The following is a 237,783-nucleotide window of genomic DNA, read 5'->3' as shown; positions in this document are numbered from 1 at the left end:
CAGCTCATGCAGCTCAATAGCAAAAAAACAAACAACCCAATCCAAAAATGGGCAGAAGACTTAAATAGGCATTTCTCCAAAGAAGATATACAGACTGCCAATAAACACATGAAAGAATGCTCAACATCATTAATCATTAGAGAAATGCAAATCAAAACTACAATGAGATATAATCCACACCAGTCAGAATGGCCATCATCAAGAAATCTAGAAACAATAAATGCTGGAGAGGGTGTGGAGAAAAGGGAACTCTTTTGCACTGCTGGTGGGAATGTGGATTGGTACAGCCGCTATGGAGAACAGTATGGAGGTTCCTTAAAAAACTAAAAATAGAACTACCATATGATCCAGCAATCCCACTACTAGGCATATACCCTGAGAAAACCATAATTCGAAAAGAGACATGTACCAAAATGTTCATTGCAGCTCTATTCACAATAGCTCGGAGATGGAAACAACCCAAGTGTCCATCATCGGATGAATGGATAAAGAAGATGTGGCACATATATACAATGGAATATTACTCAGCCATAAAAAGAAACGAAACTGAGCTATTTGTAATGAGGTGGATAGACCTAGAGTCTGTCATACAGAGTGAAGTAAGTCAGAAAGAGAAAGACAAATACCGTATGCTAACACATATATATGGAATTTAAGAAAAAAAATGTCATTAAGAACTTAGGGGTAAAACAGGAATAGAGACACAGACCTACTGGGGGTGGGCTTGGGGATATGGGGGGGTTGGGCTGTGATGGGGCGGGGGAGAGGCATGGGCGTGTATACACTGCTGGGCGTGGGGTGGATGGATGGTGGGGGGTGGCCGCGTGGCACGGGGGGATCGGCTCAGTGCTTTGTGGCCGCCTGGAGGGGTGGGATGGGGAGGGTGGGAGGGAGGGAGACGCAGGAGGGAGGGGATGTGGGAACAGATGTATATGTATGACTGATTCACTTTGTTGTAAAGCAGAGACTAATTAAAAAAAAAAAAAGAATTCACCTGTGGGGGGAAAAAAAATCATGTGCCAGTGTTGATTTTCTGGCTTTGATCATTTACCCTAGTTATGTAAGTTGCTAACATTAGGAGGAGTCTGGGTAAAGGGCATGTAGGAACTCTGCTTTTGCAATTTTTCTGTAAGCCTAAAATTTCAAAATAAAAAATGAAAGAGTACAGTGCAATGCAAGTAAAAATGCCAATTGCTTACAAAGTACCTTTGCAATTATTTCAAAAGATACAGGAGTCTATGAAGTTGATGAAAGAATTGAAGTATTGCTGAAAATGCATGAAAAACCAATGATGAACTAGGTAAACCAGTTAACATTTGGAGAAGAAAAATCAACAAGCATGGTAACAGGATGTGGGTTTCAAGAAACAATAATTTAAATGTCAAGGGATTATGAGAGATCCTTGGAAAAATGAATGAAACTTTCTAATATGTTTGCCAAAAAATTTTTGCTATTAAATTACACATTAAGTGAAAGCTGTTGTATCATGCCATGTATCATTTTTAAAATTATGCTGGAATATCCACATGAGATTTATTTGTGTTCATTCTAAGAATGAACACATAGTTGCAATGATAATCTATATTATTTTATTTTATTTTATTGGATAAGATAAAATTTTATTTTCATAATTTGTAGCTACATTTTTTATATTTTTTATATTAAAAAGAAGCCTTGTTTAAAATTTTGATCCATCTCAAATAGCTTGACTTTGGTCTATTTCAGTCTCAATGATCCTTGGATCATGTGCACTTCCCGTCAGCTAGAGAGAGACCCAGGACTCGAATCCAAGTAATTGGCCCCTCTGGTCCATGTTCCATGGTCCACACTCCAGTCTCATGCAGTGAGCATGTGCGCTCTGCACTGTGCCCAGGTCCCAAAAATGAGGGCTCCTCTTTGCTTCCATTACCTGATCAAACTTCCTCTAAGTCATTCAAAACCAATTTTGTGTCCTTTGTGAAGACAAGGCACCCTAGAATGTTTTCTACCAGTCTCTATGAATTTGTTGAGGATGAGCAACTATAAATCAATGGGAGACAAGGAAGAAATGGACTTGAATGAGCACATGAACTTCATCAGCCATGTCTGTGTGGCATCTGTGAAACAGCCACCCTTGATCTCTAAGACCCATCAAACCTGTTAAAGACGACATTCTTTTTTTTTTTTTTTTTTGTGGTACGCGGGCCTCTCACTGTTGTGGCATCTCCCGTTGCGGAGTACAGGCTCTGGACACGCAGGCTCAGCGGCCATAGCTCACGGGCCCAGCCGCTCTGCGGCATGTGGCATCTTCCCGGACTGGGGCACGAACCCGTGTCCCCTGCATCGGCAGGCAGACTCTCAACCACTGCGCCACCAGGGAAGCCCCGACATTCATTTTTAAATAAGCCCACTGAATCCTAACTCAGAAACCAAACCTATAGCCAATGAAAATAATTCAAAATGCTTAGTGTTCAAAATGATGAACTGTGATATTTAAAAATGAAAGACTGAGGAAAGGAGATATGTACCATCAGGAAGGAGCTTCCAACATTTGAAACTATCAGTAACAAATGATATGGACAGAAGACTAATAATTTCAGTGAGAGGATGCCAGGGCAGAGTGGATGGAAGAGGCCAAGAGAGAAAACATTCTCAGATTGGCTCCCCCTATCCTGGAGCAAGCATTGCTTTAGAGTGAAACACATACACGCAGACACACACACACACACACACAATTGAAACTTAAATGATATTGATAGGGTCATTATTAAAATGCAATATGGTAAGTTATCAGTCCATCCGTGGCCCTGATCACACCTGAGGTTAGGAGGTTTGTTTAAGAGAGACACTCTCAGTCATGGGGCATTAAACAGGGCATGCCTGTTTTCTCTAGGTACACCTGCTGGTACAGGGGTTCATTCAGATTCATCTTTATCCTGAAATAATCCTTAAAACAACTGAAAATTGGTCAGTCTTCCAGTAACCTATTGTGCTGGCAGTGGGAGAGATGGCATAATGGGGCCAAGCCAAAGTCAGAAAGCTGGGCAAAGGGGAGTGGCTTCCTTTATCAGTGTACTGCAAAGTCAAACACTTCTTTGTGGTCCAATCTCTTCTTTTTTCTGCAAGAAGAGTTGGATCACTTCCTGTTGGCGTCAGATGGGCTAAAATCCAGGTCAGGCCACTCTCCTCCCAACCACAGTGTTACTGCTACAATTACCAAGGACAAGAAGAAGGCGGGGATGGGATGGGGGGAGGGGTGACAATGGACCCTTTCTTGGTCTAGCCCCACCATCTTTATAGCTCTTGTTAATTCTTTACAGACCTTTTGGAGATTTCCTTTTTTCTGAGTCTCCTGCTTATGATTCCTCAAATTGCACAGTGCAGTGGACACTCCCATGCGCTGCTTGCTACGACCCCCCTTCAGGGACAGCACTCAGCTGTCATCCCTCGTCAACTGATTCCCGGCCCCTCTTGGCATTTCTTTTCTACACTGACTTCCCAGATTCACTGGCCCTGGGTCCCTGGTCACTATGGTCTCCAGTTTCCAGGGAAAAGCTCCCCATCGCTCTATGCATGATTAGCCACCTATTTCTGCCAGAAGGAAGAAAGATCTGGCTTGCTGTCACCACACATACCCATCCCTCCTCTACCCGCCCAGGGGACTGTCAGAACCAGGTCGGGGCTGGGAAGGAGTAATGCCAGTGTGAGCCTCTATCTCTCTAGTGGTTCAACCCATCCCAGCACTCCCAGCTTACTAGAAGGCAGGCTATCCTGACTTTAGTCATTTCTGGGCCAAAGGTTATACATGATCTTAGGCAGCTTCCATTGTATATCTTTGGCCAGGATGCTTTACTACCCACCTGGGCAGCAGTGACAGGTGAGCACAGCAAGCCAAGAGCCATGAGTCCTCCTTTCTTGCAGTTTCCGGCACCTTGAGAGGCATCAGAGTAGAACTGAGGGGCACTTGTGCTGCCTTCATGAGGATCGACTCTAACAGGAATAGAAGAGAGCATGCAGGGCCAGAGAGAGGACTGTGTTCTGAGACCCCTCAGGTGCGAAAGCTCTGGGAGTCAGATGGAGCATGGTGGGGGGAGAGCTGAGCTCAAAACCAGGAGAGGCTGGATTGCCGCTGAGCAGAGAGGGGAGGGGAGGGCAGCCTCTGAGCAGAGAGGTAGGGAAGAAAGTGCCTTAGGTGAATGGCCCAGGGGAGCTGGGGCTAGAAGGTGGGAGAAAGATAAGACGTGGGCCAGGCCAGGTGGTTCAGTAAACCAAAGCCACAAACCCTGGGCACAAAACAGAGTTTCTTCTTTGTCGGAGCCTCTGAGGAATTCTGCTAGGTGTGGGCAACTCCCCAGAGGTACCCTAAAAACAAAGAGCTCCACAGACCTTCCAAACTCAGAACAAGGTGCTGTTATGAACAGCCTCAGCCAGGGTGCCAGCCATCACGGCACCCGACTGTAGGAGGTTTCAATCGTCCCAAACACAAGGCCCTTGCCCTGACACTTGATTCTCACTGCTGGAAACAGAGGAACGTCTCACACTCCTCAGCGGGGCTGCGAGGGCAGTGTATTTTTCAAGAGACATAGATACACAAGGATGAGCCCGGCACCTGTGGCAGCCCCAGGCCTCTGAAGAACACAGCACACTATGCCATGGGAACCTTCTTCACAACCACTCCCACCAAGACCAAGGTGTGCAAGCCCCTCCACTGCTGTTTGTTCTTGGTTCCCTCAAGAAATAACCTTTGGATTTCCTTGCCCCTGAATTTTGGGCGAGCTTCCCAGAGAAAGAGAAAAATGTTGGATGCCACATAGGCTCGTGACCTTCTAGTGCAATTACTAATGTAGGAGAGAACAGCTGCTGTGGCTAAGGTTGTCGTGGCAGTAGGATGAGGGGCACACGCTGAAGCCACATCTCACTCTGGCACATCATGATACCTCAGTATTCTGTTTGTTCTTAGGACTGTGTGCTTTACAAAGTTCAAGGGACACTGCTTTTCATGAGCTATTCCCACGGTGGATCATACGTGCACCAAGGGCCTTGGCTGAGGCTTATGCATTTTCTATTAATTAAAAATCAAGGCTCCCTAAAGGAAAACTGCTGACCCAGAAATTACGACGAGCGCAGTGAGAAGTTCTTTTAAAAAGCACAATTTCTCTCTCTACTCGTCCATTTCCTCACAGTCCTTCCAAGAGCTTTCCATGCAAGAGTTCTGTTGGGGATTAAAAAACATTTTAAAAAAAAGGAGAGCAAAGAGTAACCTAGGTGGAAATGCCCAAATCAATTATTGTATGCCAGTAGTAATTGCTAAGAATTATTGCAGTCTGAAGATACAAGTAGTGATGCCTCAATAGCTAAAATAATTTTTAAAAAGAGGTATCTATGATGCATAAATGTGGGAAGGGGGTGCCTTCATGAAGCTAGAGAAAGACTGTCAATGCACTCCCAGCAACTTGGAATCTGGACTGTGTTTCAGCTTTTTTTCCAAGGTAATTTCCTGCTTACACGGAGGGAAGCTGGTTAATGGCGCAAGCATATTTTATCAAGTCGGTTTGGCAGTTACTGGTCTAGGACTAGGCAGCATGCAGAGCAGTGAATTAGAAGTTTGGTATGATGGAGGGTGGGGCATTCTCCCGGCTGCCACCGCTCTTCCTCTGAAGGAGACATTCCCTGCTGAGCTAGGCTGACTCAAGTGGGTGCTGCAGATGCTCCCCCAGCCCCTGGGGCGGGCTCTCCCATAAGACAGAGGGTGAGGTCTAACTCCCAGGCCCTGTCTCTCTCTGTCTCTCTCTCTCTCTGTCTCTCTCTCTCTCTCTCTCACACACACACACACACATATACACACACACATATACACACACACACAAACAAGGGCAGTCGCTGTAAATCAAGGAACTTCCTGACGAGGCCTTGCTCTCTCCTCTCATATTTGCAATGAGACTCTTGGGACTGACTAAACAAAGCCAAATTTCTGAATGAATGACAACTTACTCAATGGATGGCCTTCATTTTCCACGTGGCTGGCAGTACTTGGGCAGTGATTAGACAAGTCAAAATTACTCTCATCTGGTTAAATAGGAAAACAATTCTCCATCCTGTCCCTGTATGCAAGAAATAAGACCTCCTGAGTTGGCCAAAAGTAGGCCAGTCAATAGAGTGTTGCCAGCTGAATACAGTAATTGTCGCCTGCACCAGTGGATGAGCCGCGTAGCTGGGCCAGCTCTCTCTTTTATGCCCTGGTGACATTTCAGGGTCTTCAGTGAAATATCTGTTGTGTGCTTCGTATGTGCCAGGCTCTGAACTAGGAATGAGGTGCGTACCGAGAAGACCCAAAGTCCTGATTCTGCAACAGAATAGGGAATCGCCCTATAAGCGCAAGTGGGACTCGTCCTTACCAAAGGGTGGCCCCATTTGTTGCCGAAGTGGCCACAGACCAAGTATACAACCTGCCATGTCACCTGACAGACCTGAGGTTGGACTTCTCCCTCCACTAAGTCTTTGCTCACAACTGTAGAACAAGGTAGAACTACTGAGACCTGGGGGACTGGGTGTGTCCTCAGCCCCACCCTGAATGTGTGTCATGAGCAAAATCTCTCAACCTCGCTGAGTCATGGGTTCTTCATCTATAAAAGGAGGGTAAAAAATATCCTGGGTCCCATACTGGGATAGTGTGTGGGGAAGTATTTTTAAAACTGTAAGCACTGTATAACTATACGATTACACAAATCCCGATTCGTCACTTGAATAGATCCTGTCATTTAATACATGTCTGGTCCCTGGACAAGCGCTTTTTATTACATTTTCCAAAAAGAGAAATATCAAGGACAACAGGTGAGGGAGCCTTGTTACAAAGGTTTTGAATATCCTTCTACTTGTCCCTCTCTTAACCTAAATGGGGACCACACTTGCTGTCCCAGATAGCAAGGTGAGTGCAGGTCTTCATGTGCATTTTTGCCTGACTAGCAGAGATCTGACCTGACGGAGTGAATTAGTACAGCTTCTTACATTTTTTTTTTTTTAATCAGCCACAAATATGTCTGCCCCGGCACAAAGACATAAAATTACATGCTTTCAGCTCTTCCAGTGTTTTATTTACTGCTTGTATTTAGGTGCAACTTAACATTGTCACATAATGTGACATGGGGGAGGGGCACAGCTCAAAAGAAAGGTATTTGCATTATTTAATTAAACAAACTGACCACGGTCTACTGTGAGATCTAACACACAGTACAACTATAAATACCATGAATGATTTCTTAACAGGCCATAACTTATCCAACCAAATGAATATGTTTCCTTCTAGAAATATCTCAGGAAAAAATTTTAACGTTGTTTTTAATATGTTCTGAGGAGGACTCATCCAAGAAGACTATTTTTAAGTTTGTCAGCTTGAAAGTACAAATTTGAGCGTGCCTATTAAAATCCATCGCCTTATTTTATACTTCCACTTCATGCACATCTTTATCTTTTAGTAATATAGCAGGATTAATATCCAAAATATTCAACAATTGGTATAGTTAGTGCACCAACCTATCAGAACAGACCTGGTGTGAAGGCAGTGCCAGGGCATGCTGGCTGACTATTTGGCAGTGAAATAGATCAAAGGATTCACATGCCTTGAGTAGTCTGGGATATTAACACCATAGTACTACAGATGGAGAACAAATTCTGCCTTTGAAAACTCTTTTTTTTTTTTTTTTTTTTTGCAATATGCGAGCCTCTCACTGTTGTGGCCTATCCCACTGCGGAGGCTCCGGACGCGCAGGCTCAGCGGCCATGGCCCACAGGCCCAGCCGCTCCGCGGCATGTGGGATCCTCCCGGACCGGGACACGAACCCATGTCCCCTGCATCGGCAGGCGGACTCTAAGCCACTGCGCCACCAGGGAAGCCCGAGAAGTCTTAATCTTAGACTACATGGTAAATTCAGATGAACTGGAGCTGGGACAAGATCACAAATAGTTCAGCAAGAGTTCTTGCCTTCCACCCAGAGAAAAAGCAATCTGAAGGCTTAGGATCTTTTCAGATATTAAAGATTAATTTAAGCTTATTATCCTGCCCATAATGATATTTTGCAACTATGGCTTATGGCCTCACTTTTCATAATGTCAATACAAGATGACTGCCCACTCATGACCATGTCCGCCTAACATACATAAAGTCACTAAGCAATGTAGCTAAAACTCAAGGCTTTGCTTCTATTTCTTTAATTACATTTGTGTAAACTTCTTCTAATGGATCGATTGCATTTTGTGCTGTTCTAGATCACCGCTCCTCACAATTAACCAGTCAGCTCCACACTTGCTATTTTGAAAGGCCAGTCTGTTGAACTACTCCTGACACTGAGCTGAGGCTCTCCTTTGCCATGTGCCACTCCACATGGACTGATGTCCCCAGCCTAAATAACAGACCCACCTACTTGGTGTTTCATACCCAGACATTTCTGGGTGTTAAGATTTGATTTCCCCTGGGACTTCCCTGGTGGTCCAGTGATTAAGACTCTGCGTTTCCACTGCAGGGGGCATGGGTTCGATCCCTGGTTGGGGAACTAAGATATCCTGCATGCCGTGTGGCTTGGAAAAAAAAAAAGGAGGGCTTCCCTGGTGGGACAGTGGTTAAGAATCTGCCTGCCAATGCAGGGGACACTGGTTCGAGCCCTGGTCTGGGAAGATCCCACATGCCATGGAGCAACTAAGCCCGTGCACCACAACTACTGAGCCTGTGCTCTAGAGCCCGTGAGCCACAACTACTGAAGCCCGCGTGCCTAGAGCCCGTGCTCCGCAACAAGAGAAGCCACCGTCAATTAAGACCCAATGCAGCCAAAAAATAAATTAATTAATTAAAAAAAAAAAAAAGGAATTGATTTCCCATCCACTACTTAGTTCTTTATTGGCCTCATTTCAGGTTCTTCCCTCCCCCGGCTTCAGTCTGGGAGTAGAAAGTTTAGAGGCTATTCCAACACAGGATGATGACCAAGATTAAAACAATAATATTACAGCCTCGGATGTAACAACACACCAATATGTTCTTTATCCTTGTTGTTCTTTATCTTTGTTGTAAAGTCAACATCAAATAAGAGAGGATTTATTATCCACAATCCCCAATCTCCTACTATATGTATTTACATCATTCCCCCAATTTTGTATTTCTGTTATTGCATTTATTACATCACGTTGTAATTATTTGTTCAGACATAGAATTTCCCTTCTAGAATATGGTTCCTCAAGGGTAAGGTCTGTGTTTTACTGGTCTTTTTTCCCTATCACCTAACTCAGAGCCTGGCATGTCATTCATATGGATTATAAATATAGGTGTGTATGTGTGCAAGTGACTCAAGTCACCGTGGCACTTATTGTGTGCAAGTCATTCATTGATGGTGAACCAACAGGCCTGGCTGCCACTTTCATAAAGGAGGTGGCTCATGCTATGAGGTAAGATTATATAAACAGGGTTTGCAATCCTGAAAGAAGACCAGAAGCAAAACTCCCAGAATTAAGTCCCTTAGTCATGACCCCTTAACATTATCAGAGACATGTAACCACTGCAAAGATAAGGACTCAAGTATTTACAGCATTCCAGAAGCAGCTTCAGCCTTTATTATTATTATCCTAAGAGCCATATGGAGACTATAAAATACCCAATCAGATTTATGCTACAGACAAAAAATAAGTCAACTTGTTGGACCATTTTAAAATCCAATCCATATGTCCCTGAGGAATTCATTAACTGTTCATGATTAGAGACTTCTAGGCACCAAGCCACTCCATCTTCTGAATGGTCAGCTTTACTCCCATCCTGTGCCCAGCAATTATTTATCCCTCAGCTTGGTCGTATCTTAATCAGGATTTCCATAAAGCTAGACTATAATAAACAATTCTTAACATTATCTAACAATGCTTTCTCTAAATTATATTATGATTTTTGTACCTAAACTTCTGCTTTTTTATTTAGGATGTCTGATTCTCAAGAGTTCAGATTTTTGTACAAATTTAAAAGTTTGTACTTAACCCCAAGCCCTAAAGCCCTTAACTTCAGGGTTCTTTCTGTCTTGTCCGTCTCTGGATTTTTATCCCACTGCATGCCATTTGAAAGAAGTAAGAAGCATGCACTGACTGGGGTTGAACGGCTGTGTAGGATGCTGTTCTGGTGTCACACTGGTGGGCAGAGTGCCGTATCTGCACCTAGTCACAGTCAGATCAAAACCCATCACCAGGCATCTACACTTTTCAGATAAGAGAAAACTTCTCTGCTGTTAGCCATTGCTGCCTTTCTCTTCTTTTTAAGTCATCAAGCTATATTACATATTCCAAATAACATGTTTCAACCTAATGATAGCTATTGCATTAAGTAAGGGGAGCTCCAGAGAATTAAGAGGGAAAAGTAGACTGAAAACTAAAGGTAATATTTATACCTGAGAATATAACTCTTGGAAGCTGCCCAAGACAAGTTTTTAACCTTACTCAATTCCATGAATAATTTAAAAACACAAAGCAGAGTGCTTGGCACATAGAAGGCACTGAATAAATATTTGTCCAATGATCGCATGAATACTTTTGCACTTAAAAATATCTCCATGTCTACAATTAATTTGCATTAGAGTAAGCATCACTCTTTTTACGGGCATAGACCTACGTGGACAATTTAGAAATGTTTTATTCTGCACTAACATTTACTACTCGCTAGAAATATCAGAATTCCACATGAGTGGTTTAAAAAGCCTACAAAGTTCTCCTGATTTTCATATATACTTTCTATACCTAGGCTGTCCAATAGAAGTTCCTTCAATGTTGGAAATGTTCTATATATGCACCATCTGATACAGAAGCCACAAACTACATGTGGCTACTTAGCACTTGAAATGTGGCTAGTGCAACTAAGGATGACCTGAATTCTAAATTTTTTTAACTTTATTTTAATTTAAGTAGCTGCACGTGGCTAGTGGCTTAGAATGCACAACTCTCTAAAAAGATCAGAAGAACAAAATTTGAAACATGGGCAAACACGTTTTAAAAAACATTCCTGTAAGTCTTCATCATTTTTGCTCTTCCATGGGGATAGTTTGTTCATTTCTCTCTGACTCCCTTTATGGTGATCATTTCTGAATTCTGTAGTTTTAAGGGTGGTAAATGCTCTTCCATCAACCATTCTTTGCTCTTGTGGTTCTTAAACTTGGCTGTGCATCAGCGTCACCCCAAGAGATGCGATTCAGCAAGTCTGGGGAGGGGACTGGGCATCTGTGTTTTTTAAGCTCCAAAGATGATTCTGATCTGCAGCCAGGCTTGGGAACGACTACTTTACACCAGAGATCCCAAACCAGTACCCCTTGGGCCAAATACACCCTCGAAACATATGTTCATCCCACACAGTGTTTTAAAATGTTTTGAATTAGTTGCCAACTTCTACAAATCATAATTTTTTTTTATCCAAAAAAGTGGAGTTGACTAAAGACTGCCCCCTTTTGATAGAGAGCATAGCTTCTTTGTTTCAGCATTATTTGCCCACCTCATAAAAGCCTAGGTCCCAAGAGCATTTGAGTTTGAGACCCCTTCCTTATATCTATGTAACACTTGCCCAAACAGACAGCAAATCTTTTATATCAATGCACCATTTCCAAGATGGACTATCAATTATTTTATCCATGGGGATGCCTGTAATCATCTTGGCAGGCTCAAGAATATTACCCTACCATCATATAAAAACCCTGAATAAATATCGGGCTGGCCAAAATTTTCTTTTGGGTTTTTTTGTAATATCTTATGAAAAACCCAAACAAATTTTTTGGCCAACTCATTATGATGAAATTCTCACTTTCAAAGAATGGGTCCCGGGCTTCCCTGGTGGTGCAGTGGTTGAGAGTCCGCCTGCCGATGCAGGGGACATGGGTTCGTGCCCCGGTCTGGGAAGATCCCACATGCGGCGGAGTGGCTGGGCCCGTGAGCCACAGCCGCTGAGCCTGCGCATCTGGAGCCTGTGCTCCGCAACGGGAGAGGCCACAACAGTGAGAGGCCCGCGTACCACAAAAAAAAAAAAAAAAAAAAAAAAAAAAAGAATGGGTCCCAATCCAGGATCATTAGACCAATCCTGTTCATGGACAAATCATTAAAAGCAGGGAAAGACTGTCTTACTTTTTATTTTTTACATCCCAAACTCTCTCACCTAAGACACCATAAGACCAGCCAATAAGACTGTCAGGGAGGGTATCTTTGTTATAAATTCCTATTTCTTCGAAAAAAATTTTTTTATAGCTCTCTCATCTTTCACCCAATTTCCCTTTCAGTAGATTTGTATTCAGCCATGATTCTTAATGTTAAAAGCAGTTGATCACACGGGTGTATCTTTTTTCTGTCTTGAGAATCCTCTATAATCATAGCTAATGAATGAAAATATGTAAACCCAAACGATGAGATAAAAGGTAGACAAGCCATTAGTTAATGAAAACTAGATAGAGGAATGCTAATTAACTTAGAAAGGCAAAGGAAAGCACAGCTTTGAGCACAGGCTCAGTAGTTGTGGCGTACCGGCTTAGTTGCTCCATGGCATGTGGGATCTTCCCGGACCAGGGATAGAACCTGTGTCCCCTGCACTGGCAGGCAAATTCTTATCCACTGCACCACCAGGGAAGCCCATGCTAAGTTATTAATTCTGGCTTCACCACTTGCTAGTCATATGATTTGGGGCAAATTATTTGATCTCTCAGAGTCTCAGTTTCCTCCTCTCTAAAATGAGATTAATAATACCTTAATTATTATTGAGTTATGAGCACGTACAATGTGCTTAATAAATATATTTCATTTTTTGCTTTGAAGTTATTAACAAAAATGGAAATTAGTGAAACGCTCATCAAGACTGGTCAAACAGGGAATTCCCTGGTGGTCCAGTGGTTAGGACTCCACGCTTCCACTGCAGGGGGCCCAGGTTTGATACCTGGTTGGGGAACTAAGATCCCACATGTCATGTCGTGCAGCCCAACCAAAAAAAAAAACAAAAAAACTGGGAGTAGGTTGGTGACGATTTTGCTTAGTGACATTGTACTAAGAAATCTATTGCAAAGAAAAGAATATTTTCATTTTGATGGGTTTTAGTCTCTCTGTTATCCAGTTAAGTCTTGTCTTTAAAAACCAAACTGTTTCTATCTCTTCCTCAAAAATGTTCTCCTCTCTTCTTTCTGCCTCATAAGCCTTACCTGTTAGAAAAGAAAATCGATGAAGTATGTCAGCCATGGTCCCAGCGGGAAGCTGACTTCACCTCAGTTAGTTCCAAAGAAGGGACTTTAATAAGGGAACTCTTTCAGGAAACAAGCACAGGGTATTGAGGCACCCAGAGGCTAGCAATAGCGGGCAGTCATTACCACATCAAGGACTAGAGGGACCAGAGGGAGGAATAGAATTACTGGACCCCAGTGAGAGCTGAGATGTGGAGGACAAACCACCCAGCAGAATCTCTAGCTGTGGAGGAATGCAGCAACTATCTGAGACTCAGCAAAACTGGAAGGAAGAAAAGAAGAAATAACCCTATACACCTTTCTTCTCCCATCTTCAGTTCCCCTTGACTACTGGAAGCCAGTTGTCAAGGGACCCTGAGTGATGCTGCCCACAGTGGTCAACCTCCAGGGACCTAGAGCAAGGTGGAGTGCACCTCCAGGGAGCAAAAGGAAGCAAAAGGAGAATGATCAGCACATGAAGATTTTAAGAAATATTTGTTGCATTACTTTGGGGGAAATCAAGATGTGTGAAAAGTCTAAACATTCTCAATGATATAAACTGGCTAAAACAGAAAACTGCAAGCAATCTTGTGAAAAAAAAATTTTTTCTTCACTTTATCTTTGATGCCTGTTGTATGTAGGAATAGATGAAGATAGAAATGAAGGCAGTTCCAATTAGAAAGCAAGATTGTTTCATATTGCATGTTCTATGCCTTAAGGTGACTCCTAGTTTATCACCTCAATGATGAAACCAACTGCCACTCAGGGGAAAGATGCAGGGCAAAATAGTCAGCTCTGAACTAGTGGAACTTACCAGTCTACTGTATCAAGGACTGTTTCCAATGTATGCATGAGTGCAATTTCAGGAAATGTCTCAGCCTTGTGATGGATGTCTCTAAGGATTTGTTAAAAAATTCAGATGCCGCAGATTTGTTTATTTTATGCTGAGAAATCCATTGTGCCTTCAGTTATAAGTTCTAGATGACAGTTTAATATGATCCTGAGAATGAGAGTATGTATTCTTTGCATTTTACTTAAAGCCTAATGGTATGCCAGGCTGCTTTCCCTTTTGTTAACACTAAAGACTAATCACAGTATGTGATTCAAAATTATGTCCCACTTGGCAAAGCTCTGGCTGACATTTTGGTGCTTTGTATCGGTATAAATATTTATCAAGTCATGTGTCCTATTTCAGGTTGATGACTTTTTCTACTAGGAATCAGAGGATAGGATTCAGGGGCCTGTGAAACCCTTAAAATTGATTGCAAAATGTTTGGCACACATACATTTTTCTAGGAAGAAGATCTATGGTTTCACAAATACTCCAAAGCTATGCTTTCCTTTGCCTTTCGAAGTTAATTAGCATTCCTCTATCTAGTTTTCACTAACTAATGGCTTGTCTACCTTTTATCTCATCGTTTGGGTTTACATATTTTCATTCATTAGCTATGATTATAGAGGATTCTCAAGAGAGAAAATAGATTTCTTAGTACAATGTCACTAAGCAAAATGGTCACCAACCTACTCCCAGTTGTTTTGTTGATGTTTTTTTTTTTTGGCTGGGCTGCATGACATGTGGGATCTTAGTTCCCCAACCAGGTATCAAACCTGGGCCCCCTGCAGTGGAAGCGTGGAGTCCTAATCACTGGACCACCAGGGAATTCCCTGTTTGACCAGTCTTGATGAGCGTTTCACTAATTTCCATTTTTGTTAATAATTTCAAAGCAAAAAATGAAATATATTTATTAAGCACATTGTACGTGCTCATAACTCAATAATAATTAAGGTATTATTAATCTCATTTTAGAGAGGAGGAAACTGAGACTCTGAGAGAGCAAATAATTTGCCCCAAATCATATGACTAGCAGGTGGTGAAGCCAGAATTAAACTTAGCATGGGCTTCCCTGGTGGTGCAGTGGATAAGAATTTGCCTGCCAGTGCAGGGGACACAGGTTCTATCCCTGGTCAAGGAAGACCCCACATGCCATGGAGCAACAAAGCCCGTGCGCCACAACTACTGAGCCTGCACTCTAGAGCCTGCGAGCCACAACTACTGAAGCCCACGTGCCTAGAGCCTGTGTTCTGCAACAAGAGAAGCCACCGCAATGAGAAGCCTGCACACCACAATGAAGAGTAGCCCCCGCTCGCCGCAACTAGAGAAAGCCCACGTGCAGCAACGAAGACCCAATGTAGCCAAAATAAATAAATTAAAAAAATTTTTTTAATAAAAAAATAACTTAGCATATATGATTTCATCAAGAAAATTGCATTCTTACGTTATTGTAAAGCATTTCTCTTTGATTTTACCATAGTCTTAAGATGCTTTTGACTCTCTGCAGAAAAGATCTTATTATGCCCACATATTTTTCATTAAAAAGATTTGATCCCACTTGTTTACAATTTTTTATCTGTCTTGAGATGTCTCTATAGTTACAGTTAATGAATGAAAAATATGTAGACCCAAATAATGAAATAAAAGGTAAAAGGGCCATCAGTTGATGAAAACAAGATAGATGAGATTTGGAAAGGCAGAGAAAGTCATAGCTTTAAGGGCTCCCAAAGGAAAATTGGGACCAGAAGGAAGATTTGACTCATAGAACCCTAGAGAATTCTGGGATCCAAAACTGGACATACCTTGGTGGACAAAAATGAGATGTAGGGTTGAAAACAGAACTGATGAAAAAACAGATGTCTGGTGATTCTTGTTATGCTTATATTTTCAAATGAGGCACTGAAATGATAATTGGGAAATCTGGGTCTGTTATCAGGGTTTGTCATTTTGCCTTCTTTGTGTAGGGTGATCAAGAAGGAAAATGATTATTATTCCTCTTAACCCCACCCCAACTCATTCTGAGAATGCCTGCAGCAAGATATCTACCATGTAGTCAAGAAATTAGAGGCTTCTCCCAGGAGAAATTGAACGGTCCTAGAGAAAAGATCTCCCCATGTTGGCTTTTGTGGGTTCGCTGAGATGATGCCTACTGCTCCCACCTGATCACTCCACAGCAAAGTCGACAAACTTGTTTACAAGTATAGGTGGCTTTTCTGTACCCCATGCTTAAATATATACATTTTTGAGGGGACACAATTCAGTCCATAACAATCAGATCCACAAGCTCATTAGTCTTTCAACTATTTATTGTATAAACCACCCCCAAAACTTACTGTCTTAATGAAACAACAATTCAATATTTCTCATGATTCTACGGGTTGGCCAGGTGGTTGTTCTGCTTCATGTGGTGTTGGTAACAGTTTTGCCAACTTTTTCACTAGCACAAGACATGGTTTACCATCCTTCCAGACTTCAATAGTAGTTTCTTCACTAATTTTCCAGTTTCTACTAATAGTCTCCTTGCTACTCTTCCAGCTTCTATCTACTACCCAGTCTCAAGGCCATGACATATGTATTCAGCTTTTATTATAGCAGCACCTCATTTTTAGATACCAGTTTCTCTTTCAACTAGTCTTTGTTGTGGAATAAAACACCCCAAAACTTAACAGCTTAAATCAACACCGTTTTATGCAGTTCTCTGGGTTGGCTGAGCAGTTCTCTGCTGCTTTCACTTGGGCTCATACACACAGCTGCATTCAGCTGGCAGGTCAGCTGGCAGGGTGCTGAACTTAGCTGGGACAGCTGGGTCTCTCTTTCCATATGCCCTTTTGTCCTGGGCTTCATTATGGTATGGTGGTCTCAAGGCAGCATTCCAAGAGAATGAAGGGAGACACCATATCACTTTATGTGTCCCAAGCTCTGAAACTGGCAAGATGTCACTTCCTCCACATGCTATTGGATAAATCAGAGAGCAAAGCCAGCCCAGATTCAAGGGGTGGCGGAACGGACTCCACCTCTTAATAGAAGGAGCTGCAAATAATTTGTGGCTGTATTTAATTTTCCACGGAAAGTTATGCTACGGTCCTAAATAGAAAGACTCAATATCATAAAGATGTCAGTTCTTTCAAATAAATCTGTACAGCCAATGTCATACCAATCAAAATCCCAAGAGGATATTTCAAGAAACTTGATAAGATGTTCCTAAAATTCATATGGAAGCGCCAAGGGCTCAGAATCACTAACACAATTCTGAGGAAGGACAGGTCCTCACAGATATCGAGATTTATTATAAAGCTATGGTAACAGCTGTGTACTGGTACAGCAATTTGAGGAGAAATTCATGTGAAGTCCACAAGATATACAGCATCAATGGATGTACATAACCCAATTAGCTTTATGGAGCAATTTACTTTTATGATTTAATAGTGAAAATATACAAATATAAGATTATGGAAAACAAAATGTTTCCCACTTTATTGAGATATAATTGACATATAACATTATGTAACTTTAAGGCATTCAATCTATTGATTTGATACGCTTATGTATTGCAAAGTAATGACCCCCATAGCCTTAGCTAATACCTCCATCACATAATTACCATTTCTTTTTCGTGCTGAGAACATTTAAGATCTCCTCCCTTAGCAACTTTCAAGTATATAATACAGTATTATTAACTACAATCACCAAGCTGTACATTAGATCTCCAGAACGTACTCATCTTATAACTGGAAGTTTGTACTCTTTGACAAATACCTCCTCATTTCCCCCACCCCTAACCCCTAGCTCCTGATAACCTCTGCTCTATTCACTGTTTCTATGAGTTTGGCTTTTTAAGATTCCACACATAAGTGATATCATACAGTATTTGTCTTTCTTTGTCTGACTCATGTCACTTAGCATAATGGCAGCAAAAAATTGTTAAGGTATGCATCTAGATTGAGCTTTACCAGAAAATACCTTAATAGGTACAGCGTTTTACTTTTGGTGAGTTAAGAATATAGAAGAATTTGTACTTGTGGAAAAACTTAAACTCAAGAAATGCTAATGATATGCTTTTGAAGCTAGAGGGAGGGGCTTCCCTGGTGGTCCAGTGGTAAAGCATCCGCCTTCCAATGCAGGGGACAGGGGTTCAAGCCCTGGTCAGGGCACTGAGATCTCACATGCTGTGGGGAAACGAATCCCGCATGCCACAACTACTGAGCTCACGCACCTCAACTAGAGAAGAGAAAACCCTCATGCCACAACTAGAGAGAAGCCCGTGCACCACAACAAAGATCCCGTGTGCCACAGATAAGACCCGATGCAGCCATAAAAATAAAATAAAGAAAATTAAAGAAAAAGAAGCTGGAGGTAGTTTCAAGAAAAGATACATGCACCTCAATGTTCATAGCAGCACTATTTACAATAGCCAAGACATGGAAGCAACCTAAATGTCCATTGACAGATGAGTGGATAAAGAAGATGTGGCACAAATATACAATGGAATACTACTCAGCCATAAAAAAGAATGAAATAATGCCATTTGCAGCAACATGGATGGACCTAGAAATTATCATACTAAGTAAAGTAAGCCAGACAAAGACAAATATCATATTGCTTATATGTGGAATCTAAAAAAAAAATGACACAAATGAAGTTATTTACAAAACAGAAATAGACCCACAGACATAGAAAACAAACTTATGGTTACCAAAGGGGAAAGGGGAGGGGGGATAAATTAGGAGATTGGTATTAACATATACACACTTTTATATATAAAATACAAAATGAACAAGGACCTACTGTATAGCACAGGGAATTATACTCAATATTTTATAATAACCTATAAGGGAAAAGAATCTGAAAAAGAATATATATATATATATGTATAACTGAATTACTATGCTGTACACCTGAACCTCATACAACATTGTAAATCAAACTATGCTTCAATAAAAAACAAAAATCGGCAAAAAAAGAAAAAAAAAAAAAGGAAAGAAAGAAACTGGAGGTAGTTTGAAAGTAAACATAGCAAAAATCCAAAGCCTATCACAGCGAGAATGGCAACTCTCTTGAACTCAAGAAGGAATGAAATGCCAATAGGCAGTAAAACTTTTTTCCTAAACCTAAAAAAGGTTTAGCAAGGTCTCTCATACCAGCAGCTTCCTGCAGGTACACATCCACAACAGGAAAAGCCAACCACCATTTCATAAAACAAAAGCCAATTATAGTGTGGGAAGTACAAACTGCAGAAAACCAGAAGTCCCTGGAAGAAAAACGACTGGTTCCCGCGAGAGAAAGGAGGACGCTCGGTTCTGTGCAGGGTCACTTGGTGAAGGCGGCCACCACCGCCCACAGCACCTCGTTGGTGCTGGCCTTCAGACACTCCACCTCAGGGTCTAAGTCCAGGAGCTGCCGCACCCGCTTGGTGGCTAGATCGTACTGCTCGTCCAGGAGGGGCGCGAACGCGTTCTTTAGGACGTCCGAGGCGTGGGCCAGGTAGATGAGGGCCAGCAGGCGCTTGTCCATGCGGAGAGGGTCGTTCATCCATTTCTTGAGAACAGCTTCCTGCACCTTCTTGATGAGGCGCTGCTTTATGTTATTGTTGATGAGGGGATGTGTCGTCATGTCAAAAAGAAGGAAGTTCTGTTTCTCGGTTGTCAATACGCTCTTTTCTACCAGGTTTTAAGCTAATCATTCCTGCACGTTTCTTAATTGATAATGCAGTTTTAATGAATTCCATGTCTCACCTAAACAAAAGCATTTAAAAGCTAGAGAAAATTTTCAGCTATTATTTTCTTTGTACTCTTAATAGGAATAGCAAAATGTGTTCATTGTAGCTGGTTTGCTTCTGGAGAAGTGGAATACAACAAGTGTGCTAGGGCGGTCTGTGTTCCCAGAACGTAAACTTCTTGTGGGACAGGAATCATATTTTATTAATCTCTGTAGCCCGGCACCAAGTATATTTCCTGGAACATAGTATTGCTCAATAAGTATTTGGAAAAGAGAATGAATAAAGTATTCAAATACACTAATTAGAACAGATTGCTAATGGTTTTGGTGTGAGGTAGATATGAGTCAAATTGTAAAATGATAATTCCTGGTACATTTCTATCAGCATAAAGTTGTCAATAAATAGCCAAAGTATAAATTAGAGGTTCATTTATTTTTATTTTTATTTTATTTTTTTTTTTTTTGTGGTATGCGGGCCTCTCACTGCTGCGGCCCCCCCCGCTGCGGAGCACAGGCTCAGGACGCGCAGGCTCAGCGGCCATGGCCCACGGGCCCAGCCGCTCCGCGGCATGTGGGATCCTCCCGGACCGGGACACGAACCCGCGTCCCCTGCATTAGCAGGCGGATTCCCAACCACTGCGCCACCAGGGAAGCCCTATTTTTATTTTTTAAATAAATTTTTAAAAGGAATAATTTTAGATTTATAGAAAAGTTGCAAAGATAGTAAAGCGTTTCCACATGCCCCACTGCTGTTTCCCCATTAATGCAGCACTTTTGTCACAATTAATGAACATCGATACATTAATATTAACTAAAGTCCATACAGTATTCAGATTTCCTTGGTTTTTGCTTGATGTTCTTTTTTTGTTCCAGGATGCCACCCAGGTTATTATATCACCTTTATTTGTCATATTTTCTTAGGCTCCTCCTGGTGGTGACAGTTCTCCAATCTTCCCTTGCTTTTGATGACCTTGACAGTTTTGAGAAGTAGTGGTCGTGTACTTTGTAGATTGTCCCTTTATTGGGATTTATCTGACATTTTTCTCACGATGAGACTGAGGATACAGGTTTGGGGGAGTGAGACCACAAAGGGTGCATACTGTCAGCATGATTTATCACTGTTGATGTTGACCTTGATCACCAGGCTGTGGGAGGGTTCGTCAGGTATCTCCAATATAAAGCTATTCCTCCCTCACCCCTTTCTGCTCTGTACTCTTGGACGGAAGTCACTATGTGCAGCTCACATTTCAAGAGTGGTGGGTTATTCAGTACTTCCTTGAGAGTGAGGTATTCACATAAACTATTTGGAACTGGAAGTTGTAGTTTTCATTAAAGAATTAAATTGAGATTCTCAATAAAGATGGCTGGTTGAATAAATATTCTCTTCCTGATGAAAATGCTATGAAAGCACAAACCCATAATAATAACAGGAAAGAACACAATGGCAGTACAATTTCGGATACTGCAAAGTAGATGAAAAAGTGGTAGGTGGATTAGTGGATCCAAGAAAGCTAATCCGAAACTGGCAGTGGGCAGAGCAGGGAGGTATCCTACTTTACATGGCAGAAGCCCAGAGGCTCAGAAATTGGCACCAGATAGCTGTGGAAATGGTGGTGGGGGGGAGAAGATAATGGTAGGGCTAAGAATAGAAAGACTGTTTGAAAGTCTATTTAAAAAGCATCTCCAGATCTCCTTCTCTACTCTGTGCAGTAGAAGATAATAAAACAGAGGGTCTCTGGACTCAGGGACACCAGGCACAGCTGAAGGAGGCAGGGATCTCCCACTGAAAACAGGGGGATTAAGTAAAAGTTATGTCCTAGAATTTGGGACATTTCAGCCTTTTTCCTCCTCTCGACTCGCGGAATACTGGAAGCTAGGATTATACCCTCCAGCCAAGACATTAGAAGAGTCTTTTCTGGAAAATACCACCAGCCCAAGAGAAAAGGATGAAAAACACTGATATGAAGATTTCCCCAAAGAATTACAAAGAAGCCCCCACTTCACCACCACCCACCATGCACACATACAGCTTCCAAGTAACTTATTTGGCCTCTTTTTCCAAATATGAGCAGACTGCTAGAGAATGTCGTACATTTGGGAAAAATTCTCTAATGTGAAACACAGAGTGCAAAATAAAATATTAAAATAACAAAAAGATGTTTCTAATTCCTCCAAAGTGGAAACTACACAAATGTCTAGTCAACTGGTGAATGTCAAAACAAAATGTGGTACATCAGCACAAGGGAATACTCTGCAACAATAAAGAAGAATGAACTCCTGATGCATGCTGCAACAAGGATGGCCTTCAAAAACAGCATGTGAAGTGAAAAAGCAGACACAGAAGAACATATACTGTATGATTCTATTTATATGAAATGCCTAGAAAATGCAAATGGGTAGAGACAGAAAGCAGATTATTGGCTGATTGGGACTAGGGTTAGGAATGAAGATGAATTGCAAACGGGCACCAGAGACCTTTCTGGGGTGATGGAAATGTTCTAAAACTGGACTGCAGTGATGGTTGACTGACTCAATAAATATACTAAACATCAGTGAATTAGACACTCACAATGGGTGAATTTTATGGCATACAAATTACACCTCCAATAAACCTGTTTTTTAAAAAAAGGAACTCAGAGGACACTGAAACTATGGAGGAAGAAGAAAAATGTGGGAAAAAAAGGCATTACTGTTCTCAGAGAAATAAGAGAGAATATTGTATCCATAAAACAGGGACAAAATGGTAGTTTTAAAAAGAAGAATATTCAGAGAACAACAACAACAAAAATACTAGGAAAATAAAAATTGGATGGCAGAACTGGAAAACCCAGTAGAAAAGTAGAGGATATAGTTAGGGAATCCAAAACTGAGGGCAAAGTGGCAAATAATTGGACAATAAGAGAGAAAACTTAAGAAATTAGTTGGTCAATCCAGGGGGCCCAACAACTAAATAATAGGAGCTCCAGAAAGGGTGAACAGAAGAGAATGATGAAGAAAAGTATAGGACTTCCCTGGTGGTATAGTGGTTAAGAATCCACCTGCCAATGCAGGGGACACGGGTTCGAGCCCTGGTCCGAGAAGATCCCACATGCCGTGGAGCAACTAAGCCCCGTGCCCCACAACTACCGAGCCTTGGCTCTAGAGCCTTCGAGCCACAATTACTGAAGTCCGTGCACCCTAGAACCCGTACACTGCAACTACTGAGTCCACACGCCACAACTACTGAAACCTGCGTGCCTAGAGCCTGTGTTCTGCAACAAGAGAAGCCACCGCAATGAGAAGCCCGCGTACTGCAAAGAGGAGTAGCCCCTGCTCGCCGCAACTAGAGAAAGCCCGCACGCAGCAACGGAGAACCAACGCAGCCAAAAAAAAAAAAAAAAAGAAAAATAGTAAGCCATCAATTTAAAAAGAAAGTGAAGGAAAGTGTTAATAAAATAACATAAGAGAATTTTCCAGGGCTGAAGAACATGAGGCTTTTTTCAAAAAAAGGCCCATTGGGTATCCAGCCCAATGAATAAAAGACAAATAAATAAATAAAAATAAAAAATTTTAAAAACCCATTAAGCAAAAAAAAAAAAAAAACCCCAAAAGACTCATTATCATAAAATTTCAAACACTAGTGCACTAGTGATAAACAGAAGGCTCTAAAAGTTCGGGTGGAGGGTGGAGGTTAGGGGGAGACAGGTAATGAGCAGAAGAGTGTAAGAATGGCATCAAACTTCTTGAATGGGAGATAGAAGATAATGAAGCTGCACCTTCACATTTCCAAAGGAAATTTTTACTCTCCATCAAGTGAGAGGGTAGAAAAGAGACAGTTTAGACCTCTAGACATGTCCTTCCCAAGCACCTTTCTTAGGAAGCTATTTGGGAATGTGCACACACACATACCACGCTCACACGAAAGGGCTCCCTTTAGAAGGAGGATATTGGGGTATTGGAATACATGGGGTTGAGGAAACAGAGGATCTAATAGAGGCAAAAAGGATCCCCAGGGTGATGGCCAGTGGAAGTTCCAATACAACAGAGGAGCAAACGCCCACAGTGGAAGCATCTAGATTGTAACCAGAAGGTGGAGGCACTAGGACTGTCTTGGACTGAAGCAGGCTGGGGGTCCGGGATGTAGTTCTTCAGTTATTTAACATGTTTTGTATAAAATGTAATGAGAGGCATTTTACAGAGCTGTTGAGGATATGGGAATATTTAGTCAGATATTCAAAGGAAATTAAGAAAATGTCTTCAAATAAGGCAATTATTAACTCCAAAAAACACAAGTTATGTAAGAAAGGATATATAATCATGCTACTTGATGCAAAAACATACTATGTACTACACATACATTGTCAAAATTAAGAAAACACTGAACATAGATTTAACAGATATTTAAGATATAATTTTATTGAGAAGATGGTGGAAAGGAAAGAGTGGTATACCTGAGCTAAAATCCTTGTTATCTATAATTGGAAATCAACAGGTAAGTCTATTCCGATGAGTCAAGAGATACCAGTATATATTATGCATATTATTTAGAAATAAGCAAGTAAAATCAGAGAAAATATCTAAAAAGTTGAAATTGATTACTTGGCAGATGATGGGAGTAGAAAGGTAAAGAAAAGAGACTGCTGTTATATAAAAGTTACTTTTAGCAATATTTGATCTTTTATACTATTCAAACAGCACTTTGATAAAAATAAAAGTTGATTAAAAACAACACGTCATTTTACTGAATGCAAAAATATATATAAAGTTATACAGTAACAAGAAACAGGAAACTTCAAATTATCGTATTAATACCTAATTTAATATACATAAAATTTTATTTAATCATATGAATTATACCAAAAAGACACAGTTTGGAAAAGCCATTTTGCAATTTATGATTTGCTTTATAAAACTGGAGTTTTAAAATTATGATAATTAATTCATGAAAAGTTGAGGATTTGATTCTTGCTTTCTGAAGTTTATTAATAGTCAAAGCCTGAGTCTGTTTTTGAAGTATAAAGAGCTTTATCAAATTAAAGAGTGGCAAATCATTCCTCTTTGAAGAAAAACATTACAATTTGCATTCAAATTCCTTATCTTTTTTTTTTTTTATTTTTTTTATTTTCAGAAGTAAATTATTTTTTTTATTTTTTTTTTATTTTTTTGCGGTACGTGGACCTCTCACTGCTGTGGCCTCTCCCGCTGCGGAGCACAGGCTCCGGACGCACAGGCCCAGCAGCCATGGCTCACGGGCCCAGCCGCTCCGCGGCATGTGGGATCCTCCCGGACCGGGGCACGAACCCGCGTCCCCTGCATCGGCAGGCGGACTCTCAACCACTGCGCCACCAGAGAAGCCCAAATTCCTTATCTTTTAAAAGAGGAAAGACAGCATTTATTCTAGGCCTCGTTATATTTACTATCCTGAGTCTGTAAATGGAAATTATACCCAAATGATGAATGTAATCCTGATTACTTCTTTCTTCTGGGTTAAACATAAGTTCACACACCCATACTTAAATATTAAGAAATCAGCAACAGTTATTTTACCCATCTTCAGTCTGAGCCCAATGATGGGACAGCCTTCCCACCTCCCTTCCTTCCAGAAGCATTTAATTTGTTCCTAGTATTGGCTGGGTGTTGAGGATACAAAAAAGAATAAAATATGATCTTCTTCTACAGAGAAATTACAAGCTAGTGCCACTTTATACAACTAACCGTAAAACAACATGGAAAGGGTGAGAGGAACAAAGTTCTACAAGAATAGAGAGGAATCAGAATTTACAGGGTGTCTGGAGACAGAGTATACTGGAAGACGCTCTCCAAAGAGTACACTTTCTCTCTTTGACTTGGAGAGTTGGACAAGCCAAGGGAGAGGCCTAATGCCCTGGGACAGAGGGATCAGCAAGCACAAAGCATCCAAGGCCATGCAGGTACAGTGAGACGCAGACTACCTGGAAACCCCGCCTCCCAAGGTGGTCCACCTGTGGTCCCTGATTACCCTGACTACACACTCCCCCAAAGTCACCCACACACACCGGGAGGAGGAGAGACACGCTGGGGTGTTTCATTAGAACAGGACATTCCTGGGTGGAGGGCAGGTGGGGGAGGGAGGGTGCTCGAGAGAACAAGCCATGCCTGTTTCATTTCTAGCACAAAGAAGAATGCATTGTAAGTTCATTCAAACAAATGACTGCTCTATGAATAGTGCTAAATTTAAAATTCTTGGACAAAAGGATTTTCCTCAGGTTCCAGATGACTCAGGTTAATGTGAGAAAAGACTTGACAAACAATTTATACATGCAAATTGGATGTGAGATGTTCTTCCATGTAACAATTATTTATTGGGCATCTGCTATGGGCTGCCGTCAGTGTTCAAGGCACCAAGAACAAAAAAGTCCTCACATTTGTGACACATATTCTAGTGACTTCTATTCATTTATAGTTCATCTTTCTGAATTAAAAAAAAAAAATCATTGCCAGAAATCAACTTAAAAATTCATGATAAACAACAAGCATTAACTGTATATAGCACAGGGAACTATATTCAATATCTTGTAAAAACCTATAGTGGAAAAGAATCGAAAAAAGAATATAGATATATATATGACTGAATCATTTTGCTGTTCACCTGAAACTAATACAATATTGTAAATCGACTACATGTCAATTAAAAAAAAACATGAAGGTCAATTTAAGGGACTTACCAACAATACTGAAGAAAACTCAGATACAAATGTGACAAAATGATTTAAAAACCTGTATTAGAAGAAAATTGTATCATTGCCCTTTATACCACAAAACTGAAAGGACTTCTATGATAAATATGGTAGTCTAGTGCCACCTTGTGTTCAAATTACTCAATTACAATGTGATTTAATAGGAAAGATTCTGTACTGTATTTGTTTCCTAGTTTTCCTATTGCAGCTGTAACAAATTGCCACAAATTTAATGCCTTTAAAACAACACAAATTCATTATTTTATAATCTTGTAGGTCATAAGGGTGTAATGGATCACAATGGGCTAACATCAAGGTATCAGCAGGGCTGTGTCCCTTCAAGATCCTAGAGAAGAATCTGTTTTCTTACATTTTCCACCTCCTAGAGTCTGTCTGAATTCCTTAGCTGGTGGCTCCCTACTATGCTTGGAGCCAGCAATGGCTAGTCGAGTCTTCTCATAGTGAATCACTCTGACACTGCTTCTCCTCTTTCACTTATAAGAACCCTTGTTATTACACAGGCCTCACCTGAATAACCTAGGACAATCGCCCCATCGCAAAATCAGTTAATTAGCAAACAATTCCACCTGCTACCTTGTTTCTCCCTTACCATGTAACAGAACACATTCACAGGTTTTGGGGATTACAATACTCACATCTTTGGGAAGGGGGCATTATTCCGCCTACCACAGAGTCTGTAGGGTTTTTTTTCTGGGGGCAAATATGCTACTTCTTATGCTTCAATAAAATGGTAAAGATATTAAATTAAACTGGGGGTTCTTGGACTTTATTTGGAACTTGGAATTGATGAAAAACAACAAAAAAATCTTTTGCCAATATCTATGACACAAACCAACCATTTAGAAACTACCCCCACCCCGTGAATATTTACTTTACTAATTAGCTTTATAATCTTAGCTAGAAAGACCCAAATTAAATATAAAAATATTCTTAAATTCTCCCATAAGGTTAACAACTGATTTCTTAGCAGAAACTCTAAAAGCCAGAAGGGAGTGGCATGATATATTTAAAGTGATGAAGGAGAAAAACCTACAACTAATATTACCCTACCCAGCAAGGATCTCATTCAGATTCGATGGAGAAATCCAAAGCTTTACAGACAAGCAAAAGCTAAGAGAATTCAGCACCACCAAACCAGCTCTACAACAAATGCTAAAGGAACTTCTCTGAGTGGGAAACACAAGAGAAGAAAAGGACCTACAAAAACAAACCCAAAACAATTAAGAGAATGGTAATAGGAACATAAATATTGATAATTACCTTAAATGTGAAGGGATTAAATGCTCCAACCAAAAGACGCAGGCTTGCTGAATGGATACAAAAACAAGACCCGTATATATGCTGTCTACAAGAGACCCACTTTGGACCAAGGGAAACATACAGACTGAAAGTGAGGGGATGGAAAAAGAAAGTCCATGCAAATAGAAATCAAAAGAAAGCTGGAGTAGCAACACTTATATCAGATAAATAGATTTTAAAATAAAGAATGTTACATAATGATCAAAGGATCAATCCAAGGAAAAGATTTAACAATTATAAATATATATGCACCCAACATAGGAGCACCTCAATACATAAGGCATATGTTAACAGCTATAAAAGAAGAAATCGACAGTAACACAATAATAGTGGGAGACTTTCAACCTCACTTACACCAATAGACAGATCATCCAGACAGAAAATTAATACAGAAACACAAGCTTTAAATGACACAATAGACCAGATAGATTTAATTGATATTTATAGGACATTCCATCCGAAAACAGCAGATTACACTTTCTTCTCAAGTGCACACGGAACATTCTCCAGGATACATCACATTTTGGGTCACAAATCAAGCCTTGGTAAACTTAAGAAAATTGAAATCATATCAAGCATCTTTTCTGACCACAACGCCATGAGATTAGAAATAAATAACAGGTAAAAAAAATGTAAAAACACAAACACATGGAGGCTAAACAATACATTACAAAATAACCAAGAGATCACTGAAGAAATCAAAAAGAAAATCAAAAAATACCTAGAGACAAATGACAATGAAAACACGAAGATCCAAAACCTATGGGATGCAGCAAAAGCAGTTCTAAGAGGGAAGTTTATAGCTATACAAGCCTACCTCAAGAAACAAGAAAAATCTCAAATAAACAATCTAACCTTTCACCTAAAGGAACTAGAGAAAGAAGAACAAACAAAACCCAAAGTGAGCAGAAGAAAAGAAATCATAAAGATCAGAGCAGAAATAAATGAAATAGAAACAAAACAATTGCAAAGATCAATAATACTAAAAGCAGGTCTTTGAGAAGATAAACAAAACTGATAAACCTTTAGGCAGATTCATCAAGAAAAAGAGGGAGAGGACTCAAATCAACAAAATTAGAAATGAAAAAGGACATGTTACAACAGACACTGCAGAAATACAAATCATCATAAGAGACTACTACAAGCAACTCTATGCCAATAAAATGGACAACCTGGAAGAAATGGAAAAATCATTAGAAAGGGATAACCTTCCAAGACGGAAACAGGAAGAAATAGAAAATATGAAAGACCAATCACAAGTAATGAAACTGTGATTAAAAATCTTCCAATAAACAAAAGTCCAGGAACAGATGGCTTCACAGGTGAATTCTATCAAACATTTAGAGAAGTGCTAACACCTATCCTTCTCAAACTCTTCCAAAATATAGCAGAGGGAGGAACACTCCCAAACTCATTCTGCGAGGCCACCATCTCCCTGATACCAAAACCAAAGATACTACAAAAAAAGAAAATTATAGACCAATATCACTCATGAATATAGATGCAAAAATACTCAACAAAATACTAGCAAACAGAATCCAACAACACATTAAAAGGATCATACACCATGATCAAGTGGGATTTATCCCAGGGATGCAAGGATTCTCCAATATACAGAAATCAATCAATGTGATATAACATAACAAATTGAAGAATAAAAACCATATGATCATCTCAATAGATGCAGAAAAATCTTTCGACAAAATTCAACACCCATTTATGATAAAAACCCTGCAGAAAGTAGGCATAGAGGGAACTTTCCTCAACATAATAAAGGCCATATATGACAAACCCACAGCAAACATCATTCTCAATGGTGAAAAACTGAAAGCATTTCCTCTGAGATCAGGAACAAGACAAGCAAGTCCACTCTCACCACTATTAGTTAACAGAGTTTTGGAAGTCCTAGCCATGGCAATCAGAGAAGAAAAAGAAATAAAAGGAATCCAAATAGGAAAAGAAGAAGTAAAACTGTCACTGCTTGCAGATGACATGATACTATACATAGAAAACCCTAAAGATGCCACCAGAGAACTACTAGAGCTAATCAATGAATTTGGTAAAGCTGCAGGATACAAAATTAATGCACAGAAATCTCTTGCATTCCTATACACTAACAATGGAAGATCAGAAAGAGAAATTAAGGAAATAATCCCATTCACCATTGCAACAAAAAGAATAAAATACCTAGGAATAAACCTACCTAAGGAGGTAAAATACCTGTACTCAGGGAACTATAAGACACTGATGAAATAAATCAAAGATGACACAAACAGATGGAGAGATATACTATGTTCTTGGATTGGAAGAATCAATATTGTGAAAATGACTACACTACACAAAGCAATCTACAGATTCAATGCAATCCCTATCAAATTACCAATGGCATTTTTTACAGAACTAGAACAAAAAATCTTAAAATTTATATGGAGACACAAAAGACCCCAAATAGCCAAAGCAATCTTGCAGGAAAAAAACGGAGTTGGAGGAATCAGATTCCCTGACTTCAGACTATAGTACAAAGCTACAGTAATCAAGACAATATGGTAATATGGTACTGGCACAAAAACAGAAATATAGATCAATGGAACAGGATAGAAAGCCCAGAGACAAAGAAGGCAAGGATATACAATGGAGAAAAGACAGTCTCTTCAATAAGTGGTGCTGGGAGAACTGGACAGCTACATGTAAAAGAATGAAATGAGAACACTCTCTCACACCATACACAAAAATAAACTCAAAATGGATTATAGAACTAAATGTAAGACTAGACTCTATAAAACTCTTAGAGGAAAACATAGGAAGAATACTCTTTGACATAAATCACAGCAAGATCTTTTTTGACCCACCTCCCAGAGTAATGGAAATAAAAACAAAAATAAACAAATGGGACCTAATGAAACTTAAAAGCTTTTGCACAGAAAAGGAAACTATAAACAAGACTAAAAGACAACCCTCAGAATGGGAGAAAATATTTGCAAACGAATCAATGGACAAAGGATTAATCTCCAAAATAAATAAACAGCTCAGGCAGCTCAATATCAAAAAAACAGGTGGGGGCTTCCCTGGTGGCACAGTGGTTGAGAGTCCGCCTGCCAGTGCAGGGGACGCCGGTTCGTGCCCCGGTCCGGGAGGATCCCACATACTGCAGAGCAGCTGGGCCCGTAAGCCATGGCTGCTGAGCCTGCGCGTCTGGAGCCTGCGCTCCGCAGCGGGAGGGGCATGGCAGTGAGTGGCCCACATACTGCAAAAACAAACAAACAAACAAACAAACAGCCTTCCCTGGTGGCGCAGTGGTTGAGAGTCTTCCTGCCGATGCAGGGGACGTGGGTTTGTGCCCCGGTCCGGGAAGATCCCACGTGCCGCGGAGCGGCTGGGCCCCTGAGCCATGGCCGCTGAGCCTGCGTGTCTGGAGCCTGTACTCCACAACAGGAGAGGCCACAACAGTGAGAGGCCTGTGTACAGCAAAAAACCCCAAAAAACCCCAAAAACCCAAAACAAACAAACAAACAACCCAATCAAAAAATGGGCAGAAGACCTAAATAAACATTTCTCCAAAGAAGACATACAGATGGCTAAGAAGCACATGAAAAGCTGCTCAACATCACTAATCATTAGAGAAATGCAAATCAAAACTACAGTGAGGTATCACCTCATACCAGTTAGAACGAGCATCATCAGAAAATCTACAAACAACAAATGCTGGAGAGGGTGTGGAGAAAAGGGAACACTCTTGCACTGTTGGTGGGAATGTAAATTGATACAGCCACTACGGAGAACAGTATGGAGGTTCCTTAAAAAACTAAAAACAGAATTACCATATGACCCAGCAATCTCATTACTGGGCATATACCCTGAGAAAACCATAATTCAAAGACACATGAACCCCAATGTTCATTGCAGCACTTTTTACAATAGCCAGGTCATGGAAGCAACCTAAATGTCCATTGACAGATGAATGGATAAAGAAGATGTGGTACATATATACAATGGAATATTACTCAGCCATAAAAAGGAATGAAATTGGGTCATTTGTAGAGATGTGGATGGACATACAGAGTGAAGTCAGAAAGAGAACAATAAATATCATATATTAACGCATATATGTGGAATCTAGAAAAATGGTACAGATGAACCTATTTCCAAGGAAGAAATAGAGACACAGACGTAGAGAACGAACATATGGACAGCAAGGGGGTAAAGGGGGTTGAGGGCTGGGATGAATTGTGAGACTGAGATTGACATATATACACTAATATGTATAAAATAGATAACTAATAAGAACCTGCTGTGTAAAAAATAAAATAAAATTCCAAAAAGAAAAGAATGAACTATGAATGTTTTTCTCACACCATATACAAAAATAAACTCAAAATGGAAAAAAAAAACTGTTAAATTAACCTTAAATTATTTCAAATTGACAAAGGCAGGTGTAAGTCCAAATATTGCTTGATAATACACAAAGTATAAAAGTAGAGGGTCTTTGTTTACAGGGCAATAGGTTTTGTTTGAAAACTGGTCAGAATTAAGCTCATAAAAACTCAAAAGTAGAAACCTCTGGGGACTTACCTGGCAGTCCAGTGGTTAAGACTCCACACTTCTGCTGCAGGGGGCACTGGTTCGATCCCTGGTCAGAGAACTAAGATCCTGCATAGCTGCAGGGTGCAGCCAAAAAACAAAAACAAAAACAAACTCTGAAGGGATTAAAGGAGGAGAGAAAAGAGAAAGAGAACAGGTAGATTGTGGTTCTTTACATGTACCTACCTCTCCATTACTGTAGCAGGTGAGCACCCCACTTTTTATAGGTCATTTTCCAGCAAGGGCAAGAGAGACTGCTCTGCACCCACCAGGTTTCAATGGGCTGCTCCTGGAGTGGCTTTCAGAGTCACTGGATGATACAGAGTCAGAGGATGATGTAGGTAGGGTATGCTAATCAAACATCGAAGGAAAATCAACAAGATACAATGCTTGGGTTTTCAGCGGGGTTCTGCCAGCCTTCTCTGGAATGTCATGTATAGTGTTCTGAGGGAAGGGTACATCAATATTATCCAGGTGGGCTGAGGAAAAAAAAACATAATAATTGCAGACTTATTTTTCTGTAATAAAATTTTTAGCCAACTATTAGTCGGACTGAGTAGTAGTAATGCAAGTCTTTCCAGGGCCAGGGTATTGCTTTTTGTCCAGCTTGAGGAACACTTCATCAAAATATTAAAGTGCCTCAAACAGAATCTCCTTACAAAGTATTTTCATGGATAGCAGTCATTAAATTGCAGTTCAAGTCTTGGCAGTAACGTGTTATAGTTTTCACTGTAGAGGTCTTACATGTCTTTTGTTAAATTTGTTCCTAAGTATTTTGTGGGTTTTAATGCTTGTTTAAATGCTAATGATTTTATTTTTTCCTTTGTAATATGTATGACTTTTATATCTTTTTCTTACCTTTTTACATTGGCTAAGGTCTCCAGTATAATACTGAAAAAGTGGGGAGAGTGAACATCTTAGCTTTGTTTATAATCTTGAGGGAAGAATATTCAATATTTCACCTTTAGGTATGATATTATCTTTAGGTTCTTCCTAGATGCTTTTAAATTTAACAAAAAGTTCCCGTTCATTTCCTAGTTTGCAAAGAGGTTTTTGTTTTAAAATCATGATGACTATTGAATTTTGAGGCATTTTTGCATTTATTGGTATGGTTATATGGTTTTTCTCCTTTATTCTGTTACAGTGGCAAATAACACCAACTGATTTTCAAACGTTAAGGCAACCTTCTATTTCTAGAATACACCTACTTAATCATGATGTAGTATTGCTGCTTTTGACTTGCTAATATTTTGTGAAAGATTTTTGCAACTTAAGAGATGTTGGTCTCCAATTTTCTTGTAGTGTTTCTGTCAAGTTTTTGGCAGTATTATCTTGGCTTCATAAAATGAGTTGGGAACACTTTCTATCTTCTAAAGGAGTTTGTGTAAGATTAGTATAATTTCTTCCTTAAATGTTTGATAGAATTCCCGAAGAAAACCATCTGGACGTGCAGTTTTCTTTGCAGGAAGGCTTTCCATCAATTCAACTTTAAAAATAGAGTTATGAAAATTTTCTATTTCTTGTTGTATCAGTTTGGTAAGTTGTGTTTTTCAAAAAACTCTTTCTTTTAATCTATTTGTCAAGTTTATAGGCATAAAGTTATTCACTACATTCCTTTTTTTTTTTGCGGTACATGGGCCTCTCACTGTTGTGGCCTCTCCCGTTGCAGAGCACAGGCTCCGGACGCGCAGGCTCAGTGGCCATGGCTCATGGGCCCAGCCACTCCGTGGCATGTGGGATCTTCCCGGACCGGGGCACGAACTCGTGTCCCCTGCATCGGCAGGCAGACTCTCAACCACTGCACCACAAGGGAAGCCCACTACATTCCTTTATTTGCCTTTTAATGTATGTAGGGTCTGTGGTGATATTCCCTCCTTCATTTTTAATGTTGGTAATGTGTACTTTCCCTCCTTTTTTTCTTGATCAGTCTGCAGCATTCCCAAAAGTATGTCATGTCAGTGTTCTTTTTTCCCCAGGACAAGCAAAAAGGATGACCTTCTTTCAATATGAAGAGGTAGTACCCTCTTCTCTTTTCTTCTATTTCCCATCATACAACACACACACACACACATGCACACACACACACATGCACATGAGCATAAACACTTACAGATAAGGCAGACTATATCTAGGAGATCCCTCATTTTCCTAATGATAAGTTCCTCAAAATGTTCTTTGGACAACTAGAATATATAAACTTCGGGGGATATAGACAAAATTTTTAAATGTCTACTTATAATTGTTAATTACTATGATTATATATCTGTATTGCACGTCATATATTTTATTGAGTTTTTTGGAATGTAATTTAATTTTTTAATTGAGTATATTTGACATACAATATTATATGTTTCATGTATAGTATTGAGCTTTTGTGTTAAAATATATGTATCATATAAAACTGAAAATTTAAATGTGTCATTTATTATATGTGAATTATACCTCAATAAAACTGTTAAAGAAAAAAATATGTGTATCATAAAATTTACCATTTTAAGTGTACAATTCAGTGGCATTAAGTGCTTTCACAATGTTGTGCAACCAATACCACTATCCATTTCCAGAACTTTATCATCCCAAACAGAAAATTTGTGCCCATTAAACAACTCCCCATTGCCCCTTCCTTCCAGGCCCTGGTAACCTCTATTCTACTTACTGTCTCTATGAATTTGCCTGTTCTAGGTACCTCATAGAAGTAGAATCATACAATACTTGTCCTTTTGTCTTTGGCTTATTTCACTTAGCAAAATGTTTTCAAGGTTCATCCATGTTGTAGCATGTATCAGAATTCCATTCCTTTGTATGGTTGAATAATATCCCATTGTATATATATATACCACAACTTGTTTATCCATTCACCTGTAGATGAACTTTTGGGTTGTTTCCACCTTTTGACTATTGTGAATAATGCTGCTATGAATATTGGTGTAAAGTGCTGGTTTGAGTCCCTGCTTTCAGTTTTTTTGTGGTATACACATTGGAATGGAATTGCTGGGTCATACGGTAATTCAATGTTTAACTTTCTGAGGAACTGCTAAACTATTTTCCACAGCGGCTAAACCATTTTACTTTCCTACAGCAATACATGAAGATTCCAATTTCTCCAAAGCATTGCCAACACTTGTTATTTTCCTTGTTGTTTGTTTTAGAATCATATCCATCTTAATGGGCATAGAGTGGTATCTCATTGTGGTTTGGATTTGCATTTCCCTAATGACTAATGATGTTATACATCTTTTCATGTGCTTATTGTCTAGTTGTATATCTTCTTTGGAGAAATGCCTATTCAAGATCTTTTCCCATTTTTGAATTGAGGTTTTTTTAACCCATTGTCTCATAGGAATTATTTATATATTCTGGATTAACATCCTTTATCAGATAGATGATTTGCAAATATTTTCTCCTACTCTATAAACTGTCTTTTTACTTTCTTGATAATGTCCTTTAATGCACAAATGTCTTTGATGAAGTCCAATTTTTCTATTTTTTCTTTATTGCCTATGCTTTTGGTGTCATATCCAAGAAATTATTGCCAAATCCAATGTCATAAAGACTTTCCCCTATGTTTTCATTTTAAAGTTCTATACTTTTAGCTCTTAAGCTTAAGTCTTTGATCTGTTTTGAGTTAATTTTTGTATATAGTATAAGGTAAAGATCCAACTTCATTCTTTTGCATGTGCATATCCAGTTTTCTCACTACCTTTTGTTAAAAAGACTGTCTTTCCCCATTTAATGGTCTTGGCACACTCCTATTGAAAATCAATTGACCAGATATGCTTGGGTTTATTTGGGGGCTCTCTATTCTATTCTTTCAGTCTATATGTCTATCCTCATGCCACTATCACACAGTTTTGATTACTATAGGTTAAGTAATAAGTTTTGAAATCAGGAAGTGATAGTCTTACAAATTTGTTATTTTTCAAGATTGTTTTGGCTATTTCAGGCTTATATTGACTTTTTTTTTTTTTTTTTTTTTTCTTTTTGCGGTATGCGGGCCTCTCACTGTTGTGGCCTCTCCCGTTGCGGAGCACAGGCTCCGGATGCGCAGGCCCAGCGGCCATGGCTCACGGGCCCAGATGCTCCGCGGCATATGGGATCCTCCCAGACCGGGGCACGAACCCGTATCCCCTGCATCGGCAGGCGGACTCTCAACCACTGCGCCACCAGGGAGGCCCTAATATTGACTTTTAAATACTGATTTCCCCCCTCATATTTCATGATTCCATTTTAATCAAATATGCCACATGCAACTACAATATAGTCTATTTTGGTAAAATTCTTTAAAGTGCATTAATTAAGCTCATATGAGATTGGAAAGTAGGGAAATGATGTCAGTATGCCATGGAAACTATATTGGTTCATCTACACAATTTCCCAGCATGTATTATTTTGTGACATCAGTCAAGTAGAGAAGGGAGATGCAATCACATTGGCAGGGTTGAATACAGCAAATACAAAGAAATAGAGTATTGAGAACAACGCCCTTTCTCTCTCTGTTCTCTTCTTCTTTTGAAATAATTTTCCACTTAGAGGAAAGTTGCAGAAATAGTACAAAGAGCTTACATATGCCTTTCTCCCAGCTTCCGTAATTTTCACAATTCCATAACCATTATACCATTACCAAAACCAGAAAAATAGCATTGGTGAATACTATTAACCAAACACAGATCTTATTTAAATTTCACTCATTTTCCCCTTAATGTCCTTTTTCTGCTTCGGGATCCAACCCATGATCCACATTGCATTTAGTTATTGGCTCCTTGGTTTCCTGCAATCTGTGATGGTTTCTCAGTCTTTCTTTGTCTTTCATGACCATGATAGTTTGTAGAATGTCTTTCAACTTGGGTTCGTCTGATGTTTTCTCATGATTAGCTTGAGGTGTTGCATTTTTAGCAAGCATACCCCAGAAGTGATATGGTGTCCATCTCAGTGCATAATGATTTCAATGTGATTTGTTGCTGGTGATTTATTAACCTTGATCACTTGGCTAAGGAGGTGTCTGCAGATATTCTCCACAGTAAAGTTACCAGTTTTGCCTATGTAATTGACAAATATCTTAGAGAAATACTCCGAGACTATGAAATATCTTATTTCTTCTCGAACACTCACAACTGATTTTAGCATGCATCAAACTGACCAGACCTGCAACACTTCTTATGGTGGTGTCTGCCTGGTGGTAATTTTTTTTATTTCTCTCATTTCTTCTACATTTATTAGTTGGAATTTTTTTTGTAAGAAGAGATATTGTTTCCCCTATACATGTATTTATTCAATTCCTTTTTAAAAATTTTTATTTATTAAATTTATTTATTTTGGGCTGTGTTGGGTCTTTGTTGCTGCGTGCGGGCTTTCTCTAGTTGTGCAGAGTGGGGGCTACTCTTGGTTGTGGTGCACAGGCTTCTCACTGCGGTGGCTTCTCGTTGTAGAGTGCGGGCTCTAGGCACGCGGGCTCAGTAGTTGTGGCTTGCAGGCTCTAGAGCACAGGCTCAGTAGTTGTGGCACACGGGCTTGGTTGCTCCATGGCATGTGGGATCTTCCTGGACCAGGGCTTGAACCCGTGTCCCCTGTATTGGCAGGTGGATTCTCAACCACTGTGCCACCAGGGAAGCCCTTTTATCCTTTTTTATGTTGGTATGGATTCATGGAAATTTGTTTTATTCTGAGCTCAAATTCAATACTATTATTTTTAATTTTGTTAAGCTCAAACTGCTCCAGCTTTGTCCATTGGGAACTTCTTCACATCGGTTCCTGTATCTTTTTGACATGTTCCCATCTTTTTTCAAGTACCTCAACTACTTCCTTATTTTCTGGTACAACAGGTCATTCCATGCTCATCTTGTATTTTGCAAAGGAGGTCTTGTTCCTTTCATTGAGGAATGGTGTTTAGAATTCAAGATCTAGGCTCTAGGTGTGCTTATTGCAGTAAGAGTACCACTGCTTCTTGGTCATCTTAGCACATGGAGCTAGGAGATGTATGTACATGTACTAACCCTCCCCCCCACACACACATCTAAATGTGTGTGTGTGTGTATTAGATATGTACTAAAAATAATAATTTCAATACTGATACCTCTGATTCCAATTCGACACCAGGGTTCCTTCTAGCCATGTCCCCCTTTCCTTATTTGTAACATATCTGAGAATTATTAATAGAATCATGGCCCTGATATACAGTGTATTCACTTATTTGTCCAGTACTACTATACACACAAAGTAGTTACTGAATGGCTCATCCACACCTCTATGAGAAACAAATCTACTAGCTAGAGTATAGTAATTATAAACAGTGCTTTTTTTTTTTTTTTTTTTTTTTTTGCGGTACATGGGCCTCTCCCGTTGTGGAGCACAGGCTCCGGACACACAGGCTCAGAGGCCATGGCTCATGGGCCCAGCCGCTCCGCGGCATGTGGGATCTTCCCGGACCGGGGCACGAACCCATGTCCCCTGCATCGGCAGGCGGACTCTCAACCACTGCGCCACCAGGGAAGCCCTAAACAGTGCTTTTGATCTTTAGGTTTTCAGTATTCAGTTAATATACTGTTTTCCATTGTTAGTTTGGTTAGTTTGTTTTCTTCCCCATCTCCTTCAGTATGGTTATGTTAGTCATTTGTAATATATTTAACTTGCCAATTTGTTACTATTCATATTCCATTTTGGGTTCTTCTCCCATCCTGGTTGATTTTAATAATTTATTTTTTGGTTATGTGAGACATTAGTAAGGTTTTTAGAGTCCAAGCTACACACATTGTACTCAGCAAAGTGTCACTCCCTCCTCACCCTGTCACCCCCTTCTAATTTTCCCATCCTTTCACCTCTTTGTTACTCATACCATATAGGCAGCCCACCTCTTCAGTTTCTGGTTTATCTTTCCTGTACACAGCATCCCTGATTTAAGATTTTTCGACTTATGATTTCTTGGCTTTACAATGGTGTGAAGCTATACCCATTTGTACTTAGAATTTTTAATTTTGATCTTTTCCAGGCTAGTGACATGTGGTAGATACTCTCTTGTGATGCTGGGCGGGGGCAGTAAGCTGTAGCTCCATCAGCCACGTGACCATGAGCCTAAACAACCAATACACTTACAACCATTCTGTACTCAGACAACCACGCTGTCTTTCACTTTTAGTACAGTATTTAATACTCCATGAGATATTCAATACTTTATTATAAAATTGGCTTTTGTGTTAGATGATTTTGCCCAACAGTAGGCTAATGTTAGTGTTCTGCGCACGTTTAAGGTAGGCTAGGCTAAACTATGATATTCAGTAGGTTAGGTGTATTAAATGCATTTTCAACTTTAAGATAGGTTTATTGGGACGTAACTCCACTGTAAGTCAGGGAATATATCTTTTGCACAAATAAGATACATGTGTATTTTCTTTTTTTCTTAATAGATCTTTATTGGAGTATAATTGCTTCACAATACTGTGTTAGTTTCTGTTGTACACCAAAGTGAATCAGCCATATGCATACATATGTCCCCATATTCCCTCCCTCATGAGCCTCCCTCCCATCCTCCCTATCCCACCCCTCTAGGTCATCTCCTTTTTGCTATGTGAAGAGTAACATGCCATAGATACTCCTTTGTACTTTGCTTCTTCTCCACCCCCCTCCATATCGCCCCCCTTCTTCCTTTTGGCTCAGTTTGGTTACATGTTTTGTCTTAGATGGGCATAGTACTTAGTTTTCACCATCTTTATGCATTTTGATTTTGTTGCTATATCCCAGATGCCCCAACCATTTTTTATACCTCCTTTCATCAAGCTACTTTGGGTTTTTTTTTCTTAAAAGGTAAGATTCTAATCTTACTGTAGTAGTTCTTTATTAAGAGTTTAATTTATCCCTTGTTACTATGCCAGTATTTCTCACTGGATTATGCTTTAAAAAAAATCTCCAACCACAGTGCTATGAAACTAGAAATCAACTATAAGAAAAAAAAAACTGCAAAAAACACAAAAATGTGAAGGCTAAACAATCTGCTACTAAACAGCCAATGGATCACTGAAGAAATCAAAGAGGAAATCAAAAAATACCTAGAGACAAATGAAAATGAAAACACAACGATCCAAAACCTATGGGACAAAGCAAAAGCAGTTCTAAGAGGGAAGGTTACAATGATACAAGCTTACCTCAGGAAACAAGAAAAATTGCAAGTAAAAAATCTAAACTTATACCTAAAGCAACTAGAGAAAGAAGAACAAACAAAACCCAAAGGGAGTAGAAGGAAAGAAACCATAAAGATCAGAAGCTAAATAAATGAAATAGAGATTAAAAAACAATAGAAAGGATCAATGAAACTAAAAGCTGGTTCTTTGAAAAGATAAACAAAATTGATAAACCTTTAGCCAGATTCACCAAGAAAAAAAGGGAGGGGCTTCCCTGGTGGTCCAGTGGTAAAGAATCCGCTTTACAATGCAGGGGACACGGGTTCAATCCCTGGTCAGGGAATGAAGATCCCACATGCCACGGGGCAACTAAGCCTTTGTGCCACAACTGCTGAGCTCTCACACCTCAGCTAGAGAGCCTGCATGCCGCAAACTACAGAGCCCACATGCTCTGGAACCCACGCCCCACAACTACAGAGCCTAGGTGCCCTGGAGCCCATGCGCCACAGCTAGAGAAGAGAAAACTCACACACCACAACTAGAGAGATCCCACATGCCTCAACAAAGATCCTGCGTGCTGCAACTAAGACCTGATGCAGCCAAAAATAAATAAAATAAATAAACCTTTAAAAAAAAGAAAAAAGGGAGATAACCCAAATCAATAAAATCAGAAATGAAAAGGGAGAAGTTACCACCGATAGCACAGAAATATAACACAAAGGATCATAAGAGACTACTACAAGCAACTATACACCAATAAAATAGGCAAGCTAGAAGAAATAGACAAATTCTTAGAAAGGAACAATCACCTAAAACTGAACCTGGAAGAAGTAGAAAATATGAGCTGACCAATTACCAGTATTGAAATTAAGTCAGTAATTTAAAAGCTCCCAACAAACAGAAGTCCAGGACCAGATGGCTTCACAAGTCAATTCTACCAAACGTTTAGAGAAGAGTTAACATCCATCCTACCAAAACTATTCCAAAGGATTGCAGAGGAAGGAACACTTCCAAACTCATTCTATGAGGCCACCATCACCCAGAAACAAAAACCAGGCAAATATATCACAAAAAAAGAAAATTACAGGCCAATATCACTGATGAACATAGATGCAAAAATCCTCAACAAAATACCAGCAAACCAACTCTAACAATACATCAAAAGGATCATAAACAATGATCAAGTGGGATTTATCCCAGGGATGCAAGGATTTTTCAATATCTACAAATCAATCAATGTGATATATCACATAACAAATTGAAGAATAAAAACCATATGATCATCTCAATAGATGCAGAAAAAAGCTACAGTGATTAAGAATCCACCTGCCAATGCAGGGGACATGGGTTCAATCCCTGGGCTGGGAAGATCCCACATGCCACAGAGCAACTAAACCCATGTGCCACAACTACTGAGCCTGCACTCTAGAGCCCGTGAGCCATAACTATTGAGCCCACGTGCCACAACTACTGAAGCCCACAGGCCCTAGAGTCCGAGTGCCACAACTACTGAGCTCATGCTCCATGACTACTGAAGCCTGAGCACTCTAGGGTCCATGTGTCGCAACTACTGAGCCTGCATGCTGCAGCTACTAAAGCCCACGTGCCTAGAGCCCGTGCTCTGCAAGAGAAGCCACCACAATGAGAAGCCCGTGCACTGTAACGAAGAGTAGCCCCTGCTCACCACAACTAGAGAAAGCCTGCACGCAGCAATGAAGACCCAATGCAGCCAAAAATAATAATAATAAATCAAATAAATAAAAACCCCTTAAAAAATTCAACAACCATTTATGATAAAAACTCTCCAAAAAGTGCGCATAGAGGGAACCTACCTTAACATAATAAAGGCCACCCACAGCTAATATCACACTCAATGGTGAAAAACTGAAAGCATTCCCTCTAAGATCAGGAACAAGACAAGGATGCCCATTCTCGCCACTTTTATTCAGCATAGTTTTGGAAGTCCTAGCCATGGCAATCAGAAAAGAAAAGGAAATAAAAGGAATACAGATTGGAAAGGAAGAAGTAAAACTGTCACTGCTTGCAGATGACATGATACTATACATAGAGAATCCTAAAGATGCCACCAGAAAACTACTAGAGCTAATCAATGAATTTGGTAAAGTTGCAGGATACAAAATTAATGCCCAGAAATCTCTTGCATTCCTATACACTAATGATGAAAAATCTGAAAGAGAAATTAAGGACACACTCCCATTTACCATTGCAACAAAAAGGAAAAAATACCTAGGAATAAACCTACCTAGGGAGACAAAAGACCTGTATGCAGAAAACTGTAAGACACTGATGAAAGAAATCAAAGATGACACAAACAGATGGAGAGATATACCATGTTCTTGGACTGGAAGAATCAATATTGTGAAAATGACTATACTACTCAAGGCAATCTACAAACTCAATGCAATCTCTATCAAATTACTAGTGGCATTTTTTACAGAAGTAGAACAAAAAATCTTAAAATTTATATGGAGACACAAAAGACCCCGAATAGCCAAAGCAGTCTTGAGGGAAAAAAACGGAGCTGGAGGAATCAGACTCCCTGACTTCAGACTATACTACAAAGCTACAGGTATCAAGACAATATGGTACTGGAACAAAAACCAGAAATATAGATCAATGGAACAGGATAGAAAGCCCAGAGATAAACCCATGCACCTATGGTCAACTAATCTAAGACAAAGGAGGCAAGGATATAAAATGGAGAAAAGGCAGTCTCTTCAATAAGTGGTGCTGGGAAAACTGGACAAGCTACATGTAAAGGAATGAAATTAGAACACTCCCTAACACCATACACAAAAATAAACTCAAAATGGATCAGAGACCTAAGTGTAAGACTGGACACTATAAAACTCTTAGAGGAAAACACAGGAAGAACACTCTTTGACATAAATCACAGCAAGATCTTTTTTGACCCACCTCCCAGAGTAATGGAAATAAAAACAACAATAAACAAAGGGACCTAATGAAACTTAAAAGCTTTTGCAAAGCAAAGGAAACTACAAACAAGACAAAAAGACAACCCTCAGAATGGGAGAAAATATTTGCAAACAAATCAATGGACAAAGGATTAATCTCCAAAATATATAAACAGGTCATGCAGCTCAATATTAAAAAAACAAACAACCCAATCAAAAAATCTGCAGAAGACTAAATAGACATTTCTCCAAAGAAGACATACAGATGGCCAAGAAGCACATGAAAAGCTGCTCGACATCACTAATTATTAGAGAAGTGCAAATCAAAACTACAATGAGGTATCACCTCACACAAATTAGAATGAGCATCATCAGAAAATCTACAAACAACAAATGCTGGAGAGGGTGTGGAGAAAAGGGAACCCTCTTGCACTGTTGATGGGAATGTAAATTGATACAGCCACTATGGAGAACAGTATGGAGGTTCCTTAAAAAACTAAAAATAGAACTACCATATGACCCAGCAATCCCACTACTGAGCATATACCCAGAGAAAACCATAATTCAAAAAGACACATGCACCCCAATATTCACTGCAGCACTATTTACAATAGCCAGGTCATGGAAGCAACCTAAATGCCCATGGACAGAAGAATGGATAAAGATGTAGTACATATATACAATGGAATATTACTCAGCCATAAAAAGGAACGAAATTGGGTCATTTGTAGAGATGTGGATGGATATGGAGACTGTCATACAGAGTGAAGTAAGTCAGAAAGAGAAAAACAAATATCGTATATTAATGCACATATATGGAACCTAGAAAAAAGGTACAGATGAACTGGTTTGCAGGGCAGAAATAGACACAGATGTAGAGAACAAACGTATGGACACCAAGGGGGGAAAGTGGCGGCTGTGGGGGTGGGATGAATTGGGAGATTGGGATTGACATGTATACACTAATAAGTATGAAATGGATAGCTAATAAGAACCTGCTGTATAAAAAAATATATTAAATTAAATTAAAAAAATTAATGTATAATCATGCACTTGAACCTATACAAGTGTTTAGTGTTGTTATGTGGTGCTTTATATTTTTCATAAGTGGGATGCTATTGAATTCAGTATTCTAAACCTTGCTTTTTATTCTTTTCATGTCAGTAGATATTGATTTACATCATTCTTTTAAATTACTACATAATATTTCACAGTAGGGTTTTACCATGGCTTATGTAGCCATTTATGAATATATCGATGGGTATTTAGGTTGTTGTCCTTTTTTCTTTTCTTTGCAACTATGAACTAGGGGTAAGAATATCTTTGTGCATGCCACTTAAAATACATGTATGATGCATACAGGATAGATATTGAGAAATGGAATTGCTGGGTCATTGAGAATGAATAATTACCATTTTCAAAGTTACTGCCATGTTGCTTTTCAGAGAGCCTTAAATAATTTTTTCTATCAGTTGAGTGGGAGAATACCATTTCCTCACATTCTTGATTGATAGTATCAACATTTTTTACTTTTTGCCAATTATATGGTGAAAAGTTACATCTTATTTTAATTTACATGTCTGCAATGACTAGGGAGAATAACATTGATTTTTATATTTACTGATCATTTGATTTCCCCCACTCCATAACTGTCTAAGCTACACATATACTTGTAGCCTTACTTATGAATTCTTAAATTAGCTTGTTAAACTATATACTAAATGTTATTAGGATATTTGGGGGATTACATTGTCTTTATGGAACAATTTGGAGAGAACTGGCATCATAATATATTGAGACCATTAATAGTCTCCATTTATTTAGGTGTTTTTCTATGTCCTATAGTTTACTTTTTCCCCTGTAAAGATCTTATATATTTACTGTTATGTTTATTCTTAGGTGTTTTATACTTAGGTTTCTGTTGCAAATTCCCTTTCATTACATTTTCTAACTATCTATTGCTGGTGAACAGGAAAACCACCAGTTTGTGAATGATTACCTGCTATCCAGTCACTTTGCCGTACTCTGTTATTATTTGTCAGTTTTCATCACACTTGTTTTCACAATCTACCATTTGGTAGATTAATACTACCCTGGAGCTGCCACCTCTTATCCCAAGTCCCTAGGAATAACAGAAAAGTTATAAGAAGAATACAATCCATAGCATGTAGAAATCTCCTTCTGGAGATAGTTTGTACATATACAAACACACTTTTTATTTTCTCACTTATACAGTACAGTAGTATACTGAATAAACAGTTAATCATTTTCTGCTGCTTCCTGATAAGAGTGTTCAATGTCAGTACACAGAGAGGATCCCCTTCTATTTTTATTTATTTATTTATTTATTTATTTTTGCGTTACGCGGGCCTCTCACTGTTGTGGCCTCTCCCGTTGCGGAGCACAGGCTCCAGACGTGCAGGCTCAGCGGCCATGGCTCACGGGCCCAGCCGCTCCGCGGCATGTGGGATCCTCCCGGACTGGGGCACGAACCCGCGTCCCCTGCATCGGCAGGTGGATTCCCAACCACTGCGCCACCAGGGAAGCCCGATCCCCTTCTATTTAAGGGTGCCACTATATGGATGTACAGTAATTTACCCAGTGCCCCATGGAGGAAACCGATGCCCAATCCTCTATGATTACAATGAAAATGCTTGTATGAAAGGCTTTGCATCAATATCTTCAGGATCAATTCCTAGCAGTGAAATTCCTAAACCTGGATCAAAAAGTATATACACCTTCAATATATACATTATATATATATATATTTTTGGCCATGCCGCGTAGCTTGAGGGACCTTAATTCCCCAACCAGGGACTGAACCCATACCCTAGGCAGTGAAAACGTGAAGTCCTAACCACTGGACCCCCAGGGAATTCCCCCACCTTCAATATTGACAGCTACCGTCCAGTTGCCCTTCATAGAGGCTGTATCAATACTCATTCGTAACAACAGTACATCAGCATGCTGTTTGCCTACACCTTCAGCAATACAACAGGTGCTGTTTAAAACTGCTTGAAAGGAATATAGACAGAATTGGTATCTTAATTCTTGCTGTAGCAGATGCTGTTAATGTCCCAGCTAGTAACTTTACCTGCAGCCATAAATAACAGTTCCTGCACAGTCTGACAGCATCCAACTTCTGTCTGAATCTTTCTGCTTCTTTTCCCGAGACATTCTGAGGTGTCACGGAACGTGCTCCACCCTGCAAGGGTGGACTTTCCATGATGGCTGGGAAGAAACAGTCTATCAGCCTCTCGGAGGCAACCCCCAACCAATAAAGAATAGGAATCAGTGGATAAATACGTAAGCTTCTCCATCTCTCAGCAGGCACTTCTTGCCAGTTCCTCAGAGTGAATTCAGCTCTTGTTGACTACAGCAGTAATCTTCACTTTAATGTATCCTTTATTGACTTTTCTACCTTCCCTATCTCACTTTCCCTACTTCCTCTCTTCCTGATATCACCTCCCCAATAAGCTACATGCCCCCTAATCCTTGCCTCAAGGTCTGCTTTTGTGGAGACCTAAACTGGTACCAGAGATGGCCGTGGAAAGTTGACCGTCAAGAATGGGACTAGAGAATTTGCTCACTCTCTGGTCAGGAGGCATCAAGAACCTCATTGCTGGTCTAAGTCGGGGGGGGGTAGTGACAACCCACAGCATGCTGTAGCAGCACGTTTACTAAGACTTTCACCTCTGTTTGTTTAGGAATAAGGAACGGGCGGAAGGGACCAGGCTAGGGAATACGTGGTAGCTCTTGAATGGTGTGGGACAATGGTATTCATAAGGATTGGAGAGGTGGCTGACTTCTGTTAACTCTCCTGGAAGCCTTGAAGAAAGAGACTGGCACACCAGGTCAGCCAACTCTCAACTCGGGGCATGTCACGAGAGCCAGAAGGCTTTCACGGCTGATTTTAATTAGACTCTTACCTCTTGCAGCAGGAGGGCAGACTATGCTGAGCACCAGCCTCAGAATACGATAATAAAAATGTCAGAGCTACAGTGGGACGCCGAATGCAAGCCAAAGCAGGTGTTCTGCATTAATGTAAGGGCCCTGAAAAGGAAGAAATAGGACTGTAAAACTTGGAATAGCTGTATCTGGGTGAATGCGCTATACAATCTTAACCCACATTTCCTTGAGTCTTCTGGGCAGGCATGCTTATTTATAAAAAGACCTTCCCTTTTCTCCTGTGTTTTCTAATAGTTTCCTTCCTTTTTTTTCCCATTCAAATTTGACTGAATTATAATGTATTTTGTTGCAAGGAATGAATTGGGAATCCAACTTTTTTTTTCTTTTTTGAGACAGCTATCCAGTTCTTCAGGATCATTAATTGAATAATTCATCTTTCCCCATTGATATCAAATGCCACCCTGGTGATATATTAAATTCCATATGCATTTGGGTCTTGTGGGAGAGAATGCTAGTTATTTACCAAAGCTTTCCCTTCCTCTCTCTGGGCTCACAACACGTTAGTTTCCCAGCTTCGGTTGCAGTCAGGAAGTGATGGACCTGGCACATAAAAGCTTCCCACACATGATCCTCCATCCTCTTTGCCTTCTGCCATGTGGAATGGAGATATCCTCCAGAAAAACTTGAGAAGCCACATACTGAGCATGGCAGAGCTAAAGATGCAAGGAGCGTGAGCTCCAGAATCCTTGCTGGAGGAGAGCCTGCCAAGCAGGAACACCTGTTTTGGACTTGATGAAAATGAGAAATAATCTTTCATTTTATGAGCCATTCATTTTTGTTTCTTTTTTCTGTCTTTCCTTAAACCACATATTGTTACTTTATCTAATATAGGTCTACTTCTGTACTCTATTCTGTTTCATTCATCTGTCTGCCTGCTCATGTGCCAGTAACGCACTGTTTTAATTAATACAATTTTATAATGTATTTTGGTACATAGTAGGGCCAATCCCTTCATTAACTTTTATTTTACAATTTTTTTCCTGGTTTCCCTCCTTTTCCATATGAACTTTAGAACCAGTGTCACTAGCCAAAATAAAATCTCCTTGCTATGTTTATTGAAATTGCATTATATGTAGAGTCTGATATGGGAAGAATTGACATCTTCATAATGTTGAATCATCTTATATAAACATCTTTCCATAGAATTCATGTCTTCATTTATATTCTTCAATACCTTCATAAACTTCTCCTCGTATAGGTGGTAGTTTTTCATTTAGTTTATTCATAGTTCTTTTTCTGGTGAAGTAATGCTATTATAAGTAAGACCTTTTCCTCTGTTATATTTTATAATTGGTCATTGCTTATATAGGAAGTCTACTAGGATGATGTGTTGCGTCTTAGCATGACGTCAAATAAAAATAAAATACCAGTCTGCCACCCAAGAAAAGCACTTAAAAGCAAAATAAATCTTTAAAAGTTTTTAAGCAAAATAAATCTTAAAAGAAGTTTAAAATGTCTATACTGCAATAGCAGAAAAACAGACTGTATAAAGAGAAGGTATGTTGTCAGTTTATTCAGAATGGTCAGAGAATGTCCCCCTTTTGGATTGGAATTCCAAGAGCTACCCACATTTATAAACTTTCCATACTATTTAACAAATAAGCATTGTCAAGTTGGGGTTTGAGGAAGGTCAATACCATCACCATTCTCCACTAAGCTCCTAAGCAACTTAGAAACAGGCTCAGGTATTCAGCCAGATGGAGGTAAAAGTGTCATCATTATTGATAAAGCTGATAGTAGAGAACAAGGCTTAAACCTGTGGCAACAACTTGTTTCCTACATTGCACCCCAGAGATATAGAGACTTTGCCATCCACTGGCACCACTGGACAACCGTGCCTGTTCTTACAAACTTCTGGCATGGAAGGGCAGAGCAGAACATACTTCGATAAGAAGGCATCCTAGAATTCCCTTGTTTCACTCTTCCTTGCCTGGGGAGGAGTAAAAGGGCAGAGCAAGGTCAGGACTGTAATGGAAGGTGACTCCATATGGAAAGGAAATCAGAAGTGATGAATAGTGTTACCCCTCTGAGAACCAGCAAAGCTATGCTCTAAGAGCGATATTCCTTTTAGGGACCAAAAGTTCGTGTCTACGGTTTTTGGACGCTAGTGTCAAATATTAGATTTGAATTTTAGGCAGAAAATCAAACTACATGGATTTTTTATGTCATGCTGACATAAGCATTGTGGAACATGGTTCTCAGGTTTTATCCGTAAGAGAAAAGATCACAAAAAAGCTGTAAAACTGACACGACTGCCTTTCGTTTGTTTCTAACAAAGTTATTCTATGGACACAATCATTAGATTACAGGTATTATCTTTTAGCTCTTTTGGGCTCATGTGTTTAACACATCCAGTCCTTAGTAAATGTTTGTTCCTATATTAATACCTGTATTTGTTCAATTTGCTCTCAGAGACAGCATGCTTGCAAGAGGATATATAATACAGAGCACATAGTAAGGTTTATTACTGACAGGACTCCAGTGACCACTGGTATTTTCTGTACTCAATTCATTAAACATCTTTTGAGGCTTTATAATATGACAGTGACTATGCCAGAGCCTGGGGCTATAAGGACGTATGATGATGCAGTCAGGGGCCCATGTCTACCGGGGAGGACGGATGTGAACGGCTGACTATTGTGTGATGTTGGAGCACCGTAAGGAGACCTCTAGGGACATGGGGAAGGCCTTGAACCATGCCTAAATCAAAGACTCTGACAAGTTACGTTGCCCAAGTTCACCTAACTTGTAACTGGCGGAGGGAGAGTTTGAACTTGGACTGATTTCAAAGCCACCAGTGCCTCAGGTGCCACTCTGTGACGCTGGTGCCCTTATTACCCATGTCTGCTCCAGGCGGGGCAATGCTGCAGAGGGTAGACGGTGCTGCTGTAGAGTTCCCAAGGTAGATCCTGTCTGAAAAGCTGGCCTTCAAGCCTGGCTCCAACTCTGACTTCGGCCTTGTCTCGCCCTCCCTGAGTGCTTAGGGTCACGTCTGACAGGCTGCCCCAAAACCTTACTGACAGAGGTGTTCCCCCTTTCTCAATTAACCTTCCACAGCGGAGACTGCTCCGTGGTAAGACTGAGGCCCAGATGAAAGCAATGCTTGTGGAGGGTTTGGAAATGATAGTGAATTGCTTGGAGATAACTCACGCTACCTCACTTCCCTGTCATGCTCTGGTGGATTCATGAGGGGCTTTTTTGCTGGAGGTCACCTATAAATAAATCAGCAACGTCAAAAGTGGTAAGGATAACTCTAGATTCTATGAAGGTAATTTATAAGTACGGGGGTAGCAACTTCTGGACACTGTCTACATCACAGGTTCAGCCCCATAAATTCTAGTGTTATCTACCAGCAGGCAGGAAGGGAAGAGCAGAGGAAAAAAAGCTGCGCCAGGCTTTGGCTTCCCTAACTCTGCTGACTGCACAAGTTTTAAAATTGTGAATAAATGGATGCTTGCACCAATTCAAAACAAGAGAGTTTTAAATTATGAGTATCTCTGCTTAAAACCCCTCCATTACTTCTTTCCTTATGGGCAAGGACCTGCCTTCTTTGAATAAAGAAAGTGAAATTCCACTATTCACAGAAATACAGTTGAAGCTAATGTGGGATTTAAAAAGATCAGGGGTTTAGGAGGCATGAGAGCAGGTGAGACCCGGAACAGCCATCACAGGACACTCTAAGTAGGGCTGAGTTTCGAAGTAACAGCCGATGTTTGCTGAATGGCTCTTGTGCTCAGGGCTTTGTTATGTGTTATTCCTCACAGTATCTTGATGCGTTAAGTTCTCTCATTGCAAAGGAGAAGCTGAGGCTGAGGTCACACAGCCGGAACATGGAGAAGGGGGCAATGGAGCCAGGCAGTGGCCCGTGGAAGTTCACACTCTTACCAGGATGCGCTGCTCTGTTTCAGTCATGACACTTCTTGTCTTGATCCTGGCGTGATCTTATCAGCTAGGGTGCTAAGGCTTCTAAGCAGTGCTGATGTCTGATCCATCAGCTTCAGAGATCTGCTTGCTGGTGAAGAACATTTTGAAGTTAGAGACCTGGTAGGAATGCTGTAGCTGTAGGCTGGCTGACAAGTCACCAGGGAAGGTCTTCAAAGGAAGAGACACCGTACACCCTGAGGCTTGTCTCAGCCTCTGAAATGGACTCCTGCTTCTGATTCACAGGAACCAAACTCACAAGATGCTAATGTACAGAATGCCAACGTACTGATTTCCAGTGAGTGACTAGAATGTTCACTGTTCAGAGAACTCTCTCCTAAGAATCAAGGTTCACAGAAGCCTCCTTAGTCCCTGTCGCTTCATTTGCTGAAATCAAATAACGAAGAAAGGGAGAGGACGTCGGGAATTCCACGAGGGCAGCCAGACCTACAAAACCACAGAGGCGGTCCAGGACCAGTTAGTTCACAAACCAGCACTTCAAGAGAGGGTTGCAACTCAGGATGACCAGGTAGTACAGCACAGTCCAATAGTGAGTATTTTTACATGTGATCCTCATGTGTCTTGAGCATTTCTGAAAGAGGTCCAACAAAAACTCCCTAAGTTTCATGAAAGTGCTTTCTCTTACGTTTGGTGAGATAATCTTATACTAAGAAACATCCCGTAAACTACTGGCAGTACAATGCACATATTGCCAGCAGTGTGGGACCACTACTGCTAAAACCAAAGGAAGATTTGGAGAGAATGTTATATAAAAAGTGAAGGACAGGGCTTCCCTGGTGGCGCAGTTGTTGAGAGTCCGCCTGCTGATGCAGGGGACACAGGTTCATGCCCCGGTCCGGGAGGATCCCACGTGCCGCGGAGCGGCTGGGCCCGTGAGCTATGGCCGCTGAGCCTGCGCGTCCGGAGCCCGTGCTCCGCAACGGGAGAGGCCACAACAGCGAGAGGCCCACGTACCACAAAAAAAAAAAAAAAAAAAAAAAAAGTGAAGGACTTGACTAAGAGATCCTCAAGAACATAGAACACTTACAGACACATGTCTACAGAAAACACTTCTAGAGATTAAAAAAAAAAAATTCCCCCTAGATACTGGGAAATATGTACTTGTCAATTATCAAAGTTATGGCCTAATCTTACATTTAAGTCACATTTTTCAAAAAGCTGCTCAAAATCCCATGCTTTAGTGATACCTGTAAATAATCCAAGGCATTGTACTGTGGTATTCCTCACTGGCACTTAGAACACAAATGAAGGATGTCTTGATAAACTAAGTATCTTCCTATTTGAAATGGGCAGAGACATAATTTACTAAGTTGGTTATAGTCAACAAGTAGGGACTGAATTTTATTCTTCAATGAGAATTACAGAGCATGAGAACCAAACGATCTGAATGTTCCTAAAAAGGAAATTGATGCCTTTTTATTTTACCTGAGTTAAAACAATGATGAACCTCATCAGAGTTCATGGGAATCATAATGAATGACTACTAAACCAGATTTACAAGATCAATGCTATGAACACACCAAGATCATATACAATTAATTAGTACTACAGTTGCTTTTAAATCTTTAAAACCTCAAAACACACCTTTTTATTTACTTTAGCAGACAAAATAACTTACTTATAAAAGTAACATCATTTACAGAACTCTAATAAATTATTTCCAAAATTTAAAAATAAACAATAGCACTATTTTGCATTCTGATTTTACAGGGAAATAAAGCTTTTTGGCACATAATGTTCTATCAAAAATGGAAAGCTGAATCAGTTTGCTTTGCTTTTCACAATAGAAATAAGCATTTATACTTATCAGCATTGGGAGATCAACTTAATGACAAGAAAAGTTTGCTGGAAAATAGAATCATTGGAAAAATAGGATCTGAGGCCACCTACTGAGTGGCAATGGCAACGTGACCTTGGGTATTACCCATCGAGTTAGGTAACACACTATAATTTTAGCTACATGCAACTGTACCCCTGCGGTCAAGGCTTAAAAGCTACATGCAAAAATGAAAACAACTGCTGTATTAGGAATGAGGATCGATGGATTTTTTTTTTTTCTTTAAATGCCACTCGACCTTTTAAAGGAAAGGAAACCAAGGAGGTGGCTAAAAATGATTACTGAACACGAGGAATACTGGAGAGGAAGACTTTGGCAAATTAAGTAAACGAAAAGTTCCATGATCAAGAGTGACTTAGGTAGGGTCTCTTACTCATGGGGAGACTGGTGGAAGGCAGTTATGTCCTTGGGTATTTATGGTAGATCAGAATTAAGGACTTAACTTCTTTCCCTTACTATTTACATAAAAAGCTGGTTTATTTGAAAAAATTATCAACCCAGACTGCCAATAAAGTGGCACTTAGGAACTACTGACATAATGATAATTGACACCCATACTGACCATCTGGAGGAAAAACCCTGGAGGGTTTTTCTGATTAGCAAAGAAAAGTTACTTTTTGTTTGGTTGAATTTACTCCAATAGACCCCCTCAATACCAACAATGCTGAGAGCATTTCATAAGAGTTGGGCCACAATCCTAAGTCTTGGAAAGGCAGACTTCCTAGAACATTTTCATGGACTGGCAAGTTTTTTAAATTATTATTATCATTGCTTTGGTAGCAGCTTCTGAGGACGTTACCTTCCTGTAAGGCCAGGGTGCCGAGTACTAAGAGCATGCCTGAGACATGTCTGTGGTTCTCCTTTCCTTCATAACGTGTCTCACAATCCATAATTTGTTTCTCAGCTGTCCAGCAAGAGGGCAGGAGCCTAGTCTATTCTGTTTGTTACCGTATAACCAGCACTTAATTATGTCTGGCACATGAACGTGCTCAAAAAATGTCAGTTGGGTGAGTGAATGAATAAATGAATAAATCTCATACAGTCCAACCAACCTAAGGGGAAGAGGGGAAAAGAGGAAAAAAACCCTCACAAAAGTGAAGACTACAGTGATGGACAGGAAGAAAGATGAGCATCAGTTCCATCAACTAGGGGTAGACTTGATGCCAAAAAAAAATTGCCATCATTCAACAACTGGTGATACCTGTTTGGAGATTCAAAATACCTGAAAGATTTTAAATGAAAGTTAATAGTAAAACAAAGTGCTCTCTGGAAGATTCACTTGCAAACAAGTTAATGAAAACCCTGTTACTACATCACGACGTTAATAGGAGCCTAGCGTTGTGATGTTTCAAGATGAAGTGGACTCGGCTGAATACACCAGGTGAACGTCTAGAGTCCCATAGAGGGAGCGTAGCACACTGATGACTTTTTCTTGAATGGTGTCAACTTGCGCAGAAGGACAGTAATCATCCAGACTTGACCTGGAACCAAGCAGAGAAAGGAAAAGAAAAATACACATAAATAGGATGAGATCATACTGTGAAGTGAGGAAAAGCCTGCATGTGTTGACTTCAATGTAAATTAGAAATGAAGTTGTGTTGAATTTTGGTGTAATAACTGTTGAAAGCTACTAAACGTTTACTCTATGTCAGGCGCATTACATGAATTATGTTCTTTAATCTTCTCAGCAACTCTATGAAATAGGCACATTTACCATCCCTTTAAAGGAATCTGAAACAGAGAAAGATTACCCTGCACAGGCCACATACTAGTAAGTGTTGGTGATGGGATTCAGAACCATACAGCATGTCTTCAAAGCCTCAGTGCTTAATACTAGACTGTTGCTTCCCTGAAAGGGAGATGTTGCTTGGGAACACTGGGGCTAATTATATTAGTGACTGGGCATCATGTTTCACATTCTCTTATTATGTGTACACTCAGGCTAGAAATTATGACGGTAGAGGCATTCCAACCGATAAAAGGGTTCTGCTTCTATAAACAATCTGCTAACCACACAAGCGTACAAGATCATCCAAAATGAAATGTGCGGATGCGCTGGTGTTGGGATTAGTCTCCTAGGTAGTATTAAGAGAAGAGAGCAGGGCTTCCCTGGTGGCGCAGTGGTTGGGAGTGCACCTGCCGATGCAGGGGACACGGGTTCGTGCCCCGGTCCGGGAAGATCCCACGTGCCGCGGAGCGGCTGGGCCCGTGAGCCATGGCCGCTGAGCCTGTGCGTCCGGAGCCTGTGCTCCACAATGGGAGAGGCCACAGCAGTGAGAGGCCCGCGTACCGCAAAAAAAAAAAAAAAAAAAAAAAGAGAAGAGAGCAAAGTGCGATGGGGCAGGAATCTGCATTTTCGGTCTTTCTAGAATCACCAACTGTAATTTGAGTGGCACCAGCCAGTAACAATGTCGCTGATAATTTTAGCCGGATTAGTATCTAAAAATATTTTATCAGTGTCTCCTGGTTCTGAACTGGGGTGAGGAAATCCATTGGAAATCCCACTGGATTGGAAAATGGCATAGAAATCTTTATAGGAGGAAATGGAATTAGTTATCTAGCCTACTCCTTATCACAAGTATTTTAGACCTAAAGAAACAATCTGTAAGACTTCAGATGAACTCATTTCATTCTATGATTAGGTTACTTTTGAGGCTTGAGGTAAACAATTTTAAGTTATTAAATACTGTCTAACATACACATATGGATAAAGGCCTACTTTAAGAAAGCAGGATATGTAAAAGTTTAATTTATTAGCCTTAAAAATAAGGGGCATTTCAATGCTTTCACAAAGATTTCTGGCTTCTTTAAAACAGTATTAGAGTAGCTCTTAATGGGAGCTACCCACAAGAGGGAGTTTTGGAAATCTGCAGGTACTTTTTTTTTTTTAATATATATATTTTTTGCGGTACGCAGGCCTCTCACTGTTGTGGCCTCTCCCGTTGCAGAGCACAGGCTCTGGACGCGCAGGCTCAGCGGCTATGGCTCACGGGCCCAGCCGCTACGCAGCATGTGGGATCTTCCCGGACCAGGGCACAAACTTGTGTCCCCTGCATCGGCAGGCGGACTCTCAACCACTGCGCCACCAGGGAAGCCCTGCAGGTACATTTTTGATTGTCACAATGACAACTAGGGGACCAGGGAAGAGGGCAGGGCTGCTAGAGTGCTTGCAATATGCAGGATAGTCCTGCAATGTGAATATGAATTGTCCTGTGTCCTGTACAGTCTCCAAGGTCCACGGAGCACTTATGTAAGTGAAAAACCTGTTTTTAATTTTTTGAGCCTAGAATTGAATACTCTTCTACATATGAACAAAGTATTTTTGAAAATGGATTAAACTAAATTTTCCAGGAATGCAAATACTCTGTGAATTGAGGGAAGATTGGACTTTAAGTTCAGAACTTTACCAAGAGGTTCCTGTGACTAGACTAACCATGTTGCCATGGCAGTGCTGTTCATGGTATTTGGGCAATATGACACACTGGATCTGTTGGCATTTTTAACAATTGCATTTAGTGACTCTTTGTAAAGATGCCAGTTTGGTGTGGCATTTTAATATATATTACTCTATTATCAACTATTTTCATTTCTCCTTTATGTTACAATTTTTTTGGTGTTTGGATATATGAATATATATTTAAATTATGTGTATAGGTAGGTTACTGCTATAAACTGTGCACCCCCAAAATTACTATGTCGAAACCTAATCCCCAATGTGATTATATTTGGAGGTGGAGGTCTTTGGAAGGCGATTAGGTCATGAGGATGGAGTCCTCATGAATGAGATTAATGCCTTTATTAAAGAGACCCTAGAGAGCATCTTCACCCCCTAGTTTTATGTGAGGTTACAGGGAGAAGATGGCTGTCTATGAACCCGGAAGCAGGTCCTCACCAGACACTGAACCTGCTGGTGTCTTCATCTTGGACTTTCCAGCCTATAGGTCTGTGAGAAATAAATTCCCGTTGTTTATAAGCCACCCAGTCTAAGATATTTTTGTTATTGCAGCCTGAATGGATTAAGACAATGATATCATCTATATATTATAAATGCTATCTAAATATATTTAAATTATGTGTATATAGATTAGATTATCTATGAATTTCATTCAGGATGGTAAAAGAATTCTCATAAATATTTCTCATAAAATATGTAATATTACTTGCCCGAGCATTTAAAGTACTTATTTTAGAAACTCACAGTTACATACAAAATGAGTCCAAAGATTAACATAGAAGAGAAATTTTTATTAAATTGTTGTAACTATTCAGCACATTAGTACATTCAAATTTAAAACATGGTAGCAGCTAAATATTCATCTGTAGGACACAGAAATGGGAATTCTTATGTTCAACTGAATAACATCACCAGCTTCAAAGACAAGATTAACAGGTGTTGTATGTTGTTTGCCAAACATCACTAATAGGAAAGAGAAAATATAACACCTGAATTTCGAGCTGAGTAGGTAAAAAAATTAGTAGGTAAGAACTATTGCATTAGTAATCATTAGATTCATCTACGGAGATGAATTAATTTCCCACTGCCATTATAACAAATTACTAAAAACTTAGTGACTTAAAGCAAAACAAATTTATTACCTTACAGTTGTGGAGATCAGAAGTTCTAAAATAAAGGTGCTGTCAGGGCTGTTTTTCTTCTCTAGGCTCTAGGGAAGAATCTGTTTCCTTGTCTTTCTGGCTTCTAGACGCTGCATGAATTCCTTAGCTCAAAGCCCCATCCTCCATCTTCAAAGCCAGCAGTCTAGCATCTTCCAATCTGATTCTGACCTTCCTGCCTTTCTCTTATAATAACCCCTGTGACTACACTGGGCTCACCCGGATAATCCAGGATAATCTCAAATTCAAGCTCCTTGAGTTAACCAGATATGCAAAGTCCCTTCTGGCATATAAGGCAACATATTCACAGGCTCTGGAGATAAGGATGTGGACGTATTTGGTGAGCCATTATTCAAGCTACCACACTTACCTTGCAATTGTCACTACAGTAGGTTTTGGCAAATTTTTGAGAACGTAATACACAGATTGAATAAGACATTCGATTTCTTGTTCTGTGCTGATATGGTGAGGAAGTTCTGAATAATCACAGGTTAGACCAGCCTGGTGAACCTGAAAATAAGACAATTAAAAATTATAAGGTACTGTTGTTGTTTTCAGAAGACTCTTTAACCATTTATGGCCTTGCTGACAAATTTTTAATATTTTTGTGGATTAGGATTGTTTCTTCCTTAATAGTTTCCATGCCATAGCAGTTATTTACACTTTGAAGTTTTGGAAGAACTGGCCTGTACACCAGTTTGGGCCTGATGCCTTTTCTAGGAATAATTCTTTATGATTGTGGATTCATTCAGTTTCTGTCTTTACTTCAGTCTATTTTGATAATTTACATTTTCTAGCAAATTGTCCACTTCACCTGGACTCTAAAAGCTAATATAAATTGGTACATAGTATTCTCACCTTACTTTTCTTTCAACAAATTATTTTATTTACTTTTTATTTTTTTAAACAGATTTTTAAAAAATTAATTACTTTATTTATTTTTGGCTGCATTGGGTCTTCGGTGTGGCTCGTGGGCTCTAGAGCGCAGGCTCAGCAGTTGTGGCGCATGGGCCTAGCTGCTCCGCGGCATGTGGGATCCTCCTGAACCAGGGCTCGAACCCGCGTCCCCTGCATTGGCAGGCGGACTCCCAACCACTGTGGCACCAGGGAAGTCCCTGTTTGCTTTTTAAATACATGTAATGAGTACTACATTTAAAGCTTCAAAACACAAGGGGAAGACTTCCTCCTACCTTACTGAACCTACTGTTTTGAGTTTATTGTGTACGCTTCATGTATAACCATATATACTGATATCTGATACATGTGTTGTAAATGTAAACGACTGGTGTTCCAGTCTTAGCACTAAACTAAATGTGCCTAAGAGCTAGAAATGGCCCACAGGCTGACATTTTGCAGCCTCTGCTTTAAAGTTCTGAAAACTGGAATTCAAATATATTGTAGTTTTGCCTAGGGTACCTAAGTGCAAAGTATGGAAACAAACACTAATCTACTGTATTATTGGAGGCTCTGGATACACATCAAAGATTTAACTGGCAATGATCAGTCAATGCACTAAAAAGAGAGACTCTGCATGTTCTTTTCTACTAAAATGATCAAAACACCTAGTGTTCTAACCCTGCAGCTATGGGCACATTATATTTGATTACATAATCTGATACAAGCCTATGTCATCCTTTTTCTCAACAAACGATGTACAAAACCGCCTCCACCACCAGAAAATTCAGATGCAATATGATGACTAAAGTACACCTGCATGAAGGCACATTCAATAATATCACGTGAGCTCAAAGCAGTTTTAAACCCTAAATGTCTTCTATCATTCTTAGCAATTGCCATTAAAAAAAAGGGTGAGTCTTGAGTTATCTCCGATTTAACCAAAATATTCTTTTGCTGGTATTTTTTATTCTTACAAAGTTAGCATTAAATAAATACATAAACTTCAGTTCAAATAAAGTGGTTTGATTATATTCCACAAATAAATAAAACACTACAGCAAAACCACAGTTTATTAAAATAAAATAAACACCAGAAGTAAAAGAAGCAGAAGACCTGGAGGTCTCAGCTCTGGCACAAAATTTGAGAAAAGGCACCTGAACTTCAAATGGGAAAATTTACGCTTAAATACTACAACATGATATAAAAATAAAAGAAATTATCATTAAAGGCATCCTCTTTTGACACAGCATTCAGATTGCTGTTGGCAAACAAACTGATACAGCTAATACAGTTAAGATCTGCTGGCCACAATGGCTTCTATTGTCCTTCTATTTGGTTTTTACAATCAGAAAAGTTTTCAGAGAGAGAGGAAAGAAAGAAGGGGGAAGGGAGTATAAAAATGAACCAATAAAGAATGAGCAAATGTAGAAACTTTCTTTTCTAAAAGAAATCTTTTCTCTGGCAAGGAGAGATCTGACCATAGGCAAAATTAATAAATCCACAGTACTTTTGCTTCATACATAAAATTGGCAAAAACGTGTTTTTCCTGGAAACCGTTTCCAGTGTTCTGGCTTCTAAAAAGTATGTATTTCTTTCACTTCTTCTTCTTTTTTTCCTTTTTTTAAATCCATTCACACTTTCCAGGAACACAAATAAAAGTGAATCACTTTAACAAAGAGCACATTTTTCTAGCCAGAAAAATGCCTTTCTTAAAGTGTCATTTTATACTTCAATGTAAGTATTTACCATTTCATAGTCCGGTGCTTCCATCCGTTTTTTCAAACTTTGTACCAGTGGAACTAGTGATTCCATTCTGGAAAAAAGCACCCCTCAATTAAACATCACATCACCTCAACTAAAATTATAGTAGCAAATGAAATTTACCATTAACAATATGTTTCATATGATTCTTGGGAAATTAAAATTGTTCAAATATCATCTTAAAATATTAAGAAACAAAGGTTCCCTGCTGTTTTCTTTTCTTTTTTAAAAATTTATTTTTGGCTGCGTTGGGTCTTTGTTGCTGTGCACAGCCTCTCTCTAGCTGTGGCGAGCGGGGGCTACTCTGTTTTGGTGCGCGAGCTTCTCATTGCGGTGGCTTCTCTTGTTGCAGAGCACGGGCTCTAGATGCACGGGCTTCAGTAGTTGTGGCACACGGGCTCAGTAGTTGTGGCTCGCAGGCTCTGGAGCACAGGGTCAGCAGTTGTGGTGCACAGGCTTAGTTGCTCTGCCACATGAGGGATCTTCCCATACCAGGGAACGAACCCACGTCCCCTGCACTGGCAGGTGGATTCTTAACCACTGCGCCACCAGGGAAGCCCCTCCCTGCTGTCTTCTTACTTAAAAGATTACAGATTGTGTTAAAAGATTAAAAATTAGCACTCAAGAAACTGACGTTTTCCTCTTCTTTAAAAATGGAAGTTCTACTGTGACTTTAAAAATTATTTTGATCAGCAAGAAAACTAAGTGCCTTTAGCACCCTGTGATGAGAAGAGATAGTTTCCCAAAAGTTAAAAAAACAAAAAATTAAGGACATATTTATTTATTTGTTTGTTTGCAGTACGTGGGCCTCTCACTGTTGTGGCCTCTCCCATTGCGGAGCACAGGCTTCGGACGTGCAGGCCCAGCGGCCACGGCTCACGGGCCCAGCCGCTCCGCGGCATGTGGGATCCTCCCAGACCGGGGCACGAACCCGCGTCCCCTGCATCGGCAGACGGACTCTCAACCACTGCGCCACCAGGGAAGCCCAGGACGTATTTATTGACATATACAATTATAACTGGAAAAGTTTTATACTGTCTGATATAATAACAATGGTGCTTTTAAGTTATTTAATATAGATGGAACTCTTTGGAAGCCCTGATTAATTGGTGTTTCTAGTATTTTAATGCCACCTCTAACAATACCCACTCATCTGCTGGGAGGGAAAAAATAAAGACAAAAGGAAGGCATGGAGGCCTGTCTACCCACTTACCCTATTACTTCTCCCTTTTTATTAACGACACTTTCTGGGCTTCTGGACCCTAATCACCCACCTCTTCTATTTCCTTAGGAATAGTGAAGACTCCTTCATGCTGAGGGTCTGACCCTTTAGGGGCATGGTAAGTTTGGGGAGACGTTCTTGCTGTCTGACTCACTTTTCCTTTGTGTTATTCTTTTTTTCCTCCAATTCCAGTCACAGTTAAAACTCACCACTGCTGTAGCCTTATTGTTTCTTCAAGGCTGTGACAGAACTGCCTGCAGGTGGTGAAGAGCTAAGTGTGCTCAGTAGGCAGGTGGGTTTCAGTGGAAGGTGGCTAGATTCAGGATTCTAAAGTTGTCAGGCTATTTTGTTTGTTTTGTTTCATTTAATTTTAAACTTGGCTTAAGACTTCACAAAATCACAAAATAGTAGGTATTCTTCAATATTCCTGGGAAGAATCATGTTCTGTGACTTATTTCTGTATCTCCATCTTCCATCATAATTTCAAAAAGGAGGGAATCATTTTTAGATCTAGCGCCCTATACTGAAGAGGAAAAGCATTAACTTATGTTAAAGTGCCTGATCAGTATTTACTGATATGATTAATACTACTATGGTTTATTCTTCCGAACCACTGCTTTCCTTAGTGACAATAATGTTTTACGATACTTGTATTTCAGGAATGTTTCTGAACATTTTATTTTTAAGTGAAAATTGCACTGAATATTTAAAATAGGTAATACACATAGCAAAAGAAGATACTAATTTTTTGTTTGTTTGTTTGTTTTGCGGTATGCGGGCCTCTCACTGTTGTGGCCTCTCCCGTTGCGGAGCACAGGCTCTGGACACGCAGGCTCAGCGGCCATGGCTCATGGGCCCAGCCGCTCCGCAGCATGTGGGATCTTCCCGGACCGGGGCATGAACCCGCGTCCCCTGCATTGGCAGGCGGACTCTCAACCACTGCGCCACCAGGGAAGCTCTAATTTTTTAAAAAATATTTATTTACTTATTTGGTTGCACCAGGTCTTAGTTGCGGCAGGCGGGCTCCTTAGTTGCGGCTCGCCGACTCCTTAGTTGTGGCATGCAAACTCTTGGTTGCGGCACTCATGTCGGATCTAGTTCCCTGACCAGGGATTGAACCCGGGTTCCCTGCATTGGGAGCGCAGAGTCTTAACCACTGCGCCACCAGGGAAGTCCCAAGAAGATACTGATTTTTCAAAAGCAATTTATCTAGCAAATTTAGCAATACATCTAGGATTAAATACAGTAGAGTTGGAGAAAAAAAAAATTTGAGGGTCTTACCTAGGATTTGAAGCCCATTTCTGTACCGTTTCTTCATCATCACCATCACACAAATCAGCAAAAGCAGCTTCTAAATCTTCTAATTGATGAATTCGAGTATCAACACAATCTACCAAATCTTCCTTTAAACACATTGAAAAGCCGAGATTATATAGTTACTCTTTCAGAAAAACAAGTGTAATCCCATTACAATGAAAATTTGATCCAATTAGTTAAAACATAATTTTTCAAGTACTAACCATGGGCTTTCCCAAGAAACACACACCAAGATTTTGGACAGTTGTGTGCGAGTACTCCAACATTATGTAAGATATTATTAGATATGTGATAAGTAGACAAACACAAAAGAAACAAATGGAGGATACCTCTGTCAGGTTGGTATCAGGCTTTATAAATTGGTACAGCTCTTTTAAGATTTTGTACTCCTCCTGGAAAACAAAACAAAAAATCCATATACCAGAAAAAAGATTAATTTTTCAATGATATGCTTTAAATAAAAAATGGCTGTGATACAAGAACATCTTAGATAATCATTTAAAGGTTAGTCAGGGAAAATCAGGGAATATGTATAATTCATATTTCATTGTAAATATTATCACTTCTTTAGGGTAACTCTATCTATCTGGGCATGACAAGAATGGGTAAAAATTAGCTATGGAAGAAGACTTAATGGCTAACAGGTAATGAGATGAAAATATTTCTAATAATATTCTACTCTATAAATCACATCCTAGGATCTGAACAGATTTTCGCTATTTATGGGAAGTATACATATCTTAGTTACAACAATAACAAAACTCTCCACGTTCACTTTGCAGCCCTTTCCCTAGCCACAGAAGAGAGCTCTGGAGTACAAAGGCAATCCTGGAGGCAGATGCAATGGAAGGATTTTGCAGGGGAATGTCTCCCCTTATTCAGCACAGCCAGGCAGCCCCACTATAGGTAGGTATATCTGGCCCCAATAATCCTATTTAGGAGCATTGTCACACAAGACTTAAAATTCCTTAAGCACAGAGCTGTGCACTATCCTCATCATAACAATCCTGTGAGCTGGGTATGATTATTATTTTGATTTTATACTTGAAGAAACTGTGGGTCTGAAAGGTTAAGTAACTTTCCCAAGATCATACAGCTAATAAGCAGAAGTAACAAATAGAACTTAACTCTTCCTGACTTCTGAACATGTTTTTTAATTTTAATTTTTATTTATTTATTTTTTTTTGTGGTACGCGGGCCTCTCACTGTTGTGGCCTCTCCCGTTGTGGAGCACAGGCTCCGGACGCGCAGGCCCAGCCACTCTGCGGCATGTGGGATCTTCCCGGACCGGGGCATGAACCTGTGTCCCCTGCATCGGCAGGCGGACTCTCAACCACTGCGCCACCAGGGAAGCCCTGAACATGTTTTTTAAAAAAAATAGCTATTAAACTATAAGGTATAATACATGCTATTTTCAAAAAGTTCTACAGAACCAAAGGATATAAAGGAAACAATATCCCCACTTTCTCAGGTTTCCTTATAGCACAGGAAAAGGAATAACTGTCATTAAGTTTCTTATGTAACCTTTTAGAAATTCCCATTACAAGTATTTGGTGAGTCTATTTGTAGGATAAATTCATGAAGTCAGGTTTTTTGGCTTCCAGGTATGCCCATTCTCATGTTTTCTAAATATTTCTAAGGTCATTTCATAATTCTGAACGCTGGTAGTTATAGTCACTGGTCCATATACAATAGCAGGAAAGAAGCAGAGGACAATTTTTCCCCCTTATTGCAAGCTGGGAGAGCACTCTAGTTCCTCCATTCTTGCTCCAGATTACACTACAGTTGACCCTTGAACAACATGGGCTTGAACTACACAAGTCCACTTATACATGGATATTTTTCTGTATATTGGAAATGTTTTTGGAGATCTGCAACAATTTGAAAAAATTTGCAGACCAACTGTATAGTCTAGAAATATTGAAAAAATTAAGAACAAGTTAAGTATGCCATGAATGCATAAAATGTACATAGATACTAACCTATCCTTACATAGGTACAAGATGAATGATATTACTATAAAGTTAATAATGGGTTAGTTTTCCTACTCTTTTACAACTTTGCTTTCAAAGAATTACATTACTGTACAGTATGCCCCTCTCTCTCCTAACTGGAGAAACTGCATATCATCTTATCACATAAGTGGCTTTTAAAAAAATATAACAATGTTTCCAATACTGTACTATGAGTATGACTGTAATACTGTATGCCATAAAATTTTTATAACGATTCATTCATTAGCATACAGGCTAGGCTACCGTGAAGCAATCATGTCAATTACACTAGGCTACCGTAACACAATCACATTGCTGCTTCCTCATTATCAATGCATAAATCGTTATAACTGTAAATAAATATGACTTTGTCACATTATCTTTTCATTTTTGATATCTAGTGCTAGTAATATGTATAACCGTGTTTTGTATCATAAGAGACAATACTGATGTAGGTTCATCTTATTAACATGATATAAACTTATGGTATTGATAAATATAGTACAGTACTGTCAATGTATTTTCCTTATGATGTCCTCAACATTTTCCTCTCTCTAGCTTACTTTATTATAAGAATACAGTATATAACACATATAACATACCAAGTATGTGTTAATTTACTGTTTACATTATCAGTAAGGCTTCCGGTCAACAGGCTATTAGTAGTTAAATTTTGGAGGAGTCAAAAGTTATACCTGGATTTTTGACTACACAGGGAATCAGCACCCCTAACCTCACCTCTGTGTTGTTCAAGGGTCAACTGTACATTCTCCAATTTCACCTATTTTTAATCAGTACCTATTAAAGATCTTTGATAATTTAGATAAATCACAATGGCTTCCGATATGCACACAGAACAAGGAGTGTAAAGTGCAACATCATTGTCATGAATCAAATACTGAACTTAGGTAGAAAAAAGACAGTTAATTTGAATCCCCAAAAGAACCAATCTGGAACAACCTCCCATATGTTAAGGTAAGCAGTTATATGTGCCCATAAAATGCACCTGGGAATGCTTACTTGGATCATGAATTTACCAGTTTCTTAAAGGCACACATAGTCTACCTCAGATCTGTGCATACTAATAGTATCTGGTGATTTGCATTTAAGATCTGATGAGGTACCTGAAGGATCACAGACTGAATCATTAGCTACAAATCATACATGTGTAATCAGGCACCTCAATGTTCAGTGAAAAATTTGTCACATGGGATTGTATATACATAGAATATCTCTGGAAAGATATACCAAGAAACTAGCCATGGTATTTGTTTCTAACAAACTGGGGGAATGGAGAAGGAGTAAGAGAGTGACATATACGCTTTTTAACGTATACACCTTTTTGTACTTCAGCTGACCCTTAAACATCATGGGTTTGAACTGCATGGGTCCATATGTGGCATTTTTCAGTGAATATATACTACAGTTCTACACGATCCACGGCTGGGTCAATCTTCAGATGTGGAACTGTGGATACCAAGGGCCCAGTACAAAGTTATACGCAAATTTTTGACTGTGCGGAGGGCTGGTGCCCCAACCTCCATGTTGTTCAAGGGGCAACTGTATATGATTTTATTTTTTTCAACCACCCGTGTACACACTACCCCAATTAATAAATGCAAAATAATGAATACTATCTAGAGCAGGGATTAGCAACCTATGGCCTACAATCTGATTTTGTATATCCCTCCAGTGGGTATACAAAAATTGAATAGTATTGACAATTTTAAAGGGTATAAAAACAACACAGAAGAATATGTGACAGAGACCACATGGGGTCCCCCACAAAGTGATTACTATCCAGCTGTCTGCCGAAAGTTTCCTGATCCCTGATCTACAGAAGCGTCATACAATTCTCCAGAGCCACGTTTTAAAAATACCACATTTGGGACTTCCCTGGCGGTCCAGTAGTTGGGACTTCGCCTTCCAATGCAGGGGGCAAGGGTTCAGTCCCTGGTGGGGGAGATAAGATCCCGCATGCCTCGTGGCCAAAAAACCAAAACATAAAATAGAAGTAATACTGTAACAAATTCAATAAACACTTCAAAAATGGTCCACATCAAAAAAAACAAAACAAAAAACCTCATTTACCTGAGTGAACATTTCTTTGAAGGGATTCTTGACTGAAAAAAAATCTAAGTCAATATCTAAAACAAATGCATCCCCTTTCTCCAAAATTTCCAGGATTTCTCCAGTGCTGACTGAAGTGTGGCATCCTTGGCTTTCAGAAGAACATGAACATGATGGTTGTAGACAAGTTTGGTCTCTTCTCTGTATCACTGAGTCATCTTCCAGTCCTTCTGAACAAGATTCACCATTAGTAGAGGCAGTGTTCTCTGCGTCCTCCAGTGCTAGCTTTGGCTTCTTAGCAGAAGACACTGCGTCATTTTCTTCTTGATTGTTACAGAGTTTATAAGGTTTCACCATAATTACATCCAATTGTAAAGGTTTTTGGTTCTCTAGCTGGTCTTCAGTTACATAAAGACCATCACTTAGAAAGTAATGATCTGTACTTGTAACCCTGGATCAGAGGAAAAAAATATTTTAAAGACGAAAGGACAAATTAGCTGACATTTCATATAGAATTTCAGAAATACAAGAAAGGACATATTTGACAAAAACTGAGAGCTGTCTCTAATATTTGTACTTCCTGTTCTTCTATGGAAATAGGGTTCCCCAAATTTTTAGCTGGGCACACAACTGCCCAAAGTAAAGACCATATTTCACAGTCTATCTTGCAGCTAGGTGTGGCCATTTGACTAAATTCTGGTCAAAAGCCGAGAGTGGAAGAGAAACGTACAGAGCCTCGCCCTCCCCTCCCCATCGACTGGCATGTGAACAAGGTGGTGGCAAGCCCCACTTGGACTCTGAGGACAAAGGTGATACTCTAGAGATGGGGAAGCAACAAGACAGAAGACACTGGTGTTCTCCAAACTGTAGGGCTGTCACATTGGCCCTGGACTGTGTGTGGTCAACTCTAACATGAGAAAGAAATAAATGGTCCTGTTTAGCCAGTGCTTTGGATCTCTCTCATACCAGCTGGAACTTTACCCAAAAAAATCACTTAAGAGAAAAATTATATCTGGAAATAATCTATAATAATAATAATAGAAGCTCCCTCTGACATATTTCAAAGCTTCTTTAAATTTTATATAACTATAATATTTTAATATGAAAAGCAACTTAAAAAAATCTTGGGCTTCCCTGGTGGCGCAGTGGTTGAGAGTCCATCTGCCGATGCAGGGGACACGGGTTCGTGCCCCAGTCCGGGAAGATCCCACATGCCGCGGAGCGGCTAGGCCTGTGAGCCATGGCTGCTGAGCCTGCGCGTCTGGAGCCTGTGCTCCGTAACAGGAGAGGCCACAACAGTGAAAGGCCCGCGTACCGCAAAAAAAAAAAAAATCTTGTGCATGTGCAGAATGCATTTCACAAGTTGTAGATTTCTGATTTTAGACATAACAGCAAGTTCTTAGCTTTTCAACTATATTATGCCTTGGTAAGTACTTTGAACAGCAAAACCAAATGCTTCTTCCAGAGGTAGGATCTATCCAATTAAAATAATGGTTAACATTTATTTCCCACCCACCCTCCTCTAGCAGATACAGCCTTAAGTTTAAAAAGATACAATTTTCTAAGAAAAGGTTAATGACAATAAAACTAATGTCCAAGATTATTAAAAACTGTACCATCCTAAGAAAGACAAAGGCTGAATCCCCCAATCTAAATCTGTATTCTTCTTTAATAAGGAACATTTTATTTTGTTCACATCTGTACAAACACGTACATACATCTCAGACTGAATACCTATATGTGTGTCTTTTCCATAAATTTTTACTTGCAGGATTAACTAAAATCATGAGATAATAAAAATCTTCCTAACATTCTCATTACACATTGAGTATCAAATGTCTGTTTCAGATTGCTTAAAATTAATTTGATTTTGCAGAAACCTGTTACAGGTTAAATTAGGCCTACTCACCAAAGTACTTAATAAAAACCCTACCACTCTTTCATATAAACCAGTATTATGTATAATATTTGTATATGGAGCCCTATTTATTTGTTATTATATCCTCAATAAATACAATTTTTATGTATACACAGAAAAGTTACTTGTCCAATTGATAAGAACATACAACAAAAGTTAATTGTATCATTAAGGATAAATCAGAAATAAAAAGTATCATTTTCAGTGAGATAGACTGTATTTCATTTTCAATGTATTACCATTTCATCCCACTATCCTTCAGGTTCTAGAAAGTCATGATTCCACTGCTTAAAACACTCATCCCATAACAAGAGAATTTAGAAAGCCAAGAACATTCTGATACTTCTAAAGATATTACAGTATCACAAGCTACATAAAACATTGGTTAAATAGCTTATACACCAAAAATAATTGCATATGTAACTCAAGTCAGAGAATGCTGCTATTTAATTTAGATTAGGTAATTATCTAGAGCTCACCATATTAATAAAATTAAAACCCCAAATCTACTCTTCAGCCACTGAATTTATAAAAAAACCAAAGTGAGATAATTTTGCTTTTTCATTGCAAATTGTTAAATTCAGCAGACAAAAGTTACATTGGAAGGAAATAATAAAATGTTATCATGAAATATATAAGTCTATAAGGTACTTCAATGATTTAATGGAGTTAGTCATCAATGGAGCCAGGTTTCCAGAGGAGGAAGATCATGTTATTCAAAAACCAACTTGACTAGCAACAAAATACAAATGATGTGTGAAAAAGATCAAGAGACTTGCAGATTTGTTCCTGGTGTTTCGAGAACTCTTTTTGGAAGAGTTGAGGGCTAATCTGACCCCATTTTTTTGTAGAGATACTTATAAGTTATTACAGGGACCTAAAATCAGATAGAATAAGTATTCAATTCCTTTCATACTCATAAATATGAGGAAATTACCTGATTGTTGTGGTCGAAGTGTCTTTGCCTACTAAAAAATGATGTCTGCCCTCTCTGATTTGCTGAGCCCATGTGGGATGAAGCCATATTACATGGGAAAAATGGCCAGCATAAACTGCAGGTATAATCCAATTCTCAATACTTAATTCTCTGGAAGGAAATAGAGAGGAAGCATGAAAACTGTTGGTAAGTAGGTTTTTCCAAATGTAATTTCATTCAGAACAATATTTTAAGACAGTACGTCTCCAAGTGGGGTCCAAGGGGTTCCTGAGACCTTTTCAGTGTAACTAGTTCAAAACAATTTTTCTAAGAACACCAAGGCACTATTCCCCTTTTTCACTGTATTGACATTTACACTGACAGTACAACACAATGGTGGTTGATGTCCTAAGATTAATCAAGGCAAAGGCACCAAACTCTACTAGTAGTCACTGTATTCATCACTACCAAGCACCAGGGTCCCACACTCCCATCCAGTTTCACGTGAGAAAGTCTTTCATAATTTTATTAAACTTTGATCCTGAGTATACGTTTTTTTTTTTTTTTTTTTTTAATTTTATTTATTTATTTATTTTTGCCTGTGTTGGGTCTTCGTTTCTGTGTGAGGCTTTGCTCTAGTTGCAGTGAGCGGGGGCCACTCCCCATCGCGGTGCACGGGCCTCTCACTGTTGCGGCCTCTCCCGTTGCAGAGCACAGGCTCCAGACGCGCAGGCTCAGCAGTTGTGGCTCACGGGCCCAGTTGCTCCAGGGCATGTGGGATCCTCCCAGACCAGGGCTCGAACCCGTGTCCCCTGCATTGGCAGGCAGATTCCTAACCACTGCGTCACCAGGGAAGCCCCTGAGTATACGTTTTAAAATAACTTGTGTGGCAAGATGGGAAGTGCACAGCAAGCACTTCTGCTATGGATTCTGAAGTACAATGGTTGTCTCAAGGAAAAGCAGTTGTAATTGAATTGCAAGCTGAACACCATTTTTCTTGAAAGGAAGACTAACTCATAAACCATAGTTGTTCAGACTTGAACCTGAATTGCTGGATTCTACATTCCAACTAAGCTTTAAGAAATGACCACTTGTCAAGTTTTGGTACAGTATTAAAGAATATTCACAATTATCTGAAAAGGCTATGAAAATACTCTTCATATACTTCCACCAAAACAACATATGGTAACGGACTGAATGCAGAATCCGAGAATCCAGCTATCTTCTATAAAGGCAAATATGAAAGAGATCTGTAAAATTTAAACATTGTTACTCTTCTAAGTTTTTTTTGCTTTAGAAAATATATTTGTTTTTCATAAAAATATCTTATGCTAACATATAAAGTCCTATTATTTTGAAATGAATTAATATCTTAAACATTTCTCAGTTTTAATTTCAAATATGGTAAATAAATGTAACTCACATTAAAAAAAAACTCAAGAATTTTTAAGGGTGTATAGGAATCCTGAGATTAAAAATGTTTAAAAACTGTTATTCTATGACTAACTGTACAGTCGTCATACCTGCTTCATAGTTTTTAATTTCTAAAATATAAAATCTCTAAATATAAAAGAGAGTACGGACAATGGTAGAGCTACCACATTTCCTTAGAAATTAGTGCTCTGAGTTTTAGTTTTAGAGTCAACTAAGAAATGTAGTAGGCTAAAATTAATTCACACAAGCATCTATATTTTAATTTTATATTATAACAGGAAAATTACTGCTATGTAACTTTTCAGTTTATACGAGTAGGCTACATTGGAACAAGTACATAAGAGACAGTGACACGACTTCAGGGAACTATATCACTGAAGAGAGGTCAGTGAGTCACTATTTAGAGATACACTAGGTATGTCTTTCCTGAAGAATGGACTACAAATTACCAATTTCACATCCACCTCTATGATTCTGTATAACTGAAAGTCAATAGGATTTGTGACCTGAAAAGAAACAAATTGGAAGGTTGCAGGGACTAAATACTGGAAGAAAGGCTACACAAATTAAAGATGCATTGCTTATACAATTATTGAACTATGTGTTGAAGACACATTTTCTTGTGCCTCCGTAACCAGACTTTTAAAGGGGTGAAGAAGAGAGAACTGGCTTAGGTAATTTCTAAAGTCTCCGACTTCTAAAATTCTAATTCTAAAGCAGAGGTTGGCAAACATTGGCTGGGCCACCTGTTTTTGCAAATAAAGTTTTATCGGAACACAGCCACTGACACTTGTTTACGTAGTGTTTACAGCTGCTTTCACACCACAAAGGCAAAAATAAGTAGTTGCAACAGAGACCATATAGCCAGCAAGCCTAAAATATTTACTATCTGGTTCGTTAAGAAAAAGTTTGTCCATACTTGTTCTAAATCAAATAAAAAAGGCAAACAAAAGCAAAACTCATGAGCTTAGCAAAGACTATTTCTCTTAATTGCTTATCATCTACTGCAAACTGTATTTCAGGTGCATAAAAGATCATTAACAAAAATCACATTTTACCCGAAAAGTGTTTCCTTATCAAATACAGTGTCAGCTGGCATATTCACAGGAATAAGGAGGTCTGGATGTGAATCAAAATGCACAAAACTTATATTACTTGCAGGAAGATGCTTTGAGCCAATGGCCCGGTATATAAAGGGCAGAACCTGTAAAAGACACATACATGCACACATTCAGAATTGGTACTGAATTCATGAGCATACTCTCAACTGCAGACTGAAAAACAATGCTAAACATAACTGCACATAATTTGAAGCACGCCAAGTTGTTAAAAAGTAGGGAAATATTAAATTTGTTCATTGCACATGGTTTAGACAATCATCTCAAGCTTTATTTTATTTTATTTTATTTTGCGGTATGCGGGGCTCTCACTGCTGTGGCCTCTCACGCTGCGGAGCACAGGCTCCGGACGCGCAGGCTCAGCGGCCATGGCTCACGGGCCCAGCCGCTCCGCGGCATGTGGGATCCTCCCGGACCGGGGCACGAACCCGCGTCCCCTGCATCGGCAGGCGGACTCTCAACCACTGCGCCACCAGGGAAGCCCCAAGCTTTATTTTTCCCTCAGAACTTCCAAGTTCCACCTCCAAAGGCATCTCTGGCCACCATGCTGCCTCCACCTCAAACACAAAGATAATGTGGGGAAACAGACAGGACTGGTACTCAGGAAAAAACTGCTGGTTAATACCCTCTCTGGTGTTAAAGATGTGTTCAAGCTACCTGGGTCTCTGGGTCTTTTCCACACCTTTAGGATGGTGGTGCAGGGCTATGTCGTCTGTAAGGCTCTTTGTCCTGTTACGGTCTCTAGAGTTCTAAGTTTAAGACTGAATTTGAAAGCACCACCTAACCCATGCTTGCTCTCTCAGACCCATACACACCATCTCTAGGTCCTGAGAGGCCCAACTTCCTTCCTATTCTCTCTACTTTATTCACCCACAAATCTGGAATCACCCTCTTCCTCTTTCATAGCCAGAGCATTCCCAAGGCATATGATTGCTATTAAAGAAAAGAAGTCTTAGATCACGGGACTGTCTCGTAGGCTTCCGGAAATCTAGATTAGGGCACCATTTTAGCTATTCCAAAGTAGCACTACCTCAAAAACAGAAAATATCTTTAGTGTCTATAAACTCGGGGCACACTGTTAAAAGATTTATGCACACACTACGCACACAATAATACTAACGGCCCTATGAGTGCTACTTTGTACCCATTTCACAGATGACAGTCCACATTCTTAACAAAAGCCTCCAGGCTACACAGCAGGAACATGTAGGGAGGCCGACAGACAGTAGGAAGCCTGCGTTAAAGCGCAAGTTGAGGACTCGGGGCTCTGCAGTTACACTGCCCGCGTTCGACTCCCGATGCCACCAGAGCCTCGAGGGTTAGAGGAGTTGCCCGACTCGTAGTAAGCGCCCCATAAACGTCAGTGCCTATTCTTCCAAGCTAACCGTTCTGGTGTTTTCCCCACAGCAATGCAACTCGCGTGGATAACTAATGCTGGTTATCTCTCTGGCCTCAGATGCCCAGGCTCCGCCGCCTCCTTGGTCCTCGCGCGATTCTGCCCCAGCCCGGCAGCCGCCCTCTCACCTCCTGATGATCCTCCACCACCCACACCGGGAGCTCATGGTAGCGCCGGAGCCGGGCGCACTCTCCAGTGAACTCGCTCATGTTTTCGCTCGGGGTAGCGTCCCAGCGAGCCGGACTCAAAGAGGCCTGAGGTGCGGCCCCGCCTCCTCTCCCGAGAGGAAACGCGCGCTCACCCGGTTGTGGTTCTGGATTGGAGGATGTAGGGGGCAGGGGGCGGGCGTCTGATGGGTCGACGAGGACGATTGGCTTAGATGTTCATCGCTCTTATTGATGCACCAATCACCGCGCACAAGGCGCTGCGGCGCGCCCAAGAGCTTTCCCTCTTGTGGTCCGGCTTTCGCAGGTTTGCTTTTTAATTCTCTCGGTTTCCTGTTCCGGAGGCGCTGGCGGCGCTAAGGTCTTGGAGGCTGCGATGTAAGTCTGGCTTTACTCTAACGGCGACCTCGCGGCCTGAGAGCCTTTTATAGGTAAAAGGGGCAGCTTGCGGGTGTTGGAAGAGGGAGTGTTTCCAAGTGTCCTGATTTCAACGGGGCTGGAGTCTGGGTCTGGGGCGAGGGGCGCCTGGGAATTAGGATCGGGCAGCCCCTCTTCAGATCTGCAGCGAAGGGCGAAAAAGCGACTTTAGGCCCGGATCCTGCGAATACATAGAAGTGGAAAATGAGATCTTTCTTTCATTGTGGAGCGCGTGCGGTGGTCCAGCCCTGGGGCCGCCCGGATCTCGGAGGGGAGTGAGACCGTAAGCTTACCTAGTGGGGCGCACGATCTGGCGGGAGATGTGACTAGGGGGACACGTAATTTCGGGTCAGCCAGCCGATGATGACCGGCCTGGGGATTCAGCTGGGGGAAAGAGAGTGTTAATAGAAATGTAGTCACACTTAGCAACTTTTTGTACATAGACTGATGTTCCTAGACGTGTTAACTATGCAAAACAGCTCCCTCAGTTTCCCTGCTTCCAAACAGCAACTTAGGAGTAGGCACACGCAGAAAATAATTACTTTTCCAGTTGCAGTGAGTTCCTTGACTTTTGACTTTTGTCGCACCCTAACACAGCCTGACTATGCCTTTAATAGGTCAGTTTCATAATCACTGTTTTCAGATATTCTGTCTCTAGAAACATACATGAGGATCTAATGGTGAGTCTTCAACAGCAGTCTGAACACACAGTACAGGAGTGTTGGTGATCCTGACTCTTGCCCACCTCTAGATTCAGTACATTCCTTTGTGTTCCCCAGGACCCTATGCATACCTCTTTTCTTGTGTTTATAACGTTATATTATTTTTTAAAAATTGTATTTGTATGTGGATTCTGAGCTTCACGAGTCCTGTGGGCTCTGTGTCTTACTCATCTTTGAGTGCTTAGGACCTGTGACAGTGCCCCACATGTATAGGCCCCTTAAATGTTGCATGAATCAGTGAAAAGACCTGCTTTTTGTCTGGTTTTGGTAATGCCAATCTGTTGTGGATATATGCAGTAGGGAAATGTACAGTAGCAACATAGAAACATATATCACTGGTGAGACAGGAAACATTTATTGATCACCTACTGTGTGCAGGACGCTCTGCCAGGGGCTGTGAAGGATACAGAAATGTTTGTGAATCAACCCGTTTCATCAAGGAGCTAATAATGTAGTGGAGGAGTTAGACATGCACACACGTGACTGTAATATGGGGCAGTCTCTGGTAAGTGCTATAAAAGAAGTAAGTACAGACTAAGAGCAACGGACGTCTCGAGGGAATGGGATTACTTCCTGAAGGGAACCAGGAAAGGCAGCACAGAAGAGGTGGCATTTGGCCTGGTTGGTGGGTGGAGGAAATTCAATGGGCAAATTCATAGGGTGGGGGTTTTAGAAGAGCAGGAGCAAAGAACAAGCAGGGTGATAGTACTTTGTATGTTAGGCAGTTGGGAAAATCTGGGGTGATAGGCACTTCATGGGGAGGTTAATGGAGAATTAGCCTGGAAGAAGTTGGGACCAGATTGCAGAGGGCCTTAAATGCTATGCGTGTGGTTTGAACTCGATTCTATGGGCCCTGAGTAGCCTGTGGTGGCAAGATGGGCTGTCTAGGTCCTAGGTCTATCATGAGGACCTTGAACTGAATAATCATTAATCAGATATTACTTGCTATCTCCTTTGTATTAAGCACAGTGATTGATGCAGCTAAATAATCTGAAACTATTTTCATGAGCCATTTGAAAATCTACCTAAAGCCTATTGGTAAAGCTTTTAGTTAGAAGGAAGATGCTTCTGCATTAAAGCTTTTTGCAGTTAATATTTATTTGGGTTTTTAAAGCAGTTTGCTGAAGCCTAAGTATTTGGAAAGCCGTTCCTGTTGGTAACATTCTTCAGTGGAAAGAGCTGAGAATGAGAATCAAGGGAAATTGTTGTGTTGACAAGATTATAGTTAAGTTTGAATTTGAATGCTGGCCTCATTGTGAAGTAAACTGGAGGGTGGAGTGGGAGAATAGAAATGATTTTTTTCTCCCAGTCTTTTAGCAAAACGGAGATAGAGTATGCCTAAGTTTCCAGTCTTTCAAGCTACTGATTATTTTGAGTCAGCAAGACAAGTATTAAGGATATCTAAAAAGTTAGCTGTAAACTTTAATTCAGTTCAGCATGCTCTTAAGTTTGTTAGTATGCGAACTGCATTGGAAGATGCAAAATCAGTGTTAAGATAATTGTAGAAATGTTTTCTAGCATTAGCAGTTTGGGAATCATTTTTATGTCTATTTATTCTTTCTGTCTTCTAGAGCTTATATTCTCTGTGGAAGATGTGACATATTCAGATAATACGTCACCATGCAAGGCAGTACATGGTGAGTGGTATATGACAGTAACGGCAGCCGTTTTGGGAGAACAGGGAGAAGCAACCACCGGCACTGGGCGATTGAGGGTGGGAAGGGTTTAGATATGTGAGGAGAGGGAGAGTGTGTTCATGTGGGCCATGTACATGGCCTGCCCTGATGGCCCTGGCAGTTCTGAGGTGCCGGCAGACATTAAAGGTGGGATGAGGTAATGAGTTGGTGACCTGTAATCATTGTACGACCTGCCAAGAAGAAGCACAGAGTGTGTGAGAGCAGGGAACCTAACAGAACCCTTGGGGTGGTGACAGTGGCTGTAGAAAGGCCTGCAAGGGTGTTATTGTAGTAGCCAGGCAGGAGACGATGGTGTGAAATGGATGCACTCAAGAAGTATTTATGAAGCAGAAATGATAGGCATTTGAAAATAAATTTTTAACTAGAGGGGATAAGGGAGAAGTTGTCAGGTAACCCCTGGTATATATGACTTGAGGACCAGTAAATGGTCTCATCTATTGAGACAGGAAACACTAAAAAAGGAGCAGGTGGTGGTGTCTTGAAGGGGAAGATCCTGAATTCCTTTCAGGATGTGTTAGGTTGAATTTGTGAGTCTGTGCTGAGTGCGGAGGAAAGTGTAGACAGGGAGATGCTGGTGCAGATGTAGAGACGCGGGGTGTGTGGACGAGATGACATGGTGAGGTCATAGCAGATGGTTGAACACTGGGATGTGACTTTGTCATGCTGGAGGTGGAGCGGCTTTAGGGAGTGACAAGGACCAGGGACTGACCATGGCAGTGGGTTGGGTGGCTGAGACTGGGGAAGAGGAGTTTATTGGCCATGAGGAGGTTCCGCTATTACAGAGAACTCAGTATTAGATGGGTGGGATATGGCAGTGGCCTAAGGGATGGTCAGGCATTTGTAAAACCCTGTTTATATAGTGAGTTTTTCTTTTATCTTTTTCTTTCCTCCAACAAAGTCATAGAATGTCATTCCACCCAGGACGAGGGTGTCCCCGAGGGCGAGGAGGACATGGATCCAGACCCTCAGCACCAGCCTTCAGGCCCCAAAATCTGAGACTGCTTCACCCTCAGCAGCCTCCTGTGCAATACCAATACGAACCTCCGAGCGCCCCTTCCACCACGTTCTCCAACGCTCCAGCTCCCAATTTTCTGCCTCCACGACCAGACTTTGTGCCCTTCCCTCCACCCATGCCTCCATCAGCACAAGGGTCCCTTCCCCCCTGCCCGATCCGGCCCCCCTTCCCCAGCCACCAGATGAGGCCCCCCTTTCCCGTGCCTCCCTGTTTTCCTCCCATGCCGCCTCCGATGCCCTGTCCCAATAACCCCCCAGTGCCTGGAGCACCTCCTGGACAGGGCACTTTCCCCTTCCTGATGCCCCCTCCATCCATGCCCCACCCCCCGCCTCCTCCTGTAGTGCCTCAGCAGGTCAATTACCAGTACCCTCCGGGATACTCGCACCACAGTTTCCCACCTCCCAATTTTAATAGCTTCCAGAACAACCTCAGTTCCTTCTCACCCAGTGCTAATAATAGCAGTAGCCCTCATTTTAGGCACCTCCCTCCATACCCACTCCCAAAGGCTGCCAGTGAGAGGAGGTCCCCGGAAAGGCTCAAGCACTATGATGATCACAGACACCGGGATCACAGTCACGGGAGGGGCGAGAGGCATCGTTCCCTGGACCGGCGGGAGCGAGGCCGAAGTCCCGACAGGAGGAGGCAGGACAGCCGCTACAGAGCCGATCACGACCGGGGGAGGACACCGTCCCGCCACCGGAGCTACGAGCGGAGCAGGTAAAGCACATGTGTGTTTTTAAATGAAGTGCAGAGGCCCCGGCACAGGCCATTTCTGTTGATCAACAACCAAACCAAAAAGGTCCAGCTGTGCATTTCAGTTTATAAAAGGAAAAGCATCCCAAAAGTATCAACATAGATTCATTTCAATGAATGTAAGCCAGTTAGTCTGCATAATACAGTTGACATTTTAATGATGATTAATAAAAGATCTTGTAGTTGTTTGTGTGGATGTTGTATTTAATTATGTTCAGTAGGATCCTCATATCAGGTTACAGCACGTGAGTTCTTTTGGAATTGTTGATCTGCGTATGTTATCAGTCAGGGATCGAAGTAGTTAACAAGCAGAACTTGCTTTCTGATGTTTAGGATAAGTGGAAGTTTATCATATATTGTGGCTTTCTTGCTCTGTTTCTTTATAAAATGAAATAATACACATTATCAAAGTTACAGTTTTCAAAATAGCTTTTAATCTGATTTTGTTGCATTGAAACATATTCATACTAAAGAAAGTTGCATTTAAAACGTACTATTCCGGGCTTCCCTGGTGGCGCAGTGGTTGAGGGTCCGCCTGCCGATGCAGGGAACGCGGGTTCGTGCCCCGGTTTGGGAGGATCCCACATGCTGCGGAGCAGCTGGGCCTGTGCGCCACAGCTGCTGGGCCTGCGCTCTGGAGCCCGCGGGCCACAACTGCTGGGTCCCCTGTGCCTGGGGCCCGTGCTCTGCAGCGGGAGAGGCTACCGCAGTGAGAAGCCCGCGTGCTGCAACGAAGACCCAACGCAGCCAAAAATAAATAAAATTTGTTTAAAAGTCAAAATATTAAAAATTAAAAAAAAAAGAAAAAGAAAACATACTATTCCATTCCAGATTACATTTCTTTTTTTTCTTCAAAAGACCAAATATCTATATATACAAGAGAATAAGGTTTTCAGCAGACACTCATAGATGGGCGTCTAGAAGTGCTCTGAAGTTATATGCAAATTCTATGTGTATGTATGTTTTTCTGTAAGTAAATCCGTTGCTTACAGCAGATTCTTAAGAGATAGTGTGAGTCTATCACACCAAAAATCTAACAACCATTGGTTTAGATGGAAAAATTAAAATACACAGATGTCGATTGTACTAATATTTATTTGTACCTTCAGTGAACTCTTTACATTGATGAAGATTTGAGGTTTTCCAGTTGTCAAGCTGGTAACAGTGCTGCTCTTTCTGTCTGCTGTGGTGTGTGTACCTTCATTGTCTTGTGCAACTTCTGTGCTGAAAAGTTTGAGGTCCCCAAAGCGGTCACTCCGTTACTTTGGTTTTTGGAGAGCTGGTCTTGGCCTCTGCGGAATCAGTGTGCTTCTCAGTTCCCATGTTGTGCTCGTGGCTGGGGGCTTGATTCTGACTGAACAGTTTGCCAGTAAACGGTAGCAGTCATTCTCAGTCCCGAAGAGAGTGACCAGTGCTCAGAAGGTTTGGAAGGAAAATGCTCTATTGCTTCTCCCTGACGCCCAGTGGAAGGTGGAAGGAACATGTTTCCTTCAGAGGTGACTGATTCTGGTGGGCCAAAGCTGACAGAGTTGGTAGACTTTTAAAAGTCTTTTCAGCACGACTTACTGTCCCTGGTCAATTTTGTTCTTAATTCTGTGATGGACTAGTTGGCAGAGGCCTGTGATGGTTTATTTTACAGTTTTATGGTGAAAATCTAAATCAGAAAGAATTTGTTAGTAGTTTTCTTCAGACAAAGTGATTATTAATAAACCTGTCTCTGGGGAAACATTTTGCTGCAAACTTCAGCATTCTAGGTGGCATTTTTTTTTTTCCGTTTTGGGGGTGCTGTAGTTTTTAGGGCTCTGCTGTAAAATCCTGAATTCTTCCATCCAGGCTTAAGCTTGGAGTTAATGTGTTTGTTTGAAGAAACACAGATGTTCTGTAAACTGAGGATGTCTATCAGTAAGTGAAATCAAGTGCCAAAAGAATTACCCTTAATCTCCATTATTCTAAACGGCAACCCCTTTACCATGAAGGACCTTAGGCAGTTAGCTCATCTTTCTAAATGGCCTTTATTTACTTTGGAGTTGTTTTATAATGTTGTACTTGGGATATTTGCCCAGGAGCTGCCTTAGTGTCACAGCCACATTAAAATCGGCTCCTTTTGGGGTCTTAGTAGCGTGTCAGTCATCTGTCTTATATGGAATGCTTCTGTGAAACAAACATGGGGCACCTGAAGCCCTAGTATAACTTCTAGAAGTATATTGGAGAAAAGCAAAAGTTCACAAATTTATGCATTAGGTTGTGTTAAGTTTATGCAAATTCTTTAGTCTGTCCTCTGGCTACTTCTCCCCTTTGCTTCTTCTTGGGGTAAGTGATCTGTCCTTTTTCAAATTTCATTTTCCCTCTTTTTCTCCTCCTCCGAAATCTGGTTGAATAACAATTACAAGATCCTTTTAGGGCCAACTATTTCTAGAGGAAGTTTGTGAAGAAGTGGATGTATGCATTTGCTGTCGTGAAAGATCAGGGTTCCTCCGGGGAGTGGGAAAAGCAGCAGTGGCAGATGCAACCAGTAGGGTGCAGTGCAGCGGCTTCCCACAAATGAGTAGTGTTATAGCACAGTAATACCCATAGCTGTCCTGTTGAGTACAATGTGTAGTCATCAGGGAGCTAGTGTTAATGTATCTAATACTATGCTTCCAAACAGGGAAAAATTTTTGGAAAACTAACCCAAGCATTGTTTTTCTTGCTTTAAATGGCTTTATCATATAGTGTTACTGTGATTTATGTCCATACTGGTCTTTTCAATTCATAGCCACTCAGAGGTAGTAATCATCATCAGAAATGCCACTCTTGAATGCAAAATTCTATCCCCTAGATGTTAAAAAAACAAACAAAATATTAGGAATATCCTTTAAGTTGAGGGGTTTTTATTATTATTTTTTTCTTTTTTTGATGTGGACCATTTTTAGAGTCTTTATTGAATTTGTTACAATATTGCTTCCGTTTTATGTTCTGGCCTTTTGGCCCCAAGGCATGTGGGACCCCAGCTCCCCAACCAGGGATCGAACCCGTGCTGCCCGCATTGAAAGGCAAAGTCCCAACCACCAGGAAGTCCCTAAATACAGTTTTTATTTGGAAATATAGGCAATTATTTTTTTCAGCAGCCATGCCATCACAAATTACATTATATCTTTGTCACGTGGTACCGCTCACTAGCTGGGATTTACTGCCTAAAAGTAAACTGTAAATTTAGAAGTGTATCAGGTAGAGAATGTAGAATTCCAAGCACTGGCTACTTTACTTTGGACAGCTGGTGTGTACCTGAGGCTTAAGCGTATGTTAAAAGTATTATTCAAAGGAGTCTTTCTTGAGGAGGGGTGATTTTTAAGTGAAAAAAATTTTTTGTTTTAATATCTAAGATCTCTATCAGTTGTGTAAGTTTTGATTTCAGTGAATTTACATTTCTTCTATTTGGCTGTAGGTTGGGGGATTTTTTTTTTTTGGCCATGACACGTGGCAGGCATATAGGATCTTAGTTCCCAGACCAGGGATCGAACCAGTGCCCCCTGCAGTGGAAGCACGGAGTCTTAACCACTGAACTGCCAGGGAAGCCTGGTGGTGGGAGGGGGAGATGTTTTTGAGTTCAGACATTTTTGTAGTCTTCTTGCTGGACTCAGACTAATATAGCATTTTTTCCCCCATTCTAAGACCTAGTAGTTATTTCCCTTAGATTTATTTCTGATATAAACACACTGGAGTTCCGATTTTTGTTTCAGATCTCATTGTACTTATTAAATAGACTCAGAAGTTATTACTATTATTATTACTAAATTCTGGTGTCACATTGGAAGGTTCAAAATCCTGCATTCTAGTTTTACACTGAGTAAACTCAGTGTCTCCATTTAGAGTTTTTTTTTCAGATGAAGACAGCATTTAAAGGTAAAGTGACTTAGAGTCTCATGGCAATTAGTGATTTCTAGAACTATACCTCAGGCCTATAACCTATAAGAGTTTAGAACTGTTTCATTATAGACCCTTGTCCTAATCTTTACTGTAAAAGCTTTAATTGGCATATATTTGATGGATGAAATTAAGAGTGTTCTAGAAATCAATAGACAGTTGAATCCTTTGAAGTTTTCCTCTTAGGTTAAATAATCAAGGTTGGCTGGTTAGAAGGTCTCAAGAGAAGATCATGATAACATTCCCTTTGTGGCTCAGTATTAAGTATGACTTTTTTTTTTAAAGAAAACAGCAGGAAATGTCCAAGTTAGTTAACTCCTGTAACGTGAAACCCTCCTTTATCCTCTAATAAATGAAGGATGAATAAAAATTCCCATAGTGAATAGCGCCTGCAAAATTCTTAGGTGAGGTGAGGTTCATTTATTTAGAAGGTGAATTCAGTGAAAAGAGATGGTGTTTTGAGTCTTTCTGTTGAAAACAGCTCTGTGTATTAATTCCTTTAAGAGAGCGGGAACGGGAGAGACACAGGCACCGGGACAGCCGAAGATCACCATCTCTGGAAAGGTCCTACAAAAAAGAGTATAAGAGATCTGGAAGGTAAGCAAGGAGCTGACACTGGTAGAAGTCATAGGATTATCTCCTGGAATTCAGATTTTGTGCTTGTGCAAAGTATCAGCCAGGTCTTAAGAATAGCCCGAGAGTCTGTCCAAAGAGCCCTGTGAAAAGTTAAAGTAGCCAATTACTTAAAAACCTTTACTTTCAAGATGTATTGAGAATGAACAAGGAAAATCTTGATAGTATCATTTCCGAAAGTTAGAAATGATATGGGCCACTTTCTGACCTCAATTGCTATAAAACTATACATTAATAATTCAAGGTTTGTTAAGGAAAACCTTGAAAATTCATAATTATGCTCTTAAATTTACTTGTTTCCAAAAAAAAAGAGCAAAACTGCAGTCACACCTTATTTGGAAAAATGACATTGAGATTGCTGCAAATCAAAACTTGCAGGATGTAACCAATTCTATATCGAGAAGTAAAATTCATGTCTCGTATAATGGTCATTAAGAACAGACTCTAGGATCTGACAGATTTGGGGTCAATTATTAGTTTTCCCAACTTTGTTATTGAGCAAAGTAATCTAACTTGTTTTAAGCCTCAGTGGCTTTGTCTAAAATAAGGACAGTTATACTTGCCTTATTGAGTGGTGAGGGGTCACCGAGATAATACACGTGAAACACTTAGAACTGGGCCCACTAGTGCCAAATAAATGGTAACTATACATATAATTATTATCTGACCACTTGACTCTAGAAATTGATAGAGTATAAGAAAAGCAGAAAAAGGGATTTAAAGATAAAAGAAATTAATGAAATAGAAAATAGAACTGAAGTACTGTAATAATATTTGTAAATAGCAAGATTTCTTTGAAAGGCCGTACAATTTAAAAAGTGGCAAATCAGGAAAAGAAAAGCATACATTCCATTAAGTATAAGAAAGAATTATTTTATAAGAATTATTATATTATATATTATATCTTATATAAGAAAGTATTATTATAGGAATGAAGGAGGTTTAAAAATTATTGTATGTTGGTATAAGTCCAGATATTTTATTTGAGAGGTTTAAAAACTTGGATGTGATGGGTTGTTTTCTATGAAAACAAAAATTACAAACCTTACACAAGAAGCAGAAAATTTTAATAGGCTGATAACCGTGGAAAAAAGTTGAAGGTGAATTTGTGCCACTTTCAAAAAAGTTTTAAACTATTTTAGAACACTGATGAAGATGGAAGGAAAGCTCAGCTCATGCTGTGATACCAGGAGAATCCAAATGGCAAAAGCCAATCAATGAAAAGAAACCACAAAACAATCTCTTATGAATAGGGATATGAAAATACTGATTAGTATATTAGCAAGTTGTTTTCAGTTGTGTGTTAAAATAATTGAGAGATTATTCCAAGATTGCATGGGAAGATAGGTTAGCATTAGGAGATTTGTAACTGTAATCCTTTGTGTCAGAATCCGTGGGGTTATCTCAGTACCTGCCTATTAGATATTTAAAATAAAGTCACATCCATGTATGAGTAGAAACTGGGAAACCTCGAGTATAAGCAGACTTCTTTAACATGATGGAGAGCATTATCTCGTGACGAACATGATTGATACCATCTCAGAAGAGCCAAATTCAATGTTGAAACCTTATAGACCTTCTCATACACATTAGAAAAAAAGACAAGGGAGCCCAGTTGCCTACCACTGTCACCTGATGCATAGCTAAATCAACAAGCAAACGAAAAACTTTGCATCCTTGTGTGTCCCAGGTATCGTACTGGTGCGGTGATATAGTCATTAACACGAGTCCCCACTTTTCAGGAATAAGAAAGTTAGGTACTGTGAGAAGTGCTTTTGGTAGAGCAATTACATGCTGCTCTGGGAACACAGCAGTCGATAACTCAGTTTAGGATAATCACAGAGAAATTGACATTTTACTGATACCTAGAGTATGAGTAGGAATGCATGAGGGAAGGGGGATGGTAGGAGAAGAGAGAGAGCGGGTGTGAAGGTTGCAGCATGGAGAAATGGTCTCAGAGGATCAAGCCTGGAAGTAGGGAAATGAGTTTAGAAGGCTTTTGTTAGTAATCCACACAAGAAATGATTGTGCCTAGACCGGCGCAGTGACAGTGGCGATGGGGAAAGGTAGAGGTAATTGAGAGATCGATGAGGGAGGCGGAAGGACTTGATAACTGATCGTGAGGAAGAGGCGGTCATCACCGAGGTCTGGTGTTCCCCGTGGAGGGCTGGGAACACTAAGAAACAGGTAAAGGAAGAGTTCAATTCGGGGCAAGTGGGATTTGAGAATCTGTGAGACAACCAGATGGAATTGTGTGGTAGTTATTTGGACACAGGTGCAAGGTTCAGAAAAGAGATCCTAGCTGGAAATACTAAATGCCATGGATTAGATGAGGTCAGCTAGGAAGACTTTGTTCAGTGAGAAAGGGCCTGAGGAGGAGGAGGAGAAGGAGGGGATGAGGACAGGAAACAAGTCAAGATACCGTGTTGGTGGAAATCATTGAGGACCCATCTGAGGTTGATGGTTTTTAATGTGGTGTGCTAGAAGGCTCTTCGGTCTACTGGTTTCTTCCCCATGCCCAGTAGCTTGTGGAGAAGGTAGAGACTTGGATTCTGTGAGTCTAGCTAATGCAGTAGATGAGAAAATTAAAATTACAGATGTAAATCCTGTAAAGGAGGGAGAGTTGTCATAGTTGTAATATAGCATATTGTTAAGAAACAATTTCGAGTTTGGATTTTGAAATTTGAAATTCCTGAGACACCTACCTAAAAAAGATGTTTTGCTCCTATTTTGAAATGTCCCTCTCAAAGTGTTAAAAAAAAAAAAAAAAAGAAAGAAAAAAAAAAGAATACTAATTGTTGTTCACAATAGACAACCCTGACCATCCATTATTCAAGATACCTGCCTAAGGGGATGGGGTGACGATGTCTTCTGCCTGTGTTTCTTGATGATAATAATAAACATTTGGTGGGATTTTTAGTACATGTCAAAACGTCTGTGTCAAACAACCATATTAGCATTTAACTACCACTTATTAGCTGTGTGATAGTGGGCGAGTGATATAATTTCTAATTGTTTCCTCTCTAGGGGATGTTTATATCTGCCTCAGGATTCTTGTAAGGACTAAGTGTGTCAGGGTGCTTATAAGAGTGTCAGGCTCTCAGGAAGCACCACAAACGAATAAACAAACAAACAAAACCACACCACTGGGAGCCAAGATTTGCCATTATTAGCTAATGATATTATCAGGAAAATTCAAAATTAGCTAAGAAACATTGAGAATTGACATATGACAGCAGACAGGTGATTATTTTAATAAAAAACTCTTTCAATAAACAAAAAAGACTATAATCCTAATTTTAAAAATATTGGCATGGCATATTGACTCAGATGTTCAGAAAAGAAGTGAATGTGAAACGTGTCATTTCAGTAGTGACGAATTAAATGAGATACTCTTTTCATAAGAATGGTAAAGATTAAAAACAATCATGTTGACAAGATGTGTAGAAATGGGAAATCACATATGGTTTTGATGGTAATCTAAACTGGTACTCCCTATGTGTAGAGAAGCCTTAAAAAAAGTACACATTCTGCGTATGAAATAATCTGACAGGTCTGCAGAGAACCCAAGTGTGTTTACAGTAGCATTGTTTACAATGGCAAAAAAAAAATAGTAACAACCTAAGTGACTGATCAGATTTGTCAAATTATGGAATATACATATAAAACAATAATATGAACTTATTAAAAATGGTTCAGATATAGATGTATTGAAATAGAATGATGTTCCTGATTTACTACTGAGTTGTGGAGAGCAGGCTATAGAGTTTCTTTTTTGTTAAAACTTGTATGTTTACATATCTATGTCTTTTTTTTTTTTTTTTTTAAGTTTATTTATTTATTTTTTTAATTAGTTTCTGCTTTATAACAAAGTGAATCAGTCATACATATACATCTGTTCCCACATCCCTTCCCTCATGCATCTCCCTCCCTCCCACCCTCCCCACATATCTATGTCTTTTAACACATTTGTGAAATTTAGTGGTTATCTCTGAGTGGTGTTACAGGTGATTTTTGTCTTGTTTTTGTTAATGTTTTATTATTTTTCTACAGTGAACATATATACATTTTACTTCACGGTACATTTTTTTTCTGGTAATAAACCTAGTGATGTACATTGTAATATTTGGAAGTTATATCAATAAGTAATCAATATATATATAACCCTTCTAATCACTCACCCTTTTCCCCCTGATGTATACACACTCACACTTACCCTGTCATAAAATCAGGAGTGAATGGTAATTGATGGAAAAAGTTAATTTGTGACTTTAACCCAGGTGTAAACTTTCTTGGATAATAGTGACTCTTATTATCAGGTTGCCAGCGCAACGCTAATAAAGCAGTTACTCTCCTTGGCTGGATTCTCAAGGCCTTTATGGTTCCACCTGAATTTCTTGGGCTTAATTTAAAATCTGTCCTATGTTTTTCCCTCGAAGCACATCCATAGGCTGGGCCTTTGCAAATTTCATGCCCCAGAGATTCAAGGAGATAGAATTGCTTTTTTCCTTTTTAATTGAGTTAGTATCTGTGGGAGTTTGAATTAGGCAAAGTGGTGGTTCATTAAGCAGTAATACCCAAGTGTGCACTTCCAGAGAGACGCTTAGGGATAGTATAACTGGTTCACTCTTGGATTATTGTCCTCAGGCTAAATTTATGGCCAAGTTGAGACCATGTTTTGTGCAGATTTTTTTCTTTTTTCTTGGCAAAGCAGGATGCAGAGGATTCAGAACTAGTATGCTCAGTGCTGAGGTTGTCTATATATGTGGAGAGTTCCAAATATTTCCCAGATATCTTTCTCTTCCAGGAGTTATGGTTTGCCGGGTGCTTCTGAACCTGCTGGATGCACACCAGAATTACCTGGGGAGATTATTAAAAATACAGATTCTTGGGCCCCACCCCCGGAGACTGTGAATCAGTAAGTAGATCTGGGGTAGGGCCTGGGAATTCGTATTTTTAAACACGTAACTTCAGGTGATTCTGATGTCACCAGACTGGTGTCAGGGGGTCACTGGTTTAGTAAAAATGAGTATGGTGGTTTGCCATGACGTTTTTCTTTTAGGTGAAAAATGAACTAAAGAGGTGAAATAGAACAGTTTTACGATGGATGAACATTTTTAATAATTAGCCTCCTTCACCCCCTTTTGAAGTCGCTCCCCAAGTAGGGAGAAGAAGAGAGCTCGTTGGGAGGAAGAAAAAGACAGATGGAGTGACAGCCAGAGCTCCGGCAAAGAGAAGAACGGTAGCTCAGTCAAGGAAAGAGAGCCAGAGGAGTCGCTGCCCGACAGAAATGAGGAGGAGGAGGACGAGCTCCTTAAGCCTGTGTGGATCCGATGCACCCACTCAGAAAGCTACTACTCCAGTGACCCCATGGATCAGGTGGTAGGTCTGAAGTAGGAGAGAAGCTGTGGACCAGAGCTGCTCAGCCTCGGCACTATGGGCATCTTGGGCCGGATAATTCCTTGTGGTGGGGCCCGCCCTGTGCATTGTCAGATGTTGAGCAGCATCTCTGGGCTCTATGCACTGGAGGCCAGTAGCACCCTCTCCTCGTTGTGATAACCAAAGCTGTCCTCTGATGTTGCCACATGTCCCCTGGGGGTGACAGAATACCCCTCCCCGCCCCCTCCGGTTGAGAACCACTGCTGTAGACCAAAACTGCTTTACAAACGCAAGAGTGCAGCAGGTTAATGAAAGGATCTCTGCATTCTGCACTTTTTATGACACTGCTAGTCTTAATACTGGTGGTTTTGTAAGCTCTCACTCATAGCTGCTTTTTGCCTTTTGTGATCTGTAGCCGTGTGTGTATGTGTGTGTGTGTTTTTCCCTCAAAATGAGAAGCAAGGGAGAATTGAGTTTGTCTCTTACAAGTCTACCCTTGACCAAAGGTAGCCATAGCAAGTTTCCCGAGCACATTGCTGGTCTTGTGGAGTGGCAGGTGTCGTTGCCTTTGGTGGGCTCTCGAGAGACTCAGCACACGTGCTGTGGGAGATGGGGCTCCTGGGGCTCGGCAGCCGCACCTCATTGAAGTGGGGACCCCACGACCTCCATATGCTCACTTCTTTTCTTTCTTCCATCTCCATTTTATTTTCTGTCACCTTTCTTTCTTCTCTTTCTTTCTCCCAATAGGTGTCATGCCTCTATCCCATTAATTTAGGTGTATTTGCCATGGGATGGACATACAGTAATGTTCATTGATTAAATGAATGAGTGAAGGAATGGATATCTACAGATTTAGGACAGAAGAGCTTGGAGATGTTGGGTTTAGTGCGTGGGGTAGATAAGAGAGCATAGCAGTTGTCTGGAATTTTGTAAATATAGCTTTGACTTGGACTGGGCCCTTATCTATGGGGAACTAGAGAGGAGACTCCCTTGCCTTTGAAAACAGGGTTTGAGAAATCTTTCCTGGTGGCATGATATTTTACTTGATAAAGTAAAGCAGGGTTTTAAGTCACAGTTCACGTGATACAGGGAGGGAGAAGCTCACATACCGAGCACTGTTTGGTGCCGAAACTTTACTCCATGAATCTCAGATTATCTCATTTAATCCTTAAAACATCCCTGGAAAGAAGGCATCTATTACTTCAGAATGTTGCTGCAAATAAGAATACTTGACTAATCGTGACTTAAACTTGCTGGGTTTATTTTTCTCATCAAGCTGTCTGGAGGGAGGTGGTGGCCCGTGTGCATTTAGTGGATCAGCGATGGCAGGGTCCTAGGTTGCTGTCTTCTGGAGGGTCCACCACGGTTACAGGATGCCTGCAGCAGCTCCAGGCATCACGTCCTTACACACCTCTGTCCAGACACAGATGCAGAGGGCAGTGTCGGGTGGAGCCTCGGGTGCCTGGGGATCTTTTCTTCCATCCCTTTGCCCAGAACTGCGTCGTATGTTCTCCCCATGGATTCGTTTTCCATCTCTTCTGTAACCAATTTCCACAGACTTCACGGCTTAAAACAATACACATTTATTACCTCACGGTTCTGTAGGTCAGAAGTCAAACTTGGGTCTCACTGGCTAAATTGAGGTACCAGCAGGGTTTCATTCCTTTCTGGAGGGAGCCTGTTTTCTTGCCCATTCAGGTTGTTGGCAGAGTTCAGTTCCTTGTGGCTGTAGGAGGGAGGTCCTTGTTTCCTTGCTGGCTGGCAGGTAAGGGCTGTTTCCAGCTTCTACAGGTCATGTGCATTCCTTGGCCCGTGGACCCCTTCCTTCATCTTCAAAGCCAGCAGCCAGCGGGTCGAGTCCCTCTTGTGCTTTGAATATCTCCTGCCTCTTTTTCCATTGCATCTCTGACTCCTGTTGCGAGAGGTTCTCCGCTTTTAAAGGCTCATATTAGGTTGGGCCCACCCACATTATCCCATCTCAAATTCTGTAGCCTTAATCACATCTGCAAAGTCCTTTCTGCCATGTAAGGTAATGTGTTCATTTTCCAGGGATTAGGACAGAGGCATTTTAGGGGTAGGGGGACTGTGGGTCAGCCTGCCTTCTGAGATCATGAGTTTTCTGCCCCAAATCTGAAGGGAATCATGGTTCTGTAAGCAAGGAGGAATGGCAGAATGGCTGCCATGGGTATTATTATTACTGAAATAACAAAGTTGAAGGCACTGAGGTTCAGAGCATTTAAACAGGCAGAGCTATATTTTTCCCCCTCACCTTTTTGTGGGCGTATTAAAACTCCAGTGTAGAAGGAAAGCTGATAAACCAGAAGCCCAATATTGGCCTTTGTGTTTGTGCAACGTTGGGGCAGAGAGATGATAAGAATGTCAGAGCTACCCCAGCATCGCCAGTGTCAATAATGAGCTGGGGCTGAGGAAGAGCAGTTACCCCCTTCTGGGATAACTGCAGATTTTATGATTTAATATTCATTTTATGTCTGAAAGGTACATTTTGAAAATTACTAAGTCAAAGAGTGTGGACATTTAAAGTGATTTTCAACCTGGGAGGAGAGTGGGGAAAAGTGGAACACTTCCTCTAGGAATGCATTGCAGAACCTTGTGTTTGTGGAGTGTGTGTGTGTGTGTGTGTCCCTGTGTTTATGGGGTGCATGTGTTTGTGGTGGTCACTGGATTAATGTGGTATATAGACTATCAGTGACTTTCAGTAGGGGAGGAGTATATGTTCCCTAGCAGGGTGTCAGGTGTCATGAATTCTCAGGGGGTTAGGATTTTTTTTGTTGTCGTTATATCAAAAGGGCATAGATAAACTTTTCTGATGTTTCTGAATGTTGGCAATGTGCATTTTCCTGAGGACTTTGTCAACCCTAGATGTGTGTGTGTGATTCAGAGCATCATTGCCAGCACTGGGCATTTTGTTTTTAAATGTTTATTAAATGGAGGGTTGAAAAATGACACCTTGCTAGTACAAATCTTTGGTCACTGGTGAGCTCTTATTGTCTCTTTGGTATTACTATTATTAATATAGTTCCTAATATTGATCCTTTATTTTTCAAAGGGAGATTCTACGGTAGTTGGAACGAGTAGGCTCCGCGACTTATATGACAAATTCGAGGAAGAGTTGGGGAGCAGGCAAGAGAAGGCCAAAGCTGCCAGACCCCCATGGGAGCCTCCCAAGACGAAGCTAGATGAAGATTTAGGTGAGTCAGAAGGCACTAGACTGAGATCCTGTGCTCTTTTATTATTGCTTAATCCTGAGCTTTTGAGATGTGTCCTTGAGAGTCCCAGATTGAAATTTCCTCTTGCCCGTTTGGTTCCCCTTAATTACAGTCAGCAAATACATAGCAATGAAACTTTCTTCTTTCTGATCTTATTTTTCCTTAGTTACATTCAGTAGAATACATAAGAGATCTCATCTGCAAGGTGTGCTGACAGCTGTGTCTCCTGTAGAATCGTCTTGTCTTAATCAGAAAGGACCGTAGTCTTATAGCCTCTCATCAAAAGCAGGAGCCTGTTCCTGTGCCTCGTGCCTCTGATGGGCAGGCATTCCCTGTGGCCCTCCCCACTGCCAGAGTGCTCCTGGTTTGATGAGGAAACTCCAGCCATAGCCCAGCTCTGTTGGAAGGTTTCTCTCTCTTCACAAAGTTTCCATAACTTTCTTATATGGTGATGTCTTGTCTGTTCGCAGACAAGACATTCAGCATGCCTTTTCCTGCGTGTTCTCTGGCTCTCATCTGCCTACCTTCGTTATGTCTCCCTCGCTGAGAGGCAGTGTCCATGGTGGGGAAAAGCACTGACTGAACCAGCTGGCCTGGGTTTGAATCCTTGCTCCACTACTTGAAAAGTGTGATCTCGGGCAAGTGATTTAATCTCTCTGTGCCTTACTTTTCTCATCTGTAAAAGAGGGATGACGGCATCCATCTCACACGGTCCACTCGAAAATACAACCGTGTAAGGGTTCCTTATCACTATGCTGTACGACGTTAATCTCTTGTAGGATTAGTCAAAGTTCTAGGTCTTTTTTTTTTTTAAGTGTGGTAAAATACTTACAACATGTACATAAGACACATAAGATGTACCATTTAACCATTTTTGAGTGTACGGCTCAGTAGTGTTAAGTACCTTCACATTGTTGTGCGAACAACCTCCAGAGCTCTTTTCATCTTGCTAAACTGACACTCTACCCACATTAAGGAACAACTCCCCAATCCTCCCTCCCCCAGCCCCTGGCAACCACCATTCTACTTTCTGCCTCTATGAATTTGACTACTCTAGGTACCTCATATAAGGAGAATCACACCATATTTGTCTTTTTGTGGCAGGCTTGTTTCATTAGCATAATTCTTGGTCTGTTTTTATCCAGTCATTTCCAAGGACTAAAATCTTCTGTTGCTACCATCGAGAGAAAAACATTCACAATCTTCAGTCTGACGTTCAGAGCCTGGCATTGATGACATTTGAGCCCCTCACTTCCAGGTTTTTTCTGTGAGGCCTTTGCTCCGGCCAGAGTCCACCTATGCCTCTGTGCTTTTGCCTGCAGTGCCCCATCTGTGTTCCTTTCCGCCTCATCAGCCTAACCCCACCCCCACTCTGCCTGGGTCGCGTGTACCCCTTCTAGGAAATCCTCAGTGACCTTTCCGGACCAGCGTGGATTCACTGCACCTTTCTGAATGTGAAACTTCGTACTGCTACCGTGGTTTGCATTTTCTCTGGCATTGTTCATCAAGTCTTCTTTGTAAAAATATTTGATTCTTTGCTTCCCCCACTAGACTGTGACTTAGGATTATGGACTCTATTATTTTTCATGGGCTTGCTTAGCAGAGTTCTAGTATAGAGTAGGCACTTGAATATTTGCTGGGAGATAAACAGCTCTCCTTGTATTTAGAGGTTTGGGTCATTAGAAAGTCAGTCTCCAGGTAGAACCAGCTTGCAGATTGCTTCAGCTTCTCTCCATGTTTTCCCCTCACCACTCTAGAGAGTTCCAGTGAATCCGAATGTGAGTCCGATGAGGACAGCACCTGTTCTAGCAGCTCAGACTCGGAAGTTTTCGACGTCATTGCAGAAATCAAACGCAAAAAGGCCCATCCTGACCGACTTCACGATGAACTTTGGTACAATGACCCAGGCCAGGTACGCAGGCTTTTATGTTCTTGCTGTGAAGGTTGCGGACGCACACATCACATTTATGACTCCAGGCTAAGAAGATACATGTTAGCTGGCACTGAAACTGAATTTTACTCAGGGTTGGGTGTCATTCTTCACAGCTTATTTCTTTTCAGCTTCTGAGTTCAGCTCCAAAGCATAAGCACCAGAGCAAGTGTTCCTTGAATCATGTTTGATGATGTTTGTAAATCCTGTGTTGGGGAGCAGGATGATGGGGCTGCCTCATTAAACTTCCAGTAAATGGAAGGAGACGAGTGGTGGGTTAGGGAGAGAGCAGTTGTCGTTCTTTCTAAAAGCAGTTCACCTGGGGCTTCCCTGGTGGCGCAGTGGTTGACGGTCCGCCTGCCGATGCAGGGGACACGGGTTCGTGCCCCGGTCCGGGAAGATCCCACATGCCGCGGAGCGGCTGGGCCCGTGAGCCATGGCCGCTGAGCCTGCGCATCCGGAGCCTGTGCTCCGCAACGGGAGAGGCCACAACAGTGAGAGGCCCGCGTACCGCAAAAAAAAAAAAAAAAAAAAAAGCAGTTCATCTGGAAGTTATCTTGCAGCCATACAGTAAACAGTGTCCCAGGTCCTGTAAGACTCCATATTTCCTAGTTGGTAGTAGTCACAATGTCTTATAACTTCTCTTCCTTGTTAATAAGCATGTTTGAGCTAATTACATCATGGCTGGACATATCATTTTTATTTTTGCTTACTATTTTATTATGAACTAATACGTAATACAAAATATTAATAGTATCTATAAAAGATTTGTATTTTACAAATATGCAGTACATACAAAAATAGTATCTTTAATGCATATGAAGTTATCAAGCATAATAAAACATATCCCTATAAAAAGATAATTTAAAATTTATGTTTTATAAATAAATTCATACCATTCTCTATTATTTTGAATGCTCTTCTCCTGGTTCTTATTAGATGACAGCTATCTAATTTTTTTTTCTTGATAGAATCAATGTAGTTAGAATGCCTGACAGAAGTGTACTTTCTCTGAGAACTGCTCTCTGAGAATTGAGCAGAAATGTTTGCAAATTGTCAGTGAATTTTGAAATCTTACTTTGATATATTAATCATGTATATGATCTCTTTAAACAGCTTTAGTGAGTTATAATTCACACAATTAAAATGTACATTTCAGTGTTTTTATGTATATTCACAGGAATATGTGCAACCATCATCGCAATCTAATTTTAGAGCATTTTTGTGTCCCCTAAGAGAACTCCTGTGTCCATCAGTCACTCCCCTTACCGTGTATGTGTTCATATCAAGAAACCTATTCCTTGGTTTCTGTGGGTTCTTATTCCTGTCAGAGATTTACCAGGGCCTTCTGTACAGTCTCAACATTGTGTTTACTGTATGGTTTTGTGTCCTCTGTACAGTTGAGCCTTACGAAGGGCTCTTCTGCATTGGGGCCCAGACCCTGGTAAAAGGCAGGAATGTATGATGTCTATCTCACTTCTCCTTAAGTGAGCACTAAGTGATTTTTCCACACTTTTCATCACAACCAGTTGTGCCCAGCATTACAAATGTGTTGTGACTTTTGAGGGAATTCCATGACATCTCTGTTTACCAGCTTTTACTTCGGATAATATCTTAATGTGATTTTTTGTTTGTTTGCTTGTTTGTTTGTTGTTGCCACGTTATTCCTCTGCTGTACCACCTGGAGCTTTAGATTTCCCAAAAGGATAAAGAACAGTACAGTTTTTTACTTTAATATTTCTTTTCAGAGTTTAAGGAGATATTTTCATTGGGCACAGGTTACAAATCCCTGGAAATTGAAAGGAATATGTGTGTGTATCTAGAATATACATGTCTCATGTGTCATATTTATAAACTATATATTTTAATTAATACAGAGAGAGTGAGAAGTGGAACTCCACTTCCCCATACTCGAAACTGATGCCCTCATCTCCTTTTTGATTCCATATGAGCCATTTATAGTGAATAAACTCATGAAATTGGCTTTTAAGGCCCTTTAAGATTTTGACCTCAATTCTGCGTTTTTGGTTTTCTCACTCACGCATATGGTCCATTCCATTTAGATGGGTCTCAATCTCACGTCCCTGGAGCATAACATAGGATTTCTTCCTTCTCTCTTGTCTCTCATGCTGGTGCCTCGTGTAGAATAGCCATCTTCTTTTGCCGTCCCGTTCAACCCTTCACCTTTTGGTTTCTTGAAGCCTGGACGTTTTTCCTTTTTCTTTAAAATTACTAAGCATTTCATATGTGTGTTATTTCTCCCATGTGGTGTAAGTATTCCTAGTGCTTGCTTCAGCAGTGCATACACTAAAATTAGAGTCAGTGTTCCTTGACTATGTGGACCCTTAGCTATGTATCACCCTCCTTCTCCCCTTTCTACCCAAGAGGCATTCAGGATTATTCACTTATTGAATCATGTGGGTGGAGTTCATGGCAGTAAAATGAATTCAGGTGAACAAACATATACAGGCTCACCTGATTAGTGCTGAAAATTTTTCTGGTTCACGTAGGCATTTTCTTCCCTCTGCTTCAGATACCTTTAGGTCTGTCTTTGAAAACAGTTAATCTGCAGGTCACCTTCAGAGCATTCTATGTGTTCCTTCAGAATATAAAATAGGCTTTTCTTTTGTGAAAGAGTCATTTTTCCTGAAATAAAAAAATAGGGGGAACATACTGGAAAGTGATAGGAGAAGATGGGGGCAAACAGGGCGCTGACATTGTTATTTTCTGCTTGGCTGCACAAATAAGTCGGGAATCCAGCGTTGTCATACCATTTCCCTTTATCAGACAATAGAGACAGTTTGCAGCTTTATTGGTTTTGGAACATCCGTTTAATCTTCTAACCGTGACAGCCTCTTCAGAGCTTCAGTACTCATGACATTAAAACCCACACAGTTTGCGAGGCATCATCGTGCATGGAGTGGATTTTCCCCCAGTAAAAACGAATTACATTCTGTTTCTGACAGATGAATGATGGCCCACTCTGCAAATGCAGCGCAAAAGCGAGACGCACGGGAATCAGGCACAGCATTTATCCCGGAGAAGAGGTAACTGGTTCAGGTTATTATATTTGTCAGCGCTGAGAAGCCAGAAGTAGACAGAGGCTGTTGCTGTTCTTTTCCCCGTAAATGAAATAATACCATGGAAATAGTCTTCTCATATTCCCTAATAGTCTCTGTTACTGATAATTGGAGAAGAAACATACTTGGGTTTTAGAGGTGGGGTGGGAATGTTATCAAGGAAACTTTTTTCATTATTTAAAATAGGCAAAGTGAATTTGAGTTGCTTTTTTATTATTTTAAGTATCCTAAAACGGTACATATTGTAATCTTTTTTCATGTTTTTGTTATAAATGCTTGTGAATCTCCCTGGAGAAATGATCTTACCGAAGTGCTGTAAGGCACATGTCCTTTTTCCTTGGGGACATGAGTGTACACCGTTGTGTTTGTTAGTCTTTGTCTGTTGTCCCCACTCAACTGGGAGTGGCACACGGGCTTGTTTGACCTGTGTCACACCCCAGTCCCTGGGCTGTCAGGAGCGCGCCAAGTGTGTCTGCCCGAGGAGCTGAATACTTTTACATCGTAGAGTTATATATACCTACTCCTCCTGTTCAGTTATTTTCCTTTGTCTTTTCCCCATTATCTTTTATCTTTACAAACTATTCTCATTAATCCCAGGATTGTCACTTTATGATTCAGCACATTATGTTTAAACACAGTTTATGTAAATCCTTCATTTCTATGTAAAACTTGTCTGAGGCCATAACAGTAATCAGACTAAAGACCAGGAGCCGATGGCGGATACTTTGAGCCCCTTGCCTCCCTTCGACCTCGTTTGTCTCGGGGAGTTGGCCGGTGTAGCAAAGGCCTGTGGGACAGAATCTGCTCTCTGGGAGTGTCCGTGCGTGTGCCAGTCTGGGGTCTCTGCAGGCAGGGCTGCAGTGGAGACATTTCACAGGGACCAGGCAAGAAGAGAGTGGGCTTGGGACTGAGCAGAGGCGGAAGTCCACCTGTGATGGACCTTTAAAACCGGGCTTGTCCGAATTATCTTGCCTGGGGCTGGAGTGGCTGTCCTACCTGCATCTCCCTCGCCCCGAGCAAGCTGCCCTAGGAAGGACACAACTTTGGCGGAGGGAGGGGCTCTGTAGTGGAGGCTGACCTGGAAGGAGCCGACGGCGGCAGGCTGTGTGCTGACTGCTTTTCCCACAGCTGGGCAGCAGGCCCTTTGGTGAAGGGAGATTCAGGTGGGCAGTGGTGCTGGCTGAGGACTTCTGGGCAGGCAAACCCATCCTCAGAGTACATGTGGCCCTTGCACAATGGACGGGACCTATGTAGTCAACATTCCACCAAGTGGTAGGTTGGGCTCCTCCAGGAATGGTGCCATATTGGGGGCCCAGCGCTGGTCATTGGAGGTGGCTGGCTGGACGTTCGGCAGTGGCAGTCAGCTTAGCCAGCTTAGCCAGCTTAGCCTGGGGAAGTGAGGTCCATGCTGTGGGGCTCATGTGAAGCCTCCGTCTCTGCTACTGTGGCCACTTCGTTCACGCGCCCACCCTGTCTACCCTGGGTGGCTAATGACCGAGGCTGGCCAGCGTCATCTGGCCATGCCATTTTGTCAGCTAGATGGTTTAGAACCTCTTCCACAGTGGGTGCTCTCCCGTGAACATCCACATGTGATGGAGGGATCGTTGTTCTCTCCTCCTGTTTGTCTACCTACAAGTCTCTCCCCCAAGACCTTCTTATCCCTGATCTTCCCATCTTTTTCCTTCTAGGCCTCTGACAGCTGGCATGGCCACTTGCTTCTGCCATGAGTCCATCTATATTCTAGCCTCAGGCCACTTCTCTTTCCACACAGAGTGGATGACCAGGTACACCACCTGAAACTCCGCCCACTGGGCAGGTTCTCCCTCCTCGCTGTCTCTCAGAGCCATCCCTGAATGAGGCTGCCGCATGGTCCGTTTCCGGCTTGCACCCCCTTTCTGACTGACCTGTTTGCCGACCAAGCTCGGGCTTTTCCTTATGCTTTCATCCTCCCGTCCTTAGTCATCAGCTGAGGGAGGGGAGCTGATGCAACGGCGGTGGGCTTGTTCGTGCCCTCTGCTCCTGTGTGTGCTTGGTTCTGGATGTACGCCCGCTCCACCTTACCGTGGGTTGTTGCTGGCCCCACCCAAAGTTATGCCGGAGTGGGACTGGCAGAACCCAGCTTACGATGGGCGGTTCCAGCCACATGTCTGTTTGCTGTCCCTTGGCCATGCCTGCCAGATCTACCAAGGCCCAGCAGCCCACCAGGAATTGCTTTTCAAAGGCATATAGTTCTTCACTATAGATGGCATGGCTTGGCTCCAGAACCCCAGAGACCAGCACTGTGATTCTCCCAGTGTGGCCACAAACTCTTCTTGGCATCTTTTCCCACCAACAGTGTGGGATTTGCCGAATTGTATGGCTCCTGCAGCAGGGCTGCTTGCACTGCGGTTTGGAACTGCTGAGGCCTTTCTCACTTGAGTCACGCTCACAGCTGGCAGCCTTTTGTGCCACTTTATAAATGGGCTGCAGTAATATTCCTAGCTAAGGACTGCACTGCCTCCTGAGCCCGGGGAGGCCCTCCTAGTGTGCTGCTTCCTTCTTCATTGTAGGAGGTGGACAAGGCAATAATTTTGTCTTTTACTTTGGATGGATGTCTTAGAACTCCCCAGAATGCTCCCCTAAAATGGTGTGGCTGTGGTAGGCCCTGAATCTTTGCAGGGTTTCTCTCTCACCCTTTGGAGCATATCCATGTTACTAGGGCTCTCAGTTTGCTCAACGTAATAATGTCAAAGATGCGGTGGAGCAGTATAACATTCTACAGTATTCCAGAAGGTCAGGGGCACCTTGGACTGTATTATGACAGTGAGTGGGAGAGTTAACCCAGTGGCAAACCCATAAATGTTGTCTGTTCCGTGTAAATGTGAACCGGTTCTGATTAGAACTGGTCCTCATCCTGATTGGGATAGAAAAGGATACATTCAGCAGATCAGTTGCCACATACTTTGTACCTGAGGTCAGATTAATCTGCCATAACTACGCTACAACACCTGGCACAGCAGTTGCAATTAGAGCTACTTGGTTGAGCTTGTGGTGGTATATAGTCATCTGCCAGGATCCATTTGGTTTCTTTAGGGCCCAGACTGGTGAATTAAACAGAGGTGTGATAGGGGAAGTCATCCCTGTGTCATTTGGATCCTTAAGGGTGGCACTAATCTCCACCATTCCCCCAGAGTCATACTGTTTTTGAGGTCCAGGTTGGGTGGCTTCTGCTTGACCTTTCCCATCATGATGGCTGTTACTCCACAGATCAAGGACGCAGTGTGAGGTGGCGCCGTCTGCCAATTTTGTCAATTCCAGTGGTACATTGGGGAACCAGGGAAATGACCACTGGGTGGATCTGTGGACTCAGTGGACCTACTGTAAGCCAGACCTTGACCAAGACTTTGTTTACTACCTTGGCCTCATCTCCCCCACTGTGACAACGATACCAGGATGATACGTCCAGTGTCTGAGTATCAGCTGATTCTGATGCTGGGTCTAACACTCCTTGAACTGTCTTGGCTTCTTCCTTCCCCGGTGTACAGTTATCTGAGCAAAATGGCTGTAGGCCCCTTGGGGGAAGGACAGGGCCATCATGACCATTTTTGCTTGTGATAGTGTTGCAGGGCCCTTCCTCCTGCCTTCTGGCCACCTCTTCAGTCAGTGGATTTCAGTCCAGTAACTTGATCAGGCCCGGAACCGGGCAAGGGATCATGAGTGTTTACTGGAGCAGCCTACCTTCAGCCTCTTGGTTATCCAGTCTTGATTACTTGCGTTGGTACAAACTAAGGTAGTACTCTTATCAACTACCCATTTGTTTTGCACCTAAGGACACTGTGTTGTGAAAACCACTTCCATGACTCTTTGTGGGTTACATCCCCTTGGCTGCCACTTCGGTCTTGCTGGCGATAATGATAATTGTGTGACCTGGCTTCTTATAATGAGCCCCATCACGTGGCCTCTCTTGTTTCAGAGTCCTGTCATCCCTGATGCTGTAACCACCTCTCTTACAATCAGCCCTGGCCTGCAGAGGAGGCCACCACCGATCGTCCGAGGGATGCCGGTGCCCCTTCACCAGCACACTCCTTTGGGCCTTGGTCAATGGCGTGTCCTCTGGGCCTTCCCGTGGAATATGATCATCTGATAATATTTTTCAGTCATAGATACTATATCCATCCCAACGTACCCATTTCCTTGAGTCTTTGAATTCCTTCCTCCTCTGTCGGTCACTGCAGTTTTGGTATTTTCACTTTACTCAGCGTGGGCCATCGCTTTTTCATGCTTTTGGGAGATGTCTTAGTAGGGAGTTCTCAGCATCTCCTGACATCCTTGAATCCTGATTGCTCCCAAGTCAGTAACCTCTTCCCTAACTAGCTGTATGTTCTGGTCCTTTAGATCGAGCACACCCAGCATCTGGTCGTGTGTGGACGCCTTCTGCCGGCACCTGCTGGTGCCAGCTGGTTCTTACAGTTCCTTTGGGATATTATGTCTCCTCTCAGCACCTTCCCAGCTGTAAAATGTGAAACCAGTTGTGCTGTGAAATGACCCTAATTATAGGTCTGTTGTGAGGTCGGTGCCGTGAGAGTGAGGACAATGTTGCCTTCAGGGGCTTTCATTGTCTTCAGCCGGGTGAGTGCTTGCTCTTAATAGACAAGGATGGGCCACCTCTGAAGAGGCAGAAAGCTTAGAGGCGTCTGAGGAGTCAAAACCTGTGTGTCTCATCCCGGGTTTTCATATCCCCGGCCTTGGCATAACAGACCTGCCTTGATTGACTGTTAATTGGTCTTTAAGGTCCACCCACTCGGACAGGTAAGCCCTGGGCTTGGTCCTGGCGCTCTCTGACCTCTCACTGCAGGTGGTAAGAGCCTCTTTGTGTGCAATAGCAGGCTTTCACATCTGGCTTCTAGCTGCCTTTCCTTCTCCTCTGCTTGCTGCATTTCTGTAGAGCAGTGGTTCTCTTAAGTGCAGCTCTCCAACTAGTATCAGCATCACCTGGGGCCTTGTTAGAAATGCAGATTCTCAGCCTGCCTCAGCTGCTGACTTAGAAACTTCTGGGCCTGGGGAGCAAGCCATCTGAGATCACACTAAAGTTTGAAGAGCATGGTAAAGCATCAGCGGTGCTCGGCAATAGCCATCCATCCCATTGTCCTTACAGCTACCGGTCTCTCATAGTTTTAAACACCTGGTGCTGGGCTTCGCTGGTGGCGCAGTGGTTGAGAGTCCGCCTGCCGATGCAGGGGACGCGGGTTTGTGCCCCGGTCCAGGAGGATCCCACATGCCATGGAGCGGCTGGGCCCGTGAGCCATGGCTGCTGAGCCTGCGCGTCTGGAGTCTGTGCTCCGCAACGGGAGAGGCCACAGCAGTGAGAGGCCCGCGTACTGCAAAAAAAAAAACAAACAAAAAAACAAACCAAAAAAAACACCTGGTGCATTGCACCTGCTTCCACTGGTACAGTCTCCCAATTCAGCATCTTTGAAAGTTTCAGTTGGCATGTAATCTTGTGCCAGGGGCTGTGTGCTCCACCAGCCACCGTGATGGGTTCCTTTGTGCCAGTTGGATGGTGAGTGATTCAGCTCCAAAACCCTATCTTATCTCCTGCTTTCTTGGATCACTTCTGGTGCCAACTGTCACATGTCGGATTCTCCAAAAGCAAATGCTAAGATGAAGTTTGGGGTGCATGTTTCTTAGGGATCTTCACCTGTGAGACGAAGAGGATATTAGCAGCATTGGATAGACGGATTAGTCTAACTGTGAGTCAGCTCCAGCAAAGCCCCTGTCAACCTGGTGCTGATCCAAGGAATGAGTATTGCCCATTCAAGCTGGGCTGGGGGGCTGGGCCTTTGTACCTCTTCCTCGCTCAATACACGCCTGACGTCAGGTGAGGGGCCTCTGCAGTTGACACAGATCCTGAAGGAGCCGACAACTGGAGACTGCTGTCCGTGCTCTTCACCGTAGGCGGCAAGTCCTACCTTGAAAGATGGTCTGGGTCACCCATCGTTGTGTCTGTCACAACGTACCCAGTGATTCCACTGATGCTTCTGTGGCTCGCTGTTTTCTTTTTCCCGTCTTAAGCTCTATGCATATTCTGTCCACCACCTCTTGTGCTTCCTGCATTTCTGGTTCCCTCTATTTTTATTCAGCATATTTAACCCTTTCACTTTTCTCCCCTTCCAATTATAACCTACTGCTGTTACTTCTGAGATTATTTTTCTTGCTTTCTGGTGTTTTTGTTGTTGTTTTTTTAGTTTATTGAGAGGTTAGCCAAAGGTCAATTATTATGTTACTTTAAATGAAAGGAAGATAGTCATGGAAATTCAGATCTAGAGAGATCTATCTATATGTTGTATTGTACATGAGCCGGTGGGTCGAATGCCAGTGGCCAGCAACCCATTTTTATCTATCTAGTTAATGGTAAAGTGAATACTCTTCTTCCCTACCAGTTTGTGAAGGAACACACATACAACCTCTTTTGTCAGCTGTGAGTCTAGAAAATACAGTCTGTTTTTAAATAACAGTATTTTGCTGCTTTACTCTTAAACTCATTTTTATTTTTCCCCTCAGGCCATCAAGCCCTGTCGTCCTATGACCAACAATGCTGGCAGACTTTTCCACTATCGAATTACAGTCTCACCTCCTACAAACTTTTTAGTGAGTTCCTAACAAAATCGGGTTTCATTTGTTTAAAAATGTAGTAAATAGGTTCTATGTGTGTACATAGGTTAAAATGTGAATTGGTTAAATATGGATTCAGTTCTCAAATGTTCTTTCTTTTAAAAACATTTTATTTTGATGCCAATAAAATTGACCTTTATCATAATGACTTCTATTTTTGGCTTCCTCTCATTATACTACTTTCTGTATCTTTTTTCATTTATATTGTTGGTACCACATAATAGCCAGTGAATTATGGAGAGCTTGTTCGTTGGAGCTATGGAGTTGGAAGAATGCAGAGAACGCTTGTGCATCTCTTAAAAATCAGCAAATAGCTTATGTATTATCTGTATATTATGACCATAAGTATTGCATATATGACAGTGATAATAATACCTAATGTTTGTTGACTATGGTACTGGGCACCATTCTCAGTATTTGACGTGTATTAAGTTATTTCACACAAAAAAATCGATGAAGTAAGTATTATTATCCCCACTATGCAGGTGGTGCAGTCATCCATGTTTTACAGGTAAGGTTAAGCTGCTTGCTCTAGATTATTCAGGCAGTAAGTGGCACAGTGAGGACTTGAGCCTGGGCAGACTGACTTCACAGAGCATGGCTGTACGCCATTCCACTGTGCCACACTGCCTTTGCACAGTACAAAATTAATTAATTCTGGTTACTTTTTTAATTAAGAGATTTCAGTTTCAAAATTAGATTATTAATAATTATTTTAACAGCTTTATTGAGACATAATATACCATAAAACTCACCCATTTAAAGTATATATTTCATGATAGTTAGTCTTTTCACAGAATTGTGAAACCATCACCTCAATCTAATTTTAGAACATTTTCATCATCTCCCAAAGAAACCCTCTACTTATTAGCAGTCAGTTCTTTCCCACCCCACAGCCTTCAGAAACTACTAAGGTACTCTCTGTCTTTATCATTTGCCTATTCTAGATATTTCATATGAATGGAATCATAGAATATGTGATCTTTTGGCTTCTTCCACTTACCGTAATGTTTTCAAGATTCATCCATGTTGTAGTATGTAACTTCATTCCTTTTTACGGCCAAGTAATATTCCACTGTATGGATATACCGTATTTTATTTATCCATTCATCAGTTGATGAACATTTGTGTGGTATCCACTTGGGGGCTATTATAATAATGCTGCTGTGAATGTTCGTGTACAAGTTTTTGTGTGGATGTATGTTTTCCTTTCCCTTGAGTATAAATCTAGGACTAGAGTTGCTGGGTTGTATGGTAACTATATGTTTAATATTTGGAGGAACTACCAAACTGTTTTCCCAAGTGGCTGTACCATTATCATTTCACTAGAAGTTCTTTCATAATATTTAATTTAGACCAGCTTTGTTGAATTATTCAAATGGGAAGTAACAGTAATATTGGAAAAACAAATAATACGCATTTGGATAGTCTTTATTCCCCCCACCCACCCAAGTTCTTCATATATGTGTGTGTGTGTGTGTGTGTGTATAAATGTTCAGAAGAATAATGTTCAATACCTATGTAAAAAAACATGTCTTTTACGTTTCCAATCTTGATAATTTGTTCCATGTTTAGCATTTAGGATTAAAAATCGTGGGCTATAAGAATGGCATAAAGAAGAGAATCTCTTATGCTTAGGTCAACATTTGTATATTTTAATTAGATTCACTTTGCAAGTAATTAAGATCTTTGACATTATGCAGGAATTGGTTTGTTACAGTGTTTAATGGGTTGGCTTCTCCTTGGAGGGCCTGGGAATGGAGCTGTGAGGGGATGAGCCTCTGGCACCTTGGGTCTTTTCAGAGCCTTCCAGGCTGTTGCTAGTCTTGACTGTTGTGATGCTGAGTCTTCTCCACTTGCTTTGATTCGACTGTGCTATTATGTTGTTCTTGTTAGAGCTTCTGTTAGTTCAGAAATATAGCTTAGTAAGAACAGGACTGGTAGTATTGTGGGATTAAATAAAACAAGTTCCTAGAAAATGAAGCCATGTAGCTAGTCTTTTTTTTTCTTTATGGCACCCATAATAAACATTCTTGATTGTCTAGTATATAAATATTACTGAAGCTAGAGAATTCCACCAAGCAGGAGAATTCTAGCTAGAATTAATCCTCTGTGTAAAGTTTCTCCCTGGTGTTTGGGAAAACGTTAAGAGAAGTCCATACATTTCACCTGTTGGTTGCTTTGTGTGTCCTGATGGGTTTCTGCACATGCAAATCATGTCATTTGTCCATACTTTATGTTTCTGTTTGCTTTCAGACTGACAGGCCAACTGTTATCGAATATGATGATCATGAGTATATCTTTGAAGGATTTTCTATGTTTGCACACGCCCCCCTGACCAATGTAAGTATATGCTGATCAGCTGGCTTTCTCCTTCCCTGAGCCTCCTTCCTTCACTTCATTCTTTCTTTCTAAAAGTCAAAGAAAATTTCTTTTCATCTGACTTCTAAGTAACAATTACTTTGCACCCCTCTACCTGAGCTGCAGGAAGTCAGCGGCAGTGTGTGTCAGGTGGGAATGTGACATATGTGCTAATGAGTCACAGGTTTGGTCCACATTAAATGGTGTAAGTAAACATGTGTCGGAATAACATTTTGAGAGCGTGAAAGATTGAAAAAGAAGGATAAACTGTGGAGTAATGTGTCAAAGCTATTTTGGGTTGGGTGTCCTTCAAAAGAAAGTTGGAAAGTTTTAAGGAGAAGCTATTATTTAGTCTCTGAGTAATAGGTAAAAAAATAGAGCTTGTTCAGGACATCTGGAGCCTGAATTAACTTCATACATTTTTGTGCTTTGGAATCCCGGGAATATGTCTTCTTTAAGCCACTCTGACATACAGATCCATGATATTTTATAGGTATTAAGGCTGCTTTGTTGGTAATCGGTTCAAATGGAAGTTCTGTATTTGTAAGTCAAAATCTGTCTGTCTCAAAGCTGGCAGTCATGGGAATTGTCTTACTTATTCTGTGTTCCAGTTGGACGTAGAGTGGAATTCACCGGCGGCTCAGGAAGGGAGTATAGAGGTGTACTTGAGCCAGTCTAGATGCTGCTCTAGAACTTACTGAATTACAGCTATGGTGTATGTACATCAAAGTAGCATGTTCTTTAATCCTTTCTGGTTTGGTTAAAAGAAATTACATCTGCAGTTTGAAAAGTTATTTTAGTACTGTTTACTTAAACTGTGAAATTCTGTTCCATTGGAGAGTAAAGAAAAAAATCTTTGCCTAATCTTGCTCCTTTCTATTATTATTTTTTATTAGCAGACATGATTCTATAGTAGTGATACTAATTTAAAACAGATTGTTTTCTTAATGAGATTTTCTTTATGCCACAGTATATTTTATCCTAGAGAATTTTTTTTTGAGAAGATGATTACACTGTAAATGTAAAAATAAAATCATTTGATCATACACATCACATCTATCTCTAGGGTGGACGATAATATAGAAAGGGGTGTAATATTGGACTCTTTTTTTATTGAGGTATAATTGACACATAATGTTATTAGTTTCAGGTGTACAACATAATAATTTGATATTTGTATATATTGTGAAATGATCACCACGATAAGTCTAATTAACATCCATCATCATACATACTTACACAGTTTTAAATTGGACTATTTTTTTTTGATTGAAGTATAGTTGATTTACAGTGTTGTGTTAATTTCTGCTGTACGGCAAAGTGACTCAGTTATATGCTGTAATCACTCTTTTTTTATGTTCTTTTCCATTATGGTTTATCCCAGGAGATTAGATATAGTTCCCTGTGCTATACAGTAGGACCTTGTTGTTTATCCATTCTAAATGTAATAGTTTGCATCTACTAATCCTAAACTCCCAGTCCATCCCTCTCCCTCCCCGCTCCCCCTTGTCAACCACAAGTCTGTTCTCCATGTCTGTGAGTCTGTTTCTATATTGTAGATAGGTTCATTTATGCCACATTTTAGATTCCACATATAAGTGATATATGGTATTTGTCTTTCTCTTTCTGACTTACTTCACTTAGTATGATAATCTCTAGTTGCATCTGTGTTGCTGCAGACAGCATCATTTCATTCTTTTTTATGACCGAGTAGCGTTACATTGTGTATATGTACCATATGTTCTTTATCCGTTCATCTGTCAATGGATGTTTAGGTTGTTTGGACTATTCTTAAACAATCTTTATGAAGAGACACTGGGAAGTTTTTGAATTTTGAAGGTTTCTTATTTTATTATTATATATATATATATATATATATTTTTTGCGGTACGCGGGCCTCTCACTGTTGTGGCCTCTCCCGTTGCGGAGCACAGGCTCCGGACGCGCAGGCTCAGCGGCCATGGCTCACGGGCCCAGCCGCTCCGCGGCATGTGGGATCTTCCCGGACCGGGGCACGAACCCGTGTCCCCTGCATCGGCAGGTGGACTCTCAACCACTGCGCCAACGGGGAAGCCCTATTATTTTTTTTTTAATGTTTTTAATATTTTTTAAATGTCTCAATTAGGCACTCAAACCCTTTGTTACACCAAATCTCATAGTCTTAGAGTTGAAAAGGCCTTCAGAAGTCATCTAGTCCAACTCCCCCCGACATAATACGTTTCTCTTTTTTTTTTCTCAGCAGGCTTGCAAACACAAATAATTAGTTACCATGAAAATATTTAAAAATTATCTGTCTTATCTATTAATTCCCTACAAGTAATACAGATCTCATTTTAACTTTTAGGATCGCCTTAAAGAAGGAAAGCAGTGTGACTTCAGAGAGGGTTTAAACCTTAGTGAATTCTACTTACTAGCTGTATGATTTGACATTTCAATTTTTATAAACACTGGTTTTCTCATCTGTAAAACAGACGTTATTAGTTGTGGCAGTCTTACTGGCTTTTGTAAAAAAGTAAATGAGATGACAAATGAAAAGTGTTTATCGTGATGTTGAATATACAATACATATTGGCACTAATTATTTTGGATAAGATGTCAGGCAGATGTGGATTTGAGTCTTTCTTCTAATTCTTTTTTTTTTTCTTTTTAACTGATTCTCAATATTTATGTGACCTTGGAAGAGTGATTCTTTGAGCTTTATTTTTGTTCCTCAGCACAGGGTTTGGCACTGAGAGGCCGCTAGTGCGAAATTAATTGCAGTTGTTACTGTTGTTATAAAAGATAGGACTGAAAAATTCCTGGCTTCAGAGTATATGTTTTATAAATATTCAATTTCTCAAAACTTGAGAACTTAACTCTGTAATGAGAAGATAAGCCCCATCATTTATGTTAGAGATGTTGATAAAATAAATCAAGGTTTAAGCTGAGTGTTGTACAGTTCATAGGAATTAGATCCATCAAAGGCCTCTTGAATTTGAAATAGCCTCCCAAGAAAAAGAATTACTAAATCGCTTTACTGTTCTGATGCATTTTTTTGCTAGAGAGAGCTCATCAGCAAGAAGGGCATGCAAATGATGGTAATGTTAGAATCTCAACCCAGTCTAGTACCAACAAGTTCTCTTAAGGTCTTCTTGAATTGAAGTGGGTTGAAAGCCTTGTTGGCTAAGTATAGAGCGTTGTGGGAAAATTTTATCCTTTTATGTAGTACATTTGCTGTTACTTATAATACCTGATGTTATTCGGGACTTTGACAACATAACTAAAATTACCTAGATATATGTATTACATGCATAATATTTTATCCCGTCCTCAAAAGCACAAGGCAGCACCATGATCATTTCCCTGCTGCTTTCCATTTCCAGTGGACTTGCTGCCCTGGATTCAGTCTTTCAGTTCCTGGAAGTAGTAGAGTTAGAATGTAGAAGTTTAGGGAGGGTTTTTTTGTTTGTTTCTGGTAGGATGAGGTAAGAGTTAGTGTCAAATCAGCATTCAAACGTGTTTTAAGAAATGATAGTGGGCATTTATATTATTTGATTGGCCAACTGAGTTCTCAGTCAACTGAGTTCCCAATATGTAGGAAAATGATAAGTCTCTTTGAGTCTTAGAGAGAGATGAAAGTTCGCATAGAAAAGGAGATTCTGCCTTTCCAAATTTGTGTGTCTGAGAAGGGCTCTAGTGGTACAGGTAGGAGCCCCAAAGAAAATACAGTGTGTATAAGAAAAGAGGTCAAAGAAGGAATCGCCCAAAAGTGATTTTAGTTGAAATAATATGGGGAAGGGACTGAACTTGCATAAATCATCCAGCAGAGTTGCTGTTGCACATGGTAAAAGGAGTAAAGTTTATACTTTTGCTCTTTTTCTTGCCTCTGGACTATTCCCAAGGGCTCTGGTCCTTTTCTCTCCTGAAAACACTCCCCGAGTAATGCAGTGTCACCCACAGTTTTTCCTCCTATGCATGTTCTGACATTGATATTTATAGCTGTGATGTATGGCTCTGTGCTCCACACTCACATTTCAGATTGCCTACTGGACATACCTACCTTGATGTTCCCTCAGGTACCTCACCCTTAACCTGTGTGAAACGGAACTCATCATCTTCTCTGCGTACTTCTCTGAGTTTGAGGTACTCATGGGACACCCTATGAAATTCTTTGTATTAATGCCATCGTGAGCTATCTGGTCCCTTAGGCCAGAAACCTAGAAATTATCCTCTATTCTTTCTCCTCTTTCACTTCCACATCAGAACAGTCACTGTATATTTCAGTCACATCTCCTGTGTTTAAATTCTTCTCCCTCCTTTTTGATCTTTTCTTCATTTGGCTTCTGAACTGTTTCGTTAGACTCCATTCTGTCTGGTCTTCTGGTCTCTTGCCTTGTTCCCCTACAAGCCATTCCCACCCTGTTTACATAGCAACCCATCCATGTAAACTGTGATAGTCTCTCACTTAAAGTACTTGAATGACTTCTTGTTGCTGTAAGGATAGCTCTGAATCCTTAACATGGTTTTTAAGATCTGCATAATATAGTTCATACTTTCCTTTCTAGAATTTTCTTATGTCTCTGTCTCCATGCATTTCACTTCTGAAGAGCTAAATGGCCTGTCCTTCCCCCAGCTCCCTTTTCTCTGTCTTGCTAGAAACTAAACACCTATTCTTCCCCAGTTAATTTTCGTGATGACCTGGAAAATCCCTTCCCATCTTTGAAGACTCAACTCAAATGTTACCTCCTCTTTGGTTCTTTTGTACTTTATACTATTTTGTTTGCTTATTTGTTTTTTAAATGCACTTATAAGTTACACTGTATCATATTCTGTTTATGCTTGTTTACATGCCTTTTTTTCTCTTTTAGATCCCTACCTTTTTATTTTTTATTTTTATTTTTTACATCTTTATTGGAGTATAATTACTTTACAATGTTGTGTTAGTTTCCACTGTACAACAAAGTGAATCAGCTATATGCATACATATATTCCCATATCCCTTCCCTCTTGAGCCTCCCTCCCACCCTCCCACCCTCCCACCCTCCCTATCCCACCCCTCTAGGTGGTCACAAAGCACCGAGCTGATCTCCCTGTGCTATGCGGCTGCTTCCCACTAGCTATCTATTTTACGTTTGGTAGTGTATATGTGTCAGTGCTACTCTCTCACTTCGTCCCAGCTTCCCCTTCACCTCCATGTCCTCAAGTCCGTGTTCTATGTCTGTGTCTCTATTCCTGCCCTGCCACTATGTTCACCAGTACCATTTATTTATTTATTTATTTAATATTTATTTATTTATTTTTGGCTGCATTGCGTCTTCGTTGCTGCGTGCGGGCATCCTCTAGTTGCTGTGAGTGGGGGCTACTCTTCCTTGCGGTGTGCAGGCTTCTCGTTGCGGTGGCTTCTCTTGTTGCGGAGCACGGGCTCTAGGCACGTGGGCTTCAGTGGTTGTGGCTCGCGGGCTTAGTTGCTCCATGGCATGTGAGATCTTCCCGGACCAGGGCTTGAACCTGTGTCCCCTGCATTGGCAGGCAGATTCTTAACCACTGTGCCACCAGGGAAGCCTAGTACCATTTTTTTAGATTCCATATATATGTGTTAGCATATGATGTTTCTTTTTCTCTTTCTGACTTACTTCACTCTGTATGACAGACTCTAGGTCCATCCACCGCACTACAAATAACTCAATTTTGTTCCTTTTTATGGCTGAGTAATATTCTATTGTATATATGTGCCACATCTTCTTTAACCATTCATCTGTCGATGGACACTTAGGTTGCTTCCATGTCCTGGCTATTGTAAATAGTGCTGCAGTGAACATTGTGGTACATGACTCTTTTTGAATTATGGTTTTCTCAGGGTATATTCCTAGTAGTGGAATTGCTGGGTCATATGGTAGTTCTATTTTTAGTTTTTTAAGAAACCTGCATACTGTTCTCCATAGTGGCTGTATCAATTTGTATTCCCACCAACAGTGCAAGATGGTTTCCTTTTCTCCACACCCTCTCCAGCATTTATTTGTAGTTTTTTTGAAGATGGCCATTCTGACCAGTGTGAGGTAATACTTCATTACGGTTTTGATTTGCATTTCTCTAATGATTAGTGATGTTGAGCATCTTTTCATGTGTTTGTTGGCAATCTGTATGTCTTCTTTGGAGAAATGTCTATTTTGCTCTTCTGCCTCTTTTTGGATTGGGTTGTTTTTTTTTTTTTTGCGGTATGTGGGCCTCTCACTGCTGTGGCCTCTCCCGTTGCGGAGCACAGGCTCCGGACGCGCAGGTTCAGCGGCCATGGCTCACGGGCCAAGCCGCTCCGCGGCATGTGGGATCTTCCCGGACCGGGGCACGAACCCGTGTCCCGTGCATCGGCAGGCGGACTCTCAACCACTGCGCCACCAGGGAAGCCCGGGTTGTTTGTTTTTTTGATATTGAGCTACGAGCTGCTTGTATATTTTGGAGATTAATCCTTTGTCAATTTCTCCGTTTGCAAATATTTTCTCCCATTCTGAAGGTTGTCTTTTCGTTTTGTTTATGTTTTCCTTTGCTGTGCAAAAGCTTGTAAGTTTCATTAGGTCCCATCTGTTTACTTTTGTTTTTATTTCCATTACCCTAGGAGGTGGGTCAAAAAGGATCTTGCTGTGATTTATGTCATAGGAGTTCTGCCTTTGTTTTCCTCTGAGAGTTTTATAGTGTCTGGCCTTACATTTAGGTCTTTAATCCATGTTGAGTTTATTTTTGTATATGGTGTTAGGGAGTGTTCTAATTTCATTCTTTTACATGAAGCTGTCCAGTCTTCCCAGCACCACTTATTGAAGAGGCTGTCTTTTCTCCATTGTATATTCTTTTTTTAAAAAAAGTAAATTTATTTATTTATATTTGGCTGCACTGGGTCTTCGTTGCTGTGAGCAGGCTTTCTCTAGATGCGGTGAGCGGGGACCACTCTTCATTGCGGCATGCAGGCTTCTCATCACGGTGGCTTCTCTTGTTGTGGAGCATGGGCTCTAGGGCATATGCGCTTCAGTAGTTATGGCACATGGACTCAGTAGTTGTGGCTCACGGGCCCTAAAGTGCAGGCTCAGTAGTTGTGGCCCAGGGCTTTGTTGCTACACGGCATGTGGGATCTTCCCAGACCAGGGCTCGAACCCATGTCCCCTGCATTGGCAGGCGGATTCTTAACCACTGCTCCACCAGGGAAGCCCTCTCCATTGTGTATTCTTGCCTCCTTTGTCAAAGATAAGGTGACCATATGTGCATGGGTTTATCTCTGGGCTTTCTATTCTGTTCTGTTGATCTATATTTCTGTTTTTGTCCAGTACCATACTGTCTTGATTATTGTAGCTTTTTAGTATAGTCTGAAGTCAGGGAGCCTGATTTCTCCAGCTCTGTTTCTCTTTCTCAAGATTGCTTTGGCTATTCGAGATCCCTACCTTTTTAAAAGGTAAGGGCTGTGGCATATTTTAGAGTAATTATGAATCTAACAGTTGTTAGCAAGGTATTTTAAAAATATGAATAATTGCACAAATTTGTAGCTCTCAAATATTTTTAAATGATTGTAGGAAGAAAGAAGAACTTAAAAATGATAGTGGCCTTAGCATGTCACTTCATCTGGTTTAGAACTCATTACCATGAGAAGGCTGAAAATGGATCTCTTATTAACGTTAATTATGAATTTCACTCAAATTAGCCACCATCCTAAAAACAACAACAACAACAAAAAAAAAACAAAGAAAGCACCTAAGAGTTAAACTTCATTTCTGAGAAAAAGATTTCCAGTAGATGGCATTATAGGACTATTTGCTTTTCTTACCATTCCTTTTGCTGGTGGAATTAAAGTTTGTTTCTTTCTGATTGCTGTGGTTTGTAAAAATGATTACCTTTATATAAAGTCGTCTTATGGACAGATCAAGGGACCAGAAAAGCCCACTTAACACATCTCTAGGGCTTCTGAGTCTATTATTTTCCCCAGCTAGTCAGCCAAGCCACTGCATTAACCTCACACCCTTCCTTTCTCAGTCCTTCATTCAAAAATACACGTAAAGAAAACCTATTAAATCTAGGCACTAGGCTAGTGTCTCATGATACATTGGTAAAGCAAGACAGATGTGGATTTATTTCATCTGAGCTTTCCTTCATTTTCACACATACCATGAGTATTAGAACAGGAAATGAGAGGTGGATACCCAAGTGGCTCAGAGCTGGGGTCTAGAGCAAGAATTTCTAATTCACCAGCTACCTGCTTCCTTCGGCAAAGTATCTGATGACTCTGCCTTCGTTTCCTCCACTGTACTCTGGGAAGAGTAGCTGCACCTGTCTCACAGGGCTGGTTACATGAGTGACAGTATGTGAAGCAGTAGAACAGTGCCTAGCTCAATAAGTGGTAGCTATTATTATTTTTATTACCATGATTGCTTTTGCTCCAGAGCCAGAGAGGCAGCATGAGTTGTGTCTACTACAATGACTTATGAATCTATAACTGATGAATTGTCAGCCTGCTATTCCTGCTCTGCCCGAAGAGCTGAAGATTCTGAAAGATTTTTAAAACCTGAGAAAAAGAAGTATTTAATTGTGGTTTTATTAATTCTTTAGAGGCAATATATTTGGTTTTAATGAGTTCTTGTCATGTTTGTGTTGCTGCTGCTAATACAGTTAATTAAGCACCAACATTATGCAGGTTTCCTGTAGAGACTGGGCCAGCTGGGTTCTTGCCATTAAAATTCAGCAGTTGTGGTCAAATTTCATGTGAAGTATTGTTAGCAGCTTAGATTAAGGTGAAGCTTTCCCATTTGGTTCATGGCCTTCTGGGTTAGGTAGCAAACACATGTACAGTGTGAGCGCAGGAAGGTATTTTGAAACTGAACTTTTCCTCCTTATTATTGCAGATTCCACTGTGTAAAGTAATTAGATTCAACATAGACTACACGATTCATTTCATTGAGGAGATGATGCCTGAGGTAAGGGAAAAGATTATTTAACAGCTTGATGCAGCTTGCTCTTTTGTTTATTCCACACATATCGTTAAAGCATTGAACTTGGCCAGGTCTGGCTTTTTGCCATAAGTATACCCTTAAAGTATTGTGTTCACTGTTGAAAGGGCCAGTCAGATGTAGTCAGATGTAGCTTTAGGAATGAGGTTAAAATTCGGGTCGTTTTCCAACTTACTGACCTATTTTTGAACCCATTTCTCCTCCTGTTGCAGCTACTGATAGTAACTTTACATCTGTTTCTAGTTTGTTTTGGACAGGGGACAGCTTTTGGTTACTGGTCCTTATCAGAGAGGAAATTAGAAAAGTGAAACTGAATCTGATAGCTGTTGGAATAATCTTATTCATTATCTCCAGTGACAAGATCAATGCTTGGTTCATTTTCCTTCCCATATATTTACACATTTTTCTTCCCATATATTTACATATTTTTCACTACATATGCTCAGCAGCAGATTTATCTAAATGTATACAAGAGGTTTAAACTTCCAAAGCAAGATAAATGTGAATCTCAGAATGATTCATTGCCTGATCTTGAATTTAGTGCTGCCAACAAATCACACTAAGAAATAACAACTAGACAGCAAACAAGCTCGTGCACTTAACATTGTGTTGGAGTCGGGGTTGATTTCCTGAGCCCCTGGCTCCTCTTGCAAACCTTGTTTAACGGTGCGGCTCTGTCGAGGGCAGCGGAGCACCCAGGGGGGTTGATGAGCATGACACGCACGCTTAGTTTGCACCTATTTCATTCTGGGCAAGTCCTGTTAATTCCACCTGTCTTTCAAAAAGAATTGAAGAGAAAGGGCCGCCCCTTCATTCTTTAGCTTGGAAGGGCTTTTTTGCTTCCTTTTGATTTTTAAGGTCATAAGCCTTCATTTGCTATCGTAAAAGTTTATGACTTCTGGCATGATCTCACGCAGGGAGATTTATGAACCCCGAGCAAAACAAGTAGGAGGAAGAATTATGAGACAGGTCTCACTTGCAAATATATCGTCTGTTAAGCTTGTTTACAGCAGAAATTTTGGTACAAAGTTCTGTAGTTTTTCTTAGCCCTGTATTGCCTTCATTAAGAATTGGAACTTTTTTGGCACAGAGACCTTTGTTTATGGTAACTTTGTAATAATAGTGATTCTGGGTGTATTTGAGGGGTGGAGGTGAGCAGGGATGGAGCGGGGGAGGTGCTGGGGACAAGCCTATCAGAGCTGGCCGCCCAGTGTGTGATTTGAATTAACAGAAAGTCCCTAGGAGATTCTGATATATTTTATAATTGGGTTAGAAAAATATGACGTAAAGGAGACTCTGATTTTTAAATTTCGCATTTTATTTGTACATGGAGAAGGGCCAAGTTCACATTTTCTTAGGAATCCTAATGACATTATTGCCTACTTCATTAATGTTTCAAGCCAATGAGCTACTATAGGACGGTGACCAAACTAGGAAATTACCTTGTTTTAGTACAGTTGCAATAGACACTTTTTAAAACACTTGACTAGAACAATCTGAACCTTGTTAATACATGTTTGCAGTACTACAGTGATTTGATTTTGGTTTATTTTTCAGAATTTTTGTGTGAAAGGACTTGAACTCTTTTCATTATTTCTATTCAGAGATATTTTGGAATTGTATGACTGGAATCTTAAAGGTAAATAATAGGATTTAAAGAAAAGTGTAGTACTTGTCGAAGAACGTTGTGATATGTGTGAAAACTCTTATAAAAGTGGGGGGACATAGTTGAAATTCATCGTACTTTTGAAATACCCAGGGAAAAGTTTTTTTCTCTCTCTTTTTTTTTTTTTGCGGTATGCGGGCCTCTCACCGTTGTGGTCTCTCCCGTCGTGGAGCACAGGCTCCGGACGCACAGGCTCAGCGGCCATGGCTCATGGGCCTAGCCTCTCCGCAGCACGTGGGATCTTCCCGGACCGGGGCACGAACCCGTGTCCCCTGCATCGGCAGGCAGACTCTCAACCACTGCACCACCAGGGAAGCTCCAAGGGAAAAGTTTTTTATTCATAGGAGTGCATGTTATCATTTGACATGAATAAGTTGTTATGGTCTCATTTTAATACAGTTTGACAGTGTCCATTACGGAAGATTACCGTTAATTGTTACCTAACTGGTACCTCAGAAGATGGTATCAGTTATGTTGAGTGACTACCTTGATTTATCTGCATTGGGGAATTCTCGTTAGTTAATATTTTAAATCTATTGAACTTTACTGTAATAAACTTCTTCCAAGATGACAGTTTATTAAAACAGAACCTTAGTTAACCTTCGAAACACACACATACACTGTGAGCTACAGCAGTTCAAAACTTGATACTTGGTTCTTGGATAATAGTTCACTCTTTTGGAAGTGCCTCTATTCCAGCAGACACTTATTTATTTATTTTTAAAACAGTATATTAATGAATGGCTTTTCAAACCAAGTTTTTAATAGTATTTCTCTCTTTTTTCCCCAGTTGTATTGGTTAAAATGGAACGGAGTGAAAACACAAGCATATTATATCATCCAATAGTTCATTTATAACAAAAATCTTTGTTATCTTTGAATTTCTAAAACTAGTTTTACCATATATACCATATATCATGTATAACCTTGGGGCATTCATTCGCCTTTTTGGGTGGTCTCCTCCCTCCAGTCTTCATGGAATGTTTGTGGCAGTTACCACATGATTGATTTAGCTATTGAGGAGAAAGGGGTGGTTTTCTTATGTCCCTACTTCTGGTGGTATTTTTTTGTAGTTATCATAAATCTTAGGAGTTAAGTTGCAATGTTTGTTTCCTAAGGTGGTTTTATTTATTTTTTCTTTCCTTTTCACTTGTTTGCTTTAGGTCCTTTGTTTGAAGACAGTCCTCCCTGCTGCCCAAGATTTCATTTCATGCCACGTTTTGTACGATTTCTTCCAGGTAAATCTTTTGGCTTGTCAGTGACCCGGTGAGATAGTGCATCTGAAAATAAGCCTGCCATTCTCCTTTCAGTCTTCAGGGACAAATTTCCCACCTCAGACACTTAATATCTACTTCTCAGGTCAGGCATGAGAATGTAAAATTATACATGTTGATTTGTACCCCTGCATAATTTATGGTAGCCCCAAGTTAGATGAGCAATGAGAAAATTGATTTATAAATTTTGAGTCTACTTGATAATATCATGCAAGTATTAAAATTAATATGGAAAAATGCATGTGGCTTTAAAAAATGCATATAGTTACTTAGAAAACAATTATAAAATTTTATAAACAATGATTATACCTATGCTAAAAATTACTGCAGTAATAGTTGTAGTAAGATAGTGGTATTAAAGGGTTCTTTTTTCTCTTTTTTGACATATACTTTTATTCATTTTACAGTGAAAAAAAAATTTATTCTCTCATGAAATTAAAAATATATAGGTAAATATATGACTTTTATATTTTTAAAACAACATTTTAACTATTTTAAAACTTCTGTCAAGAGGCTAGCTGTGAGCTATGGCCTTGTATTTAGTGTTTTTTAAAATGGTTGGGTTTTTAATGAAATGTTTGGATGCCTTTCTGTTGGTAAAGTCTTCACCATCCTAAATGAATTCATCCCTGGAATCTCACTCCCGTATCTCACTTTCTGGTGACATCCATCTATACTTCCACCCCCTTGTTCCCTTATTCCTTTTGCTTCTGCTTGACTCTTCTTTTTTCTCCTTGTGTGCAGCCACCTTTCCTTGCTTTCTTAAGTCCTGTCCTCTGACTTCTGTCTCTCAGCTCTAGTAACCTCAGCCCCTTGTGCCAACCACCACCTTGCATGGAAATGTCAGTTCAACCATTTGCCTTTTCTTCTCTGACGTTTGGGCCACTCAGTGATACGGGAGGAAAAAAAATGGCCGCTGCGATAAAACCGTGGTTTGTAATTCCAGCTGGGGAGCTTTTCAGCGTGTAAGCTTTCTGCCCATGTTTACATATCAGCAGCTTCAGAAGTTCAGCCTCATGCTCATGCTTTCCTCCTCGTGCCCCTTGTCCTCCTGGGGGCAGGAGCCCTTGCCTCCCTCATGCCTCAGAACCATCCCTTGAGCCTGTCAGATTCTGGGCCGTTCACAGCCTGGCTTTGCTTTGGTGCCCCACCTGCCTCTTAGCTTGTCCCCACCCTGCTGCAGCTGCTGATGCCAGAGCCAGCCTGCAGAAGACCAAAGCCAGTGGACACGCTTCAGCTGAGTCTCCTCCCTAATGTGGTGCCTGGGCCCTTGTTCTGGTCTGCCTGCTGTACTCTCCTTACTTGCCTTCTGGCTCTCTGATTCGTCCTTTGTGGCTTTTGTCTCTTGTCTTTTCATTCTAGTTTAGCTTTTCCTCCAGATTTTGTCCATGCTACCCTTTCCTCAGTCCACTCAGTCACAGTGGCTTATTTTTATTTTAGCATGGTGTTAATCATATTTTTAGTATTGTTAATGTTCATTTTGTTTGGAAAATGCATTCAAAAGATTTTCTCTTTTGTACATCTGGTTTTATTGAGAGGTCCTTTGTATTTTTTAAACATTTATTTATTTTTGTTTATTTGTTTGGCTGCATTGGGTCTTAGTTCAGCCTGCCGGCCCTTTGTTGCGGCACAACAGCGGGCTTCTCTCTAGTTGTGGCACATGGGCTGTAGAACATGAGGGCTCAGTAGTTGTGGCGCACGAGCTTAGTTGCCCTGAGGCGTGTAGATCTTAGTTCCCCGACCAGGGATTGAACCCACCTTCCCTGTATTGGAAGGCGGATTCTTAACCGCTGGACCACCAGGGAAGTCCCGAGGTCCTTTTCTTCTTTTCAAGTGAATGCATCTATGATTTTATAATGGAGCTTTAGCGGTAAACTTATTAGAAAATGGTGTTAGAGTGAGTTTGTTGAAAAGCCTTTCCTTTCTGTATCTGTCTGCCTGTAGGCATTTTATGACCAAACAAATCTCTAAGAGAAAGTGGACATTTTTTAAATCATCTTAAAGAAGAATCTTATGTCAGATATTTACCTTGTGGGATTTCAACTCTCAAAATGTTTCTTGCAACTGTATAGGGATAACACTTAGGTTGTCAAGAAGGGAAAGGTCTATTGACTTATTTATTTATTTTTTTTTTTGAGGTACGCGGGCCTCTCATTGTTGTGGCCTCTCCCGCTGCGGAGCACAGGCTCCGGACGCGCAGGCTCAGCGGCCATGGCTCACGGGCCCAGCCGCTCCGCGGCATGTGGGATCTTCCTGGACCAGGGCACGAACCCGCGTCCCCTGCATCGGCAGGCGGACTCTCAACCACTGCGCTACCAGGGAAGCCCTATTGACTTATTTTTAAACAGGATTTACTTTTTCATTAGACTTCCTTTTGAAAATATACTTATTAAAAAAAACCCGGGACTTCCCTGGTGGTGCAGTGGTTAAGAATCCTCCTGCCAATGCAGGGGACACGGGTTCGATCCCTGGTCTGGGAAGATCCCACATGCCGTGGAGCAACTAAGCCCATGTTCCACAACTACTGAGCTTGTGCTCTAGAGCCCACGAACCACAACTGCTGAGCCCGCGTGTCACAACTACTGAAGCCAGTGAGCCTGGAGCCCATGCTCTGCAACGGGAGAGGCCACCACAATGAGAGGCCCATGCACCGCAACGAAGAGTAGCCCCTGCTGGCCGCAGCTAGAGAAAGCCCCCATGCAGCAACGAAGACCCAATGCAGCATTAATTAATTAATTAATTAATTAATTAATTAAAGTAACAGCTATTTCAGGGACTTCCCTGGTGGCGCACTGGATAAGACTTTGTGCTCCCAATGCAGGGGCCCCAGGTTTGATCCCTGGTCAGGGAACTAGATCCCACATGCATGCTGCAACTAAGACCCGGCACAACCAAATAATTAAAAAAAAAAGTAACAGCTATTTCTGAACAATGTTAGTGTACTTAACACTATTGAACTGGATGGTTAAAAATGGTTAAGGTATTTCAAATACATAATACAGCTAATAATACTGTATTACATATTTGAAAGTTGCTAAGAGAAAAAAATCTTAAATGTTCTCATCACAAAAAAGAAATGGTAGTTACATGACATGATGGAGGTGTTAGATAACACTGTGGTGGTAATCATTTTTCTTTACATAAGTTTATCAAATCAATGTGTCATACCCCTTAAACTTACATGATGTTATATGTCAGTTATATCTCAATAAAGCTGAAAAAAATGGTTAAGATGGTAAATTTTATAATATGTTTTTTATCAAAAACAAATATTAAATCTTTAAAAAGTGACAACAGGTCAGAAGTAGAGTTGGAATGTTACTGACTAGTGGACCTAGATACCAGAAAACAGTTTCTTGATAACAGATACGATTTAGAATAGTAAGCCAAGCAAAGGGAAATTTACCTCAGTGTGAAAAAGAAAATTAAGTTTCAAAGTAGAAAAAGGTTAAGGATTTTAAAAATCAGTATTTCCTACACTTTCTAAAATGACATGCTTTATGAGTATAATTAAATTTTTTTAATTTTAAAAACTGAAATAGTTTGTGTCTCTAACTCCTCAAGTTTATATAATACTACTTAAGTTTGGCTTTCTATAATTACAATTACAATGTAAGATTCAAATTAATCAGTTCTTAAAAGGCTTAACTTATTAGCTTCTTCTGTCACTATTCGATTAAGAAACTTCATCATAATTGTTGGTGCCACAGGGCTGAAACTGTCAAAGTTTTATAAAGGAAGATAGTGGTTATGTGATTAGTTAAAAAATACAGTATGTATATAAAATTTTAAGCAGAAATTTCATTCTATTTGTATTCTATTTGGTATAGCACACTCTTCCTGAATTTCTTTGGGAAACAGTAACCTTTGATTATTATCTCCACTGAGACTGTCAGAGATTATAAATATTAGAGGACATTGACCAGTCTGCACATACTTCCTAAAATAACAAAAGATAGCAAGCAAGGTTGAAATTTAAACCACCTGTCATTTAATTTGGAGTTTTAGAAAACTTCACTGAAACTCACCTCAGAACTTCATGTAAAGTGTGATGAAACTGGTTAGGTAAATCCTACCAAAAACAAAGGATAAACATTAGCTCAGTTTTATTCCCCTGTAAATTTATTTTCAGATTTATATCTACTAAAACAGGAAAAATGTTATCTATTCAATGTACTGTAACCAGAACTTTTGTAGAAATTAAGGGAGACATCAAATAGCTGATATCCTAAATAGTAAAACGCATCAATGGGATTTTGAGAGCAAACTTCTTAGGGTCACTACAAGTTATAATATTTTTACTAAGATGTCATTTTCCAATTATTTTTTGCCTTTCTATACTTAGGCCATTAAATTTTTAAAGTTCATTAACCTATAGCTACTTTATCCAAGTTTACTGCAAGAAACTTTAGGTTTCTTCTATTATACAAAGCCTTTATGTTATATTTTACCAGTACTAACACTATGGAGCGAGTTAATGTCATTATCACATAAAATATATCTTACAATTGTTTACTCAATAGTTACAGCAGAATTTCAAAAGCTGTCCTTACTTCAACTAGAATTATCTTCTTATCAGTTCTCAGATCATCTCCAAACATTTGTAGTTTGTTCTATTTTGTTGCTCTTAGTAGAAACTCTTTAAAAACTGCTATCTGAGACTGATAAGGAAATACATGGAAGCTTGATTCTGAAAGGAAACATATTTAACACTTTTATTTTCAACCAGTTATATACACATCAATATTATACATATGTACATAATATACATATACATTAATGAATACATTTACATATACATGAAGGAGCACACAATATTGTAGACTGTTTTTAATTAGGCAGAACAGTTCAAATTTAAAATAGAATATTCATTTCAAAAGACAAAAGTCACTATGAACAAGAGTAACTTTTCTGTACCAATGAATGTAATATGGAGTTAACTGATTTCAGAACACAGCTGTTAGTAAAAAAGTCATACAATTAGTAAAAATATTTATGACTTTGCCTACACAGTGAAGATTCTCCCAATTAGTGCATGACTATAAATGAGCTGTTTTCAATAATAGTAAGTTTTAATTTAATTTAATAATAAGTTTTGGGCTTCCCTGGTGGCGCAGTGGTTAAGAATCCACCTGTGCTCTGGAGCCCGCAAGCTGTGCTCCGCAACAAGAGAAACCACCGGAGTGAGAAGCCTGCGCACTGCAATGTAGAGTAGCCCCCGCTCTCTGCAACTAGAAAAAAGCCTGCGTGCAGCAACGAAGACCCAACGCAGCGAAAAATAAATACACAAATAAATTTATTTCTTTTAAAAAAAGCAAAACCCTGAAAGATATAGAAAAATGCCTAATGTATAAAATGCATTTTGGTATTGGACAGCACATTATGGTTGATTCATTTTTCACAATGTGACTTCACTGAAAATCTTTAGAAAATGATGAGTTCAAAAGGAAAATACATTTTGATATATATTTTCATTTTTTTCTGTTCATAACTTTTTTGCATAGTGGTCATCATACTGATAAATGTTTTGCATCCTAATTTTTAACAATTCATCAAGCAGGAAGTTGTTTTTGTTTTTTTGTTTTTTTGTTTTTTTTGCAGTACGCGGGCCTCTCACTGCTGCGGCCCCTCCCGCTGCGGAGCACAGCCTCCGGACGCGCAGGCCCAGCGGCCATGGCTCACGGGCCCAGCCGCTCCGCGGCATGTGGGATCCTCCCGGACCAGGGCACGAACCCGTGTCCCCTGCATCGGCAGGCGGTCCCCCCAACCACTGCGCCACCAGGGAAGCCCCAGGCAGATATTTTTAAAGATCGTGATATGTAGTACCAAATTTCTTGTCAAAAGAATCATATCAGTTTATGCTGCCATGAAAAATGCATTATTCGTCTTCTTCACGTTTTGGACTTTCCTTCCTTCCTCCATCCCTCCCTCCCTCCCTCCCTCCGTTCCAACTGTAGCTCTGTGAGGCTAAGGAGTAAACAGTCTGTCTTGTATCACTACTAACATACTACTAAGTGGTGCATAGCAGGGGCTCAGTAGATACTTGTTTACTGACTTTATTTAATTGGTCATAATAGTGTCTTAGTAAAATATTCAAGTATTTCGTTACTAATAAGAGTGAGTGTGTTTTTCAAACATTCTTTGGTATTGTCTCTCATTTTTAAAAAGTAAACCTTTGATTGAGGTAGAACACAAATACTGAAAAGTGCACATATCATACATGAAAGACTCAATGAATTTTCACAAAGTGAATATGACTGTGTACTCAGCACCCGGCTCAAGATTACCAGCATCCAAGAGCCCCTTTCCAGTCACTACCCAGCCCCTCAAGGTAGCCTCTATTCTGGCTTGAAAATACCATGTATTAGTTTTAACTGTTTCTGAATTATAAAAACTAGAATTGTATATTCTTTTTTGTTTCTGTTTTCTTCTGTATTATGTTTTTGAAATGCCTATTGTCACAGTTAACTGTAGCTGACTCATTCTCATTGCTGTATAGTATTATATGGTATGACTAAATTAAAGTGTATTTAACCTGTCTGTGATTAATGGACATTTGCATGTTTTCAGTTTTTGACTCTTTCAGATAGCATACATGTGTTCACCAAACACTTGTACATGCCTTTTGGTGAGCATATATTTATGCTTTTCTATAGTGAATATATACCTAGGAGCAGAAATTCTGGATGTGTTTATATTAAGCTTTGTAGATACTTCCAAACAGTTTTCCAAAGTGATTGTGCCATTTTACCATCCCACCTGCAATATATATGAGAGTTCAGGTTAGTCCACATTTGCACCAACACTTGGCATTTTTTTTTCTTTTTCAAGTTAGCCATTCTGATGAGTATTCAGAGGTATAACATTATGGTTTTAATTTTCATTTCCCTAATGACTAATGAAATGGAGCACCATTTCATATATTGACCATTTGGATGTTGTCTTTTGAAGTGCCTGTTCAAGTCTTTAGCTCATTTTTCTGTTGGGTTATGTCTGCCTTTTTTCTCATTTACTTGTAGGTATTTTTTATATATACTCTATGTGAGTCTTTTGTCAGATATATATATTGCCAGTACCTTCTCTCTGATTGCTTTTTCACCATCTTAATAGTGATTTTTGGTGAACAGAAATTCTTTATTTTAATGTAGTCCAATTTACATATTTACCCTTTTTGCTTGGAGCCTTTTGTATCTTAATTTTGAAAACTTTGCCTACCCCAGGGTCATCAAGATACTCTACTATATTTTCTACAAATTTAGGTCTATAATGTCTCAAATTTGTTTTTATAAATGGTATGAGATATGGGTCAATATTCATTATTTTCAGTATGACATCCAGTTGACCCAGCACCATTTTTTGAAAAGACCATTCTTTCTTTACAGAATTGAAGTGTTACCTTGCCCTTAATTATGTCGACTCTGTGTGTGTGTTTGTGTGTGTGTGCGTGCGCACAAACAGTACAAAAGTGTATGAAGTAAAAAAGTGAACACCCCCTTCTAGACATGTGAAAATGAATAGGTGCTATAAATGGTTTGATTTGTATTTGTTTTAACCTGTACAGAGAGAATTATGCTTTTTTCTTTAAGCGGGATAACACTAAATATGTTACACAACTTGACCTTTTACTCAGCTGTTTCGGACATCCTCTATATAAATACATTGCCTCAATCTTTAACATCTGCATGGCATTCCATAGTATGAATGGACGTTAACTTTTTTGGCGGTTCCTCTAGTCATGAGTATTTTGGAGGTCTCTATTTTTCCTCCATTACATATAAATACTTCAGGAATAATCTTGTGTATCTATCCTTTTGCATTTGTGTGAGTGTTTCTACAAGGTAGGGTTCTAGAAGTGAAATTATTTAAGACAGTACGCACATTTTAAATTTGGAAAGAGTTGGCCAAGTTTTCTCTAGAAAGGACATAGTTGGTAGTTCTAACCAACATTTTTAACTGTACCCTTTTTCTGTACATCTGCCAACAGTGGATATTACTAGTCATTTGATAGGTAAAAAGTCACCTCATTATTATTATTTGCATCTTACTTGAACTCCTGTGAGAATGAGCAGCTTTTATATAGTATTACATGGTCCTCTCATTCTCATTTGCTTTTTGTTTGTATCAGTTTATTATACTATGTAACTGAAAGTTTATCAGTCATTCCAGTTTCTCTCTAGTTCCTCAGTTGACCTGCTTTGAAGACAGCTGTCTCAATTGCTTTATACAAATTTATCCAAAGTTAAGCTTATAGTTTAAACCAAGGATTATTCAGTGCAGGCCAGTTTACCAGAAGTCAAATCACAGAACAACCAGTTTATTGATATTTTAAGAGTTTTCTCAAATTTTTGTTTCTTTCCTATCCCTGCCTCTACCTGTAGTAGCCAAATAGTTGATATGAGGTCTCCTAGAGCCACTTTAAGGTTTTATCCTGACTGTAGTCCGGGCTGGGGCAGGGCATAATTCAGGTTAGGAAGGCTGCACTTACGGGAAAGCCTGTTCATTGTTTATATCATTGCTGTAGTAAAGCTTTGAGAATCCTGAATCAATTTTGCAAATCAGTTATCTAGCAGATTGATTTTTGGAGAAGTGATTCTTTAGGTATGGCTGACAGAGGGCCAGAGGGTGGGAGAGTATATCAAAATCCCCAGGAGGCAAGTGTAGTTTGGAAAAAACATCAATTGATACAGCATCTTAATATAACTTTGTATTTGGAAAGTTTAGAAAATGCTGTGCTGTTAATACAAATTTTCAAAACTTAAGATTATACAAAGGTGTCTTAGTAGGAATATACAGGAGACATGGTAATGAAGTTATAGTTATTCTCAGTGTAAGGAAAGAGGAAGGTATTTTTATATTTCTTAAAATTGAGTGTTACAGTCTTGAGAAATACTTGTTTAACCAGCTGTATTCTTTTAAATTTTATTTTATTTTTTTGGGCTGCATTGGGTCTTCGTTGTGGTGCGCGGGCTTCTCACTGCAGTGGCTCCTCTTGTTGCAGAGCACGGGCTCTAGAGCGCAGGCTCAGTAGTTGTGGCTCGCGGGCTCCAGAGCGCAGGCTCAGTAGTTGTGGCGCACGGGCTTAGTTGCTCCGCAGCATGTGGGATCTTCCCCGGACCAGGGCTTGAACCCGTGTCCCCTGCATTGGCAGGCGGACTCTTACCCACTTTGCCACCAGGGAAGTCCCCCAGCTGTATTCTTAACACAAACTCCCTAACAAATTGCCCCTCCCCCCAATAGCCATATAAATAATCAAGCAATATAAACTGAGAGAATTGGGTCTCTAAGAAACAGTTTATAAAGTCTGTCAGTTCATTAATGACTGTCCAGATTCATTCCCCGAAACACAAACTCCAGTTCTTCCCGAATAATGAACCGTTGTCACGGTTCCAGTCCCAGTGCTGGCAGAATTCCTGCTAACCTTAGCTTACCCACTCTCATTTCTCATTTATATCATGTCCTATTCATCTCAGCCAATGAGATAAAGATTACTTCCTAGCCCTCAGTGACATAGTTCCATAAATCCCCAACATAAACATGAAGCAAAGCAGACAAACCAAAAGAGCCAATTCATTAACATTAGTAAATTCATGGCAGTCTGCGAGCAAGTGGCCACATTATTTATCCGCTTCAGAAAGTCATTCCACAAATATTTCTGGAGTGTCTTTTTTTGCCCTGCTGGGTGTGAGGGATGCAGCCCTTGCCCCGTGGGCTCTGCAGGACTTTCTGGTCATGTCTACTTTTCCTTATATTTCCGTAAGGATTTCACTTCAGGTTATCTGTCCTGAGTTTCTACTTTTTCACATTGGTAAATATCTATCTTTTTAGATTTTAGTTGCTATTTAAAATATTTAGCAGATTTCAACATGGATTTACAGTTTCTCCTTCAGCATTACCAATTTTGCACCTGATGTGTGTTATGTTTTTTAAAAAATTATTTCTAGTTCTGTGCTGCTATAAAACTCTCCTCCCTCATCAGCAGCTTTGCACCTAATCTAGGTAGATGCGTTCTCATAAGCATTCAGTGGCTTTCCTTCTTTCTCTCACAGGTATTCTTCTCCTAAATTGAGCGGTGCCCTTGGATTGTAGGTTTAAGTGTTACCCCCTCCCACTAGCTCTTTGAGTTTCTTATTCTTTTCACTTAAATTCAACGCCCCTACTCCTTTTCACTTTTATTTGAAGTGCCCTGAAGTCAGCCACTTGTAACTGCTTGTGGGGAGATTCTGGCGCCAGTTTGTACACCTGGAGTTGCATATCTTTTCTCCTTCCACCAGGCACCAACCTCCCCAAATAAAATCTGAATGTTTTTTTCTAATCCTTGCAACAAAACAACACTCTGCTGCTTATAGTATCCTAGACTCCTGATGTATCCTTATAGGCTTACAGTGCTTTTTAGTAATCTTAACAAATATAATGATTACAATCTAAATACTATTTTACTCTTTCCTTGGTGCCTAGAATCTCGTTAGTGTGGCAGTTCTTCTCGGGGCTCTCCAGGTTTTCTTAATCCCTGCTGCTCTGTATGTGGACATGTGCAAGTATAAGTCAACTTACTCTGACTTTAAGAGTTCTCTTGTCCACCTGCTCACTTCAGGCCCCCCTAGAAGCAGAGATTACCGTGGGCTCAGCCAGACAGGTAGGTATTATGACTATGCTGGGCTCCATAGCAAAGAGGGGAACATCACTGATTGAGAAAGACATGTCACGTGCAGGCGGATTATCATTTCTATTGAGACAGACTGAGAAATATGCCCTTAACCATGGAAATTTGTTAATCAAAGGTGACTTCTGGGTTTAAGGCAGATGTTTTGTAATGAGGCATAAAAGATTTTTACTGCTGTGAACAATAATAATATGAAGGGTAGGTAGAACATGTCCTCATGTGGGTTGATCGTATTTTGTACTGTAGTTACTTCTTAGACAGTTATTTTTTTTAAGAGGCTCTGTGTCTTTAAGAGAGCTCTGTTTTCAGAATGTTATCTGCAAAGATTCCTCTAGGAACAGTTGTGATGAGTCATCATTAGCCAACTTGCTTCTTGAAGGCCTAGAGCTTGTGTTTTGGTTTGTTTTTTCTTTTTCCGTGATTGCTACATGGGACCGCTCATAGTGCCTGGCACATGATGGTGGAAACCATGCTCCCGTCTGAGAGTCACATCCAGAGCGCTTCCCGCGCTCTGTAAAGCTCGGCGAGATCTGACTTCCCTGCCGCCTCCCCCACGCTCTCCTCCTCCTCACTCCATCCACGCCGGCCTCTTGGCACTTCCTGGAACACGTCAATCCCACTCCACCTTAGGCTTTTGCTATGTTTTCTACCCAAGACACCCCGCTCCCAGATAGCCTCAAGGGGTTCCTCTGCTTCTTTCAAGTCTTTGCTCACATGACACCTCTTCAAAGACGCCTTTCCTGAGCACCCTTTTATGTGTAGTTGCCCAGTTTGATCCTTATTCATAGCGGTCATCTCTGATCTATTATTATGTAGTTGTTTTTTATTGTATCTTTCCCTCCACTGGAATATAAGGGTTTTTTTTTTTTCCAGAAGATGTTGGGGGTAGGAGTTGATTAATTGATTTACTTAATTTTGCTGTGTTGGGTCTTCATTTCTGTGCGAGGGCTTTTCTCCAGTTGTGGCAAGCGGGGGCCACTCTTCATCGCGGTGCACAGGCCTCTCACTATCTATCGCGGCCTCTCTTGTTGCGGAGCGCAGGCTCCAGACGCGCAGGCTCAGTAGTTGTGGCTCTCGGGCCTAGTTGCTCCGCGGTATGTGGGATCCTCCCAGACCAGGGCTCGAACCCGTGTCCCCTGCATTAGCAGGCAGATTCTCAACCACTGCACCACCAGGGAAGCCCATAAGGGGTTTTGGCTATTTAACACAGCTGTGTTTCCTAGGCCTGCTACATGATAGGTGCTTGGTAATTATTGAATGAATGAATGCATATTTAGATTAATGAATGAATGCATTCCTACATATATAGTGGCCCTGTAGCAGCAATGCCATCTAATTCCAGAGCAGCATCTGAGATAGAAAGACACAGATCAAAAAGAAATTTTGATCCTTACTGTCTTCTCTCTTAGATGTGTAGGCTTAAGTTCTTAGCCCATAGCAACTTGAATTAAAATCTTTTATCTTCTTCCATTTTCTAGCATCCCAGATTCCTTGGCTGCCATGAACTCTTCTATTTAGCACAAATAGGACCCCCTCGTTTATTCCTACCCGTCTCCACCATCTTGGTCCCCTTGTTTCTCCATGAAGTGTTTGGTCCTATACCACTGTTGCCAGCATGTCTCATGACCTGGGGAGGGTAGTTATTGTTCTCTACACCTTCAGGGCTCTTGTCCTTCCTTTGGGTGGGACTAGGCAGAGAAAAGGTGGTTGTACATGCTGGTCAAGAAGCTAAGCCCAAAGAGAAGGCAGAAGCCTGTGAATCTGAAATTAATGCTCACATTAGATCAATGTCTTTGATTCATCAAGTACCAGATTAATTGATTTTTTCCAAGGTGCTTTATTTATGTTCTTTGTTGTTTTTATCCTCTGTACTTGGTAATATATGCTTCTGTAAGTCTCAGAGTACTTGGTATTTTTTCCATGTACTAACTCCGTAATGATCCTCATGATATTAGTACAAGCTCTTTAGCTCGTTTCCTCATGGCAGGTGCAGCACATTAGCACCAAAAAACTAGGCCATAATGCAACAATAGCTTACTGAAAACATCCATAAATATCTCATAAAAGCTTAGAATTTCCTTAAATCAGTAACATCACTGTCAAAGAGCTTTCATCTGTTACCCTGTAAAGAGCGTTAAAATACTTAAAACATAACACGGTTCTGTATATTGTAAACTGTGGTCTTTACATTCGGTGGTTTTAAATTTATTTAGGTAGGCACCTTTTTTACATTCCTACCTTACACATGGGCCTTTTATCATTTATAATGCTGTTGTTGCCATTTTAGTAAATAAGATAGTTTATGAGCACCGTTCATCAGTGAAACACATGGCTTTCCTATTATTTAGCACCTGGTTAAACAAAGGTTTAACGATGTAAATTCTGTACTACCTTTTTAAAAACGCTCTCTTCTCATTGTCTTGTTTTTCCTTATTGGGTGGATGACTGGCTGTTAATTGAGTAGCCTTATTTTTCCCTCTCTCTCCACTGTCACCTAAGACGGAGGAAAGGAAGTACTGTCCATGCACCAGATCCTCCTTTACTTATTACGGTGTAGCAAAGCCCTGGTTCCCGAAGAGGAGATTGCCAATATGCTTCAGTGGGAAGAACTTGAGTGGCAGAAATATGCGGAAGAATGCAAAGGCATGATTGTCACCAACCCTGGGACGGTATGTGCTGGTGTTGACAGTCAGAGACTGAATCACCTTCGTTTCAGGTTTGAGTGTTTTGCAGAAACGATAACAGAACATTTTTAAAGATTTAAGTACTCATTGCTTCTTGTTCTTTGAGTAATTTTTTCCTTTAAATATTTAGTAAATAAGAAAAATATCATGTAGGCATATTTAGTAGTAATTTCATCTGCTTAGTAAACTTATTCTGATTATTATGGAGAATTTTGAAGTTTTTAGATATGTTCAGATCTAATTTTTTGCTGAGTATAAAAGTAATATGTCTTCACTATAGAAAATTAGGAAAATAGAAAAACAGCCCAATGAAGATAAAAATTACCCATAGTTCCATTCTCCAGAGATGATACTATTCACTTTTCTAGTTTCTTTAGAATAGACATGTTTCATATTGTTTTGAAACAAAATTGGCATCATACTGTTAAATATTAACATTCAGACCTTTTCCTTCTTATCCTCCTCCAGGAACAACCACCCCAAAGTTGTTAGTTTTCCTTAGTCTTAAATCTCTTTAGGCGTGTAATTTAAAAAATGCCCCTAAGTTCTTTAATTAACCCCCTGTTATTGGGCACCTAGGTTGCTTCCAGATTTTTGCTATAACAAATAATGCTGTGTTGAATTTATATATATGTGTGTAAACATGTATACATATGTATGTATTTATCTTTGAATGTGTCCATTTAATTCCTTAAGGTATGCACATTTTGAAGGCTTTTGGTACATGTTATAAATTGCCTTCCAGAGGGTTGTAGAATTTGCACTCTGACAAGGAGTATATGAGATTGCCCATTCCTTCATACAGTTATACTAGTTTAACAGAAAACTTTGTCAATTTGGTAGGAAAAAAATTGATACTATTTAGTTCAGTTTTCTGTTTATTTTGGTTTCTAGCAAAAATTGATATTTTAAATGTTATTGACCTTTAAAGTTTTTTTTCTGATAATGGCTTATCAGTATCCTTTGTCTAACTTTCTTTTGTGGTATTTGTCCTTTTTTATTGATTCTTTGCCATAATTGTTACAAATATTTCCCATTTTATTCATTTTGTTGCTTAAATTTTTGGCTTTAAAATTTGCTTCTAATGTTTATTTTGAGGTAAAAATATAAAAATCAAAGCAGAGAATTAATAGATAAGTAGTTTTCTCTTACAAAGAATATGCTGTTTTATATATTTATTAAAAAATTGTTTTGTCTAAAATGTTATTTCATAAAATAGTTATATATTGGCATCTTATCAGGATAAAGTTTTCCAAAAGTGGAGAATTAAAATACTTCTATGTAAAGAAACAGAATAGTCTATTTAAACAAAGCTGTTGTTTTTAAAAGGCTGCCAAATTGTTTAATAGCCTTGATTCATAAAAATAAAAACTCTGGGTCAACTTGTTGTAGCATGACAGTAACATCTGCACAAGCAAAATGTTGCTATTTGCAAATCAAATATTCCAACTAATACTGATTATTTTAAACAAATCTAGAAAGTGAAAGTTTAGTAAAACATTTAAACATTAAACTCGTTTAAAACTAAAAGAGTTACACAATTTTTACTGTTATATTGTTTAGCCACACAAATAATTATTAAAGTAACTTTAAAAGAAGTATACAAGTCATAGTACTATGTAGGTGTGACTCTGGACTTAATTTTTCTTTGAACAGTTGCACAAATTTACATTTCTTCTGTCAGTTTTACAGTTGGGTCAGAGGATGTGTGGGTGTGATGGTGGTGGGAGACGTGCCTTTTCACCTTGGTAGGTCTGCTTGAAGAATCCCATGATTTACTGTGGAAACACTTTCATCCTGGGGCTTTCTTCCATAGCCTGGTTAAAATTTCCTGAGATCCTAGGATCAGTTGGAGAGCTTTTGAAAATATAAGAATGCCCTGATGCACCCCACCCCGTATGCTCCACGTAATGGGGTTCAAAGATCTGTAGTTTAAAAAAATAATCCCCAGTTGCTTCTGGTTCACTCCTTGTTTTTGAGCCAATGGCATAGAAGATATTTACTCCATTACCATGATCATCGTTCAACTCAGTTGTTGAGGGACTACTACATGAGCCAGGTGCTAGTGAAGTATATAGATTATATATGTTGCTTGTCCAGCTGCAAACTCACAGCATATCCATATGAAAGGAGCTTGTGATGAATTATTGAATCAGTGGACCAATCTGAAAAAGCCAGTCAGGAAAGCTTGTAGTTTTTGGTGAGATCACTGGGCTGGGCTGCCAGGCATTCTTCATAAACATTCTACTGTGGTATTTAAGGAATCAAGAAATTGTATAAATTATTGGCACAATTGAATGTACATACTTGAGATGGTATATGGCCAGTTTTAAAGATAATAAGGAAACCACAGGTTAGGGTGAAGGGTTTATGTTGGAAAGTAATTGGAAATAAATTAAGAAAGCTAAGTTTGGGTGCCAAGCTTAGGGACATGTTGAAGTTAATTATTATTTTTTCTTTTTTTAGTATTTAGTCTTAGTGTAAAGGAGAAAAATATTCTGAAAACTCAGTATAATAAAACATGCTTTCATTATATCCTTTTGAGAATAGGGCAGAATAGACATGGCACCACATTTCATCCTCTGCAGTACTTGCTTTGGAAGATTGCCCAATGGTAAGGATATTGGGGAATTTATTAAAATTTCCAAACCATTATGGTCACATTAAGTACTTTATTGCTGCAGAACTTAGGAGAATTAATCTCCCTCCCTAGGTACTTTGCCTCTGCTGGGGAATACTTTGGTCTTTGGCGAGAATGTTTTTTATTCTTCTACAAAAATGGTGTGATAGATACTGTAGGGTGTGTCCAAAGTCTAGAACTTATTTCATCCCCTCCCCCTATAAATTACAGATACTATAGATATTTTAAATCACTGTTTCCTCTGTTGATACCATAGCATGGTATTTAAAATCATGAAAACATGAATACTTCACTAGCATTTTTCTGTGGTGCAATCCCTCTTTTAAAAATGAATTCTGCTGCTTTGATGCATAAAATATTGGAAACAATTCTTAGACCCAAATAACATGTTGCTACTGTTGATGGCCATTTAAATAATTTTATCTTAGGTTTTCTGTGACCAAAATCTTCTCCAATTATTAATTTTGAGAGCAGAGGTCAACTTTTCAAGATGCTAGTAAAATTTTGACTGTTAAATGACATTGAAATATTCTTTAAAAACTGAAGTCTAAGTTGTTTTTTCACTAATGTAGATGAATTTACACAAATCTTTTTACTTTGTCACCAACTTGTATTTGTCAGATGGCTGACTAGGACTACGGTTGTGGGTAGGGTAACCATCTTGTCCCAGTTGCTGGGGGCTTTTCCAGTTTTAACATTGAAACCCCTGTGTCCTGGACAAACAAGTCATAGTTGTTGGGCATAGCTGTTCAACAGAATGAAGCTTATTGGCCTCCATGGGGATCAACTCTATAGCCTTGGCTCTAAAGCAACTGCGCCAAAGACCCCACAATCTCTTAGTAAGAATTTAGTTTCTAATTAGGGACTGCCCTGAGCATTGAGTATAAGCAAGGAGGTTGCTAAAGGATACTCTCTGTGATTTTACCATCTTTTCACAAACTTAAGCTTTCAAGATGAAAGATATTTTATAAATGGATCCTCATACTTAAGTAACTTAAGAAGGAACCGGCTGTTCACTTCTTTTTTTACTAGACGGGAAAAAAAAAGACATATGAAGCTCTCTATTAAAATTTAATAATGGCCTACATGGACATAATAAGAGAAGCTTAACTATTTGTTCTTTGTACCACCATACCTTTTAATTTAAAGGTATAGGATTAAAGGAATACACAAGGTACACAGAGAACTAATGGGGGAAAAATTATAGAGGCATCTGTCTGTGCCTCCTGAGTAGAAATAAGCTATTCATTTGAAATGTGAAATTAAAGCAGAATAAGCCAGCATATCTCTTTCTGGTCATGTGGAAAACTTCCTCTGTGCCTTTGGAGAGGTTAAGGAAAAGTTACATCTGCCTAAGTGTCCTTTCAAAAGTTTAATTGTTAAAGGTTTCTATGTGGATGGCAAACAAGGACAAAATCATTGTTCATGATGCCAAATGGCACAGACTCATTCATATGGATGACATTATAGTTTTTATATAGTTTAGCTGCTATGATTGAAGGGTTTTTAAATGACATTTTCCCTTTGGGGATGAGGCTTTCCTAGGGAAAAATCCGATTACTTTCTTCCCTACTTAGATTAAAGACAATACTTAAAGAATTCTTAAGGGAACAAATGGCTTTGATTTTTCTCTCTAGAAACCAAGCTCTGTCCGCATCGATCAACTGGATCGTGAACAGTTCAACCCCGATGTGATTACTTTTCCTATTATCGTCCACTTTGGGATACGCCCTGCACAGTTGAGTTATGCTGGAGACCCACAGTAAGATATTTTTCAGTGTTTGTCTTAGCCAATTTCACCTTCTACTAACAGCTGCATTAGCGAGGAATCCCCTTTAGTGGATTTTTTCTTTTTAAAAATTAAGACCTGAAATGAGCCATGTTCCCAAATTTAGGTTACCAAAGGAAGCAGGTTTTGGTAGCTCCTGAAGAATTATGTTCTCTACATGTTTGACTGCAGGAAATTATTATTCAATAGATTATCCTTGGCAGTCTTGGTCAATATGAGTCCTGTATTGTTTTTAACCTTTAAGGAACTTTTCCTTTATCCATCATTATAGTACTTACTGTTATGATTCTTTTTTATTTTTTTCAGTGCCCTCTAGAGGAAAGTAGCACCATGTTGGTTCTTAGCACTGCCACATTGACGCAGAGTTCTGTTTTTTGGGGACATCTTAGTAAGAGCCCAACATCCCATGCAAAGTCAAGGGTTGTATTAGAAGGAGAAGCCATGACTTCTAACTCTTAGAATTGATGTTACTTTCCAACTGGCATGTTAGTGTTTTGCTGGGAGAAAATGAAGATGTCTGGGAATGGAAATAGTACCATTATATTCTTCAGGAGTGTTTGGATTCTCTACCTTGTTAAACAAACAAACCGCCTCCTGATTTAATTTTTTTTTTTTTTTTTTTTTCCCGGTATGTGGGCCTCTCACTGTTGTGGCCTCTCCCATTGGGGAGCACAGGCTCCGGACACGCAGGCTCAACGGCCATGGCTCATGGGCCAAGCCGCTCCGCGGCATGTGGGATCTTCCCAGACCGGGGCACGAACCCGTGTCCCCTGCATTGGCAGGCGGACTCTCAACCACTGCGCCACCAGGGAAGCCCCTGATTTAATTTTTTTAAAGGATTCATAATGGGAGAAAAGGGCATGGGAGATTTTCAATTCATTAATCCAATTCTGGCTGATATATTAGAAGAGGCTAAAGGGTTTTGTTCTTTTTTTTCCCCCCTTTGGATAAAAGTATGAAGCAGTGAACCAGGCACTGTGTAAGTACTTCTTTCTTTCCTCCATTCTCTAAAAAAATGTTATCGAAAAGGAGACACCCAGCTAAGGCCAAGAAAGGAGCAGTTTCAGTATGACAGAAAAATCTTTGGAAAGTCCCTTCTTTTCAGAAAAGTGTTAGTAGAATGTGATTAGGCTCTCGTGGACTCTCAGATGGCAGGAGTGTGAACGGATAGAAGACTTCATATTCTCTTCATTTTCAGGATGCTTTAACTGTGATCCAGGTTATAACATATTTGGCTACAAATATGCTTATTTTTATCATGGCATATACAAATTGATATATACCATTTGTCTTTTTTCCCTTCCCAGTGGAAAAATGGATGTCCGTAGCTATGTAGCTTGGGTATTGTCTCAAAGGGGGTTCTCTTTTCTAATACTCTCCAACTTTTACTTTCAGTGAAGGCATTTTGGACATGGACAGTATCTTTATTAAGTAAGAGGTCTTTCAACAAACATCAGAAAACACATATTTAAATAAAATGTGTTACTTTCAAAGAGGTAACAATGAGAAACCATACATGTTTCTATCGGTTTTTGTGTGTCTCCCTAGGAATTTTTTCCAGAGAGATTCATCTGTATAGTGACACCTCATTTTCAACCCATGTAGGCAGTAGTCAACTGAATAAGGTCATCCTGCTCCTCAGCACCCCCCAGATCACATCCTTCCTTAGAATGAAGGTCTGCTACCATTAAGGATATTCACAAGAATACATTTATGATTGAGCAGGCCTGTTAGAACACCTGGCTTTATTGCACTTTAGATTTGCCTTCTTTTTGTCTGAGGTGTCTGTCTGTCCTTTTCCTTAGGTACCAGAAACTGTGGAAAAGTTACGTAAAACTTCGCCACCTCCTAGCAAATAGCCCTAAAGTCAAACAAACTGACAAGCAGAAGCTGGCACAGAGGGAGGTCGGTATTGGACCCTGTTCTCCTGTGACTAATGGTGATGCACTTCAGGTTTATTTGAGATTGTTTTTACACCAAACTTCTAGAATAAGATGGAAAGAAACTTTAAAAAAATCACACTTTAGGGCTTTCTTGGTGGGGCAGTGGTTGAGAGTCCGCCTGCCGATGCAGGGGACACGGGTTCATGCCCCGGTCCAGGAAGATCCCACATGCCGTGGAGCGTCTAGGCCCGTGAGCCATGGCCGCTGAGCCTGCGCGTCCGGAGCCTGTGCTCCGCAACGGGAGAGGCCACAACAGTGAGAGGTCCGCGTACCGCAGAAAAAAAAAAAAAAAAAAAAAAATCACACTTTATTCCCCTCCTCACATTAGTATGCTGATTGATTTTTTTCATCTTTTAGTAGCTAAGGGACCATTTTCTCCCCCTAAAAAGGCCAGTTTTTTAAAGAAAGTTGGGAATAAATATAGCTTCTATAGAAGTTAAAGTTTAAAACGTGCTGGATCAGCCTTTTATCATTAATTAGGCTGCACATAGTATTACTTATTCAAATTTCGTGGTCTTAAGCTTGTAAAAGATTGGCTTCCATATGTCTGTTAGTTTGGTAAGGTGAACTGATTTTCTAAGGTTTTATATCCCAGATCCATATTTCTTTACTAATGGGTAGTATTATCTGTATTCTAGGATCATTTGTGTTTTAGTTTTAATTTTAAGGATAAATGGATTCAGTATCAACATAAATTTTGTCTCAGTAAGGTTTTATTCTGTTGCCACAGTGTAAGAGCAAGGTGGGGGTTTTTTTGTTTGTTTTTTTAAAGTATTTATTTATTTATTTTGGCTGCGCCAGGTCTTGGTTGCGGCACACGGGATCCTCATTGTGGCATGCAGGATCTTTAGTTGCGGCATGCAGACTCTTAGTTGTTGCATGCAGACTTCTTAGCCGCGGCATGCAGACTCTTAGTTGAGGCATGCATGCGGGATCTAGTTCCCCAACCAGGGATCGAACCCAGGCCGCCTGCATTGGGAGCACAGAGTCTTAACCACTGGACCACCAGGGAAGTCCCAAGAGCAAGGTTTTGAAGCTGGCAAAAGTGTTTGAATTCTGACCTCATCACTTTGTGTGACTTAGTCAGCTTCATTATAAAGGACAGAACCAAGGCCAAGAGAGGCTGACTGAGATGTCCCTCTGTTGGTGCACCCAGGGAAAAAGGGAAAAAGGGGTTGTATGGACTTGGAAATACTCCATTTAACTTTCCTCAAGTGGTATTGGCCTGTAGTAGGAACTTAATCAATGGTGCAGCTGGTGGTGGTGGTTCCTGTTGTAATTATGAATTCCTATGAGATTTTTATTGAATAAGCGTCCAAGTATAAAATTATTTTTTATCATTAATTATTTGAAGGGCGGCATAAAAGGGAAGAGTCAGTTCCTGTTTATGTCTTGCAGAAGTTTTGGATCACTGTCTTTTTTAAATAAAATGTACCCTTGCTGCAAGGGTTTGCAAATTGGAAGGCAGCTTTGACAATTACATGGGTTTCTGGTTAATTTACTGATTGTCTTTCTTATATGTAAATGCTTAGCATAAGGCTTGATTTAAATATAATTTTTACATGCTGATTTCAAATTCCAAACACCACATTTTGTTTCTTTTTCAGTAAAAGGGCATTTTTTTGTTTGAACTTGCCAGAGTAGTTGATTTGGTTTAATTTTTTTCTTATCCATTTACCAGGAAAAGCTGGCTTATCCCCAAGGCCTTTATTATTATTTTTTTAATCTAATTTGGCAAGAAGAGGTTTGACTACCTGAATGTAAGGGTGAATGAATCCAGCTAATTTACTAATGCTTGCTGTTTGGCTTAGTATTGCTTTAGAACTTAAAGGTTACTCATCATAATGGGGTCTTTTCTAGGAAGCGCTCCAAAAAATACGACAGAAGAATACCATGAGGCGAGAAGTAACAGTGGAGCTGAGTAGCCAAGGATTCTGGAAAACTGGCATCCGTTCTGATGTCTGTCAGGTGATGACGCTTCTAAGAACACAATTATACCCAAACATCTCTTCCTTTAAAAGGCATCTGGCACTGAAGTCTTCCTAATTCTGAGAAGTTTATGCGGAACATATTACCTGTAGCTAAATGGAACACCAACCATAAATTGTTTTCTGTCATTTGGGTTTTGTTTTTGTGTCAGTTTTCGTGTTGTCTTGTTTTGTTGTGTGTGTGTGTGTGTGCTTGTGCATGTGCACAGTGGGGGCATGGGAGGCACTGACTTAGTAATGCTCAATTCTGTCTCTGTACACTGAATGAAGGCAGGTCTGTTCTTCAAATGCGTCTGCCTGTTTGAGCTCGTGCGTAGGTGCCTGTCAAAAGAGATCCTCCAGCAGCTCTACCGGCAGATTCCTGAAGGTGGTGTGTAAACTTTCCAGACTGATGACTCAGACTTGTATTGCAGAGAACGGAAGGCATTTATGAACAGAAACAGTATACATTTCATGTTTGAGCCAAATGATAATATTTTTTCTTTGGGTAAACTTAATAGAGGAACATATCAGCTATATATATAACTAACTGGCTCACTAATAAGTATTTTTGTTTTCCTTATGGGTGGAATTTTTACCAGACTAGAGGTCCCCAAAACTGAGCATGTTCTTTGACTCGTCACGTGATTCTTTTGTTATGATTGATACTGGTTGCACTCCATGGGAATTACAGTAAAGGAAATGATTACCCAGGCTGGAGTCAGGTAATGCAGTTTGCTATGTTCGGCCTTTGGGAAGAATACTTCCAGGCTGCCACTTACCTGTTGTGATGGTAGCATGTATTGTAATAAGTTCAGATACTCTTAGGTATTCATTTCATCATAATGAGTTTTCTTTTAAAAAATCAATGTTGGCATTTAATTATTGTATTGAACCGTGGAATTTAATCGTATCATTGAAGGAATTGCTATGTCATTCATTTACCATGTGAAGCTAAATGTTTTTGTGCTAGGATGAATTGCTATTGATGCAGTATTGCTAAATAGTTTGAAAATAATCATCTACAGTGGTAGCCAGTACATCCACCAAGTCCTCAGTTATTTTGCCAATTGACCAGTATTTTTTTGTACTGTAAGTATTTTCAGAAGTGACTCTCATACTTCCATTGATTCTTTCTTAGCTCCACTTGGAGCCTTATCACCCAGTTTTTCTGTTTGCTAGTGTTTCTCCAAAACCAACACAACACCATAATGCCAACATAATGTCTTAAGACATAAGAACAATGAGTGGAATCTTCAACAATCTGCTCAAAATCTGGTAATCGTGGTGATAAGTCCAAGTTGATTGTTTGAGAGCATAACACTGAGCAGCATGAAGAACTGGAAAGGACCTGAGAGTTCTTCTAGTTCAGTGGCTTTTAAACTTGTGTTTTTGGTTGACTTTGAAGTTTTTTTGTTTTTTGTTTTTTAAACAAAACCCTGTGGCACCCTAGTTTATAAAAAGATAAAAAAAAAACAACTGATTGGTGAGTGGTGGGTATGAAGGGAGTATCCATCCCATTGTACGAGATCTCTCTCCCACCCTGTGGAGCAGTCCTTAAGGCAGTTTTGTTCCGCTGAACACAGTTTTTTTGAAAAGCATTGAGCTCTTTCTACCCTTTGTTTTGGTAAAACAAAGGGGTGCTGAATGATATGTTCCCCTGCCGTTTTCTGTCCTTCAGCTGTGACACAAATAGCTCCTCAGCTGGATTGGAAGCAGCTTGAGGACTCGGTTATCTTCTCTCTCTCTCTGTATATTATATTTTACATTCTGTTTTGAGGTTGTTAGGCAAACACACTCAATCAGTTCTTTTGACTAAGTGGTTGGAGAAAATGGACCTGATTAAAACTCTGGCAAAGGTTAATACTTCTTTTTTTTTTTTTTTTTTTTTTTTTGCGGTACGCGGGCCTCTCACTGCTGTGGCCTCTCCCGTTGCGGAGCACAGGCTCAGGACGCGCAGGCTCAGCGGCCATGGCTCACGGGCCCAGCCGCTCCGCGGCATGTGGGATCCTCCCAGACCGGGGTACGAACCCATGTCCCTCGCATCGGCAGGCGGACTCCCAACCACTGCGCCACCAGGGAAGCCCAATACTTCTTGATCTAATAATGGTTCCTCCATCTGGAGGACTCCTGTTCTTCCACAGAAAACTGGCATCTGTTTCAAAGCCATGCTTCCATTCTCCTCCTATTTTTTTACAAGTAACATTGGCTCTTAACTATATTTAATTTCTTATCCCAGAATAAATGTTTTATTTTTTGTGTGTGTTCCTTAAATAAGATGGCAGGTAGCATGTAATAATGTAGTTTAAAACATTCAGAATAAATGCATTTAGTATTTTTGGTAATGAAGAATAAGAATCTGATTGAGAAAGAGCAGTTAAATGAAATTATACACTGAATACTCTGAATAACCCTGAAGCCTGTGAAAAAATGGACTCATACTTAATTTTAAGAGAAAAAGGCTGAGTGCAGCTCTAAAATTGTTGGGTGGGGGCAGGGAGAGCTTTCCTCTATTTGGTAGTTCATTGGTGTAGAACCTACTTTTTGTTAGTAATAATTGCTAGTGGGTTGCCAGCGAAAGCCTTGTGATGCTGTCTGGCTGCCACTGGCGATAAAACTATTGTGATGAATCTAAGGCAGAGCAACCTAAAGACCAGCATCTCGCTCTAGAAGCGTAATTTCCCAACCAGAGAAGACAGCAAGGGTTGTTAGGAGATAAGAAAATTCTACCTGATGCCCCAATCAGTGTTAGGAGGAATGGAAACCTACGGGTGGTCCAGTAACCTGTAATTACACGTGAACTAAATGCAGACTTGAACCATATTTACAGAGAAACGATTGAAAGATTTTCTCAGTGTTACTGCTTGTTAGAGTGAATTCCGGGTAATATGGAAGAAAAAGCAGAAATTAAAACCAAACTGAGGCTGAGAAATTCAGCATTATGACTCAGAAGAGGAGAAAAGGTATCATGTGGCTACAGTATCTGTGCTTTAAGAATGGGTTTTGCGGGCTTCCCTGGTGGTGCAGTGGTTGAGAGTCTGCCTGCCAATGCAGGGGACATGGGTTCGAGCCCTGGTCTGGGAAGATCCCACATGCCGCGGAGCAGCTAGCCCCGTGAGCCACAATTACTGAGCCTGCGCGTCTGGAGCCTGTGCTCCGCAACAAGAGGGGCCACGATAATGAAAGGCCCGCGCACCGTGATGAGGAGTGGCCCCCACTTGCCACAACTAGAGAAGGCCCTCGCACAGAAACGAAGACCCAACACAGCCATAAATAAATAAATAAAAAATTAAAAAAAAAAAGTGGGTTTTGCACACCGAAGTTGAATTGGTGTCTTAGAGGAGTAGGTACCTGTGCCCTATGCTATGCTAAGGAGGTTGTCCATGGAAATCAATAAACTGAATCACAAGATTGAAGGATGAATAAATGTGACACACAGAGATGTCAAAAAAAGGAGCAAATAATCTGCATCAGGACAGTCATATAACCAGTATGAGGCTCATGCAAAACTGGAGGACACTACAACTCCTTATTTCTATGAGGAGGCACGGTGCCTGACGAACTACACGTTATGGCTGGTGTTTGTATTGAGTGGACAGAGTTGTATTTGGACTGATTAATAGCTGGCTGCTTTCCTATAGTGACTATCTAGAATGGGATGGAAGCCTGCCATGTGTTATCAAACTAACTGACGTTCTTGCTCAGTGATTTAGCAGGGGATGACTAAACAGTGAAAAGAAACATCTCTAGGGATTAAGAGATTTTGGACAACACATTGAAGGAAGTATTTTCTAAGTTAAAACTTGGGGGGAAAAAGGAAGAACCTCTGAGAGGCATATGGCTTCACAGTTATTGTTAACAAAATCTTTAGACCATGTGAGAGACTTGATTTTTTTTTCTTTTTTTTTTTACTGGAGAAGTAATGCTTCTTGTGAAGAAAGAGAAGATTTTGCTTAAAAGCTAGCTGGCCTGATAGAGAACTATTATAATACTTTTATTTTTAAAAATATCAATATTACAATATTATAATATCAATATACAAGATTAGAGAGGAAAGTATAATGAACTCCATGGACTCATCAGTCAGTTTCAACAGTATCAACAACATTTCTATAATATCAAATGCTAGTCAATGTTCACATTTTCCCGATTGCCTATTAAATTTATTTGCCTGTTTGAAATGGAGTACAGACAAGATCCATACTTTGTGATTAGTTGATGTTTTTTTAAGTCTCTTTAAACTGTGGGTTCTCATTCCATTTCTCCCTTTGCTTTCCTTGCAAATTTTTATTGTGGAAGAAACTGGATCAGGTATTCTGTAGAGTTCCTAAGCTCTGATCAGGGTTTCCTTGATTGCAACTTTATGGGGTCATTTAACATGTGTTTCTGTCCCTTGTATTTCCTACAGATTGGTAGTTAGATCTAATCCTGTGCCATCTAATACAGTACCACTGGCCACACATGGCTATTTGAATTTAAATTAATTAAAATGAAATTAAGTGAAAAATTCAGTTCTTAGTTGCCCTCACCACATTTCAAGCACTTAATGGATACCTCTGGCTAGTGTCTGTTGTAACAGCACAGATACAGAATATTTCCATCGTCACAGAAACTTCTGTTGGACAGCAGTGATGAGTTTAAAGTTCTTTTTTTCTTTTTTTTGAAGGACTTTTTCATAGGGAGTAGTGTGGTCTCTCTCTTTTTAATAAATTTTAAAAATATTTATTTATTTATTTGGTTGCACTGGGTCTTAGTTGTGGCATGTGGGACCTTTGTTGTGACACGCGGGATCTTTAGTTGCGGCACATGGGCTCTTAGTTGCGGCATATGGGATCTAGTTCCCTGACCAGGGATCAAACCCGGGCTCCCTTCATTGTGAGTATGGAGTCTTAACCACTGGACCACTAGAGAAGTCCCTGGTCTCTCTTTTTTGTGTGTGACGTTATTAGTTATTGATGGATCATTACCTAGGCCCAGTAATTCATTAGGAGTTGCCAAAGTGATATTCTATCTTTCCTTCTGCATTTATCAGAATACTTTTATAAAGAATATTCCCCTCACCAGCTATTTGATTATGCTGAAGTACAAATCCCATATAGGACAAAACCAAAAAAATTTCTCATTCGATTTATTCCATAATACATACACAAACAGTAGTCTTACAATAACAGTATTAATGGCACCACCAACAATATGATTATGGGAAGTAGTTTGTTTGTTTGGGGTCTTTTTGTCTGTGATTATAGCTATATCCCACCAGGCATGCACACTCAGATTACCGTGTTTTAAGGTCATTTGTGCTTATACCACAAACTGGATACACAGATTCATTTATTTTATTTTACTTTTGATTTTAAAGGTTCCTTTTAAAAATTACATATTGTCTTATAATTATGTAGAATATTTACCATGATTCCAAACTCATATTTACAAATGCAATTATGTTTTTAAAAAATCTAATTTCTATCTCTGTTGCTTCCACCTTGTTCTTGCCACTTTCCCTCCCACCCCAAAGGTAACCATCTTTTAGAAATGATTTAATTTTTCCCATTTTAATATAAGCAAATAGACACACACACACACACTCTCTCTCTCTCTCTCTCTCTCTCTCTCTCTCTCTCTCTCTCTCTCTCTCTCGATATATGTGGCCTCCCCTCTGTCAAACTGTTTTGAAGTTTTGTGGTCACTTACGAGGTCTATTTTATTTGCCTTTTTTTTCTTTCCATATCTCTTTTTGTATTTAGGAAAGATTTTATATCTATCTATCTATCTATCTATCTATCTATATATATATATATATATTTTTTTTTTTTTTTTCGGTACGCGAGCCTCTCACTGTTGTGGCCTCTCCCATTGCGGGGCACAGGCTCTGGATGCGCAGGCTCAGCGGCCATGGCTCACGGGCCTAGCTGCTCCGTGGCATGTGGGATCTTCCCAGACCGGGGCACGAACCTGCGTCCCCTGCATCGGCAGGCGGACTCTCAACCACTGCGCCACCAGGGAAGCCCAGGAAAGATTATATTTTTGTTCTAATGTTTACCTTTATTGTATAATTAAACTTCTCCCTCCTCTCCCTCTCTTTCTATATGTGTGTATCCCACTGTCTGTTAATGAAAATAACTACTATCTGCTACAGCTGGCCCTTGAACAACGTGAGTTTGAACAGCTTAGGTCCTTCTGTCTCAGTGTCCAAAGATTTTTTTTTTCTTTAAAAACTAACAGTAGTTTTACTAGAATATGTCTCAGCTCCTTTTGATTAATTTTTTTCAGATATGCTGTGTGCCCTTTCAATATATACTTTCACATTGTCTTTCGTCTCAGGAAAGTTTTCTTGAGTTACTTATTTCATTATTCTATTGTTTTGATTTCTTTTTTTTTTTAATAAGGACTCCTATTATATGCATCTTGTATCTTCTTTGCTTATTTTCCATATCTATCATTTTCTCTTAAATCCTTCATTTTTTCTGATTTTTATTTTTTCTAAAAGTTTTTCTTTTTTCCATCTTTTATTTCTCAAAGGCACTATTCATTGGTTAATATGCTGTTGTGTTCCTTCTGTTTAGTCTATATTCTTGAAATCATTATTTCCTTCTGTGTCTTTTTCCTGAGTTTTGTCACTTCTTTTCAAATCTTCCTTTCCTCCAGTCATCTCATTTCTGAATTAATATAGTATTTATTAATAGTTTTCCTTATAAATGTTATTGTTTTCTTAATTTAGTTTGTTTTGAAATAATAGGTTACAGCTTTCATTGGTTTTATTGGCATGTTTTTCTGGCGTTTTATTATCGGAGGTATCTTGTTCTATTCCTTTCGTCTATTTTCTTATAAAATCCTTGAGTGTGATTTAATCATGATTCTTTTCCATTGCTTTTTAAGTTAAATCATGTTAAATAAGTGAAATATTTTCCTGTGCTCTTTAAAAAATATATTTATTTATTTTTATTTAAAAATTTTTGTTGGCTGCGTTGGGTCTTCGTTGCAGCATGAGGGATCTTCATTACAGCATGCGGGCTCTTTGTTGCGGCACATGGGCTTCTCACTATTTGTGGTGCACAGGCTTCTCTCTATTTGCAGTGTGCCGTTTTCTCTCTAGTTGTGGCGTGGGCTCTGAAGTTTGTGGCATGCAGGCTCTCTAGTTGAGGAACGCAGGCTCAGTAGTTGTGGCATGCGGGCTTAGTTGCTCCATGACTTGTGGGATCTTAGTTCCCTGACCAGGAATCAAACCTGCATCCGCTGCATTGGAAGGCGGATTCTTTACCACTGGACCACCAGGGAAGTCCCTATTTTCCTGTACTTTTAGAAGGAAATGTAAGCCAGAATAGTTCTCATAGTTCTAGAGCCTCTCCTTCTGTTGTTTTTGCAAAGTGATTAAAAAAATGGGGGGTGGGTGCTCATTATATGAGATCTGCTGCATCTGTTTTGTTCCTCTACTTTTATCTGGACATTCTCTTTCTTTTGCCCTTTGCCCTTTATTGTTTCTCTCCTGCTAAATGTGGCTTTTACTCCTAGCACTTTCTTTACACCATGGGGCTTTACCCTGGAAGGGAACTTGAGTTTTTAATTTTGAGCATTTTTAGGGCCCAGGCTTCTCCCACAGTGTTAGACTGTCCTCTTATACTCATCCAGTGAATTGGATTCTGTAGAGCCCTGTCCAGTTTGGGCCACAATTCCAGTGAATATATGTTAATTTGGGGGCTCTTCCATTCTTGGGGTCATCAGGAGCCCTGCTGCTCTCCCTGTGTTTTTTCTCTCTCAGATGCTGAGACCACACACAGGTCTTTGTCCTCACCCACACTTATTTTGGCATTCATGGGGATACCTTGTCATCTAGTTTTTATGTATTTATTGTTCACAGTTCTATTTTGCTATCCTGGTTGCTCATTTTTAGTAGAGAATTTGAATAGATTTAAAAACTGTGCACTGCCATTTTCTTACAGTCTTCCAAAGGAGCTTTTAAAAATGAAAGCAGTTTCTAGGCATGAATGGAGTGGGGAGGAGATGCTTAGTGACTGTGTGTATTTTAACATTTCAAAAATTGATAATATAAAAAACTGAGCTAGAGCCTCGTAGATAACCTTGAGACTTGTTTGTCAGGGATACAAGATGGACATGGGTCATATATACCGTTCCATGGTGGTCACAAGAAACATACCTGGAAAGAGAAACTGGCTCTATTTGGAGCAAGTTTAGAGGAAGCGGCGAAGGGACTCACAGCTGTTTCACATAAGTAAAGGTTTTTGTTCTTTTCCAGGGGTAGACCTAAGTTCAAAGGGGTAAACCTCCAAAGAGACAGATTTGGACTAATGATAATTTTTTAATAATCAGAGTACTCTAAAGGTAGTGTTGTTTTCTTAACAGGTAATGATTTATCTCTTCCCGGAGGTATTAAAACACCAGTTTGAATTCATACTTCAGAAAGGTAGTTACACTGCATAGTCTTCATGACCCATCCTCCTTGTGTGCTTAGCATCAACACCCTTGAGTCCCCTGCAATTGAAATGCCTGGAAAACTATATTATACTTTGGCCGCACAGTTTGTTTATTATTGTGTTTTTTAATACAGCACTTATCAAAACGAAGTGGACAAAATGCCAATAATTTGAATCAGAATGGCATATCTCTGAGAAGCCCTTGGGAGCAAAAAGAGTGTCTTCATCTTTTTTCTCTTCCACAACTAATATAAGCCTTACCCGTGGAGGTGCTTAATATGTATTTATTGAATTGAACTGGAAAGAAAGACTTTCTGTTGATTAGAGATCCTTTTTGGGAGAGCTAATCTTTCTTTATAAGTTAATACAGGAAACTGATTTCTGTAGTTTCAAGCAAATCCATTATCATGTATTTTTAAATAATGCCAGCTTAAAATACTTCAAAGACTAAAATGATATAAAGCACATGTCAGTCATTCTGGGATGGGCTGTGCCCATCCTCCAGGTTCTGATGAATAAGAATGACTTCTTCATTCTCTTGAGTTCTAGGGAAACATTATTAAAAAAAAGAAACAGATATGCTTTCCATGAAATCTCCCAATAAGGAATCTATAGCCAAATGAAAAGTGAAATAAAAATAAAAGTTCTATATCCTCAGGTGATTTAAATGTATTGGTGGTTTTATAAAAGTTGTCCTTATAATGTTAGATTGAGTGTTAAACCTAGAATGGCCTTTCGAGATCATTTGGCTGAGAAGTTCTTACCCAGAGGATAGTGATGGGCTTTAGAGATCTGTGAATTCATTAAAATTCCATACAATTTTTGCATGTTTGTGCACTTAGGCACTTTTCTGGGGAAAGATTCATTTTTCTTAGATTCTCAGAAGTGTCTTGACACTGACAAAGTTTCAGAATTTGTGAGTCCTAATCCATTCCCTTAGAATTAAAGATAGACAAGGAGACACAGAAATTCTTATGACTTCCTTAAGGTTACCCTGCTGGGTACTGATGAACCATGGCTATTCCTACTTCAATGAGGGCCAATAGGCCTTGTTGTAAGCAGCTTTTTGTATTTGCTCATTTACTCCTTTTACCTGTCCTTGAAAGTAGCTACACTGATTGTCTTCATTTTACTGGTGAGGAAACAGAAACAGAGAGGTTAGATAATTTGCCCTGAGTCCCATGTTGAATGAGTGACAGAGCAGGATTTGAACCCAGGCACTCTGGTTCTAGAGACCATATCTTTAACGGCTGTAGTCCACCACCCCTCACAGAGGATATGCCAGGATGCCATGCAGCCAGTAAACTGTTTCAAGACTTTGTGAGATGGAATTTAGGATGTAAAGATGGTTCTTGTTTGTTGTAAAATAGATGAAGTGTTTTTAATAAGTTTTTATAGAGTTAAACATATTGAAATATGCTTTTTCCTAGCATGCAATGATGCTGCCTGTTCTGACTCATCATATTCGCTACCACCAGTGCCTAATGCATCTGGACAAGTTAATAGGATATACTTTCCAAGATCGTTGTCTGTTACAGGTAAGAATTACTCTCCTGTACATTTATATAATAACAAGATAGGAGTAATTCATCTTGCAGGATACAAATGGAGCACTGAGATTCTCTGTTCTGGGAGATGATGAGGATGTTTAGAAACAAAGCTCTCTCCACTACTCTACTCTTATTGCCACTTTCAAACCCTTTTTCTCACTTTTTTTTTTTCTTTTTGATGCTGTCCCTAAAGAAATAGACTAGGGCTTCCCGGGTGGCGCAGTGGTTGAGAGTCCGCCTGCCGATGCAGGGGACATGGGTTTGTGCCCCGGTCCGGGAAGATCCCACATGCCGCGGAGCGGCTGGGCCCGTGAGCCATGGCCGCTGAGTCTGCGCGTCCGGAGCCTGTGCTCCGCAACGGGAGAGGCCACAGCAGTGAGAGGCCCACGTACCGCAAAAAAAAAAAAAAAAAAAAAAAAGAAATAGACTAAAGCTAAAATTTGCCCGTCAAACCTGACCGCTTCTTTCAGCTTTTCCTCCTTTATGGCTCTTCTTTCCAGGTGCTGCATATTCTAATTCTTCTCTGAAAGATGTGGTTTTTTAGGTTTGTTTAGAAGAGCTTGCACCAAAGCTTTGGAAATTTGACACTGGAGGAAATAAGACGGAAAGATCAGGGCTTAAAATTTGACTAGATAAACAGATCTCTTTCCTGTTTCATTTGAGATGATTTAAAGATGGTGCTTGGGGCTTCCTTGGTGGCGCAGTGGTTGAGAGTCCGCCTGCCGATGCAGGGGACACGGGTTCGTGCCCCAGTCTGGGAAGATCCCACGTGCTGCGGAGCTGCTGGGCCCGTGAGCCATGGCCGCTGAGCCTGCGCGTCCGGAGCTTGTGCTCCGCAACGGGAGAGGCCACAGCAGTGAGAGGCCCCCGTACCACACACACACACAAAAAAACATGGTGCTTGTATGCTGAATTTGTTTTTGTTTTTGTTTTTATGCTGAGTTTTTAAGACTGAACTTATTTCATTGAAATTTTAGCTGGCCATGACCCACCCAAGTCATCACTTAAATTTTGGAATGAATCCTGATCATGCCAGGAATTCTTTGTCTAACTGTGGAATTCGGCAACCCAAATATGGAGATAGAAAAGTTCATCACATGCACATGCGGAAAAAAGGTATGTTTGGATTCCACTCTCCTGTTTTGTTCTGTCTCCTGTTGTAAATTAAATCCCCACCAGGAATGGTTCCCTGGTGACTGTTTCATTCTCTCTTTCTTTAGTGTTTCCTGACCCATATGTAATAACATTCACTTTGAGCAGAGCATTATGATAAGAGTAAATGAATTTGTGAGAAAATTTTCTTTTTCCTGTCAAGTGTTTTAAGTAACTAAGTTGATCAGACTTGTAGACATGCTAGTCAAATTGGGATGAGATAGATAATTTTCTTTCTACGTGTCATATGATGGTCCTAGAATTCTTCTTACAGTATTTAGCTGTGATTTTTTTTTTTAATAGGAATTAACACCTTAATAAATATTATGTCACGCCTTGGCCAAGATGACCCAACTCCCTCAAGGTAAAGTAGATTTTTTAATAATAGCTTTGTTGAGATATAATTCACATACCATACAATTCCCCCATTTAAAGTGTACAATTCGGTGGTTTTTGGTTTATTCACAAAACGGTGCAACCATGATCACTGTCTAATTTTAGAGCATTTTCATCACCCCCAGAAGAAACCCCATACTCCCCATTTCCCTCAGTCTGCCCAGCCCTGGACATCCACCAGTCTTCTTTTAATCCATGTTCAATATTTATGGATTTACCTATTCTGAACATTTTGTATAAATGGTGTCATACAATATGTGGTCCTTTGTGACTGGTTTATTTTACTTTACATTATGTTTAAAAGATTTATCCATGTTACAGTATATGTCAGTGTTTCTTTTTATTGCCAAATAATATTCCATGGTATAGATATACCATGTTTTATTTATCTAGTCACCAACTGATGGTCATTTGTTGTTTTTACTTTTTGGTTATTATGAATGCTGTTGCTGTGAATATTTGTACACAGGTTTTTTTGTATGGACATATGTTTTGATTTTTCTTGGGTATATACCTAGGAGTGGAATTTCTGGATGATATGGTAACTCTGTTTCACCTTTCCTTTAAGGAACTGCCAGACTTTCCAAAGTGGCTGCACCATTTTATTTTCCCAGCAGCAATATATATGAAGGTTCTGATTTCTTCACATCTTTCCCAACACTTGTTATTATCTGTCTTTGTGAACCTGGGCTTCCTAGTGGATATGAAATAGTATCTCATTGTGGTTTTGTCATATTTCCCTGATGGCTACTGATGTTGAGCATCTTTTCGTATGCTTATGGGCCATTCGTGTATCTTCTCTGGAGAAATATCTTTTCAGATCCTTTTCCCATTTTTAATCAGGTTACTTTTTGTTGTTGAGTTACAATCATTTTTTTATGTATTCTAGATACAAGTCCCTTATCAGGTATGTGATTTGTAAAAATCTTTTCTCGTTCTATGGGTCATCTTTTCGCTGTCTTAGTGAAGCACAAAAGTTTTGATGAATTCCACATAATAGATAAATTTTGTTGCTTTTGTTGCTTCTGCTTTTGGTGTCATGTCTAAGAAACCATTGCCTCATCTAAAGTCACGAAGACTTACATCTGTTTCTTCTAAGAGCTTTATGGGTTTTTTCCTCTGACATTTAGATCTGTTCTGTTCTGAGTTAATTCTTATATATGGTATGACATAGAGGTCCAGCTGCATTCTTTTGCTTGTGGATATGCAGTTTTCCCAGCACCATTTCTTGAAAAGGCTGATCTTTCCCCACTAAATCATCTGGGTTGAAATCACCCTTGACAGTATATTTGAGGGTTTATTTTTGGATTCTTAGTTCATTCCATTGATCTTTATGTCTGTCCTTAAGCCAGTACCACACTGTCTTGATTACTGTAGCTTTGTAATAAGTTTTGAAATCTAGAAATGCAAGATCCCTTCTCCAACTTTCTTCTTTTTTTTCAAGACTGTTTTGGCTATTCTAGACCTATTACATATCCACATGAATTTTTTAATTACCTTAAGAACTTTTGCAAAGAAGCCAGCTGGGGTTTTGATAGGGATTGTGTTGAGTCTGTGGATCAATTTGTGAATGCTTACCATCTTAATATTAAGTCTTCTGCTTAATATTGTCTTCTGTTCCCTGAACATTAGATGTCTTTATTTTTTCTTTGTTGTCTTTAATTTCTTAGTAATGCTTTTTAGTTTTCAGAGTATACATTTTGTATATCTTTTGTTAAATTTATTCGTAAGTATTCTTTTCGATGCTATTATAAATGAAATTATTTTCTTAATCTTTATTTTTGGATTGTTCATTGCAAGCATATAGAAATACAATTGATTTTTGATTATTGATCTTGTATCTTGCAACCTTGATGAGCTCATTTGTTAGCTCCAGTAGTTTTTTAGTGAATTCCTTAAGATTTTCTATATAGATGATCATTTCACTTATAAATAGAGATATTTTTACTACTTCCTTTCCACTCTGGATGCCTTTTATTTCATTTTCTTAACCTAGTTGCCCTTCCTGGAGTCTCCAGTACAATATCAAATAGAAGTGGTGAGAGAGGATCCTTACGTTCTTCCTGATCTTAAATGGAAAACATTCTTTTACCATTGTGTATGATGTTATCTCTGGGTTTTTCATAGGTGCCTTTTATCAGATTGAGGAAGTTCCCTTTTATTCCTAATTTGCTGAATGTTTTTGTCATGAGAATGTGTTGAACTTTGTCAAATGCTTTTTCTGCATCTATTAAGATGATCATGTGTTTTTTTCATTTATTTTATCCATATGGTGTATTACATTAATTGATTTTGGGGTGTTAAACCAACCTTGCCTTCCTTGGATACATCACACTTGACCATGGTCTATAATCCTTTTTATATGCTATGTTTAGTTAGAATTTAGTTTGCTAGTATGCTGTTGAGGATTTTTGGTCTGTAGTTTTCCTTTCCTGTGACGTTTTAGTCTGGTTTCACAATTAGGATAATACTGGCCTCATGTAATGGGTTGGAAAGTTTTATATGTTAGCTTTCCTTATTTTATTTCTTGATTTTAAGTGATACCTTAATATATTAGTATTCTCACTTTGTGGCCTGGAACCCCTGAAGCACCTGGGAAGGAAGTAGGCTGAGTCTATATAAACTCATTAACACCCTGGAAAACTGAATGGAAGTAGATGCCAAATGCTGATGGGGCTCTGATGTTGCTCTCAGGAGGCTTATCTCTGTGTGTGAAGCACAGCAGGTTCTATTTTGAAAGCCAGTAGAGGAGGTTGCTTGAGGGCGGCTTGCTTTTTAAAACGGGGCCTTGAAGAGTTGAATAGCCAGGTTTGTCCCTCTTGGGATCCAGACTTAGATGGATGAAAGGTAGGTAGAGCAGGGTTGGAAGTGACAGAGTTGAGACACTGCTGCAGCTGGTAACTGGCCTCCACAGTGAGGGAGGTGCCCAGCTGAGCTAGTGCAGCTTCCTTTTCTACCCTTTTCTTTTCAAATAGACTTGCCTTGACGTTGCTGTCTTTTGAGGTTATCGTAAACCAAACTGTCTTTCCTCTTCAATGAAGAGGTGAAGAGAAAGGCAGGCCAGAACTTTAAAATTCCAGTTTGAAGATGATCACATGCCTTACCACTGTGTTCGGTGAGGGTCTAAGATCAGAAAAGGACTGTCTAATTAGAGGAGCCCTTAATCACACCCTCAGGGATAGCGTGGCCATGGTTGCATTTTACCTTGCTATATTGTGGAGTCTCCCGATGACCGGTTCTGTATTTTAATAAGTGAAACCCTGCGTCCCCTGCAGCCCCTTTAGCAAGGCCGCACACGCAATAGACACGTCCTTTTCAACGATGAAAGCACAGGTTTAAGTGATCTTTGTCTCATCTACCCAACCACAGTTATTGGTATGTAAATTATGTCTTTTGGTAGCACAGTTTAAACCTCATGGTTTATGTTTTCTCACTGTGGCAAAGGGAACTATAGCTGAGAAGCTGCGTTCTTTCTGAATTTACCATTTTGAAAACGATACCATTGATAGAGAATAAACAGATGATCTCTCTTGTCCTTTGACTTCTGCCCTGGCCTCTGCTGCTTGTGCTGAGAGCCTCTTGCAGTAGGTCTGATCTTTTGGCTGATGCAGAGTCGACCCCAAGTTTCTGTTCAGAAAGATCCTCCCAGCCTCGGTGGCCGGGCCGGCTGCTGCTTGGCTGCTGCTGTCCAGTAGACCCAGCTGTGCCAGTACAGCCCTGGGAGCCATACTGAAGCAACTCAGACAAATGTAACCCAACAGACATTTATCTGGTGCCTTTTGAGCTTGAGGCAGTTCACAGATATTTTACAGGGATCCAAAGGCAAGTAAGACAAAGCCCCTACTCACCAGGAGGTGTGACTGCCTGGGGTGGGGGTAAAAGTGCCGTTAACATAAGTAACTTCATGTAAGGAAGACCCTGCTAAGTGCCTCAGTGAAGGTCAGAAACAAAACATACACAGCAGACGGCGGGCTAAGGAGAGCCCTGGTGGTTGTTCAAGGATTATAGGTCAGTTATGCACTGTGCACCAGAATAATTGCATTCACTTGAAACGACTTGCCCTCTTCCCTGTTTCTTAGTTTGCTGTTACCAAGTGGGATGCAGTAGTCTCTGCTTTGCTCCTTGGACGTATAGGTATATCTTTGAAACGAACACTCTCCAATTTCAAATGTCAGTGGTTATATCTCCTCCCGAGCAAGCTTGCTCAGAATTTCAGACTGGAGAAAGGAAAGAGAGAGCCAACGAGCTAGTAGGTTGTTTGGGGAATCTGTGTCTGACACTGAAGGCGGAGGAGTAAGGCAGGTCGGGGAGCTGGTGGAATTCTTCCCCCCGGCCCCTCTGGGTACCACTCCTCGCCCCTGCCCATCCTGCAGTGCCATTAGTGCCGCCTTCTGCCAGGTCTCCCTTCAGGCTGCCTCTCCAGGCTTCATCTTGCTATTTCTGGAGCCTCCTCTCTATATCTTAGCTGTAGCCTGCTTGAAAGCTTTCTGTGACGTCTCGTCACCTACTGAATAAGTCTGAACTTCCCCACCTGGCAATCTCAGTACCCAGCGATCCAGGCACGTCACTCTCTTCCCTGTGGCTGTCTGCACACCAGTAAGACTGAGGGACTTGATGTGCTGCCAGGCGTACCCTCTCCCTTCCCTGAATGCCAGCAGTAATTGTGCCTGTGGAATGCCCTGGGTACCCTGTGACATCCTGCCCAGATCCTGCTGGCATTTGTTTTATTGTGCATGTTCTGGTTCTCCCAGGTATTATAATTGTGTCATAGTCTGATTTTTTTTTTTTTTTAACTGTGAGCATTTTGAAGGTCTTTTGTCCTACTCTCTTCTTTCTTTTTTCAAATTCTTTTCCTTTTCCAACTAATGCCTTTCACAAAGCAGGGGCTCAGTAAATAAGTCTTAAAGGAAAGAATGCCATTCATGACATTACTTTTATTTACTCGTTGACTAGAAATAGGGAAATGGGGGCATTAGGAAAGGTCGCGGTCAGAGCCATCAAAAGTTTAAATGGCTGGTTACTCTCTTAATCTGATTTGGGATCAGCTAGCGTTTACAAAAAGACACGAAGACTTAAAATTAATAAATAAAAATCTGTCTGCCTATCAAAACTGCAAAATAATTAACTTTTATGATGGCATCATCTCAAGTGACTATGCCGCCCATAACTTTTTAAAGTGTCACTATTTAACCACATAAATCTCAGTTGTATAGTTATATTTAACTCATGCACATAACAATGAAATGTTACCACAGAGAAGGTCTCTGAAGGATTAGGCATTCTGTTCAGCCTTGTACTCCAACATGAGAAACAGCCTGTGACATGCACATTCATCATGTAATTAAGATATAAATAAAATGCAATCTCTGCACTGAGGGGGAAAGTATTAATTTTGATGAGGGACTCAGGCAGGGATTCATCTGGAGCTCACATTTTGCTAGACCTCGAGAGATGGGTAGGTTTTCAGTGTGTCTCAGTGCACAGGGGAGAGCAGAAGCCTCCAGGGCGGCAAGCAGCTTGGCCTGAACAGAGGCACTGAGTATTTGAGGGGATGCCGTTTTCAGAGAGGACCAGGCAGTTTTGGAACAGGACCCTGTGCATGGGCGGGAGAGGATAGCAGTGGACAATGAAACTGAAAAGGTAGGTTAGGCCTATTTTGAAGCACTTTAGATGCTCGGTTAAATTTAGAATTTGGAGTTTGGACCATGGGAAGCTAGAATATTGTACCAAAGCTGATTTTTCAGTGTTCTAACTCGCTTTAAGAATGCATTCTCCTTTCTCTCGTCCACCTGATAAGGGTGTGGAAAGAGTCACAGTTTGCTTTAAATCTGACTCCCAGGGGGAAGGAAGCACTAGGGTGGGAAGCCTGAGACACATAGTATGAGGGGACATTCCCTCCCTTTCCCACCAGGCAGCCCCTGTACCTCCAGCTAAGATGGCCATCAGTGTTCTTGATTATGAGGAATAAGGTAGGGTGCTTTGATTACTAAAGGAGCTAACCCTCAGTATCCTTTTCTTTGAGAAGAGAGGGAGGAAATATAAATGTGTGCTATTTTCAGTGATCTTTTTAATTCTGTAGGATTAATCACAACGAACGGTTGGAGTTCTTGGGTGATGCTGTTGTTGAATTTCTGACCAGGTAAGCAGGCTTTTCTGCCGTTCCCCAATAATTGCATTTTATAGGTAACATACTTAATACATACCTTCTTTGTAATTAGCCAAATAAGGCCTTGAAACACCATGTTTTTGGTCTCCTCTGTAGAGCTTAAAAGCTACATGTCTGTGGCTCTTGCCCTGATAACTTGCACCCACTGATGCTGTAATGAGCAAGATTACAAGATGAAAGGCTAGTGTCTCTGTCCTGTCAAGTTTATGTTCAAGTTGCTACAGCCAGAAGAGATCAGCTTGTCTTGGTCTAGATGCTTCAGAGCTTATATTCAATTTGTAGCGAAAGGGATGATATTTTAAAATGTCATTTCATTTTCTAGGATTTGTCTTTGATCCCCTTCTCACTCTTCCTGAACTCAAGGGAAGTAAAGTTTACAAGAGTTTTAATAACTAGATTTTGTGTGTGTGTGTGTGTGTGTGTGTGTGTGTTTCTGTATGCTTTCTCCGCAGAAATATTTTAGGGTCCTTAATTTGGAGGTAGGGGTAGGAAAGTACATTTTGTTTTTTCATTACTCATAAAATTTCCCTTTTAAAGGGAGATAACACATGTTTCTCTTGGACCTGTCTTGAGCTATTTTTATTCTCTTTAGGTCATTTCTTTTCCCGGAAGGACATAATGAGGCAAAGTGGCTGTTTTCTAAGCTTACTCTCACTGGACACAGTAGGACTAGACAAGCTCAGCTGCCCCGATCAACAGTGGGTCTGAGACACCAGTGTGAGAGATAGGGGAGCGCAGTTAGTGGCATGGTCTGAACGGGTCTTCCATCAGCCTTCTTCCTAATTCCCTTACTTTCCTGATCAACAGCGCCGGTTCTGTTTGCCACTCGTGTTCCTGTTCCTGTCCCTGTCTGTCCTTGTGAAGAACGTGCCACACAGCTGCCCTGCTCAGAGCTCCCAGGCTCCTCTTCAGGGGCCCTCATAACCCAACCCAAGCAAAGCTCTCTGTTTCCAGGCTCAGTTTTCATGTATTAGATAGGTTTGCTCTCAGCAGCGTATGAATGTTTGTTCAAGTCTTTGTTGTTACCGTATTTCAGAGAAATCTTTTTACAGGAGTCAGCGTGAACGTATGAGTGAATGGTGTTGTTTGGGTTTTAGCACATTCAGATACACCGTGCATACTGTTTAACTTTCAAAGACCCTACAGTTTAGTTCACTTCAGCTGGTACGTATTGCCCAGATGTTATGTGTCAGGCCTGTTTTTTGGACTCAGAACCGCAGACAGAATATTGTGATACATATTTACTTATATGCTTTTTTTTTTTTTTGGCAGTGTCCATCTGTACTATTTGTTTCCTAGTCTAGAAGAGGGAGGATTAGCAACCTATCGGACTGCCATCGTTCAGAACCAGCACCTTGCCATGCTAGCAAAGGTACGTCACATATCTGAAGCATTTGTAGTGAAGTCATTCTCTTCTTCAGTCCATGCATAATTTTGCATTTGAATAAGTAACCCTTTAGGGTCTATTAAGGGTTTAATATTTTATAGACGAGGAAGGACTTTTTTGTTTGGGTTTTAAGGACTCAGCCTTACTAGTTCTGTTACCTTAGTGAGTTTCACCAGCAGCCAATGAACTCCACAGTGAGGTAGCTTGCTAAGAGAAGAGGAAAACTTTGACAGATGTGCGTGTACAGAGGTAAATATTTGGGGAAAGGAACATGAGAACAGAGTAAAAGAAATGAAACGTTTCGTATTTTCCCTTTGTGTAATATTTCTGTATTACATTTGTTTTTAATTTACTTTAACAAGCAGAATCATAGCTTTGAATAGAATACTCCAGGCCATTTGTATCCACAGGGGATACTTTACAGATCTTTGTGAATTCCCCCCAAATCACAAATCCTATTAATTAAGATTTAGGTTTTAGGCTGTTCAGCTAGCCACGTTGACTTAGCTGAGTGACTAATAGAAGAACCTTTTCTTGATTTAGATTCATGGTAGGCATGTTTCTTACATTATCTCACTTGATCTTCCTGTCTCTGTGCAGTGTCTTTTTTTAAATTAATTTTTATTGGTGTATAGTTGCTTTACAATGTTGTGTTAGTTTCTTGCACTGTCTTATCATAAATCATAACGGATAGGACATGGGCACTTGCATGGGCCATCCGAATACCCGCAGGGGGACCATGGACAAATTGTTATTCTCTTTGCCAAACCTCTGCTTTCTCATCTATAGAATGGAGATGGCATTAGCATCTGCTACACAGGGTGGTTGTGAGAATTAAATGAGATGATCATTTGAGTTTTCATGATTCCATGTGTAAAGTGCTTGGTGCGATGCCTGTTCATAGTAATCACATAAACATGTGAATAAACCAGTAGGAGTCAGTTGTTTTTATTGCTGCTGCCATTTATAAATTACGTTTATAAATCGTTACATTTTATAGGCCTGTGGGTTTATTCAGTAGTAGGGGGAACGGTGGCTGTTAAATTCCCAAACAGCAGTGATCCATTAGAAAAGCTTTTGTGAGTTTTCCTTGATTTTTGCTTTAAGTAGTTTTATTTTTCTTCATTTTGATAAATAAATGTTGAAATCTGGTAGAAAAGACTAGATGAAACCCATTCTAGTTTTATGACTGACTTTTTAAAAAATATATGTATTTATTTTATTTATTTATTTTATTCCGGCTGCATCAGGTCTTAGTTGTGGCACTCGGGGTCTTCGTTGCAGCGTGCGAGCTCTTTGTTGTGGTGCACGGGTTTTCTCTCCCTAGTTGTGGCGCACGGGCTCCAGGGCACGTTGGGCTCTGTAGTTTGCAGCACGCGGGCTCTCCCGTTGAGTCGTGTGAGCTCAGTAGTTGTGGCGCACGGGCTTAGTTGCCCTGCGGCATGTGGGATCTTAGTTCCCTGACCAGTGATTGAACCCGCGTCCCCTGCATTGGAAGGCGGATTCTTTACCACTGGACCACAAGGGAAGTCCCTGACTTCTTAATTGGATTTTGCCAAGGCATTAATTACAACTAAAATGTGGTTACTTTTATCCCACGGTTTTCGTGTTAGCAAGAGTGCATTGCTTTATTATATATAACATCCTCATCATAGCTATGTTGCTAGGCTTTGACCTAGCTTCAGTGGCATTTGAAAATATAGACAGTGATGCCTTCAGGAAAAACTATAGGCAACGGGTATGCTAACTTGGTTTTAGCCTTACAGTGAACGAAATTCCACAATCTATATAAAACTGCTTCAATGTTTAGTTGATTTAATTGTCAAGATGCTTCCTGATAGTTCACGTTAAGTGTCCACTGGAAATACCTTTAATAAGTAGATTGTCAGCACGCTTCCCCCACCTCGCCATTGTTTTCTTTTCAGTTTCAGATATAATAGAATTACATAACTGTTTTTCAAACAATTGTAGGGAGGGTATTTACAAAGTGTGGGAAATTACCATAGCATGAACATGGATGCTGTTACATAACACAGTGGGTGCTGTACAAAGCCACAAGTTATGACGGGGGTGGCCAGTTTCTCCCTTCAGGGATTTCTGTGTGATCTTCCTCCACCCAAAACCCTGACATTCCCATAGCATTCAACACCCATCTCCTCCGACAGTAGGCAGTGGTGGTCTTACCCTTCTTTTGTCTAGAGCAGTGGCTCTTAACCATTTGGGAGGAGGGACTTGGTGGAGGAGTATTGCTAACTCTGAGAAGATAATGAAAAGGGCTTCCCTGGTGGTGCAGTGGTTGAGAGTCTGCCTGCTGATGCAGGGGACATGGGTTCGTGCCCCGGTCCGGGAAGATCCCACATGCCGCAGAGCGGCTAGGCCCGTGAGCCGTGGCCGCTGAGCCTGCGCGTCCGGAGCCTGTGCTCTGCAACGGGAGAGGCCACAGCAGTGAGAGGTCCGCGTACCGCAAAAAAAAAAAAAAAAAAAAGAAGGTAATGAAAGCTCTAGGTCAGAGCTTCAGACAGGAACATTTTAACACATGCACAGTGGAGCACCACTCTCCTTTTTAAAATTTCCGCTAATGCCTTCATGAAAAAGTAAGGATACAGAGGAGGGATTATGAGAAGTTGGAAAATTCATAGCATTCCAGAATAGTTGTTTATAATATAAAATATGGCTTGCACTCTACTCTCAAGCACGGCTCCAGAGATAGCAAACAATTGGATTTTCCCAGTGAAGTTGTGAAACAAGTGAAATTTACATATTCTAGCATAAACTCTTGCACTTGGGGATCCATTTTTTAAAAAGAGGTGGTTTCTGCTGTTGCATTTGTGGTAGTCAAAACTCTCATTTGAGTTTATAATACACTCATGAATTCCTAGGAATACAAAATACTGATAGCATATGTGTCCCATTTTTATTGTCCCTTTTCCCAATGTAAACAGATATGGATATTTTTAACATACATATCAAGACACACAAAATCTGAGTCTCTTTTATCTGAGAGCTGATGAGATTCATATTGTCCTAGGTTGTTCATTGACTTGTGACTTGTTCCATATTACCTGGCATGTTATTGCTTAGTAAGTATTTATTGAACTGAATTACATGGTAATAGAAACAGATTTATTGCATGCTTATGCAATGTTTGTATCTTTCTCCTTTTATGGAATGAATTGTGATTTCCATTTATTCAATCTCAGGAGTTTTATAAAAAAACCATACTGTGTCTAGTTCTAAAAGGACTTGATTTGTACCTTGTAATACAATAGGATAAGAAATAAGTAGTTACTGAACTCAAAATAAAGAGAAAATATGGGTAAGACAGTAAAAGGAAGGCAGAAGTAAAGTTAGTGTGCACAGATATATTCATTAAGTCCTACACAATTTCTAGAACTGGGCCGTAAATTTGTCTCTAAACTTGTCTGAGGCCAAATAAAAAAAGAAAATATAATTCATTATAAACCATATTCCCAGAGCCCTTAAGATAGTTCCAACCCATTGCTTAGATCTCACTGAGACTTTAGAAGGATGAGTGTGGAAACCTCAAAAAGCAGACATAAGTGCAAAGATATATGGCTCCCCAAATCCTTGTCAAATAAAAAAAGATTTAGAGATATAAGGCATTTTGAAGTCTTCTGAGGGTCCCCATTTACTCTACCACATAAAAATCTCTTACATGTGGTACAAACACCATCAGTACCACATAACTCTGGAATCCTAGAGGTTAACTTTGGGTTGGGTTTGTATCTTCCTAGACATATCGGGTGAACCCAAGGGTATGGTCTTGTAACAGAGTCTCATTCCAGCTTAAGCTAGTCTTTGTTCTGAACCTGGAATTGGACAGCTCAGATCTGATCAGTTCTGAACTAAATTGAACCATCAGAGTTCATAGAAGCTTGTTTGGGGAAAAGTCGAGGTTCGTCAGCGCTAAGCCGTATGTAAGGACTCGTAGGGAATGGTGACTAAATTTTCACATAAGGCCAATTAAATTGTAACCATACCCCTAGGAGATGCTGAGTTATCACGGTTGCAATACGATTTTGTCGATTTTTTTCTTACTTTCTGTCATTTTGAATTTTGTAGAAACTTGAACTGGATCGATTTATGCTTTATGCTCATGGACCTGACCTTTGTAGAGAATCAGACCTTCGACATGCCATGGCTAATTGTTTTGAAGCATTAATAGGTAATTTCTCACTTATAGTCTAGTTTCCTGCATGTCTACAATGTCTGGAGGGCACATAAAATTCGATGTGGAGACTTGGGACAAAATTACTTGTTGCCAAAGCATGTGAGGTCCCCAGTATAATACCCACCTCCTTATACTATAGTTATTGTAGTTCCTCCAGAGCAGCAGTCATACTTTCTTTTCTTGAATTCCTTGTACCATGTCATGTACATGCTTAGTATATACTGAACTGAAGTGCAGTGAATTAATATGGGGATGGATTACTTGCCAGATTTGATTCAGGATCACATACATAAATAAGTTGCTGGTGAGGCCCTAATACTGTTTTTGATCACATTTTAAACTATTCACAGGATTTTCTGATTTAAACATCTTGAAGACACCACATATTTAAAATCCCAGGGCTTGAGTCTCTATAACTATTGTTTATTCACTTGAAGCAAGACTGATGCAGACACTTTACTTCCTCACTCAGGCTCTTTACTTCCTCAGTTTCTTTTTTACTGTAACTAGAATATAATTAGCTGTTTGTACAGGAAAGTTATGAAGAGTTAATTAGCTGGTGATTGCAAGTCTGCTTTACAATGAAACATTTCAGTAGATTGACAACTCCTTGATTTTTTAAGGTAAATGATTGAGTACATTTTTCAAAGGGCTTTGTACTTCCTTATCCATTTTGCCCTCTTTCTTTGAAAATGAATATAAAAGCTTCCCACTGTAGTTCCATGCTGATGATGGTAGCAAGAGAATGTTTAATAATTATCCACAGTCTTTTCACAGGTATGTCTGTTTTGCACAAATATGTCTATTTTCAGAGGGTTTGTCACGTGGAGTGACTGTGCTCTGTAGACATAATACTTTTGACAGTTGATGTTACAGTTGGCCCCATAGCCTGGCACACATGATCCAGTTCCCTTTTGTAACATTTACTGGCTCTGTGTCTTTGCCAAGTTATTGAATCTCTTTGAGGCTCAGTTTCCCCATCTATGACATGGAGATAGTATCACTTACCTCACAGAGTTGTAACGATCTTAGTATCTGATCCTGGTTGCATCAAATCCAGAGCAAAGTTCCATTTCCTTTAACCCTCCCCAGAATCACCTACTATGGGCCCCAGTCCTGTAAATCTTTTCTAATGCCCCTTACTAAGGTGCCCTTGAAGGTGAAGATAAGAATGTGAAAATGCTTTGTACAGGGCCTAGGGCATGAGTGACCCCCCCAAACCCCTACTACTGCTACTGTCATCATCATCATCATTATTATTGTTATTATTATCATTATTACTACAACTATTGATAAATAATAAGTGTATTTAGTCCTCAAAAGCCCTGGTGACTAAGTATCTGAATATTTTATGTGGAAAATAGCCTTTCTGAAGACAGATGTAAAAAATATGATTTTAAAAACCAGCCTACTCCAGTTATTTGATACCCAGTTAAGATGTTACTGTAGTACTTACTGGTTATGATGAATGGTAAACATGTGTACAGTACTTAGTTATTTCAAAAAATTTTTAATAATAATTTCTAATTAAAGGTAAAGGTTATCCTGATTTTTATTTGCAGAAGTCTTAATTGATCTGAGCTCAGATTTTATCTATGGTCTGAAATATAAACTATAAATATAGAAAATAAAACATAACATTTTCATAAAGTTAAGTATTTGTGCATAGTTCCCTTAGTCACTAATGGTTCATACACATATCCTTCATGATAGTTCATAGTTGGCCTCTTTTTCTTACAAAATAAGGTTTATGTTTTAGTAAACTGAATTTCATATTTCAGTCTAACTTATAACACAAAGCATAGCTAAAAGAGGGAAAATGCCACCTTTAAAACAATTGCTTCTGATCTTGTCGAATTTTTCTGTGAGTGGGTTTTGCCTTGCCTTTTGGCTTTTTTATGGAGATATGTAATTTTCTCTGAATATTAATGCAGCCTTTTGGCATTCTCTTCCTTTTATCTAGGAGCTGTTTACTTGGAGGGAAGCCTGGAGGAAGCCAAACAGTTATTTGGACGCTTACTCTTTAATGATCCGGTATTTATCTTGATTCATTTGATTTTTCTCAGTTATATATCATTACAGAAGATTTTATCTCAATTAGTCTTTGTATTTTAAAGAGCGTGTAAGAGAAACAAAAACCCCAAATCTACCATAAATGGTAGATTCAAGCACTTCAAAAGTAGCTTAGGGCTTCCCTGGTGGTGCAGTGGTTGAGACTCTGCCTGCCGATGCAGGGGACGCGGGTTCGTGCGTGTCTGGAGCCTGTGCTCCGCGGCGGGAGGGGCCGCAGCTGTGGGAAGCCTGCGTACCGCAAAAAAAAAAATAGCTTATTCAACTCTGTCACAGATGGGAAAGTTCTGTGGACATTTACACTAGTTTGTCTTCTACCCGAAACCCCATCTTTCCTCATGGTCACTTGTAAGTTAAATATGAAAACAAATAAGGTAGGACTTTGCTTTATTTTGAAGTATCTTGAAATTAATTATGATTTTATATTTTATAATCATTGGGTACCTACCCCATGCAGGCTTAGTTGAAGTTATAGCCTTTTGGCTTTTCTGTTTATGATTTGTTTTTATGTAAGTTATGTAGACTAGATAAATGTATATTTATTGTAGAAAGTCAGTTCATAGGGAGTTTCTCATAGGGCTATGAATAAAGAATATGGAGGTACTTTTTTTTTTAAGCAAATTATAGTTTAAGAAAAAATGATAGATTCTAAAATAGTTTCTGTTGTTATAAAGTATTAAGCTATTAATATTGCCAGGCCTACCTTTTTAATCCTGCATGTAATAGAGCATACTGGCTGCTTTTTGTACCCAAACAAGTCAATTTAACATTTAAAGGGAGAGGCAACTCTGTATTCCCGATTGAAATGTCATTATAATTGAATGAAATAGCCCTCATGGAGCAGTAAAGAACATAGGAAGCCAGGGTTTTAAGCCTTTGTGAAACCTTCAATGTAAGTGGCTGTCAGATGTTATTACTGTATTCCTTAGGATAGTTAAAAAAAAAAAGAATCAGTAGTTTTGAAAAATGGGGCCTGGATGATGCTCATATCTGAGGATTTGATCTTCTTTTACCTGTTTTTATAGAGATAGGTGGTGATTTTACACGTGTGAATTTCCTCCTGGTGGGAACATTATCTACAGGTGTTCCATGTCCCCCATTTTGTCCTACAACCTATAAACAAGTGCGCATCTTGATTTGTATCTGTAGCAGATGTATTTTACGTCTTTTTTCTCAAAACTTGAAATAACTTTGTTCTGGCCTTTATCTTTTGTTGGCAGTTTCAGCAACCTCTTTACTTTGTTTGCTCCTCCAGCCTTGCCTCTATGTGCCCCCTCACCCCTTGAACCTATCCTTCACCTACTCCTGCCCCTGTCCTCCCATCTTACCTGCATCCCCCATCCACTCTGTGTTCCTGTTTTCCTGAATTATATGCAGCTTTATACCTGGTATTCTTAATTGCATCAGTTTTGTTTAGATTCTTTTCTCTCTTTAAACTGCTTCTCTCCCACTTGTCTACTTAGCAGGCTTATCTTTTATTTCCAGTACCAAGTACAATGCTGGCATGTACAGAGTTTAGTAAATATTTGTTTAAGGAATGAAATGGATAAATGACTAAATGAAAAAGCAGAGTCTGAACATCATCTTACCAATGGGACGGCTGACATTCAGAATTTGTTTTAGTCATTTTAGTGTGTCTTTTGTGAAACTGAACAGGGCTTAGTAATATATGGTCTTCCCACTTCAGCGTTTTCAAGTGTGCACACTTGGACAGTCTAACTCATCTGACATCTCCATATTGGTTTACATCTCTTAGTTGTAGTATGTGAGAGATTTCGGCGAACCATCGTACTTTTTCTTGAGTAATGGTTCTGTGAAAGTCCAGTCAGCCAAAGACAGCCAGAGACAAGCTGTAGGTTTATTGGCTCCACGCATGGGGCTGGGGGAGGGAGCGGGGGGGGCATGCTCATAACAGGGAGGGGACCCTCCTTTCTGAGGCCTGGGCTGGTGCTGACCGGTTCTGAGGGGCCAGGAAAGCAGGGATCAGTTCTTGTTTGGTTGCCGTGTCTGAGGCCAGATTAGAAGAAGCAGGGGATTAATTTGGGATTGGGTGCTGTCAGGAGCCGAGGGGCAGTTTAGCTATTGAGTGTCCCTGTCAATCTTTATTCCAGGGGTAAGACATAGCAGAGCAGGTCAGAGGGCAACACTGGTGGGAGAGCAGTTGTTTCTCAAAGAGGGGGTCGTTCAGGGTTTTACAGATGCTGTAAGACCTTGAGAGAAATGCTGTTTCCTGTTAACTTGGAAGCTGGCTTTATGTGTGTCGTCCTATCAGCCCTGTTAACAGAAGGGCTATTTTTCTTCCTCAGCCTGAACTACTTTTTACTCTTTCAGCCCCAGGATGATTTTGCCAATTCTGTGTTTTCAGGTCTGTGTGACCCTTCCCGGCTTACCCAGTACATTCAGAGCCACTGTTTCCATTTGACCATCCAATGACCCTCTTAGAAAGATAGGGAGCAATTACTATGTAATCTTTCCTAGTCTCCCACTCCCCGCCCATACACACCCCTTTTTGTCTGTGCATATCTGTCCCCATTTCTCTGACCCAGGCCTTTCTCTGGAGCTCCAGAAATTGGAAAAAGTGTCTTTTCAGGGCCTCCCTGGTGGCGCGGTGGTTGGGAGTCCGCCTGCCGATGCAGGGGACGCGGGTTCGTGCCCCGGTCCGGGAGGATCCCACATGCCGCGGAGCAGCTGGGCCCGTGAGCCATGGCCGCTGGGCCTGCGCGTCCGGAGCCTGTGCTCCGCGACGGGAGAGGCCACAGCAGTGAGGGGCCCGCGTACTGCAAAAAAAAAAAAAAAAAAAGTGTCTTTTCAAATTGCCTCTGGGCAGCTTCACCTGGGTGTTCCACAGACACCTAATTTCAACAGGTTTAGCATCTGAATTCAATACCTTAGCCCCCAGACACATTTCTCCTTCTTTACTTTCATGATCTAAACCAGAAACCTGAGGGTATTCTCTTGTCCTTAAGCTTTTTCCTCCTCATCTCCATTCAGGTGCAAACCCCTGTCAGTTCGGTCCCTCGTATCTCCTGAGCGGGTTTACCCTTGGCCGTACCGCTGCTTTAACGTTTGTCGGCCTCACCTCTCACCTGCCGTAATTAACCTGTTGTCTTTCCCTGCTGCTCTAGTGCATCATTCATGCTGCATTTAGTGTTGTCTTCTTTTTTAATGCACAGATTTGATTATGGCCTTCGTGGCTTAAAATCTTTGGTTTCTTTATTGCCTGCCAAAGTCTGTATTACACACCATAGCATTTAATAGTTCTCATAATCTGATTCCCACCTATTTTTTCGGTCTCCTTTCTTTTCACTCCCTCTGTGCCATTCTAGGAATTACCTTTTTTTAATTTTAATTTTTTTTGAGTCTGTTATAACTTATTAACAAATAAGTGTTTATTTTATTTTTTGCTTTACAGTGGTGTGAACATTTTTTTTTTAGGTTTACAGCAAAATTGAGAGGAAGGTACTGAAATTTCCCATACATTCCCTGCCCCACACATGCACAGCCTCCTCCACTATCAGCTTCCCCGACCAGAGTGGTAAATTCGGTATAATCAGTGAACCTACACTGACATATCATAATCACCCAAAGTCCATAGTTTACATGAGGGTTCACTCTTGGTGTTGTACATTCCGCGGGTTCAGACAAATATGTAATGACATACAGCCACCATTACAGTGTCATATGTTTTCACTGCCTTAAAATCCTCTGTGCTCTGCCTATTAAGAGTTACCCTTTTGTGTGTGTGTACTTTGAGACCTATTACTTGTGTATGTATGGTGCCCTGCTTTGGATTCCCTCCGTCTGCTGATGTACTGAATTCCTCAGTATTCTGTGTTCTTCAGAACACAGCTGAAAAGTCACTTCCTCTTTGAAGCTTGATCTGACACCCCAGGCAGAGTTTTCCTAGCACTCGGTATATATACATCACTATTATAGAATTTGTCATAGTTTATTAAATTATAGTTATTTACCTTCATTCTTCCCCACTAGGCTCCTTTGAGGACAGGGATAGTGTCTTATTTGTCTTAGTAAGCTAATATGCAACAGGTATTCAGTAAAAATATGCTGCATGATCTAATGTCCCAACAGTCAATGAACATTTTCCAGAAGAGCAAACTGAAGCTAGAGGCTTTACCTAAGGTCCTTGGGCTAATAGAAGGCAGAGCTGGGATTCCAGTCGAGATCTTTTCCAGGGTATTTTCTCTGACCCCAAGGGGGCAACAGAACCTTATCTCCTTGTGCAGGGTAGAATAAAGGAAATGGATGCCACTGAAACAGGCTAGTTGTGAGGTTTTAAGCTATTACACCAAGACGGGTGACAGCAAACATCAAAGAAGAAATCAGTGTTTTTGAGCAAAGAATACATAGGAGAAAGGAGGAAGATGAATCTAGAAGTCCCTGACAGTTTTGAGCTTTGGAGATTTAAGTTGGTCAGAAGAGATAGTTGTTTATCGTCATTGTTGATGTCATCATTATTAATTGTGGCATTTTTTGTGTGCCAGCACTGGGTTCAATGCTTTGAGTACATTGCTCACTTGAGGCATCAGAGAACAGTCTGAAGTAGGTACTGTGATTATCTTTGTCTTACACTTGAGGAAAGGTTGGCTCAGGGAGGTTAGGTAACTTGCCAACGGGGAATCAGGATTAAATCAGGCAACCTGTCTCCTCATCCTGCAGCTTTTTCTAACACCATACTCCCTAGTTTAAGGTGAAAGGTAAAAAGGTATGATTTGGTCATTTAGGTATGAGGTAAAAGATGCCCATAAAGGCACTTAGAGTTATGGACTTGTAGCTTGGGTGAGAGGTCAGAACTGCAGCAGAGATGAACAAGTGATTTAAACAGAGGTAGTTATTAAAGCAGTGGGAATGACGAGGCTCTCCAGAGAAGCAGGTAATGAATAGGTCAGGCAAGGGGCTGAAGTTTGGTAAATGTCTGTTTCAGGTACAGCAGGAAGAGAAAAAGCATTGAGAGAACATGAGAAAGTTGCAGGAAGGGAGTGACATTCAGTATAATTATGCTACAGAGAATTCAAGGGAAAGGTTATTGAATTGGTTAAGAGAAGTCCTTTAAATAGCTTTAAAAGAACAGTTTGATATTTAAGCTTGTTTTTTATATTGGCAAAATAAAACACCAAAAACAAAACCTAAGTTTATTTTATTAAGATGCAAGTTGTACAAAAATATCAGGTATTTTATTTCACTTGGTCATCATCTGATCACAAGTGACAATATATTTTCCTATACTTCCCCCCTCCAAAAATTAAAAAAAAAAACTCGTCTTTTAAAAGTTTTGTCATTTATCTCAAAAACCTATCATCGAGGCCAGAAAGGAGATTCAGTTCGAGGCTCCCTAGAGTCTAAAACTGAAGGAAAAACACTTTAATCCTGAGGATGGTCTAATTATAACTGCCTCTGGATTTAACTCAATGGATTAGGATTTTCCACAAAATTTATTCTTCTATTTATTCTCTTATTTCAAGTATACATTTGTAATGATCCACAGTAAAAGTGTGCTCTTACAAATCTAAGTGTTTAGGAACTAGATATGGGGTGTTTTCCACTCCATCTTAGAACAGCTCAACGATAATGAATTAGTGCCTAAATAAAGGACCATTTGAGGTGAGTTTTCATTACAAAAGGCACAGCTGATGTACATTTCTGGGGAATGGTAAACTAAAAAATGTGATTAAAACAGCAGCTTAATCCAGTGTATTAGGTTAAGCAAATGGGTAACTTAGTTTTAAAAGGTGTCTTTGACTCTTGGGGGTGTGGGGGGCTCTTTTCCTCCCCAGCATAATAGGCTAATTAGAGTCACTACAGGCAGTTTGAATGGTGAATACACTTTAAAAAAATTAGTTTGCCAGCACTATTGAATTTGCAATAAGTGGAGTCAGCATCTAAAATAGTTCGGTATTTCACATAATGGCATTTTATTTAGCACTCTAGAGTGTGTTAAATGGCTCCCTCAAGCATTAAAGGCATCACTCCATTTTCCAGGACTTGCGCGAAGTCTGGCTCAATTATCCTCTCCACCCACTCCAGGTAAGTGTGACCTTCCTGTCTGCAGTAAGCTTTATAACTCTGGGCATTCATGATGCTTCAGTCTGCCTTTTGTCCCTTCCTGCTTTTATCCTTTGATTCCCTTCCGTGGCTTTATGACTTGAAGCTGGGGTGTCAGACCGGAGAACTTTGGAACAAATATTAAAACGATGCCATGTGTTGCCCTCTTTGTGGTCTGGGGTGAGGTGGGGGAAGCACTGGGAGTCGCCTTCCCTCACGAGGCAGGAAGAACTACTTGTGTGGCTGTGGTTTGGTCCCCTCTCTTCCCCAAAACAGTGATAGTCAAAGCATAATATGTTGTCTTCAGTATATCTACGTGCCTGCTATTATAGGGAAAATAATATGGAAGCAAGTCTGGGCTTATCACAAAGTAGAACAAATACTAAATTAACATTGCTAAATCGTAACCTAATTTGGATCTGAGAAGTTGAGGGCTTTGACTTCGATGCATAATACATATTGTAAATTAAAATTTTATTACAGTATAATGACTTTTTATTCAAGATTTTGGAATTTAAAAGATCTACATATGGTGACACTTTTTTCCCCAGTAGGTTTAAAAATTCTTACTATTCTTTGCTTTTATTACCATTTTACCTTGGAGATATACATCATATATACATACACATGTAAATGTATACTCATATATACATATTTTTGTATATGTATATTATGTGTATATAAAAGTCATCACTAGTAGCTGAACTCTCTCATGAGAGGCTTTACAGTAATAAGTGACATTAATTCAGAGTACTTTAGAAATATTTTATGAGTATGAGCTTGCCCAAAGTTCCTGAAAATATTCATTTTATTTAAACTCTTCATATTTGCTCTCTTCTAGTGGTTAAAGGCTCATTGTTATGTGGAACACCTGACTAGTGGTATAATAATCTCCAGTGTGTGCTGAATCCAGTTTTAATGATGTTCATTTGCCAAAATAGGTTGGTCCCTAGAAGACATGCAGAGGTCAACTTACTCAATGCAGAGATTCTCAAAAGCTGGTCCCCAGACCAGTAGCATCTGCATTACCTGGGAACTTACCAGAAAGGCAAATCCTTGGTCCTTATTCCAGTCATACTGAATCAGAAGCTCTGGGGGCAGGGCCTGGCCATCTGCTTTTAACAAGTCCTACAAGGATTTGATGAATGCTAAAGTTTGAGAACCACTAAGTTACCAGATAGATATATATGTATTCTCTACCAGTGGTTCTTCAGCTTGCCTCTTCCTTGGAGAGCTAGTATAATACTTGCGATTTTGAACTATCTGTGTACAGGATTTGGCCTTGAAATCTGATAGAAGATTGGAAAATATTATTTGAGCCTTCTTTAAATATTAGGTTTGTTTGCCATTCTAAGGGATGAGAAAGAAGCTTTCGTGTTTTATTGGCATTTCGGAAATTTCTGCCCGTGGGAGAAAGAAGTTTACAAAACACCATCTTAGAATGGATAATTACTTTTGTAACTAAAAACTGCATGTGATTTTTATTTCTTTCTTTCTTCTTGTAGCTTCAAGAGCCAAATACTGATCGACAACTTATTGAGACTTCTCCAGTTCTACAGAAACTTACTGAATTTGAAGATGCAATTGGAGTAATTTTTACCCATGTTCGACTTTTGGCAAGAGCATTCACATTGAGAACTGTGGGATTTAACCATCTGACCCTGTAAGTTAGAAGTACTCATGTAGTTCTAACGTGGGCATTTAGACAGGCAGTCCCAAGCGTTTGCTGCATGCCCTTTCAAGGTTGGGGTCTCAAACGTATTTCCAGGGAAGTCACATCGTTAGATGGATGAGCAACCAGACACGAGTGTGGACCAGAGGATATGCTCTAACCCAGTATTTTTGGTCTCATTGTCATGCATCTTATTTCTTTGTAAAGTATAAGAGAAGTGTGAAGGAAGTAAAAACTTCTACGAAGGGACAAATACTAAATATTTTAGGCTTTATAGGCAGGCCATGTGGTATCTGTCATGATGATTCAACTCTGCCATAGTAACAAAAGCAGCTGCAGGAAAAATGTAAATGAATGAACATGGCTGTGTCCCTTTTTACTAAAACAGGCCATAGGCTGAATGTGGTCCTCCAGTCCCTGCTCTGGATGAGTGATTTGAACATGAGCTAATGAAATAATAAAATAACCAAAACATTGTTTCTTTGCATGGTGCTTTTTATTCAGTTTTGGCTTCCTTCCCCCAAATCAGATATTCACATTTCTCTTTACACTGTAAAGATTAAGGATTCTTGTCATATATTTTTTTAGTCCTTAACCTAGAGTCCAGATTTGAATAATGGAGTGTATTTTTCAATAAAAAGATAAAGATTTAGCAAAGAAAATTCTTGGGCCTTTTTGCTTTGTTTTGTCTGTATGAAGATTGTCTGTGCAACACTGTTGTCTCTGCTGTACAGTTGACCCTTGAATCACACGGGTTTCAACTGCATAGGTCCACTTACATGTGGATTTTTTTCAATAAGTACGTGCTACAGTGCTACACAGGGTCGGTTGGTTGACTGGCTGAATCTGCAGATGCGGAAGCGTGGTACAGAAGTCCGACTGTAAATTTAAACTGGATTTTTGACTGTATGGGGGGGGTCGTTGCCCCTAACCCCCTCACTGTTCAAGGATTCAACTGTGCTTTATTTTTCAATTGATACTCCCCAGCTTTTGGCCAGGCACTATTTACTAGTCTTTATTTTAGCAGTTGTTTAATCCTTAAGTAGTACGTACTTTACTCTCCTTTGAAACTGAACCTGTATTGACTCAGATCTCTTCTCAGTTGAGGGGCCTTAGGGAATTATATTTAGTTTTGTGCTTTAGGCAAGATGAACACATTGCTTTTTTTTTTTTTTTTTCACATTGCTTTTTAACATCATGCCTTTTGAAAAAAGTTCTCTGTGTGTTTTTTTTTTTTAATCCACAAATGCTTATTGATCTCTTTACATTGATGTTTTTTCCCAGAGGCCACAATCAGAGGATGGAATTCCTCGGTGACTCCATAATGCAGCTGGTAGCCACGGAGTACTTATTCATTCATTTCCCAGATCATCATGAAGGACACTTGACTGTGAGTTTGTATTAAATCATTTCCTCCAGTAAGATTGCTGTATAACAGAGAGCAAAGATTAGAAGAACCAAATATATATTTATGTAATTGACTTAGTTCCTGGTGACTTTAGCATATCATATGGTTTTGTTTCATTATGTAAATTGTGTGCAAAACAATATATGATAAGAGCTCATTTCACACTCCATTTAGTGACTGCCTACTCAGTGCAAGACATTGAGTTAGGCTTCATGGGGGGAGAAAATATTAGTTGACACCTAGTCTATCCATAAGAAGTTTAAAAACTATGAGGAGAAATTAAAAATATAAGTAAATACCTACAAATTCTCTCTCTCTTTCTATATCTATATACATATGTATATAGATATAGTGTGGGGTGTGTGTGTATACGCATACATGTACACTATAAAAAGTATAAGTGAGTAATTGTAACTAAATACAGGGAGTACCATGTTAAATATTATAAAGAGACATAGGGAAACTGTGCTGTTTAGGAAAAGTAAGATTTCTTTTAGCTGTGGAGTTTCTAGAAGGCTTCATGGATATGATGATGTTTGAGCCTTTAAGGATGAGTAGGGTTTGGCCACTGGGAGTTAATGGGAAGAAATTTCTATGCAAAGACATTGCACGCATTGGGACTGCTGAAACAAGGGCACAGCATGGAAGATCAAAAGCCTAGTTTGGCTGGGCCATGTGGAGTTGAAAGGGACTTAGAGAGACAAGCCTTGATTTATGAACAAAGTGAAATAGTCCCCATTCCTCTCACCTTTGTTTCATTTTATAAAATTTTATTGAGCTTTTTTATTTGCTGGGTATGGTTTTTACCCTGTGAAACCAATCAGTAATAAAACCAGAGTAGAGAACAAAACATATCTGGAAGCCAGTCATGATGATCTCTCCCAGCCCAAGGAATAACCTTTGAGAAGTCCCTCTAGAATTGGGCATTGGAAAAGCAAATATTTTATGGGGCAAAGAAAAAGAATACTCACTATAAGACATTTTGTGAGTGCAGACATTCTTCATTATGCTTGAGGCAAATAAGTCTTTCATACTTTGCATCTCTACAATTCCTACATGTTTTGCTTTGAATACAATTGGATCTTATCTCTGCAACTGTGAACCCTGGAAATAGTTTATGTGACACACAAATATTGGATTTAGGGAGAATATGGTTATTTGACTATGTTTAGATGTAATTTTTCAGCAGAATTTCTAAGCCCAACAAAATAGGGTCCTTTAATTCATTCACTCTGAATATTATGTTCCTGCTATGCCCCATGTACCATTACATGGGAAATCGGGGATGGACAAGAAATTCCTCTTGAATTAATATTAAGTTCTTAAGAACATATGAGCATTTACCAGAAATAAACTAGTATCTAGTATCTTGCTCTACATTCAGGAATTAATAAATGCTCGTTCAGTATCTTCCATTAGGGAATAGACTTCATAGCTGTCAGAGTATCTGGTTGGTCTGAGAAATGGTGAAACTAAACCAAATGGCTTAAGTGGTAGTTCATCTTATGGCCATAAAGAGGCCACTGTTGAAAATGTGTGACTTAGGGCTTCCCTGGTGGCGCAGTGGTTGAGAGTCCTCCTGCCGATGCAGGGGACACGGGTTCGTGCCCCGGTCCGGGAGGATCCCACATGCCACGGAGCAGCTGGGCCCGTGAGCCATGGCCGCTGGGCCTGCGTGTCCGGAGCCTGTGCTCCGCAATGGGAGAGGCCACAACAGTGAGAGGCCCGCGTACCACACACACACACACAAAATTAGGAAAATGTGTGAGTTAAATACACACGTTTACCCCTATATTCCCACAAATTAATTGTGAACTCCAGGATTTTGTGGAGCAGGGACGTGTGGATCAGCAAGTTTACTGCTTCTCTTCTTGGCCACGGCACATCCCGCCCCTGACCCCCAACACTGAACAGATAATGAAACCAGAACTCAGAAAGGCATGAGCCCTGCCCAAGGTCTGGATAAAGGTAAAAGCAGGACTATGCTAGAGACTCCAGTTTTGTGTTCTTTCCAGAATGACTTCAGTGCTGTAACTAATTTTATCCAAAATGTGTTTATCAGCCTTGCTGTCTTAAAATTAAAGAATTTTTGGATCGCTTCTTAGAAAGCTGTTAACAGAGAACAGAATTCTGATGTGATGGTTTTATGAACTGTATTCACAGGAAGCTTCTGTAGAAATCAGTAGGACCAAGAGATCTGCTGACAAAGATGATCTGTCATCAGTGAAATACATACTTAAAAGATACTGACTCTCATTAATGTCTCTTTGATGTGGTTGCTCCCCCACTCCTTGAGCCACTGTCTCCCATTGGCTTCTATGATGCTGCACGTTCCTGGTTTTCCTCTCACCTCTTGAGCTACTCTTTCTTAGCCTCCTTTGCAGGCTCATCCTATTCTGTAGAGCTGATGAATATTCCAGGATGTACAAGGCTTACTCCTAGGCATTTCTTCTTCTTACTAGAGTCTCTTATAAGTCTCTTATAAGCAGTCTTTTCCAAGTATAGCATTAGTTTCACTCTGTAGGCAGACTTTTAAATGGACTTCTTCAATCCTGTTTCTTTTCTGAGCTCCAGTGCCAGCTGCCTTCTCCTCATCTCCACACGTTCAAGACTGAACTTGAAGTCTTCTCCCACCTGGGTCCTCTACCAGTATTCCTTGAGTAATTGAATGGCAACGTCACCCATCCAGTGTTGCAAGTCAGAAACTTAGGAGTCATCTTTGATTCCTCCCTCTGCTTCCCTTCCCTATATTCTAGTCCATTCGCAAGTTTTGACAACATTACTGCTGGACAGTGTTATGTCTTCATCACCCAGATCCTCTCTACCGACCTCTGTCACCTGGACCACTGCAGTCGTTTCTGCATCGCTGTCACAGTGTTACGGGCATAGGATTGACAGAGAGACCCGGTTAGAAGAGGTGGCATTTGCTTACACAAAGCAGTAGGCAATTCAGCAGGCTCAGATTTCCCATGAGATGTGTGTTACTGTTGGAAAAGCTGGTCTTTGCCATTCTTGTGGGCATTTTTGTGCTCTCTCATGGGGGAGATTGTCTCAGGTTTCGGGCCTGTTGGACAGTGTTACGGCTTCCTACACCAGCCTTCCTGAATCAGCTCTTGCTGCCATGCAGGCCAAGTTACCTTCTGCGACCAGTGGAGTCTTCACCACACATATTTTGTGACCACACTAGCCATTCATCATCAGTCCACTTTGGTTGCTCCTCTTCACCTCCCCAGCCTTCTCAGACCTCTTCTGTTTTCTGTTGACTTCTTCTCCATGAGTCTGAATACATCTGTACGTTACTTTCTGTTTTATGTCTTCAGTTCTTACTTGCCCCTAACTCCATACTCAAATATCTCCATATTTAGAGATATACTTGGATATCTACATATACTGGATCTCTGGTTGGATTTCTATCAGGCACCTCAAACCTAACATGGCCGAAACAAAACTGATTTTCACCCCCAAACCTTGGTGTTCTCCATATCAGCAAGGATTGTTCTGTTCTTAGCACAGGCTAAAAGCCTTGGAGTTATCCTTAACAATTCTTTCTCTCATCCTGCATCTCCTAGCCATTAGCATAGCCTGTTGATTTTACCTTAAAAGTTCGTCCCAAACATAACTACTTTTCACCAGCTCCACTGTTATCACCCTGGTCTGCACCACAGTTATCTTTACCTTAAATTACAGCCATAGCCTCCCAACTGGTCCATCCCTCCCCACCCTTCAGCCTATGTTCAGCCCATCATCTAGAGGGACTGTGTTTAAAGAGAAGTCGGATTACAACTTCCTTTGTGCAAAACGTAAAGATTTCTCGTCTCAAGGGTAAAAGACAATGTTGTTACCTACAAGACCCTGTGTGACCTGCTCTCCTGCTGCCGTCTTAGACTTTTTCTCCTAGACACTTCACGTTAGCCTCTGTGAGATTCCTGCAGGACACTAAGCAAGCCTTTGCCTCAGGGCCTTTTACATGCTTGCGGCCAAATCCCACACCTGTGTTCAAATGTCATCACCAGTAAGGCTTTCTTTAATTCACTCTGCTTGATAGTAACCTTTTTTCCTCATCCCTAGCTCCCCTCCCCCTGTCTGGAAGCTTACCTCCATTTTCTCCTTCCTTTTTCTACTTAGCACATACTATATATTTTCCTTGTTTACCGTCTCTCTTCTCTCGTCAGAGTGTAAACTCTGTGAGGGCAGAGGTTTTGTCTATCTTCTTTTTTTTTTTTTTTTTGTTTCTATTTTTTTTAATTGTAGACTATTCAGAAATTATATGAAAGCATAAAGAAGATACCAAAAGATTAAAAATTTATAATCCTACCACCTAGAGAGGACCACTCTTTTTTTTTTTTTGATTAAAGTTATTTATTTATTTATTTATTTTTTTTAAATTTTTTGCTTTATAACAAATTTAATCAGTTATACATATACATATGTTTACATATCCCCTCCCTTTTGCGTCTCCCTCCCACCCTCCCTATCCCACCCCTCCAGGCGGTCACAAAGCACCGAGCTGATCTCCCTGTGCTCTGCGGCTGCTTCCCACTAGCTATCTACCTTACGTTTGGTAGTGTATATATGTCCATGCCGCTCTTTCACTTTGTCACAGCTTACCCTTCCCCCTCCCCATATCCTCAAGTCCATTCTCTAGTAGGTCTGTGTCTTTATTCCTGTCTTACCCCTATGTTCTTCATGACATTTTTTTTTCTTAAATTCCATATATATGTGTTAGCATACAGTATTTGTCTTTCTCTTTCTGACTTACTTCACTCTGTATGACAGACTCTAGGTCTATCCACCTCATTACAAATAGCTCAATTTCATTTCTTTTTATGGCTGAGTAATATTCCATTGTATATATGTGCCACATCTTCTTTATCCATTCATCCGATGATGGACACTTAGGTTGTTTCCATCTCCGGGCTATTGTAAATAGGGCTGCTATGAACATTTTGGTACATGTCTCTTTTTGAATTATGGTTTTCTCAGGGTATATGCCCAGTAGTGGGATTGCTGGGTCATATGGTAGTTCTATTTGTAGTTTTTCAAGGAACCTCCATACCGTTCTCCATAGCGGCTGTACCAATTCACATTCCCACCAGCAGTGCAAGAGGGTTCCCTTTTTTCCACACCCTCTCCAGCATTTATTGTTTCTAGATTTTTTGATGATGGCCATTCTGACTGGTGTGAGATGATATCTCATTGTAGTTTTGATTTACATTTCTCTAATGAGTAAAGATGTTGAGCATACTTTCATGTGTTTGTTGGCAGTCTGTATATCTTCTGTGGAGAAATGTCTATTTAGGTCTTCTGCCCATTTTTGGATTGGGTTGTTTGTTTTTTTGTTATTGAGCTGCATGAGCTGCTTATAAATTTTGGAGATTAATCCTTTGTCAGTTGCTTCATTTGCAAATATTTTCTCCCATTCTGAGGGTTGTCTTTTGGTCTTGTTTATGGTTTCCTTTGCTGTGCAAAAGCTTTTAAGTCTCATTAGGTCCCATGTGTTTATTTTTGTCTTTATTTCCATTTCTCTAGGAGGTGGGTCAAAAAGGATCTTGCTGTGATTTATGTCATAGAGTGTTCTGCCTATGTTTTCCTCTAAGAGTTTGATAGTGTCTGGCCTTACATTTAGGTCTTTAATCCATTTTGAGCTTATTTTTGTGTATGGTGTTAGGGAGTGATCTAATCTCATACTTTTACATGTCCCTATCCAGTTTTCCCAGCACCACTTATTGAAGAGACTGTCCTTTCTCCACTGTACATTCCTGCCTCCTTTATCAAAGATAAGGTGACCATATGTCCGTGGGTTTAACTCTGGGCTTTCTATCCTGTTCCATTGATGTATCTTTCTGTTTTTGTGCCAGTACCATACTGTCTTGATTACTGTAGCTTTGTAGTATAGTCTGAAGTCAGGGAGCCTGATTCCTCCAGCTCCGTTTTTCGTTCTCAAGATTGCTTTGGCTATTCGGGGTCTTTTGTGTTTCCATACAAATTGTGAAATTTTTTGTTCTAGTTCTGTGAAAAATGCCAGTGGTAGTTTGATAGGGATTGCATTGAATCTGTAGATTGCTTTGGGTAGTAGAGTCATTTTCACAATGTTGATTCTTCCAATCCAAGAACATGGTACATCTCTCCATCTATTTGTATCATCTTTAATTTCTTTCATCAGGGTCTTATAATTTTCTGCATACAGGTCTTTTGTCTCCTTAGGGAGGTTTATTCCTAGATATTTTATTCTTTTTGTTGCAATGGTAAATGGGAGTGTTTCCTTGATTTCACTTTCAGATTTTTCATCATTAGTATATAGGAATGCCAGAGATTTCTGTGCATTAATTTTGTATCCTGCAACTTTACCAAATTCATTGATTAGCTCTAGTAGTTTTCTGGTAGCATCTTTAGGATTCTCTATGTATAGTATCATGTCATCTGCAAACAGTGACAGCTTTACTTCTTCTTTTCCAATTTGGATTCCTTTTATTTCCTTTTCTTCTCTGATTGCTGTGGCTATAACTTCCAAAACTAGGTTGAATAAGAGTGGTGAGAGTGGGCAACCTTGTCTTGTTCCTGATCTTAGTGGAAATGGTTTCAGTTTTTCACCATTGAGGATGATGCGGGCTGTGGGTTTGTCATATATGGCCTTTATTATGTTGAGGAAAGTTCCCTCTATGCCTACTTTCTGCAGGGTTTTTATCATAAATGGGTGTTGAATTTTGTCGAAAGCTTTCTCTGCATCTATTGAGATGATCATATGGTTTTTCTCCTTCAATTTGTTAATATGGTGTATCACGTTGATTGATTTGCGTATATTGAAGAATCCTTGCATTCCTGGAATAAACCCCACTTGATCATGGTGTATGATCCTTTTAATGTGCTGTTGGATTCTGTTTGCTAGTATTTTGTTGAGGATTTTTGCATCTATGTTCATCAGTGATATTGGCCTGTAGTTTTCTTTCTTTGTGACATCCTTGTCTGGTTTTGGTATCAAGGTGATGGTGGCCTCGTAGAATGAGTTTGGGAGTGTTCCTCCCTCTGCTATATTTTGGAAGAGTTTCAGAAGGATAGGTGTTAGCTCTTCTCTAAATGCTTGATAGAATTCGCCTGTGAAGCCATCTGGTCCTGGGCTTTTGTTTGTTGGAAGGTTTTTTATCACAGTTTCAATTTCAGTGCTTGTGATTGGTCTGTTCATATTTTCTATTTCTTCCTGATTCAGTCTTGGCAGGTTGTGCATTTCTAAGAATTTGTCCATTTCTTCCAGGTTGTCCATTTTATTGGCATAGAGTTGCTTATAGTAATCTCTCATGATCTTTTGTATTTCTGCAGTGTCAGTTGTTACTTCTCCTTTTTCATTTCTAATTCTATTGATTTGAGTCTTCTCCCTTTTTTTCTTGATGAGTCTGGCTAATGGTTTATCAATTTTGTTTATCTTCTCAAAGAACCAGCTTTTAGTTTTATTGATCTTTGCTATCGTTTCCTTCATTTCTTTTTCATTTATTTCTGATCTGATTTTTATGATTTCTTTCCTTCTGCTAACTTTGGGATGTTTTTGTTCTTCTTTCTCTAATTGCTTTAGGTGCAAGGTTAGGTTGTTTATTCGAGATGTTTCCTGTTTCTTAAGGTGGGATTGTATTGCTATAAACTTCCCTCTTAGAACTGCTTTTGCTGCATCCCATAGGTTTTGGGTCGTCGTGTCTCCATTGTCATTTGTTTCTAGGTATTTTTTAATTTCCTCTTTGATTTCTTCAGTGATCACTTCGTTATTAAGTAGTGTATTGTTTAGCCTCCATGTGTTTGTATTTTTTACAGCTCTTTTCCTGTAATTGATATCTACTCTCATAGCATTGTGGTCCGAAAAGATACTTGATACAATTTCAATTTTCTTAAATTTACCAAGGCTTGATTTGTGACCCAAGATATGATCTATCCTGGAGAATGTTCCATGAGCACTTGAGAAAAATGTGTATTCTGTTGTTTTTGGATGGAATGTCCTATAAATATCAATTAAGTCCATCTTGTTTAATGTATCATTTAAAGCTTGTGTTTCCTTATTTATTTTCATTTTGGATGATCTGTCCATTGGTGAAAGTGGGGTGTTAAAGTCCCCTACTATGATTGTGTTACTGTCGATTTCTCCTTTTATGGCTGTTAGTATTTGCCTTATGTATTGAGGTGCTCCTATGTTGGGTGCATAAATATTTATAATTATTATATCTTCTTCTTGGATCGATCCCTTGATCATTAGGTAGTGTCCTTCTTTGTCTCTTCTAGTAGTCTTTATTTTAAAGTCTATTTTGTCTGATATGAGAATTGCTACTCCAGCTTTCTTTTGGTTTCCATTTGCATGGAATATCTTTTTCCATCCCCTTACTTTCAGTCTGTATGTGTCTCTAGGTCTGAAGTGGGTCTCTTGTAGACAGCATATATATGGGTCTTGTTTTTGTATCCATTCAGCCAATCTGTATCTTTTGGTGGGAGCATTTAGTCCATTTACATTTAAGGTAATTATCGATATGTATGTTCCTGTTCCCATTTTCTTAATTGTTTTGGGTTCGTTATTGTAGGTCTTTTACTTCTATTGTGTTTCTTGCCTAGAGAAGTTACTTTAGCATTTGTTGTAAAGCTGGTTTGGTGGTGCTGAACTCTCTCAGCTTTTGCTTGTCTGTAAACGTTTTAATTTCTCCATCAAATCTGAATGAGATCCTTGCTGGGTAGAGTAATCTTGGTTGCAGGTTTTTCTCCTTCATCACTTTAATTATGTCCTGCCACTCCCTTCTGGCTTGTAGAGTTTCTGCTGAGAGATCAGCTGTTATCCTGATGGGGATTCCCTTGTGTGTTATTTGTTGTTTTTCCCTTGCTGCTTTTAATAGGATTTCTTTGTGTTTAATTTTTGACAGTTTGATTAATATGCGTCTTGGCGTATTTCTCCTTGGATTTATTCTGTATGGGACTCTCTGTGCCTCCTGGACTTGATTAACTATTTCCTTTCCCATATTAGGGAAGTTTTCAACTATAATCTCTTCAAATATTGTCTCAGTCCCTTTCTTTTTCTCTTCTTCTTCTGGAACCCCTATAATTCGAATGTTGGTACGTTTAATGTTGTCCCAGAGGTCTCTGAGACTGTCCTCTGTTCTTTTCATTCTTTTTTCTTTATTTTGCTCTGCATCAGTTATTTCCACTATTTTATCTTCCACCTCACTTATCCGTTCTTCTGCCTCAGTTATTCTGCTATTGATCCCATCTAGAGTATTTTTTATTTCATGTATTGTGTTTTTAATCGATGCTTGATTCATCTTTAGTTCTTCTAGGTCCTTGTTAACTGTTCCTTGCATTTTGTCTATTCTATTTCCAAGATTTTGGATCTGGGAAATAGAATCTTGGATCATCTTTACCATCATTATTCTGAATTCTTTTTCAGGTAGACTGCCTATTACCTCTTCATTTGTTAGATCTGGTGGGTTTTTATCTTGCTCCTTCTCCTGCTGTGTGTTTTTCTGTCTTCTCATTTTGCTTATGTTACTGTGTTTGGGGTCTCCTTTTTGCAGGCTGCAGGTTCGTAGTTCCCGTTGTTTTTGGTGTCTGTCCCCAGTGGCTAAGGTTGGTTTAGTGGGTTGTGTAAGCTTCCTGGTGGAGGGGACTAGTGCCTGTGTTCTGGTGGATGAGGCTGGATCTTGTCTTTCTGGTGGGCAGGTCCACGTCTGGTGGTGTGTTTTGGGGTGTCTGCAGACTTTTTATGATTTTAGGCCACCTCTCTGCTAATGGGTGGCGTTGTGTTCCTGTCTTGCTAGTTGTTTGGCTTAGGGTGTCCAGCACTGTAGCTTGCTGGTCGTTGAGTGAAGCTGGGTGCTGGTGTTGAGATGGAGATCTCTGGAAGATTTTTGCCGTTTGATATTATGTGGAGCTGGGAGGTCTCTTGTGGACCAGTGTCCTGAAGTTGGCTCTCCCACCTCAGAGGCACAGCACTGACTCCGGGCTCCTCAATTTGGGATGATGTGTTGTCTATTCATGTATTCCACAGATGCAGGGTACATCAAGTTGATTGTGGAGCTTTAATCCGCTGCTTCTGAGGCTGCTGGGAGAGGTTTCCCTTTCTCTTCTTTGTTCTCACAGCTCCTGGGTCTCAGCTTTGGATTTGGCCCCGCCTCTGCGTGTAGGTCGCTGGAGGGTGTCTGTTCTTCGCTCAGACAGGACAGGGTTAAAGGAGCAGCCTCTTCGGGGACTCTGGCTCACTCCTGTCTATCTTCTTGACTCCTGATTCCCTGGGTCCTTGGACAGTCCTGGCATATCAGTGCTCAGCATATGTGCTGAGTGAATAATCATCATATTCCAGTCTAATACTCTTCATTTTTTCTTTGGAGAGTGAAATGAACAAGCCTGCCCACCTGCCCAGCCTTGTGTCACGTATTCGTCTTATCACTCTGCACCTCTTACCTGGCCTGCTTTGTGTTCCTCCAAGCTCTCTCCTGCTATTGGGTTTGTACATGTCCTACCTGGAGACCATTCTGCTTCCCGCCCTTACTCTCAGCTGCCTGGTATCTCCTACTCTGCATTAGACGTCAGTTCCGGCATGACTGCTGCCTGCAAGGGAAACTTGCCAGTCAAATTTCTGTGTTCTTTTCCTTCCTGGCACTCATTTGAGTTTCCCTGTCCCACTAGCCTGGGAGTTCTATGAGAGCGTGTGTTTATTTATCACTGTGTGTGCAGCAGTGCCTGGTATATGTAGGCTCTCAATACATATTTGATAAGTAGAAGAATGAGAGTTTTGTGGGCAGCTAAGTCATACAGAGAGGAAAATGGAAGTGGCATTGGAAGGAAACAACATGTTTTTTTAATGTGTAAGAAAAGAAGCTGAAAACTATTTATGAATGTCTAAGGATTAAAAGTAATTTAAAATATGCGGAGGATTACTTACTGCAGTTGCATTTGGCTGGGCAGAAGGCAGGGAGAGGATGGCTAATTATTCATTATTGTGATTAAAGAACACACAACTACGGTGAGGCATTAGTTGGCTCAGAGCTGTTCCCTTGCACACTCGCTTCATAGAGAATAAGGACGGTTGAGCAGATGAAATCGTGGTTTTCAAGTTTTGAATGCTGATGGGGGAAATCTATAGTGTTCTATAAGTTGGGTGTTCAAGAAGGCCTGTTTGGGGGCTTCCCTGGTGGCACAGTGGTTGAGAGTCCGCCTGCCGATGCAGGGGATACGGGTTCGTGCCCCGGTCTGGGAGGATCCCACGTGCCGCAGAGCGGCTGGGCCCGTGAGCCATGGCCGCTGAGCCTGCGCGTCCGGAGCCTGTGCTCCGCAACGGGAGAGGCCACAACAGTGAGAGGCCCGCATACCGCAAAAAAAAAAAAAGAAGGCCTGTTTGGGAACGAATGTCAGGCTTATATAATTGTGCTGGCATGATGGAGTTTGAATTGGGATGTATTGGGAAGAGGTTCTATTTCATAGACTGAAGTTTTGGTTTTTGAGGGTAGAACCTACTCAATGGAGTCAGGGTAAATAGGAGAGGGTCTCGAACATTTATTTAGACAAGAATGCCTCTCTTATCACACTTTCAACTTTTAACATTTGCATCTTTTTCACCTCTATTTCATTCTTTTCTCTTAGCCTTACTATAAGTTTCCGAGCTAAAGATAGTTGTCAGTCCATGCCTAAAATATGCAAGGCAGTGTGCCTAGTGGAGGCGTCCACCAGCAAGATGAACTTGCAGAAATTTTTGTTTGTAGAGGAATGATTTGGGGTAATGAGAAAGCAAAGATTACAGATAAAATTTGAGAACCAGTGATCTAATCCTTCCCTGCTGCCTTCAGACAGCACTAAGCATAAATCAAACAAGCTATCTAACAGATCTCTTTGAGAGGGCAGATTCCACAGCCTCCTGTTTGAGAATTTCTCCATCACTGTCATAATTTGGCTGTTTGTATCTGACCTGCACTCCAGCGGGTAGCATTTGCATCTCTACAGTTTCTATACATATTTCACTTTCAATAGAATTGGGTCTTATCTCTGCAACTGTGAACCCTGGAAATAGTTTATGTGACACACAAATATTGGATTTAGGGAGAATATGGTTATTTGACTATGTTTAGATATAATTTTTCAGCAGAATTTCTAAGCCCAACAAAATATGGTCCTTTAATTCATTCACTCGGTGAATATTATTCACTGAATGTTATGTTCCTCCTATGTCCCATGTACCATTATATGGGAAATCAGGAATACTATTATTTTAAATTTAGTTTAAAATTAGCAGTTTGATTACCACTTAAAGTTAACTTCTTTTGTATGGACAAGAAATTCCTCTTGAATTAATATTAAATACTTAAGAACATATGAGCATTTACCAGAAATAAACTAGTTCTTTAGTTATCACGGGAAATGGAGGCCATCTGGCCACCACTGTTGGTATGAGAGACCTGGGTGGCACATCACTGTCATTTTTAATAATATGTTGTACTTTCACCCCATGGTCTTATAGTAAAGTCCTCAAAATAATAAATCAGAGTCTACTGTTTTACACTAGATGGCCCTCTTTGGTAGCTCACGTCCCACAGCTGTGGTTTTCTCTTTAGAATCAAGAGTGAATAGAAGTTTAAGGAAGAGTGCCAATATGTTTCTTTGCTTATTTTAAACCAATAAACCTTTTTCTTATTAAAATTTAAGTTTACACTAATTAGGAAAGACTGCTATGTTGAGATAATAGAAAACATACTGGATCCTCAGAATCACAGTTGGCAATTTGTGATATTTTTGTCGGTCCTTGCCATTGCTTCAGGAACTCAGCAGTCTTTTTCTCAGCTTCACAGAGAGCCCTAACTACAGCTTTCCTTGCTTTTTCTGCTAATTTCAAGTTAAATTTTATCTTTTTTTGCGGGGTGTGGGGAGGTGTTAAAAAAAGTTGTTAAGGACAGGTTAGCACTTAGTAAAATGGAGAGCTTTGAAGACTATCAGTGGACAGGTATCCAGAATATTTTCATCGAAGACAAATCCAGAGGAATTCCTAGAACCTTCTATAACCGTTTTCCCATAACCGAAGAGCAAGCATATCTTGCTTAATAATGATGATGCCAGTAATAACAGCACTAACGTTTCTGTGTGTTTATTATGTGCCAGTCATTGTACTTAGATTGTATACTCATTCACTTTAATTCTCATTACATCCCTGTGAAGTAGGTACTACTTCCTTCATGTAATGGATGTGGAAACTGAGCCTCAGAGAGATTTAGTAACTTATACAGGGTCACCTAGCCAGGAAGTGGTAGAGCCGTAGTTTGAACCCAGGCAGCTTGGCGCCAAATCTTTTGCTTTTTACCAGTACATCTGACTCAAGGCATTGTTTGCAAAACAGTCTAATAACCATCTCATGCTCAGTTGGGTGCTTAATGTTCATTTTCAAGATTTCTACTAAGAAAAGTTTCTTCTTTGTAAAATAGTAATTTATAGCATCGACATCTGCAGGCTTTCCAACCTCATGTCTTACCCCATTCAAATCCATCCACCAAAATGATCTTTCTATAATTGGAAAGTCACCTTGCCACTGCTCCCATTTGACACCTTTTGGGACTCCTCTTCCCTTATAGGAAAGTACAGACTTCTTTACATCACCTGCAAGACTCTCTCTGCCCAGAGGCTGGGCAGCCTCACCTGTGTCAGCTCTTCCCCACCAGGCTCAGATTTCTCCTCCATTTCCACCCAGGAATCACCTCACTGTGTCATGGCCCCTTGCTTTTTTTTTTTTTTGGCTGCATTGGGTCTTCGTTGCTGCGCACGGGCTTCCTCTAGTTGTGGCGAGCAGGGGCTACTCTTCCTTGCGGTGCACTGTCTTCTCACCCCAGTGGCCTCTCTTGTTGCGGAGCATGGTCTCTAGGTGGGTGGGCTTCAGTACTTGTGGCACGTGGGCCCAGTAGTTGCGGCTTGTAGGCTCCAGAGCTCAGGCTCAGTACTTGTGGCGCGCGGGCTCAGTTGCTCCACGGCGTGTGGCATCCTGCTGGACCAGGGCTCGAATCCGTGTCGCTTGCATTGGCAGGCGGATTCTTAACCACTGCGCCACCAGGGAAGTCCTGGCCTCTTGCTTTAATAGAGCTGCTTCGTCATCCTGGAAAACCCCTTCCTACTGTCTTAGTCTGTTCAGGCTGCTATAGCAAAATAGCACACACAGGATGGCTTATGAACAGCAGAAATTTATTGCTCACAGTTCTGGAGATTGAGAGTCTGAGATCAGAGTGCCAGCATGGTCAGCTGAGGGCTCTCTTCTGGCTCGCAGACTTCTCATTGTACCTTCACAGGGTGGAAGGGGCGAGAGATCAGTATGAGGCTTCTTTTTTTTTAGCATTTAATAAATTTACTTATTTAATAAAAGTTCCTCTTTCTCTTGATAGCTTCTGATTTAGTTGTTTTTTTTTAACATCTTTATTGGAGCATAATTGCTTTACAATTGTGTGTTAGTTTCTGCTGTATAATAAAGTGAATAAAATATACATATACATATATCCCCATATCTCTTCCCTCTAGCATCTCCCTCTCACCGTCCCTATCCCACCCCTCTAGGTGGTCACAAAGCACCAAGCTGATCTCCCTGTGCCTTGTGGCTGCTTCCCACTAGCTATATATTTTACATTTAGTAGTGTATATATGTCCATGCCACTCTCTCACTTTGTCCCAGCTTACCCTTCCCTGTCCCCATGTCCTCAAGTCCATTCTCTACGTCTGCGTCTTTACTCCTGTCCAGCCCCTAGGTTCTTTAGAACCTTTTCTTTTTAGATTCCATATATATGTGTTAGCATATGGTATTTGTTTTTCTTTCTGACTTACTTCACTCTGTATGACAGACTCTAGGTCCATCCACCTCACTGCAGATAACTCAATTTCGTTTCTTTTTATGGCTGAGTAATATTCCATTGTGTATATGTGCCACATCTTCTTTATCCATTCATCTGTCAGTGGACACTTAGGTTGCTTCCATGTCCTGGCTATTGTAAATAGTGCTGCAATGAACATTGTGGTACATGACTCTTTTTGAATTATGGTTTTCTCAGGGTATATGCCCAGAAGTGGGATTGCTGGGTCATATGGTAGTTCTATTTTTAGTTTTTTAAGGAACCTCCATACTATTCTCCATAGTGGCTGTGTCAATTTACATTCCCACCAACAGTGCAGGAGGGTTCCCTTTTCTCCACACCCTCTCCAGCATTTATTGTTTATAAATTTTTTGATGATGGCCATTCTGACTAGTGTGAGGTGATATCTCACTGTAGTTTTGATTTGCATTTCTCTAATGATTAGTGATGTTGAGCATCCTTTCATGTGTTCATTGGCAATCTGTATATCATCTTTGGAGAAATGTCTGTTTAGGTCTTCTGCCCATTTTTGGATTGGGTTTTTTTTTTATATATATATTTTTATTAGTTTCTGCTTTATAACAAAGTGAATCAGTCATACATATACATCTGTTCCCACATCCCTTCCCTCATGCATCTCCCTCCCTCCCACCCTCCCTATCCCACCCCTCCAGGCGGTCACAAAGCACCGAGCTGATCTCCCTGTGCTCTGCGGCTGCTTCCCACTAGCTATCTACCTTACGTTTGGTAGTGTATATATGTCCATGCCTCTCTTTCGCTTTGTCACAGCTTACCCTTCCCCCTCCCCATATCCTCAAGTCCATTCTCAAGTAGGTCTGTGTCTTTATTCTCGTTTTACCCCTAGGTTCTTCATGACATTTTTTTTAAATTCCATATATATGTGTTAGCATACGGTATTTGTCTTTCTCTTTCTGACTTACTTCACTCTGTATGACAGACTCTAGGTCTATCCACCTCATTACAAATAGCTCAGTTTCGTTTCTTTTTATGGCTGAGTAATATTCCATTGTATATATGTGCCACATCTTCTTTATCCATTCATCCGATGATGGACACTTAGGTTGTTTCCAGCTCCGGGCTATTGTGAATAGAGCTGCAATGAACATTTTGGTACATGTCTCTTTTTGAATTACTGTTTTCTCAGGGTATATGCCTAGTAGTGGGATTGCTGAGTCATATGGTAGTTCTATTTTTAGTTTTTTAAGGAACCTCCATACTGTTCTCCATAGTGGCTGTACCAATTCACATTCCCACCAGCAGTGCAAGAGTGTTCCCTTTTCTCCACACCCTCTCCAGCATTTATTGTTTCTAGATTTCTTGATGATGGCCATTCTGACTGGTGTGAGATGATATCTCATTATAGTTTTGATTTGCATTTCTCTAATGATTAATGATGTTGAGCATTCTTTCATGTGTTTGTTGGCAGTCTGTATATCTTCTGTGGAGAAATGTCTATTTAGGTCTTCTGCCCATTTTTGGATTGGGTTGTTTGTTTTTTTGCTATTGAGCTGCATGAGCTGTTTATAAATTTTGGAGATTAATCCTTTGTCAGTTGCTTCATTTGCAAATATTTTCTCCCATTCTGAGGGTTGTCTTTTGGTCTTGTTTATGGTTTCCTTTGCTGTGCAAAAGCTTTGAAGTTTCATTAGGTCCCATTTGTTTATCTTTGTTTTTATTTCCATTTCTCTAGGAGGTGGGTCCAAAAGGATCTTGCTGTGATTTATGTCATAGAGTGTTCTACCTATGTTTTCCTCTAAGAGTTTGATAGTTTCTGGCCTTACATTTAAGTCTTTAATCCATTTTGAGCTTATTTTTGTGTATGGTGTTAGGGAATGATCTAATCTCAAACTTTTACATGTCCCTGTCCAGTTTTCCCAGCACCACTTATTGAAGAGGATGTCTTTTCTCCATTGTATATTCTTGCCTCCTTTATCAAAGATAAGGTGACCATCTGTGAGTGGGTTTATCTCTGGGCTTTCTATCCTGTTCCATTGATCTGTATTTCTGTTTTTGAGCCAGTACCGTACTGTCTTGATTCCTGTAGCTTTGTAATGTAGTCTGAAGTCAGGGAGCCTGATTCCTCCAACTCCATTTTTCTTTCTCAAGATTGCTTTGGCTATTTGGGGTCTTTTGTGTTTCCATACAAATTGTGAAATTTATTGTTCTAGTTCTGTGAAAAATGCCATTGGTAGTTTGATAGGGGTTGCATTGAATCTGTAGATTGCTTTGGGCCATATAGTCATTTTCACAGTGTTGATTCTTCCAATCCAAGAACATAGTATATCTCTCCATCTGTTTGTAACATCTTTAATTTCTTTCATCATTGTCTTATAGTTTTCTGCATACAGGTCTTTTGTCTCCTTAGGCAGGTTTATTCCTAGGTATTTTATTCTTTTTGTTGTAGTGGTAAATGGGAGTGTTTCCTTAATTTCTCTTTCAGACTTTTCATCATTAGTGTATAGGAATGCAAGAGATTTCTGTGCATTAATTTTGTATCCTGCTACTTTACGAAATTCATTGATTAGCTCTAGTAATTTTCTGGTAGCATCTTTAGGATTCTCTAAGTATAGTATCATGTCATCTGCAAACAGTGACAGTTTTACTTCTTTTCTGATTTGTATTCTTTTATTTCTTTTTCTTCTCTCATTGCTGTGGCTAAAACTTTGAAAACTATGTTGTATAATAGTGGTGAGAATGGACAACCATGTCTTGTTCCTTATCTTAGAGGAAATGGTTTCAGTTTTTCACCATTGAGAATGATGTTGGCCATGGGTTTGTCATATATGGCCTTTATTATGTTGAGGTAAGTTCCCTCTATGCCTACTTTTTGGAGGTTTTTATCATAAATGGATGTTGAATTTTGTTGAAAGCTTTTTCTGCATCTATTGAGATGATCATATGGTTTTTATCCTTCAGTTTGTTAATATGGTGTATCATGTTGATTGATTTGCATATGTTGAAGAATCCTTGCATTCCTGGGATAAACCCCACTTAATCATGGTGCATGATCCCTTAATGTGCTGTTGGATTATGTTTGCTAGTATTTTGTTGAGGATTTTTGCATCCGTGTTCATCAGTGGTATTGGCCTGTAGTTTTCTTTCTTTGTGACATCTTTGTCTGGTTTTGGTATCGGGGTGATGGTGGCCTCATAGAATGAGTTTGGGAGTGTTCCTCCCTCTGCTGTATTTTGGAAGAGTTTGATAAAGATAGGTTTTAGTTCTTCTCTAAATGTTGATAGAATTTGCCTGTGAAGCCATCTGGTCCTGGGCTTTTGTTTGTTGGAAGATTTTTAATCACAGTTTCAATTTCAGTGCTTGTGATTGGTCTGTTTATATTTTCTATTTCTTCCTGGTTCAGTCTCGGGAGGTTGTGCTTTTCTAAGAATTTGTCCATTTCTTCCAGGTTGTCCATTATAGTGGCATAGAGTTGCTTGTAGTAATCTCTCATGATCCTTTGTATTTCTGCGCTGTCAGTTGTTACTTCTTCTTTTCCGTTTCTAATTCTATTGATTTGAGTCTTCTCGCTTTTTTTCTTGATAAGTCTGGCTAATGGTTTATCAATTTAGTTTATCTTCTCAAAGAACCAGCTTTTAGTTTTATTGATCTTTGCTTTCGTTTCCTTCATTTCTTCTTCATTTATTTCTGATCTGATCTTTATGATTTCTTTCTTTCTGCTAACTTTGGGGGTTTTTGTTCTTCTTTCTGTGACTGCTTTAGGTATAAGCTTAGGGTTTATTTGAGATGTTTCTTGTTTCTTGAGGTAGGATTATATTGCTATAAACCTCCCTCTTAGAACTGCTCTTGCTGCATCCCATAGGTTTTGGGTTGTCGTCTTTTCGTTTTCAATTGTTTCTAGGTATTTTTTGATTTCCTCTTTGATTTCTTCAATGATCTCTTGGTTATTTAGTAGTGTATTGTTTAGCCTCCATGTGCTCGTATTTTTTACAGATTTTTTTCCGGTAATTGTTATGTAGTCTCATAACGTTGTGGTCAGAAAAGATACTTGATACGATTTCAATTTTTTTAGATTTACCAAGGCTTGATTTGTGATCCAAGATATGATCTCTCCTGGAGAATGTTCCTTGAGCACTTGAGAAGAAAGTGTATTCTGTTGTTTTTGGATGGAATGTCCTACAAATATCAATTAAGTCCATCTTGTTTAATGTATCATTTAAAGCTTGTATTTCCTTATTTATTTTCATTTTGGATGATCTGTCTATTGGTGAAAGCGGGGTGTTAAAGTCCCCTACTATGAATGTGTTACTGTCGATTTCCCCTTTTATGGCTGTTAGTATTTGCCTTATGTATTGAGGTGCTCCTATGTTGGGTGCATAAATATTTACAATTGTTATATCTTCTTCTTGGATCAATCCCTTGATCATTATGTAGTGTCCTTCTTTGTCTCTTGTAATAGTCTTTATTTTAAAGTCTATTTTGTCTGATATGAGAATTGCTACTCCAGCTTTCTTTTGGTTTCCATTTTCATGGAATATCTTTTTCCATCCCCTCACTTTCAGTCTGTATGTGTCCCTAGGTCTGAAGTGGGTCTCTTGTAGACAGCATATATATGGGTCTTTTTTTTTTGTATCCATTCAGCCAGTCTGTGTCTTTTGGTTGGAATATTTAATCCATTTACATTTAAGGTAGTTATTGACATGTATGTTCCTATTACCATTTTCTTTATTGTTTTAGGTTTGTTTTTGTAGGTCCTTTCCTCTTCTTGTGTCTCCTGCCTAGAGAAGTTCCTTTAGCATTTGTTGTAAAGCTGGTTTGGTGGTACTGAATTCTCTTAGCTTTTGCTTGTGTGTAAAGGTTTTAATTTTTCAGTCGAATCTGAAAGAGGTCCTTGCTGGGTAGAGTAATCTTGGTTGTAGGTTTTCCCTTTCATGACTTTAAATATGTCCTGCCACTCCCTTCTGGCTTGCAGAGTTTCTGCTGAAAGATAGCTGGTAACCTTATGGGGATTCCCTAGTTTGTTATTTGTTGCTTTTCCCTTGCTGCTTTTAATATTTTTTTCTTTGTATTTAATTTTTGATAGTTTGATTAATATGTGTCTTGGCATGTTCCTCCTTGGATTCGTCCTGTATGGAACTCTCTGTGCTTCCTGGAGTTGATTATTTCCTTTCCCATATTAAGGAAGTTTTCAAGTATAGTCTCTTCAAATATTTTCTCAGTCACTTTTTTTTTTCTCTTCTTCTTCTGGGACCCCTGTAATTCAAATGTTGGTGCGTTTAATGTCCCAGAGGTTTCTGAGACTGTCCTCAATTCTTTTCATTCTTTTTTCTTTATTCTGCTCTGTGGTAGTTATTTCCACCCTTTTGTCTTCCAAGTCACTTATCCATTCTTCTGCCTCAGTTATTCTGCTATTGATTCCTTCTAAAGAATTTTTAATTTCATTTGTTTTGTTGTTCATCATCATTTGTTTGCTCTTTAGTTCTTCTAGGTCCTTGTTAAATGTTTCTTGTATTTTCTCCATTCTATTTCCAAGATTTTGGGTCATCTTTATATCATTACTATGAATTCTTTTTCAGGTCGACTGCCTATTCCTCTTCAATTGTTTGGTCTAGTGGGTTTTTACCTTACTCCTTCATCTGCTGTGTATTTCTCTGTGTTCTCATTTTGCTTAACTTACCGTGTTTGGTGTCTCCTCTTCACAGTCTGCAGGTTCATAGTTCCTGTTGTTTTTGGTGTCTGTCCCCAGTGGATAAGGTTGGTTCAGTGGGTTGTGTAGGCTTCCTGGTGGAGGGGACTAGTGCCTGTGTTCTGGTGGATGAGGCTGGATCTTGTCTTTCTGGTGGGCAGGTCCACGTCTGGTGGTGTGTTTTGGGGTGTCTGTGGACTCATTATGATTTTATGCAGCCTCTCTGCCAGTCGATAGGGTTGTGTTCCTGTCTTGCTAGTTGTTTGGCATGGGGTGTCCAGCACTGTAGCTTGCTGGTTGTTGAGCGGAGCTGGGTCTTAGCGTTGAGATGGAGATCTCTGGGGGAGCTTTCGCTGTTTGATATTATATGGGGCCCAGAGGTCTCTCGTGGAACAATGTCCTGAACTCGGCTCTCCCACCTCAGAGGCTCAGGCCTGACACCCAGTTGGAGCACCAACACCCTGTCAGCCACTCGGCTCAGAAGAAAAGAGAGAAAGAAAAAGGAAGAAAGAAAGAAAAAATAAATAAATAAAATAAAGTTACTAAAAAAATATTATTAAAAATAAAAAGGTGGAAAATTAATTTAAAAAAGAAAGGAAGAAGAGAGCAACCAAACCAAAAACAAATCCACCATTGATAACAAGCACTAAAAACTATACTAAAAAACAAAGAAACAAAAAAAAGCCAAAAATGGACAGAGAGAACCCTAGGACAAATAGTAAAAGCAAAGCTACACAGACAAAATCACACAAAGAAGTATACACCTACACACTCACAGAAAGAGGAAAAGGAAAAAATATACATATATTAAAAAACAAAAAAAAAGGAAGAAAGCAACCAAATCAATAAACAAATCTACCAATGACAGTAAGCTCTAAATACTAAACTAAAATAAATATGAAACCAGAAACAAATTAGATGCAGAAAGCCAACCCCAAGCCTACAGTTGCTCTCAGTTGTTAAAATAAAAAATAATTATTAAAAAAAATTTAAAGTAATAAAAAAAAAGAAAGAATGAATGAATGAAAGAAAAGAGCAACCAAACCAAAAAACAAATCCACCAATGATAACATGCGCTAAAAACTATACTAACAAACAAACAAACAAAAAGGACAGACAGAACCTAGGAGAAATAGTAAAGGCAAAGCTATACAGACAATGTCACATACAGAAGCATACCCATACACACTCACAAAAAGAGAAAAAGGGGGCTTCCCTGGTGGCGCAGTGGTTGAGAGTCCGCCTGCCGATGCAGGGGACACGGGTTCGTGCCCCGGTCTGGGAAGATCCCACATGCCGCAGAGCGGCTGGGCCCGTGAGCCATGGCTGCTGAGCCTGCGCATCCGGAGCCTGTGCTCTGCAAGGGGAGAGGCCACAACAGTGAGAGGCCCGCCTACCGCAAAAAAAAAAAAAAAAAAAAAAAAAGAGAAAAAGGAAAAATATATATATATCATTGCTCCCAAAGTCCACCGCCTCAATTTTGGGAGGATTTGTTGTCTATTCAGGTATTCCACAGATGCCGGTACATCAAGTTGATTGTGGAGATTTAATCCCCTGCTCCTGAGGCTGCTGGGAGAGATTTCCCTTTCTATTCTTTGTTCACACAGCTCCTGGGGTTCAGCTTTGGATTTGGACCCACCTCTGCATGTAGGTCTCCTGAGGGCATCTTTTCTTCGCTCAGACAGGACGGGGTTAAAGGAGCCACTGATTTGGGGACTCTGGCTCACTCAGGCCTGGGGGAGGGAGGGGTACGGAGTGCGGGGCGAGCCTGCGGCGGCAGAGGCCGGCATGACGTTGCACCAGCCTGAGGCACTCCGTGTGTTCTCCCGGGGAAGTTGTCCCTGGATCACGGGACCCTGGCAGTGGCGGGCTGCACAGGCTCCCCAGAAGGGAGGTGTGGTGAGTGACCTGTGCTTGCACACAGGCTTCTTGGTGGCGGCAGCAGCAGCCTTGGTGTTTCCTGCTTGTCACTGGCGTCTGTGCTGATAGGGGCCTCTTTTATAAGCGCACGACTCCCATTCATGAGGGCTCCACTCTCATGACCTAGTCACCTTCCAGGGCCCCCCACCCCCTAACCTTTAGGGGTTAGGATTTCAACATATGAATTTTGCAGTGACACAAACACCCAGACCATTGCACCCATTCTTCTCCCACTGGCAGATTCATTCTTTTCACTTCTGACTCTACATTCATCAGAATCCACCTACATAAAATTTTTAAAAACGTACTTGTCCAGAAATTCTACTCCCTTGGTTCTTGGAAGAGGCCTGAGCACCATTATGACAGAACTAACTAATGATTCTGTTACAACAGCCAGGTGGGTCAATAAGCCTCTGAAATGTTTTTACTCAGGGGTCAGGTCCTCCAGGAGGCCTTTTTGAAAAGCTGGGTTGGAGAAGAGTACCTGCGTGTGCTGTGGCCTCTGCTGTCACTGCAGCTGTCACAGTGCATTGCATTGGCCACTTTGTGTATGGCTTCCTTCAGAGGTTAGTGGCTCTCGGAGGGCAGCCGCGGGATGTTGATTGTCTCAGTGTCTTCAGCCAACAGCCCAGGGTCTGGTATAGCATCAGCCTCCACAGCTGTTGCACTGAACTGCCATAACTTTAGGTGGTTTTTTGCCTTGTGATCCCCTCTTGATCTCACTAGTTGGCAAACAGCATGATTTATTCTGAAACAGGGTTCAGCAAAGGCCAAGGATGGAGGTTGTCATTTAAAGAACTGCCATTCAGACTTTGTTGTTTAAGAGCAAGGTCTTACCTCTTTTCAACTCATCTTCTAAATTTAAACTGACTCTAAAAATATGGATGATTTATATCTTCCTTCTCCCCCACTGACTTGGTTCAGGCTCCAAGTTTTGGCAAAAACTGAAAGATCTCCCTTTCTGCTGGCCACCCTGCTGGTGCTTTAAGACCCATCAGGGCACATCTTAAATAAAATTGGTAGTGTTTCTGTTGACGTCCTCACTGCTTTCCTCCTTCCCTGTCAGACGGCATTGCTGCTCAGCACCGAATGCGGAGCCCTGAGGCTGGAAGGCAGCAGCTGGGGCCCAATAACCAGTGACGTATTTTGGTTTGTGTGAGCTCATATGTACATCAGGCATGCCATGATCCTAAGTTATGAAATCTCCATACATGCAGCCCAAGTTAGAGTTTTCTCCTCTCACCCAAAGCATATACTGAGAGAGAAGCTAGTTCACGCAGCATAGCCATGTTCTCCAAATAGCCCTCCTGTTCCCCCATGGCCTGTGCTTTGTGAACCTCCCCCTCCCCCATTATAAATCCAGACTGAAAAAGATGTCTCCCTTCCAGCTTCCAGCTCAGTTTTTCTGTAATTACAAGATATTAGACTGGTGGACTCCCTAATGGTTGCATTTCTGTTTTGTTTTGTTTTTTTTGGCTGCGCCGCGTGGCTTGCAGCATCTTAATTCCCCGACCAGGGATTGAACCTGGGCCACGGCAGTGAAAGCGCCGAGTCTTAACCACTAGACCACCAGGGAATTCCCTGGTTGTGTCTTTTTTTTTTTTTTTTTTTTGCAGTACGCGGGCCTCTCACTGTTGTGGCCTCTCCCGTTGCGGAGCACAGGCTCCAGACGCGCAGGCTCAGCGGCCATGGCTCACGGGCCCAGCCGCTCCGCGGCATGTGGGATCTTCCCGGACCGGGGCACGAATCCGTGTCCCCTGCATTGGCAGGTGGACTCTCAACCACTGCGCCACCAGGGAAGTCCGGTTGTGTCATCTTTTAACGCTATATGCTAGGCCTTTTTAATTTTGAGCTTCTCTGTGGATATTAATTTTAATGAAAACACTGTATTGAAGAAAAGATTGAGTTTAGGGGGCAATCGGAGGAGGAAAGGAGCAGAGACAAGCAAAGAATAATAGTCTGACTCAACAGCAAGCATGGCATATGAAGATCAAGTTGTATTTCTGCTTCATGCATCATTGTCAGACAAATTAAGAACATATCGTTTCTTATTTATCTGTTGTCAAGGATGCAGTCTCAGGCATTGAGGATAAATCTTGATTTTCATAAGCTCAGTTGACACTGTGGAGCCACAGAGCATAAAACTTGCGTCTAATAAACGAAGTGCGATGTGGAATGGCAGGGGATATAATACCAGCATAACTTGCAGCTGCTTCCTGTTCCTTGGCCCTGGTGTCAGGGTTATTCCTTAGCAGGAAGGAATTGTACTAGACCAAGAGTTTGTTTTATCTGTTGTAAGAAAAAGTTCTAGTTTTAGGTACTTTATTCCCCCAAATCTTAAGAGATTGGGGATAATTACTTTCAGCTTCTGTTTGGTGAGTTCTCATCTTCGTATCTACCCACTTTCTCCAGCCTCCCTCCCCTCCTTCCTTTAGTGAGTGATCAGTGACTGCTAAATTCCTAAGCCATGCTTGTTTTATGGGCACCTCTACAATAGACTGGTTGTACAATTTTCATGCACTATTTAATGTTACTACTTGGATAGTCCTTAGAGGACTGCTAGCTGACTGAAATTCCTAGTAGAAATTTTTGTTTGGAATTCCTGAAGTTGAAATACGGAAATTGTATTTTAATTTGATTAAATATAAAGGGTCTCAGCTTGAAAAACTATGAGTCAGGATATATAGTATATATAATCTTTATATATATATATATATACATATAAATCTGATATATATATATATATATATACACACAATATAAATCTTTAAAGAACGAAAGTAAAATGTAAATAAATAATTTCAGTATTTTAAATAATACTAAAGCGTCACTTCCCCAAATCCTATGGTATCAAAATTAGCATCAGTGCCATAAAATGTGAAGCTTATTTTTGACTTTTTAAAAAATGCTCCTTGAAAACTAACGTACAGTGACAGAAAGTAGGTCAAGTTTGCCTGCTGATAGATGGATTGGATTGATTGATCGCCAAGGGGCCAGGGAGCTTGTTTGGGGTAACAGAAATGTAGAAGCTTGTCAAAACTCATTTAACTATACTTAAAATGGGTGCATTTTATTATATGCAAATTATACTTCAATAAGTTGATTTTTTTTTAAGTTTTAATGCTCCTTGATTTAATAACATTAAACTTAATGGAATCTTTGACCTTTAGTATAGTATAGCATCTCCCCCAACACTGCTCACTGCTACTAAACAACTAAATGAACTGTTTAAATGTCAGTTAGGTAAAATCCAAGAGCAGAGTAAGTTATTAAGGAGAAACTAGACGCATGTGGAATTTGTCACTGTTGCCTGGGGGTGGTGGTTGAGAACTTAAGCCATTGCTTGCCTAGGTGTCCCTGTGGTCTAGGCTGGGTGGGCCCAAGACAGGAGCAAGAGAGAGACCAAAAGTGAAATGGTTTCTAAATGTACCTCAATTCCTTTTGGCCAGCTGTTGCGAAGCTCTTTGGTGAATAACAGAACTCAAGCCAAGGTAGCCGAGGAACTGGGCATGCAGGAATATGCCATCACCAATGACAAGACCAAGAGGCCCGTGGCCCTTAGGACCAAGACCTTGGCCGACCTTTTGGAATGTGAGTCCTAGGGAATAAAGCTTTTCTCTTAACCTGCAGATTCAAGTTTAAATCAATGGACCAAATTTATGCTGCTTCTCATTATTATTATGTTCTGATTAAAGGAACCTCTTCTCTATTTTAATTTTTATTTATGCTTCTCTCCAAAGCTTGTTTGAAGGGGAATAATTTGGAATTAAGACTTGTGAATAATGAGGAGTGGAGGCTAACACAACATTGTAAAGCAACCATACTCCAATAAAAATTAAAAAAAAAAAGGCTTGTTGATAATGAATTTATGTTCAGTCTGTGTTCACTAGTGCTCCCCCCTCCTCACCCTACGCCCCTCCATCCTAATGCTCAGGCATCACATCTCTTTGTGTGAAACAGTAACAGAATGTGAAGATTGGAAATAGTGAATCATAGCTGTTTTTGCCACCCAGCAGCCTTTAGATAGAGGCCTAGAAGAAAGAAGGTAATTTATTCACTAAATACTAAAACTATTATCTATTGTTGTGAATGAACTCAAAGCTCTATGGACAATGTCATCTTTTGCAGTTTCTGATATGGTCTCGTAGCATTATAAGTAATCCTATTATAGCTAACTAAAGGATTATACATACAATTTTATTGTTTCTGATACTACTGTAAAATAAGTGGGCCATTCACTGGGCCTTGGGACCTTTTTTTTTTTTAATGTTTTGGTATTTTTGGCAATTGGAATTATATAAAGATATTAAAGTCTACCATGTAAGATCAGCTGATTTACAAAGTGCAAAGGCAATCTGACTAAGGAGCTTAAAAGAACTTCTTTTTCAATTAAAGAAAAGTAACTTAAGATTAGAATTAGAAAAAAAGTAAGTTGAGTGATCATCAGTCTCACTGGCTTTTTTTAGCTCAACAAAAGCTATTTTTATTCCTTCTTTTAAAAACTCACCGTTTGTTTGTGTGGTGAAGGTGCCTTTTAATGAAACTGTCTTTGGGGTCACCATTTTTTAATGCAAATTTGGTTATATTGTTTTATTGTCATTAAGCCCAGTATTAATTTTTTCTCTGTTTCAGCAGATTGAATCTATAAATTGTCCCATATCTGTTCATGAAAGGTAACACAAACCCTTGTAAATGGGTGATCTCCTCAAGATTGGTGTTAAGAATAGGAGGCCCCAAGGATGTGCTCATTCTGGCATCATATCTGATCTTCAAGTTTTATTTTGATTTATTTGATGTTGACATGGTTGTGTTCCCAGATGTCATTCTTTCCCTGCTGTACAGCAGCATTTTATGTATCGTTTTAACTAATTATTCATTTATCCCTTAGTCAAACGTAATTTGGTCTTTGTGGTTTTGCATCTTAATCACACATCTCTATTGCTGCTTCTGATATTAGTGATAAAGAGTAGTTCTTGTTTGAAGAAAGATGAAACAGTAATGCTAAAAAATAAAGAGGGCTTGGAAGTTAACGTTTCTTAAAAGTCTAGGACTCGTACTCTTTCTAGTAAATGGCAATGCATTGTGGCTTATTTTTACGTATTCTCTTTTTCAGCATTTATTGCAGCTCTGTACATTGATAAGGATTTGGAATATGTTCATACTTTCATGAATGTTTGTTTCTTTCCACGATTAAAAGTAAGCTCCTATAAAATTTAAATTGGTTGTATGCTCTGTGCTTGGTGATTCTAGAACCCTTTACTAAATACTTTTTGGGGACTTGTTGCAGGAGTTCATTTTGAATCAGGATTGGAATGACCCCAAATCCCAGCTTCAGCAGTGTTGCTTGACACTTAGGACAGAAGGAAAAGAGCCAGACATTCCTCTGTACAAGTGAGTACCTGCTGCCCACAGGCTGTTGGATCCGGGAAGCTTAGAGTAATGCTCTATGTGCCTGGAGGAAAAACTAATCACTGTGGGGTGATGGCCACATGAGTCGTGCATGGAGACGTCTTGGCTCTGACTGGGCTCAACACTCAAACTCTTTGGGCCTCTCAGTCTTTGAGCTCTAAGTAAGTGGGTCACATTCGATTATCTGTGCTTTCTTCCATGTCTAAAATGGTTTGGGAACTTCTCCCTGGGAGAAAGACATGCTCAGATAATTTTTCTGATCAAGATCAGAAAAATTTTGGTTAAATTGTTTTATGTACATTCTTATAGTTGTCTTCTTATTTCTTATAACCCCTGCTGCCTACACATCTAGATTAGATGGCGGGTGCTTGTTTGTTTGTAACAGTACTTGTGTGTCTCTCTCCACTCTCTTTGAAGCCCTGCTGGCCTCTGTCCCGATTGCCTGAGAGGCAATCACTGTAAGAAGCAGGGCAGTTCATCACCGCTGCTGTGTTATTCAAATATTTGGAACTTCTCTTTTCAGAATGTATACTAAAAGCTGCTGTGTACATTTGAATATCTTTAGTGACACATCTTTATCCTTTGCGTGGTAGCCAAAAGTTATTCAAAGGAAACGCAGGTCACTAAACACGTAACACCAGTTTTGATGAAAACAGGAGGTTTGACTCTGAAATAGAGTAATTATCATGAGACACTCAGAAGGTGGTTTCAGAGGGTGGTCTCAGAAGGTGGTCTTAGAAGGTGGTTTCAAAGAGGAATTATAAAAGGGAGGGATTATCAAAATAAGTGGGTTGCCTCCCAAGGTATGGTCTGGGTATGTGTTTTTAAGGATGTTTAAGTATCTAGTTTTAGTACTGGGTTACCCCCGTCTCTGTACACACACGGGTGCAAGTACACACATTTGTGTGAGTGTTTCATATGGAATAAAAGCCCCCTTCCTGTGGACTTCAACTTCACAGTACTCAAGGGAAAACACCAGAGTGGCAGCCGGGAATTTAAATCCTTTTTTATGTTTTTATTTAATAGTCACAACACGTTATAGGCTTTTTCACTAAAAGAAAAACTGAGGCCAAGAGAAGGTTGAGTCACCCCACAGCAGGCTGCTATAAATTGTCCCAAGAAGCTGTCACTGCTAAACAGTGATTCCTTTATTTATTGGGGAAAAACCCAAATGTTTAGAAATAGCACTTTAACATGTGTCTAATAAGCATAATGAACATCCAAACTGTATTACATGAAAGGCTCAAAGTATTTCCTCATCAAAGTGATAATTAAAGTTCAATAAATAAAATGAGGATGATAACTTCTCATAGCGCCAGCATGATTACTATAATAAGCACTACCTTTAAGAAGCCATCATGTGCTTTCATCCTAGTGAGTATATACACACAAAGGAGACGACTGCTCCCTTCTCATATATCCCCCAAATGAAAGTATGCGATGAGCTTGTTCTTTTTTATCAAGATGATGGGGTTGTTTTACATAGTTTTTTCAAGATTACTGTGTTCATTCCATTATCTTTGTTGGCTGCATTTAATTTCCCTTTTCCATGAAGTTATCAGTTTTACCACATTTGAAATCTGCACCTTGTCATTAAAATCCAGAGTACCTGGAGTTTTGTTTTTTGGCAATTGTGTTGTGTACTCCACATCATAGCATACCTTTGAAATGATCTCTGATGTTTCAGAAATTAAATATATTTTCTGATCTTTTAGATAAGATACCAGACATTAGAAAGAATCCGTAAAGGATGTGAAGCCATTCAGCTCTGGCTTGAGGTGTATTACCCAGATATTTATGATTTTTCGCTGTGATTAGCACTGAAAAACAGTGAACAGACTGAAATGGCTAACTTTTCACTGACAAAAGTTTGTTAATTTTATGATACTAGGAATAACACTTGGAAATTGTTAAAAAATATTTTACCCTTCGTTGTTCGCCTTCAGATACTGTTTATAATGCTTTGGGAAAAATATGTATACATAAAAATCCACTGTAGAATTTTAAAAATTTCCTACTTCAAAGCTCTCTATATTTGTCACATTAGCAAATCAAAACCTTACTCCTTTAATTTTCCTGTTAATTTTACCTTCCTCTCTCTAAGCAAAAGTCACATGGTTTTTCTTGGAGTTATATATTAGCAATAACAATTAAGTAACACTTTACGTAATTAATGTTTTTCCTTTTCCTTCCAGGACTCTGCAGACAGTGGGGCCATCCCATGCTAGGACCTATACCGTGGCTGTCTACTTCAAGGGAGAAAGAATCGGCTGTGGGAAAGGCCCAAGGTATGAGAAGAAGATACTTTAAATTTCTTCACATGAACATCCTGTGTGTCTGGCAGGTGCCTGCTTGGTATTTCCAAACTCTGCAGCCTGTCTTTTTAAACTCAGAGTATAGAGTATTCGAGGGTAATAGCAAAGTGAATCCCAAGACTTAATGTCCCCACCAAGCTCAGCCCCAAACTTGAGAATCGGCCTTGAGCAGTGGGAATGCCATTGCATAAAGGGCTTTGGCTACCTTGAGGAAAGCACATTACCTGGTGCACAGGTAAGGTCTGTCCAGTTTAAGTTACCCAACACTGCTGCAAGCATTTCATAAAACATGTCATGCATGACACAGCCATTAGACACTTGATCTCTTATTACTACTCACTTGAGCTTTGTAGAAAATGCTCACATCTTCAGGTAAAAAGAATTTCGTATGTTATCACCTTTCTTTGAACCTTCCAATTTATATCTTAAACTGAGAAATGATTTGAAGTCTGTCTACACGTGTATTTTTTTACTCTTTGCCTCTTAAACTTTACACTGAAGATGTTCAAATTTAAGTAAGAAATACTTCAGACCTAATATAGATGGAAGGCATTTTATTGCAGTGTTAAAGGTGTGGAATGAATAACTTAACAGGCTTTGTGCAAATAAATGACATTTCTGCATGCCCTTGTATGTATTCCTATCTGTGCAATTCAGTATGTGACAGTAGAAGTAATCAGATAAAATTTTATGAACCAAACATGAAAATCAGCCTGAATAATTTGGAGCCATACTTTGTGTTTTTGAAAAAAAAATCTTTAAAATGTACCTTGTCTTTATTTTATTTAATAGTATTCAGCAAGCAGAAATGGGAGCAGCAATGGATGCACTTGAAAAATGTAAGCCTATCTCTTTTTCTATAATTATATGTTCATAATGTAATGAATATTTTATGGAAAGAAAATGGGGAAGTAGAAAAATGGTAAGTACTGATAAAATGTGATCTTTTCTTCATAATTATTCTCCAGACAGAGTGTAGTAGAATGTAAGATATGTATAAAATGGGCTTATAATTAAAAAAAAAAAAAAGTATTCCCAAATGCTTTTTGATTTTCATTTTCCTGTTTTGTATAGAGTCCCACTCTCAGCACAGGTAACCCATGTGAGTGACTTAGTATATTTCATTCTACATATTTCTCTATACTTCTAAAATCTTAAACCTGTGATGGTTTTTTTCTTTTTAGTTTTTGGCCATTGTTTTATTAAGACAGGATATTTACATACTTCTCTGCGTCTCTCTTTTCTTGCTAAATAATACATCACGGGCAGCCCTGCAGGTCATAGTGGCTCCAATTCATTCTTTCTTAAGGGCTACATAATATTTCATGCCGTATTTTATTCAGCTTTCAAAATTTTTGGTGGACACTGTTTCTGTCTTTTTATCATTGTTGATAATAAAAGTCTCTGTATTGCTGCTTTTAGTTCTAAGGGTTGGATTCCCAAGAGTGGGATGGCTGGGTTGAAGAAACTTCAATTATGTAATTGACCCTATAGGTAGCTACAGAGTCTTTTGTAAATTGAAGGCTTAAGTGCAAGGAAGTTTTCTTCTGAGGTATATCGTGCCGCTCAGCAGAACCTGTGGGTAAAACCTGACAGTGCAGTTCCCTCATGCTTTAAATGCCAGCTCAGTGTGGGCGAGAGCAAAGTGCGGGAAGCTAAAGGTAAAGAGGCCCTGGATGCTCAGCCTGGGAGAGATTCCAGGAAAGGCAGGAGGGCCGGGAACCAAGTGGTAATTGGCAGGTGATAGCTTGTGGGTGGGGGCAGGGTGAGGAGCCCTGGGGGCAGAAGCTGGTGTTACCAGGGTCCCATGTCCATGGAATCTTCACTGAGAGTTCTGTTGACTCTGTTGTGGAGCTTTTTTATATGCGTATAATCACATATTGAAATAAAAATGAGACTCCATCTTCCAGCTATAGGATTGTTAAAGGTGATCTTTTGAGTTTTTGGTTTGTTTGCTTTCAACCATAAAACATACTGGAGAGATAGCTGATTCTGAGACTGGCCTCCACGTACTTACTGGTGGAAGGGAATTGTTTAAACTTCTGGAAAACAGATTGGCTGTCTGTACCTTAAAGAGGTTCATACCCTTGGATCTAGAGATTTCATTTCTAGGAGTCAAACCTAAGAAAATAATTGGAGCTATGTGCTAAAGTTCACCTACCATGATAAATGTGACAACTTGGTTTATAATAGCCAAAAAATCAACCAATCAAACTGCATGTTTGAAAGTAGGGAAATGTTTAAGTAAATTATCCCAGAGATTGACAAACATCTTCTATAAAGGACCAGATAGTAAGTACTCTGTCACAATTATGCACCTCTGCCACTGTAGCCCGTAGGCTCGGGTAGTATGCAGATGGCTGGTGTCTGTGTTCCAATAAAATCTTATTTACCAACACAGGTAGAGGGCTGTATTTGGCCTGTGGGCAGTAGTTTACCAACCCAAGCATACCCATCAAAATGTGCCTATAACTATACTCCCCCAGTGTAAGGATGGCTGGGGGAATGATTTTAAGTGTTCATGTGTCTGTGTAATATATGTGCACATTTACATTGCGTGTGTGTGTGGCGTATAACTTTACTTCATAGGAAAAGGGCTTATTATAAGGATATATTCTAAAAGTTTATCTATGGCTAGATCTGAGTGGTGGAATTAAGTACTCTTAATACTTGAAACCTGTGTTTTATACAATACATAAGGAATCAAATTAATATTGTTTAGAGAATAGGATTTTATTGCTGTTTTATTTCTAAAATATGCCATTATGCTCCTCTTTTGTTTAAAGTCAATCACTGACTCTTAGGTCTTAGGTGATTCACCACCTGCCTTTCAGATCCTTTTCCTACCACCCTCCCGGCCCCTCCTCCCATCTGGGGTGAAAAGTGGGGCACTGTGCTTAAAGGAAGGGGGGTTAGGAATATACTATATATTTATGTCCACGTTTATTATGCTTCAACCTTAACAAAATCAAACTTTCCCCCAAACATGCCGTGCTGATTCTTCCTATTTTTAAATATGAAGTAGTACCTCTTGTGTTTAACAGACCTGTACCCGGTTAGGGAGAACGGTGTCCTTCTCCTCTGTTACCAGATAACTTGTGTTGCTCTCATTCGTGCATGCATCCCTTTGTGATATTTGTTGCTGAAGTGTGTAAGTGTTTGTTGACCAAGTGTGTAAAATGACTTTTTCTTGTTCCATATTTGATTTCTCACTCCATTGCTACACTCATTATATACCACAAATAACAAGTGAATTGTAAAATGTTTACATCTTATTCAAGATTTCCACTGTGTCAACACTCTTGAGAGGGGTCAGATATCAAACTAAATGTAGTTTAAACTGTGCTATTGAGTGACATGTTTCCTTTCACCAAATGAAAGTGCTGTACTTGAGTTGCCGTTGCCCATATAGCTTTTAGCTTCTCATGATAAACTTCACCAATTGAATTATCAGAAATAATGACTTAGGGTGTGGCCTCCTTTTGTCCATCTGATCTTTTTACTCTTTTCAGAAATTCTAATTGTTGGTAAATAATGGTGTGATAATATCGTTATTTGTTTGAAGTTTTTGGTTTAAGCTTTGTAAAAATATACAACTCCCTTTTGCTATAGCCTTTAATCTCTCCCTGAAAATCACTTGTTGCTAGGAGAACTGTGTTAAACACCTAGCTGGGAACATTCTGAAGCCACATGTCTATGTTTTAACATACCTGTGTATTTCGGTGCCTTTTCTGCTCGAGTTCACATCAGATATTGAAATCCAGAATCGAGTGCTGATCCAGACTTCCACTGTGTTCCCGAATGATAAAAGAAGAAGAGAAGAAAGCAAACAATTTTTTTTTCTCTTGCCTTACAAAATACAACTGTATAGATTTCCTATGAATACATGTTCGTTCGTATGTGTGTATGTTTAGTTCGCATCATTCTGTGCACTGGTGGCTCTCCTTTATTAAGTGTAAAATATATCTCCTCGTGTCAGATAACTTTCCCCAGATGGCCCATCAGAAGCGGTTCATTGAACGGAAATACAGACAAGAGTTAAAAGAAATGAGGTGGGAAAGAGAGCATCAAGAGAAAGAGCCAGATGAGACTGAAGACATAAAGAAATAAAGGAGAACGTGAAAGTGGTGGTGTATTTACTTGCTTAATAACTGTGACTGCTGCCGGTTGAGACCTAGCCTAGTTTTCCTGGAGACAATTACGAATAAAGTGTGCCCACTGAAATAAAACACAGTCAAATCACTCTTGTTGTTTTACTGATCTCATAGTCAGTTTTTAGCTGGATAGTCTTTATTACAAAGTATTTGATTTCTATTTAATGGACAACTTCACTTGGGTAAATGTGCATATTCCCTATTACTTTGCTCTTTAAATAGTAAAATTTGAAACGTATATTCTATGTGAAATAGATCCTGATTTTTCTATCTTTCTGAGATTGTGACTCCAGACTTTTAGCTGACAAGCAAAAAATTCACTTTACCGGATATTTGGGCTGTGCTCTATAAACATCTGTACTGTTTGAAATCTCTGGATTATTCACTCGATCTTTCAGCTTTCATCTGGGTGTTTATCATGGTCTCAACTGCAGACATTGTGCTCACCCTCGCTAACTGGTGAATCCTGTGTAGAAGGTATCTCTGTAACACTTAACTGGCTAATGGTGGGGTGTGGTGGGGGAAGACTGATACTTGAGTCATACGTATTCCTTGAGCCACTAGAATAGGGGAGAAATCGTGATTCCAAGCCAGAGGACGCTTTAAGCCAGGTGCTGTTACCCTGGGGTCAGTGGACCCTTTAGAAGTTTATAAACAGACTTCAGGAAAGTCTCAGAATATCTTGAAATTGTACTGGATTTGGGGAGGTGGCAGGGAGCAGGGAGAGGGGGGTTCATAGCTTCCATCGGCTCACAGTGGTCCCGGTAATAAAGGGCTAACATTGCATTAAAAGACGTAACATCTTTTTAATGTTATTTTAAACTGAACTTCACTGGTTTATTATTAATAAAGACAAAACTTCTTTTTTAAAACAAATGTGTTTTTATTCATTTCTTTAACAGCTGTCGAGTGAGTGCCTACTATGCGTCAGGCATTGTTCTAGTCTCTGAGGCTATAGCAGTAAACAAAATAAAATTCCCTGCCCTTGGGGGAGCTCGTGTGCTAGTGAAGGAATACACACAACGATAGGACATAAGACAGAGGTCACAGGGTGATGTACATGATGGCCAAAGTAAAGTAGGAGCTGAGATGGGTGCAGTTTTCAGTCAGGTGGTTGGGGAAGCTCCCCAAAAGGGTATCATTTGAGTTAAGAAGGGAAGGAGGGGGCTTCCCTGGTGGCGCAGTGGTTGAGAGTCTGCCTGCCGATGCAGGGGACACGGGTTCGTGCCCCGGTCCGGGAAGATCCCACATGCCGCGGAGCGGCTGGGCCCGTGAGCCATGGCCGCTGAGCCTGCGCGTCTGGAGCCTGTGCTCCGCAACGGGAGAGGCCACAACAGTGAGAGGCCCGCGTACCACAAAAAAAAAAAAAAAAAGGGAAGGAGGAGAGAGAGCCATTCAGGTTATCTGGAGAGTTTTTTTGTTTTGTTTTGTTTTGCAGTACGCGGGCCTCTCACTGTTATGACCTCTTCCGTTGTGGAGCACAGGCTCTGGACGCGCAGGCTCAGCGGCCATGGCTCACGGGCCCAGCCGCTCTGCGGCATGTGGGATCTTCCCGGACCGGGGCACGAACCCGTGTCCCCTGCATCGGCAGGCGGACTCTCAACCACTGCGCCACCAGGGAAGCCCTGGAGAGTTTCTTTTTATATAACTATTAAATGTTACGTATGTTTTGTTGAAAATTTGGAGAATGTGTTAGTTTTATTAGCAGGAGAAAGAAACAAATGTTACTTTGGAAATATTGTGGAGAAAGTAGAAAGCATAAGCAGAAAGAAAAAATCACCTATGATTCTATTACCCAGAGATTTTTATATTGTTAGACCTTCTGTGTATACACACATGTATGCACATGCGCTCAAGTGCGCCTTCACGATCGGGTACTCTATATATGATTTCCATATCCTTTCTTTTTTATTAACTAATAAATCATCTCTCAGTGTTGAATCCACATATACATTGATGGCTGCGTATGTTGTATGCCAGGTTATACCATAATTTATTGACTAACCTAATGAAAGATGTGTAGGTTGTAAGTAATTCGTTGCTGTCATAGACAATGCTGTCACATTCATACACACACGCATGCACTTGCGTGCACGCACATACGCAATAGAGAGGAGTGAGAGAGAAGACCTCTCTAGACTCTGTTAACTTGTTAATCATAGAAATGTAAGATGGTGGCTGTAAGAAAACGTTGTCTTGGTTCTCTCCCCCAGAGGAGGAATAACAGGGAAAGAACCCTGAATTCATCAGTAGCCTTGAAAATGTTAGAGCAAAAGCCAAAAAGCAAGGGAAAATATTTGAACTTTTTTTAAACAAGCACTTTCACTAGTCTTGCCTGTGCATCAAAGTAATGCCAAAGCCAGCATGGGTCCAGGACTTTTTATTGTACCTGCACTTTTCCTCTCTGTAGTATTCTGGCCTTTTTCAGGTTCTCTCTCCATATTGATGGCTCTTGAAGCCTGAAGAAGTTAAGTCCATAACACAGTAGAAAACCCCTTGCAGTGAAACACATCAAACACACATCAGGGCAGGTTAGCTTCGGAGGCTCTGCTGAGCAGTAATGAGGCCAGTGGCCAAACTCTGTAACTAGCCCCACAGACTGACTCAGCAGGCCCTGTGACTGCAGTTCCCACTTTGCCTCTGACCCAGCCTAACCCAGTCTTCTCACCTTCCACTTCTGATCATGAGAAGCACCAGTGAGGGTATACATCCTGTGTCAGTTCAACTGTGCTGTGTTATTCATGGAGGCTGAATATTAAGGTTGCTTCTCACAAGTCACTGAGGTTCTAGTCAGGGAGACAATGAAGTGTTGGTGCATCTACCGACAAAGGGCCTCTGAGACTGGGAGGGGAAGGGGGAGAGTAGGCCGGACAGGGAAGTTAACTATCTCCTTCACAGAGGAGTTCATACTTGAGGAGTTAACTGAACCTTGAAGATGAGAGAGAGCTTGCGCCATTCGGACATTTCCTTCCAAGGAAGCAACAGGACTGGGTGGCAAGAAAATGACTTAGAATCCTATTGTATTCCGTGAGAGATGTGATGAAGGCCTGAAACAAGGCGTTGAGAATGGAGCTGCCAGGAAAGAACAGATTTGCAAGATACGTAGGAAGTAGAACCTACAGGCCATGGAGTAGGGTGAGGTATCTCAGCCTCAGCGCTAGTGACATTTTGGGCCAGATAATTCTTTTGGGGGGGCAGGAGGGACTGTGCCATGCATTGTAGGGTGTTTAACCACATTCCTAGCCTCTGCCCACTAGATGTCAGTAGCATCTCTTCCCCCGGTTATGACATCTAAAAATGTCTTCAGATGTTGCCAAATGTCCCCTGGCGACAAAATAATCACCTCTGGTTGAGAACCACCGAGGTAGGAGAAATGAAGTGAAAGGACACCAGGCTAATTTTTGTACAATCAAGGTACAAAGTATTTAGGGAAAAGCAGAATTAGGTGTTGAGTTGAGTTGGCTGTATTGAACTTTAGGGCCTATGGGATGTCTCTGTGGAGATGTTGAATAAGCAGTTGCATACATGGTTTTATAGCCCAGCGAAGTTATCTAAGCTCAAGTACAGATTAGAGATGGACTCAAAAACCTCAGTGGTAGTTGTACATCTACAAAGGAGAACACTGTTTTTCCCGGGTTGGAGACAGGAAACCATTCCAGGGATGTACTGCTTCGAGACTGTAGGCTTCATACAGGAGATAAATTTACACCAGAGAGGGAACTCAGCTTCCATCTGAACTATTTCAACTCTAGATGAGCTTTCTTAAACCAACCAGCTGTTTCAGAATTATTTCTATCATCCTCCTTGTTTGTGAAGTGTTTGTGAAATCTCCCTATGGTTACCTTGTACAAACTGAGGAAGACTCTTTGTGAATTACCGGGGTTCCATGAGATTGTTCTAAACTGGGAGTAACAACACACTGAAGTCTTGCAGACCCGTTCCCTGAAGCTACTAGCCCTCGAATCTTCCCTCAACCTTCATTATTTATTCTGTTTTATGAAAGATAAAGCATAATTAGGTATTATAATATTTCTTTTGTGTAAATATCAGAACATTTAAGCGAACAGCGTGTGGAAGAGATACTTAATTGGCCACAAAAGATTTTTATTCTTTTTTTTTTTAATTATTTTTTGCTGCACTGGGTCTTCATTGTTGTGCATGGGCTTTCTCTTGTTGCAGAGCACAGACTTTAGGCGCATGGGCTTCAGTAGCTGTGGCTTGTGGGCTCTAGAGCGCAGGCTCAGTAGTTGTGGCGCATGGGCTTAGTTGCTCCGTGGCATGTGGGATCTTCCCGGACCAGGGCTCGAACCTGTGTTCCCTGCATTAGCAGGCAGATTCTTAACCACTGCGCCACCAGGGAAGTCCAAGATTTTTCTTCTTATAGAATTATTGTCAGTAATTGCCTGCCCAGCAGGGGACCACATTCCAGCCTCTGTGTTGAAGTGAAGCCAAGTGGCTAGTTCCCACCCGTTGAATGTGAAGAGCTTCCAGGCTGTGGTGCCAGGAGCATGTTTGCCATTTCTCCATCCCCTTACTCCAATTTGCTGCCTGGATGCCGACATCCAGGGAGGGTGACCTTGAAAGCTACCATCAGTGAGAACATGAGTGGCTGCGTGGGGCAGAGTCTCCACCCCCACTCCCACCGCCCACCTCCCCTCCAAGGACAGGAGAATACTGCTTGGACTTTACTCAAATGAGAAACAAACATCTGTGTGTTAAACCACTACTTGGGGATTTATCCGTATAGCCACCAGTGTTACCTTCACTAACATAAGTGTTTCTGAGGCAGGCAATGAACAACCCTAATTGAATATCTGCCAGGCCAACAAGAGTTTTTTAAAAGTTCACCCACCTGTTACTAACGCTACATTGAACCAATGCTGTCACGTTCCTGATTTCATTCTGACATGGTTATGTATGGTTCAGAAATGCCCCTTTATGTTAAAAGAAATGATAAATTACAGTAGCCGTGAAATGAAATACATTTTTACATATGAATTAGTGGCTTGGAGAACATTCATTCTAAGATTTATTAGTATTTGTAGCACCTACTATAATCGTGGGAAAAGCAGAATCCTTGTTCTCAGAAAGCTCACCATTTATATATATATATTTACTTACTTACTTACTTTTTGGCTGCACCTTGCAGCATGTGGGATCTTAGTTCCCTGACCCAGGGATGGAACACATGCCCCCTGCAATGGAAGGGCGGAGTCTTAGCCACTGGACCGCCAAGGAAGTCCCGGAAGCTCGCTATTTAGAAAAGGAAGCACATACACCCATGCACATAAGGTGCAACACAGAGGATCAGAGCGAGAGAGAGTGACTCATTCCTTCTGGAGGAATGGTGGGGTCCAGGGAGGCCCACCTTTAGTTTGATTTTGAGAGATGATGTCAGTCCACCCAGCTGTTGACTCCACCTTACCATACTGCCCATGACAAAAAACCTTTTTTCAGATCAAGCATATTCTGTTTTTTAGCCACAATGTCATTATGACCCCTAACAAAATTATCAAAAACTCCTTAATAACTTCGAATAACCAGCCCATGTTCAGATGTACAGCTGGTTTGTCCAACTATTGATTCAAACAGGATCCATACGTTGCCTTCATTTTTACGTCTTCTACATCACTTTTAATCTGGAACATTCTTCCACTCCCCCTTTTTTTCTAGTTGAAGAAACCTGGTCAGTTGTTCCATAGAGTCTCCCACATTCTGGATGTGATGCATTGCTTTCCTGTGGTGTCATTTAACATTTTTCCTTTATGCTCTGTATGAGAACTAAAGGCTTGATTTTAGCTTTAGTTTCAAATTTTGTGTCATATGTGTATTTCAGGTTCCCCACCCTCCACCCCTGAACTAATAATTTCAACAGTGCCAGTTCTCTAATTCTTTTGGGGACTAGATGATTGTGATGATTAATTTTATGTGTCAGTGGGGGCTAGATGAGGGATGTTGTTTTAGGCAACTGAGTTTGTGGTCATTTGTTATGCAGCATTAGAAAGTGAATACCTTCCCCTTCTCTTTCTAAATGGCTAATCATTTCATGTTACTATCCTGTTTAAAATATTTCATGGGTTCCCCCTTGCCTGTAGGATAAAGCCCAAATTCCTTATCTCCGCATTCAGTTCCCCCCTGCCCAGACACCAGCCTCTTCTGCTGGCCCCGGACCCCTCACGCTGCACTCCAGCCTCATAGGACAAGTTGTAGATGCGTAAACACCTTCTCCTTTCTCTCCCCTCCAGGGCTTTGCACAGCCCTAAATAGGCCACCTCCTTGCTCCTTATCTCTTACTCATCTTTTGGGCCTCAGCTCAGGGACTGTCTCTCACAAGCCTTTCCTTGGACCTTAAACGTAGGTTAAGCGTACACCCTTGGGTTCTTTCCTGAATCACATTTGTCACACTGTATTTTACTGTCTCTTGACTCACCCATCTTTGCCTGCTAGACCACAAGCTCCTGGTGGGCTGGACCATCACTCATCTACCTTTGAACCACGGGCTCTTTGTGGGCTCGCCATCACTGTTGGCTGAATAAAAATAACCAGACTCCTCCTTGCCATGCTTGCACAAGCCTCAACTACCCTTGAGCAGAACTCCAGCATCCTCCAAGCAGCCCTCCTGTAGGAACTCTGGGGCTAGGGTGAAGAGGATGACCGTTGCAGGCTGCAGCATCTGCACCCTCTCTGGACCTCCTGCCCTTGGACTTGGCTGGGAGCTCGGTGCTAGAGCAGGAGAGCACGAGCTCAGTGGGATCCGGCAGGAAGCAGGGGAGCTTGGTCTCTCTTGTCTTCCTGAAGCTGTTGCTCTCACACCTCTCTGAGGCTGGGAGTTCACATAAACGGGCAAGCAGACAAAGAATGGCTCCAGGAGCTACTTCTAGATGATGAGCTAGAGCCACAGAAACCTGAGGAATGGCTTGGTCACCAGTGATGCCACCAATGGGTGTTGTGGGACAGGCTTTAGTCACCCGGCCCCATCATCTCCGGCAGCAGCTCCCTCTCCAATATTCCTTGCTATGGACAAATACAAATGATCTTTATTCAGTTCCGTATAACTGTATATCTAGACACAGCACCCGTCGGTGCTCCTATGTCGAGATTTGGGAGATGCTATAAGCAAATAAGGGCAGAACCCCCAGTTTTCCCTCACAACAACCCCGACTAGATTCTCCATCTGTGTCTTACACTGTCAATGTCCTCAGAGACATCCCTTTGAAGAGAGCCCCCCCACCCATCAGATCTCTGTCAATAACCCAGCCGTGAATGAACACATCCATCCCATCACCCAAGTAGCTGCTTCTGAAAGTTTCATTTCTGCTGAAATATTTGTCCGACTAAAGAAAAAGTTTTAAATGAAGTTTAAAGACAAAAAAACAAAAAACCCAGCTTGCTAATATTTGTAGGCTGACTATTAGCCCATCACAGTTGGAAACTCTCAGATAAAACAACTCATAATGAAAATGCAGCAAGACCCTTAAATGTAGCAGTTCTAATGCTCACCTCTATTATTATCATAATAGGGGTCTCAAATGGAGCTGTTGAGAACAGTGGCTGCCCCTGAGTAGAATTCAACCAGAAAGATCAAGAGAGAGCCCTAATTGCCTTTCTTCTCAGATCAAACAATTGACTTAATTCTCCAGGCCTACACACCAAAATGTTTTTGAGGAGATTCAAATAGGTTACTATAGAGGATTAAGGTTTTCTCTGCAGATTATACTTTTATGCCCCGTGGTTCATAGCTTGAAGTGTTAAGTAGTTTTGTTGAAATAAGCAGGGCTGGAAGGGTTTTTAGGATCTTACAAATCACACACTTGCTGAGTAACACAAGGGACATCTCTCCCGCTGCCCCCCCCCTTTTCTTTTTTTTAATTTAATGGTTGAGGCTTGGGGGTGGGGAGAAATTAAGCATATTAGAGATTAGTTGGAAATTTCATGAGGCATCGAAGATAAGAGAAGTACAAGTGTGGGGCTTTATTGTGTTTTGTCTTTCAAAAATTGTTTCACAAAACGATGCAGCTGGAGAAGCCACATAAGAAGAAGGGATTTTCTTGTGAACGCTTAACTGCCTGAAGAGAAAGTCCAGAGGGGCTGTGAAATCAGACCCTGGAGGCTTCTCTGTAGTGCTGTGCTAATCAGGGTTATTTTACTCACTGAGACTTCATTTCTGCTTAAAGGAGTTGGTGGCAAAAATGCACGCTTTCTTTTTCTTACAATAGAGTTTTCCCAGGAAAGGGCACTCGTCGGAAAGGCTTCAGCGACATTCTGTCCTTGGTTGCACAGGTGGCTCGGCTGTCATCCCAGGTCCCCCGGGAATGCGTTCCTCCTTAATCAAAGGGTTGTTCGGTGAATTTACCCAGGTCATGGACTGCACGGAGCTTTGGTGATTTGTACACTGCCCTCCGCTTCTTCACTTCTCCTGGGTCTGTCCCTCTTAGCAAAGCTAGGTGAAGTAGCTTAATTGGTGTCACAGCATTGCACAACGTCCCTAGCGGATGTGAACTGCAGACTTGATGTGGCCTGACAGGGAATGGACAACCGTGGTGTGCAGACATCCCGCGGAACCACAGCAATTATGTTTTTGTCCAACCTGGTACAGTCCCTGTTACTTCTGAGGTTGCCTTTCCCGTTTCTCCAGAACTCAACCCCACGCACTGGGTCTTGTCAGGTGCCAGGGAAAATATTCCTCTGGCTCTGATCTCCATCTGTGGCCCGGGCCTGGCTCTGTTTTCCTCAGCCATGTCTCCTCCCATGTGTGAGAAATCCGCAGAGATGGCATCACTGGCCAGGACTTCCAAACCGCCGACGGAGGTGCTCAGGGCGCCTCGGCTCCATGGGTTGGGAAAGCTCATAAGTCGTTTATTGCCTCCTCCCCCAACACGGAGGGAACTTGCTGGCAAACCTCAAGGCAGAGTTAAGCGGTGGGTGTGGGCATGCAGGGTTGGCCCAGACTTGGGGGGTAAGCCAGAGGCCCAGAGGAAAGGCGAGAGAGGAGGAGACGGATGGGGCCTGCCGGTTCTCAGAGGCTGGAAGCAACTGGGGCAGGGGGAGAGGAAGAGGGGCTTCTGAGCAAAGGAGGGATGGGTGCGGAGTGGGGAGAGGGCGTGGAGAAAAGCCCAGGGGAGGTTAGGGGGCCCAAAATGCTGTGCATTCAACATGGCCAACTCCCTTCTTCTGTGTCTCCCAAGAGAGCATTAGGAAAACACCTATTGCTCAGTAATGGAAGACAATGGGATAAACAGTGTTGAGTCCAGTGGGGAGAGAACTGGGACCACACACAGGGCCTCATCAGATCTGGGTCACGTTGCATCACCAAGGGGACTGGGGAACTGGTTTCTTCCACTGCTAGCTTTATACATCTCTCTTTTCCTCCCTATCACGTTTTCTTGTTTGGCCCATTCTCATCCTAGCTGAGTCCCAGATGGACCCTTCTGCCCGTTCAGTGCCCAAGTCTCAGCCTTTTTTGTATATAGAACATCTTTCCCTTAGAGTCTCAGCACAAATTAAGTCCCTGAGTGGCATGGCAGCATTCAAATTGATGAGACCCTCTTAATGCCTTGGATTCGAGTGCAAAATGAATGCTTCAAGACAGGGGTCAGCAAACTTTTTGTGCAAAGGGCCAGACAGTACATATTTTAGACTTTGCCAGGCAAAACTGAGAATATTATGTAGGTATTTATAGAACAGGAGAGAAAACAAATTTTCACAAATTTTATACATAAAATTCAAAACTTTATAGAAAACACTGGAATTTGAATTCCATATAACTTTATGTGCCACAAAATATTATTATTATTTTGATCTTTTTACAATTATTTAAAATTATAAAAGCCATTCTTAGCTTGTGGGGTGTATAAATAACAGGTGGTGGGCTGGATTTGGCCCACTGGTTGTAATTTGCCAACCCCTGTTTCAAGACGAATGGATCATGTTGCTATCAAGGAAGGTGCACTCACAACACCGTGTTCTTCCCATATCTCTGCAGACTTGATTGTGACGATCTGGATAAAAATGCTGGTCATCCAAACCTCAGTTCCACAGTCAATGCCTGTGATTCATGACAGGTAGGCAAAATGACGGAGTTATAGAATTCTCCACTCTTCTTCCAGGTAATTAGGCTGCAGGCCCATTTGCCTTGGTAATTAATGTTGGCATATCCCTTAAGTCCATGCATGCCCTTTATCAGAAGTCTGCACCCGGACCACAGTGGTGATCTTACATTTTCATGGCAACACATGGTTTTAAAAGCACTTTAACATACAGTATCTCATTAGAGCTTCTTAACCCGAGAGGTAGAAAGGGTGATTATTATCCCCATTTTATGACTGAAAGAACCTAAACAAAACCAAAGCTTCAAGAAGTTGTGGAGCTGCCTGTGATCAGTTATGCGGTGGTGGATGGAGGTTGGACCTCAGATGTTGCTAGGAGCTGGGGATAGAGCAAAAAAGACAAGCCTGGAGCTTCGGTCAAGAGGGGCAACAGCCCACAGAGAAAATAAAATAATCCTACTAACATTAAAAGAGTTGGTATCCCTATCAAGATGAAAAAGCACACCCTCTTTGAATATATCCAGAAATATTTATCCTTGTTTATTGTAACCCAAAAGCATTTCTTAAGGTAAAATCCTCCAAAAGCTGAATAAATCCCAAAGGTAAAAAGAATAAACTTCAAGGTAATAATTATACTTCCAAAAACAGTCCCAGGATGCTTCTAAGGGCCAGTACCTGGAATGTGTATTTTGTTATTACCCTATATGTGAAGGTCTTAAAGCAGACAGCAAAGAGAATGCTGAGAAAATCACAGTGCACAAGCTGACCCTCAAGGACAGCGTGAACTGGGACTCAAAGGCGGTGATCAGGTGGCTGTTCCTCACAGACCCCAGTGAGATCACAGTGTCCTGAGACTTTAATGGGCTGCGACAGGTTAGTGGCCTGGCCATCCGGCTGCCTGCCTAGAGCCGGCTTCCTTGTGGGGAGAGGTCAGGGGAGCAGAAACAGCCTGCTGCTGCCGTCTGCTTCTCTCACAGACACACAGCGACATCACACAAGCCCAGAGTCCTTTGAACACGGCTCCCAGGAAGTGTCACTCGGTGACAGAGCAGATGCTGCTGGAGGGTAGTGGATAAGAGCGAGAGTTCTAGAATCACGCTAACCGGGGTTCAAATCCCAACCCTCCTCTTACTGACCTGGACCTTGGAGAGCCTGCCTTCATGTAGTTCATGGTTTATAAGAGAGGCTAACACAGTGGCTACACGGTTGGCTTGTGGGAAGCACTAAATGAGATAATGCGTGTAAAATGCCCGGCACGTAGCCTGGCCTCTTGCTATGCGTGTTATTTATTAGGCCCAATAGCTAATCTGAAATAGCTAATAACTCTCTGGAGAGGCAGCTCCGCGGCAGAAGAAGGAGCATTAGGCTGGGATTCAAAAGGCTTGGGTCGCACATGAAATTCTGACCCTTGGGAGAGGTTAAGTGATCTGAAGAAAGCCAACCCCGGAGGCCAGGCTGCCTCCTCTAAGAACTGGAATTAATAATGTCTATTTCACAAGGTCGCTGGGAGGAGTAAGAAAGGGTGCGAGATTGCTTTCTCTATTATATTATTATATAGTGCCACAAAAATGTTCACAGCAACGTCTCTGAACAAGCAATATATACATATTTATGTGTGCACCACATCTCGTTCCATAAAAGATTTGAGACATTCTTCAAACCTCAAGCAGAGCTCAAAACCCACATGAATAAAGAGAATCCACGTGAAATAATGAACCATAAATGTGATTTTAAAAGGAGGACCCAGAAATAGGTAAAAGTAGGAACAAAAAGATCCAGGAGAAATAAACATTCAAAATTGTGGGGCGGAAGGTTTTATCTACTGTACCGCTCAAACTGAATATCCAATTTATCTCTTAAGTTTTCTGAGAGTCCAAGGGAAAAAAGGGAGATGTGGTTTTTCATTCTTACTGAAAAAAATACGTACAGATCTATCTCACCCTCTCCTCTCCCCTCCCCACCTCCATTCTTCAAGAGAAGCAGTAGTTTGCAACCCTTACTTCAACCTTGCCAAGGTAAGTACTATTTAGAAATGAAGAAACCAAGCCTCAGAGAGGTTGCCTAGCTTGCCTGAGATCACACAGCTAGTAGGAGGCAAAGCCAGGCTTCAAACTCAAGTTCAAAAGCACCACAGCCCTGTTCCTCCCACCACTAGGAGTGAAATTGTTCGACAGGTGTCTTCCTGAGCTGCAGCAGCCGGGGAGACTTTCTTAGAATCAGACAGAGACTGTCTTGGTGCCCCAGCTGTCTGCCCAAAGTGTGATTCAGCAGAAAATTACTGTTTCAAGGCCAAAGAAACAGAAATAAACCCTCTCATTGCTGCAGGGCCGGGCAAGCTGAACCAGCCTTCCTGGAGGGCATAGACTGGGGACACGGAGGAAGGAAAGGGACAGCTTGCTGTCCTTGGGCTTGGAAATGAACTTAGCGCAGGGCACTTGCAGAGGTGTCCTCCTCAGCCTGCAGTTGCTGAAGGCTCATGTGATGTCAGTGTGAGCAAGGGCACAACAGACTCTCACAGAAAGCACTCTGAAACAAGAAGGAAGATTCCAGCTCAGCCCTGGGTGGGGCGAGAACAGGGTAGAGCACATTCGCCAGCAGGAATGGAACAAAGGCAAGAGGAGTAGTAAAACGAAACGATCCTCAAAGTCCCAACCAGCCAGGCCTTTTATTCAGGTCTGGAAACTGATACCACAGCCCCATTGTCCAGAATCCCCCGTCATCGTAACTAAGCAAGGTTCAGGTTTACAGTATAGTGTAAAGTATATGGTCCCCACTGGTCTTTTTAATGGATCCATAAAGTCCTGAGTTAAGAGGCTCCTCCAGGCGCTGTCTTATTGATATCCAGGCGGGAGGAACCTATCCATTGTTGCAGCCCAGAGTAAGTGACACCCCTGCCTTTAACAAAGTTTCTGTCTCTTCGGGTGACTATAGATAATATTAGCAGGGGTTCCAAAATGCATTTCACAGTAGGTTCATAAAAGGTGCACTGAGTGACTGAGAGTACAATGTCTTCAAGCCATATTCCTACAGCACATGTGGCATCTAGACTCATAAGGCTTTTCCTCTAGTGTCTACATCAAAGCCAAGGGCATGACATTTACAGTACAGCTCAGGAAAGGCAATTCTGCAGAGGCCAAAACCACTTGTTTCAATTCTGGGCCTTTCGATAGCAACTTTGATCAAAGGATAGACTTTATGTGGCGTTGGGTCATATGTATGTCATATATTTTAAATGACTGTCCAACAATCTCAGCCTGAGGTTTTGATGAGAATTGGACACTTGACAGTTTGGTGTTATATTTTTGGACACTGTCTTATATTAAAGAAAGGCAGTATGTCAATCAAGCATAGAACAGTGTCCTTTGGAAATAAAAAATAAACAGATGGCAATTTGATACTATTTTATGAAATGCGAGTAGGTAAAATATGTTATCTACTTGGATTGATAGCCATCCGACCACTGCATGGAGGCCAGATGAAGGAAACTAGAATTGTGCTCAGAAAATAGTTTGGGGGCTTTTCTGGTACTTGAAAAAATGATTAATTAAATCCTGAAGATTTTACACTGTAGAGCATGAAAAGAAGCTTTGGGCCTGTAAAGTGTTGGAGTAGTTGTTACTTGTTCCCCTCAATGACTGTATAAAACCTGGATAACATGCCCACAGATGACATAGTTTTGATCAAAGCAGTGTTCTGATGAAACTGCCAGGATGCATTAATTGAAAGATGTACTTGTTTTAGTTTCTAAATAAATGTACCTGTTTTATGAGATAATTGGTTATGAACCAATTAGGTTTTGGACAACATCTGCCAAAAATGATTTAGTTGGGTCCTGTGATTAATTAACTGCAGGTCCTCAGAATCAGCAGGGTTTGCTCATTATTGGATGTAATTTGGAGGAATTTGGGCCATAAATCCCTGACTGTGAGGACTATTCCACTTTAGTCCTGGTGTTTAGAGCAGGCGTTACAGTGTTTAGGAGAGGGCCCTAGCCTCTAGTTCACAGGACCAGTGAAGAAAGACAAGAGTTAAGACGTGACCAAGACAAAAAGAAATGTGAGGGGACATTTCCCAGGCCCAACATTACCCAAATAATTGGAATGCCATGTTAGGAAGTCCAGAAATATCAGAGCCTCACAAACAAGTCATTAACCACCCTGCTAGCCAGAATCTGGTTTGGGGAGAAAAGTTGTAATGGCCACATATTATATTTCTGTCCTTTTGCTTCGCACATTTTTGCTCAACCAAGATACCACCAGCATAACTAGAAATGTGTGAGGCTTTTCAAGGAAAGACCTCAGGTAAATGACTGAATCCAGTCTACTGTCAATCAACAAAAGGTCACCTTTGTCCTTTGGGATGCTGTGGGGTTACCAAAGGAATGAGATACCCCACTTACCTGCCTTACATCTTCAGCTCTCCAAAGTGTAGCCCTGACTCAGAAGTAAGAATTAAAAAGCCTCACTTATGGAACTCTGCCCTGAATAAAGCCATGTATTCACTTTCCTGGTTCTTCTCTCAGATTTATTGGCTCTTCTGGACCAGGCTTCTTAACAAGGACCTGACTCTGGTTTCTCCTTCTCTTCAGATGAGAAGCGGTGTAGAAAGCCCGGAAGAGAAAGAGGATGTCTCACTGGGAGCTAGAGACATGGTCAGAGCCAGGGAAATGTTAAGTCTAGAGTCATAACAATGATAAAAAAACAATTCCCGACATGGAACCATATTTTATATAAGAATCAAATACTGTATATTCATGATAATAACTCTGAATCAAGAGCTGGCTAAAATGCTATTTCCCAGGGTATTAAATAATGTGTTAAAATTGACCATAAAATAATTGGTAGGCTCAAAATCAAATAATATTCTAGCAGGAAGTAGATTTTACCATATGAAGAAAAACAGGTTTGCACCAAAGGCAGACAAAAAATAAGAGGATAATGAAAAAAAAAGAAAGAAAGAAAGAAAGGAAAACATTGATTTCACAGCAACCACTTTCCATAGGGTGTAACAGGAAGTAAATCTCTGGCTTCTCACAAAATCTGGATCACAGGAGCTCAATGTGGTTTTTACACAAGACTTAGAAGAAATCACCGGTATTAGGGTCTCCATCAAGGAGGAACCTCCAGGCAACAAGCCTGGAAGCTCAGGACACACACCACTCTTGGAAAGGTGTGTTCATGTGCAGGGAGGTGCCTGCCCAAGGAAACTTGTGCACAGAAGCCAGCAGCACGGTGGCCCTGCCTGTAGGTGGTGCAGGCTGCTCCCAGGGTATGCTGGGGGGAGACAGGTTGTACCAATAGACAAGCCCAAGTATGTGCATTTGCTCACATTTGGGGGCGGGGGTTGGGACAAAGTCATGTAAAGAAAGCAGTGCAGCTTGACTGAGGTTCCCCTGTCTCCTCCCCACGTTCACCCATCAGCAAGGTCTAGGGGAGTCTGTTTGAAGATGTTAAATTGGGATCATACCATGACAACCTCTTGTTTCTGTTCAGTAACTAGGGAGCAGAAACGAGTTTCATTTTCTCTATTTTTGAACCTATGGAAATGTATGCTCCATTTCCGAAAGATTTTCATTAAACTATATTTAAAATAATAGAAAAAATATTCTTGACCTTTACTTAGTTAACTTCTGTGTAGTGGTTATGTATCTGACAAAGCAAGTTCAAGTCCTGGCTTTACTTCTTACTAGCTGTGTGACTCCAGGCAAGTTGTTAATACTTTATCTTTTTTTGTTTTTAATGGAAAAACAGGCCATTTCAAAACCATGAATACCATTGTGGTTGAGAATACCAGTGTCCCATCTGAGGGGCAGCACTGGGGACCCCATCGTCTGCCAATGCCCCTGCTTCTGGAATCTCATGCTTGGTGGGTGTCAGGTCCTCTCTGATGTCTGTTTGACTTGTGGGGAGAAGGGGCAGAGAGTAAGCTCCACCTAAGAGTGCAGCAGGGGCCCCACCGGGCCTGCTGGCATTGACAGAGGCTGCCAGAGGAGCCCTTCGCCTGTGGGAGGACAACCCCTTCAAAGGACATTTTTTTTTCCTGGCTGCTGTCTCAGAGTCTTACCCTTTCTCAGCCTCCGTTTCCCTGAAAAGACCAGGAAGTACAGTAGTTATACTCAGAGGGATTGGCCCAGGGCTGCATGAGAAATGAGGGCCATTTCCTATTGATTTCTTACAGGTTCAGCCACATCTGGGTTCTCAGAGTAGAGCTATTTAGAGAGTAGACTTGACTGAGAGTGTTTCCTGGGGTAAGTAAGGCTGACGTGGCCAACCTCCGACTTTGTTTCTCTTCTTCAACGATGGGGTCTAGAGAGCCTCCACTTTCCCATCTTTGAGTTCATCTGGCCTCTGCTTGCACATAATCTTGAAGGCTCTGCCAGAGTCAAGAGGAGCAAGAGGCGGCCTTTCAGACCTCGTCACGCCCAGTCTCCAGCTCCTACCGGTGAATGCACGTGTGAGAATCAGGGCTGCCCAGATCCTCTCTTTTCCTTGCATGGTGAAGAGTGCCTGGCGGTCGCCATGAGTCTTTTCAGCCCTGGAACCCACATCTGTTGACCTGGTCGTCCTTGGTCTGAAGTACACGTGGCCTTGGAAAATCCATGTTGTCACAGCATGAAGCCCCTGGCTCCTTTGGTGCTGGCCAAGGTGCTGATCACGTGGAGCCAGAACCCAAAAGTCTTCCTGCAAATGCAACTCCTGCAAGAGAATGGAGCTGAACACCTTGTCCTGATTGGATGACTCAGTAACCTGCTACTTAGGAGGGGCAATCATCACTACACTTCCACATCTCCTGTGGTGACCCCCCTCAGCTGGGGTTGGGGAGGGAGAGTGGGGGATAGGTGCTCTAAGGGCAGCACACTCAGCAAGAGAATGCAGTTTTATTTTGAGTAGAGGAACAGATGGGGTGGAGGGAGAGAAGCTTGGGGTTCACGTTCCTAGTCTGGAGGCCAGGGTGCTCCATGGAGCTAGTTTGAAGAAGGAGCAAGATGGCTCGGAAGTCCGTAGGCTCTGCCAAGGCAGCAAGAAAGCACAGGGGATGAGAGGAAGGCAGAGATGGGGGACAGAAAGCAGGGGTTGGAGCCAGTAAGGTTTAAGCCTGGACCGTAGCAGAAAGGCCCATAGTAAGTGAGGGGAACATCAGGACCAGAGGGAAGAATCAGCCAGGAGGAGCATTCTAGAGGGTGTAATATCATGATGGCAGAAGGACCCGGAGAGGGGGTATTGAGGAAAGTCAAGACTACACAACACACTTTTGTATTTTCCAGTCTAGTTCCACTGAAAGAGATAACATGCTAAACTTTTGTTTTTCCTAACTACTTAACTACTTCCTAACTACTTAATTTTATGTTTTTTGGCCGCGCTATGCAGCATGTGGGATCTTACTTTCCCAGCTAGGGATTGAACCCATGGTCCCCACATTGGGAGCACAGAACCTTAACCACTGGACCGCCAGGAAAGTTCCAGAGAAAAGTCTTCCCTCTCTCTCTAAGTGCATTATAGTTACCTGAACTGTTACTTTATAAGGCAAAATTCTTGTTTCCAAGGAGTTTACAACTTAGCTGATGATACATCATATTCACTCAATAGAGGGTTAAATAAAAACCCAAGTGGGCTTCCCTGGTGGCGCACTGGTTGAGAGTCCGCCTGCCGATGCAGGGGACGTGGGTTCGTGCCCCGGTCCGGGAAGATCCCCCATACCGCAGAGCGGCTGGGCCCGTGAGCCATGGCTGCTGAGCCTGTGTGTCTGGACCTGTGCTCCGCAACAGGAGAAGCCACAACAGTGAGAGGCCCGCATACCGCAAAAAAAAAAAAAAAAAAAAAAAAAAAAACCCAAGTAGCACAGGCGAAGTGACCAATAAGTGGTATTCAGAATGAATGAGAGTTCTAATAAGGGAGACTTCACAAATGAGATGGAGTGATTGGAGGGGACAACATGGAGAAACTGGAATCTGACCTGAATCTTAAAGGAGGGAGCAGGCTTTGGAAAGGTACAGGTGGGGGGACAGGTGGGTCAGGTAGGAAGAGTGTCCTATGGCAGAGTTGAGTGAGGTGTGTTATCAGCAAAAATATGCAGGCTGGCCAGGGCTGGCCCCTCTGTAAAGGGGACAAGTGGAAGATGCTTGGAGGATAGCAAGGAGGCCACAGTGATGTACTCTCCCAAGGACACAGAGGAAAGAGGCCATTCAATACATAATGGGCCAGAGCTCAGCTATGCCAGGTCACCTTAAATACCAAGCTGTATTACTGACCTAGGAGATTGCACTGTAACATGATACAATATATAAAATCAACACATATGAAGCAAACAATCATAAAAAGTTGGGTTAGTCAGTCTTAAAAGCCTAGCAAATGAAATTTGGCCATCCCCATCAGACTCTGTCAAGAAGAGAGTTTTACCCAAATGATTTATAGTCTTCTGGTCTCATAGGTAAGAACATAGTATGGGGAGATGCCAGCCTCAGAGGGCTTGAGTAGATATTCAGTTAGATGAGTAAATAAATGAATAAAGGATCTTATTAAATATTCAATTAATCTGGTTCTTCTCTTTCTGACTCACCACACATTCTTTTGATTGTAACTTAGCATTCCTTTTAGATTTGCCTGCAGAGAGATAATTACTGATCATAGATGTTTCATGTATTCTAGTCTCCACAACAAGAATTTCTTGCTGTAAAATAATAAACTGACATTCTGGTGTTCTACATCATCACTTTGGCTCATGGGAAAGATCTGCTTTTGGTTTATGAGGCTGACTACCAGGCACTAGATGGTGGTCAATTTGCTGGGACAAAAATCACCCTTGTGTAAGGTTTTTTGAGGACAACCTTGCCGTGGTGGAGAAAGTGCTGTATGGGGCATGATTATGGAATGTCTTAAATGCCAGTGTGACGAGTATCGAGTTTATTCTGTAGGATTTGGGGTGTAGTTCAGGTCAACAAATACTTACTGAGCACTTGCTTTGGGAGAGGCATTGCTGTGTGGGGAGGAAAGCATTCATAAACAGTCTGTGTGGAATCTACAGTGTAGTGGGAAAGGCAGCTCCTCACAAAACCATTTGTGACGGACATTGAGATAAAGGTATAAAATAGACTTCAGGAGGGAAGTGGCATTCAAACTGGGCCTAAAAGGAGGAGGATCATTTTTAACCTGCAAAACTAGGAGAAAGGCCATTTTAGAATATGGGAGCAACATAAGGGATGACAAAAACCCCATTGTGCCTGAAGAGGGATGATGGAAGTTTGGGTAGAGCAGACATGACCTTGATCAATGGGCTATCCTCCAAGTAATGGTGGTTTGTGAACAGGTGAGTGATGCAAGTAGATTTTCTCTTTAGAAAAAAGTTAAAAGATCATGAATAATAGATTTAAAAAAGATATTTGGAAGGAGAAATATAAATTATGACTGTCTTAGGTATCAGGTGAAAGATGAGTAGGATGTTAAGGGAAGGTAGTGGGGGTGGAATGAAAAGGACAGGTTCTAAGGAGAGTTCTTAGCATTGTGGCCCAGGGCTTCCTATAAGTCCCATGAGTGAACTATGGGGATGCACAAACCTCAAAAGTTGTGTGTCAAATTTTGTGGGAGTGTAAGTATGAATTTAACTGGGGAGAATATTCTTTTAGCCCGCATCCCCCAACAAGCAGATGCCAAGGTCATACTGAAGATTTAAGAAACTTCTTAGCTAAAATGCCTGTGGGAGAAAATGAGGAGGAAGCTGGAAGAGGCTGGGAGAGTCTTCAGGGAGGAAAGGAAGGAAGGAAGTTCTGGTGGAATCCTTTCAGAATGCCAGTCCAACTAAGGAAGCTTCAAAAAGGCCACAGTGGAATCCTCCAGCCAAATTACTAATCAGGGGAGTCCCTAGTCTCCCAGGAACAGCTGTGCCTTAGTATTCCTGCTGTGTTTAGTAACCGTCTGGGAACAGCCTGTCAGAAGCATAGCTGAGGTGCAAAGGCAGCAGCTCTACTTTGAGCACAGCAGCCAGGGCCCCCTGTGAATGGTGCTCCCTGCAGCTGGAGATCTGAGAGGCTCATTCTCATAACCACCACAGGGGCACACGACCTTTATTGGATTCCCAAAGTGGTTCATGACCAAAATGGGGTTAAAACATCACCTTTCTAGAAAGTGTTGAGGTAAAGTTAACAATGTATGCAAATACCTTTCTGCGTATCTAGGAGAATGATGGTGCCATTGCCTAACACACGGTGTGTAGGATAAGACCTAGTGCAAGAAAATGTGCTTTGTTTCTGCCATGTTGTATTTGAGATGCTGGTGAGAGAGCCCATTAAATACCTACTGAGCAAGCCAGAACCTCAGATGGCGCAGTTTGAGCTGCAACTCTGTGAAAGACAGTGTTCATGGAGAAATTGAGGTGTCAATGGAAACAATAGACAGGAGTGAGTTTCCCTCAGGAAGAGGTAGATTGAACAGAGCAGAGGGTCAATTGTCTACTTTAGAGGGGGCACTGGGGCATGACAGTCCTGGTGTGTTGCTGAAAGAAGAGAGGGTAAGGGTGAGGAGTGATCCAAAAGGGAAGGAGATAATCACTAAAGCACTTGTATCCTAAAAGCAATGAGGACAGGATCTAAAAAAGAGTGGGGTTGTCAAAAGTGCCAAATGCTTGCAGAATATCAAGTCGGGAGAGGTCCAAGAAAGATAGCCATATTTTAAGAAGAAAAGAATCATGAAACGGAGACCTCATCTTAATCACTGTATTACCTCTGTGTTTGCAATCTCCCTGCATTTTCGCGAATAACTATTTTTTTCAATTTTTTCTCAACTACAAATCAGGAATAAGTGGGTGGTGTAGGAAGGAGGCTGGAAGAATCAGTGTCTATCACAAAGAAACAAATGGTGTTTCTTCAAATATGTCTGAGACATTTTTTTCATCTTTATGTAATTTGAGATGTTGTCACCCAAACTGCACAACACAAAAACTAAACAACACCTAATACGTGTTATGGTAAATATTTTAGGCCGAATGTATATTTATTTTGAAAGCTTACCATAGCATGTATAGACGATTAGTATCATTTTTTATTGAATTCACTGTTGAAAAACAAATTTTCTAGGGTGAAGATATTTTTCCCTGTGTAGCACGAGGACTGGAAATTTGTACTATTGTCTGATGCTTCAGAAATGCTTCTCGGTGCCAGTTATTGATCCCTGTTGTTTGATGACTAAGCCTATAAGTCCTATAAAGCATAAGCGTACGGAAGATTGATTCAAGAGTTGTCCATTTGGACGGCATGTCTTGTCCTTTGCAAAATGGTAGTTTTGATTTTCTCCCCTAGGTTACTCATGCCCTTTCTATAAAGATCCATAAGACTCATCTACTTGATTTTTGTTCTGGGAATATTTTATCTCTGGTGTGAAGTTTATAGTTTTAACTTATTAGAAAATGCAAACTTTGTAGTATAACACACTTCCCTTTCCCCCTTGTTACAGAACATTATTCTATACTTAATTATAATAATAGGTTAATCTTGATTCTGGTAAGATGACTTCTAGAGAAGTACCTGGTTAATATATACTTGCTGAATGACTGAATGAAAGGATTAGTTCCTTTTGACCAACTCATTTCTATTTCTGATGTAAATATCATATTTTACATTGTGCTTCAGCTAGTAAATTACTTCGGGTTATCTCGAAAGTAGACTGAGAATGAATCTTGAATTCAGTCTACAAAACAAAGAAGCAAACTGCACCTACAAAAGAATAAATGAATGAAAGAACAAGACAATGAGTTTCTTTGATTTTTGTCATGGCTTAACATAATAGTGTAATCTACAAGAATACAACCAATGTTGGTTTCATCTTTATGGTAGGTCAAGAAGAAAAATCACCGTTTCACCATTTTTAGTTAATACTTTGAGCTGGTTCAAGGAAACAAGGTCATGGGAGGAGTGCAGTCTTTAAAGACAGACAGATTATGTAAAACTTACTGATGTTGTGACCTTGGAAAGCTAAATAGCTTCTCCGAATCTCATATTCTTTGTAAGACTGAAGCAGTAAGGCCTCATATCTCCTTGGGTGGCATATGAGGTAAATGAGATAAAATATGTGAAGCTCTGGACATATGATCTGACAAAGTTAAGTGTTCAGGGGACTTCAGATCCCTCCCTCCCTTTCCTGTAAGCATCAACACAAACAAATTCAATTATGGGAGAAGAAAGGCAATTAAGGAACACTCAATTTCCCTAGCTTTTATAAATCAAGAACATATTTATGAGTTATATTTTAGTGTGTTTACTGGAGAAAACAAAAACAAGAAACAAAAACCAGGCATAAAACCTCACTGTTCTCTTGTATTATCATGACTGTAAAAGGCATTTTTTCATTGGCCATTTAAAATCTGGTGTTCCTGAGTCCTATGAGGAAGCCCACAACCACTCACTCTGCTTCAGGTATTGACATTCTTGTGAAGAAGATATTTTCTATTGGATTATTACTCATCATGACTGAAGTTCAACAGATAAATTAAAAACACAGCCACTCCTCAGCCCTGGAAGTGACTCACTTCTCAAGGAATGCTCCCCCTTTACTTCAAGATGGGCTGAAAGACGCCCTGAATCAGAACTGCTCCTTGTCAAAGGGGCCTCTGGACCATTCCCAGAAGAAATTGTGGGTTGTCTAATAGAACTGCACAGGCACTTGGCCAAGTGCTTTCTGGAGCTTGTCCTGCAAATTCCTGTAATTTGCACCGGGTCACTTGCTATCCATTTTAGCTGACTGAACAGTTTGAATCACAGGTGTGAAAAGGCAACTGAAGCCATAGTTAGCAGAGACCTTCCAAGAAGGTGCTATTGCCATTCTGACCGTGTGTAAGTGGGGTCATGAACTACAACAAGCTCTTTACTTTGCATAAAACACACACACACACACACACATACACACAATTTATTTAAGAATAATATTGGTTCAATAACCAAAAACAATCTGATTTAAAAATGGGCAGAGGCTCTGAGCACACATTTTTCCAGAGAAGACATACAGATGGCCAACAGGCACATGAAAAGATGTTCAACATCACTAATTATTAGGGAATGCAAATCAAAAACACAATGAGATATCACCTGACATGTTAGAATGGCTATTATTGAAAAGATAAGAAATAACAAATGTTGGTGAGGATGTGGAAAAGGGGGAACTTCTGTGCACTGTTGGTGGAACTGTAGATTGGTGCAGCCACTATGGAAAAGAGTATGGAGATTCCTCAAAAAATTAAGAATAGAGCTACCATGTGATCCAGCAATTCCACTTCTGGGAATATGTCTGAAGATCATGAAAATACTGATTCGAAAAGATAAATGTACCCCTATGTTCATTGTTGCATTTTTTACAATAGCCGAGATATGAAAGCAACCTAAGTGCCCATCAATGGATAAATGGGTAAAGAAGATGTGGTATATATGCACAATGGAGTACTACTCAGCCATAAAAAAGAAAGAGATCCTTCCTTTTGCAACAACATGGGTGGACCCTGAAGATATTATGCTAAGTGAAATAAGTCAGATGGAGAAAGACAAATGCCATCTGACTTCACTTATATGTGGAATCTAAAAACAAAACTAAACAAAAAGAAACAAAAACAAGCTCATAGATACAGAGGTCAGATTACTGGTTACCAGAAGGGATGGGGCTTGGGGGGTGAGTAAAGTGGGTGAAGGGGGTTGACCGTATGGTGATGGATGGTAACTAGACTTGTGGTGGTGATCACTTTGTAGTGTATAAAGATGTCAAATTATAATGCTGTACACCTGAAACTTATATAATTACAAGAAGAAAAGAATAATTATTGGTTGCTGTGAAAAAAGAATTCTTGTTGCCTTACAGTGAGAATGTGAAAAAAAAAAGAAAAGAAAGAAAGACATCTAAGTCTGAGTGGAAAATACTCCAACTAACTGAAAGTAAACACTTTTCAAGCTCTAACGGGTCTCCAGCCTTGTTTTAGATGTTTTCAGCTTTCTTTTTAGATTGATTCGAGCTTAAACAGTTCAGTATTTTTCTCTATCTATGTTATGTTGCAAATGTGGTGTTCAGGTATTTATTTTCCAGCTTAGCATTTCACTAATAGTCCGTTATTTTCCACCTAGGTTGCTTTGTGACAGTCTCATGCAGGATTCCCTCCTATGAGGTCTCTTCTCTTTTAGATACATCTTATTATCCATTAAAGAGTAATGAGATAATAGGGGCCATCCAGTGACTCTAGGGGAATAAGTACCCAGCACAACCTTGTAAATAAGTAGTTGCTTTCTCCCCTGGAGAGCTTTAAAATATGTCCACACTGGAAACATTTTAAAGGACTGGTTAAAAAAAGATCTTCACTTAGTCTTGCATCTCTACAGTTGTCACAGGAGTTTTGTTAAAACCCTTTTTACCACGAATACATGTGGGTGTTTATAGAAGCAAGAAAGTGAACATGAAATGGTTTTCCCATTGTGCATGTTTCATGCAGTGTATGAAGCACAAAAGTGACTAGAAATGCTAGAGTTCTTCAGGGAAGCCAATGGCTCAGCTCGGAGCTTTGGGGGAAGAGTAGTTGAAGGCACAGGTGCTATAACTTGAACAGCTGGCTGCTGCTGTCACCAGGGGCAACAGTCACTTCCTGGGCTTTCATTGCAGGAAGAAGGAACTCTAAGTTCCCAGTGGGGACCTTGTCCCTTAGGGTAGGAGGAATGAACCTGTGGCTCATTGTGCAGTATTTAGTATGAGGAATAAGGAAGGTTGCCAGCTGGGCCTTCCATGTCCCGTGTTGTTGCTTGGTACTTCATTAAAGCAGCAGGTAAAACAATTCACCATCGATTCCAGACCCCACCCTTTGTTTCTCCGCTCAGATCTCCCATAGAGTTTCGCCACATGGTCTGTGGCATTCTCTGACCTCTATGCCCCATGATCAGCATCCAACCCTCAGACTTGTTCTTAGTTAATATTGTGAAATGAAGCTTGGAAGTTGGAACAAGATTACAGTTCCGGAAACTTAAAAATAGTTATTCAGAAAATTTCTTACATTGCTTCTATCCATTTGAGTATCATGGGAGTTCAGATTTAGAGATTAGTTTCTCCTAAGGTCAAGCCCAGTGTTCATGTTGTCGTAGTAACATTGCTAATGAAAGAGAGAGTTTCCATGAGACCCATTTGTCAAACTCTGTTCCAGTCACAAGGGCTGGATTTATAAGAACCATAGACTACTTCAACTTATTCCTCCTTTGCAGATACATATATTATTTTATAGGCAGGCATCAAACTATGTAGCTGGACTGAAAATTAATTAAATACTAGGACTGATAGGCTGGCTCTTTGAGACAAATTAAAAAGATCATGCTTATCAGTGTATATAGACAGGTTTTCTTTCTTGAGTTCATACAAGCTTTAGAGGCAAAACTTTTCCCAAATCCTGCCCAAGGCATGATATAAAGACAGATACCATCAGATACCCAGAAGAAGAAAAAAAAAAGATATATTCAAGTTTCTAGGACTTAATAATTTGAATTTCAATCTATGATTTCAACTTTGAACCCATCCTCAGTTTGATGAAACTAGTTAGTGTGTGATGCAGTCTTTCAGAGATGATATGCCTGTTGTATCAGGATATATTCTGTCAAGTACGTGCTTCAGTTTTAAGAAGGCAGGTTGAGCACACATTTGCCTTTTGACATTTCTCCAAAACCATTGGGGAAAAATATATAGAAGTAGTTAACCCATAGTGAGCAGACCAAGTTAAGGGCCAGGAAAGGTGGGTCACCAGTGGATAAGAAAGTTCAGTGGATTTCTGGGAGACAGAAAAAGAATGGAAGTGTGTTGAAGGAAGGAAGCCTAGAATATCCTGTGGGAGCCAGCAGCGCCAGTGGGAGCCAAGAGCCTTGAAGAGACTCTAGGTTCTACATCAAACTGTGGGATAAAACAGGAGTAAAGGACACTACTCAGAGAGAATCTGATGGCAGATCTGCACAGGTGGGGCCCACAGCTCTGTATGCAGAGCAGCAAGAAGCCTAGGACTTATCCATAAGCCAAACCAACCAACCCACCAAACAACCCAGCAACCAATCATCAACTAATCAGCAAAAACAGAGGGATGTTTTCTAAAACAAATATGAACTCAGAAAAAGTCAAGGTCCCGGCTGTGTATTGGTGCCTGAAGCAGACCCCTCTTTGTTCTGCCTGTTGTAGACCTGCAGCCTAACAGGCTGACTCTTCACTCTTTCTAAAGCAAAACAGTCAGCTGCCATGCCTCATCCATGTGAGCAAGCTTCTCAATCAGAATTCCCTCAAAAAATGAGAGGGCCTTTTGGGATATAGATCTACGTGCACGACAGCAGAGGAAAGCCACACCGGCTTCTCTGGTTTCTGCTCTTGAATACGAATGAACTTCATCAGTCATAGGACAAAAACCAACCACGTGGAAAAGAAGGACCAAGGTAGCCTGTATCAGCTAAGATGCATTCAACTGCAAGTAACAGAAAATCCAACTAAAGTGGACTTGAACAAGGAGGACATATATTTTCTCATCTAAAAAAGTCTGGAGATGGAGAGTTCTTAAATGGAGTAGCTCAGCAATGTCATCAAGGACTTGAGATTTTCATCTTTCTGTTCCACTATCCTTGGCACATTAGTGATTTCTTTTCTTATGGTTACAGATGGCAGCAGATATTACATGAATAAGATTGCTTAATTTTTTTTTTTTACCATGTGTCACTTATTGTTAGTGAGAATACCTTTCCCATAAATGTACTAGGACCTTTTCCTTATGGTCACATTGGATCTCAGGAACTGGGTCTCATGCCTATGCCTATAAAATCATTAGAAATGGGAATGAGACTCTTGTGAATGGCCTAGGCCAGGGTTTCTCAACCTTCACAGTATTGACATTTTGGACCAGATAATTCTTTGTTGGGGGGGGGTGCGGTTTGTCCTGTGCATGGTAGGCTGTTTAGCAGCACCCCTGCAAAGTCATATTCCATTCTGGAGGGGCATCCTCTTGACCAGTCTCAAGTAGACCGTTGAAGATGACAGTCAACAGTGAGTCTTCTAGAGAGCAGAACCAAGGGCAGAAGGACCACAGGAGCTGCATACAGAGAGTAGAGCCAAGGCTGACCTTGTGAGATTGTGAGATTTGATGTATGTAGTAGAGCAGTGACATCTCTACACTTCCTATTCTACCATTTCCCAAACGGATGGGTATTTGCCCTATTTTGTTTTGTCTTTTTTGGTTTGCTGGTTTTGTTTTTGTTTTTCAGTTATTCTATTTCTCCTCCTCCATCGTATATCCAATGCATTGTTTCTTAGCATAGACCATCTGACCCCAAGGAGAATCATCTACAATTGGCAGAGGACAAACCATCATTCAGAAATTGTGGACTTCAAGGTTGATGCAGCAGCTGAATGATATTCTGTGGGTGTCTTTCTTGCTGAAGGGTTGAGTGTGTTCTGCTAGGGTATATGGATACTGAGGCACCAAAGGGAGGACTTTGACCAACACTACAGATTGGATAAAACATCTATGTCCAACCTCCTTCACTCTTCCCTGTCTTTACCGTAGAGGTTGTGAGTGTGCATACTTACCCAGTCACCCACACAGCCTGTGGTAGCCACAGGACACAGCTCTGGCCAATAAGACATAAACAGAAGTTTAGGGAGAGGGCTACTCTATGGAAGCATTTGCGTTATTGATAAAGGAAACAGATGCAACTGGCCCCGGCCCTTTCTTCCTGTCTCCACTTCCTCCTGCCTGGTTCACGAATGTGTTTCCTGGAACTAGTCATCGTGCAACCATGAAACAACAAGCCAACATGCTAAGGATGGTATAGTGGGTACATAGAGTCTAGGTCTTCCATACCATCATTATCCATTTTATCAGTTCTGGATTGTCTTTCTCTGAAATTATCAATATTTGAGTAATTTATAAGTCAGGTATATTTGAGTCATTATAAATCAGGTATTTTATCACTTGAAACTGAACAGCACCTAATTAGTAACATAAAAGAAGGCGGAGTGAAGGAGAAAGGCTGAAGTGAAGGATACGGATACTAATAACCTCACCTTATGTGCAGTGGAATTGAGATACTGACTTCTGTCTTTGGAACATAGTCTATGGTAATATTTGGTAATTACCCACTGACCCTCACCATTTTTTGGTTTTTAATTCCAAGAACTTCTCTCTATTAAACTTCGTATATTAGGCTGAGACATTCTAGGCTTATTACTGGAGGAGGGCTGACCTAGCCCCATGCATCAGTCAAGTTATTGGCTTTTGAGATTCTGAGTGTGCGTTTGAAATTCACTGTCTAGAAATCCAAAGATTTTTCAGCTTTCAAGAGCCAGGATTTTTGAGAAGAATGTGTATTGAGTTCCAAAAGCTTGGCTTTGCATATCCAAAGAAAAAAATCTCTGAAGGTATCAGGGCCTAAAATTAGGTTTGCCTGATGTGAGGAAGGAAACTAGAGGTTTAGAGAGTAAGCAACTACTTGGGAAGTTGCTTGTACTCTGCCCACCACCCCAGTCCTGGGGTGAGAGGAGACAGATTTGAGTAAGAGTAAGTAAGAATAGAGGGGAGCAGTGCACACCTCTCTGCATTCAACTCCTGGAAGGCAGCAAGCTACACAGCAAGGCTTGCAGAGGTCCCCTCAATGCTTAACAGAGTGGTGCCATAGCCATAAAATGGGAGTTATAGTGGGGCAGGCCAAGGCAAAGGGGGCCTGAGACAGCACTGCTGAGCTCCCTTTTGCCCCATAGTCATAGAAGAGAATCAGAAAACTGTTCATGAGTGAAAAATGGTTGCAGCAGGGTTAAGTTGGCTAGTGGATCTGATGGGAACTCTTATCAGAATATGGATGATACAAACCATTTGGACTAGTAACCAGAGATCACAGTGGTGCCTTGTTCAGTACGGTGGATGCCAACACAGAGGCCAATGACCAAAGATTGGGACTTGCCAAAGAGGTCAGAGGTTAATCACCAATAGAAGCCGACCTACCCCCACTGCTTCGGCACCACAGCAACCCTCCAGAAATGACCTGCCCTCCCGTGAACAGGGAAGGGAGGAATTAAATCTGACTTTATAGATTTAAAATGTAAAACAATGTAGTTTACATGGAATTAATAATGATTAACGTTTCTGCCAGCTGGTACAATAGGGTCTTTTAGTTAGAGAAAATAAAGTTAATCCTTTTTACGCCCAGGAACATGGCTTGAGAAAATGGAGCCTGTTACATAAGAAATTGAGGCATAAGTATATTATTTAAGGTAATTAAAGATAAACAGGCAAGAAATAAAAATGATAATACATCAAATATTATAAAGAGGAAGAGGCGGGAAAGAAGAGGATAGTTATAAAAGTTAATCCTCATCTTTCATTTCTGGAAGACAATAGGCTAAATATAAATTTGATACATCTACAAGTCTCATATTCATGTTATTTAGTATTTTGAAAGTAATAAATATAAGAATTAAAAAATAGTTAAGAGGTTTTGCTCGGGAGAGGGACTGGGGGGAGGTAGGAGACTTTCTGTTCATCATTAATTGTTCTTTACTATTTGATTCTTTTTCTTGCAACATACTTGTGTTACTTTGATATAAACTAGGAAAGAATTAATTATGAGCCTGTGTGCCTTTGAGTTTTATGTTGCAGTGGTATATGCTAATAGAATACTTGTAGTAAAGATAAAAGTACTCCTAAATGTTCTGAGAATATG

The 237,783-nt window shown here is 40.5% G+C and overlaps 2 protein-coding genes across 7 annotated transcripts; one reads left to right on the top strand and one right to left on the bottom strand.

Moving 5' to 3' along the window:
• Positions 1 to 47,380: 47,380 nt before the first annotated feature.
• On the bottom strand, positions 47,381 to 74,036 carry LOC308616013 (UPF0489 protein C5orf22). 3 transcript variants are annotated; one of them, XR_014015683.1, is made up of 10 exons: positions 73,896 to 74,036; positions 72,312 to 72,457; positions 69,841 to 69,990; positions 67,007 to 67,436; positions 63,251 to 63,313; positions 62,886 to 63,007; positions 60,368 to 60,434; positions 58,095 to 58,234; positions 51,217 to 54,591; positions 47,381 to 47,415 (listed from the first exon to the last, which is right to left on the bottom strand). XR_014015683.1 is itself a non-coding variant. In XM_081231969.1 (9 exons), the coding sequence occupies exons 1-9, from the start codon at positions 73,974 to 73,976 to the stop codon at positions 54,459 to 54,461; spliced, it is 1,332 nt and encodes a 443-aa protein (XP_081088095.1). In that variant the 5' UTR covers positions 73,977 to 74,036; the 3' UTR covers positions 51,114 to 54,458. The 3 variants fall into 3 exon arrangements, 1 of the variants encoding a protein (XP_081088095.1); XR_014015684.1 differs by lacking the exon at positions 47,381 to 47,415 and having other exon boundaries at positions 51,115 to 51,343; positions 51,542 to 54,591; XM_081231969.1 differs by lacking the exon at positions 47,381 to 47,415 and having other exon boundaries at positions 51,114 to 54,591.
• Positions 74,037 to 74,247: 211 nt separating this feature from the next.
• On the top strand, positions 74,248 to 208,142 carry DROSHA (drosha ribonuclease III). 4 transcript variants are annotated; one of them, XM_081231262.1, is made up of 35 exons: positions 74,248 to 74,362; positions 75,449 to 75,575; positions 76,642 to 76,707; positions 77,666 to 78,499; positions 82,943 to 83,035; positions 87,879 to 87,989; positions 88,222 to 88,453; positions 91,518 to 91,659; positions 93,435 to 93,589; positions 96,574 to 96,654; positions 103,228 to 103,314; positions 105,595 to 105,681; positions 114,555 to 114,626; positions 116,217 to 116,298; positions 117,489 to 117,563; positions 130,759 to 130,928; positions 135,222 to 135,346; positions 137,179 to 137,278; positions 139,177 to 139,284; positions 149,143 to 149,250; positions 150,240 to 150,378; positions 150,718 to 150,778; positions 156,890 to 156,949; positions 158,249 to 158,348; positions 162,447 to 162,549; positions 164,519 to 164,589; positions 170,623 to 170,667; positions 172,191 to 172,348; positions 173,642 to 173,747; positions 199,625 to 199,766; positions 201,289 to 201,371; positions 201,463 to 201,566; positions 203,780 to 203,872; positions 204,692 to 204,738; positions 207,879 to 208,142. In XM_081231262.1, exons 3-35 carry the CDS (start codon positions 76,691 to 76,693, stop codon positions 208,007 to 208,009), a joined length of 4,122 nt encoding a protein of 1,373 aa, XP_081087388.1. In that variant the 5' UTR covers positions 74,248 to 74,362; positions 75,449 to 75,575; positions 76,642 to 76,690; the 3' UTR covers positions 208,010 to 208,142. The 4 variants fall into 4 exon arrangements, with proteins under 4 accessions (XP_081087388.1, XP_081087389.1, XP_081087391.1 ...); XM_081231263.1 differs by having other exon boundaries at positions 74,249 to 74,309; XM_081231264.1 differs by lacking the exon at positions 74,248 to 74,362 and adding an exon at positions 74,437 to 74,631.
• The last annotated feature ends 29,641 nt before the right edge of the window (positions 208,143 to 237,783 follow it).

This window comes from Mesoplodon bidens, assembly GCF_964165515.1.
Source record: "Mesoplodon bidens genome assembly, chromosome: 4".
Lineage (NCBI taxonomy): Eukaryota > Metazoa > Chordata > Mammalia > Artiodactyla > Ziphiidae > Mesoplodon > Mesoplodon bidens.
This window is presented reverse-complemented; position numbering and strand designations above follow the sequence as displayed.

Bases quoted from the DNA above. Each gene is read 5' to 3' on its own strand.
- LOC308616013 (XM_081231969.1), bottom strand. From the start codon at position 73,976: ATGAGCGAGTTCACTGGAGAGTGCGCCCGGCTCCGGCGCTACCATGAG. The intron at 72,458-73,895 runs GTGAGAGGGCGG...TGTCTTTTACAG, and splicing joins TGGTGGAGGATCATCAGGAG to GTTCTGCCCTTTATATACCG. The intron at 69,991-72,311 runs GTAAAATGTGAT...ATTTCCTTCCAG, and splicing joins GATAAGGAAACACTTTTCGG to AGAATTAAGTATTGAGAATT.
- DROSHA (XM_081231262.1), top strand. The intron at 96,655-103,227 runs GTAACTGGTTCA...TTTTCCCCTCAG, and splicing joins GCATTTATCCCGGAGAAGAG to GCCATCAAGCCCTGTCGTCC. The intron at 116,299-117,488 runs GTAAATAATAGG...TGTTTGCTTTAG, and splicing joins GTATGACTGGAATCTTAAAG to GTCCTTTGTTTGAAGACAGT.